Source organism: Dasypus novemcinctus, chromosome 16 (assembly GCF_030445035.2).
Source record: "Dasypus novemcinctus isolate mDasNov1 chromosome 16, mDasNov1.1.hap2, whole genome shotgun sequence".
Taxonomy (NCBI): Eukaryota; Metazoa; Chordata; class Mammalia; order Cingulata; family Dasypodidae; genus Dasypus; species Dasypus novemcinctus.
This window is the reverse complement of record NC_080688.1, coordinates 74,217,042-74,505,399: the sequence shown is the minus strand read 5'-3', so window position 1 is coordinate 74,505,399 and position 288,358 is coordinate 74,217,042. Positions and strand designations below refer to the sequence as shown.

General features: G+C 42.9%; 2 protein-coding genes, 1 long non-coding RNA gene, 1 other non-coding gene and 1 pseudogene across 5 annotated transcripts in view; 3 read left to right on the top strand and 2 right to left on the bottom strand.

The window, feature by feature from the left end:
• Positions 1-104,930: 104,930 nt before the first annotated feature.
• On the bottom strand, positions 104,931-122,765 carry LOC111763214 (uncharacterized). The gene is made up of 3 exons (XR_002796127.3): positions 122,682-122,765; positions 120,955-121,048; positions 104,931-105,069 (listed from the first exon to the last, which is right to left on the bottom strand). It is a non-coding gene; the product is annotated as an uncharacterized lncRNA (long non-coding RNA).
• A 43-nt stretch (positions 122,766-122,808) lies between these two features.
• ATP8B1 (ATPase phospholipid transporting 8B1) lies at positions 122,809-265,198 on the top strand. 2 transcript variants are annotated; one of them, XM_004447203.5, is made up of 28 exons: positions 122,809-123,176; positions 189,918-190,120; positions 216,670-216,767; positions 217,672-217,785; positions 219,311-219,409; positions 219,498-219,559; positions 223,704-223,776; positions 223,878-223,948; positions 225,892-225,974; positions 226,093-226,251; positions 226,421-226,509; positions 228,452-228,642; positions 230,950-231,158; positions 231,820-231,863; positions 232,061-232,217; positions 240,937-241,125; positions 242,958-243,070; positions 244,673-244,837; positions 246,479-246,590; positions 247,781-247,856; positions 250,960-251,092; positions 251,534-251,822; positions 256,141-256,364; positions 257,533-257,616; positions 258,386-258,631; positions 258,943-259,081; positions 261,237-261,367; positions 263,525-265,198. In XM_004447203.5, exons 2-28 carry the CDS (start codon positions 189,940-189,942, stop codon positions 263,747-263,749), a joined length of 3,756 nt encoding a protein of 1,251 aa, XP_004447260.2. In that variant the 5' UTR covers positions 122,809-123,176; positions 189,918-189,939; the 3' UTR covers positions 263,750-265,198. The 2 variants fall into 2 exon arrangements, with proteins under 2 accessions (XP_004447260.2, XP_023443441.2); XM_023587673.3 differs by lacking the exon at positions 217,672-217,785 and having other exon boundaries at positions 122,821-123,176.
• LOC101414537 (histone chaperone ASF1-like) lies at positions 178,074-178,810 on the bottom strand (annotated as a pseudogene).
• Positions 247,003-247,160, top strand: LOC111763225 (U1 spliceosomal RNA). Its single transcript, XR_002796131.1, has one exon. It is a non-coding gene; the product is annotated as a U1 spliceosomal RNA (small nuclear RNA).
• Positions 265,199-281,530: 16,332 nt separating the features above from the next.
• Positions 281,531-288,358, top strand: part of NARS1 (asparaginyl-tRNA synthetase 1) — a 16,167-nt gene continuing 9,339 nt past the window's right edge. The window contains exons 1-7 of the mRNA XM_004452290.4: positions 281,531-281,998; positions 285,406-285,488; positions 285,828-285,893; positions 285,995-286,087; positions 286,174-286,263; positions 286,871-286,949; positions 287,722-287,792. Coding sequence (XP_004452347.2) covers positions 281,956-281,998; positions 285,406-285,488; positions 285,828-285,893; positions 285,995-286,087; positions 286,174-286,263; positions 286,871-286,949; positions 287,722-287,792 — 525 coding nt within the window. The 5' untranslated portion in view covers positions 281,531-281,955. The remainder of the gene's footprint in view (positions 281,999-285,405; positions 285,489-285,827; positions 285,894-285,994; positions 286,088-286,173; positions 286,264-286,870; positions 286,950-287,721; positions 287,793-288,358) is intronic.

Genomic DNA, 288,358 nt, shown 5'->3' with positions numbered 1-288,358 from the left:
AGAAGCCATCTTTGGTTCTCTCTTCCCCTTACATCCTGTATCCAACCTATCAGCAAAATCCATGGGCTCTACCCACGAGAAAATCCCCAAGCTGACCTCTTCTCATCAGCTTCACTGCAATAACCCTATTCCAAATTGCTATCTTCTTACCTCCACTGGTAATCTAGCTCCTTACTCTCTCCCTGCTGCCCCTCCTTTTTTTTTTCTCTCCCCTTCCCACCCCCCCCCCCCAGTTGTCTGTTCTCTGTATCCATTTTGCTGTGTGTTCTTCTTTGTCCGCTTCTGTTGTTGTCAGCGGCACGGGAATCTGTGTCTCTTTTTCTTGCGTCATCTTGTTGTGTCAGTTCTCCGTGTGTGCGGTGCCATTCCTAGGCAGGCTGAACTTTCTTTCACGCTGGGTGGCTCTCCTTACGAGGGGGTGCACTCCTTGTACGTGGGGCTCCCCTACGCAGGGGACACCCCTGTGTGGCAGGGCACTCCTTGCACGCATCAGCACTGCGCATGGGCCAGCTCCACATGGGTCAAGGAGGCCCGGGGTTTGAACCGTGGACCTCCCATGTGGCAGATGGACGCCCTAACCACTGGGCCAAGACTGCTTCCCCCTGCTGCCACTCTTAGTTCTAGAGTTCACTCACCACTCAGCAGCCAGTGACCTCTTAAAAATGTAAATCAGATCCTGCCACTCCTCTGTTTACAACACTCAAGTGACTCCCCACTGGTACTAGAGGCCCTGGCTGCCCCTATCTAGTAACACAACAGCCTTGAGGTATTTTTCCCTCCCCACCCCTTCCCCCTCCCTCTACGTCCCTCTCTCCCTCCCTCCCCAGTCAGGTGATATGAATTTTTGATCAGTCATCGATTTGTATAACAATCATTGATACGCGTGTTTAAAATAGCTAGAGTGCAGTATTGCACCTCTCTATTACCATAGACAATTGAAGAGGCAGCAAATATATATTGATGATTGACTGATTACTTGATTACTCTAATTGACTATTAAATAAAATTCATGCTTCATTTGAATTTACTAAGCATTATTTGTCTCCCATTTTAGAGGGTTCATTTTCATAACCTGATACCAACTATGCTAAGAAAGCACAAGAACCCACTCTAGATTTTAATATGTGGTTCTTGTGTCTCACCCACCCCAAAGGCCCTGATACCTTGTGAAGGCTGAATAATGTGAGAACTGGGCTTGAATAAGTCTTATGATGAAAATAAAAATGCACTTTTGGACCAAGACACTCTAGCTGGAATCGTAAGTTATTCCCAGATGCACTGAGTGCATCTAGGCAACAGAATACACTGGTGTCAGCTCAATGCAGAAACTTGCTTTAACCAGACAAAGGAAGAAGCTATCATCCCAGTTGCTGTAGGAAGCAGGTGGCCTCCTCATCACCCTACAACAGCCATCATAGCACTCAGCTCAGAAGTGTTTCCAAGTCATTGCTGGAAGAGCTGACCACCTGGGCCACAGAGTCAAGGAGAGCAAGATCTCCCATATGTGCTGAAGCAAATGAATTACTAATAATGTGGCTTAATTTCTGATACGGAAGTGCTTTCTCCAGCACTCTGAACCCTGCCACAGCATAAAAATATTGCAGAGCAGTAAGAACTTCATTTTTCCAAATAACATTTTCTTTTCTCAAATTAAAACTTCTCACTCAGCATTTGTTTTGACGGAGCCTATGCCTGGGCTGCTGCTAAGGCATTTAAGCCTTGCTCTATTAGCAAGAGGGCAAGAGGTATCCTGAGGACTCTCTTCTCAAACTTGTCAGTGAGCTAGCCCAGCACTTCCACTTGGAAGAGACAGGGCATCCAGGGGCTACACGCCTGGAGAAGAAGAGGAGGAGGGAATTTTCACAGTCTTGTAAGGACAGCACACAGTCCACCCAGGCCCAAGTCCAAATGACAGTCATTTCATCCAACATGGAGAATAAAAGGAAAATGATGTTTTAAAAGTCTCTGTTCCATTTCCCCTGAAGTGAAAACTCTGGGCCATCCTTCACCACTTGGGTGGGTTTTGTTTGGTGTTCTAGTTCAAGTGGAGGGTAGCTTTCCTTGGGTGGTAATGGGCTGCTAATGGGAAGGCTGTCATCTGAAAGTCTTCTCACTCTTGCTAAAACACTTAAGGAACTGTCATTCAGAAGAGGTACTGGTTCAGATTTGAATTGTTTAGCAGGCAGAGTTCCTCTTCCTGCTTCGGTAAAATACCAAGAGATGTCAGCATAGTGATGGTCGTGACCTAAGGAAAAAATGTGTCAATCGTTAGGGGACCAGCAAACATGGAGTACAGGAAAAGCAAGCATCAAGAAAGGTACAGGGGGAAGTGGATTTGGCTCAACCGATGGGATGTCTGCCTACCATATGGGAGGTCCAGGGTTCAAACCCAGGGCCTCCTGACCCGTGTGGAGCTGGCCCATGCACAGTGCTGATGCACGCAAGGAGTGCTGTGCCACACAGGGGTGTCCCCGCATAGGGGAGCCCTATGTGCAAGGAGCGCGCCCCATAAGGAGAGCCACTCCATGGGAAAAAAGCACAGCCTGCCCAGGTGTGGTGCCGCACACTCAGAGAGCTGATGCAGCAAGATGATGCAACAAAAAGAGACATAGATTCCCAGTGCTGCTGACAAGAATCCAAGCAGACACTGAAGAACACACACAGAGAATGGACACAGAAAGCAGACAACAGGGTGGGGGAAAGGGGAGAAATAAATTTAAAAAACAAAACTTAAAAAAAAAAGGTGCAGGGAAGCTGATGTGGCTCAAGCAATTGGGCTCCCATCTACCATATGGGGCACCCAGGGTTCGATTCCCAGGACCTCCTGGGAAGCTGGCTCATGCGACGAGCTGGCCCACATGGAGTGCTGGCCTGTGCAGGAGTGCTGGCCCATGCAACAAGCTGGACTGAGCAGAAAGCTGGTGCAGCAAGACGATGTAACAAATAGAGACACAGAGGAAAGACAAGAAGAGACACAGCAGACTAGGGAGCTGAGGTGGCACAAGAGATTGAGCACCTCTCTCACATTCCAGAAGTTCTCAAGATCAGTTCCTAGTGCTGTCTAAAGAGAAGACAAGATTCTAAACATGCAAAATAAATCCTCACAAGGCACATATTGACTAATAGGGAAAATTTTAATAACAAGGAGACCTTAAAAATAGCACCTTAACCAAAATAAAAGTTTTCACCTAGAATGTGTAAAATAGACCCTATATGCCTCCTGATTGACTCACAGAACACATCATACCTTAGGTTCTCTGACAAAAAGAGCATATCAAGAATTTAACTATGAGGAAACATCAGAAAATAACAAAATGAAGGACATTCTGCAAAGTAACTAGATACTATTGTTCAAAAATTCAACATCATGAAAACAATTCAAGATTAAAGTAGACTAAGGAGACATAAAATGAAATGTACAGTCTGCAAAAGAACCCTGAAGTGGAAAAAGGACATTAGTTGGAAACTGAAGAAAACTGAATTGTCCATAGGTTTCATAAGAACATAATATCAGTATTGAAATATAAATTTCCTGATTTTCATAATCATGCTATAGTTATCAAAGTGTTAACATTTGATGAATCTAGATATGTGTGCATTATTTGTACAAGTGTACATTTTTGTGGACTGTAATATTTCCAAAAATAAAAAATAATGAAAAGTTTATACACTACAAAAAATAAATAAATAAATAAAGAGAAGACAAGCAGATACAGAAGAATGCACAGTGAAGGGACACAGAGAGCAGACAATGGGGTGGTGGTGGGGGATTGGATAAATAAATAAATCCTAAATAAAAAAAGAAAAAAAGAAAGGTGCAGAGACTGTGACTGTTGGAGTCCAGCACTATTATACAGAGGTTCCCCTTTGAGGAAAAAAAGTGTTAAAAAAGGTGTAATATATATTATTAACATAAAAGAAAGAAGAAGAATAGGGAGAAGTTTATGTCAGAGAGTAAAAAGAAAATAGACCACAGAATTTGATCTTTAGAGCTAAATCACCAGCATTTGGGTTAAATGTTTAAAACATGGTAGTGAAGTCCCAGTGTCTTTAATTAGGTACCTGAACGCTGAGGGCAGCCAGGTAGTCAACCCTATAAGGTAGCTAAATTCCTACTGGACCTGCTCTGGTTTTTTGTTTTTGTTTTTTTGAGGTACCGGGGCGCGTTTTGAACCTGGGACCTCACAATGGGAAGCCAGAGCTCAACCACTGAGCTACATCAGTTCCCCTCTGGGTAAATTTTAAGGGTGAGGTGGTTTGGGTCTGGGAGAGTAAAGATAGCTAGAAATAATTTGCTACTCCTCCCACTGAGAGGTGGAAATCCATCCATTGTTCTTGAATCTGGGCTGACCTTAGCGAATTCCTTGATTAATAGAGCACAGCGGAAGTGACATTCTAGAACCTCTGAGGCCTGGCCATAGCCTTACCGCCTGGCCTCTTGGAATATTCTCTGTGGGAGCCCTGAGCAGCTGAGTAAGAAGCCCAGCTATCCCGAGGCACATGCTGGCAAGGTCGCAAGTAGGTGCTCTAGTTGGTAGTCCCAGTCCTCCAGCCATCCCGGTCAAAGCAGCAGAGGTGACAGAAGCCATCTTGGATCCTCCAGACCAGCCCATCCAGCAATTACTAAATGACCTCTACAGATGACTCACAGAAGAGAAGGACCACCCAGCCAAGCCCTTCCTGAATCCTGACCCACAAAATGGCTGGTGTTCTCTGTAAATTCTAAGTGAGTTTTTTACGCAGCGATAGATAATTGGCACAGTGGGGAACGTCTGTTTTGCATGAGCTGCTCTTCATGTGGGTAGAAGAGTGGCGGGGCTTCCTTGCTCAGTGAGTCACCATCCCGGCACCTGCAAGAACCACTGGCTGGGCCTTTGGGCGAAGCGTCGGCTCCCTAGCTGGAGAGTTACAGCATGAAACATTCTACTTTTCACAGGCTTCAGCTTCTCGAATCACCTTTTAAAAAATTCTGCCAGGAAAACTTCCATGCCTCTCTTCCGCAGTGATTATGGGGGAGCGGCTTTAACTACTTAAAGTAAACTTAGATATTAAGCCCAGACAACTGGAGGTGGGAGTGCAGGTCCCCTGAGGAGGAAGGGGCCTTAGGCACACGCCAAGAGCCACTTCCCAGGGCTGGCGGCATGCAGCTGCTGGCAGAGGGGGTCGGTCACCAGTGGGTGTGTAGGAGTCCCAGGACGGTCATTTCCATCGTCCCCACTGCGGGACCCTCAGCACGCTTGGACTCTTTTTAATGTCCCTAAAGGAATTCTCCTCTAAAATCCGCAAAGGGCCCGCGTGTGGTGCAGTCCTGGTCACTGGGTCGCTAGAGCTTGGCTGGACCCCGGGGAAGGGCTCATCTCATCCCCTCATTTCACAAGAGGAAAGTGAGCTCTCAGGCGCACGGGGGCTCTAACACAGTAACTGAGCCAGTCTCCCGAGCCCAGACGCACCCCTGTGTGCACCATACGTGTGCCTGCGTGCGTGCGTGCGTGTGTGCGTGTGTGTGCACACACCCTTGCGTACCCCTGCCTAGTGTCAGTACAGGAGGAGAAATGAGAGAAGGGAATCTTGCTTTGTAGCATGGAAGCAGCAAGTTCACCTGCTGGGTTACTAACTTCCCCAGCCAACAATAAATGCTAGAAGCTTCTCTCAGGTCCTGATCAATAGGCAGTTACAAGGTTGACTGTCAGTTGGACCTGGGGGCATCCCATCCGCCTGAGTGGGGCAGCCCCGGAGAGGAAAAGGGAGGCTTCTGCGTGGTGGGAAAGACACTGGGAGCTTCCCACCGTGGGAGCCGGTAGGTGGAGCGTGGCCTCTGGCCCTGATAACACCGCTTACGCTTAAGGCTGTGGGAACTCCTAGTGGGACACTGTTTGCTGGGAACAGTCTCTGAAAACTCTCACTCTGGATATTAGCCTTTTGTCAACCATATGTTGTTTTCTCTTTTCGGCTCCCGAATATGAATGTGTGGCTCTGTGCGAAAAACAGAGTTACATAAGGAAGGATTCACTAGGTAATGTGTACAGTCAGGCTAATTTTCTTAATGAAACTGCTGCAAGAATTCCCCTTTTGAAACGCCATTCTCCCAGCTCTTTATCTTTACAGAGCTTGCCATGAATTTTGGATTTTTGTTCAGTTTGACACTTGCCCCTTCTTCCAGGCTTTCAACTTCTCTATGAAATCTTAAGTTTAGGCACGGGTTGAGGTGGGGGGGGCAGTAGGTTTGTATCCACCAGGTATTTCTAAGGTGAGCAAGTTTGTTCAGGATGCTCAATATGTTCCCGAGTTGACCTCTAAGATGGTTCATACACGTTGTTTTTAAAAATTAAGTGAGTCTTTTTTTTTAAGGAATTTTTTTTCTTCCCCACACCCCCAGTTGTCTGCTCTCTGTGTCCATTCGCTGTGTGTTCTTCTGTCACTGCTTCTATCCTTATCAACAGCACTGGGAATCTGTGTTTCTTTTTGTTGTGTCATCTTGCTGTGTCAGCTCTCCGTGTGTGTGCGGCACCATTCCTGGGCAGGCTGCATTTTCTTTCACACTGGGCGGCTCTCCTTACGGGGCGCACTCCTTGCACGTGGGGCTCCCGTATGCGGGGACACCCCAGTGTGGCATGGTACTCCTTGCGTGCATCAGCACTGCGCATGGGCCAGCTCCACATGGGTCAAGGAGGCCCGGGTTTTTTGTGTTTTTTTTTTTTAAGATTTATTTATTTATTTGTTTGTTTATTTATTTATTTATTTCTCTCCCCTTCCACCCCCCCACCCCAGTTGTCTGTTCTCTGTGTCTATTTACTGCATCTTCTTTGTCCACTTCTGTTGTTGTCAGCGGCACAGGAATCTGTGTTTCTTTTAGTTGTGTCTTCTTGTTGTGTCAGCTCTCCTTGTGTATGGCGCCATTCCTGGGCAGGCTGCACTTTCCTTCGCGCTGGGCGGCTCTCCTTATGGGGCGCACTCCTTGTGCCTGGGGCTTCCCTACGCGGGGGACACCCCTGCATAGCACGGCACTCCTTGTGCACATCAGCACTGCTCATGGGCCAGCTCCACACAGGTCAAGGAGGCCTGGGATTTGAATTGCGGACCTCCAATGTGGTAGGCGGACGCCCTAACCACTGGGCCAAGTCCGCTTCCCAAAATTAAGTGATTCTGAGCTAACAGAATTATCACCAACAAAAATGAAAGGCTATATAGCTCAACTCAGAGATGGAATTTAAAAACTAGATAAATTCTAGCCTCCCCCCATGCTGTGTCTATGATGAAAATGATGGATTTGTTCTATTTGTTCAGACCTTTCATTTGTTTTGGGTAAGAAGCATTTCATTTTACGTTCCAGACAACATCCATCTGACACAAAATCTCAGCCAGTTCCTATACTACCTGGACAAAGGAAAACCTATAGAGGGCCCTCGGAGGCTCATGAATTAGTTTTTAAAAACCAACACAATCAGCTCTCTGGGGATTTGTATGGGCATGCATGGCTCTCGAAATAAACCTGTGTAAAAAGAGTAAAATAAAGGGCTTAGAGTTGTCTAAAACAGCAATCTTAGTTAAATTTAAGGCAAAAGAAGAGGCTATTGAAACAGCCATCCTCGTTTATCGAGGGTTTCTTGATACTGGTCAGCAGAGAAGTTATTTCTTATCACAGCTGATGAAGCTTCACTGTTGAAATGAATTGGCAAAACCAGATTGGCCTAGAGAAAGCCATGTTCTTATTAATTACCATTTCGTACCAGCACATTTATGCACAGGAGGCATCATTCTTATAAAGCATATTCATCATAAATTGTTTAAACTCAGCATTTTCAAAATAAGAAGTTAAAGCATTAATCACCAGAACTCTCTAGGCTGGAAAACAGAGTTGGCAGCCCCTTCTGGGGAAAAGATGTGCTATGACATTTGCTTAACTATTTTTAAATCTAGTCAAGGATTTCAGAGCCCAGCACTGGTGAGCAATGGCTGTGTCTTTGAAGAGCCATCTGCATTGATAGGAATCCAGCCAAAGGGACACTGGGCATGTCCCAACCCGGTAAGGCTCCTGTGCAGAGCCGAGGCAGGGACCTGGCCCTCTCTGCCCAGTGTGATCAGTGTGATGGCACTGAGGCTGCAGGGCTGGACTAACGGGAGGAGTGTAGGGTATTAGGCCTGATCAGAAGAACCTCAACAGAAACTCAGCCCTATGGGGGGGATGGAAGGGTTAGCACAGGGTGGTGTGTGGCAGGGGTGTACTGGTGAATGCTTAACCACCAGCTCTCTGAAAAAGTATGTATGTTATCTGTTTCACTGATATAAATCATGTGTAGCACACAGTTTACAAATCATCTTAACATACACCATACTCCTTATAAATTTCATTGTCATTTGATTCTCACAGAAAGCTTTTGTTCTTTTTGACGAATTCTTATATCCATAGTCAACCTAGGTTATAGGTCAATCGTGATTTGAGAAATGGAATTGCATCCCAGTCTGCTAAATCTTTTTACAATACGTGTATTGTCATTAAATCTAATAGGTAATTTACTGTTAAATTATTTCTCACCCTCGCATAATTTGTAGTCATTAAACTGAAACCTCATTCGGCTTCACCATAAGATCAGGCTGTCAGCTTCTGGGAAAATGATGATGGAGTGGGCAGGCAGAGAATGACCCCCCCCCAAAAAAAAAGCAGAGAGAAGGCAGGTACCTATCTAAAGGAGGTACTTTGGGTGCATAGAGCAGGAAGGTGCTCTGGGTCTTCCAGGAGGGTGCTAGAAGTATAAAGAAAACCCTGAGTTGCTTGACCCTGTGACTGGAAATGGCACAGAAACCCCACCCTCAAGGCAAGCAGCGGTGGTGCCTCTGGCTTGCTGCTGCCAAGGGCCTGGGAGGGGGCATTCCCTGGGAGGAAGAGGGGTCTGGCAGAGGCTGGAGAGTGGTTTCTTTGTGGTGAGTTTGGCCAGCTGAGCCCCTTTGGAATCTCAGAAGGGACCCCTATCTGATGGGGAAAGGGGAGGGGGATCCACTCAGGCAGGCTGTCACCTGCCCAGGAAGAGAAAGCAATTAGATTAGAGAGGGGACAGGGACAGGCGCCTAATTAGCAAGTCTCTAGCAAGCTATAGAAATCTAAAAACACCTGGGGGACAGGGGGCAGATAGCTCTCTGAGGAACAATTAACCTAAGAAGACAATGTAGCTCCATGGAGGAATTCCTGCCTTGCATGTCTGCCTTGCATGTCGGAGGTCCCTTGTTTGATTCCCAGGTCAACCAGGAGCCTGATCCACCAGGTTCTCAAGCATCCACCTTATACTGTATGACAGGGAACAGATAGACATTCTTTTTTTTTAGGCTTTCTTGGATCTGGTTTGGTTTCTTTTCCCTTAAATTTTCTTTTTTAATTCTAATTTTAAAAATTTTAATCTCTAAAACCCAGTACATCACCTGCAGAGGGCAGGCTGCAGGGCCGATGAACAACAGCAGCTTGAGAAGCTCCTTAGTGGCCTAAAGGTAAGGCTTTTTTTCTTTTGGTTGTTTTTTGTTGTTGTTGTTGTTGTTGCTGCTGCTGTTTTGTTTCTTGTTTGTTGTGTTTCCCCTTTCTTAGTTTCTCCCTTTATTTCCTTTTACCAATTTTTTTCAACCTACGTTATTCCTTTTCTTTCCTTCATTTTTCTATCTTCTATTTTCTGTTGTTTTTCATTCATCCCACGTCTTTTCATTTGGTCTTCAATTTTTAAAAAATTATTTCTCTCTCTTTTTTTCTCTATTTTCTTTCCTTAATTTTTAACTTTTTTTCTTTTCTTTTTTCTTCTCATTATCCTGGCTTTTAAATTCATTCTATGTATTTTTCTCTATTTTGTTTCTCATTTCATTTTTTCTGTTCTACTTTTTAAATCTTATTCCTCTGTCCTTCTTATGATTTTTTACTTGTGTTAATTATCTATTTTCCTAGTCTTGTATGGTTCCTCTTCTACCTTTTCTTTTTTTTAAAGATTTATTTATTTATTTCTCCCTCCCTCCCTTCACTCCCGCCCGTTGTCTGCTCTCTGTGTCCATTCACTGTGTGTTCTTCTGTGATAGCTTCTATCCTTATCAGCGGCACCAGGAATCTGTGTTTCTTTTTTTGTTGCATCATCTTGCTGTGTCAGCTCTCCGTGTGTGTGGTGCCATTCTTAGGCAGGCTGCACTTTCTTTCACGCTGGGTGGCTCTCCTTATGGGGTGCACTCCTTGTGCATGGGGTTCCCCTATGCAGGGGACAACCCTGCGTGGCAGGGCACTCCTTGTGTGCATCAGCACTGTGCATGGGCCAGCTCCACACAGGTCAAGGAGGCCTGGGGTTTGAACCACAAACCTCCCATGTGGTAGGTGGATGCCCTATCCATTGGGCCAAGTCCACTTCCCTACCTTTTATTATTATTACTACTATTATTTTTATCTTATCTCTTTCCTTTTCTCTGATCCTATTTTTTCCCCCAAGGTTATATAGACAACAGCAAGGAAATAGAATAAGAGGAATGAAGTATCAAAGTGAAACCTTACAACACACAAACCAAAACCAAAACCAAAATAAAACCCTAGAGTAGAAAGAGAAGCTAGTCAACCGAATAAACCCATCAAGATAAACAGATACCTAGACACCAAAAAAAAAATAAAAATAAAAAAAAATTACAAGCCATACTAAGAAACAGGAAGATATGGACCAGTCTAACGAACTAACTAAAAAACAGGAGGAAAGGTGCCTAAGAGTTACCTCCTGAGAGCCTCCATGTTGCTCAAATGTGGCCAATGTCTAAGCCAAACTCAGCATATAAATGCATTACCTTCCCTCCAGCATGGGACATGACTTCTGGGGATGAGCCTCCCGGCACAGAGGGATTACTACCAATCACCAGATGGTGATACAACTAGAAAAAGACCTTGAATAAAGGGGGAAAAGGTAAAGACAAATGAGTTTATATGGCTAAGAGACTTCAAAATGAGTCAGGAGGTCATCAGAGGGGTTACTCTTATGCACATCTCAGCAGAATCTCAGAGACAGCCAAAGTAGGTACAACCCCAGGTAGTGGTGCTCCTGAGGACTACAGAGACATCAAAGTCCTACAGTCATGACAGATGGCTCTGAGGTTCAGTGCCTTGCCAGTGGACCCTATTTTGGAATTTGTGATCATGAGTGTGATGAAATTGGACTCAGATGTGACTTCTCTACACTTTTACTGAAACTGTGATTGGCACTGGGTTTGGTGTATGCTCAGGAGACTTGAATCTCTGGACTGTCCATGTGCCAGCTGGGCCCTGAGCCTCAGCAGAGTTGCAACACCTACCCTTTAGTTCATTGGACTTACCTAGATCAGCTAACAAGGAGGTGAGGTTGGTTAACCACCACACCAAGGAACCAAGAGAGTCTACAACTCCAAGCAGGAGAATCCCATCTGTCAACCATGTGGGATCTAAGTCCCCTCTCAATTTAGAGGTAGAGTGGGCATCACCATCCCAGGGTCCTCAGGATGAAGGAATAAAATATGGATTAGAGTGGACTTATAAAAAAAGCAAAAACAGGAGGAGATGCAGAACATGGAACAACTAATCAAAGATGTCCAAACAAATGTCATGAATCAACTTAATGAAGTAAAGGAAGAGATTAATGATATTAAGAAGACACTGGGAGAACATATCAAAGAAATTATAAGCATACATAAAAATACAATGGATATGATGGTGATGAATGGCACAATGCAAGAAATCAGAAATATACCGGAAGCACACAACAGCAGATTTGAACAGGCAGAGGAAAGAATCAGGGATATGGAAGACATTACATCTGAAATCAGACAAATAATAGAACAGATAGATAAAAAGATAGAAAAAATCCAGCAGGGACTTAGGGACATGAATTACAGCACAAAACACACAAACATATGCATTATAGGCATCCCAGAGGAAAAAAGAGAAAGGGGGCACAATGAGTGTTAGAGGAAATAATGGCTGAAAATTTCCCAACCCTATTGAGGGAAATGGATGTACACGTCCAGGAAGTATAGCACACCCCAAACAGTATAAATCCTAAAAGGCCTACCCCAAGACATATACTTGTCAAATTTTCCAATGCTTAAGACAAAGAGAGAGTACTGAAAGCAGCAAGAGAAAAGAGGTCCATCACATACAAGGGAAGTTCGATAAGTTAAGTGCTGATTTCTCATCTGAAATCATGGAGGCAAGAAGGCAGTGGTATGACATAGTAAATGTATTAAAAGAAAAAACAAAAACTCCCACCCAAAAATTCTCTATCCAGCAAAGCTGGCATTCAAAATGAGGGAGAGTTCAAAATACTCACAGATAGATAAACAGAAATTAAGAGAATTTGTCATTAAGAAACCTGCCCTTCAAGAAATTCTAAAGGGACTTATGCAGGATGAAAGGAAAAAACGGGAGAATTGGAGGAGAGTATAAGAATAACTAAAAAGATGAATGAGAAATAAAAACAACACATGGCATATACAAATCTAAAAAAAAATGGCTAATATAAGTAATTCCTTGACAGTAATAACACTGCATGTTAATGGCTTAAACTCTCCAAACAAGAGATACAGATTGGCAGAATGGATAAGGAAATATGACCCATCCATATGCTGTCTACAAGAAACTCACCTTAGACCCAGGGACACAAGGAGACTAAAAGTGAATGGTTGGAAAACAATTTTACATGCAAACAATAATCAAAAAAGGGTGGAAGTAGCTATACTAATATTGGACAAAATAGACTTTAAATGCAAAACTATTGTAAGAGACAAAAAAGACCACTATATATTAATTAAAGGGGAAATCTACCAAGAAGAAAGAATCATCATAAACATTTATGCCCCTAACCAGGGCACTTCAAAATACACGAGGAAAACACCAGAAGAACTAAATGGAGAAATAGATGCCTCTACCATTATAGCAGGGGACTTTAATACACTGTTAACACCATTAGACACAACATCTCAACAGAGAATCAACAAAAAAACAAAGACCTTGAATAATACATTAGAGGATCTAGACCTAATAGGCGTATACAGAACATTACACCCCAATACAGTAGGATATACATTCTTCTCAAGTGCACATGGCTCATTCTCCAGGACAGACCACATACTAGGCCACAGAACAACTCTCAATGAATTCAGAAAGATTGAAATTATACAAAGTAATTTCTCTGGCCACAATGGAATGAAGCTGGAAATCAGTAAGGGGCAGAGAAATAGATTAGGCACAAAGATGTGGAGTTTAACACACTTACTCATTGGGTCAATGAGGAAATTGCAAAAGAAATCAGTAACTACCTTGAAACAAATGAAAATGACAACACAATGTATCAAAACCTATGGGATGCAGCAAAAGCTGTACTAAATGCCTATATTAAAAAAGAAGAAAAATCTAAAATCAAAGACCTAACTGCATACCTGGAGAAACTAGAAGGAAAACAACAAACCCTAAAGGAAGTAGAAAGAAGAAAATAAAGATTAGAGCAGAATTAAATGAAATAGAAAATAAAAATCACTAGAAAAAATACACAAAACCAAAAGCTGGTTCTTTGAGATGATTAATAAAGTTGACAAACCCTTAGCTAGGCTAACAAAGAAAAAAAGAGAGAAGATGCAAATACATAAACATTAGAAACAAGGAAGGCGATATCACCACTGACTCCACTGAAATAAAGAATATCATAAGAGGACACTTTGAAAACTTGTATGCCAACAAGATGGATAATTTGGAGGAAATGGACAAATTCCTAGAAACACACAAGCAGCTTACATGGATGAAAGAAGAAACTGATGAACTCAACAGACAATTCACAAGTAATTAGATTGAATTAGTGATCAAAAACCTCCCAACTAAGAAGAGCCCAGGACCAGATGGCTTCATAGATGAATTCTACTAAACATTCCGGAAAGAACTAACACCATTCCAGCTTAAACTCTTCCAAAAAAGAAGTGGAGGAAACATTGCCTAACTCGTTCTATGATGCCAACATCACCCTAATACCAAAGCCAAACAAAGATGCCATGAGAAAGGAAAACTATAGACCAATCTCTCTAATGAACCTAGATGCTAAAATCCTTGACAAAATATTTGCTAATCATATTCAACAACACATCAAATGAATTATACACCATGACCAAGTGGACTTTATCCCCGGTATGCAAGGATGGTTCAACATAAGAGTATCAATCACTGTAATACATCACATTAAGAGATCAGAAGAAAAAAACCACATGATAATCTCCATAGATGCAGAAAAGCATTTGACAAAATACAGCACCCTTTCCTGATAAAAACATTTCAAAAGGTAGGAATAGAAGGGAACTTCCTCAACATGATATAGGGTATGTATGAAAAGCCCACAGCTAACATTATATTCAATAGTGAAATCCTAAAAGCTTTCCCACTAAGATCTGGAACAAGACAAGGATGCCCACCGTCATGGCTCTTATTTAACATTATGTTAGAAATACTTGCTCAAGCCCTCAGACAAAAAAAAGATATTAAAAGGATCCAAGAGAAACGGATGTAGCTCAACCAATTGGGCTCCCATTTACCATATAGGAGGTCTAGGGTTTGATGCCCAGGGCCTCCTGGTGAGGGCAAGTTGTCCCACATGGAGTGCCATCCCACAGAGGAATGTGGCCCCATGCAGGAGTGCTGTCCTGTGTGGGAATGCTGCCCCACACGGGAAAGCCACCCTGCACAGGAATGCCAGCTGACGCAGAGAGCTGGTGCAGCAAAATGATGCAGCAAGAGACACAGAGGAGAGAAAATAAGATGTAGCAGAACAGGGGAACTGAGATGGTGCAAGAGAGTAATAGCCTCTCTCCCACTCTGGAAGGTCCCAGGATTGGTTCCCAGAGTCGCTTAATGAGAATACAAGCAGACACAGAAGAACACACAGTGAATGGACACAGAGAGCAGAAAATGGGGGGAATAGGGGGAGGGGGAGAAATAAATTTTAAAAATAAATCTTTTTTTAAAAAAGGCATCAAAATTGGAAAGAAGAAGTACAAATTTCACTATTTGTAGATGACATGATCTTATACCTTGAAAACCCTGAGAAATCTATAACAAAATTTCTAGAACTTATAAATAAGTTCGTTAAAGTGGCAGGTTGTAAGATTAATGTGCAAAAATCAGTAGCATTTCTGTACACAAATAATGAGCAATCTGAGGAGGAAATCAAGAAAAAAAATTCCGTCTACATTAGCAACTAAAAGAATAAAAAACCTAGGAATAAATTTAACTAAAGATGTAAATGACTTGTATGCAGAAGACTACACAACACTATTAAAGGAAATCAAAGAAGACCTAAATAAATGGAAGAATATTCCCTGTTCATGGATAAGAAGACTAAACATCAATAAGATGTCTATCCTACCCAAACTGATTTACAGATTTAACACAATCCCAATAAAAATTACCAGAGCATTTTTTACTGAATTGGAAAAACTAACTCTGAAATTTATTTGGGAGGCAAGAGGTCCTGAATATCTAAAGACATATCGAAAAAGAAAAATGAAATCAGAGGAATCACACTACCCAAATTTAAAGCATACTACAAAGCTACAATGATAAAAACTGCATGGTATTGGCACAAGGACAGACATACTGACCAATGGAACCAAACTGAGAGTTCTGATATAGATCCTCGCATATATAGTCAACTGATATTCAACAAGGCCACCAAGTCCATTCAACTGGGAAAGAATAGCCTCTTCAACAAATGGTGCTTGGGGAACTGGATATCCATATCCAAAAGAGAGGGGAACACAATCTCACAACTTAAACAAAAATTAACTCAAGATAGATTAAAGATCTAAATATAGGAGCCAAGACCATCAAGATCTTGGAAGATAATAATAGGGAAGCATCTACAAGATCTAGTATTAGGAACTGATTTCATGAAACCCAAAGCATGAGCAATGAAAGAAAAAATAGATAAATGGGACCTCTTCAAAATGAAAACTTTTGCACCTCAAAGGAGTTTGTCAAGAAAGTGAAAAGGCAGCCTACTCAATGGGAGAATATATTTGGTAACCATATATCTGACAGGGGCCTAAAATCCAGCATATATAAAGAAATCCTATACCTCAAAAATAAAAAGACAAACAACCCATTTAAAAAATGGGCAAGTGATTTGAATAGATGCTTCTCCAAAGAGGAAATACAAATGACTAAAAAGCACGTGAAAATATCTTCAACATCACTGGCTATTAGGGAAACAAAACTAAAATGAAATATCATCTTATATCCATTAGACTGGTGGCCATTAAAAAAAGAGAGGACTACAAATGTTGGAGAGGATGTGGAGGAATGGGAATCTTTATCCAGTGCTTGTGAGAATGCAGAATGATGCAGCCATTGTGAAGGACAGTTTGGCGGTTCCTCAGAAAGCTAACTATAGAACTGCCAAATGATCCAGCAATCCCACAGCTTAGTATATACCCAGAAGAATTGAAAGCAGGGACATGAACAGATATATGCACATCAAGGTTCAAAGCAGCATTATTCACTATTGCCAAAAGTTGGAAACAACCCAAATCCATCAACAGATGAATGGATAAACAAATTCTGATATATACAAGGGAATGTTACTCAGTTGTAAGAAGGAATGCAGTATTAACACATGGGATATGGATAAATCTTGAAGACTTTATTTTGAGTGAAGCAAGCCAGGCACAAAAGGACAAATATTACATGACCTCACTGATATGAACTAAGCAAATTGAACAGACTCACAGAGCTAGAGTCTGGAAGATTGGTTTATAGGAGACAGAAAGGGAGAAGAAGGCTGTGAGCCAATGCCCATATGGGCAAACTCTGGTAAGATGGAAGTATCTGGTTGTGCAGTGGATGGGCATGACAGTGGTGCAGTGATACTATTGGGTTGGGTGATGCTGGTTTGTGAGGGGGTAGAGTGATAAGGGTGGGGTGGACTGTCCATGGAAATGCGGGGAGGTTTGGGGGAGGGACTAGGTGAACACTGCGGATTTGTGGATATGTGATTGAAACCGCAATGTTGGGAAAGTTCTTTTGGCAATATGGCAAGGGAGGGTTACTGGTTTAGGGTGTTGGATGTGGGGGGCATTCGGGACAGGGCACACCTGGGGCAGGCTTCTAGGGAATGTGTGACCGTTCATCTTGTCATTGTGTGTTGTATCAGTGGGCGGAGACCCACATAATAAGCGGGAAGGTGTGGGACTCCCATCCTGGGGAGTCCTGCTGTGTTCTAAAATTGAGGGGCAGGTGTCTTTTGAGAGCATAGGCAGAGCCCAATAGGGGAGCACAGGCCAGTATGTGAAGCCCTCAATGTTGTTGCAAGTAACTATGAATCTTGTGCTTCAAGGATTGAAGCTTGGTGGTTGCTGTGGTTCCCAAGGGGAGGAGAATGGAGGAATAGAATAGATGGCAAATGGGGCATTTGGGGGAAATGGAAGTGTTCTACGTTATCTTGTGATGATGGATACAGGCCATGTTAAAGTTCATTAAAATTTATAAAAGTGTATGGTTCAAAATATAAACCATAATATAAATCATTGACCATGGTTAGTAGCAATGTTTCAATATTTATATATCTATTGTAATCAATGTCCCATCCACTTGTAAAATATTATTAATTGGGGAAAGGTGAAAAAGGGGAGGGTGTTGGGTATGAGAATCCCCTATATTCTGTACCTATGCTTCTTTGAAGACAAACTGAAAAAAATGTAAGAACTGGGGGAATAAACAGAAGAAAATTTCACTGTACAAACAAGATAACAGATCTTACAGTGATGAAAAACATGTCAAAATTTTTAAATATGTGTCTTAATTATTTTTATTCCAAAGTTTTAAAAAATCATATTTTATTTGTTACTTTAAAAACTATCATTATTTCATTTTCTTACTAATTGTATTTGGTTATTTTCTTAGCTTCATTTTTGAAGAAGCTTTGAATCACAGAAGGGTTACAATTGTGGCAGGAGGGATAATTGGTGCAGGGTGAAAGTGATGGGGGATGCATGGGAGGAGATTTACCTGGAACATACCTATAAAGCATATAAATGTGCCCCAGTGTTCATGGGGCATTGTCACAATGGGTGGAGATTCACACTATAACCAAAAGAATATCAAATTCCCATCCTGTGGAACTCTGCCACATTATCTAATGGAACAGCAAGAACCCCTGAGTACAGGGGCAGTGACTAGTCAAGGAGGAAGGACTATTGATGGGCCCTTGATATTGATGAATATGCTTATGAACCTTTACTTTTGAAATTGAAACTTAGCCTAGTAGTATAGGGTGCCTAAGGGTTACCTCCTGACAGCTTCCATGGTGCTCAAATATGGCCTTTCTGTAAGCCAAACTCAGCATATAAACATACTACCTTCCCCCCAGTGTGGGATATGACTCCAGGGATGAGCGTCCCTGGCACCAAGGGATTACTACCAAGCACCAACTAGCAAGGCAACTAGAAAAAGACCTTGACTAAAAGGGGGAAAAAGTAAAGACGAGCTTATATGGCTAAGAGACTTCAAAGTGAGTTGGGAGGTCATTCCAGAGGTTATGCTTATGCATGTCTCAGCAGGATCTCATTGACTGCCATAGTAATTATTGCCTCAAATAGCGGAGACATCCAGATACTATAGGCAGTGCAGACAGGTCAGGAGTTCGGTGCCCTGCCAATGGGCCCTACTTGGGAACTTATGCTTCCTCGTGTGACGGAGTTGGACTCAGATGTGGTTTCCATACACATGGTTCTACTGTGCCTTCTATTTGAACCTATAATTAGTGCTAGAGTTGATAGGTGTATGTCCAAAAGACTTAAATGTTTGGGCTGTCCATGTGCTAGCTGGGCCCTGAATCTCAATAAAGTTGCAATACCTACTCTACGGTTCATTGGACTCACCTAGGACAACTAACAAGGAGATGAGGTTGGACAATGACCATCCTAAGGAACAGAGAGAGTCTGCAACTGCAAGCAAGATAGTCCATTCATCTGCCCCATGAGTCTATGCCCCGTGGAGGGGTCATCATCATCCCAGAATCCTCAGGATTGGGACATGAATGATGGACTAGAGTAGACTTACTGGTATTCTAGTATAGACTTACTGTGATTCTAGCAGTGAAAGAACTTTAATTAATGATGTGGAGGCAGTGGCCACTGGAGGTTCTGAGAGGAGGGAGACTGAAAAACAGGTATACTATGGGGACATTTTCGCGACCTGGGAATTGTCCAGAATGACATTGAAATGACAGATACAAGCCGTTATATATCCTGTCATAACTTACAAAATTGTGTGGGAGAGAGTGTAAACTGTAATGTAAACTATAATCCAATCCATGCTTAGTGGCAATGCTCCGAAATGTGTTCACCAATAGTAACAAATGTGCCATACTAATAAAGGATGTTGTTAATGTGGGAAAATGTGGGAGGGGTTGGGAGCAGAGCATATGGGAATCCTCTATATTTTTTATGTAACATTTATGTAACCAAGGTACTTTTTAAAAAATTAAAAACTGTATTTTAAAAAATGATCAGGCTGTCATTTTGGCATTTAAGAGATAAGAATCTAAAAATAATTTTTTGTTGCATTAGTAAAATTTACAATCCCACTCAAGGATTAATGTAAAATTTTCTGTTACTGATTTCCTTATGAAATTTAAGCTAAAATACCTACCTAGTTTTTCAGCTTACCCGTTTGCATCAGTGTTACTTCCTCTTCTTGCAAAATTCACTATCAGTTTTTATAATTCTGTCACCAAACACCAAAGAAGTTGCTCACTTCATTGACAAATGAGTGTAGTTTTGACTTCAATAGTGGTTAGTATTTTGGGTACCCTACCAAGTAAGATGAAAGTGAAACAGTATCAAGATGTATGTTGGAACTTCATGAGTTGAGCAACTTCTTGGCTTAATCATATAATATTATAGCTTTCAATATAGGACAAATGTTTCCTCAGTTTTTTTGTGTTATTCACAATGTAATAGCTACAGATGTGACTCACTTTTAAGTTTTATCTACATTATTGATACTCTATCACTTTCTTAAACTCAGACAACCAACAAAACTATAAATCAAGTCCTGATTTGTAGCATTTGCTGAATTCTGTAAGTGTAAACACTTCCACCATGACTGATTTCAAGCTACAATGTGACATTGTTGAACTCATAGTTGCAAAGAGATGCCCAGTAACATATCGTTATATATTTTTTCTACCATCCAGATTTAATAGATAAAAATGATAGTAAAATGTAGTAAAGAAGTGGTGAGGGAAGCGGATTTGATCCAACGGATAGGGCGTCTACCTACCACATGGGAGGTCCAAGGTTCAAACCCAGGGCCTCCTGACCCATGTGGTGAGCTGGCCCATGCACAGTGCTGATGAGTGCAAGGAGTGCTGTGCCATGCAGGGGTGCCCCCGCATAGGAAAGCCCCACGTGCAAGGAGTACGCCCTGTAAGGAGAGCAACCCAGAGCGAAAAAAGTGCAGCTTGCCCAGGAATGACGCCGCACACATGGAGAGCTGATGCAGCAAGATGACGCAACAAAAAGAAACACAGATTCCAGGTGCCGCTGACAAGAATACAAGCGGACACAGAGGAACACACAGTGAATGGACAGAGAGAGCAGAAAAAGGGGGGGGTGGTGGTGGTATATAAATAAAAAATAAATCTTTAAAAAAAAGAAGTGTTTTTTGAGTATTTATTACCTTTTTTTTAATATAATCTGTTCAATGGTAAGTTTATATGATTTAATTTTTAATAACAACTGTATTTAACAACTGGCCTTCAAAATTCTGAAATTTAGCCATTAGCTCTCATGGGCTGGTATAAGCCAGTTCCAGCACATCACTCATAGGGGGATAGACAATAGAGAAGAAATGGAAGGAGGGAGCTGGGGCCTGCTAGATGCACCCCCTCCACACCCTTAGCCCTAAGCACTGAGTCCTGAGTCTGGTTAGTGATGGAGGTAATTCAAGATACAATATGAAAACACCACTTTATTTGGGGGGGTCATTGACTCATGGGTGTGCAAGTGGGTCTTAATTCCTGGCTTAATGTCAATGGAATAGAGGCTGTTGTATTATTCTTACCCTTGCTTTGGCTTGAAACAGAAATGAGCCTGGGTGGGTGGTTGCTCTAGGGTTGTCAGTAGCTTATGCCATGAGGATCTATGAAGAAGGCCAACAAGAGAATTAGGCAGTGGCAGGGAAGAAGTGCCTGTTGTGCCTGCACCTTTACACTAGTCCAGACCCTGTGAAAGCACCACTCACCTGCCCACTCATAAAAGGAGTCTGAAGGCACCTGGAGGTGTTGTGGCATCTGCAGGAACTATTCCAGACCTGCCTATTTTCTCTTTCAGCTTCCCATCAAAACCTCATTTGACCTGCTGACCTTTTCATTCAGTCTCTGCAGCTCCATTCCATCTCAAGAGACTGGCTTGAAAAATAAATTTAAAATCATATTTGTTAATGTCAAGGTGGAAACGACACAGGAGTATTATAAACTGTTGGTAGCATCTAGAATTCACCTGTTTAGAGTCTCTAAAATGTCCATAGTCTTTGAATCTGAATTCAAAGAATTCTAGGAATATATGTTAGGGAAATATTCAGGGACACTGCAAAGATATCTGTATAAAGGATATGCATTATTTGTTGTAGCAACTAATCAGGAACAATCTAAATATGTAAGAGTACAGCTGTACTTAAATTAATTCTATGTCCATACTAGAAAATATTATGCTGTCACTAAAAATCATTATTTTAAATAATACTTAAGGACATGAGAAATGATGACAGTATAATAAAAAGTGAAAAAAAGCAGAACAGTAAAAAAACTGTGCATGCAATATGACCCCAATTGTACAAAATATTTACATATACATTGGAAAAAATTGAATGGAAATGTTACTGGATTTTGTCTAGGTTCTTGACTATGCTGCAGAAATGAATTTCGAGAGTATGTTGGATGAGTTAGGCCAGTAATTTATTCAGGTAGGGATGGATAAGAAAGGAGAGAAAACAGATCAGGAGTCCCAGGTGGAGAGGAAGGGGCTGAAAAGTGGTCAAGCAGGCTGATTTACAGACTACAATTTCCCATTATAGATTATAAATGCCCAGGTTTTACTTGCATGGCCACATGGCAGAGGAAAAATGGCAAGAGCGATGTGCAGAGGGCAGGAACAGGGGTCCACAGACAAGAGAATGTGTGTTTAGGCCTTGTGCCTGCTTTTTGAACTGTTGATTATTCTACCCCTTTGCTAATGGCAGGGGAGGAGCTCCAGCTCTGCTATTTTGATTGATTACCCCACCCATCAATCCCCCATGAGGCCCCAATGATAAAGTTCTTGGGGAATATCCAGGGCTTCTCCTGGCTTCTGGAGGAAGTCTTCTTCTGAGTGGCAGAATCTTGGGGAGGGTCTTCCAGCAGTCATCTTGGGGGTTATTGATGTCCACGTGGACTCTCTGCCAGGTTCCAGATCCATCTATTGATTCCCTATCTTACAAGCCAGCTTCAGAAAAATACTAAAATGTTATTCTTATACATTACAGGTAATTTCTATTTTCTTTCATATAATTTTCCATATTTTTCATTCCTTCTACAATGCCATGTGCCATTTTCAATATCAGAAAAAAACTAAATGCTATTTTTTTAAAAAGTTGGCTTACCACAGTCTAACTCCTTAACTCATCATCCTGAATATAAAGTTTGCAGATAGAGAGATAGATAGTTACATAGAGAAATAGCAACTTTTTCAAAGGAATGCTCCTCTAATTTTAAAAAATTATATTTATTGAAGTATATCACTCATACATAAGCATACATAAACAATAAGTGTATAATAATAGTTGTAAACTCATAAAACAAACATATAAAATATCATACAGGACTCTCATAACTCATCCTACCACCAATAACTTGCCTTGTTAAACCTTTTCAACTAATGAGTAAAGAGCATTGTCAAAATATTACTACTACCAAAGCATTTTCCTCCAACCAACCCTATTATTATTAACTTTATATCATTTATATATGAACACAGATAAACAATTAAGTGTATAGTAAAAGTTGTGAACTTACAAAGCAAACATGCATAACATCATACAGGGGTATCATACATTAACCCTCTATCAACACCTTACATTGTCATGAGACATTTGTTACAAATTATGAAAGAATGTTGTCAAAATCTTACTACTAATCATAGTCCTTATCTTACATTTGGTGTGTTTTTCCCCCAACCCACCCTATTATTATTTTTTAATATATATATATTTTTTGACAGAAGTTGTAAACTTATGAAACAATCATGCACATGTGCAGAATTCCCAAACAACTCCCCTCCATCAACACACCACACTGTGGTGGAACATTTGTTTCAGATAATATAATATCATCTGATTGTTACCATGTCCATAGTGTACATTTGGCTCACATTTTCCATACTCCCTCATTATCAACATAGGGTGTCTTTTGCATAAATACAAGAATATTATTTTATTACTACTAACACAGTCCATAGGTTGCTCCAGCTTTTTTTCCCCATGCTTCTCCACATTCCCAATACCCTGCAGTAGTGATGCACGTTTGCTCTAGCTCACAAAGGACACTCTTGCATCTGTACCATCAACTACAATTCTCATCCACCTCTTGGTTTGTTGTGCTATTTAGTTCCTAGATTATTCTCTAATATTCTGTCAATTGGCATTTACATAACTAGATTACCATTTTCAGTCACATCCCAATTTATAAACTAGCTGTTACTCACTGTGTGTTACCATTCACTCTATACATTTCCACAGTTTTACAGTAAAGCTAATTAAAACTTCTATATACATTAAACATCAGTAGTCCACTCAGTCCTTCTCTTATCTCCTGTAAGAATCCACCACCTACCACCAGGTCTTGGAGATATTTTCCTACAATTTCCTCTAGAAGTTTTATGGTTCTTGCTTTTATTTTTAGGTTTTTGATCCATTTTGAATTAGTTTTTGGAAAAGATGTGAGATAGGTGTCCTCTTTCCTTCTTTCCGCTATGGATATTCAATTCTTTCAGCATCGTTTGTTGAATGGATTGTTCTGCCTGAGCTGTGTAAGTTTGACAGGCTAGTCAAAAATCACTTGACTATACATGTGAGGGTCTGTTTCTGAACCACAAATTTGCTTCCATTGATCTATGTGTCTGTCTTTAGGCCAGTACCATGCTGTTTTTACCACTGTAGCTAGGTAATATGATTTAAAGTCGGGAGATGAGGGTTCACTTTTTCTTTTTATGATGTTTCTGGCTATTCAGGACCCTTTACCCTTCCAAATAAATTTGATGATCATGTTTTCTTTCTTTATTTTTTTTTTAATGCTGGTACAATTTTTATCAGGATTGCATTAAGTCTGTATATCAAATTGAGTAGAATTGACATCTTAATGATATTTAGTCTTCCAATCCATGAGCATGGAATGTTCTTCCAGTCATTTAGGTATTTTTAAATTTCTTTTAACATTGAGTTGCAGTTTTCTGATTACAAGTGCTTTACATTATTGGTTAAGTTTATTCCTATTTGAGTCATATTTTATTTTCACCACTCTTTTGATATTTTTGGTTACTTTTATTGATATAATCTTCATTTCTAGACTCTCTTTCAGTCCTCTTTCTCCTGTCTTTTCTTTTCAGGCTCTAGCACACTCCTTAGTATTTCCTGAAAATCTGGTCTCTTGCTTAGAAATTCTCTCAGTTTCTGTTTATCTGTGAATATTCTAATCTCCCCCTCATTTTTGAAAGACAGATATAGGATTCTTGACTGAAGTTTTCCTCTTGTAGTATCTGAAATATATCAGACCACTGTCTTCTTGCCTCTATGGTTTCTGGTGAGAAATCAGCACTTAATCTTATTGGATATCCCTTATATGTTATGCATTGCTTCTCTCTTGTTGTTCTCAGAATTCTCTCTTTGTCTTTGGCATTTGACATTCTGATGAGTATGTGTCTCAGAGATGGTCTATTTGGATTTTTTCAGATGGGAGTACATTGTGCTTCTTGGACATGGATATTTATGTCCTTCAATAGGGTTGGGAAATTTTCTACCATTGTTTCTTCAAATATTCCTTCTGCCACTTTTTCTTCTCCTTCTAGGACACCCATGACACATATGTTTGCATGCCTTCTGCATCATTTAGTTCCCTGAGACCTTGTTCAATTTTTCCCATTCTTTTCTTTATCTGTTCTTTTGTATGTTCACTTTCAGAGGCCATTTCTCAAGCTCACCAATTCTTTCTTATGCCTCCTCAAATCTGCTGTTATATGATCAATGTTTTTAAAATTTCATTTATTGCACCTTTCATTCTCACGAGATCTGCTATTTTTCTATGTACACTTTCAAGTTCTTTGTGCTCATCCACTGTCTTCTTAATGTCCTTAATATCTTTAGCCATCTCATTGAATTAATTAAGGAGATTTGTTTGAACACCTATGATTAGTTGTCTCAACTCCTTTATGTCATCTGGAGGCTTATCTTGTTCCTTTAACTGAGCAATAGCTTCCTGTTTCTTGGCGTGGAGTGTAATTTTTTGTTGGTGTCTTGGCATCTGGTTTACTAGAGTATTTATTCTGGGTGCAGTTTTTCTCTTTAGTTTAAGGCTTCCTTCCTTTTCTCCCTTGCTGGTTATACAGTAGGAGCCAAGCATGTAGTTGGTGCTGTAAGCTGTGGAGGCTCAAGTTGCCCTCTTTGTGCCAGGGACCAATGAAGCTTCTTCCAACTTTTTCCTTTGCCAGGGGTAGGGACAGAGTCACAGTTGTGTGGAATAATTAAAGTCATGCAGGCCTAGACTGTAGTTGCTCAGTGAGACTGATGAAGCTTCATGCCCCTTTCTCCTCTGCCTGGGGCAGGGATGGAGCTGCCGGTGTGGGCAGCAATCTATGCAGAGTGGGTCCAAGATGATTGCAGTTGCCCTGTAGACTTCTGATTTTCAGTCTGTGCCAGCCAAAGCTACCTGCAGTTACCTGGATAGACTGGTGCAAGGCCCACCAGCCTCCTCCCTGCCAGAGGCAGGGCCTAGGCTAGGGCTGCAGGCCAGTCTGGGTGAAAGAAACCAGTTCTGATCATCACTGTGATTTTCTGTCAGCCCAGCTTCCCCTCAGGCTGGGGGTGGAGCCAAAATGGCAGCCACCAGCCTCTTTGAAACTTGGACAGATTCATACCCAAGCTGTTCCCAGGGTTTTATCTTAGCCAGCAGAGTCTACCAATCAGTAGCTGAAATCGGCAGCCATACTCTCCTCCTCCCCTGTTTCTGGGAAATGGAGCTTCCAATTCCACCACAGAATAGCTCCTGGGGGGGCTCATGCCAACAGGGTAGGATAATCATCGGCCTCCGCAGCTTGGCAGGTAATTTCCCAGAGAGGCTGGCACAGGTCCCCGTGGCCTCCTCCCTGTTGGAGGTGGGGCTGGGGCCTAGGCTAGAGCGGCAATCTGATCTGGATGGAAAGAAGCTGGTCCCCACCAGCACTGGGATTTTCAGTCCACCCCACTTCCCCTCATGCCAGGCGCAGAGTTTAACATGGCAGGTCCTGGCTTCTTTCTGGCTTGGACAGGCTCAAACTTTAGCTGTTCTCAGGATTATGCTTTAAGCTTGCTAAATTTACTCCTCAGTAGCTGAAGTTGGTGCCCAACCGTCTCTTCCTCCCCCGTTTTTAGGAAGCGGAGCTTTCAATTCCAGCCGTGGAACAGCTCCTGAGGTGGCTCGTGCCTCCAGTGGAGGATGGACACTGGCCTCCAGGGCGTGGAGGCTCTACTTACGTGTCTTCTCTGCAGATGGGCATCTCCTCCTTCCACTCAACCAAGGACATCGCAGGACGCTCTTCTGGCCTCCTATAGCCCCCAAACAGGTGCTTCAGCTAGCTCCAGAGAGCTCTGGGTGTTTGCTAACTGCCCTGCAGCAGGAGCTGACTCTAGCAGCTCCTTACTCCAGCACCATCTTGCTGGTTCTCTGCTCCTCTAATTTTTGTAAAAACATTTAATAAAAAAATAAAATTCAGTTGACTGAAATTTACTTTATAGTCAAATTTGTTATGTAAGCATAAAATAGTTAAACATGAAACTTTTCTTTAGTCCCAATAAAAGGGGAGGCTAATGGGAAATGGTTAAAATTGCAGTATGAATTTATATTTGGATTCCTAAAAAAATTTTCTGAAGGAGCCTTTCAAAATGTAAAAGAAGCAGATGCACTATAAAGAGAAATTCTGCCCCGTGCAATTGAGTGCTTGTCTAAGCAATGTTGAAGCATTTACTCTGTCACAGTGAAATTTGTGCTCAGGATTAGACAACAATTTACCAAGAGATGTTGGAAAGATAGGTTGAGTATCTTAAGCATAATAGCATTTTTAGTGCTTAGTTACTTTTTTGGAGTGACAAAAAGTTTTGGTAGTGGATGGTGGAGATGGTAACACAACATCTTAAATGTAATTAATGCCACTGAATTGTACACTTAAAGATGGTTAAAATGGCAAAAAAAAATATGTTATATATGTATTTTATATATATAAAAAGTTAAAAAGAAAGTAGAATTAAGCCAAATTCTAGGAATTGGCTTGGAAAAATTAGGAAAAAAAACCATTTTGATTCTTAGTTATGTCTTGCACCATTACAATCAATATGTTTTAAGTGATCTAAAAACAAAAACGACTACTCTGCCTAGTGCTGTATGAATTATTCAAAGTAAGGTTTCTAGAAAAATAAAACTAAGCCTACAGTCTGACTTTCAAACTTTAATATTGTTTTACTTATTTTGCGGCTTTTTTGATTTGCTATCACTTTTTCAAATCATGATTTCACCCCAATTTATTCTTTTCTTTATACCTTTGGTTTACAGAAGTTTACCACATGATTTCAAACTTGTTTGTAGTCTGTCTCATATTGTGCTCTTAAATTTAAAAAAAATCTTAATTGGTCTGTCAGCTCCTTAAAAGGTACTTTGCTGTTCTAACACATTAGGCATTTGCACCAGTTTTGAGTAATGGTTTACACTGGGAAAATCTTGTGGATTTGAATTTACTTGAATTAGCCTCTCTGGGGCTAATTTAGGATTATAAATTCCTCTTTGACCTTAAGCAAACTAGGTAGTATTTTGCAGACTCAGTGGATTTGTCGAAAGGACAGGGTCCGTTCCTAAACCCAAGTTGTTTTATCCAATTCAGACCAGATATAACTTGAACAAAGGCTCTCATAAGCCATATATCACATAATCATGTTCCCTTAATTGATTAATTAATTGACTCTTAATGGGAGGATTTATTTCCTCCCATCCAAAAGAAGTGGAAAGGAAGAAAAGGTAATGCGTACTCCTCTCGGTTTCAGCCGCCTCAGGACAGCCACTGGCCAGGACACCTGGGCACTGGCGATGGTAGCGAAAGCACCTGGGGCCGGTACAGGTACCTGGGGGACGTGGCAAGCACAGGCAATGCCTCCTATGGTTGTTGCTGATATGTACCCTGTTTTCCTTCCTGCCCCCCCACAGCCCGTCCTCAGGTCTGACTTGCTTTGCAGTGTTAAGCTCTACGGTCCACAGAGAAGGGTGAGGACAGAAATCCAAATTCTCTTTCTTAGAAGGTCTGTGATCTTGGGCAAGTGTCTCCACTCTCGGAGCCCCAGTTTCCTCATCTATAAAATGCAGGGGATGATGTGTCAACCTTGTGAGCCCCCTAAGCCCTTGCAGGGGCTGGAGCCTCCTGTTGGGGAGGACCAGGGAGAGCCATGCAGGAAGCAAGCCGCCTCCCCTGGTATAATAGAAATCTCCGTCACTTCACGAAAGCCACCGGGAGAACAAGACGAGCTGCCGTCTCTCAAGCCCGGAGTCTCCTTCCAGACAGCAATGCCTCCAGGAGGAATGACTGGGGCTTTGAGGAATCCTAACATTGGGGTTTATTTTCCTGTGACCACGTCAGTGGGAGGTGACAGGTTCCCAGTAAAACAAATTCCTGAGCTCATTAACTGGGATAATCCCTTTTAATCACGAATTTTGCCACTTCCAAGGGGAAGCTGGCAGGACCACATTTAGCTCTGCTCTGAATACTGTTGATTTTTATTTTCACATATATGAGCCCAAGGCCCACCTCTGCCCACCTGCTCCCTGCCTCTCAGCTCGGTGGATGCTCTGTCCCACACGGTCAACTTCTCATGTGTCCTTGGCTCCCCCTGCTCTTCTCACTGCAAGAGCAGAAGCACACTGCAGTTTCTTTTCTTTTCTTTTTTTTTTAAAGATTTATTTATTTATTTATTTAATTCCCCTCCCCTCCCCTGGTTGTCTGTTTTTCTGTGTCTTTTTGCTGCGTCTTGTTTCTTTGTCCGCTTCTGTTGTCATCAGCGGCACGGGAAGTGTGGGCGGCGCCATTCCTCAGCAGGCTGCTCCCTCCTTCGCACTGGGCGGCTCTCCTTACGGGGCGCACTCCTTGCGTGTGGGGCTCCCCTTCGCAGGGGACACCCCTGTGTAGCACGGCACTCCTTGTGTGCATCAGCACTGCGCATGGGCCAGCTCCACACGGGTCAAGGAGGCCCGGGGCTTGAACCACGGACCTCCCATGTGGTAGATGGACACCCTAACCACTGGGCCAAAGTCCGTTTCCCTGCAGTTTCTTTTCTTTGTTTGGTCTGCTCCTCCCAGTATTCCCTCAGCATTTACCACCTTAACACAAAATCCACTTAGCTGGGAAGCAGACGTGGCTCAACTGATAGAGCATCCATCTACCATATGGAGGGTCCAGGGTTCAAACCCAGGGCTTCCTGACCCGTGTGGTGAGCTGGCCCACGCACAGTGCTGATGCGCGCAAGGAGGGCCGTGCCACCAGGGTCACCCCTGTGTAGGGGAGCCCCACATGCAAGGAGTGCACCCCGCAAGGAAAGCTGCCCCTTATGAAAAAAACACAGCCTGCCCAGGAATGGCACCGCACGCACAGAGAGCTGACACAGCAAGATGACGCAACAAAAAGAAACACAGATTCCCAGTGCCGCTGACAAGAATGCAAGCAGACACAGAAAGCAGACAATGGGGGACGGGGCGGGGCAGGAAGGGGAGAGAAATAAACAGACAAACAAAAAATCTGTTGGAGCATAAATAAGAAATGAATTGTTTTTGCCCCTACCACTGCTTTCAACTGATTAAGCTGCATCCCCCATTCCCCTTCCTTAACCTTCTCTTGGGCGTATTCCATAACTTTCAAGTCCCTTTCAATTAGTCCAATGTAGTTTGCAACTTTAATCTGGTACCCAGTTCGTAGCTCTCCCCAACCTCCCCGGATAGTAGAGACTCAAGGCCTGAGGAGCTTGCAGTGGAGGGGGGCGTGTGAGGTGTACCATCTATATACCCTCCGCCGCCTTCTTGCCTTAGACTTTACAGGCTTGGGGGCAAGGAGAGGGTTAAGGGAGCAGGCTCTTCCGGCATGTCCGGTCACCTGCAGGCTGTTCCTCTGGGGCTCTCTCAATTGCCAAAGCCTCTGTCTGTGGGGTGGGGGGGGGCAGGCTCTCAGCCCACCCTGTCACTAAGCACAGCTCTGAGCGAGCAGCCGCATTCCCCTCCAGCCCCCATCCGGAATTCAAACCCCCCCCGAGCTGCCTTAGTGTCCCAGGGCTGCCGAACCACTAGCAGCAAACTAGTGCCTTCAAACAGGAACTCATCCCTCAGTTCTGGAGGCCAAAAGCCCAAAATCAAGGTTTTGACAGGGTCCTGCTCCCTGCGATGCTCTCGGGAAGACTCCTTTCTTGCCTCTCTCCTGGCTTCTGGGTGCTGCTAGCGAGCCTTGGCTGGTGCTGCGTCACTCCAGGCTCTGCCTCCGTCTTCACACAGGCTCCATCCCTGTGTGTCTCTGTCAGTCTCCTCTTCTTATAAGGGCACAAGTGATGGGATTTAACACTTGTAGTTTTCTGTTTTTTTTTAATAATGGCTGTTCTATGTGGTGTCAGATGATATCTCATTGTTGTTTTGATTTGCATTTCCCTGATAGCTAGTGATATTGAACAGGTTTTCACATGTTTTTTTGGCCATTTGTATTTCCCCTGTGGAGAAATGTCTATTTTAGTCTTTTGCCCATCTTCTAAACTCTGGGAGAAGGTGTCTGGCTGATGGTTGGCCACTTTCTTTGTTTAAAATACGGGTATGTTAGTTTCCTTTTGCTTGTGTAAGAAATTACCACAAATGTTGTGGCTTAAAACAACAAAAATTGGGAAGTGGATATGGTTCAACTGACAGAGCATCCGACTACCACATGGGAGGTCCAGGGTTCAAACCCAGGGCCTCCTGACCCGTGTGATGAGCTGGCCTATGCGCAGCGCTGATGTGCGCAAGGAGTGCCCTGCCATGCAGGGATGTTCCATGCATAGAGGAGCCCCACACGCAAGGAGTGCACCCCATAAGGAGAGCCGCCCCACATGAAAGAAGTGCAGCCTGCCCAGGAGAGGCATTGCACACTGATGCAGCAAGATGACACAACAAAAAGAGACACAGATTCCCGGTGCCACTGAGAAGAATCCAAGCCAACGTAGAAAACACATAGTGAATGGACACAAAGAGCAGACAGTGGGGGGAAGGGGAGAGAGTAAATAAAAAATAAATCTTTAAAAACAAACAAACAAGCAAAAAAACAACAAAAATTTTTCTTATAGGTTACAAGTCCAACACATAGCTTACTGGGCTAAAATCAAGGTGTCAGCAGGTTGTGTTCCTTTCTGGAGGTTCTAAGAGAGAATGTTTCCTTGCTTTTTCCAGCTTCTAGAGGCCATATGTTTCTTGGCTAATGGACCCCTTCCTCCATGTTGCATCTTTCTGACCCTTCTTCCAAAGTCACATGTCCCTCTCAAGACAAATTCTTTTAAGAACTTTGGTTCGGCCATCTGGATAACCCAGGATAATCTCTCTTCCTCAAAATCCTTAACTTTAGCCATATCTGCAAAGTTCCTTTTTTTGTCTTCACAGGTTCTGGGGGTTGGGATGTGGACATCTTTAGGGGAGCATTATTCTGCCAACCACAATGGGGATGCTTAGCAGCTTTTTTTTGGTAGCAGTACATCTTGCTCATGATTCCAGAGCATCCTGTCATGCATGCACAAGAGACCTTCCAATAAATAATACCTGTTGCATGAGGTTGTCACAAGGAATAAATGGCATAATACCATCTAAAAGGTGGTACACAGTAAGGGCTCAAAAAATGGTGGCCTTTGTTGCCAATAGTGCTTCCTATATAGAGAGATTGCTAGGGCCAGCTTCAGGGGCATGCAACCTGTGCTGTCACACAGACCACCATGCTCCAGAGAGCCTTGAACTTGGTTTAACAGGCTCTGCTGTAGCCAGTGTGAAATTTTTAGTTCTTATTCAACAAGGGACTCAACATGTTCCATTTGCAATGGGCTCCCTAAATCACGCAGCCAGTCCAGAAGATTGCTCATTGTTGCAAATCCAGTCATCGCCCAGGTTTTGAATACACAGCTCGTGCTGAGCTTCTCTGTGTTTTCTTGTAACACGCTGCCTTTGTTTGATTCCCGCCCTAAAGAAGATCACAAAGTAAGGATTTTTGGGCGAGTAATTAATTTGGGAGGTGATCTTGGAAAGCACTGTGAGGGAGGAGGGAGGTGAGAGAGGGTGAGGGGAAGTGAAAAAAGGGCGCGTTAGTGAGCGGGTTGCTGCTGTGCCTAGTAGGGCTGAGCCCTGCTGGGGAGAGACCAGGTCACTGATACCTCAGAACTGCCCCACCAAGGAGTGGGTGTGGGATCAGGCTGTTTATCCCTCCATTCCCATCCTCACTGGCAAAAAGACCCAGGGGCTTGAGGTCGGAAGCCATTGATGTGTATGGGCAATGAACACCAAGACTTGTTGGATCCTGCATTTATTTTTTCTCTTCACATGACACTTATTGTTATAAACAAAATATCATGGTCTAATAGAAGCAAATCTAAAGTAAGAGGTAGGATAGCTTGGTCTTAGTTCTCATTCTTCCATGTGGGCAAGCCAGGTACTCTATTTTTTTTGGCCTCTTGGCCCCCCATCTGTGAAAAGAGAGAGTTGAATAATATCTAAACTCCTTCTCCCCTCAATGTTCTATTCTAACTTGTCTCTGCAACCAAGAGTTTTGAGCTTGGGGGAGAAAAATGTCAATTCACCAAACAAGTAACTCATTAAAATAGAAGAGTCGTTAATTTTTTTTTCTGGGGAACTGAATTCTTAAAAATAGGGAGGTATATTGAATAAGAGAGCATGAGCAGCTGTTCAGTTTTTCTCTAAGGATAGAATGAAAGAGCCTGGACATAAATCATGCCAAAAGGGATTTATTTAAATTAGACATTAGGAAAGTTGTGGGACAACGCGTGTTACCCAAGGAGATTTTAGAAACTGCTCTAGAGAGATTTTGTAAAGGATGTGTTTTTTTGTTGTTGTTGTTCTTTAAAGTGTACATATATCTTTCCATGCAGTCTTTTGTTAGTATACTGTATCTCACCATAAAACAATATAGCTGGGTATTTCTAGGAGAAAATGGCAGAAAAGAAGCACTCATGCACTGGCCCCCTCCTCAGCCTGTGCTCATGGCAGACATTACTAATTAATCACTGCTCTCTTAACCATCCAGACCCAGGCCAGGCCTCCTAATTTATCTTAACACTGCATTCCGGGCAGCCACTACCAATCAAACACCATTGGCAAGTGAAGTGATAGCCTATCTGCCTCTCAGGTCTAGGATGATTCTGTGGTCTCCTCCTGTGATGGTTATGACTATTTGTCCTGTGCTCATGAGTGGCTCAAGACATATTTTTGTATAAAATCCTATGAAAAGATGGTGTTCCTGAGCCTCCTCATGTATGTCAGTCGCAATTCCTTTGCCCAGGAACTTCAGCATATAAGAATGATCTGTTCTTATTAAAGTACAGATCCCAGGATCCCATCTTCATAAATTCTGATGGTTCTGGGGAAAGGCCCAGGTCCTGCATTTTGCCAAGTGATGCCAATATAGCTGATCCAGTGACCACTCTCTGCACTGATGGAGGGAGGCAAGTCACGTGCTCCCAGTACAGGGCCAGGACCCATGTGGGACCCGTGTGGGAAACAACTGACCCACACTTGCATCCTCAGTTCTGGGATGTTTCTGTTCGGTTCCACCTGGAGTTCCACATCCAGGCCGGCACTGGACTCAGCCTCTTATTTCCCTCATAGAACAAGTCCTTCCTGGGTGGTTCCCCAGGATGACTCTCTCCCTAGGATTCAGATTAAATTGAAACTCCAGAAAACCCTCTCTACGTCTATTTGCTAATTACCTGCTCAAGGGCAAGAACTTTGCTCTTTATTTTCCTGTGGCTTTTCTTTTACCTGTCTCTGACATTTCAGTCTCATATCGTGAACACATTCCTGGACTTTTCTTATCAATGGTTTTCCTTATCTTTTTTTTTACGATTTATTTATTTATTTCCCCTTACCCCCCACTGCCCCTGCCCCGGTTGTCTGTTCTCTGTGTCTATTTGCTGCATCTTCTTCTATTGTCCGCTTCTGTTGTTGTCAGCAGCACGGGAATCTGTGTTTCTCTTTGTTGCGTCATCTTGTTGTGTCAGCTCTCCTTGTGGGTGGCGCCATTCTTAGACAGGCTGCACTTTTCTTTCACGCTGGGCAGCTCTCCTTACGGGGTGCACTCCTTGTGCATGGGGCTCTCCCACGGGGTGGACACCCCTGCATGGCACGGCACTCTTTGCACGCATCAGCAGTGCGCATGGGCCAGCTCCACATGGGTCAAGGAGGCCTGGGGTTTGAACCGTGGGCCTCCCATGTGGTAGTCGGATGCCCTAACCAATGGGCCAAGTCTGCTTCCCTCCTTATCTTGACTTACACTTTACTTTAATACATCTGAACAATGATGGTTTCAGTCATTTTTGGGCTCAGTGGCTATTTTGGCCCCCTACAAACTCATATTCACTCAGCTCTCTAACAAAGAAGGTTGATAACAGGGATGATATTCAGAATATTTGAAAACTGGTCAGAGTCAAAATATAGGCAACTGGCATAGACCCCAACCAGTCAGAACAGATGCCAGCTCTAAGCAGCCAGTGTGTCCTGACAAGAGCACACCTGGTGTGGGAGGATGAGTAATGACCCCCAAAGATACCCATGCCTGGATCCCCAGGACCTGTGACTGCTACTTCATATAGCAAAAGAGACTTTGCAGAGGTGATTAAGTTAAGATCCTGAGATGGGGAGATTATCCTGGATTTTCTAGGTGGGCCCTAATATAATCACAAGTGTCCTTATAAGAAGAAGGTCGAGGGAGATTTGAACAATGAAGAGAGAAGGTGATGTGAAGCAAAATGCTCTGCTGCTGGCTTTAAAGATGGTGGAAGGGGACATACGTAGGTGGCATCTAGCAACAGGAAAAGGCAAGGAAACTTATTCTCTCCTCGATTCTCCATAAGGAATGAGCCCAACCAACAACCTGACTTTAACCCATTTAAACTGATTTCAGATTGTCAAGCTCCAGAACTGCATGAGAATACACATGTGGATTTTTTTTAAAGCCACTAAGATGATGGCTATTTGTTTCAATGGCAATAGAAAGCACATACACCTGGGAATATCAGAGTGATGACAGCCAAGAGTACAGAAAATGTCTGAGTCAGCTAAAAGAGGTGCTGAGGTAAAGTACCAGAACTCTGTTGGCTTTTATAAAGGGTACTTACTGGGGGTAGAGGCTTACAGTCACAAGACCCTAAAGATCCAACTCAAGGTACTTCCTCAGCCAAGGTCATTTGCCACATGTTGAAGCAAGATGGTGGGCGATGCCTGTGAGGGTTCAGCCTTCCTCTTCCTCTTAAGGCTCTGTGGTCCCAGCTTCTTCTGATCTCAGCTGTAGGCTGGCATAGGACTTGTCTCTCTTCCTCTGGGGCTTATTTTTTTCCTGGCTCAACTGCTCTGGTCTCTTCATAAGGTCAGCTGTAAACTATCAGGTTCACCTATCTTTCTGGGGCCATAGGATCCTCTGTGTTTCTCTGTGCAACTACTTCCAGATGACAGTCTGCTTTATCAGCCCACCAAGAGGGCTAGGACTCAATGCTGAGTCACACTCTAATGACATGGTTGAATCAAAGCCCTAAATTTAACATAATTTAATAAGATTCTCACCTGAATCTAATACAATCAAAGGGTTACCACACCCAGAGGAACAGACCAGTTTACAAAATAAGAGATACAGATTATCTCTTTGGAATTTATATATAATAACAAACTGCCACAGAGGGTTAATCATCACATATTCTGGCTGAGCTGGATTGTGGATCCCAGGGTAAAATGGACCCAGGGGAGGGGCTGGGATTGGGAACATGGCACCTGCTGGGAAAACAGGCTGAGGATAAGTACAAGAGGAAGATCCACACAGAAAATATTTGGTGACCAGAGTCAAAGCAAAACTATAGTCCAGTCCTATACATATTCTATGTGGAAGTAGAACACCCCTCGGCACTGTTCAGGTTACAGCTGATATGTCTAACACAGTCACTGAGTTGGGAATGAATAGAAAATGTATGTCCACAGAAACTTGTACACAAATATTCATAGCAGCATTATTCATAAGAGCCAAAACAAAAACATGAGAAAAAAATCTAACTGTTCATCAATTGGTGAATGGATAAATAAAATATGGTATATCCATTCAATTAAATATTATTTGGCCATAAAAGGGAATGAGGTACTGATGTATGTTACAACCTGGAAATGTCATGCTAAGTGAAAGATGGTAGACACCGAAGACCACACATCATATGATCCCATTTATATGAAATGCCCTGAAAAGGCAAATCCACAGAAACAGAAAGTAGATGCGTGGTCACAGGGCCTTTGTGAAGGAGGGATTAGGGAAGAACTGCTGTCATGGGTTGAATTGTGTCTCCCCAAAAGACGTGTTCAGGTCTTAACTCCTGGTCCCATGATTGTGACCCCATTTGGAAACAGGGTCTTTAAAGATACAATTAGTTAAGAAGAGGCAAGACTGGAATTGAGCGGACCCTCAATCCGGTTTTACTGGTGCTTTAGAAGCAGAGAAAATTTGGACATAGACAGATCGAAGACAGACAGACAGGCAGAGACTGAGCTGTGCTACAGAACGCCACGGCTCGCTGGCGAGCCCCTGCCAGAACCCTGCACACGTCAGGGGAAGCGTGGTCCTGCCTGACAGCCTGGTCAGACTTCTGAATTCCACAACTATGAGACCATAAATTTTCGTTGTTTTGAACCACCCAGTTTGTGATACTTTGTTACAGCAGTCTCAGCAAACTAAAGCAATTGCTAAAGGGTATGGGGGTAGTTATTTTTGGTTTTGGTTTTGGTTTTTTTTTTAGGGATGGGCAGAGAGTGGGGGTTATTAATTTTTTCTAAAATTAGATAGTTCTGATGGTTGTACAACTCTCAGACTATACTAAAACCCACCATATTGTATACTTTAAAGAGTGGCCTTGGTGTGGAGAAAGTGGCCATGGTGGCTGCTGGGGGTAGTGAGTGGAAGGAAGAGATGTGATGTGGGAGCATTTTTGGGATTTGGAATTGTCCTGGGTGGTGCTGTGGGGACAGTTAATGGACACTGTATGTCCTCCCATGGCCCACTGGGTGGACTGTGGGAGAGTGTGGGCTATGGTGTGGACCACTGACCATGAGGTGCAGCGATGCTCAGAGATATGTTCGCCAAGTGCAATGAATGTCTCATGGTGATGGAGGAGGTTGTTGTTGTGGGGGGAGGGGTGGAGGGACGAGGTGGGGGTATATGGGGACCTCATATTTTTTTAATGTAACATTAAAAAAAAATAAAGACAAAAAAATGTAAAAAGAAAGAGTGAATTTTGTGGTTTGCAAATTATAGCTCAATGTAGCTGTTATTAAAAAAGAAGGAGGGAAGCAAATATGGCTCAAGTGATAGAGCTTCCGCCTACCATATGGGAGGAACTGGGTTTGATCCCTGGGGCCTCCTGGTGAAAAAGAAGAAGATAAAGTGTGCCTGCTTGGTGAGCTAGTGCCCACATGAGTGCCCCTGCAGTGAGCCATTGCCTTGAGCAAGTGAGTCACGCAGCAAGATGATGATGCATCAAGAGAGAGACAAGGGGAGAGTCAAGGTGAAGTGCAGCAGAAACCAGGAACTGAGGTGGCACAATTGACAGGAAACCTCTCTCCTCATCAGAGGTCTCTAGGGTCAAATCCTGGTGAATCCTAGAGGAGAGAAAATGAGAAGACAATACAGACAGCAAAAACAGCAGGGTGGGAGGAGGGAAAGGGGTAAAATAAATAAATAAATCTTTTTTTAAAAAAAGGGAAGCCTATTTGACTCAACTGATAGAGCATCTGCCTACCATATGGGAGGTCCAGGGTTCAAACTCCAGGCCTCCTGACCCATGTGGTGAGCTGGCCCACGCGCAGTGTGCAGTGCTGATGCACACAAGGAGTGCCATGCCACGCAGGGGTGTCTCCCACATAGGGGAGCCCCATGCGCAAGGAGTACACCCTATAAGGAGAGCCACCCCACGTGAAAAAAACGCAGCCTGCCCAGGAGTGGCGCCGCACACATGGAGAGCTGATACAGCAAGATGATGCAACAAAAGAAACCCCACAGATTCCTGGTGCTGCTGACAAGAATGCAAGCTGACACAGAAGAACACAAAGCGAATGGACACAGAGCAGACAATGGGGGGAGGGAGGGGGAGGGGAGAGAAACATGTAAATAAATAAATCTTTTTTAAAAATGTTAAACACTTTAGAAAAAAAAAGAAAGAGAGCTTGGGTGGCTGATGGAATTGGAGGCACTGAAGAAGCATGCTCAGAGCTAAACAGCTAAGAACAGAGCCCTAGAACCTACTGTCAAATTGGTCTACCATGGCCACCCACTGTGGCCACTGTGTGCTGCATGTGGCACATTGCCACCCTTGGCCCAGGAGCTCCGACTTGCTGCCACTCTAGAGTGCTCCCAACTCCGCAATCGGAAGGATCTTGGCCACGTGCTTATGCCCAGTTGCAAGGCAGGCTGGAAAAAGGAGTAACAGCAACTTCTATAATGGAAGTTAGACCACCAAACTCGTGAGTGAGGAACTCCCAAACACCAGAAGATGGGTCATGTGTTAAACCGCCAAAAAAAGAATGGCAAATGACCCCTAGAGCATCACTTGTGTTCTGTGTTTTTTCCTTCACTTCTGCAGACTGGAACAAAACAATCTTAGTCACAATTCTTCTCCTTCCTCTTGATTATTTTTCCGCTGCCGCTCAGCCATCCTCTGATACTCGTCTACACTGTATCTCCATTTGCTGCCAAGCTGTGTTTCATTTGGTGTAACTACGACATTAGCTCTCAGGGCTTAATTCTTTTCCAGAGTATTTTCTTTTCTTTTCTTTTTTTTTACATTTAAAAAATTTATTGAAATATATCACTCATACATGAACATACATAAACAATAAATGTATAATAGTTGTGAACTTACAAAACAAACATATATAACATCTCACCCTACCACCAACACCTTGCATTGTCATGAGACCTTTGTTACAAACTATGAAAGAACACTGTCAAAATTTACTACTAATCATAGCTCTTTTCTTTCATTTAGTGTGTTTTTCCCCCAACCTACCCTATTTTTATTTTAAAAATATTTTTTATGACAGAAGTTGTAAACTTATAAAACAATCATGCACATGTGCATAATTCCCAAACAATACCCCTCCATCAACTCACTACAATGTAGTGTGTCATTTGCTACAGATAAAGTATCATCTGATTGTTACCATGTCCATAGCGTACATTTGGCTCACATTTTCCATACTGCCTCAGTATCAACACAGTACATCTTTTGCATAGATGAAAGAATATTATATTATTACTACTAACCACAGTCCATAGGTGACTCCTGCTGTATTTTTCCCGTGCTTCTCCACATTCTCAGCACTCTGCAGTAGTGATATACATTTGCTCTAGCTCACAAAGGCACTCTTGCATCTGTACCATCAACCACAATTCTCACCCACCTCTTGGTTTACTGTGCTATCCACTTCTAGATTATTCTCAAGCATTCTGTCAACTGGCATTTACATAACTAGACTACCATTTTCAGTCACATCCCCATTTATAAACTAGCTGTTACTCACTGTGTGTTACCAGCGTGTGTGTAAAATTTCCACAATTTTACAGTAAAACTAATTAAAACTTCTACATACATTAAACATCAGTAGTCCACTCAGTCTTCCTCTTATCTCCTTTAAGAATCCACCACCTACCACCAGGTCTTGAAGATATTTTCCAGTAGTTTCTTCTAGAAGTTTTATGGTTCTTGCTTTTATTTTTAGTTTTTTTATCCACTTTGAGTTAGTTTTTTGATAAGGTATGAGATAGGGGTCCTCTTTCCTTCTGTCAGCTGTGGATGTCCAATTCTTTCAGCACCATTTGTTGAACGGATTGTTCTGCCCAAGCTGTGTGGGTTTGACAGGCTAGTCAAAAAATCACTTGACCATACCTGTGAGGGTTTGTTTCTGAACCATAAATTTGGTTCCATTGGTCTATTGTGTCTGTCTTTAGGTCAGTGCCATGCTGTCTTTACCCGCAGAGTATTTTCTTTTAATAGGAAATTATTGAGGACTAAAAAATTTTTGATTGACAAATCCAAAAGGTGTCACGGAGAAAGAGCATGGAAGTGCTCCTAAGTTTTGTCTCCATTCACTAAAATATCATATATATTGAAAACCTACTCACGTACATATATTGAAGGAAGCTGGAGCTACTTTCCCCTTGCTGCACGTTTCCATGTGGAAACAACCCTTAGTGTGACACTTGTGGCATCTTTCTACCACAAGCTCACTTTTTTCTCAAAACAAAACAACAACAAAAATGACAACGATAGCCATAAGAATGAAAAATTGAGAGAGAGGCTTGGGCTGGGGGACAGAGTTCTTTCCCCTTCTGTACCTGCCGGTGTTTCCTCCTCAGCTGTGGGAGTAAGGCTTGGTCTGAGGAGGAGATGAACTGTACTGGACGACTGAAAGCGGAAAGAGACAGGAGACCATCAAATGGCCACCTTCCTAGGCCTGCTTTCTGGCCACGCATTCACTTCCCACCCCCAGGCCTTCGTGTTCTGGGCTAATTCTGCTTTTTTCCTGGATGGCCTGGGACTTCCTCTCGGTACCTGAGATCTCACGCTCAACTTCCTGCCACCTGACCAGATCTCTGCTCTGAGAGCAGAGGGTTTCCTGGGTGTTCCTGCCAGCCTCCCACCCCATCCCTGCGTTGAGAGTCTGACCGCCCTGCGGACCGTCCTCCTGGCCTGTCCTTCGGCTCCAGCGTCAGAGCCCACCTTCCCACTGGGTTCCAGCCCCAGCTTCCCTCCAGGGCCCTCCAGTCTTGTGGCTGCAACCCCTTCTCCGGTTACTGCCCCCCGCCCCCGCCTCTGCCATGGCAACCCCGGTGCCTGCTGGCACCACTGAGCCTCCCCAGTGCCTTCTCTCTCAAGTCCTGGCCTAAAGGGAAGGGTTAAAAACTCCGCAGGGCTGAAGGAGGCTTGGTGGCCATCTGCTCTCTCCTCCTGGCTCTGGTCCTTTGAAGAGCTGTACCCCACACTAGTGTGGGCACTCACCCATTTGATCCCCAGCATGTGGCCTTCCCGCCCTACCATCTGTCCAGCAATATACTCGCCTGGCTGTGCTTCCTGCAGACTGTAAATAAACCAGTAGTCTCAACTTCTGAGGGAGAGCCAGAGCACAGCAATTAGGTTCATTTCATTCCTAGCCCATCTACATGCATATATTAATATGAATCCTGTCGCTGCTCCAGCTGTTTCATTGTTACAAATCATCTTCTGGTGACAACACCCTCAGGTATAAGTAAATAAACAACGGCCTCCTCTCTAGCCCACACCCCTGTACAACTGCCAACACAATCTTGCTTCGCTGAAGCAGGAAATCTGGTGTAGTGATTGGGAATTGAGTGCCCCCCAAGAACTCAATTTCCCTAACAGGGATATGAACTGTGACCTGCTAAAGAAAACGTCAGAAGCAATGGACAATGGTAGCTCGACCGAACTGGAGATTATTCGAGAATCCCAAGCACGCAAGTTCATATGCTCACCAAGATGCACATCACTCTCTAGCGAGTGTCGGATCTTACATAATCGTTGAGCAGATGAGCTGTAGCCAGGATTTTTGTGCAAATGTAAATGAAATGTGCTTGACAAAGACACACCAGGCTCAAATTTCCAAACACAGAGGGGGAAAAACAACTCACCAAAGTCCCATTGTTTACTCAGCTGGTTTTGGATGCAAATCTCCTAGCCAATGTTTTGAAAAATGTATCCCACAGTCTTGGAAACAAGGAGAAGGAAAGCTCACTGCATGGTCTCCTCTCTCCCAGCCTTCAACAAAAAGCCATCTGCAGAGAGGGTGGGACTTTGTTATTTCTTGGGTATAGTCCAGGAAAGGCTACATTCTAATTCTATTTTTCACCTCTAATATATTTTTTAACTGAGGTATAATCAACATACAATGATATGTGTGGCTCTCAGATGTTCACATGGATGACACTTTTGACAATTGTATATATACATGAAGCCAACACTCCAAACAAGGCATAGAATATTTTCTTACTGCCAGAAAGTTTCCTTCCCCATCTCAACCAGGCAACCACTGATTTGCTTTTAGTCACTATAGATTAGTTTTGTCTGTTCTAGAATTTCATGTAAATAGAATCATACAATGAGAATTCTTTTATTTTTAGCTTCTTTTAGTCAACAAAAACTTTTGAGATTCGTTCATGTTGATGCATGTTTTAGTATTTTGCTTTTTTTTTTTTAAGATTTATTTATTTATTTAATTTCCCCCCCTCCCCTGGTTGTCTGTTCTTGGTGTCTATTTGCTGCGTCTTGTTTCTTTGTCCGCTTCTGTTGTCGTCAGCGGCACGGGAAGTGTGGGCGGCGCCATTCCTGGGCAGGCTGCTCCCTCCTTCGCGCTGGGCGGCTCTCCTTATGGGTGCACTCCTTGCGCGTGGGGCTCCCCTACGCGGGGGACACCCCTGTGTGGCAGGGCACTCCTTGCGCGCATCAGCACTGCGCACAGCCAGCTCCACACAGAGTCAAGGAGGCCCTGGGTCTGAACCGCGGACCTCCCATATGGTAGACGGACGCCCTAACCACTGGGCCAAAGTCCGTTTCCCAGTATTTTGCTTTTTTTTAATTGCTGCATCATATTCCATTGTATGACTATACCACAATTCTTTTATCCATTAACCTGTTGATGGATAGTTGAACCATTTCCAGTTTTTGGCACTAATTCAATGAGGGAATAAAAAGTCTATTTTTAACAAATATTGCTGGAACAAGTGGATATATGCATGGAAAAAACATGAAAATTAATCTTTATTATACTCCAAACACAAAAAATTAAGTAAAAATGGATCATAGCCTAAATGTTACACCTAGAGCCACAATGCTTCTAGAACAAAATAAAATAGCTTCATGATCTTGGGATGGGCAAAAAATTCCTTCAACAGAATGCAGAAAAAACCATGAAATAAGGGGAAAAAAAACAAGTAAGGTGAACATCAACAAAATATAAAAATTCTGCTCATGAAAAGATACCATTAAGAAAACGAATGGATAAATCACAGTCTGGGAAAAAATATTTTTAACACATATATCTCACAACAGATATACCCAGAATATATAAAGAATGCCTACAAATGAACAATAAATGACAAACAGCCCAATTAAAAATGGTAAAAGAATTGAAAAGATACTTCACAAAAGAAGACAGATAAATGGCCAATAAACACAAAAAGGTGCTCAAAATCTTTAGTCAAATGATTTTTAAAAACTCCTCGTGTGAAATCCACCTTGTCAGTCTTTCAAAGATTTTCCCCTTCCCCTTCCCACATTGGCTTCTGGCCCTGTGTGGGGAAAGAAGGGGAGCACTGCGGTGGGGGGGGGGGGGGCGTGATGTGGGCTGCAGGCGGAGCAGGTCAGCCCAGAGGGGAGGGCAGTGGGGACGGGTGCATGGGGGCTTCATCAGCCACCTGGGGGTGCTGCCCTCCCTGTGTGCAGTCCAGATTTGTGCAACTTTCAAAAGCAGAATAAGGGAAGCGGCTGTGGCTCAATCAGTTGGGCTCCCATCTACCATATGGGAGGCCCTGAGTTCGCGTCCCAGGGCCTCCTTTTGAAGGCAAGCTGGCCTGCACGCTGTGGAGAGCCACCGGCCGGGGCGCTGCAGAGTGCCACCCGCCCGCAAGTGCCGCAGAGAGCCGACTCAGCAAGGTGACCCAACAAAAAGGAAGACAAGCCAGAATGCAGAAGAACACGCAGCCAATGGACAGAGCGCAGACAGTAAGCAAGCCGCAAGCAGGGAGCGGGGAATAAATAAATAAAAATAAAAATAAATACAGACACAGAAAAACACACAGCGAATGGACTCAGAAAGAAGACAGCGAGCAAAAAGCCACAAGGGAGGGGGGGTGTGAGATAAATAAATAAACAAATACACAAACAGAATAAAACCAGGATCTCCGAAGGGCTCCACTTTCTTTCCATCACTGACCATTTAAGAGGGAAACCATCAGCCTCAATGCTTCTTTCGTGTGACTTGACTCTAACTCTCCTGAAGAGTGACAGCATTTACAGTTCATTAATGCAACTACTGAAGGTGTGCCTACCCGTGCCATGCCCTGGTCTAGGCATAGTGAAGGCACAACTATATGGCTCATAGCATCAGGACGCTCAAAGGCCCCTAAGCAGGCTGCGTGTCATCTAATTGGTCACTGTTGTTCCCAGGTGGCGAAGAAGTCCTCACTAGGAGAAAACCGAGCAGTAACGAAGGTGCCACAGGTCCAGGGCATTCAAAGCATTGGGAATCTGTGGTTGCTAGGTATGTGTTTTATGTCACTCTCTGAATCTGGGAAATAAACTGTTGGGATAAAGAGTGAGCTTTTTATTTGGATCTCGATTGAAATCAGATTGAAATTAAATTTAAATGAGAAGCACGTCTCTGCCTTCTAACTATATTTTGAGGACTGCTGCATAAGTGGGAAAAGGATGGCATGTGCTAAGAAGGGTTTGGAGAACAGTGCTAGCCTGACAGTACTGAATTTAACAGGGACACAGTAACATCTAATTAAATCTCATTATTCAGGAGTAAAGGGTCCACATTAGTGGAATTATTAATATTGGATAATAGGTACTGATCTACTTAAAAACAAACATTTTTTAATGCTAAATTTTTCAAAGCAAATTTGTTTTTAATTCAACATTTTAGTTGGAAAGCTTTCAAAGATAAAAAATAGTGCTTTGAATCTGCATGGTATTTTACCATTTACAAAGCATATTTGAATTTTACCTCTTTTGATACTTAAAACAGCCTTAAGAGGTATTTCTTTTGTCACATAAGGAAGCCGAGACTGGGAGTCTTTGGGTGAATTGCCAGAAGCCATACCGTAAGTGGTGGATATATTTTTTGAACATAGATTTTCTGATTGCAAGTGTTTCCTAAATGTTTAAGTTTGTAATTAGATTGTTTCCACCAAATACCCAAATTATTACAATGCAAACCCTGACTTGCTTTCTGTCAGGACCTGGCACCGTCAAGATTTCTCTGAGCTCCTGGTGCTGCTTCACCTCTGCCCAGGAGCAGGTCCCTCCCAGGCTTCCATTTTGCCACCCACTCTTCCCTCATTGCACCTCTGCCCTCTGCTGATAGCCACCTCTGCTGGCTCATTTCACCATGGGCCACACTTCCCCCCTCTCCCTGCCAAGGCATCTCAGGGACCAGGCCGTTATATCCAATCAAACTTTCCTAAAGTGTTGTTTAGGGGACAGAAAAAGGAAAATACCATCTAGAGAAGATCTGGTAAGTGCAAGTGAAGTGTCTACACTTTGAGCCTCCAGCCTGGACACATCTGCAGCATTCCTAACCGGGTTTAACTCTCAGTCTACTTCCAAATGGTCAGTGCCAGCTCCTGCATTGCTATACTTGAGGTCCAGAAAAACTGACATGGAGGTTTAGAGAGGTAAAGGACCTTCCCCCCACACTCTGTCTCAAGCGCATCTTCCAAATTTTCATTTCCAGGCCCAGCCTTGGCCAGTGTGGTTCTGGGAATGGCCTTTCTTCTCTGTGAAGTCCCTCCTCCCTGGCAAAGAGGGGTTTTGCATGAATGCCTTAAACAGGACAAATGAAATTACATGGAAAGGACTAGCCCACATCCCTGTGTTCTGGAGTATTTGGATTTAAATGAGCTTGCATCCAAGATAACCACCACGGCTACACCAGTCCACTTCCTTTGCAGTGTGGGGGCAATTCAAGTCTGCAAAGCTCTCCTGCTCCCACAATGCAGTGCTAAAGCTCCTAACAACACCTGCTTATCTAAGAACACCTCAAGTCCCAGGAAACAAGCACTCTCTTATGGACAGAGAGCAGTCTACCTCCCTGCCAAGGAAAGTACGGTCTCCTCTAAGAAAACAAATCTGCCAAAAGAGGGGCTTAATTTGAATAACTAAGAAAAATCTTAACTTCTCAGCCTAAGAAATCTGGATTTAGATCACTTTTCCCATTCGGGTTTTCTCCCCAAACAAGCTTTGCCTTTGCTTTACCCTTAGTGGGGGGCTTTCCCTGAAAAAAGGATGGAAAGGGGCAGCGTGCCCCATAGGCAAATTTCATATGCACCACTTACAAAGAGAAAGTGATTCCAACTTTAAAATGATGCTTTTAAGTGTAAATCACGGGGGGAAATGATGCTTTTATCAGCTACTAAACCCATCAAGGTTTCAAAATCAGATGTCAGTTGCAGTCAGGACAGCCTGTTCTGCCCAGGGGTTACACAAGCTCAGGAGTCTGTCCACTACCCCTCTGACTCTTTCAAAACAGCTAAGACCTAACTGAACTTGCCCTGTGCTGGGTGACTCAGTCACCATAATGGACATCAATTACTGCACGGTTCTTCAAATATAGCGATACCTTCAGGGAAACTGGGCTGGCCTTAGATTAAATGGCCCTGGACAGCTCTCCTTGGAGTTCTTTCTCCGGCTTTGTGGGTTTTTATTTCTTGCTCTGCTTCGGTTGGTGAATCTGTTTCTGAGAACTGCACCTTCTGATCTAGTTCTTGTCATGGGCCCGGAGCCCTGCTGTCCAGACTTAGCACAACTGTTTCTAAACTAAGAGTATATCTTGTATGAGTGTTCTGTGAACCCACAACTTTCTCTACTAAAGAAAAAAATAAAATATTTTTAAAAGTGTGTCTATCCTCCTATTAACAGATGAATGAATAAACTGTGGTATATCCTTACAATGGAATATTGTCCGGTCATAAAAAGGAGTGAAGTTCTGACACATGCTACACCATGGGTGAGCCTTGAAAACAGCATGTTAAGTGAAATGAGACAGACACAAAAGGGCAAACATTTCATGAGTCCACTTATATGAAACATGTAGAGCAAGCAAGTTCACTAAGACAGGGCCTAAGGCAAAGGAGAATTATTGCTTAATGGGTGCAGAGATTCTGTTTGGGATAATGAAAATGTTTTAGTAATGGATGTTGGTGATGGTAGCACAAACATTACCGATATAATTAATGCCACCGAACTGTACACTTAAAAATGGTAAAAATGGCAAGTTTTATGTTATATATGTATTACCCCAATAAAATTTTAAAAAAGAAAAAAAACAGTATATATTCTGAATGAAGATCTGTCTTCCATTTGAGTAAAAACCATCACTTTTAGTCTCTTAATTTTTGTCTCCTCTTTTCAGTTCTGTTGCTCATATTCATTCACCCATCTATTCATTCAACAAATATTTATTTAGTATGTATGTGTTAGGGGCACTAGTGCAGGCATTCTCAACCTTGGTTTCACATTGGAATCACATGGGGAGCATTAAAAACTCCTAAAATGCTGGCTTCCACCTCCAGAAGGTTCTGACATAACTGGTCTGGGATGAGGCTTGGACATTGGGAATTTGAGAAGCTCCCCAGGTAATTCTAGTGTGTAGCCAGGGTTGAGAACCTCTGTTCCAAAGGCTAAGTGACCACTCCAGATATCTGGAGCATCCCTGTCCTGCGTGAACTCATCATCTCCCTTGCCCCAGGTATCTACCAACGACTTCCATTGCTAGGAGGAAGACTCCTCATCTGCCTGCCTGAGACTTCCTCGGAGCTGCCCTGTGATCTGAGGCTCCTCCTCTCCAGTCCTCCTTTCTTCCCTTTCTCCTTTACCTCTGTCAGAGTAGTGTCTTGGACTGAAGACTCTCCCTGCTTATTCCTGCTTCCTTGCCCCTTTATCTTTCACAGGTGCTTCCTTCAATATATCTCATGCATGTCTAATTCCATCTTGGTATCTGCTTCTTGGAAGGGCCCAAACTGGCATAGACCCCTGGGATGTTCAAGGCAATGTCAATATCAGGATGACCCAGCTTAGATACAAGGAGTGCTTTCCCATCTGCACATTCATAACCAGCCCTCTCCCACTCTATACAATAAAGAGATACCTGTTGCCCATCTAGAATATTCCAAGGGATATCTAAAACATCCCAAGTACCAAACATAGGGATAATTTGAAATGTCAGTATTTGCCTCCTTTAATCAAGATACTACAAACCCATGATTGGTCCTTGCATCTTCCCCAGTCTCAAGTATGTTTCCTGTAAGGCCCAAATCACGGTATCCGAAATGGGGTATTTTGGTGCATGTTGTGATGTTCTTATTTCACATCTATTCAAGGCTAAGGAAGCAAGCAAGGATGATAATCTTCATTTAAAATATTTTCTGGGGGGCCATAAGAAGCTAACGTGCAGGCTCCAACTACAGGGAGCTTGGAGCTGACGAATGGCCCCAGTAACCCCATTCTGAAATCCACTGGCACAAATGCACACAACTCTACTGCTTTCAAGCCAATGCCTGAGTGTGGCCAGGATGCTGGGAGCCATGGGACCCCTCCAAAGGCCTACTTTGGCTGATGGCCTTCTTGAACCTCTCTTCAATGGCATGGCAGCCTAGAATACTTCCACCCTCTCTCCTTCAGGGGTGTCAGAGTTGAATTGTGGTCTGGCAGATCTCCCAGCCTTCCTCAACACCCTGGCTCCCCAATTTTCTCTCACTGTTGTTTCCCCTAATAGTCTTTGCATGTTTAATCCCAACTTGACATCTGCTTCCTGGGGAAACCAGACTAACATCTGGCCTCTTACACCATAAACCAGCCCCTACTCTGGTTGTCAAGGAATTGTACCCCTCGTCAGGGAGAGTGCCATAAGAGCAAAATAGATATGCTAAATCCAGGCACCAAATTTGCAGCAGAGCTCCATGCTTTATTCCTCTATCTGTCTTAGATTCAAGAGTTGGAAATGCAATGGGGGAAGCAGATTTGGCTCAACTGATAGAGTGGCTTCTTACCATATGGGAGGTCCAAGGTTCAAACCCAAGGTCTCCTGACCCATGTGGAGCTGGCCCATGCACAGTGCTTATGCATGTAAAGAGTGCCGTGCCATGCAGGGGTGTCCCTTACATAGGGGAGCCCCATGCGCAAGGACTGTGCCCTGCAAGGAGAGCCACCCGATGCGAAAAAAGCGCAGCCTGCCCAGGAGTGGCGCTGCACACACAGAGAGCTGATGCAAGAAGATGATGTAACAAAAAGACAGAGATTCCCAGTGCCACTGACAAGAATGCAAGCAGACATAGAAGAACACACAGTGAATGGACGCAGGGAGCAGACAATGGGGGCGGGGAGAGAAATTAAAAAAAAATGCAATGGATTCCATCATGAAGGACACATATTAACTCAATCATGTGAATAAAAAAATTAAGTTGGACATTTTCTAACAGAAAGTAAGCCTGCTTGGGGTGATTGACTTGATGAGGACTGGCCTTGCCATTTAGATTATAATGCAAACATTTTCTATATATTGAATGAGTGAAATCTACAACTAAAAGCTTTTGGGGGAAAAAAACAATCTAAGGCTATAATTTAGAAATTATATATACTATATGTATTTATAAATATAAATATATTTAATTATATTGGTAAAGGAAAATTGAAATTAATGATAGTTCAGTTTTTCCAACCCATAATATATGAAAATGTGCTTCCAAGTAAAAGAGTAACTGGTGTAGTTAAGAGCCACTAGCTAAAGCTTGTTCGTATACTTCCTAGAGAGTGAGAAAGTGAGTCACTGTAATGACTGAACAGCTAATCGTTTTGCAAGTCAAGTTCATTTCCAGTTCTCTGCCTTGAGCAATACTGAAGGTATATTTAACCTGTCTGTCAACTGACATATGAAAAAATGTTGGCATATACTTTAGAAGGATATCAAAGAATTGAGTGCTATTGCCATAAGAGAAATGCTTCTGTTTCTACCTATTTATTTAGGCTAGCAAATATCCATCAGCACTTTTTTTTTTTTTAATATTTATTTTATTTATTTCTCTCCCCTTCCCCCCCACCCCCCAGTTGGCAGTTCTCTGTGTCTGTTTGCTGCATGTTCTTTTTTGTCCGCTTCTGCTGTTGTCAGCAGCACGGGAATCTGTGTCTCTTTTTGTTGCATCATCTTGTTGTGTCAGCTCTCCGTGTGTGTGGTGCCATTCTTGGGCAGGCTGCACTTTCTTTCACGCTGGGCAGCTCTCCTTACAGGGCGTACTCCTTGTGCATGGGGCTCCCCTACGTGGGGGACACCTCTGCATGGCACGGCACTCCTTGCGCGCATCAGCACTGAGCGTGGGCCAGCTGCACACAGGTCAAGGAGGCCCGGGGTTTGAACCATGGACCTCCCATGTAGTAGGCGGACGCCCTATCCACTGGGCCAAGTCCGCTTCCCTATCCAGCAGCACTTAAACTATAAAATGAAGGATGAGAATAGAATTGTTGCTAAATCTATCTCATTCATCCATATGTATGAGTTAATTGGGGGGGGGGAGTTCATCTAGCTCATTGAGAAATGCATTTCACATATAATTTTACTTTTCCTGTGTAATAAGTATTTTCATGTTTAATAATCAATTTGTAATATCTTTATGTTGTTTGATCAATACATACTAGTGATAATAGCGATGATCATCAAGAAGCAGATTTTTTAACACTTAAAACCTTAAGAACAGGGAAGCAGACTTGGCCCAGTGGTTAGGGCGTCCGTCTACCACGTGGCAGGTCCACAGTTCAAACCCCGGGCCTCCTTGACCCATGTGGAGCTGGCCCATGTGCAGCGCTGATGTGCCAAGGAGTGCCCTGCCACACAGGGGTGTCCCCCGCGTAGGGGAGCCCCACGCGCAAGGAGTGCACTCTGTAAGGAGAGCCGCCCAGCGTGAAAGAAAGTGCAGCCTGCCCAGGAATGGCGCCCCACACACGGAGAGCTGATGCAGCAAGAAGAAGCAACAAAAAGAAACACAGCTTCCCATGCCACTGACAACAACAGAAGCAGACAAAGAAAAACATGCAGCAAATAGATGCAGAGAACAGACAACTGGGTGGGGCGGGGGGTGGGGGAAAGGGGAGAAAAATAAATTAAAAAAAATAAATCTTTCAAAAAAACAAAACAAACCAAAAAAACCCTTAAGAACACAGGAAAAAGTTTTATATATAAAATTTCAATTTATATAAAATAGCAGAGAACAGCAGGTGGTCAACAAAACACTTTTAAGCATATAAATATATTATACAAGGATAATATTCTGTGAAAAAATATAATGGAAATATGATTTCAAGGAGAAAAAGAAATAGTGTAAAAGTTTAGACTGTTATGAAAGAACTTGTTTATGTGTTTTAAGTGGATAATGGTAAATAACTATTGTATTTGGATATTATTGCATAAATTTAAATGGTTTTATTTTTAAATATCCATGTTTATAGTACATACAATATGCCTGAAATAACATCTTGTGCAACAATTTTAACTAATTTGAGCTTATGATGTGTGATGGGGGGACCTGGTGTTTCACAATTTGTTGAGAAGGGATGCAATCAAAAAAGTTGGAGGACCACTTTTGTCCAGTGATTCCAGCCCTGGTTGCACATTAGAATCGCCTGGAAAGCTTTTAAAAAAATGCTGATGCATGGGCCCTGCCCCAGACCAAATAAATCAGTTTTGGGGTTTGGGACTCAGGTATCAGAATGACTGAAAAGCTCCCCAAGTATTTTTAGTGCATCCTAGCTTGAGAACTGCCCCAGGCCCAGAAGGATAAAGAATCCTGTAAGGGTAGCTGATAGATGGCTGTGCCCATTGGGAGGAGGGGTAGCTGAGGCTCTGGGATCCTGGGACAAAAAGAGAGAGAGAGAGAACTGTGAATTCCCCCTCCATGCCCTTCTCCTGAATGTAATCTCTGGTTAAAGAGCAGAGGGGCTGTGCCCTCCCTCTTCTAGAAGTTCACTGTGTCTCTGTCACTACATGACTGATGGTTCTCAAGGTCCAACAAGGCCCCCCTCAATTTCCCACTGCTCCTCTGGGAGTCAAAGGGGATGTCAAGCAGGGAAATGTAAAAGGGAGAACACATGCCTCCAAAGCTTGTAGAACACATTGAGGTGCCAAGGCAGAGGCTTGTGTTCCTAAATACATTGATTCTGACTCACTCTACACCCTTGGAATGACTTTAACTTAACCGTGTCTCATACGCAGCCAGCGAAACAAAAGGACCAGAAATCACCTGAAGTGCTGAGCCATGCCAGGTAGTTAGAGCAGAAATAAAGCCACCAGGGTCCAGGAGAGAGGGCTTGGCTACCTGTAGGCGAGTCTTCACTGCAGGCCCCTGTGTGATCTGAATTAGGTAAGTGCTAACATAAGTTCCCGCTCAGCGTTACATCTGAATGGTCTCCAAGTATCAGGAAAAGGTTGCGAGTGACGTGAGCCCGTTGTCAACCTAAAAACCTTGCCTACCTGGTCTGTCCAGGCTGTTTCGACTGTACCACACACCCTACCAGATGTGCAAACTTAACTCCAGCACTGGCAGCTATTAAAACCCCTCCTTGAACCACTGGTCTCTGGTTCACTGGTTGGGTTTGCAAAGCCTGGTATATTGTTCTCCAGCACATTTCACATTCAGTTACTGTCTGATGTCAATGCTAACGTGACCAGTCAGGTCTCATTCTGGGAAGAGTCAAATGAGAAAGGTGTGTCTCCCACAGATGAGGTCACTTTTTAAAAAAATGTTCCATTCTGTTGTATTAAGTCCTCTGGCTGCTGTACCAAATTACCACAAACTGTGTGACTTTAAAAATAGCAGAAATTTAATATCTCACAGTTCTGGAGGCCAGAATTCTGAAATCAGTTTCACCAGGCCAAAATAAGGTGTCAGCAAGTCTACACTCCTTCCAGAAGTTCTAGGGGAGAATCCATTCCCTGCCTCTTCCAGCTTCTGGTGACTGCCAGCATTCCTTAGCTTGTGCCCACATCCCAGGTCTCTGCCTCTTTGTCCAGATCCCCTTCTCTTCTGTGTGTGTCCATGTGTGATATCCCTCTGCCTTGCTCTTTTAAGGGCACTTGTGATGGCATTTAGGGCTCACCAGATAAGCCAAAATCATCTCCCCACCTCATGATCCTTAATTACATCTGCAAAGATCCTTTCTTTTCAAATAATGTAATATTTTCAAATCCCAGGGATTAAGGCCATTGTTCAGTCTGCTCCATCTGGTGAAGCAACACTAACCTGATCGTAATGACCTGTCCATCATTAACTGAAACCTACCCACTGTGTGGCCCTCATCACAGCCTTTCCTTGTGGGACTGGCCTCTGGGTTCCTAAAGGTGTAATGTCTCCGCCAACCTACTAACAGCCCTCAACTTGATGGCCTCCTCAAACTCCAGGCTGTCCTGGTGTCTGGCTGAGACAGGAGTGTGGAGAAGAAGGTTTTACACACCTGTCATCAAGGGAAGTATGGATGCAGAAACAGGACAAGGAGTTTCAAACCTCCACAAGAGGAAGAAAGGGGGCTCTCCATCAATACTGCTCATTTATAATGATAAGGTATTTTTTGAAGCTGAGATGTCCTCAGGGGGGTTCTTCATAAAGGCAGGACAATTTTCTAGACCACAGGCTAACCCTTCCCAGGGCCCAGTTGAGCTGGACGATCTGGAGCCACTCCCAAGCCTGCCCCTCTGAATGGTAGTAAGGAAAGAGCGGGACAGAGAACACGTAGAAGCTGAGGAGAGCATGAGCTCATGCTCTATTTTTGGATGCTGATTTGATGCCAGATAAACAATGGGATGGACAATCTTGAAAGGGAAACTCCATCGACGTGGTGCTTTTCATTGACAAATGGATCAGAGGTGTAATTAGTGCACGTGAAGGGATCTTTCAGATGAGCCACAAAAATGGGCTTGCTCTTTTTGCAAACTTCACTCCTTTGTGAGTACCTTGCCCATGGGGCGCCCTCAGAAAATATTTGTTAGTGCATTGCTGTTTCCATTTTGGAGGAAGGGCTTCGGCCATGCTGTTTTTTTAGTTTTAAGTAGGTGGTGGGTTCTATTTGTTCTAAGAACCATTTAACTCCAATTTGGGCAGCTTCACGTTGTTTGGATTAGCACTGAACTCTTTTGAACCAGCACTGATAGGTTTTTATGGGTTTTAAGAAGATCCATTTGTGGTGTTCAGGCCATTCTGAATCAATCATATAATTCAAGTAAATTATTAAATACTTCTCTTCTTTACTAATCTCTTTACTTATTTTCTCAACCCTTCTATGCCATTCTGTATTTTCTACCATCACACACACACAGTGTGCACTGTCCTTCATAATTTGGTGTCAGCTGCAAATATGCCTAATAGGCAATTACAGTTTCCTCTTGAGATTCAATGGAATTTTGCATAGTAAGGGTCTTCCGATTGGGTGCAAGTGCTTGGGTGATGATTTTAACCAAACTGGAGCTGAAAAGACCATGACCTACTACAATCCTTCCAGAGCAGAACCAAACAATGGACTCTCCTGACTATAATGGGGAGGGAGAAGAGTCAGATTCTGGACTTGGCTCTGCCAGTAATGTGCCATGTGGCTCCTCTGCCCCAGGGACTTAGCATAAGCCACCCTCTCTGCCTGGAGCTTTGTGCCTGCCTTTCTACCAGACGTCTCCCTCACCTCCAGTTCCCAGCTGCAATTTGTTCCCGCAGCAGTGCCTTTCCTGGCTTCCCCTGCTACATTACTCTGGGCCCTTATGGCCCATCTCTCTATCCATTTGTTCTTTTATTCACCCGAAACTTTTTGAGTATCTAATGTTTGCCGAGCAGTGTGAGAAAAAAGGACCTGCTCTCATGGAGCTTCAGTGGGGAGGGTATGCAGACATACAACCCTGCACACAGATCAAGACAGACTCCAACACTATTGCACTGAAGGAAAGGAATGGAGTAGGAGAAGAAAACTGTCCTCCAACCTCAAAACCAGCCTGAGAAGGAGAGCCTGTGAATATGCCCAGTACCTGCCCCAGGGCTCTTGCTCTGACCCTGTGAGTAAACAAATGCATACTGAGCCCTACTGAACACCAGGCTACGACGTGGCTCCGCCATCGAACCTGTGGTGGGCACGGGCCTGGACCTGTAGAGGATGGTGTGGCCTTGAAATAGGATCAGGTGCTCCTGGGAGTTCAGAGGTTTCTTGTCAGGGATCAGCAGAAACAACAGGGCTAATTATGGAGAGCCCACTGTGATAGATGGTTGGGAATTGACCAGGAGGCAACAGGAATCTAAGTAAAGGAAGAGTATGGGTATAAGCTGTGGTGGGTTCCCAGTTTCTCTTTCAGCAAATTCTGAAAACATGGTGCCCCAGGGCCGCGTCTGTACCTCTTGGTCCTGTCCCCCTGACCATGGCTAATAAATCTCTAGCTAATAGAGCCCAAGTAAATGCCTGGCAAAGTGAAGCAAGAAAAGTCTGTCTCCGGGCCACAGTTGATTGGTCCAGAGAGAGCTCCCCTTCCCAAGGTGGGCCAATCAGACTGTTTCTCCAGGATTTCCCAAACTGGGGCTAAGGAAAAGATCCAACAGACAGCTCCCAGCCACATGGAGGAAGCCAGTGTGCAGGAGCTGAGAAAGAGAGCAAGCAAGAAATCAAGAGAGAGACAGAGAGAGATTGATTCCTGTTGTTGTCTGAATCCCTGGTTCTAGTTGTCTCTGAGGCCCAGATCTATCCTTACCATGCCTGGGTTGTTCAACTCCTTCAAAAAAAATCCTTCCTTTCTCTAAACTGAACTGAGCTGGGTTTCATTACTCAAAAACAAAGTATCAGCCACAGGGTAAGAGGCAGGTCCAGGTATTCTTCTCAGTTCCAGGAAATTACCCAGGGGCCTCAGTGATATGATTAAGCAGAGGGTCTCTAACTTTGGCAATTATTATTTTAAAGAAAATCGTATATCAGAGATGAATGTTGACCTTAACTATTTTTTATTATATTACTTATTCAACATTAATTTAGCAAGTATTTCTGATGCTCCTCTTAAGCATCTAGAACAAAAACCTGTTATAGGAACCCGAGATAAAACAATGGCCAAAAATTACAAAAATCTCTATTCCTCATTCTAGTCAGGGATGAGTAAACTCCAATATATATGAACACACCTACATATTGTATCCTTTGACTTTTAATTTTCATATAAACTACATATAAGCTATAAAACCAAAACACATTTTCAGATTAAACACAAAAAGTTGTAAAATTGGTCAAATTCAAATTAGTTTTGGTAATGGATGGTGGTGATGGTAGCACACAGTACTGTAAATGTAATCAATACATTGAATTGTACACAAGAGTGTGGGTAAAATGGAAAATTTTGTGTTTTATATACATTACCACAGAAAAAGGTTTTTAAAAAATTGTTCAAATTAACAACAGAATTTCATGCAGCAAATGATATTATTGTACTAAAATTAGGTTGCTTTCACTGGGTTTAATTATAGAAAGACATGGCTTACAGTCTGTCTCAATACTTAATCTTTTTCTGTGTTTTAAACTCAGTAACACCCATAATTAGTGTATTGTGCAGATTTATATAAATAAGCTCAAGACTTTGCTAGTTTAGTATCTCAGACCTCATACATAGACGAAATTCTTTTGGCAAGCAGACTTCAAATGCCCGTTTCAGTCATGGGTCACCTGATTGGTGACTCTGTAAAACTGTCTTGTTCATCTGAAGGTAAGCCTAGTCAGCTTGAAACATTAAACTCAGCACTGAAAGGATCGTACTCCACTTACCACTGGTATTGGGAACAGAAAATTTTTGTCTTTGCTTAATTACTATCACAGTTGTTCCTAATGACCTGTTTTGACAACTGGCATGCATGGAGGAGTATAACAAGCATCTGCAACTGTGATTAGGACAGTTGTTAATACTTAATATGTACCAGGAGCTGTTCTAAAAGCTTTGTGGAGATCAACTCATCTGAGCCTCACAGCAGCCCTTTGAAGCAGGTACCACTGCCCATCTCACTTTATAGATGAGGGGAGATTCAGACACAGAGAGGTTAAGTAACCTGCCCATGGACCAGGAGAGCAAGTGACACAGCTGGGATTTGAACCAGGCAGTTGGCCTCCAGAGTCTACACCCTTATGATACTACTGCTTTGGAAGGCGGTACCAACTGCTACAAGTAGGTTCTTTTTCATCTGAGGTGGATAATACTGAGTGCCTTACAATGAGTCAATTCTCCACTAATTTTCTCTATTGAAACTACTGAGAAACTTCTATTTGCCCATCAAGCTTTGCCATTTGGCCTTGGGGTAGCATAGATCAAAAATGCAAATGCAAATTCAGACACTAAAATTATATAGATCAGGGATCAGGAAGCTATGGCCCAAATCTGGCCTGCTGCCTACTTTTGTAAATAAAGTTTTATTGAAACACAGCCATACCCACTGCTTTATGGATTGTCTGTGGCTGCCTTCGTGTTTCCAGGCAGAATTGTGTAGTTGTGATAGAAACCACATGGCCCAGAAAGCCTAAAATATTTATGATCTGGCTTTTTACAGAAAAGTTTGATGGCTCCTGATCTAGATGAAATAAATTGTGCTCAAATATCTTTTTAGACTACCATCAAACACATAATTCATTTCTCTTAGAGAACTCAAGGACCTTGGATGCCAGCGTAAGAAACATTTTAGAAGCTGTTTATGAGAAATGCAGGCTTTATGTATTTTGGTGGCGTTGAAAAGCAGAGCAAGACAAAACCGTTCACTCTCATTGGAGGACTTTGTGAACTAAATGCACTTACCAGCTCTGAGGGTCCTGAGCAGCACCCCCCACCCAGCAGGTCTCTTTAGAAAGGGGCATATTTTCATAGCTCCTGTAACAGTTCACTGTCTTTAATGAAATATTTTCAGTGCTCCACCTTCCAAACATTTGTAGAACTGTATTTTCTAGCCTCCTTGTGGTTGAAGCGGGCCCCGTGACTCATTCGAGCTAATGATCTGGGAGCAGAAGCGACAGGTGTCATTTGGAGCCAGAGAATTAGATGACCACTGCCAGGCCCTGGGGGCTCTCTTTCCTCCTAGCTTGATACCTGGCAGCATTCAGGGTGGTGGCTGCTGATCACCCAGAGTTCCTGTGTGATCACAATTAGCAAAGCCCCCTACCAGTCCCCAACAGACACCTAGCACACGCAAGACATAGACCTTCACCGTTTTAAGCCACTGAGATTTCAGTTGTCTGTTACCACAGCATAACCCAGACTACTCTGATTGATACAAAGGCTCAGTTGCATGTAGGCACAAAATGACAGCTTCTCTGGTTGTCTGTGCATACTTATGGCCTTATTAGAAACCATATCAGGGACTTTTTTTTTCTAAGTTATATGTTTCACAGCCGTGAATAAATTAGCCCATAGCAGTATTCTTAGAGCTGGAATATCATGATTTTTTTTTTCCATTTTAGAGAGCTGAGGTCCAGAGAAGATAAATGTCTCTTTCTGGGCAGACAGGAAAGTCCCAGACCCCAGGATGACTCGGTCGTGGGCAGCTTCCTGCCCGCCTTCCTCACTCGCTGCGGTCCAAGATGGCCGCCTCAGGCACCCGGGCTGCATCTCATCCCGTCAGGCTCCTCTGGGTGCCAAACCTGTCAGAGATTCCTCAGCCTGTCAGGCCTCCTTGGCAGTTATGAACGTGGAATGCCTCCTGCTCCCTGAGGTGTTATCATCTGACTAGTGACAGAGTAATTCCTTAATCACCTGTTCAAGATTTTCCTCTTAACACCAAGGCTCGCATCCCTTTTCCTCTTGATTATGGGACTGTCAGTAAGCCTATTAGGTAGTTAGTCGCTTCTCTAGGGGAGGTCCTTCAGACTCTGAGAAGGGTGTCTTGGGGAAGGAAAATATCCTTCCTGTGTAGCTTCATGAAAACTTCTTCCCAAGACAAGTGTGGGATATAAATGGAGTTTGTGCTCCACCTCTTAGCTCCTGTTTTCCATCCACTTGTTTCTTCTCAGCCTCCTGCTCCTGCTGCCTCTCCACAATGCAGGGCTCTCGTGTCTACAACTAATTTAGTGTAACATTCCAGGGGGTGTCTTAATTTCCTAGGGTGGCTGTAACAAAATACCACAAATAGAACTTTATTGTTTAAAACAATAGAACTTTATTGTCTCAGAATTCTGGGGGCTCAAAGTCCAAAATCAAGGTGTCAGCAGCACCATCCTCCCTCTGAAGGCTCCAGGGAAGAATCTTTCCTTGCCTCTTCCTAGCTTCTGGTAGTCGAAAGCAATCCTTGGTGCTCCTTGACTTGTAGACTCATCACTCCAATCTCTGCCTCTGGCATCACATGACTTTCTTTTCTGTGTCTTCTCCTTTTATAAGGACACTAGTCATTGGATTTTGGCTCATCTAATCCAATATGACCTTATTTAATTACATCTACAAAAACCCTGTATCCAAAGAAGGGTGGTTCTGGGCGGCTATGACTTTTTGAGAGACGTGAGTCATCCTGGTATTGGGTTTAATAGTGGTTCTTCAAGAGATATATGCATTTAAAATTTGAAAAAATAGGGAGAAGGACAATGCTAACCCCCATTGACCATTTTTCTTGTTGTAGAATTTTGGACATTGGTGAAGGGTATATTTCTGGATGGGCAGAGGGAAGTGAAGTAAGTGGCAGAGTTCTTTCCTTCCAACAGCACCCTGCTTGCTCACCAGACCCTGTAGTACTTGCCTCTTATGTTAATTACTACTTGGTTAGGCTCAGAAAGCATGCTGGTCAAACGTGCTTAGCTTGAAGTTGGGAGAAATGGCTAGTAGATTGGATGGCAGAATTAGCATTCAAAATAACCTCAACAAGAAAGAGGACTTGGCTCAATGGATAGATCATCCATCTACCACATGGGAGGTCCACGGTTCAAACCCAGGGCCTCCTTGATTCATGTGGAGCTGGCCCACATGCAGTGCTGATGCACGCAAGGAGTGTCGTGCCATGCAGGTGTGTCCCCTGCGTAGGGTAGACCCATGCGCAAGGAGTACACCCTGGAAGGAGAGCTGTCCAGCACAAAAGAAAGTGCAGCCTGCCCAGGAGTGGCAGCTGCACACACGGAGAGTTGATGCAGCAAGATGATGCAACAAAAAGAGCCACAGATTCCTGGTGCCACTGACAAAAATAGAAGCAGACCCAGAAGAACACACAGCGAATGGACAGAGAGAATAGACAACTGGGACGGAGGGAAGAGGGAGGGGAGAGAAATAAATAAAAATAAATCTTAAAAAAAAAATAACCTCAACAAGCTAGATTAGTGAAACCAGGAAAATTAAACCTAACACCAATAATGCTAATAATAAAATAGCTAACACTTACTTAGGGCTTACAACAGCTAGACTCTGGGTTAGTTTCTTATAAATTTCCCCATCTGATTTCTCAAAGTCAGCTCTACATGCTCAGGATGGGGAAAACTTGTTTAAAGGTGGTTCACATGAAAAAGATCTAAAGGTTTGAGCTGACCACAAGCTCAGAAGTGAGCAAACATCATCAGTGTGTGCAGTTGTGAGACGGGGGCACAAATCTAGGCTGTTTCCATGAAATGGTAGTGTCCAGTGTAAGTGTAGTGAATAGATCTCTTGAACCCCATTAAATGAGCTCAAGTTCTGGAGGAAGTGCCTACCAATATCATGGTCTCTTATTCCTAAGCAGAACAACTTCATTGGATCCCCGCTGGCTTCTTCATCTCTAAAGACAGATGGCTTGAACATTCTGGGAGAAAAGTCTAAATCTCCCTCTTTCACTCTTTGTCTCTCCATACACCACAACTCTGGAGCAAACACCTCTGGCTCATTCTGGGGATACCCAAAGGCATCCTCTCTCCCCATCTGGATGGCCCAGCCCCCAAAGTGTATGATCCTGTCACTCCTACTCCAGGAGCTAGCCTGTGCCCCTTGTTCCAATCCTCCTAAGATGAGGACCCATTACGACAGGCATGTAGGGGAGAAATGGTGCCTTCAGGGGTGTACATTGCAGGGAAAGCAACTGGAATGGAGCAGGGACCGGTCACCAAGTTGGATGGGAACAGCTGGAGGTAGAGGCCATTTAGCTAAGAGAAGACTTAAGGGGACTGTCTTCTACTCCAGAAAAACATGTTCTTAAACTCAATCCATTCCTGTGGGTGTAAACCCATTGTAAGTAGGGCCTTTTGATGAGGTTACTTCAGTTAAGGTGTGGTCCAACTCAATTAGGATGGGTCTTAAGTTTATTACTGGAGTCCTTTGTAAGTGGAATGAAATTCAGACAGAATGAGAATAGCCACGAAAGGAACAGTAAGCAGCTGAACATCAAGGGAATCTGGAAGAAAAGGGAGAGGCCAGGAGAGGCTACCATGTGCATTGCTATGTGACAGAAGAGGCCAGGACCAAGCATCACCAAAACCATATCCAGAACACTGCAGTTTTCAGTGAGAAAGCATCAGTTTGATGATGACTTGTTTTGAACTTCTTCCTATTCTGAAAACCATGAGCCATTAAATTCCCATTGTTTAAGCCAGACTATTGCATGGTATTTGCCTGAGCAGACAAGGAAATTTAAACAGGACCCTAAAAGCTGAACTCAAATAATAACTCCCATCTATTGTATAAATTCTCTGTTCCAGGCTCTAGCCTCTGTGCTTTATCTACATTATGATGATATACTTTAATCTTCACAAGAATCTCATGAAAATCTAGTGTTCCCCTTGAAAGATAAGCAAATCAAGCTACGGGTGCTTAAGCAAAGTGTTTGAGGTCCAGAGCCAGCATTCTACCCAGAGAAGGTCTAACTCCATTCTCTGCCACCATCAAGAGGGAGAAAGCAAAGAGAATAATTTATTAAGTTTTACACCAGAAAATAAATGTAAAAACAACAGGCTGATTTCCAGGGAGGCAGATTGCTGGCTCGATCTAGGGAAGGATTCTGTAACAGCCGAAGCTGCCCAATGATGAGTGGGTGGCCTTGGGGCATCCTGAGCCTCCCATCACAGCAGTGTCCAAGCAGAAGTCGGCCAACCATCTGTTGTGGATATATTAAGAAATGAAGGTTGAGCCAACAAAGAATGAACCAATTCTAGGCAGTTCTATACAAAGAATGAACCGATTCTAGGCAGTTTACTATATTAAATCCATAGTAATCAATGTCTTCTGAATCTTACTATTAAAGATGTCAAATGAAATAAGCCAGACACAAAAGGACAAATACTGTATGATCTCATTGTTATAAAATAATTAAAATAAACAAGCTCATAGAGTCAGAATCTAGAATATGAGGTGCCAGAGCATGAGGTAGAGGTAGAGAATAGGGAGTTAAGGCTTAAAATGCATAGAGTTTCTATTTGGAATGATGGAAAAGTTTTGGTAATGGATGGGAGTGATGGTAGCTCAACATTGCGAAAGTAATTAACAGCATTCAATTATGTATTTGAATGTACTTAAAAGGAGATATAGGTAGTATATATGGTACTAGAATAAAAATTTTCAAAAAGACATAAAAAAGCAGCATTTGAGCATGTTCATTTCCTCGGCTGCTTCTCATGTTGCAATTCGTTCTCTTGTTTAGGCTTAATTTTATACTCGTCATATTTTCTTTTCCTTTATACACTGAAGAACAATAATGCACTTATACTCTCATCAGAGCATTCCTGAGACATTAAGGCTTGGATTTTTCCATTCCGTTAGTGAACTACTCCATGTGTGCCAGATATCAATCCACACACTTTGTTTTAAAATAAAGTTTTGGTTTCTCGGGCTGTTTGTTCTGAGAATCTGGCATAAAGAACTTCCTGTCACCCTCTAGTTCACCAGGGTTCTCTGTTTTCATGGTATTCAATGTCCTTATTCTGAAGGCCTCAGAGCACAGACATGGGAAAAAGGAAACCTGAATTTGATGATGTGATAATAACAACGTAATAACAACTGCTAACACTTACCTAGTACTCACCATATGCCAAGTACAGTCCTAAGCACTTAAAATATATTAACTCATTATATCTCCAAAGCAACACCATGAGGTAAGTACTAATACTTTCATCCCGTTTTAAGGATGAGGAAGCAGAGCCACGCGGACGTTAAGTAATGCCGGGAGAGAGGCTCGGAGTCATCAGCAGACAGTCTGGTGCTCTCTCCACCCCTAATGCATGTTGTCCTGCCTGAGTTGTGGAGCTGCTGACGGCCAAGGGGCCCTGGGTGAGCTGCCGGCTTCCCTAAGCTTCGACCTCCTCACCTGTGAAACGATAGCCTGACAGGTACAGCCTCCTGCGCTGATATTCCAGGAGGCAGCATTTCCGGGGGGGTGGGGGGGGCTCTCCAGGGTTTGCACCAAGCTCTCCATATACCACACACAACACTCAGCCAAGAACCCTGAATTCAGCTGAAAGGGGAGCATCCTGAATTGTTTTTCCAGCTCTCCACTCAAGGAAAGGACCTTAATTGACTCAGAAATTCATTTCAGAGTGTGACTCTCTCTTCTCTGTGGCAACAGCAACCCATTTCCCTTCACTGATTCCTAAGTGCAGCTGGAGAACCAGAGTTCAGCATTAAAAGCCCTTCTGCATCCCAAAAGTCATTTATTAGGATGTTTTAGCTTCCTTTGGATTCTATATAACATTAGTCACATCCTCACTGATTCACTCATTCAACACAAGTTTATGGAATCCCTCTGGGGGCCAGGCTGTGTTTATATGTTTACATGTTTGTGAAATCTGATTTTGCATCTATATCAGGGTGACACTAGCTGCTATAACATAAATCTCCATGTCCTAGTGACTTATAACAAATAAAAATTTAATTTCTTGTTCAGGTAAAGTGAAAAACAGGTTTCGATCCAATTTCTTTCCCTCTTGTGGCTTCACCCTCCCCTGGGGCCTGGGGGTCAATTTACATTCATTTGCCTGATAGGAGTTGAATGTAGAGAAGACCACCTTTCCCCTAATCACCTTTGCCCAGAAGTGACCCTTGTCCCTTCTATTCACATTACATTGGTGAAAATATAGATGAAAGGCCTGGGTGGGTGGGGATGGGACCCTGAGAAACATCACCCCAACTTGGCTGTCCCTTTCCAGAGAGGAGAGCCTCTCTTTTGGTGGCAGTGAGCATGAAAGCTCCTCAGTGGCTGATTTGCAGCAAGGTGACCCACCTGGGACTGCAGGTCTCTTCCAGTGAGTTCCCCTAGGCCGGTGTCTTAGTTGGCCAGGCTACTATGACAGCTAACACACAATGGGCTGGCTTAGCAACAGGAATTTATTGGCTCATGGTTTGGAAGACTATAAGTCCAAGATCAAGGTATTGGCAAGGCGATGATTTTTTCCAAGTCTGTAGCATTCCGGCACTGGCTTGCCACAATCCTTGGGGTTCCTTGGCTTGCACCTCTCTCTTTTGTCACATAGTAATCTTTCTCTCCTTATGTTTGCTCTTGCGGTTTTCCTTTGACTTCTGTCTTCACCATGTAGCTTTCTCTTTATAAGGCCTACAGTAATACAGATTAGAAGCCATCCTCATTCAGCTGGGCCACACCTTAACTAAAAATAATATCTTCAAGAAGTCTGGTTGATAATGGGTTCATAACCACAGGAATGCAGATTAAGATTGAGAACATGTCTTTGGTTGGGGAAGATAATTCAATTTATCACAGCAGGTGTGCCCTATTCCAGAAAGGCTAACATTGCTCAAAATATTACTAGCAAATTGTCTTTGGAAATTACTTTTAAAGCAATTTGGGAGCAAAAGATCCTTCTTTTTAAATCCCTAGATGATGGCAAAAATGCATTCTTCATAGGTTGAGGTAATTATTGCAAATAGTCACTCAGAGTCAAGTGTGAAGGGTAAAGTGAGTGCAGAAACTCAGTGTGGCAGTTTTGAATCAAAGGAAAAATGTATCAATAAAGTGAAGAGATTGATTCTCCTGTGCAACTGCTGAACTGGCCCTGAAAGCAGCTAAGCTCCAAGGATTTTGAACATGGGTAGGACCATTTGATTGAGGCAGCAGGAGCAAGAATGCTGTACTTGGTGTCAGGGGACCTAAATATTAAATGTGTGACCCAGGACACGTCCTGGGGCTCTCCCAGGGCCTCAGTTTCCTCCTGTGTAAATTAGAGGTTGGGGCGTTAGAGGTGAACTAGATCTGTCTCACCTTCCTTGAAGCGCTGACATTCCAGATTCTAAGGATAAAGTTTTGTAAGTTGACTGCTTCGAATACCACTTCTCCTCTGCATAGATAAGACTAGAAGAGTTTGTTTTAAATACCACCTCATTATTGCCAAAGCTCAGCCTTGTGTTTTTGGTTATTTACACAATACATTGTGAGAATCAGAGAAGTCCCCATGGAAGGTCATCTAGCAAGGTCTTTCTGGATCTTAGCTCTGCAACCACGTGGGACACTGGCCAAGCCTCAGAGCCCCTGCCTCCTCAAATATGAACTGGAAAAATAATAGTCCCTCCCCAGGGGTTGGTGTGGACCCTCAAGTAAGATAATGCAATGGAACACAAGGCCTGGTACAAGAGAGCACCAGTAAATGCTGTAGAGACTGGGTTCTTTCTACTGCGACTCTCACCTCCGCCCCCGTTCCGGATCTGCCCTATGACATCCCTGCCAGGGGTGTTTCCGTGAACCCTGTGCATGCCCTGTGGAAGAGGAGTCACCGCAGCCATCCCTCTTTAGATAGTGCTGTTTTTAAAGGTGTCTTATAAAAAATCATAATGATACCCAGGAACTGCTACCCTCTGTTCCCAGCTAGTCCTCTTGGGGCTTGCTATACAAAAGAAATCTGACCTCTCCTCTACGAGGCAGCCCTTATAGGCTCGCATGTCCCTCGCCACCTTCCACTGTCTCCCCAGGGTCCTCACGTTTGTACTTTCTGGGACTGTTCCTCTTATGAAATGGAGTGCTCTCCTTGCACAATTCTCACCCCTCCTCCTTGAACAGGCACTAGCTTGCCTGTATTTCGCTTCAAGTGGGTCACATGGAGTGAACCGTAGGTGCCATGGGCCTGAGTCCAGCAGAATAGGTGGACATGGGGTCTCAACCCTGGCTGCACAAAAGTCCTGATACCCAGGCCACACCCAGGATCAATTAGATCTTATTTCCTCGAATCTGACATCAGTAGCTTCTAAGTTATTACAACTAGGGGGTCAAGGTTAATAGCCATTGCCTTAGAAGCTTACTCTATTCCAATGGCCTAATATTGCAATCAATTTCTGCTAGTCTCATTTGTTGAGTCATAGTCCACTTTTAAGAAAAATCTCCAAGTCTTCTACAAAGCCATGGATCCCCAATTCCCTATTGTATACTTAACTTTTTTACTAGTCAAGTGCAAGTATTTTATATTTATGCATAAATATTTTCAGCTTAAATTTATCTCTTCTGTATAACCCAGAAGCTAACAAACTTTTCTGACAAAGGCCCGGGATTAAATATTTTAGGCTTTGCAGGCCACTTGGTCTCTGTCACCACTAATCAGCTCTGCCATTGTAGCATGAGAGCAGCATAAATAATATATAGACAAAAGGACATGGCAGTGTTCCAGTAAAACTTTATCTACAAAAACAGGCAGCTGGTGAGATTGGACTCCTGGTAAAACTGATCAATTTTGCCTTGGTTCTCAAACCTGTCATATGACACATTAGCTCTCCTTCTACCTTCCTCTGATCAACAAATCAGGTAAGCACTCTTTCTTTGCTTCCAACTACATCATTGATAAAACCATTGAACAAGACTAGTCCAAAACAGGGCCTAAAGGCCACCACTGGGGAACCTTCCTCCGGTTGTCACCAATGCCTGAGACAATACACTCTGGGTACAACCATTCAGTCTGCAGCACAGAGCAGGTAATTGAAAATTGTGAATGAAAAAAGAAAATGAACCTGATGTCAATCTCCTTATCTATACAATCATTTTCTATTCATCCACATGATCATAATAGCTCTCATAAATGCTTTAGCATGTCCACTAATCTATCTATTCATCTACTAGCTTAGTGACCTGTCAAGGAAGGAGCTGAAGTTGGGTTTTGATTCTGCAGAGGAACAGTTGATGGAAGACAAAGACTGCTCAGTCTCGGGACTTGCTCAGGAGCTCCGTGCGTCTTGGTCAGATGACCCAACAGGACACCGTCAGGAGTTCCACCTGGGGTCTGGCACAGCCTCTTCCTCTGAACCTGGGAAGGGTCTGCCAAGACAGCTCGTGAGGTCTGTACGAATAGACAAGGCACTGTTCTGCCAGGCTTTTGCTTATCTCTGTGCAAATAATGCAAGACGTCCCAGACAGTGGACTATTAGCACAACTGAAGTGGAGAAGGGAGCAATGCCTGTGGAGTGTTGCTCCCTCTAGTGTTTTGTGGGGAGAAAGGTCAGACAAAAAAAAAGGCTTTGAAATAAGCCGTCCTTCTCTACTTGACTTTTTTTTTTAAGATTTTTAATTTATTCCTCCCCCCGCCCTGTCCCGTTACCCCTATTGTCTGCTCTCTGTGTCCATTTGCTGTGTGTTCTCCTGTGTCTGTTCGTATTCTCATTAGACGGCTCTGTGAACAGATCCTGGCACCTTCCAGAGAGTGGGAGAGAGGTGATTACTCTCTTGCGCCACCTCAGCTCCCTGTTTTGCTACTTCTTATTTTCTCTCCTCTGTGTCTCTTGTTGTGTCATCTTGCTGCACCAGCTCTCCGCATCGGCCGGCACTCCTGCATGGGGCGGCTTTCCCGCGTCGGGCGACCTTCCCACGGTGGGGCGACCTTCCCACCCAGGGCATCACTCCTGCGTGGGGCTGCATTCCCGGGTGGCCAGTACTCTGTGCGGCCCAGCTCGCCGCATGGGCCAGCTTGCCCTCACCAGGAGAGCCTGGGGATCAAACCCTTGACCTCCTGTATAGCAGGTGGGAGCCCAATTGGTTGGGCCACATCTGTTTCCCTCTACTTTACATTTTAGAGCATGTTATGTTTGTAATATGATTTCCAACAGCTATCAGTTATACCTATAACATCCCAATGGAAATGTTCACGTTACTTGGAAAACATCTAGAACTACTTAGATTATCTGCAAAAAAGAAGAAGGAAAAAAAAAAGATAAACTATGATACTGTTTTGTTTTTAGTTCCCAGTTTCCCAGACACTGTTCGATGAGGTTAAAATCCTCTTACAACACAGAATTTATTGAGGAATAAAATTAATTTCCATTTATTTCATGTATCCAGCCCCTTTCATTATTATCCCATAGAGTTCCATAATACTTATTTACCACACTGCTGAAAGGAGCCATCCTTTTCATCTAAAGGTGGAGAAATGCAATAATAGAGCGGTTTTAAGGGCAAAAATTTCAAAATCCAGACCCTTACCCTGTAAGGTGTGGTTTGAATAGTCTTTATCTTAAAAAGAAGAGGTTAACTCAATATTTTTTGAAGTCACAAATGCTCAGAAATAATGAAAGCTATGGACCCAATCCTTTCTATGCCATTAATTCCAAGAGATTGAGACTCCCTGAATTACATTCGTAGAGTATTCTAGGTTATGAATCCAAAAGGAGCCCACCATTACACTGAGTATGGAAGTATGGAACCCACTGGGGATGAAGCTGATGACTTCCATTAGATGCAGGTTGCGAAAAGTGAAGTAGAGTTGTAATATTAATAGCACTCGTATATTAGAGCCACTTACCGTGTTCAAAGGAATACACACCCATCATCTCATGAACCCTCACAAACATCTGATGAGGTCAATAAGAGTAGGCCACTCAATGCAGATCTACAGCCACCAAAGGGAACTATCATGTAAAGGCAGGTAGAAGGCAGCGTAAGCCTTTTGAAACTATTTGTCCTTCTCCATTTTCCGGCTAGTGACCACAGTGAAGGGAAACGACAGAAGTTGTCTTATGAAGCCTTGGAGAGACAACGGCATCCTTTGCAGCCATTCCCATTCAGGTTAGTATTTGAACTAAATTGACCCCAGTGTTTGTAGGAAAGCCGAAGAGTCACTTAACTAAACTAAACTGTTTTTAGCTGGTAGGACATCCACCTTATCTAGAGTTTCATCACCTTCCGTATCACCCTAACGGATGCCTAGGGCTACTGGGACTTCCCCAGCATGGTTCCTATTCCAGGATAAAGCTGCATACTGGATTTATCAGTATGCACCTTTATCCTTCACTGGCATCCCTGCAGGGAAGGGACCATGCTCATTTATTGCAGTTCAGGCTTAACACATAGCACGGTACCTGGTTTATAATCTTGTTTTCAAATTCTGCTCAAGAACCATTACCTTGCCTATTAGTCTAGGTGCTCCAAGAAGCAGATGCCAAGATGGGATTAATGTGCAAGGATTTTAACAGCGAAAATGCCAGTGTGAGAGAAAAAAATAAGGAGGTTGTTGGGTAAGGTTGGGAGAACTGTCAGCTGTGATAACCATGAGTGGAGGAGAGAGGGAGAGGGTTGAATGAGGATCCTTAGACGCATGCAGGCTGAGGAAGGTTCATCAAAAAGCTATTGAGAAGTCTTTGACACAAAGTCAGCCATCTGAAGAGCCCACATCCTGGGAACAGGTCTGCCTTAGTGTCCCTGCCACATTCATTTGTTGACTAGGGTTAGCCCATGTCAACTGTGGCCTCAATGCTCCCTGTAGCTGCAGCCACATTCTCATGGCCATCACACCTTCTATCCCGCCAGCTCACTTCAGTTCCCCAAGCACATCAAGATTTTCAATCCATTAACTTCACCACTTTTCTACAACCCATCATTCCTTTGTACCCTCATTTCCCTTCTCATCCAATTTAGATTTCAGAGTCTATCCCTAGAATCTCTCCCTTGCAAACACTCTTAATTCTGCTGACCTTCCCTCACCCCAAGGTGCCTACCTGGTAGGGTAGACATTATCGGTTGCCTACCCAAGGTCTTTTCCCACTGCCTCTTCCTTTCTCACAGAACCCTCATTTTGCCCATGATGTTCATCATATTATTCTAAGCCAGTAGTTCTCAAACTTTGCTGTGCACCAGCATCACCTGGTGGACTTGTTAAAACACTAATTGCAAAGAACCCTACCTAGAATTGCAGATTCAATAGATTTGAAATGAGGCCCAAATATTTGTTTTATAAAGAAATAGTTCCCCAGTGATGTTAATGTGCTGCTAGTCTAAAAAGCACAGTTTGATAATCACTGGTCTAAATCTGTCCTAGTAATCCCCTGACCTTTACCAATGACTGCTTCAGGAAGCCTGACTTAAGCCAACCAGCACATTGCATTCCCATGTAATTATCAGGATCTGATGAAAAAGTCCTCCATTCCCTGGTCAGGGAAAGCTGTTCTTTCCTTTTGCACATGAATGAGGAAGCAGTAGACCTCATTGTCATTTGCAGTCTTATCACATCAGCCTGGCACATGCCATAGGAAGAAGCAAATTCTGTGGACAGTAGCACACAGAGAAAAAGAACCTAGGTCCTTGAGGAAATCATTGAGCTACTGAATCAACCAACCCTGGAGCTTGACCTGTCTTTGAACTTCCCTTTTAAATTAAATAATTCATGTTCTTATTGTTTAAGTTGGTTCATAAGAGGTTTTCTCTTACTTGTGATAAAAAAACATTCTAACTAATACACCTAGGAAAAACTAAACCCTAATCTAATTCAACTATTCCTTGACTATGTCCCCATACCTAAGCAGCTGAATAACTTTAAAAAAAAAAAAACATACAAACCAGATGAAATTATTTCCTTAAAAATTATGACTGAACTCTCAGCTGTCAGCTGGCACCTAGAGCAGCCTGGTAATCCTAAAATTCCCTCAAACATTCCCTTCCTTACTTTCTATAATGGCTATTTCATACTTTCTCCTCATTCCTCAAATGATGCTCACGTCAGCTTCCTCCATTCTTAGTCGAGTAGCATTAGTAATGCCAAATACTTCAGAGAAAGGTAGATGCAGTTGGAAAAGAACCACTTCATATCTGCCACCAAGTCTACCTGTGCTTTACCTGCACACTCCATTGTCCCTCCTGTACCTGTGCCATTCTTCTGAAATGGCATTTATGGTCATCATCATGTCATCTGGTAACCCGATGTCAAAGGCAATAGTCAGTTCCCAGTCTTCACCTTTCACTTAAACCTTACATTCAGCAGCAATCAACACAATGGACTTCTCTTTCTCAAAATCTGGGCTCTATGATTTTTCCTGCCACTGCACTGGCCCCTTCTCTCATACTGGCTCCTCCTCAGCTCCCCAATCTCTAAATATTGATGTCTTCATCCTTCTCCTCCTCTAGATCTTTGCTTCTTCTTTAAGTGATCTCTTCCATCCTCAGGGGTATGTGAGTGCATATATAAATTAAATGGACTGCTGTCAGACTCATAGCTCTTTTTCCTGAAAGCACCAGACTCAGACCCAACTGTCTACCTGATATCTCCACTTGGATGTCTAGCAGACTTCTCAAACTAGGAGGCCTACTTGAAGAAATTGAAACACCCCTCCTCTGCTCTGATCCACCTGATCCATTAGGTCACAGTTTGGGTCCCCACTGACTATGGTGCTATCAGGACACGTCTCCCTGGTCATAGCTGGTTGCAGCAGAAGTGAACCCCTGATGTGAACCAATCAGATTCTCTTCTGACAACTAGGAATTCAGTCACTCAGGTTTTTCTGGACCTTACACGTGACCTTATGTGCTATAGTCAGCCATCTTGTAGGCTGCCTGCCATGTGGACTGAGAAGGCAAGAAAGCTGGTTTACCAATAAAGCAGACTCCCACAGAAGAGCAGAAAGGAGATGCGCTGAGTGAGCTCTCCCCAGTTCTCCTGACCTCTCAAGGCAATTGTTGGACCTGGTCAATGGAGGCAGAGGCTGGTGAGCAGAGACCCTGGGCCTCAAACTCTGATTCTGTGCTGTAAGTTTGAAGTTCAACAAATGCTCAGAAGTGAAACAATACATTCTATCTCTGTTTAAATCCAGAAAGAAACAGAGAAATGTTTGTTTTTTTAACTTATTTATCTCATTTTGAGGGCATTTTAAGCTTCCTCATTTCCAAAAATTATTGAACATAGAAAACATTGAACTCCCACAAGAGAATTAGAGAATCAGACATTCTCTGGACAGAAGAGACATTAAACAACTTCCAGTTCAATCCCTGGTCTGATGCTTCACTCCACTTAGCATTCGTGCCAAATGTGTTTGTGTGGTGCCTGTTAGAGGAAAACCCACAAGGACTGGGAACCCTGCCCTCCAGCCCATGCAAGCAGTACATGGAGAGATGTACTCTAAGTTAGGCATTAGGGTACATATGATACTAAGTATTGTAATGATTGCATTCTTTTCAGAAACATAGGTATACATTAACACAATTCCAATTAAAATTCCTATAGGACTTAGAGGGAAATTTTATAAATGAATTCCATAGTTTCAAAGAATAAATAAATATGAATGTCAAATAACTTTTAGGAAAGAGTATTGAGGAAGACCAGTCATACCAGATGTCAAAATATATTGTGAAGTTATGCTATACTAGAATAGTACGGAACAGGCACGAAAATGGACAAATCAATAGAAAATAATCAAGAATTAATGGTGGGAATAGGGCAGGTGGATTGTTAGGAGACGTAAGAGCCAGATCATGTAGGACTTTATAGACCACAATAAAAGAATTCTAGACTTTATTTTACATGGGATGGAAAACCAGTCCAGAGTTTTTCACAGGAAATCAACATGATCTGACTTAAGTTCATGTGGCTACTTTTCAGAGACTAAGTATTGGGGAGACTGTAAGCAAGGACAGCAGGAAGGAGGCTGTTGCAGAAGTTCAGGAGAAAGATGGTGGTTATTCAGACTAGGATGATCATGGTGATCACTTATCCATTGTGATAAATAGATAGGTATGGGAAATAGTTTGATGCTTGAACTAATAGTTTTTATCAATGAATTAAAAGGGGAATGTGGGTGAGGCAGGGGTCAAGGTGATTTCTAAGTTTGGGGCCTAACCAACATGTGCCATTTACTAAGATGGAGCACACTGCAAGAAGAACAGATTTTGAGTTTGGACATGTTAAATCCAAGTAGAGATATCCAGTATGCAACTCATTATATGAGTTTGCAGTTGAGGGGATAAGTCAAAGGTTTGATATTTCAAGCTAGGAGTTGTCCACTTTGAAATGGTATTTAAAGTCCCGGGATTTCATGAGCTCATCAGGGGGTGAGTGGAGATGAAGAGGAGAAGAGGGTTAGGGGCTGAGCCCTGGCACACTCCAGTGTTGAGAGTTCTGGAAGAAGAGGAAGAGCAATAAGGCAAATAGGGGAGCAGTGTCCTGAGAGATAGAAGCTTAACACTTAAATGTTTGTGCCCCACTTTTGTGTCTTACCCCCATGAAATCCAAAGCAGTGTCCCTGATTAGCATCAGGGGCCCCTGCTCCACACAGTCATTTGGGGACCCAGGCTAACAGAGGGCTTCCAAGGTCACCTTGGGTATCGCACCTGCAGCCAGATGGCAAGAACAGGGTAAAGAAGATGCTTTATTTTTGCTCATATTCCACTGTAAGAACCAGCCCATGCTCCTACCAAGGGGGTCAAGGGGTCTAGGGACCGTGGTGCCAATCCAGGTAGCTGTGCCTCAGAAGGAGCTCTTCTTTATGGAAAGAGAAGCTTACATTTGGGGCAGGAATCTAGCTGTCTCTGCACCAAGCATCAGGAAAGCCAATGGAGGAAAGTAGTTCAAGAAGGAAAGGATGATCAAATGGTTGAAATACTCCTCATTTGTCAATAAGATAAGAACTGAGGATTGCCGGTTGGATCTGATGAGAGCCATTTGGGTAGTTTTGGGGTCAAATGCCTTAGTGTATCAACCAAGTACAAGAGATTACGGGAGAAGAGGAAGCCAAGACCGAATATAACAAGACTTTGGCTTGTTTTAATGTAAAGGAGAGCAGTAAAATAAGACCTGGGTGGAGTGGGGCCATGGGGTGAAGGGAGGATTTTTCCCCTAAGATTAGGGAAATGAGAGCACACTTGTCTGATGATGGAAATAAGCCAGCATAAAGGTGGAAATTAATGATTCAGAAAAGGGGAAAGGTGGGAATTGCAGGGCAAAGTCTGAGTTTCAACTCCTTTGCCCATAAAATGATCTTGCAGTCATTTTGGGCTCCATGTTCCCATGATGCTTTGATTTTCCCATTCTAGTTATTCCATTTTTAGAAAGATTCCCTTTGATATGGGATTTAATCAATTCACATAACATTAAATTAGTTTTGGCTACTTACCATCACTAATCAGGTGACATTTCAGAAATAGCCACAGAATCAAAATGCAAAAACAAAACACAAACAAAAAGGTTATTTTTACTGGTATCCTCCCTGGAAGGCTTGTGGATTTTGTTAAATTTATCCAGGATTTTGGGTTCCAGTAGTGGATCGGATCCTGGTCTCAGCATCCCATTAAAACAAACAAAAAGGCATTCAAAAATCTACTTCCCACACTAATGTACAGAAGGCTACACAATTTTCTGACCATAACTATTTTCATAGTTCAAATCTTGCCATGGAACCAACGACTTAATTTTCCCAGCTTCCAGCTCTCTCCTAATGAACACCATTATCCTTTGTCACCTTCTCTGGTCTCTTAGTAGGAAAATTCCCACTCGTGCAATATTCTGGCCATTAGCAATTTGAAATTTCACCCCTGAAAGGGCTGTTTATATAAAGAATGTGGCACTTTGCAGTTCATTTATTGTACCCTTTGTTCTTTAAAAATTATTAGGTCATTGGCCTCGGTCCTTATTACTGAGAAGGAAATGAGCATTAGCAGGCGACTATCAGCAACTGTGCATAGCCTATACTCTGAGACCATTAGCTTTTCATCGGGGGGCAATTGGTTCATAGTCTTTATTCTGTAGCTGAGTTGCATGCATTTCCCCCTGAGGTTGTAAAACCTTTAAAGGCATTGAGAATACTTTTAAAAATCAACATGAAGATGTACAAACTAGATGGAGATGGAATTAATGACTAGGAGGAAGAGCTGATAGCAAGGGCTTCCTTTTCCAGTATGATTCATCTGCCTTCTAATTCAGTGTATTATTTACCCTCCCCTGAGCTTCAGAGTTAATAAAAAATAATGTTTATCAATTCATTTCACCCTAAATGCAAATATCAATTCTGGAACAAATATTTAAACACCTCCAATTAGAGCCTTTTATATTTTGTTATCAAACCCCAGAGTAAATACACCTTATAAAAAGACTTTCTTTTCTGAGAATGCTTTTCTGAAATATAGCTGAGGTCGGAAAATAGGGAACCTGGGGCATGTGGAGAATCAGGTATTTAGAGACCTGGGGCAGGTGGAGAGTCACTTATCTAGAAATCTGAGGCATGTGGAGAGTTAAAGACCCTACCTGTAGAAAGACAAGCAGCCACCGCAGGTAAGGAGATTTCCAGAGAAAGACACCTGCTTGCAAGAGATAAAAGCCTAAGGTTACCCACCGCTCAGCTTATCCAGTAAGCCGCTGTTGCCCAAGGACTTATGAGATGTCACTGACAACCCCTAGAGGTAGCTCTGTGCTCGGAGGCGTCCTGCGGGCTTCTCAGCACACGCCCACCCGCTTGCTGTGGCTTTCCTTTCTTTAACGCTGATCAAAAAAAAGTCTTGTTGCCTAGTTCAGTCCTTGAATTCTTTCCTGAGATTGAACGAAAAACATTTCTGTCAATATAGCTACAGTTCCCAGGATTTTAACTTACCGTCTTTCTCCTGGGAGGGCAATGAAGCAGGGGGAAGTTGTGACTTTTAGACCTGGTGGTAGCCTTGGGAAGAAAACCCAAATCGCTGCCCCCTTACCTTCCTCTGCAACGACACCCTTCTTGGTGCAGGCCTGGAGGCTGCCCCAGAAGACTCCCTCCTGCCCTCCCTGGCTTGATGCTCTCGCACGACAAGAAGGAATTAAAAGAGAAAGGGATTTCCTCTCATTGCCAGAGAGGGAGAGATAGGAGTCTCTCTGTTCCTGGTTCAGGACAGAGGGATGAAGTCATTCCCTGCCAAGGAATGGGAAAGAGTGGGACCCCCTCTTCATTTGAATGTGGGAACCTCTTATATTTTTAATGTAGCATTTTTTGTGATTTGTGTATCTTCAAAAAAAATACAATTAACAAAATGATGGGGGTGGGGGTGGGGAGTGGGGTATACGGGAACATGTTATGTTTTTTAATGTAACGTTTTGTGTGATCTATTAACTTCAAAAAAAGATAATTAAGAAATAGAATAAAATTTAAAAAAATAATTTTGAATGATAGGTTAGAAGAGGAATAAGGAAGAGAACCTGGATTATCTGTACACAAAGATTACTAGATTCTATAATGTTTAATTTCAATGATTATCAAAAATCTAATTAACTAGACATATGTATACAGGATGAAAAAGAAAAGTTGATCAGACAAGTATACCATATCTTATATAAAGAAAAATAAACTATCATATTACAACAGAATTGAAATTCATTCTCTGCCTTGTAAATGGTTTCCAGATATGGAAGGCTAAATTGGTCTATGTTAAACTAGGACATATAAATTACTTAGCTGTTCCTTTTTTATTTTTTGTGTTTCCAAGCTTTTACAATGAACATGTTTTATTTTTGCAATCAGAAAAACAACACAACAAATACTTTCTATTAGAAAAAGAGAGACTCGAGTTTCCTTGAGTGCAATTTTTTTAAAAAAGTCATTAGAGTTGAAAAAATTCCATTTGGCACTGCAAAGATTTTATTTGATCCTACCTCTCATTTGAGCAATGTCACAAACTTCACTTTTATTGTACTAAGCTTATCTTTGGCTAGAAGACTGAGGAAAAGCAGTGAAAAGGGCAGGTGTCCTTTGTTTGCACTTAACCTCATAGACGTTAACTTATTCTTGGCCACCTGTTATTAGCAACACCTGCAAGATGGCCTGGAGCTAACAAAAGAGGCATTCAGGGACAGAAAACCAGTTATACAATTCAAAGTCAGGATTGCATCTTTTGGTGAGCCATTCACCTAGCTGTGGATTATTTTCTTTTTTCTGAACTGTTAATACATTCACACAGTTCATGAATTAAAAAATATAAAATGGTATTCAGCAAAACTTTATCCAGTCCAGTCTTTATCTCCCCATTATTAGCTTCCAGAATTTCTTTAGGCAAATACAAGCACATATGACCTCATATGTATTTTAAGCCATGGATTATTTAAAGAACACCATTAGCTACTAGAAATGGTCTTTCTTCCAGGAGTCTTTTCTTTTGGTGTTTGAGAAAATATCATAGTGAGCCTTACAGATATAAAATTTCTAGCAATATTAGAGATAGGCTTGCCTACTAACCAGGAATCAATAGATGTTCCATTAGTTTAAAATATAACCCAGCACTCTATTTTCCTGTGCTTCAGCTTAAATTGAGAAATGTTCCTGTGACAGTAAAGGTCAAGTGGGGACATGAATGTAGCTGTGTTCTGAAAATTACAAGGTGTTAATGATTTCCTTAGTGTGGACCATGGTCTTTTGAATATATCTACTGCTAAACTTGCATTGATGATAAATGAACAGCCTAAAATTGAGGAGTAAATCTATTAAAACAGATTTATAAATCAGAACACTGCTATCAGTTATCTCTATAATGGCCTCATCAACCCAACCTTCTTTTATTGCTTGCAAGTCTCACTATCATTAGACAAAGTTTATTGAGCATCTATAACGTGCTCTCTACTATCAGAGTGTGAGGACCAAGTTGGGAGAGATCTCTGTGTGTATGGAATGTCTGAAACGTCTGTCAGTAACCAGCCGTACCAGAGGCCTATGGGAAATTGCTAAGGAAGTGATGGAACTCTGCCTTCTTTCCTTCAATATACCTAAGAAGACTTGTTTAGCAGAAGAGGCTCTCACAGCATTGTTTTGCAAAAATTAATATTAATTTGGAGGTTCCATTTTAAAAAGTCTAACACAGTGTATTTTTTAAAGATTTATTTATTTATTTCTCTCCCCTCTCCCTCACCCCCATGCCCCGGTTGTCTGCTCTCTGCGTCCACCCGCTGCACCTTCTTCCCTGTCCGCCTCCGTTGTCCTGAGCAGCACGGGAATCTGTGTTTCTTTTTGTTGCGCCATCTGGCCGCGTCAGCTCTCCGTGTGCGCGGTGCCACCCCTGGGCAGGCTGCACCCTCCCTCGCGCTAGGCAGCTCTCCCCACGGGGCGCACCCCCTGCACGTGGGGCTCCCCCACGTGGGGGACACCCCTGCGCGGCAGGGCACTCCGGGCACGCATCAGCACTGCGCGTGGGCCAGCCCCACACAGGTCAAGGGGACCCGGGGTTTGAACCGTGGACCTCCCACGTGGCAGACAGACACCCTAACCACTGGGCCAAGTCCGCCTCCCAACACAGTGTCTTTAATCAACGAGAAACTTTTGCCTCATTTGCTTTATAATTGCATGTCTCTCTCTGTATTTATTATATATATATTTTTTTCTGAATACTTAAGACTAAGTTGCAGGCATTGTGCCCTTTAAACCCTAAATAAATGGGTGTTTATTTCCTAAGAGTAAAGTCATTCATTTATATAACCACAGTAAAATAAAATCAGGGAATTTTAACTTTGGAATATCACCATTATCTTATTTACAGATTTTATTCAAATTTCACCAATTGTCTCAGTAACATCCTTCATGGGAATTTCTGTTTTTCTGGTATGGATGCAAATCCAGGAACACTCACTGCACTTAACTTTCAAGCTTTAGTTTTCTTTAAAGTGGAAGAGTTCCTCAGCCTTTCTTTGTTTTTCATGATATTGGCACATTTGAAGAATATAGTCAGTTACTTTGTAAAATGTCTCTCCATTTGTGTTTGTCTGCTGTTTCCTTATGATCAGGTTCGAGAGGAATACTACCTAAGTGACGTGTCCTTTTCAGTCACTTAAATTTACCTTTCTATTTGTGGTTACCCTAGAGAGTAAACATGGATTCTTACTGCATCAAATCTAAAACAAAGGCAAAACTAAACCATCCTGTTTAAGAACAAGTACATCGATGATGAAGCTGTAGAGACAAGCACGAAAGTGTTCCTCACTAGTGTCAGCGTGGTGCCTGTGTCCAGGGGGACTCCAGGGAGGCTTCAAAAATCTTTAAACCACAGATCAGCAAACTGACCTAAGGGCCCAATCCAGCCCACTATCTGTTTTTGTAAATAAAGTTTTATTGGAATAGAGCCACATTCATTCATTATGTCCATCTATAACTGCTTTTATACTACAACAGCAGACTAGAGTAGTTCCAACTGACAATACGTCTTTCAAGGCTTGAAACATTAAATTCTGGCCAAGATGAATGCGTAAAACATGTATGTATGGTTTAAACCATTTTTATTCAATCTTCTCTATGGATGATATTGTCAAAAGAAATAAAGTCACCAATATTATCAAAGCAGCAAGTTTATTGAAAGAGAAGCAGCTCTAGCAGGGAGATCTCAAACCAGGGAAGTAGGAGTCAGAGTCTCTAGATGGCAAGCAGTCATAAAGGCAGTAGGGGCATTTCCGAGTGGGAAGTTAAAACGATTGGTTGACATTTAAATTCCTCATTATGTAGGAGGGTCTTACAAAGCAGGGAAAAGAGATACATCATTAGGATAGTAAGTATACTTGTCATTTTTAAAGGCTATCCTTACTGGACCGAGACCAACTGAACACTAAATATTCCTGAAATTGCAGCTTCATTAGGAATGCTCCATTTTCTCAGAAGGTATCATCCTTGGTCAGGTTTTACCTTCTGGAAAGTCCTTGCCATATCTTGGTATATTAGTCAGTCAAAGGGGTGCTGATACAAAACACCAGAAATTGCTTGGTTTTTATAAAGGGTATTTATTTGAAGTGGGAGCTTACGGATACCAGGCCATAAAGCATAAGTTACTTCCTCACCAAAGTTTATTTGGAGCAAGATGGCTGCTGACGTCTGCGAGGGTTCAGGCTTCCTGGGTTCCTACGTTCCTGGGTCTTGCTTTTCTCTAGGTTCAAGGTTTCTTCCTTCCTGGTGCTGGATTCTCTTTCCTCTGGGTGCTGACTCCCCGGATCTTCAGTATCAAACTCTAACGTCAGAAATCCAACATCAAAAAACCCTCAACTCTGTCCTTTGCCATGCCTTTTGTCTGTGAGTCCCCATCCACCAAAGAGTGGAGACTCAATGCCCTAATCATAACTCAATCATGCCCAGGTACAGACCATATTACAAACATAATCCAACATCTATTTTTGGAATTCATAACCATATCAAACTGCCACACATGGAAAGGGGTTGTTCCAGCAAATCCCCAATGCAAAATGAACAGGATTAGCTTCTCATATGGTTAATATATCTCTACCGATTGTATAAGCATTGAGGAGCTGCTATAACAGACTTATTCAAGTATTATTTGGTATAACTAACTAAAACCCACTCATGCTGGTCACAAAGAGGGTGATATGTCATAAAGAAATGTGGAGCCTAAGGGAACCAGTTGCGTCTCATAGGATTGAGAAGAATAACTCCAGGCAGCAGTATCTTTCTCTCTCTCTCTCTCCTCCTTTTATCCCTCACCACTTCCCCAACATTTCATCTTTGCTGCTGTACCAACACTGATTTTAAACCCCTGTCTTCTTGACCTTTGAGTCTGTTCCTTCACAGATAATTTACTCAGTCCCTATTTATCAACTCAAAATTCTTGGGAGAGAATCCACTTGTACCAATTTAGGTTTATGTTCACTCCCCAGTCCTGATCATAGTAATTTGGTGGGTAAGACAGCTCCTTGGGCCTGTGGGAAGGGCAGCATTTCTAAGAATGGACAGTGGATGGGGAGAAATTATTCTGCATATCTAACAAAATAAGAAAGGAACCAGGCTACGCAAGGTATAGGGCGCAAGTAAGGAAGGTAGGGAGTAGGTGGTAGAGGTTAAAAGATATTGCTGGATCCTTTAAAAAGGGGACAGGATGAAAAAGAATGGTAAATGGAACTAGGAAATGTGAGCAAGCAAACTAGAGGAGTGATGAGGACAAAGGCAAAAACTAACAATGACATTGAAGAAAGGCCTTTGAAGAAGATTGATTTGGAAATGAGCAGATGAGAGACTATGCATTTAAATAATTTTTGCTACCATCAGAACAGTAACGCTGAGAGGGCGTGCATTTATTATAGACCTACTGCCCCAATGCAAATCAGTATGTGCTGACCTCTTCCTGCTGGCAGCATGCTGGACCTTTCAACAGTTCAAGTGGAAGTCAGCTGAAACACCTGGAACTTTGGGATGCAAACGAATTATCTGGGCTGCCACAGCCCTGCAGTGGGTGGGTGTGGTTTGCTGTCCCTGCCTCCCCTGGTTGCCAGTTCCCACGCGGCTTGGTGTGCCTTTTAGGGCTCTCTGGTGTGTTCCATGGGTGTTGCACCAGGACTTCCCAGGGCAGAACACAACACTGTTTCTTCCATATGTCCTCCAAATATTGCCCACACAAAACCCTCGTGTGTCACAAGCTTCACTGAAGGTGGTTGTGGCCTCTGTGGTTCTGGGGGTGGGGTGGGGTATGTTGCCTTGGTGGGTATGTCACAGCACTGCAGGACAAACAGCTCCACTCTGAACAATGGACCCTTCTCCTCTTGGGTCCAGGCGGACTTTCCACCATGTTGCTCTGACCCACACCCCTGTCCCCTCCGTCTCATCTCTCACTTCTGGGTCCCCTTCCCTGGACCTCAACTCCAACTCAGCTGCCTTTTGAAAGCTCACCCTCCCTTCTCACCCACTTCTGCCCTGGTGAGGGGAAAGGACCACAGAAAGTCTGCCTTTCCCACTAAAAGAATTCATGCCTGGCCTCTTAGAGGGCTGAAGATCATAAATAACAATACTTTGCTTTCCATCATCATTGAAATGCTTATAATGATGATTCTGATAATTTTTTGCAGGTGTGAGGACTGAGGCTTAGACAGGTTAGGCAGCTCAGCCAAACAGAGAGTGGGTGGGAGCCAGTACCCTAATCTAGTCCCTGGACTCCAGAACCAGTGCTTCTTGCCACAAGGCCATGCTGCCTTGTGTCGGAAACTGTGTCTGAGGTGTGCTCTTGAGCCACATCACTGGTAGTCACAGCTATTTTGATCCAATGGAATCGTCTGCCTAACTTAATAAACCTGGCTCACACTTGTGTTTTCTTAATATTTATATTTTTTCCAACATAAACTAATAGACAGATGTAGAACTCCATTGTACTGGGTTGAATAGTGCCCTTCTCATCCCCCCATTCATGTCCACCTGGAAACTCAGAATGGGACCTTATTTGGAAATAGGGTTTTTGCAAGTATATTGAGTTAAATTAAGATGAGGTCATACTGACGTCAGGGGATAATGGATTCCTCTAGGTCTCAGCTATGTTGCATAAAAGAGTTTAAGAACATGCCAGTTTAGTTAGGCCAGTAGCTTACTGGGAAATGAGAGAAGAGAACAGGATTACACACCTAGGCCTGCAGATGTGGGCTCTTCTAGGCAGAGAGAGTGTTTTGGGCTTCAGGGCTACCTTTATTAGGCTCTCATTTACTCCTCCTTCTCAATGTTGGGGGAGTGGCTCTGGCTATTTGCAGTTCTGAGTGGTAACCCAGCCCGTCAGTTCCCCAGGGGGCCAATGGTGAGACCCCTTGAGGGTAGTGGGGCTTTCCCTTGACCTCGAAGGACGTCTCATTCCGATCTTGTTTCAAATGGGGTTCTCATGGCCGGGGTTTCCCAGGGTCCTTCTGGCAGACTTCTTGGAGGTGCTCTTTCCTTCAGGGGGTTTCCAGGCAGGGTCCTGAAACAGGCTAGCAAGATGGGGAATCAGTAGATGGGTCTGGAACCTTGCTAGAAGTTCACATGGACACCAATAACCCCAAGGTGGCTGCTGGAAGACCTTTCCCAAGATTCTGCCCTTCAGTACAAGACTTCCTCCGGAAGCCAGGAGAAGCCCTGGATATTACCCAAGGACTTTATCATTGAGCCCTCAGGGGGGATTGATGGGTGGGGTAATCAATCAAAACAGGAAACAGCTGGAGCTCCTCCCCTGCCATTAGCAAAGGGATAGAATAATCAACAGTTCAAGAAGCAGGCACGAGGCCTGAACACACGCTCTCTTGCCTGTGGACCCCTGTTCCTGCCCTCTGCGCACCGCTCTTGCCATTTTTCCTCTGCCATGTGGCCATGCAAGTAAAGCCTGGGCATTTATAATCTATAATGGGGAATTGTAGTCTGCAAAGCAGCCTGCTTTATCACTTTTCAGCCCCTTCCTCTCTATCTGGGACCCATGATCTGTTATTTCCTCCCATTTCTTGTTCCTCCCTACCTGAATAAATTACTGGCCTAGCTCACCTGACATGCTCTTGAAATGCATTTCTACAGTGTAGTCACGAACCTAGACAAAATCTGGTAACAGTTCCATGGCCATGTGTTTTGCGTCCATGTTTTCCTGCCAGGTCTCAGACTTGACTTCCCTTTACCTAAACTACCCCACCTCAATACTGGATTAAGGTGGGCCCAAATCCAATGGCTGGCGTTGTGTAAAAAGAGGAAAATTTAGACAGAGATGTGGAGACACACAAAGGAGAAGGCCATGAGATGACAGGCAGAGGCTGGCCTGATGCCACGACAGCCAGGAAGCACCAAGGATTGCCGGTGAACTCCAGAAGCTGAGAAGACACAAGGGGCCAACCCAACCAACACCTTGGTTTTGGACTTCTGGTCTTTTGAACTGTGAGAGAATAAATTTCTGTTGTTACTTGAGGTACTTTGGTATGGCAACTCTAGGAAACCAATGCGCTCATTAAGGGAAAATTGAAAATTAACAGCAAAAAAAAAAAAAAAAGAAAGAAAGAAAAGAAAATAGCTACAGATAAATCCCCCTCTGATCACGGCCACCATTGACATTTTGATATGCTTCCTTCCAGTCATTTTGTGCTCTGCACAAAGTGTTATACATAATCATATCATACATACTACCTTGTTTCCCCATTTTTACTTAGTGTTATAAGCATTCATCCAGGCTAATATATAATTTTTATAAACATAACTTCCATCATTATATAATATTTCATCAGGAGGATATACCATCGTTTACTTGAGGATGGTTTAGTCATTTATTCCTGGGTTCCAGTTAATTTAATTAGCGTGTATAAAGCACTGTGATTACATCCCGGCACACGGAAAGTGTGTCTGTTTGCTAATTGGAGAGGCAGTCAGGAGCCTAAAGATGAAGCAACATTGTCTAGTTTCCTTGCCTTCCTCCATTTCCTATTAGCCTGTGACCTTGGCATAGAATATAGCCTCTCTGTCTGAAGTTTCCCCATCTATAAAATATATAAAAGGGGAAGAAGTGCCATTCATGAGTTTGTTTTGAGAACCTGAAATAAGTTAATATTTCTATAACACTGGTTCATGGTAAGCACTATATAAGTACTTGTGAAATTAAAAATTATCTGACTAAAATTTATTTAGAACATCTACTACATTCTTGGTTCTTTGGAAGATATCAATATAAATAAGACAATCTTTATACCCTCAAGAGAGTCAAGTGAACAAAAAAAAATGCGTGCAACAAACCATAACAGTTTACGTCTATTAATTTATATCATGGTAATTGGGATTGATATATATTCTGTAAGCAATGGACTGGGTTTCCATTTCCCTACATTCGATATTTGCTGTAATAAACATGATTTTGAATAAACATTTAGAAATATAGAATGCATGCCCAGAAGTGAAATGAATCATTAAAAGGTATGAACATTTTTAAAGGCTTTGGACATATATATACTGCTAAATTGCTTTTCACAAAAGTTGTGCCAATTCCCACTAACCCCGGCAGTGCAAAGGGCTCCTGTTCTCTGCTTCTTGCTGGCATGAGAGGCAAGTTTCTCTATCTGTATGTGGAAAATACTACCTCATTGTTCTGTTTTGTTCTGAATTACTTTTGGTGAGAGGGAGAGATTCTAAACATTAAAAGGTGAAAATTTCCCACAACTGAGCACAGTTCAAAGAGTGTCACAGAGTCAGGAAACCAGCCCCAAAGAATTTCAGACCCACTGCAAGCACAAACAGCATTGTTGGAATAGCAATGCTCAGGGAGGACCCTTCAGAGAAGTCAATTTTCATGTCCATGTTTTTGTTTTTGTTTTAAATGTATTTTTTATTGAAGTATATATCATTCATACATGAGCATGTATAAACAATAAGTGTGTAGTAAAGATTGTGAACTTACAAAATAAGCATACATAACATCATACAGGGGTCTTATACATCACCCTCCACCAACACTCTGCATTGTTGTGAAACACTTGCAACAAACTATGCAAGAGCATCATCAGAATATTACTACTAACTATAGTCCCTATCTTACATTTAGTGTATTTTTCCTCAAACCCACCCAATTTTTAAAAATATTTTTTTATTACAGAGTTGTAAACTTGCAGAACAATCATACGCATGGGTAGAATTCCCATCCAACACCCCTTCACCAACACACCACATCATGATGGAACATTTGTTACAGATTATGAGATAATATCATCAGACTATTAACTACCAACCATGGTCCATAGCGTATGTTTGGCACACTTTTCCCATACATTATCGACACAGTACATCTTTGGCATTGATGCAAGAATATTACAGTATTGTTGTTAACCACAGTCTATAGGTCACATCATTATAGTTTTCCCATGCTTCTCCATGTTCCCACCACTCTGTAATAGCGATGTACGCCTGCTCTAGCTCACAGAAGGACCCTCTTGCATTTGTACCCTCAAGCACAATTCTCATCCACCTCTGGGTTCACTGTGTTATTCAGTCCCTAGATTATTCTTTAACATTCTTTCAATTGACATTTACTTCCCCAGACTACCATTTTCAGCCACAGTCCCATTTATAAACCAGTTGCTACTCACTGTAATATGTTACCATCAACTCTATCCATTTCCATGTTTTTAAGTCAAGTTAATTAAAACTTCTACATACATTAAGCATCAGTAGTTCTTCTCAACTCTCCTCTTAACACCTAATAACCAATACTCTAGGTTTTAACTCAATGTGTTTATTTTTTGTATTTAGTTCATATTAATGAGACCATGCAATATTTGTCCTTTTGCATCTGGCTTACTTTGCTTAGTATAATGTCTTCAAGATTCATCCATGTTATCATATGTGTCCCAATTTCATTTCTTCTTGCTTTGGCATAGTATTCCATCATATGCATATACCACATTTTGTTTATCCAGTCATTGGTTGATGGACATTTGGGTTGTTTCCATCTTTTAGCAACTGTGAATAATGCTGCTATGGACATTGGTGTGCAGATAACTGTTCACATCATCATTTTTAGTTCTTCTGGATATATTCCTAGTAGAGGAACTGTTGGATCACATGGCAGTTCTATATTTAACTTCCTGAGGAATTGTCAAATTGTCTTCCACAGAGGCTGCACCATTTTACAATGCCACCAACAGTGAAGGAGTGTTCCTAATTCTCCATATCCTCTCCAACATTAATTGCTGTCTGTTTTTTTTAATAATGGCCATTCTCTGTGGTGTTTTGATCTGCATTTCCCTAATAGATAGTGATATGGAACATTTTTTCATGTGCTTTTTGACCATTTGTATTTCCTCTTTGGAGAAATGTCTATTTAAATCTTTTGCCCATTTTTAAATTGGATTGCTTGCTCTTTTATTTTGAGTTGTATGATCTCTTTATATAGAATGAAAATCAAACCTTTATCAGATATGTAGTTTCCAAATATTTTCTCCCATTGAGTGGGCTGCCTTTTCACCTTCTTGATGAAGTCCTTTGAATCACAGAAGTGTTTAAGTTTGAGAAGGTCCCATTTACCCATGTTTTCTTTTGTTGCTCATGTAAGGTTTAAGAATACACCACCTACCACTGGGTCTTGAAGATGTTTCCCTACATTTTCTTCTAGGAGCTTTATGGCACTTGCTTTTATATTTAGGTCTTTGATCCATTTTGAGTTAATTTTTGTATAAGGTGTGAGATAGGGGTATTCTTTCTTTCTTTTAGCTATGGATATCCAGTTCTCCAAGCACCATTTGTTGAATAGACTGTTCTGTCCCAGCTGGGTGGGTTTGACGCACTTGTCAAAAACCACATGGCCATAGATGTGAGGGTCTGTTTCTGAACCATCAGGTGGGTTCCATTGGTCTTTGTGTCTATCTTTATGCCAATACCATGCTGGTTTTACCATGGTAGCTAGGTAATATGATTTAAAGTCTGGAAATGAGAGTCCTCCAACTTCACTTTTCCTTTTTAAGAAGTTTCTGGCTATTTAGGACCTCTTTCCAGATAAATTTGATAATTGTGTTTTCCATTTGTTTAAAAAATGCTGGTGGAATTTTTATTGGAATGGCATTAAATCTGTGTATCAGTTTGGGTAGAACTGACATATTAATGATATTTAGCCTTCCAATCCATAGGCATGGAATGTTTTTTCCAATTATTTAGGCCTTTTAAAATTTCTTTTAGCAATGCATTATAGTTTCTGAATACAGGAGCTTTACATCCTTGGTTAAGTTTATTCCTAAATATTTGATTCTTTTAATTGCTATTATAAATGGAATTTTTTCCTGACTTCCTCCTCAGATTGTGCATTACTAGCATATAGAAACATCACTGATAATTGTATTGATCTTGTATCCTGACACTCTACTGAAATCATTTATAGCAGCTTTGTTGTAGATTTTTCAAGACTTTCTAAATATAGGATCATGTCATCTGCAAATAGTGAAAGTTTTACTTCTTCCTTTCCAATTTGGATGCCTTTTATTTCTTTTTCTTGCCTCATTGTTCTAGCTAGAACCTCTTGCACTATACTGAACATCAGTGGTGACAATGGGCATCCTTGTGTTGTCCCTGATCTCAATGGGAAAGCTTTCAGTCTTTCACCATTGAGTACATTGTTGGTTGTGGGTTTTTCATATATGGCCTTTATCATGTTGAGAATGTTTCCTTCAATTTCTATTACTGTAGTATTTTTGTCAAGAAAGGATGCTGTATTTTGCCAAATGCTTTTCTGCATACATCATTAAGATCATGTGATTTTTCTTCTTTATTTTATTAATGTTGTGTATTTGCTGATTGGTTTTCTTGTGTTTAACCAGCCTTGCATGCCTGGTATAAAACCCACTTGATCATGATGAAGAATTCTTTTAATGTGTTGTTGGATTTGACTAGCAGGTATTTTATTGAGGATTTCTGCATCTATATTCTTTAGAGAAATGGGTCTGTACTTTTCTTTTTTCGTAATATCTTTGGCTTTGGTATTAGGGTGATATTGGCTTCATAGAATGAGTTTGGTGTTGTTCCTTCTTGTTCAATTTTTTGGAAGAGCTTGAGTAAAATTGGTATTAAATCTTTGAATGCTTGGTCGAACCCAACTGTGAAACTGTCTGGTCCTGGGCTTTTCATTTTGAGGAGCTGTTTGATGACTGTTTTTTTTTTTTTTTTAAGATTTATTTTTTTATTTATTTAATTCCCCTCCCCTCCCCTGGTTGTCTGTTTTCTGTGTCTTTTTGCTGCGTCTTGTTTCTTTGTCCGCTTCTGTTGTCAGCGGCACGGGAAGTGTGGGCGGCGCCATTCCTCAGCAGGCTGCACTTTTTTTTTCGCGCTGGGCGGCTCTCCTTATGGGTGCACTCCTTGCGCGTGGGGCTCCCCTTCGCGGGGGACACCCCTATGTGGCAGGGCACTCTTTGCGCGCATTAGCACTGCGCATGGGCCAGCTCCACACGGGTCAAGGAGGCCCGGGGTTTGAACCGTGGACCTCCCATGTGGTAGACGGACGCCCTAACCACTGGGCCAAAGTCCGTTTCCCCTGATGACTGTTTTAATCTCTTTACTTGTGACTGGTTTGTGGAAGTCTTCTATTTCTTCTCAGGTGAGTGTAGGTTGTTTGTACCTTCCTAGGAATTTTTCCATTTTGTCTACATTGTCTAAATTTTTGGCATAAAGGTGATCATAGTATCCTCTTATAATTGCTCTTATTTATGTGGGATCAGTAGTAATGTTCCCATTTTCATTTTTTATTTCATTTATTTGCATCTTCTTTTTTTCTTAGTCTAGCTAAGGGTTTATTGATTTTGTTAAACTTCTCAAAGAACCAACTTTTGTTTTGTTAATTCTCTCTACTGTTTTTTTGGTTCTCAATTTCATTTATTTCTGCTCTGATCTTTGTTATTTCATTCCTTCCACTTGCTTTGGGATTAGATTGCTGTTCTTTTTCTAGTTCCTCTAGCTGTGTAGTTAGGTCATGTCCATGTTTTTTTTAAAAGAAGAAATCATATTTTCCATGTGAGTTCTAAAGAAGATAATATATGCAAAACCACTGGTACGTAATCCGAGATCAAAGGGGTCTTGTGTTCTTTTAAAAACTTACATTGTTTAAAAGACACACCTCATAACTCCAACCCCCAATGCCAAGCAGGCTTCCCATCACCACCTAGCATAACAGCAGTTGTACCTGGGCCAATAAGGTTTACAATGAGATGTTGACAAAAGACAGTGATCATACTAGCCAAATTAGTTACTGCCTGCATATTATATTTAGATACCTCTAGCAAAAATCCAGAAAATCATGAAACCATCATAGAACAGTCAGTGACTATCATACCAAATAGCATCTGTGGTAGTTTGAGACCATATGCACCCCAGAAATTCTTGTTCTTGAAACTAGTCCATTCCTGGGGGTACGAACCTATTGATTAGATTGGTCTAGAGTGGATCTTAATCCTCTTACTGGAGACCTTTAAAATTGCATGAATACTGAATACGAAGAGAGGGGACTGCAGATACACAGATGAAGAGAGGGGGCCTCAGAAGAGAGGAGCTCAGAGAGCAACCCCCAGAGGCTGAGAGAGAGGTCCTGGAGCTCAGAGGCTGAAATTAGGGGAGCACAGAAGGCACAGAGAGAGTCTCCCGGAAGCGGAGAAAGGAAGCCACAGAAACCAAGAAGCTGAAAGCTGTGAGACCCAGAGGTGCCTGAGGCCTTGATTGGGACACTTTCACCGCCTCAGAACTGGAAGCTTTTAAACTAATAAATCCCCACGTAAAAGTCAACCCGTGTCTAGTATATTGCCTTGGCAGCCTTTAACAAACTAAAACAGCATCAAGGGCAGGACACATTTATAAGATATACTCACTGAAGCAAACTAGTATTATGTGCAAAAAACATAGTTCTATACATCTGCATATCTTCAGATAATTTTATATTAAAATCTTTGCTTTATGCCTAAATGCAGCTCTTATATAAACTTTTTGTTTAGAAATAATTATAGATTCAGAAGAAGTTGCAAAAATAATGCAACAGGGAGGTACAATGTACCTGCATTCAGCCTCTTCTAGCAGCAACATCTTAAATAACTATAAATTAATGTTAAAAGCAGGAAATTGACATTCATATGATCCACAGAGCTTTTCGGATTTCACTTGTGTGTGTCTGTGCATGTGTATGTGTGCGCGTAGCTTTATGCAACTTTATCACCTGTAACCACCACCACAATCAAGGCACAGAGCTCTTCCTTCACCCTGGCTCCCTTGTGCTCCTGCCATTTTTATAGCCTTCCACCATCCCTTGTCCCTAACGCCTAGCAACCACTAATCTCTTCTCTCCAATTTTATCTATAATTTTATTTCAAGAATGTTATATAAATGCAATCATACAGTATATAGCATTTGAGTTGGGCTTTTTACACTCAGCCTAATTTCCTTGTGGTTCATCAAAGTTGTTGTGTGGCTCAGTAGTTGTCCATTTTTATTGCTGAATAGTATTCCTTGTCCTGAATGTACCACCATTGATTTAGCCATTCACCTATTGAAGGACATCTGGGTTGTTTCCAGTTTGGGGTTATTCAGAGTAAGACTGCTGTGTATACCAATCTATCTATGCTGTTATTTTTTTGAACTCTCCATTTTAGACATAAGCAAGCCCCTTCCATGCAGTGCAGAAGGGTCTTTGGCCCTCCGTCTTTGACACTGATCTGTCAAAATCAGTTTTCCTATGCAAGCCTGCTCGCACCGTTCTTCCAACATGAATGAATATAGCCTGTGTCTTTGTGTCGTCGGACATTCTTAGGGGGAGAGGCTTTCTTCTAGAGGATTATATGCTGTTAGTTTTTCAAGTGAATTTATAGTAGACTGCATATAGTTGGTATGTGTGTTTTTTATCTGGTTTGCTGGTCTCCATTTTTAAACTGATATACTGAGACTACTTTAAAAATAATTATCACTAAGTTAGGGATCAACTTTGCTAATACATTACTTGTTTTTTTGTGCATTTTCTCTGGTTCTTATCCCTCTATTTCTCTTTTTTTGCCTTCCTATATTATCTTTGAACACTGTTTCAGAATTCCATTTTGACTTATTTATAGTGTTTCTGTGTAGTTTTCTTAGGGCTTGCTCTAGCTATTATAATATATATATATGTAACTTATCACAGCCTATTGGTATTGACATTTTACTACTTTGGGTGAAGTGTAGAAACCTTACTTCCTTTTAGATCCTTTTATCCTTCCCATTTTTTAAGCATAGTTGTCTTAAGTATTTCTTCTCCATACATTGAGCACTACATGGTGCTATAGTTTTTGCTTAAACAATGAATTGTGCTTTAAGAAACTCATGACAAGAAATACAGTCTATTATATTTTCCATCATTTTTACATAATTCTTTCCTGTTACTGTTGTTTTTCCTTCCCAAAGCTCCAAACCTTCTCCTGTTATCATTTCCTTTCTGTTTGGAGAACTTTCTTTAGCTATTCTTTAAGGGTAGGTCCACTAATGACAAATTCTGTTGGTTTTCCTTCATTTGAGAATGCTTTCACTTGCCCTTCAGTACTGAAGAACAGTGTAGATATAGAATTTGCAGTTGACAGGCCTTTTATTTCAGCACTTGAAAACTTCATTCCAGCCTCCATGACGTCATATGAGAAATCCACCATCATTCAAATTGGTATTTCTAATTTCAGCTTTTATATGATGGCAAAAGGCTGGAAGCAATTCCATTTTCAACAGGACAAAGTCTAACCTCTACAGCACCATGTGCCAAGCCTACCACAGGCTGGCCCTGCTCACGTCTCCAGCTGCAATAACGCATTGCTACCTGTGAAACAGATGACGTGCAGGTGTGCTGTCAGGAGTTAGTTCAGTAAGGCAGATAACTGAACTATTTGTCTGAGTATTTAAAAGTAGCTTGAGATTAATAGTCATTGTTTCAAAATTCTAAATACAAGAGATACTGCCTGATGTTTACTGATTTTAAAAAAGTTTTTATTCTGCACCTGCTCCTCCTGCAAAAGGAGGTACAGGGTCTTATGTGGTTGGAGAACTCATACAAGAGAGAATGATTGAGAATGAGGCAAAAATCACCCCTATAGCAACTGAAATAAATGAAACTGCAACTCCAAGTGAAAACTATGAGGTCCTGTGCTAGTAATTAATATTGAAACTTTTAGGCTCTGTCAGAGCATATGTGCAGGATAAATATGGAGCATCTTTCTACAGCATCAAGTACTTGAAGTATAAATAATATAAAATAAGCTTAGATATATTGTATAAGAAAATACTAAATTCCCATGGACTTAAAAATATCACTATAAACTTCAAAGAGAAATTTTGCTTGTGGAGTGTGGGACAAAGAAGGGGATACTTGAGTATAAATATCCAAACTCCTCATTCGGTTTCCCCTGCCTTGAGAGGTATTATTATTTTATTTTTAATTCTATGTTTTAGAATCTTTCATCTAAACCTTTGTCTTTCACCTAATTAAGTCTGAAGACTGGGGTACCTCTGACTTTTGTTATTATTAATTGAATGGTTACCATTTAATCCGAAGCACTCTACCTGCTTTAACTCCTTGAATATTATGGAATCATAGTATAGCTATCAGTTATATTGTACTTACTATAAGCCAGATATGCTCTAAGTGAGATATATATATATATCCCCTTCACCACCATCCTATGAGATAGGCTCTATTATCATCACCCCCTTTTGATAGATGAAGAATTTGAGGGACAGAAAGGCAGAGTAACTTGCCCAAGGCCACTGCGCTGGACGTGGCTGAGCTGGGGCATGGACGGAAGAGCTGGCCGGTAGGGCCCACGCTCCAAGCCTTGCCCTGCACCACCTCTCGGGTACTACACAAATCCTGTTTGCCTCAGAAGTTCACCAACCTCCCCCAGCAAGGAAGTGGATGAGGGCACCATTCAAATTCAGGTGCTTTTGACCCCCAAAGCCCACGGGGTTGACGATCACATGGTACTACCTTCTACAGTATTCTTCTAGAACCTTCTCCTCACAGTACCGCCTCCATCCATCACGGGTACATCATATCCTCAGACATTGCTAGTGTAGCAAAGGGCTTTCACATGCTCTCGTTTCCGTGTATGTAAATAGCTTGTACCTTGTTGGGCCTGCCACACGTGGGGATATTTACACTTATACTATCTCACTAGATTTGTTACTATAGCTCTGGTAAGTGAGCATTGTTACCATATCTCATATTGTGGACTAATTCAACACATACTCCTACCATGAACCAGGTGTTGTTCTAGGCTCTGGGGATAGAGCAGGGGACACGGAGACAAAATCCCTGCCCTCGTGTGCTTACATTCAATGTAGGGACGCAAACGGTGGACAAGTAAATTTTAAAAGTGGCATGACAGGTGGTGACGGGTGCTAAGGAAAAGAGCTAACCGGAGGTCGGGTAGGTAGTACTGGGAGGTGGAAAGCAACAGATGTCATTTTAAACAGGGTAGTCTGAGGCCCCAGTGCAGGAGATGACATTTGAACCTGAATGGAGAGGAGGGGGCTGAAGAGAGGTGAGAGAGGTGGCTTGCCCGAGGCCCTCGCCGGCATCTAACTGCTAGCCCTGGGCTCTCTCCCTGATTATAACTGGTTGCTTCTTTTCATAAAATCATGAGATAGCGGAGTTAGAGATGACACTGCAGTAGCTATAGATTTCGTTTTATGTGAGGATCAGGAAGATGCTCCCTATGTTAAAGGAAAAATGGAATTTTTGTGGCAATTCAGGTTGACCAGTGAGTTGCCACATCAGTAGAGAGTGATGTTTTTATGGGCTCAGGAGGAGCCAGTGTGACCTTCCCATTACATGGAGGAAGATTTAGGAGGGGGCAGCAGGAAGGTCTGACCTTCCCCACTGTTACATCCAGCAAACAGTAGGACGTGAGGAGAGGAGAAATGATGCCTATCATTTTGACTGAAATGTTCTTGAGAACAAAAATGATGATGGCTGGCCCCAGGGGATGATCTTGAGAACAAAAATGATGATGGCTGGCCCCAGGGGATGGTCCTCTGATCGTTTAAGAATTAAAAGATTTCCCCACCTTCTCTCCCCTCCACCACATGCACAAGCACACACAAACATCCCCAACACACACACACACACACACACACACACACACGGGCACTTTCCGTCTCCATGACATCATACAACAACAGCAGGAGGCTGAGCACAAGGTAAACACAGCTGCATCGGGCTGCTTCCCCAGCATCAAGGGGTCAACCTCCCCTCACTCAGGAGGTGAAAGGGGACCCTGTGCCCGCCTGTTGACAGCAGAAAAGTCACCAGACTCAATCAGGTTCAAGTGGAGATTTCTAAAGGAATTTCATTCTGAGACAACTGTTTGCAACCTTCCTGAGGGTCAATGGTTGAACTAGATGGAATTGTGAACATAACACTGTACGCTCCATTCGTCCATGTGGTCATTCCTTTATTCATTTATTTATCCAGCACGTGGGTCCTGGGTACCTCTTCTGCAGCACTGCTGCCTGGGCCCTGGACTTATGATGATGGACAAGACAGACTGAGCCCATTCACGAAAAGCTTATAATCCTGAGCAGCGTGGACCAACAGAAATAAATAGGGGACATGAATGCAATTGTGAGTTTCCTAGTAGCCATACTTTAAAAGGTAAAAGAAATAGGCAAAATTGACTATAATACTATATTTGACTTAATCCATTACATCCAAAATATTACCAGAATGTAATCAAGATAAGAATATGGATGAAATATTTCACATACCATTTCTTGTACTAAATCTTCAAAAGTTGTCATATGTTTTACACCTAGAACACATCTCAGTTTCAGCACGCGTGTTTCAAGTGCTCAGTAGCCACATGTGGCTTGTGACTACTATCTTAGCATGTTTCTAGAGAAAATAGTTGTACATGTCACAGTTTATACTGAACACAAATAGACTCCTTTTATCTTATTTATTTTGTGTTTTATTTATTTATTTTTTAAAGATTTATTTATTTATTTAATTTCCCCCCCTCCCCTGGTTGTCTGTTCTTGGTGTCTATTTGCTGCGTCTTGTTTCTTTGTCCGCTTCTGTTGTCGTCTGCGGCACGGGAAGTGTGGGCGGCGCCATTCCTGGGCAGGCTGCTCTTTCATTTCACGCTGGGCGGCTTTCCTCACGGGCGCACTCCTTGCGCGTGGGGCTCCCCTACGCGGGGGACACCCTTGCGTGGCACGGCACTCCTTGCGCGCATCAGCACTGCGCATGGCCAGCTCCACACGGGTCAAGGAGGCCCGGGGTTTGAACCGCGGACCTCCCATGTGGTAGACGGACGCCCTAACCACTGGGCCAAAGTCCGTTTCCCTATTTTGTGTTTTAAAAACTTGTTTAATATGCTTATCTACAGGAGAATAAATGATAGTATAGTCATATATATATTGTATAGCCATGAAAATTAATGAACGAAAGTTACACATATCAACACAGATGTATCTCTCAACGTTGGGTGGAAAAGCAATTGCTGTAGAAGATATAGTATCATTGTATTTATATGCAGTTGCAAGCTATGCAAAGCTAAATAATTATGGTCCAGGGCTACATACATTTGTTTTAAAAGTATAATATAAAGACACACTTAGGGGTGATGAATGCTAAAATGGGAGGAATAAAGGGGACCCCCGCAGTGTTTTTCAATATTTGTTGCTGAGTTGGATGGTACATGCATGATGTTGTGGCAGTGCCTGTCACACCTTTAGAAATGTCATAAATATATCATGGCAAAAATTTTTGAGGAATGTAAAAACACAGTCACCTTATCTTGATACTACTGTTACAATTGTTATTTTTCTTGGTAATTGCTTACAAAGCTGGATAAGGTAAGGAAGCCACTTCAGGAGGAACTACTTCAGGAGATGAAAGAAGGGGAGAGAGCTTGGATGCTGTACGTGAAAGTAGTCAAACCTGTGAGTCCCCATGCTATTTAAGAGCCAGACTTCAATCTGCAGGTCTTTCCACCCATCAGTTACGAAAAGGCTGACACTGTCAAGAGCCAGAACCCTTTAGTTACATATGAGAAGGAGAGTGGAGTGTGGGCGATCCCAGCCATACTTTTCCCCACCCCAGACAGCGGGAAGAAAGGAAGCTACTCTGTACTCAGAGGTGAAAGGATGGGTTGGGCGGATAATGAAGCCACATGTCAAAATCCACTCCAGCTTTGTTACTCAGCTTCCACGGTTACCGCACCCGAGCCGTGGAACACAAACTCCAACCTGATAAAATCACAGGCAGGTCATTCACCTTAAGCTCAGCCCCAGTGTTAAAGTTGAGAATATAAGTAGGGAAAAGTCTGCTCTAACCACAAGCTTATATGCTTTGTAAGCTGATTAAATGTTACAGGCTTAAGGAATTCACCTGAAGATGAGAATCCAGTAATTGTGGCCCTCAAGGCAATGAAATATGCTGGCCAAGATTCCTTGAGCTACAGCCCAAAAGATAAGATTGCCAGAGTCCAACCTGACAGTTGAGGTCATTGACATGAGATCGATATCAATTCACAGATTGGAATAGTCCTCTATCAAGCCACAAGAAATGAAATGCAAGTAAAGATATTTCTAACTTTTATTACTTTTATTACTCAGTACAGATAATACAGTTATCTATTACATTCTTCCACATACTCAAAGTTGGTTTTTAGCCAGACTATGAAATTAATAAAATTTGTCTTTTGTCCTTCTATCCCTCATTCCCTCCTGTAACTTTTTTTCTTCTGATGGTTAAATTAGTTAGACTACCACATTAGTTGCTATAACAGAGAGGGCTCCAAATTATGTTGCCTTGAGTAAGATAGAGGTTTAATTCTCCAATACCTTCAAGTTCAACCTGGTATTCAATGCCAGCTGCACCAGAGAGAGTTTTAGGGCCCCATACTGTCATCTAGTTACTCTGCAATCTTCAGTGTGTGGTCTTTCACCTTCTCATGATCCACCTTGGCTTCTCCTGATGCTGCCAACTCATCTGTAGTCCATCCTCCAGAAAGAATTAAAGGAGCAAGGAGCATGACCTGAAAGTTGCACACATCCTTCTGCTCAAAGTTCATTGGCCAAGATGTAGTCATACTGCAAGGAAGGATGATTTAAAACATAGAACAGTGATTTCTGTTCTGAATGAGGATCCCGAGTAATTTAGGAAATGTTACATCTGCTGACCATGTGGTAAGTTGGTGATTAATTAAAAACTATACTATGGAAGAGAACCAGAAAACACAAATGCACCAAGGAGACGCTGGAGACTCAGTGGTGTCAGGAAGTGACTCTCTGACCTGGAGAGGAGAAGCCAAAAAGGAAGGAGACAAACGAGAGAAGGACCAGGAAATGGGGCTTGTGGCATTTCCCGTCCTCCTATCAACCCCAGACCTTCCTGAGCTATTGCAAGATTTACCACGAGCTGGGGGAACCTGGGAGATACTGGGAAGTTTAAATGGGGAGTAAATTAATTATCTTGTCTAATCAGAATGTGTCATTCCTCAGCTGAAAATCCAAACTCTTGAGCAAAATCATAGTTCTCACCTTGGCTATGAAACTCAGGATTATCTGGCCCGTGCTTCATCTGCCATTCCCATCTTCCTTGGGCCTCCTTCACCATATACCAGCCACACTGCTCTCCTTGCTGTTTCTAAAGTGCACCAAACACGTCTTGCCTGAGGAACTTTGTACTTGCTTTTCCTCTGTCTGAATTGCTCTTCCCCTGAATATATTTGAGGCTGGCTTCCTTCATTCTTTCAATTCTCTTTCAAATGGCACCTTTTTTTAGAGGCAATCCCTGACCACTCTATTAAAAATTGTGCATCTCAAAGTGGGGCAAACAGACTGGTATAGATCTGTGAACTGTTTGTTTCCATTCGCCATGAGTTGAACACAGACGTTGTTTTTGTTCATTGTCTGCTCAGTTTTTGCTTGTTATCTGTTTGTATTTTGTTTGTTTTTTCTGTAGGAGGCACCAGAAACTGAACCCAGAAGCTCATATGTGGGAGGTAGGCACCCAACTGCTTGAACCACCTCAGCTCCCTGGTCATTTGTTTTTGCTCTTTGTTGGCTCATTGTTTGTTCATTGTCTTACTCATTTTTTGTTTTTGTTTTTTTGCTCATTGCCTGCTCATTGTTTTTCCTCACTGTTCGTTGTTTTTGCTTGATGTCTGCCTGTCATTTGTATGTCTTCTTTAGGAGAACAAACCACAGACCTCCCACATGGGAAGCAGGCGCTCAACTGCTTGAGCCGCATCCCCTCCCAAGCAGACATTTTGAGGGTACACTCTTAGAATGCTGACATTGCTGCAATATCCAAGACTGTGATCAGAGGACTTGTCTCATTGACCAGGGTATAGATGATTTGGGGTGTTCTTGAACTTGAGAAGTGAGTTACATAAGGTGTTACATTACATAGTGTGATATTTTAAGGCTAATTCATCAACTGTAACCCAAAGTAAAAAAAAAGAAAATTGTGAGACAGGCAGCTCAGACGCCGCAGCATCCTTGTGGACAGAAGAAATGGCAGTGGTCTAGAGCCCATGTCGCAACTCTGGGCCGCCGAGGCGCTGGGCGAGCTGGAGCATGGGGACCTGGCCCGGGCTCGGTGGGCGCTCCACGTGCGACCAAGGACATGGTATACTGAAAAGGCACTTGAACAGGAGAAATCTGAGGGAAGCTTGAAACCGTCAAGTTATGGAGGCCGCCCAAGGGACCAAAACGAGAAAGGAAAGAAAGTCCACCAGCATTTCTTCCTAAACCTGCCTCAGAAATAATAGCAGGTCTTAATTGGGAAAGCCATGTTGCTGTGAGGGCAGATTCATCAGAAATGACTGAAGTGGGGGCTGTGGTCCCCACCTCTGCAGCCTCAGCAAGAACAGGGCGCCGGAATGCTGCCCCAGACCTCCAGAATTCAGTTGCTACAGGTAGAATCTCAGACACACCCCGTAAACTGCAGGCGCTGAGCTTGCAGGAAGATGTAGAAGAGCAAGTGGAAGGAACAACACAAGACCAATCTGAAAACCCCAAAAAGGAAGAAAAGAAAGGCTCATAACCTATCAAGTGCTGAATTGTGCAAGTCTAAAGGCTTAGAGGTTCTGTTTTCCTGAGATGTTTGATCTGGTAGTACCTGTGGTAACATTGCAGCAATGTGTGTTAGATGAGTTAGTAGTGATGTTACTTGAATTACAATCATTATGTCCATAAAAAAAAAGAAAATTGTAGAAACTGTAAGCATGTATTTATTTTCATGACTTATTTTATAATCCTTTTAATTCCTAATTGAATTTGCTTTTTAATTTTTAGTTTAACATTATTAAGTGTATGAGGGAAGAGATTTTTGTATTGTTTTTTAAAATTTTCATTATTTTTATATCCATGTTACAAATTACTTAGATAAGACAAGATAATAATTATAACAACAATAAATCCAATTTTGTCAGCAGTCACACACACACCCATATTTCTGTTCATTCCTCGTTCTTGAGGGATTTGGGATGATGTCCACTCTGACTGTTGCAGGCTGAGAAGCGACATAGATGTTATGGGGCAAAGGAATGGACTTGTTTTGCTTGCAGTGGAAGATACTCCTTGCTTTCTGAATGGGGCTGGTCTGTCACCATCATTTTGTTAGTTGTCCAGTGCAAAATTTTGTATTATTTTTTAACCCTCGTCTAGATCGATGAAACAAACTTCATTGGATTATTGTTTGTCAAGAAAAGACACGCTTTTCCCAGAGGTGGCAGCAATAGTAAACGACATAATAGAAGTCATTCCAGAGAAATTAAGACCAAAATAATATATACTAATTTTTCTCAGATGTATGATTCTTCATATATTGATCTTGGTTTTGTACCCATTATTGACAGCAAAGTGCTACAACGAGGATGTATTATTTGTAGAGATGTACTGGCTAATGAATCAATGAAATCACCAAAACGTTAGCAGTGTTTGTATACAAACCATGAAGAAGTTCAAAACCAAAATAATTTGTTTAAGGAAATAGTACAGAATAAAAAAGCTGATGGAAGCAGCTATTCAATATTTCATTTATACTAAACATTAGTATTTTTTTTTAAGATTTATTTATTTCTCTCCCCTTCCCCCCTGTTGTCTGCTCTCTGTGTCCATTCACTGTGTGTTCTTCTGTGCCTGCACTGGAAAACTGCATCTCTTTTTAGTTGGGTCATCTTACTGCATCAGCTCTGTGTATGCGGCGCCACTCCTGGGCAAGCTGTGCTTTTTTTCATGTGGGGCAGCTCTCCTTGTGGGGCTAACTCCTTGTGTGTGAGGCACCCTTACACGGGGGTGCCCCTGCATGGTACAGCACTCCTTGCACGCGGCAGCACTGCATATGGACCAGCTCACCACACGGGTCAGGAGGTCCTGGGGATAGAACCCTGGACCCTCCATATAATAGACGGATGCTCTTTCAGTTGAGCAACATCTGCTTCCATAAACATTAGTATTTTAATGTTATCTTATGAAGCAATGCTTTGGGTTGCTAAGATTAAAAAATTAAATTGATGAGATGAGTAAAAGATGGAATCAAAGATTTTTGGAAATGGGTGCATCTATGGTAAAGAAGGTAGCTCAAGTGCCACTTTTCTAAGACATCACAGCTTTATGTATTCAGGAACTGGCTAATGATACAGAAAACCAACCAAGTGATCAAATAAAGTTTGTATTTTTATTGTAACTTGACAGTTGTACAAATATTGCTAATGGCAATTTTAATGGGAAGCGGATTTGGCTCAATTGATAGAGCTTTCACCTACCATATGGGAGGTCCAGGGTTCAAACCCAGGGCTTCCTGACCTGTGTGGTGAACTGGCCCACGCAATGCTGATGTGTGCAAGGAGGGTTGTCCACGCAGGGTGTCCCCTGCGTAGGGGAGCCCCATGTGCAAGGACTGCGCCCTGCAAGGAGAGCCGCCCCACATGAAAAAAGCGCAGCCTGCCTAGGAGGGGCACTGCACACACGAAGAGCTGATGCAGCAAGATGACAACAAAATGAGACACAGATTCCTGGTGCCACTGACAAGAATGCAAGCAGACACAGAAGAACACACAGCAAATGGACACAGAGAGCAGATAATGGGGTGGGGGGAGAGAAATAAGTAAAAAATAAACCTTAAAAAAAAAAAAAGAAAACCACAATGCCTTAAAAAAAAAGTTGTGTGATTAGATGTGATGCTACCATAAGGAAGAATTATTTCCTTCAGCTTCATTGCCTACAAACAACTTGCTCTGAGCTATTTACAACTCTGAAGGATTGTATTGGCAATTAAATGTAGTTTGGAGTTTAAGTTTTATGTCGGAGTGAGTTCTGATAGTATAGGTGCAAGGACAGGAAAATTTTCTGTAGTAGTTACACGGATTAAGTGGCATACCCTAGAATGTAAATTGATATCTGCTGTTTTCATCAAGAAAATCTTACTACCAAAAAAAATCAGCTAAACAAAACTGTGCCTTGTGTCAGAGTAAAACCTGTTATATTAAATAAAAGACAGCGTGTTTAAATGGAGATTATTCTCTTTTATTATGTGATAATATGAAAACTGATCATACACAATTGTGATTGCTTGCTGAGGTATGATGACCCGGGAGAGGAGTTCTGTCAAGAATATTTGAACCCAAAATAAACTCCATGCCCTCTGCAAGATAAAAAACTTTTTAAAGATTGAAGATTTTAAGCACTGAAAGAACAAACTTGTGTAATTGTCTGATATCGTCAGGATTTTTAATAATTTCAGTATGTCCATGCAGCATATTTTTCAGTAGGTTACAGGACAAAAGTGAAAGTTAGAAACTTGCAGCAACAGAATTTCCAAAAATTTTATGAGTATAGATTGTCATGGCATGTTTCATAGTTATCAATAAAACAGATGATGATCTTGATATTGTACATCTATGAAAAACTATCACCAAATACCATACAAATGTGAAAAAAAAAGTTTTGAATTTGATTTCCCATCCAAAGAAGACACACAGATAGGAAAATTTTAAAAAATATTTCTCGCCCCCTTGTTGTCTGCTCACTGTGTCCATTCGCTGTGCATTCTTCTATGTCTGCTTGTCTTCTCTTTAGGTGGCACCAGGAACCAATCCCAGGACCTTCCAGAGTGGGAGAGAGGTGCTCAATCTCTTGTGCCACCTCAGCTCCCTGACCTGCTGCATTTCTTATTGTCTCTCCTCTGTCTCTTTTTGTTGCATCATCTTGCTGCACCAGCTCTCCATTTGGGCCACCTTGCCATGCAGGCCAGCACTCTTGCATGGGTCAGCTTGCTGCACGGGCCACTACTCTGCGTGAGCCAGCTCTCCACTTGGGCCACCCTGCCTTCACCAGGAGGCCCTGGGAATCGAAGCCTGGACCTCCCATGTGGTAGACGGAAGCCCGATCACCTGAGACACATCTGCTTCCCCAGATATGAAATCTTTAGAACTAGAATCCATTCCTTTCATCAAAAGATAGTTTAAATTGACCTATAAATTTACAGGGTAAAATGTTACAACTGCATTTTTTTTTTTAAGATTTATTTGTTTCCCCTGCTTCCCCTCCTCCCGCCCTGCTGTTTTTGCTGTGTGTGTTGTCTTCTCTTTTCATTTTCTCTCCTCTAGGATTCACCAGGATTCGATCCCAGAGACCTCTGATGAGGAGAGAGGTTCCCTGTCAATTGTGCCACCTCAGTTCCTGGTCTCGGCTGTGCTTCACCTTGACTCTCCCCTTGTCTCTCTTCTGATGTGTCGTCATCTTGCTGCCTGACTCCCTTGCATGGGGCACTGGCTCATCACATGGGCACTCACGTGGGCACTGGCTTGCCATGCAGGCATGCTTTCTTTTCTTCTTTTTCACCAGGAGACCCCGGGGATCGAACCCAGGTCCTCCCATATGGTAGGTGGAAGCTCTATCACTTGAGCCACATCTGCTTCCCTACAATGGCATATTGATGAGTGATGAAGGATAAATGGTGAAAACATAGCATCACTTGCTTCCTTCTGTATAAAAGCTAAAAATGAATATCTTAAACTTGATAAAATTGCTTTACTATTCCTTCTTCTATTCCTGTCACATACCTCTATGAGGCTGGTTTCTCTGCTATGAATGTTCTTAAAATCAATCATTGAAACAGTTTATAGAAACACATTTCCTGTATCAGTCCTGCTGAGATTTAAAAAATTAAAAAGTAAGAAGCAATCTCATTTATCCCATTAAAAACTTTGAATATAGATATTTATGATGTACATGCAAAGTGTACTTATAGGCATTTAATATTATCAGTATTTCATATATAAATATAAACTTTTATTTTTTTGTTTCCATAATACAATGTTTTGAGTTTAATAGCAATTCCCTTTGTTCTCTAAGTATGCCTATTCAGCCACTTTCAATGAATAATGTATATAGTTCCCTTCTTTTTCTCGGCGCTGTTTGCTCTGATTACAATTATATGTCATTTTGAGTCTATTGACTCTAATAACAAAAAAGTTGAGACTGTTGTAAATGTTTTGAATTTCACATTTCTTTTTATTTTTCCACTAATTGATTTTTATTATACTTTATGGAAGTATTGACCCAAATAGATTAGGGAAAACAAAAAACCAGTCCTTCACTACAGATAGCTTGAGAAGCACTGATGTCTCAGTCTGCTTTATTTTCTCAATCCTGTTGCATTCTGCTTTATTTTCCTTCACAGCACTTATTTGTACCTGACATGTTATATACCAAGATACGTGTAACTGCTTGGTATTAATAGTTCGTTACTTCCCATCTCTTCTACTAGAGTGTAGCTCAAGGAGGAGAGTGTCTTTCTACTTCACTCTTGTATCCCTAGATCCTGAATAGTGGTTGGCAAGTAGTAAACGGTCTATATATTTTTCCTGGAGGAAGGGACTCAACCATCAGGAAGGAGAAGGGAGGCAAATGGGTTTGGCAAACAAAATTGCCCAGCTTTCACAAGTATTCATATGAAGTCTCCTCATTTAATAGCAGATATTTGTTACCAAATATTTTTTATTAATTTGCACTGTTAATATAGCTCTGTGAGGATAATATGTAACTGGATTCCTCTAGTTCTTGGCTATGTTATATAAAAGAATTTAAGAACATGCCAGTCTAGTTAGGCCTATAGTTTTTTGTTTGTTTTTTTAATCCCCCCCTTGCAGCTTTTTGTGTGCTGTCTGCTCTCTGTGTTTATTCGCTGTGTGTTCTTCTGTGTCTGTATTTATTTATTTTATTTCCCCTCCCCCCTTGCAGCTAGCTTGCTGTCTGTTCTCTTTGTCCATTCGCTGCAGCCTTCTTTTTGTTGCATCACCTTGCTGAGTTGGTGCTCTGCAGTGTGCGGGATGAGTTTGCCTTCACAAGGAGGCCCCAGGACGTGACTCAAGGGCCTCCCATATGGTAGACAGGAGCTCATCTGATTGAGCCACAGCCACTTCCCAGACCTGTAGTTCTTCAAAGAAATGAGGGAAGAGAATAGAAATGAGAGAAAATAACAGATTACGGGTCCCCAAGTATACTTGCTGGCTGGTCCAATCAGAGAGAGATTTTTGCTTCTCCAGCTACTTTTAAACCATTAATTATCCCTCCCCTTGTTAATGTTCGGGGGAGGGGCCCCAGCTGCTTGCTGTTTTGATTGATTACCCCACCTTTCAATTCCTTGGGCTGGGGGCGCCGGGGATGATAAGGCCCCTTGAGACTATCCTGGGCTATGGGGGAATCTCTTGGGATCCTTCCTGCGGCCTTCTAGTGAGGTCTTTGCCTCTCGGTATTTCCAGACAGGGCTCCAGGGCCAGGTATTTGTCTTCCCATTCCCTAAACTAGTTTGATTTTCAAGTCTCAGGAATCCTGCTTATGGGGGAAAAAAACACCCCAAAATCACTACCCAGCAATACTGCATGAGACCTAAGCATACTCCCAAGTAATGGAATGAACCATGAAACCTAAAACTACTATTAAAGAATTGGGGAAATACAGATTCATTTTAGAAATATTTTCATCTGAATGATGACATTTTTTTCTTTTCACTATAGGAGGACGTTTCAGTTATCTAGAAAACTGAGCGATAAAAAATGTTCATACCCTGATGATGGGTTTAATTAAATAAGAGGTTACAATAAGTCTCTTTTGCATGAATTTAGGTTATGAAAGGAAAAAAATGAGATTATGAGACTTTCAGAACAGAGCTTTAGAGTATTCCATCCAGAACTGATATTCCCAAAAATGAATGTGCAGCAAGATGTGAAAACATGAAACACTAAAGTACTAAATCTCATAAGAGAAGAGCATGTTAATTGGCGGATCCCAACCTGGACTGCAAATTTGAATCACCTGGCCAGCAGCTGAAACTCCTGAGGCTCTGGCCACACCCAACCAATTAAATCGTTATTTTTAAACCTCCACAGGTGATTTCAGTTCCTGGTCAAGGTGCCTGTGGGGCTCACTGTGATAGAAGAGTGTCTCTCAAACTTGAACGTGCATATGAATCACTTGGGGCTTGTTACATGCAAATTTCCATTCAGTCAGTTTGGATTCAGCCTGAAATTTTGCATTTCTAACAAGCTTCCAGGTAAAGTCCACGGTGACCGTGCAGGTCCTGGGTCCACACTGCAAATAACAAGGCACCAGAAAGTAAGTGGCCTGCCGCACAGAGCTGCACTGAAAGAAGCGCAAGAGGCAAGACGTTCAAAAAACAAACTCCAGGCATTGTTTTTCAGTCAATTTACCCCTGTGAGAAAATGGACAGGGAAGTATTTCGGGGGAGGGGAGCAAAAAAAGGGACAAGAACTGGGAGGCAACTCTAGAAAAGGGCATTTAAAAAGACATACGGACAGGGGTCAGCAGTTTTGACTACGGAAGAACATACTCAGAGTGTTTCAGAGCAAAAGGAATCTGTCAAGTAGAGCAAAAGTCACTCCTCCAGACGGCTGACTTTGGAACATGAAGATGACCTCCTGTCAGGGGCTGCACCTGCTCACCCTCTTCCCACCTAGCATTAACTGGGAAATTCCTGGGTTGAAAAAGAATTATTAATGCTATTATTATATTAGCAAGTAGCCAGCCACCCTCACCGTGATGACGAAGCTGGAAGCTGTTGGACAGAGTCCAGGGGGATGACGACACCCAAAGGGGCTGGGCCAAAGGGGCTGGGCTGCTGAGCAAGGAGGCTCCTCCACAGGCAGGAGAAGGCTTTATGTGGAAATGCCGGATGACAACTGTGCAAAAGCAGCCACCCCCTGGGGGCGGCTCTGGCAACCAGATTTTCCTGGTAGAACTACTGCTGTCCTAAAAAAAGAAAAATTCCCCAAAAGGAAATGAACAGTGAGCTCTTTGCTGGACTGAAACCGAAAAGGTTCCACCCAAAAATAAAACAATGTCAGAAAATTCCAAAGGAAATACTCTGTCTCCATTTAGAAATGTGAGGACTTATTTCAAGCAGGCAAATAAGAACCAAACTGAGAAACTTTTCTGAAGCTCAAACGTCAGGAAGCTTTTGCCAAAGGCCCAGACAGATGCAATCTTGCTGTGCTCTCTGTAACCCCTGGTTTCTGCTATTTCTGGAGCACCTATTGCTCTTTTTCTGTGTTTAGTGGTCATTTGTGAGCACAGGGCTCATCTAATAACTCTTGAAAGGAAAGGATTTATGTTCTCAATCCCAGAGACAGCCTGGTATTAGTGGAACTATCTTAGAATGGAGAATTCAGCAGGCTTGGGATAGAATCCTTCCTCTGCCACTTACCCATTTGGGGCAAGTTATTTATTTAAACATTCTCAGCTTCATTTTTTTTTTAAGACTTATTTTATTTATTTCTCTCCCCTTCCCCCCCTCCGGTCTGTTGTCTGCTCTCTGTGTCCATTCGCTGTGCGTTCCTCTGTGTCTGCTTGCATTCTTGACGGCACCAGGAATCTATGTCTCTTGGTTGCATCATCTTGCTGCGTCAGCTCTCTGTGTGTGCGGCGCCACTCCTGGGCAGGCTGCACTTTTTTCATGCAGGGTGGCTCAATGCGGGGTGCACTCCTTGTGCGTAGGGCTCCCCTACATGGGGGACGCCCCTGCTGGCACGGCACTCCTTGCACGCGGCAGTGCCACGCGTGGGCCAGCTTCCCACAAGGGCCAGGAGGCCCTCGATTTGAACCTTGGACCTCCCATATGGTAAGCGGATGCTCTATCAGTTGAGCCACGTCCGCTTCTGAAGCTTCATAGATATCATGGGTAAAAGGATGCTAGTAACATCTGCCATGCAGGATGATTGTAAGGATTACATGACCTATGTATCTGGTGAGAGGAGGCACTCCATAACCTCTCTATATACATCCTTAATGTTATTGATAATCCTGACACAGGAGAACCAAAGGCAAAACAAAACAAAACCAAAAAACTTAGACCCTGGCAACACCCTGAAGGAGATTCCAGTCTAGAGGGGAGCCAGATTTTCATCAAATGGTCTATAAATAAATGTACATCAGAACCTTTGTCGGTTGTTGCAAAAAGGGAAGGAGAGAATGCTTTAAGAATTGTGAGAGGTTTGGGTATGACTTGGTCAGGGAGGTTTCTCTTGGAAGGGCTCTGGGATCGGAAGGACGAACAGCCATTAACCACGTGAGAGATGGAAGTCCTGCGCAAAGGCCTCGAGGTGAGCGGGAGCATGGTAAGTAAGAGGGCCTGAAAGAAGAGGGGAGCTGGAACCAAGGAGGGAAATGAGACCCGGTCAGGCAGGTTGTGGGTGGCCATGTCCAGGAGTTTGTTTTTATTCCTAGAGCCTTGGGAAGACAATGAGGGGGTGAGGGAGGTCCCAGGAATGCTAACATTTCACTTTTGAAAGATCCCTGGTCCAGAGACTGGATGGAGGTGATGGGGTTGGACAGACGAAGATGGATTAGAAAGTTTCAGGACATAAAACCCTATGGGTCACCTAGTATTTCCTCAATACATATTTGTGGGACAATTCGATGACTCAGTGGTATTTTTTATGTGTAGGACTGATGATTGGTCCAGAGCCAACTTGATGCACATGCAAAATGACATGTGTGTATTATCTGGCCTTAAAAAAGGAACAGAAAACACACTACAACATGGATGAACCTTGAAAACATGTTAGTGAAAGAGGTTAGATACAAAGACCACATCTTATATAGTTCCATTTATATAAAAGGTTAAAAATAGGCAAAATCTGTAGACAAAGTAGATTAGTAGGGAAGCAGATTTGGCTCAATGGATAGAACATCCACCTACAAATGGGAGGTCCAGGGTTCAAATCCAGGGCCTCCTTGACCCGTGTGGAGCTGGCCCACATGCAGTGCTGATGCAAGCAAGGAGTGCCATGCCATGCAGGGGTGTCGCCCACATAGGGGAGCCCCACGTGCAAGGAGTGCACCCCATAAGGAGAGCCGCCCAGTGCGAAAAAGTGCAGCCTGTCCAGGAGTGGCGCTGCACACATGAAGAGCTGACGCAGCAAGATGATGCAATAAAAAGAGACACAGATTCCTGGTGCTGCTGACAAGAATATTCGTGGACACAGAAGAACACACAGTGAATGGACACAGAGAACAGACAACTTGGGGGCAGGGGGGATGGAGAGGGGAAGGGGAGAGAAATAAATAAAAAACAAATCTTTTTTTTAAAAAAAGTAGATTAGTATTTGCCGGGGGCTTGGGGGAGGATGGAGGGATGTTGAGGGGTAATAGCTAAATGGTACTGCGTTTTCTTCTCTCTCTCTCTCTCTCACTCCCTTGCTCTTTCTCTCTCCAAATAGAATTGTAGGCTTATAGAAAAAAACATACAGAAAGTACAGAGTTCCCATACACCCACCTCATACACAAGTAGGTTTCTTTTTGAGATGATGAAGGTATTCTAAATTGATTGTGGAGAAGGTTGACAGCCACTGTGAACATACTGAAAACCATGGAACTCTACACTGTAAATGGGAGAATTGTGTGATAGATGAATTGTGTCTCAATAAAACTGTTACCAAAGAAAATATTTGCGTGGGGGGAGAGAGGGTAAGAAGACCCACAGTCCAATGGGCGTGGGACCCAAGGTCCTCAGGGAAGAAAAACCCAGTCTCCAACTCCTTCCAGAGCAAATGAGACGGTTCTGCCTGAAAATGTCAAGGGAGGGAGAAGAGAGGTTACTTTAAGCTTCCAGCCACCTCATCCTGGATTTGAAATGACTGTCACATGACATCAGCCACCACTGAACAGTGACTAAGGAGAGGACAGAACCTCCTCATCCTCCAGGCCTCTATTCAGATGTCACCTTCTCCAAGAAGCCTTTGGTGACTTGCCAAGAATGAGTCAGGCGCCCCTCCTCTGTCTTCCTCCAACAGCCTGGCCTTCCTCCTTGGAAGTACCTACCATTCTCAGCTAGTTTGCTGCTTCCTTACTCATATCCCCTGAGCTGGCATCTCCTTCAGGGCAAGGATAGAGTGTTGTCCACCAGTTCTATCTACAGGGGGGTCTTCTACAGGGACTTGTACACAGGACCTGCTCAGGGAGCCTTCGGTGAATAAATGAAAAAACAAAAAGAAAAACCAGCCCTGAATCCATTCACAGATGAAAACCGGCAGCCGAAACAGGCATGATTGGTCACAGGGCAGTGCTATGGAGTCAGAAGGTTAAGAGAACATGAATCAATATATGCAGATGATCTCAGGCTTCCCTAAAGCAGGCATCTCTTCTGCATTGCTCACGCTTTGGGAATCTCTTTTCCTTCCAAAACAACTCCAGGTTGTACACAGACTCCTTGACTGAACAACTTCTCGCCTTCTCATTGGTGGAAGAATAATCCACCCGTGTTGTTATACAGGTGTTTTTATTTTTTCTTTTTCCTTTAATACCCAGTCTAGATTTCTGGGATTTGAGGTTTAAATAAATATTTCTTTGAAAGTTTCTCATAAAACATGTACATATCATTTTTATCTAGGAAAATGGATATATACTATTTTAGTTTCCTTCAAGTGACAAATGTTCAAAATGCCCCCTTTCTGCAATGAAGTTTCTTTGGTATTATCAGTGGCAAGAAAGCATTTACACTTAACTGGGACATGGTGCCCTTAACTCTACCTTTAAAAGGCAAAGCAGCTGTGCTGGGGCCATTGAAACTGTCAATTCTGCTCAACTCGGCCACTCCTTCCTCTCTGGGACTTACTTTCCTTTTGCAAAAAATGGGGTGGGAGGTGACATTTTACGGTTGTTTCATCTATCGCAGGCTGTGATCTATTTTTATCTGCTGATTTGTTTCTTAAACGGGAGGAAACTTTAGTCTTACCATTGGTATGACAGAGAACTGAGAAATAATGGCTAAAACACACCATGTTCCTTTGCTCAGGTAGAATGAACCGGGAGGGAGGGAGCCCGGGCTGGTGGAGTGGCCCCACGACGTCATCGAGAACTCAGGTTGCTTTCTCTTTCGCCTCCACCCTCCTCAGTCAATGACCTCCTTCCTCAACGTCCCCTCAGGTCCAACAGGGCTACCGCAGCCACCAGGAGCCACCAGCTACAGTGCAGGCCAAGAGACAAGGAAAAGCAGAACGGACCGAAGGGCGAGTTTCCTGACTCTCAGAGCTCTCCTCGAAGCCCCCTCCAACGTTCTGCCTACCCCTGAGAACGTAGTGGCAGGGCCACCGCTCCTCGCGCCCCACTGCTGCCCTGCGGATAGGACTTGTGACTAGGGCGGACATGGAGAATACGGTGGGCGACGCAAGTCTCCACCACACCACTGTTTAACTTAAACGACTTGTGTTGGTGCAAATGGTAATCCAAGAGGGTTCACGTCTCCCCGGGCCCATGTCCGTGGCTCTCCTGGCCCCTCCCACCTGGGTCCCCTCCTGCTTCCAAGGGACAGCGGCCCCTTGTGCCGCGCCTGGTGCTGAAAGAATCCCTGTGGAGAAGGTTCTCCTCTCAGCAGGCTTGAGGACAGCTGCTGCCCAAAGTTCCACCACTGAAGTTAGTCAAGAGAGTCCACTGAAATAATTTCAATTTAAAACGAAGATTGTCTCGGAAGAGTTAATGCATATAGCAATAATCTGTCATTTCTTTCATCCCACTGACACCGAGGGGGAGATGGTGGGGAGAGGAGAGGAGAGGCGCCCTCGGCAGTGGGCAGGGACAGGTGTCAGAGGGCAGCACAAGGAGGTTCCAGCAACTGCGGGAGAAATAACAAGCCTGGGAATGGAAGCTATGGAAGAGGATATAGCAAGTGACTCCAGAGGATTTAAGTCAAAGGCTTGTAGTTTTGAAAGAAACCTCAGCGATCATGGGAACACACTCCCCATTTTACTGATGTTGAAACAGTCCCACTGAGGAGAAGTGACCTGACCCCAGCACAGGAGCAGCTACTAAGAGGCATGAATGGGGCTTTATAATCTATAATGGGAAATTGTAGTCAAAATCAGCCCACTTTATCACTTTTCAGCCCCTTCCTTTCTACCTGGGACCCGCGATCTGTTATTTTCTCCCATTTCTCTTCCCTCCCTACCTTAATAAATTTTGACCTAACTAAAAAAAAAAAGGCACGGGCCTCAGTCCCCAATTCCTAGTGCAGAAATTGTACCAATTTATGTGGCTTTGATTTTATTTTTTAAACAGAGCAGTTGTACTTTTAGGTTTACAGAAAACTCTGCCTAGAAAATGGAGAGTTCCTAAACCCCCCACACCACCCTCCACACAGTTTCCCCTATTAATAACATCTTGCAGTAGTGGAGGACATTTGTCATAATTGATGAGCCACTATTGATACATTATTATTAATTATGGCCACAGTTTACAGGCCACAAAGGATCACGCTTTGTGTTGTACAGTTCTAGGGGTTTTGACCAATGCATAAAGCCATGTACCTACCATTAGTCTATCATGCGGAATAGTGTCACTGCCTTAAAAAATGCCCTGCAATGTAGGTTCCATAGAGGATTTGGAGGGGGTCAAGGACGAGGGGTAGGGGGTCAGCTCTGGGGCTCTACTGAACCAGATTTTGTGGGGCCTGACGTATATACAATTGGGGATCTCAGCTCCTTTAAGAAAAAAAAAACCTACAAAATTAAAAAGCAGGGCCTTGGAGGTCCCTGAAATTTAAGCATCATCGACTGCAATTTACTAAATCTACCCCTGGATTCCACCATTGCTTCAGACCTGTCGGCTCCTCCAATATCTGTCTGACACATGACACATCTGCTCCAAGATGTTATGGTTTAAAAAAAAAAAAAGGAAAAAAAAAGCTCAAAATAAAAAGTTTCAAGTCCATGGTTCTGTACTTCATTGTCACTCCATTTTCCTAGGACTATTTCATTGTCACTCAACACCCTAGGATTGTAGCAGGCACAATTACATGCCAGCATTTAATTGACAACATTTTTGAGAAATCAGATTATTTTAAATGAGTCATAGGAAATACGCTTGTATAGGACTTAAGTGCTAGACTGGGGGAAATACAGCAACCTTTGACTCACATGATGGAATCCGAGTAATTCTTGATCAGGTGCTCCATAATTAGATGTCATAGATTATTTAGATTACAGTACAACTGGATTTTTAAATTGTTTTCAAATGAACCATATGTTAAAAAGCCAGTATGTGTATGTGTTTTAAATACTGTAATTCACTTCCATTATGGGTAGGGAAAAGACTCAGCTAACAGGCAAAATGCATAAGAATATAAGGAACATCCTGGAATGGTCTCATCCTAAGGAAAGCAGACTAGAGCAACAAGATTTGTACATTATCAGATCTTTAAGAATCCAGAAGATGACGCCATTCTGAGTGCAGTATGGGGTTTTATCAGCTGTGTCCCTGGCCATATGGATTCTTTTGGGGTTCTGGGTAGTGAGAGGGATGTAAGTTACAAATGAAAACTGTATCACTAAAAACACTGTGAGATATTGGAATACAGAGCCAACATCAGTGCTCTGGGTCCACTGACAGAGTATAACTTGAAAGAAGGTTGAGACGTATTGCCTCTGTAATTGAACTTTCTCCTGTGGGAGAACACACACCCAGGGACAGATAATTGTACTTTGAAATACCAGGTAATAGGTGATGGCATGCCTGGTGGAAAACGGTGGCTCTCTGCAGATGCAGCCATGTTTAGTGCCAGTGGTGGCAGCACCCTGATGCCTTATCGGGCTTATGTGAGTGCCCGTAAGAGAGCTTCTGGGGAACTATGGGAAATTCTGTGCTAGTGGGTGAACCAGGGAAACACAGGAAAGACAATTTCCTGCCATCTCAGATTTAAGTTCTACAACACAAGGAACAAGCGAAAGGAAACACACTGCCCCAAACATGTTAATCTTGTACTAATCAGGAGACAAAGCACCAAAGTGCCTTTCAATAAGCGATTCCTGGGAATGCCTAATAGCTTGGGTATTCCAAAGCCACAGGATGAATCAGAGGCACCAGAAAGCAAACAGATGTTAAGCTCATAACAAATTACCTCCTGCTGATTGTTTTGTACAACTAAGAAAAGAATAATGAGTTTTGTATTACTCTGATTTGAGTAAAGGAATATGTAAAATGTTTCAACCCTTTCTGGAGAACCAGCTCTAATTTATAAGGAAAACAGGGGTTAGAACCTGATTAAGAAATATGATTGGGAAGCAGATGTGGCTCAAGTGATTGGGCTTCTGCCTATACTATATGGGAGGACCCGGGTTTGATCTCTCGGGCCTCCTGGTGAAAAAGAAGAAAAAGCATGCCCACACAGCAAGCCAGTGCCCGCACGAGTGCCTGCTTGGTGAGCCAGTGCCCGTGCAAGTGAGTCATGCAGCAAGATGATGACACTTCAAGAAAAAAAGAGAGACAAGGGAGAGTCAAGGTGAAGCACAGCAGAAACCAGGAACTGAGGTGGCGCAATTGACAGGGAACCTCTCTCAACGTCAGAGGTCTCCAGGATCGAATCCTGGTGAATCCTAGAGGAGAGAAAATGAGAACAGAAGACAACACAGATAGCAAAAACAACAGGGTGGGAGAAGGGAAAGGGGGGGGGAGGAATAAATAAATAAATCTTTAAAAAAATAAAAAGAAATATAATTTGTAGGGTAAAAAACATGGACTTAATCATAATATACTACAGTATAATTGCCAACTTTTGCTCATTCATATCAGATAAAAATATTGTAGACCCTGCTTAAATACATATATGTAAGGAGAGCTCATGAAGGTATTTTTAGTTAATAATACCTCTTTGGGAATTAATTTACCAGCTTAGCTACTCTCCCTAATCTACAGGGCTGTGTAAGGTAAGCACTGATCTTAAGTTAGTATTGAATATAAAGAAAAGGTGAAGAGGACTGGTTGGGGCAAGGCAGTCTGGTGGCGAGGGGCTAAATCTAGGGTTCCAGAAACTATGTAGGGCCCTGAAGGGGAAGAGCTCAGAAAAAAAATATTTCACTGCCATCAAGGTTACCTCATGCCAACCACACTAGATAAAAGTAAATGGAACAGAGGGGAAAAAATCAAATACAAATCCTTTTGTTGCTGTTTTTTAAAAAAATATGTGTGTTCTAAAACATTTTATGACTTTTAAATTTGAAAAGTAATACATGCCCACAGTAAGGCACAACATATTAAAATGTTAGGACTAGAGAAAAAGCTTATAGTAGGCAGAAAACTGGTCACATAAAAAGGATTAGAAAATAGAATAATATCAAACATCTGAACAGTAACACTGGAATCTAAAAGACAAGGGAATAAGGCTTTCAAAATTCTAAGAAAAAATGCTTTCCAATCTAGAATTCTATACCCAGCTAAACTATGAAAATAGAATGAAGACATTTTCAGGCATGTCAGATGTCAAGATGCTGATTATCTCTCAGGTATTCCCTCAATCTTCCTTCCTCTCGACAGAGACCAGACCCCACAGTTGATGCTGAAAATGCCATTTCCTCATTCTCCCAGCCTTCCGTGAAGCTAAGATGAGCCATTTGGCCCAGTTTCTGCCTAACAAAATTACCAGCTACTATAGCCACCTGTCACCTGAAGGAGACACATCACCATCATAGTAATGAAAGGAGAGCCAAAGTAAGAAAAGTACCCAAGCCCTGATGACATCATCGATAATGATAATATAATAATAATAATTTCCATTATTTAAGTCATTTTTACTCCAAAATTCAATTACTTATAGTTGAAGGCATCCTGATTGACATAGCAGACCTGAAAAAATTGACCTCTCATTTTCCCTTTTTCAGATGTTCTCCACCAGAATCAACAAGTACTACAAAAAATATGTGCAGCAGAGAAAGAAAAAGAATTCTCTGAATAATGATGAAAGGAAGTCCTAGATAACAGGAATCTGTCTATGTGGGATCAAGAGGACTAAAAGCTACAGCAGGGAATGCCTCAAGAGAGAAAAAATCTAATGGATGGATGTCCCAATGTGTTTGACGACATTGAGAGGAGCTTAATGGTTATGTGAGAATTTGGGGGAAGGAATGAAGGATAGAAATATGGAAAACAAAATAAATGGTATGGGGGAATCATTAATTGAAGAAAAAACAAAATACTTTTTGTTCAGAGAAATGTAATCATAGAATAAAAAATAGCTTTGCTGAGGATAGTATTTACATAGACATGAGGATGTACCCACTGAATACTGACTTATGGAAAATTTGAAATATAATATGATGGGAGACGGAGAGAGAAGAGTGTGTATATATGGGAGGGGGGTGTCAGGAATGGGATGTATAAGAGCATTGAAGCTTCCTCACCCATGAAAAGAAGTCAATAGATAATGTCTCAAATTGACAAACAAATCCATCAACAGATGAAACAAAATATCATACAGTTGCACAATGAAATATTATTCAGCTGTAAAAAGAAATGAAGTTTTGGCACATTCTACAGCATGGATGAACCATGAAAACATTATGCTGAATGAAATAAGCCAGGGCGTAAAAGGACCAATATTATAAGATTCTGGTTATATGAAATGTCTAAAACAAGCAAATTCATAAAGACAGAAAATAGATTAGAGTTACTAGAGGCTGGGGGTAGGGGGAAATTGGGTACTTATTGCTTGTGGGTACAGAGTTTCTGCTTGGTATGATGAAAACTTTTTGGTGATGAAAATGATGGTGGGATGGTTGCACCACATTGTGAAGGTAATTAATGCCACTGAATTTTTCATTTAACAATGGTTAAAGTGGCAAATTTTATGTTGTACTATCTTACCACAAGAATTAAAAGAAAAGGCAATCCAAGCATGTTATTAATAGTAGGAAGGTAAATACAAGAATCAACTAGAAGTTAAAAACAATGGTCTCTGATGAGAAGCATTTGATCATGAGATGTGTTGAGGTAGAGAATGTTTTCTTTCATTAGAAATTTTGTAGTGCTACTTAAGTTTTTAAACTATATATAAGCATCACTTTGACAAAAATAAATATTAAATTAAAAATTATGCAGGAACATATATTTTTCATATAAGTGAAAAATTTGTCTCCCTCCAAAGAGATGAACAGTGTTATCAATTTCCTGTGTATCCTCTGAGTATATATATTTATATATAAATATATATGTCCCTATTTGTTACACAAATGGAAACAACATACACACATATATTTAATTTACACATGTATGCACACACACTCTTCTGTGCTTTGCATTTTCATATAAAACTATATCCTAGAGATGTTCTAAACATCAGCCCAAATAGATCATTTACTTCTTTTAATGGCTCTTTGGTAGTATCTATTGTATATCTGTAACCTCTCTTAATGGATGCTGAGACCACCTCTGGTCTTTGACAGTGCTATAGTGAATGTCTGTGTACACTGTGCAAATGTGCAAGAGCAAGTCAGGATAAATTCCTAGACATGAATTCTTGTGGCATAAGGCATGCATGTTTAAACGTTTGACATATATCTCTGAGTTTCCTTCCTTCTAGCACTATTTGCATGCCCACCAATAGTGTATGGGTGCCTGTTTCCTCATATTAATAGCCAAGTATAAAATTGTTTCTCTTTTTTTTTTTTTTCATTTAATTTGCTTTCTTTTAGTTAGGAGGGACAACCACTCATAGTGGCAGGCAGCTTAGGAAAATAAGGAAGGCAGGGTTCACACACAGCACAGGCTGCTTTAATTTTAAGGAAGAATTTGAATACCATTCTTTTTATTGTTCCAGTGACGGTAACAAAAGCTTACTCATGTCCTAGTTGTACTAAGACAAAAAACTTTTCTTATACTGAAGGCTTACAACTGTTTTTAGAGTGAAATAAAGAATCACAACCTGCAAAATAACAGGAAACAGAGAGAAAAATAACTTTTAGAGGCCTTTAAAAAAGTGATGGGTTGTGATTGCTCAGATATCCTGGGAAACTGCTATTTAACAATAGCAAATGATTAGACAGCCACCAGCAGGAGAATATACTATACAACTGTTCAGAATGATGACTCTAGATCATTCATTCTACAAGAATTAATAAGCACCTAGGCTGTCAGAGCAACGCTTTATGCCAAGAAAGGCCAAGAAGAATAAGACTCAGTCTTGGGTCTCAAAGAGCTCACAGTGCCAGGGGCATGAGACAGGTAAACACCTACAATACAGGAGGGAGACAGCTTCCCTGGATGTTGGGTGCCAGATATGTGGGACTACTGTCTGGGGCAGGGCTTTCCCAGAAGACACTTTGGAGATGAGATGTGACGAAGAGGAGGCCAAGCAGATGAGGGAGGGCATGTCAAACAGAGGGAATTGCAAATGCTGCTCAGAATTCATTGAATTGCAAGCAGCTTGGAATGGCAGGAGATTAGAGTGCAGGTCTGGGAAGATGAGGGATGAGATTGGAAAGGTAAGTATATTTTCATGACACAGTGGTGATGAATACAGAGCATGAGCTAGTATGTAGAAGCTTCTTACAGCTACAAAGACATGATTATATATATTAACAATGATCCCAAGATTTTTTGGAAAACTGTTGATTAAATGTCTAAATTATTATACTAATCAAGTTTAACTGCTGTTGTATGAATATGAATACCAATTCAAAGTAATGTTTATTATATTTCCATATAGATTGATAGTTTATTAAAACTTTCTCTGTGCAGAAAAGAAAATCTGTAGAAGACACCTATAAATTTTTATCCATATGAATGTAAGAGAATGAGAAGTGAATTTTAAAGACCTTGCCAAGGAATAATACTTCCTCTAACATCTCTTGGATGTTAAGCATGGGTGATTGTCAAAATAACCTAGGTATGCCGTGCCCTCTTAGCGCAGTAGGCAGCGTGTCAGTCTCATAATCAAAATAATCTAGGTACGCTTAGTTACCTGATGTTTACTGTTTCTTTTTATTTTCAAATGTTGGTTAGAAAAAAATTACTAAGTGGTAAAGGAGGTGGAAAGCCTAATAAGTCAGAAGAAATTCAGAAAATTATTTGTGCCAGAGACAACAGAATATATAATCTGTATCTGTCTATGTTGTTTGAAATACCATTTACAACTAGGTGGGGCAGACCATTTGAAGCTTCTAATTTCATTTATTGCAAAGACAGGTCCACTTAAGAGCTACCTTCTCATCATGTTTAAGATTCTAAAGCTAGCCATTGGTCTAGACAATTGCTGTGAAAATTTGCCTTCCAAATGAGTTAATCTTGACTGCCAAGCACTGGTCACTACAGCACCAAGAGCGGCCTAAATATCATACCTTCCCATGGCATTTAATGCTTTAGCTTAAATGACTACTGGACTTAGCAAAGAACTGAATACAGTCTCCCTTTAAACATGTCTCTTATCCCTTAGATTTATCTTTCAGGAAAAAAAATTCTCAGAAGTGAATTTTCAGTAAAACTGAGCTAATTCTCTTGGCAACCTCCCCAGCTTTTCTACCCACATCATGTAAACATGCATAGTAATATTGCCAAGAAAAGAAAAGGAAAAAAAAAAAAAGAAGCAGTTGGAGGAAATTACTAACTACAAAAACTGAAATGCATTGTTATACTCTTTTAGAACCAGCTGTTTCTGTTAAATTTAATTATTTTTCCCAGCAGCTTGCAAGACAAAAGAGTTGGGTGCTGAATGGGGGTGGCCTCTAAACCAGAGTGCCTATTCGATCCCATCTGGGAACACTGGGAAAGACTCGCCCAACCTGGTGGTATCAGGGTTGCTCCAGACAAAGAAATCATCTTTCAAGTGACTCATGTAAGACACATTTCAAAATCAATCCTTGTTGCGTGCATGAGACACTTTCAACGATTGACCTGACAAGGCGCCCTGAAATTTGGCAATTTTTCAGGGAGGGAGGACAAGGGTCAAGATTTGCTGACATTTTCCAGATGAGCCACTTCCTCCATCAGCAACACTAGAAGCAGGCTCTGGGAGCCTACTTCCCAGGAGGGTGCAGAAGGCTTAGGCAATGGGAACCCAGTAGACACAGATTGAATATGCCCTGGGCTGGTGGGTTCCAGGGGAGATTAGTTTCCAAAGGATTTCTGTTGGCTAGGATGAAACACCCTCACCTCCTTGCAAGTCTTTTTCTTTTAAAGATTTATTTTTTATTTATTTTTCCCGGGAATCTGTGTTTCTTTTTGTTGCGTCATCTTGTTGTGTCAGCTCTCTGTGTGTGTGGCGCCATTCCTGGACAGGCAGCACTTTCTTTCGCTCTGGGCGGCTCTCCTTATGGGGAGTAAGGCACTCCTTGTGTGTGGGGCTCTCCTATACAGGGGACACCCCTATGCGGGGGACATCCCTGCGTGGCAGGGCACTCCTTTGCACGCATCAGCACTGTGCATGGGCCAGCTCCACATGGGTCAAGGAGGCCCGGGGTTTGAACCGCGGACCTCCCATGTGGTAGGTGGACGCCCTATCCATTGGGCCAAGTCCACTTCCCACAAGTCTTTTTCAAATGAAACTTTTCACAAAGCCTACTCTGACCACACAACTTAAAATTGCAACTCATCCTCCTACTTCCCATCTCTTAACCATGCTCTATTTTTATTATTTATTTCATTTGATTTTTAAATGTACAAATCTTAAATGTATAGGTCAATGAACTCTTGCATATGTATACCACGTGGAACCACTAGCCAGATCAAGATATGGAACTTTTACAGCATTCCGGAAGACTTTTCCGAGGGCCCCCTCCCTCTCAGCCCTAGTCTTATTTTTTCAAAGCATTTATCATCTTTTACAGTTTGATTGATTGGTTCACTGATATATCAGAAGCAACTAGAACAGCGTCTGGCACAGAGTAGGCACCGAATAAGTATTTGTTGAATGAATGACTGTAGAAAATACCCTGCATCTGTATTTAACACCCCTGCCCCCCATGTGGTCTGTAATAGGAGGAACCTCACTTGAAATTTCCAGTGTCTACCCAGGGGTGTTAAGCGCAGCTGTGGGAATGGTATTTACCAGATCTGAGCATGGTTGAGGATCGGGGGTGTCCTGGTGTAGTCTCTCTTCTATGCAATGTTTCCTTGGGCAGTCAGAACACTTTACCATGGATCTGCAGGCAGAAGGGGATGTTTTCTTTAATCGAGAATCACCTTGTAACTCCTAGGTTTTGCTGCCATTTCACCTGACTGAGCAGAGCTCTCCTTCCGACTTTGCTGACCCTCCTAATGCAGTCACCCAGCTGGGGAACTTGGCTCAGCCGCCATGCTTCCCTCTCCTCTGCCATTCGATTGCCAGGTTGTGGCCACTTTGTGCCCTGGCCATTTCCCTTGCATGCTATCCCTTGGACCTCTTCCTGCTTTTCACTTCCTCTGGCAACTCCTTTGGGCCCACCTTACGTTACTGCAGTAGCATAAGTGGTGCCTCCCCCTCCACCATCTTTGGGCATATCCTCTTCCAAACTGTTATTTTTCCTAAAATACAACTTTGGTCATGTCACTCTTGTGGCCACAGACTTTCAGTGGTTTGCAGGTGCTACCAAAAGCAAGTCCAAACTCCTTAGCCTGGCGTGCAATGGCTTTCTGACCCCACTTCTCTCACTGTCAGTATACTGGTCACCTCCACTGTCCTTAAACAGGTCCTGTACTTTCTTGCCTCAGTACCTGATCTCTGTTGTTCGGCTCAGAAAATAAGTGCTGGAGGGAACCATTTGAGATCATCTGTTCAGTCTCTTTTTACAGATGAGGAAACCAAGGTCCAGAGAGATTAAATGGCAGATCAGCCTCACATGGTCCAAGATCAAGTCTGACTAATGAAATGGAAAGGTAGGGCAGCCTCGAGTTGACAATGTAAGTGGGATCTTTTCTCATACCTGAGGAGCAAGTCAGTGGACCACCTGGGCCTCCAATCCCTCTCCAGACCACTCATCCTTACAAGTGGGGCTCTTTGAGTCCCACCTCAAGCATCGCCCCCTCTGCGAAGCGTTCGTGATCTCCCAGTTGGGAATCTGAGCTCCCCGGGCACTTGAACTGAGCCTCTCGGATCTGGGGGTAACACACGTTTGTGTACCAATTCTAGAACCCCTGCTCCATTTTAAAGCAAACGGTCCCACTCTTCTTTGACTTTCCTCCACTGTGAATTCCAGTGACTTGTCCACTGCATGAGAAGTTTTAGGTGTAAAGTGCGCAAGGTACACCCTGCCTGGGAGGTGCGGTTCACTCGCCTAACCCCAGCAGGCTATGATGCACCTAGGACAAAATTTCCAACACGTTGCGCGGTTCACTGGCCGCACCTTAGCTTCTTTTAACCCCGAACCCATAAACGTGAGGGAGTTTGACCTCGGCCGAATGCCAACTTGCTGCAATTCCCGGATACGTTTCTCGACGTCTTTTGGTACTTTCTCCCTCCCCCCTATCCTCGGCGCCGCGAACCACCAAGCGCACTTGGTGATCGGTCCCGAAACGTGACTTGGCATCGAGAGGGCACAGCTCCTCTTACCAAGGGAGCTCAGGTCCCCTGCGCGCCGCGGGCCGCCAGCTTTCCGGGCTGGCGCGGTCACCGACCCCGGGAGGCGGCCAGGCAAGCCGAGGGCGGCGGGAAAGTGACGCGGAGCGGTGGCGGGGTGGTGGGGGGAGCGGAGTGGCGAGCGCAGCCCCCGAGGAGGCGGGGAGGGCCAGGGAGCCGAGAGCGGCCGAAGCTGCCTGGGCGAATCAGGGGACGCGCTAGGGGAACGACCAGGTGCCCACCTGCCGCCGGGGCCCGCGGAGGCGCGGGGCTCGAGCTGGGCACGTCTGCCCGGCCGGGGACTCGCGGTCCGGCCGCTCTCCGCCCCTAGGAGGGACAGAGGGAGGGCAGACGACCGGGCCCGCCCCCAGCCCCAGCCCCAGCCCCTGCCGCGCGCGGCGGCCGCGGCTGCGGGAGGAAAACGGGAGGCACCACCCGGGAGCGGAGAAACCAGTTTGGCCGGTCCTGGGAAGCCCAGGGAAAAGGGCAGCCGCAGAGGAAGGGCGCGCGGACGCGGGGCGGAGAAGGCGGGGAGCCATTGGCGACGAAGCCGGAGGAGCCGCAGGAGCCGCCGCCAACTGGACCAGCTTCCCGGGGCCCCGGGCCAGCCCCCCGTGCGCCATGAAGCGCTAGCGCGACGGCCAGGGCTGGGGCCTGGCGCGGCGGCCAGGTGCGCAGCGAGCGCTCGGACGGCGTGCACCCGACGGATGCCCCAGCCGGGGCCCAGCGAGTGCCAGGTATGGAAGGGGCGCGGCGCCCGAGCCCCCGACCTACCCCCACCCAGCGGCCGGGAAGGGTCCCACAGGTCTCTTGGCCGCCCCCGGGCTGGCTAAGTCCGGGGATCCGGGAAGCGGTGGCAGCAGCTGTCCGCGTCCTCAGGCTCGAGTGGGATTCGGGTGGAGGTGCCAGAAGCTCCTAGGGGACGGAGAGGCAGAGCTGGCCGGCTAGGCAGCGCCGTGGACTGGTCCTTGGAGTGTTCACCTGCGGGGACGAGATGGAGCGCGGTGTAGACAACGCGCGGGAGGTGTTTGGGTTCTTCGCTCGCCGGCTGCGCCCGTGTCCAGGGTTAAGTTCCGAGGGTCTAGCCAGGCGGTTCTGTGGGGAGCGCGGCTGGCTGCCCCGCGGTGGCCGACGCCCCTCTGGGAGTACCCCGTGGTCGGGTTCTGCTGCCCGCCCCCCGCTTTTGCCAATCGATTGCGGTGGGTCCGAAAACAACCTTAGGGCCAAGTGCACCTGGCGGTGGCCGCACGTGCCGGGAGGATGGAGGGTGAGCTCGCCTCCACCGCGCCAGGGGCGAGGCCAGGCACCCCTCAGTCATTTTCCGTGTCCTTTTCTGCGGATCTGGGGGAGGTGACAGGGAAATGGACAGTGTTTTTCCAGAGACCGTAGGGCTGTGCCCACCAGCTCCATCGGCACTGCCGCAGGCCATCTCCTCCCCAGGTTGTCACCTCACTGCCTGCTGAGTGTCAACTCCTTGCGGGTGGGGGTGGGGGTGTGTTTCATGGAGCGGCGAGCGCTTTAACTCCTCACTTCTCCACTACCCCCCCGAGGGAAAGAAAAGCCTTGAAGGGTCGGCTCAACCTTCTCCAAGGGGGTCTATACGCGCCGTCCCCGCCGGGGTTGGCTCGGAGAGCACACGGCTGACAGCTGTCGAGGGAAGAGGGAACGCAAAACCGGGGGTAGGGGTGGAGTGGACACGCGCAAGTAAGGGGAACCTGGGCCTCCTATCCAGTCAGCAAGTCCTCTCAACACTACCCGGACCCCAAAACTTGCCAGCGCTGCCTTGGGCGGGCCCCAAGTCTTTCTAGTGTAGCTCCGGATGCTGAGCGCGCCTGCCGGCAACTGCCCTCCCTGTGGGCTTGAGAAAAAGATTCGCTCCCATCTTCCTAGTTGCACTGCCGCCCCAGCTCTGCCCTCGACCGCTTGGGAATTAAAGGAGACAGTGCCGGCACGGTGGTTAGGCATACTGGGAGTTACTGACCAGGGTTATGCGTTTTTAGGAGCAGCAATTCAGACTGTGATGGTCTTCGGTGAAGCACATATATACAAGGGGGAAACAACACAATATGTGAACACGAAATAATTTTCATCTTCTAAGGAGTCATTTCATGTTACATCTATGATGCCATTTCGTGAATTCTAGAGCTATTGTTGAAGGCCTTATTAAAACGTTTTATAAATGTATGCACTGTGTGAAAGAATAATGGTTATTAACCGATTAGCCGGGAGAAGTCACGCCTGGGTGGGGTTAGTCCCCTGAATGATTTTCATTATGTAGTGGCCTGTTCCCTGTTCTAATTTTAGGTCAGATATCTTAACCACTTTCTTCATTTGCCATTTTCTAGTGGCTGTGCTTTGTTTTTGAGTCAAGAGAGTAAACACTTGGCTTAGTCACTTTTTGTGATTCTCTGTGTACATTGCGGAGTCAAATAAGAGGAGTGCAGCTTTACAAGATGGCATGGGAGGGACACTAGCTACTTCCCATCTTTCCTTTTAAGAAAAATGTATACTTATATGTATTCTTGATGCTCGTTAGTGTAGAACTATGAAGTGGGTTTTTTTGTTGTTGTTGTTGTTTAATTTAGACTTTGAAATAATTTGACAAGGCAAATGACTTAACAAAGAGAAGTCTTCAAGGGTAAGAAAAATTCAGGACAGGTTCCAGAATTTGGGTGGGATTTTAGTGTCTGGGATCTTAGCATTAGGGCCGAGACCAGATCCATCCATAGAATCTTCCTTATGATTTCTTTCAAAGCCAAGAGTAATGGAAAATATATGGACTTATGGTGACAGGAACTTGCTGAAACCAAGGATAAAACCAGGAAGCTTTAGATTTTCAGTCTAAGGCTTTTCCCCCTGAGCTATATCAGGTGCCCGGCAGGCTGAGGGGCCCACTGATGTCAGTTCTTTTACTTAGTAATTATATATTCTTCGAAGAGTTAGTATGTTTTCTGAACCTCAGTTTGTTCACCTGTTGAAAAAAAAAGATCTTATCAGCTTTGGTAATTGGGAAAATTAAATGAGAGAATATATAAAAGGTATTCAAATGTGTTTTTTCTTTGTTAAACTGATTTTTTAAAAAAGAAATGAGTATGATGGCCAAGTATTTGGTTTATTTTTAATATTTTATTGCCTTACCAATTTGAATTCCATTTTCATTTTTCATAAGCTATATTCATGCAATACGCTTCACTAGAGAGATTTTAATCTTCTAGCTATCTTTGCTCTTTAGTTTCACTCATTTTTCTTATAAAAGAGAAATGCTGTTATGAATGCAGAGGAACTTGCTTTTTAGGTAGCAGAACAAGTTGTGTGGGGTCCATTCATGCCCCATATCTCTACAGAGAGGTGCCTCTAACATTTTTAAAGCACTTTATTTTAAGATTTGCTTCTAGATTAGTCTTCTGGACAGTTTTTCTTTGTGATATCTTTAGGTAGCCCTTGAGTTTTCAGGTCCAATTTTGGGCATCATTCAATTAGATTGTGTTCATGTCTACAGGATTTTTGTTACTTGTTGCAAAAATTCATTCACTGTCAGATGAGTTTAAAAAGAAAAAGAAGTTACCTTATACTTCGTCATTCTGTTAAACAAGTTACTCCTGAATCCCCTTCCCTGTGCCCAGCTAAAATAATACTCAGTCTGAGATCTTTCGAGATCCTGTGTCACTGAAGACCAGGCATTCTGGAGGGAGAAGCTAGTAGTCCAAATAAATATATACTTAGAAAACAAGGGGCTTTTTATCATCTCACCACTTAGGAATGTATTAGTACTTTTACCTTTAAATGCATTGCATCTTTTAACAAATTGTTTGCCAAAACCATTTACAACTATGCTTGATAGCTCATCCCAGCATGCACTGGGCCCGGAGGCTGCGGTAAAGTTGGAGTTGGTAGCTCCAGCTTTGGAGTCCTGTGACCTAGGTTGGAACCGAAGCCTCGCTGCCTCCTAGTTGCATAACCCAGGGCAAGTGACTTGCTCTCTCCTAGCTTCCGTTTCCTTACCTGTAAAATGGGGTAATAATAGCACTACCTCATAAGTTTGTGAGATGAAGTCCAAAAGAGATAATTTATGTTAAGGGCTTAGCAAAGAGCTCAGTTAAAGGCACTCATTAATATTATTGTGTTGTTGTGGATATCCTCATTATGTATTTATTGCTTCTCACCAGTGCCCTTCTCCCAAGTTATTCAAGAGACAGGCACCACTCTGCATGTTAACATTAGTTCACAAACATTTAAAACCTGCCAATTTTGTGCCAGGCACTGGAAAGAAAGTGTTCCCCAGAGTAGAGGCTTGTTTCCAAAACTCTGAACCCAAGGCTAGAGTTCTTGGAGCATTGGCATCTGCCGGTGGCCTGGAGGCCGTGGCACTTGATGGCGTCTTACCTTGCACTCAGCGACAGCCACGAAGGGCTGCCGGTGCTCTCACCCTGGCTGCTGCCTCTCCCTGCCCAGCGGAGACCTTGGACACTCAGAACACCCCTGTGCCTCTTTATCCCCCCACCTCCTGTCCACCTCTCTACTCCCTCACCCTCCAGACGCTTGTTTTTTTAAAAAAATTACTACTTCCTTTTCAAACCTCAGGAGTTTCTGAGCCTTGTGTCTTCTTTAAAGGATCAGCGCTCTCTGTGTAGTGTTCTTGGTTGTGGAGTAAGTGCTGCTAATGACACAGAGAATCTTGGTACAATCCCATATATCTGTTCTTCATTAAAAATGGCTTGAGCCCTTCTCCAGGTCCTAGACTGGGGGTTACCTCCCTCCTTCTAGTCAGTCTACAAGGTTCACAGAGGCCCTGGTTGTATTTATTTCAAAGAAAGAGAGTAGATCAGGTGTCCCCTCTCTTCCTGTGCCCTCTCTCCCTCTCCCCTCTCTGCTTGAACCCTGGAGGGCAGCTCAGGCCATTTCCCACGCCGAAGGTCTATGGGCAACATCATCTTACACCTCTGAATTTGCATTTAATGGGTGAGCTGGGCCTAGATGCTTTCAAGGGTCTGTGGTGGGCTGCCACACTCGGTCTGCGACGGCCCTTCGCGGGTGGTGGCCACTCTTCAACAGGTGGCTGAAAAGCCCGGTTCTGCCTTGAGTCCCGTGAGCTTGACCTTTGGCTAGGAGCTCTGGTCTTTATTTACAGGCCCGTCATTTATGGCTTTGCCTCTTTGTCGAGTGGCTTTTGTTCCACCAGAGTTGAGGTTTGTTTGATTTAGGGCAGGTCCATGTTTAAAGTCAGTTTTCTAACCTTTACTCAAAATAAAGAAAATCCTCCCCTGAACTACTCACGCACCAAGCCTCGTCCTCACCTCATATCTGCACACCCAATTCTTGTTATTGGGGAAATCTCCCACAGGTTGGAAGCATTGTTTATTTTATAAAATATGATGTGGCTTGTGCACAAATCCTTGCTGTTTTCTGAGATCACTGCTTATCATCTGTGGATGCCTAACATTTTCTTTAAGAAAATAGCCATTTGGTGTGGGTGGCTTAATTAGTCACCCAAGTGGAGAGATAGGGTCATGTTTTGTACATTTCACGTTGAAAAATATTGGCCCTACATTCGTTTTGGAAAAGGAAAGTATGGTTCTTTTAAGCCAGGCACTAACCTGCTACATAAACCTCCAGATTTTTTGATAAACAAGGAAACTAAATGTGGTGGTTCACCAGAGTACAGAGTTTGGGAGAGAGAAATGAAAATCTGTGCTCTGTTTTGGTGACTAGAACGTTTTTTCTGGGAGGGGCAGGGGGTTGTTTCCTGGTGATCTCACTTTATTAATGTGGAAGTTTATGTCATGAGAGGTTTTGAGATCTTTCTCAGTTTTTGCAAACTTTTATCTTTCATGGAAAGTGGCTAAGATGGGCAAGGACGTGGTGTTTAATGCCACACTTTCCTCCAAAGTAGCTGAGGGATAGGAATGCAGGAAACTCCTGCTACCCTTAAAAGGGAAAAGCTTGGGAAGGCTGGCCGTGTTGGAGGCTGGTAGAGCAGCCGCACACTTCTCCTTCTCACCCGCGGCAGCTCTTAATGCGCTGGCATTCACTCTCATTCCGTCACCCAACTGGCCCGTGGCTGGTGACACTGTGCTCAGCGCCAGGGCTGGTGTCAAACTCCTGAGATGTGACCCCACCGTCTGGTGGCCTCTGCACACCACAGTAGCCTTCCAGAGAGGACTTTGGGTGGCAGGGGAAAAATTCTTATTTTCCCTCCAAAACTTACATGGATGAAAAAATACTTTTTTTGGGGTGGGGAAGGGAAGGTTGGGGAATAGAAGAGGAAAGAATGTAAGGAGAAAACACCCTCAAACCAAATCAAAATATCATTGTCCCTGAATCTTATTCCACTTTCCTTTCACAAGCCAGTCACAGCCTCCCAAAAAGGATATTGGGGGAAGAGGATTTGGCTCAACTGATAGAGCATCTGTCTACCACATGGGAGGTCCAGGGTTCAAACCCAGGGCCTCCTGGCCCATGTGGTAAGCTGGCCCACGCACAGTACTGATATGCGCAAGGAGTGCTGTGCCACACAGGGGTGTCCCCTGCATAGGGGCGCTCCACGTGCAAGGAGTGTGCCCCATAAGGAGAGCCACCCTGCACTAAAAAAGTGCAGCCTGCCCAGGAGTGGTGCCACACACATGGAGAGCTGACGCAGCAAGATGATGCAACAAAAAGAAACAGATTCCCAGTGCTGCTGACAAGAATACAAGCAGGCATAGAACACACAGCAAATAGACACAAGAGAGCAGACAATGATGGGGGGGGAAGTGGAAGGAGAGAGAAATAAATTTTAAAAATCTTTTTTATAAAAAGGAAAAGGATATTTGATCTGACATTGCTAATCTCTCAAGGTTTGATATATTATATTTCAAATCGATTAAGAATATTTAGAATTGTTTTCCTAAGTTGTACGCTCTGCCCTTAAATAGAGAAACATTGTGGAAATTCTCAAAGTTCCCTGCAAGTCCATCAGGCTGGGTGAGTGCTGACTTAGAGCATCTAAAGTTGTGGATCTTTGAGATGTTTGAGGTCACTGGGACCGACACTTAAAGATGAAGAAAGTTAGCCCTGGTGCTGTGCTCACAGTTAAGTGGAACTCTCACTGCCAGGTTCTAGCTTGAATGGCCAAAGAAGTCAACCAGAGTCTTCTATAGATGAATTCCCTCTCTCCTAAATCATTCCATAGAAAGGCTCCTCCATAATGGGGCAATTCCCAGAGCCTTACAGAGACTGAAGCACAAACCGAGGCCTCCTCCATCCATCTATCCTGTCAGTCAGGCGTTCGGCAAGTATTTATGGAGCACGTCTTCTGTGCCAGCTACTTGGCAAATATCAGTGAACAAAGCAGAGCCTGCCCTCACAAAGCTTACATTCTAGAAGTGGGAGATGAGAGTCAATAATCAAGATGATAAATAAGTAAATTATGAAGGTGGTAAGTGCTGCAGGGAATAAAAAGAGAAAGTTGAGCAGGATAAAGGAAAATGGGAGGGCAAGGGCACAGGTTGCAAGTGTAGCCAGTGTAGCCTTGTTGAGAAGGTGATATATGAGCAAAGACCCCGGAGGTGAGAGGGCAAATGATGAAGATGAAGGAATAATGTTCCAGGAGAGGGCACAGGTAACTTGGGGCAAAGGCCCAAAGGCAGAGTACAGATCTGCTGGTCATCAAACACATGAGGGGGAGGGAAGAGGCGAGGCTGAGAGCAGAGAGGTAGGCCAGGCCAGAGGCTGCAGGCCTTCTCGGAGGGCACCAGCTCTCCCTCTGCCCCTTGGCAAGGGGGGATGGGGGACAGGTTAGCCAGTGCAGCAGGCTGCTGACAGGGTGGAGTGAACTCACTTAGTTTTAAAAGATCTTTCTGGTTGCTTTGTGGAGACTGGGCCAGGAGGAAGGGCTCCTGAGCAGGCTGAACCAGGCAAGTAATGAAGGAAGTGAGCGGTCAGCATCTGGAGGGAGAAGCGGGGAGGGGTCAGAGAGAGGGAGAGAGAGGCCTAGAGGAAACTTTTCCTGGCCTGATTGTGTATGTATTTGAAAGGCAGAGCAACAGGGTTTTCAGATAGATTGGATGTGGGGTATGAGAGAGCAGGAGGGGCAAAGGCTGCTGGGTTCTTGGTAGAACCTGGCTTGCATGGAAGGAAGTCTGAGTTTCAAAATGCTGTAAATTCAGTGGACCATGTTCTGATCGCTTGTAGTAGGTCATAAAGAGATTGTTCAGAAATACACACGTACAATATTTAATCAGGTTTGATTAGGGGCTTTATTTTTTATCATCAGAGTATGACTTCTAGCTTTGGGGTGGGGAGAGGGGTGTTGTTAGAGAAAGGAGATGATTTGGGGGAAGCAGCTCCCTCTTGCAGACCCCTTCCTGTGTTGGAAGGCCGATGGTCTTTAAAGCCAGGGTAGGCAGGGAGGTCTCTGCGGCTGAAGGCATAGGTGGGTGCTGGTGCTGCTGCAGGGCTTTGAGATCTCCATGGGGGGCCCCTCCCACCCCCCACAGTCCTTTGCCTACTTGGGAGGCTGGGCTATTTTAAGGTGCTACCCAACCTCTCTCAAATGCAGGCATCCCCACCTCCATACGTACAGGTTACTTAAGGAAAAAACCCACCTATATTGAGATATAATTCACCTACCTCACATTTCCTTCTTTTAACAATGGCTTTCAGTATTTTCAGAGTTGTGCGTACATCGCCACAATCGAATTTAGAAGCGTTTCATTAATCCAAAAAGGAAATCCTCACCCCTTTAGCTGCCTCTCACTATTCCCTTCCCCCCCGAGCCCCTAGCAACCTCTATCATACTTTTGGTCTCTATGGATTTACCTATTCTGAACAGTTGAAGTAAATGGTCTTTTGCGACAGATTTAATTCACATAGCATAAGGTTTTCAGGGTTCATCCATATTGTAGTACTTCATTCTTCATTGCTGAATACACACACTGCATTTGCACTCGATGTGTTCTTGAAAAAACATAGGAAATCGAAATGTGTGATAGTCAAAAGTGTACGGACTTTATGTTATTAAAAAATCGTGCCAATAACTAAAAAAATATATGTATTAATTTCATGTGGGTGGATTAATTTCTTCTTTTTCACAATAGAATACAAAATCCATGGAGTTTGTGAATGAATCTGAAGATTGGTGGCTTTCTGGTGACCTAATGATTTCCTTCCATCCAATGATTTATCAATTACTTTTTAAATACCCATGACATTCCAGGCACTGTGCTAGGCACTCGCAGTAAATACAGCGATGAATAAAATGAGCATGATCTTTCCCTTATGGAGCTCACAGAGTTGTTGTTGGTGGAAATAGATATTAAACAAAATATCAAATAAGATATGAAAAGAAACTGATGTTAGAATTACAAATCTGTGATAAGCACCTTAAAGAAAAATAAGATGTTACTAAAAGCATAGTGAGGGCCTACCTTAAAGTGTTGTGCGGTTGGGTCTCTCAGAGGAGATTACACTTAAATTGAGAAATGAAGAATGAGAAGTTAGGGAAAGAGCAGTCCAGACAATGGGCACAGCATGTGCAAAGACCCTGGGGTGGTGAGAGCTTAGTACTGAGTTCCAGGAGCTAAGAGAAAGCCAGGGCAACTGGGGTGAAGGGACTGGACTGCTGAGAAGCAAGGGGTGAACAGCAGCCACAGGGTTCCAGAACCTCACAGCAAGATATTAACAGGTATTTTAAAAAATGTATTGTGGTTGCATACATTTAACTTAAATTCTATCATTTTAACCCTTTTTAAGTGTACAATTCACTAGCATTAATTATGTTCATACTGTTATGCTACCATCACCACCATCTCTTCCAAAACCTTTCCCATAACCTCAAACAGAAACTCTATACCCATTAAGCACTAACTGCCCCCTCCTCCCCCATTTCTCCTTCTCCCCAGCTCCAGGAAACCTCTAATTTAACCTGTATGAATTTGCTTATTCTGGGTATTTCATGTAAGTGATTTCACAATTTCATACATACAACAGTTGTCCTTTTGTGTCTGGCTTATTTCACTCTGCATGATTTCTTCAAGGTTCATCCGTGTTGTAGCACACATTAGAACTTCATTCGTTTTTGTGACTGAATGCATTACTGTATTAGTAGGCAATGAATGGGTTGGGGAATGGGACAAGGCCAGTAGCAGGGAGGATACCAGTTAGGAGGCACCAGGGTGACCATGGCAGAGATGAGGTGGGCTCAGGCCCAGAGGGTGCAAGTGGAGATGAGTAGAAGTGGGTGGCAGGAGCTGCATTTCAGAAGCGGAATCTTGGTCTTGGTGATGGATTGGTTTTGAGGAGTAGAGAAGGGAAGTGTTGCTCTGGGTGACCAAGATTTCTAACAGAGGCAACTAAAGATGGTAGTGTCACTGGGATAGAGGAGCAGGTTTGGAAGATTAAGAATATAGATTTGGTTACATTAAGTTTGAGATGCCCAAGAGTGGCAAGGTCAAGGTTTGGTAGATTCAGACAAATAGGCTAGAGACACGGAACTTTGGGAGTTGGCAGTGTGGAGTTGGCTTTAAGGAGAGACACAGGAGATCGGAAAAGTTATGGAACTTAGGCTTCTAAGTGTCAGCATTTCATTTTTGTGAAATGTATTTTTTTTTTTTTTTGAGTGATAAAGCATTCAAATAATGGCATAAACCCTGCTTTTGGACAAAGATGACAGGGGAAAGCTGTTATACTAGGACAAGGCTCAAAACATTTATCAGCAAATGCAGGAAAGGGCCAGTTTATATTAAACGAAAACTGGCTAAAGTCAAGGAATTTCATATTGAAAAAGGCGATTTAATTTGGCTCGTGTGGTCTGGACTAAAAACCATATCACTCTTCCTAATAGTGTTGGTAGTAATATAACAAAATGGTGTTGCTTCTGCTTTTCAGGTACTATACTTTCACATGTGGTTTTTATTACTCAGTTCTGTGACTTATTTTGACAAGTGTATAAGTATGTCCCATATAATATTTGGGATATATTTATATTAAAATATTGAATATCTGATATTCAAATTTAACTGCCTAGTGTATTATCTCAGGTTTGGAACACAGAGCTGTTTGTAATTTGGGGAGTAAGCTAGCTGTGTATTCAAACTATTTTCTAACTCCTAGATCTTTAATGCCTTGTTGTTTTGTTTTTTGTTTTGTTAGGAGGCAATGGTGCCAGGAGGATTTTCCTAGTCTCTGAAAATGGCTCTGCTGTGTTATTTCCTGGTCCTTTAATGAATATTTTTAATTTGTAATAAACAACAGCCTGATTTTGGGAAACAGGCTTTGAGTTCAGGAGATGTCAGATCTGACTAACTCACTGCAAGGTTGTTGACTTTGGCGAATAATAATAATTCTCTACCTTTCTAGACCTCTTGGTAGTTTTAAAATCTTATTGCAGGGAGTAGGTGTAGCTCAATGGTTGAGCTTCTGCTTTGCATGCACAAGGAATTGGGTTCATTTCCCAGTACCTCTTCTAAAAAAAATCTTCATTGGGAGTTGGCAGGCTGTATCCCCATGGAACAGATGAGGAACCCAAGGGGGAGCAAGTTTTGGGTGGGTGGTCAGTGGCAGGATTAGGTTAGGACAATCTTTCTCTAACTTTCAGTTCAGTGATCATCAGTTATTTTTTTTTTTCCTAGGAGGTATCGGGGATCAAACCCAGGACATCATGTATGGAAAGCAGGCACTCAACCACAGAGCCACATCCACTCCCCAATGAGAGTTGGTTTCATCATTTGTTTGTTTTCAGGAGGTACCAGAGATCGAACCTGGACCATGTACATGGGAAGCAGGTGCTCAACTGCTTGAGCTATATCTGCTCCCCCAGTTAATTTTCTAAGCTCACGTTTCTTCATGCTTCAAGTGGCGGATCTGATGTTTCATAAGATAAAATACCTTCCCCTTGTAATTCCGTGTCTCTGTATATTCTTCTTTGCCATAGATTCAATTTAAAAATTTTACCAGGGTGTAAATAATTTCAAGCATTGTAGGTCAATATGACAAGACATGTTTTTCTGTTCTGTTCATTCCTATTCATGTCTATAAAATATTTTTACATCTGTGTAGAGAATACTACAAGTTCCTTTGGAAAATTTATAAAATTTCAAATTTCTTTCTTTTTTCCTATTTTGAGACATTTTAAATCTTCAGAAAAATAAAATACCAACTTTCATGTATCAGTCACTGAGGTTTGACAAAATTTAGAGCATTTTAGAATGAAGAAGCCTATTTTTTAAGTTGGAAAGTCAAAAAAGCTGTGTAATCAGTAAGGCATAGTTTTGGAAAAAAAAGAAGCTTATAGCAAAGACCAAGCCAAGATAATGAGAGGAAATGTACTGACGTACCCAGTTCTACGCAGCTTCAATGTTCTAGATGGAACTTGTATGCCCACTTTTTATCAGTTGAATTTGTATTTCTTATAGATTCTTTTGCATGTGTTATAAGGAAATGTGTCAGAAAATGGGCTTTAATTGTACTTGGCACAGGAACTTGGGACTATGCCACTGTAACAGAAAAGTACATTTTGTTTGCTAGAGTGTCTTAGGCGTTGTGCAATGGTATCATATCCTTAGCATTTAATATTAATGCTAGTTTCTTGTCTTTAAAATTTATTTAAATACTTATTTTTAAATCTTTTCAATCATATTTCTATTATAGCATCCTGTGGGGGGAGTCCTTGCATATTTTTGCAATTTGTCTGACTGACCTTTAAGTTGTTAGGGATCTTTTTTCTGTCCCAACATGTTCAAAGTCGATGTCAGTCTCATGTCTGTCTATATTTTAATATCTCTTACTAGAGGTGGCAAAAATGACAATATCACTTCTTTGCACATAAGTAAATTTTTTTTCCTCAAGATTAATTTTTTGCTATGCATTCTTCTGTGTCTGCCTGTCTTCTCTTTAGGCAGCACCAGGAACCAATCCTGGGACCTTCTGGAGTGGGAAAGAGGCACACTCAATCTCTTTACCACCTCAGCTCCCTGGTCTGCTGTGTGTCTTATCATTTCTCCTTTGTGTCTCTTTTTGTTGCATCATCTTGCTGTGCGAGCTCTCCACTTGGGCCAGCTTGCCACACGGGCCAGCAGTCCTGTGCAGGCCTGCACTCTGCTCAGGCCAGCTCACCACGCAGGCCAGCTTGCCTTCACCAGGAGGCCCCGGGAATTGAACCCTGGACCTTGCATATGTTAGATGGAAGTCCAATCGCTTGAGCCATCTGCTTCCCCAAGCAGATCTTGTTTGTTTAAAAGTCTGAGAGTGGGGCCCAGAAATCTGTGTTTGGAGGAAACCTCCAGATGGTTGTGATGTCTGCTCAAATTTGAGAGTCACTGGCCTAGAGATGTTTGATGGGTAGTATTCAGCCTCAGAAGGAAAGGGTATGTTAGGATCCCTTAGTGATCTGACCTTCCGCTGATGAGCAGGACAGATGTGGGTGCAGGGCTGTCACCTCCCTGAGCCACAGTGTAATTGCTGGTTGACTTGCATGTTTGCACAAGGCTGTAATCTCAATGGGGAGCTTTGCTAATGCTGTAGCCCTACTCAGCATGGTGCTTCAGTTGTATGACTCCAGTGAATTCAATTAGTGTAGTCAAACACTTGCCTTTTTCTACACTTAAAGTCACTGGAGTTAGCTACCATTATTAATGGCATATTTTATGAAGGTGTTGAAGTTGGCTGCTTTTGTAGTGACTCTGTGATCAAAAGAATCTGCCTTGGCCTAATCAAAGCAAGTTTATGGCTTTTATTCCTTTGATGAGCTGTGATAGAGAACAACCAAGTGATTGGACCTTATAACTTAGTAAAATAATCACAAACAAAAATAGGTATTTTAAAGTTTTTGTACCAACTTTTGTTACATAGTCCCATGCTTTGCAAATTCCACAAAATACCAGAGATTAATTTTATTTAGCACCTACTAGGGAAAGGTGGACTCTGTGATATCATGATCTGGGTTAGAGATCTTTTTACTAATAGCACTTGAAAACTCCTAGACCATTCTATAACTCTGAGCAATAAAATGATGTTTGCACACAAGGGAAAAATAGCTCACACCTATATTTGCTCACTGTTATATTTTGGATTTATGTTATTGTCAAAAGACAAAGGATGGGGGGAGATGTGGCTCAAGCAGGTGGGCACCCATCTTCTATATGGAATGTTCCGGGTTCAGTTCCTGGAGCCTCCTAAAGAAGATGAGCAGACGTAATGAGCTGAAGCAATGAGCTGATGCAACAAGCAGGGACAGATGTGGCTCAAGCAGTTGGGTACCCGCCTCCTACATGGGAAGTCCTGGGTTTGGTTCCCAGCACCTCCTAAAGAAGATAAGCAGACAGTGAGCAGACAGATGAGGGAGCCATCTAGGGAGGGGGAAGACAAAAGATAGTTTCTAAAATCTTAAGACTATTTTAGGACTACAGTTGTTTCCTAGTAAATGTAGCAAAGTCAAGCTTAATACCAGGTCTGGTTTTATTGATTGATTTTTGGTGATTGTCAACAAAGCCAGAGTATAGAAAGTGGAAATGATTTGTGAAATTCTTCCACTGTTTTCGCTGTGAACTTTTTTAGACTGACCTTTGGGAGTAAGTGTAGGAATGTATCTGTGCCAGTGCACTGGTTACATTAATATGCTCATTCCTGTTGAATTTGCATCCCAGCCAGCCTTTCGGCTGCCCACCTGACCTCCTCATTTGCATGTCTCCTGAGGACCCCGAATGGAGCACGGCCACACTGAACTCCTGGTCTTCCTCCCCAGCCGTGGCTCCTTCAGCCCCACCATTTAGGAAGTTGACCATTTAGAGGACAACTTCCATCTGGACCCATCCCGAATCCCTTTTACCTCCATGCTGCACCCCTCCCATCTCCATTTCCAATCCATCACCAAGATCTGCCGTTTTTGCCTCCAGAAGACCTTGAATCCACCTATCATGTCTGTCTCCACTGCCAACCCCTTAGTTCAAGCCACTGCCGTTCCTCTGCTGGACCATCCCATGAGCCTCCTAACTGACCCTAACTGACCCAGAGCAGCAAATCAGATCCCAGATCACATCCACACCCAGCTGCAAGGCCTAGCATTAGGTCACCATGCAGTCATGACAACCTCAAACTCTTTTCCATGGCTCACCAGGCCCACTCCGATCTCATCCCTGCTTCCTCCCCACTAATCCCATTTTTTTTTAAAAGAAGCTTTAGAGTACATAAATGATACAACAAAAATATAGGGGGATTCCCACATACCTAACCCCTCCCCCTGCCACAATTTCCCTTGTCACATTTTCCCCTATTGATAACGTCTTAAATGATTATGGTACATTTGTTACAATTAATGAACAAATATTTTGAAGCATTGCTACTAATCATGGTCAATGGTTTACATTATGGATTACATTTTGCACCATATACTTTTATAAGTTTTGACAAAATTTGTAACGGCCTGTGTATTAGTCAGTGTTCTCTAGGGAAACAGAGTCAACAGGAGATATCTGGCAGTACAATATGATTTTATAAGAGTCTCTCATGTGACCATGGGGATGCACAGGTCCAGGTTCCGCAGGCAGGCTGCAACCAGGGGCTCCAGTGAAAGTCCAGTGAAGGTCCTTAAGCTTCCAGGAGATGTTGGCTCTCCAAAGACGAGCTAGGAAATTCTCCCTGAATGCTGAAATCACTTCCCCTTTTCAGGCATTCAAATGATTGCGTAAACCATCCCTCGTTGCTGATGACAATCTCCCTGACTGAGATAGATGTAATCAGCCATCTATGCAGAAAAGTCACTGGTGACTAAAGTCCATAAACGTCCTTGTATTACAATTAGCTCAGTGCTTGCATGACAAAACGTAATTACCTGGCTGAGTTGACACATTAGCCTAACCATCGCAGCTTGTATCTGTCATTGCAAGATCATGCAGAACAATTTCCGTGCCCTAAAATGCATATGTTCCATCTATTCTATTCTTTCCTCTCCTACCCTTCAGGACCTATGGTAGCCATTAAGTTTCCATTTTTGAAGAATAAGATTCATAGTTTCATGCTCTAATATTGAAGGTTTGACATATTGATCTGTTTTCTTTTATCAGGCCCTGCCTATGTTCTCGAGAGATTCTTGCCCCTCTAACTGAGAACATAGCAGGCCTCCCAGGATGGGAGTTTATTATTTTCTTGTTTATTGTGTGGGTCTCTACCCACTGAAAACACACTCTGACAAGATGAACATTTTCATATTTCAAAGAAGCATGCCCAGTTGTGCCCTATCCCACATGTCCCCCCACCCCCGACGCCCTGCACCAGTGACCCTCCCCCGCCATTTTTGCCAAAAGAACATTCCCACCATTGTAGTTTTAACCACAGAACTACAGATCCCCAGAGTTCACCTGCTCCTTCCTCCAGCCCTCCCACCCATGGCTTCATGACACTAATCCCTTTCTTGACCTCAGGCCCTACTTCATCCACTCTCTTCAGTTTCTGGAGCACGACAAGCCCTTGCCTGTCCTAGTTGCTGCTCTCTTGTTTGTTTCTTTTTTGTCTTATTTTTGTTGCTGTTTTGTTTCCTGAAATGCTCTTTCCCTGAATGCCTCCTCCTTGCCTTTTCCTTTTTCACTTGTGTCATTTTCTCCGAGCTTCCCTGTAGGTCCCTCCCGGGGGCCCCAAGTTCTGCCCGCTGCTCTTTTGCTTGCAGCACTCGTCAGAATGGAAGCCACTATCCGTGAGGTTATCGGGGTGCTGTCTCCACAAGTCTGGAAGCTTCCTGAGGACAGGACCCACGTGTGTCAGTGGCAGGCGCTGATTGAAGCGGGCTGTCTGATGAATATTAGTGGAAGTGGGGAGGGTAGTTGTTGCACAAGCAGCGGAGAGAAGGACTGGAGGGGAGCCGGAAGAGGAGAGGGAGAGCAATGTGAGCTGCAAGGCTCCAGAAGCAGAGAGAGGGGAGTTAGGAACTCACTCCAGAGGTGTTCAGGAAGGCCTTCGGGAAGGGATTACATTTGAGGGCAATCTTGAAGGTTCCCCAGGCTCAGGAAACAGTAACTTCCAGTTGGGGCTGAAGGAGGAAATATTTGAAGTAAACTGGATCCTAAAAAAAAAATCTGGTTTCTGAGCACGCCCGTGCATGGATGGGATGGACTCTCCAGAAAGAGTGCACTTACACAGTGTAGACCCGAGGCTTCCAGACGTCAATGTGCATACGCATCTCCTGGGCATCTTGGTAAAATACAGAGGTGGGGTTGAGTCAGTGTGGAAATGCTGTGTTTCTGACCAGCTCTCGCTGACGCAGCTGCTCCTGCCCGCAGGACTCACCGTATGTAGCAAGGATGTAGAGGACGTGGGAATTCTGGTGACATTGTTGACACGACAGCAGTTCTGCCATCATGGGCCCCTTGATATATAGTAGAGGGATGACTTCTATGTTTTCTCCAATACTTCCTGTTCTTTTAGACTTTCTTTTTCTGTAACTCGTGTGAAGAAGCATCTTACGGCTTTGTTTAAGGCAGCATCTACCTGATGTTTTTGCTGTCTTATAAAGCTTTTTCGCTCCTTCGGCCTTTGTAAAGCAAACAGAAACATAAAATGCAGTTTTTAAGCCCTCATGTTTTGTGCCTGTCATAGTTTCAGAGACAACAAACAGCATGTTAGTACTTCTGTGAAAAATAAGTCCACCTAGATATAATCTTATCCATGCCTGCATTCCCTCAGGTGCAGCTTCTCCCCTGGAATCTGCAGATTATCTGTTTTTTATAGTTTCTTTGTCGGACATTTTTAGCCTGAACCAACGGTTCTCTGCCAGCAGTCATACTTCTGGGTACCCCCTACCCTGCTGTAGCATCATAAAACACCACTAGTACTAGTCCATGCCAGGTATCATTCAGAAGGTAAGTCCGTTTTCATAAAAGAACCATATGACAGACCAGAGTCAAACAAATGGATTTCACGCTGTCTGGATCCTTCCTTAAGATGCATAAACCAGAGGCGACTGAGGAATTTTCCGTGTGTGTGTGAGTGTGCAGCTCATGCTGGGCCTTTCAATAAAATGAGGCTCTCAAACTTGGCTGTACATCTCGAGAGCTCCTGATGAACCAACCTGGGGTACGCCTCGGGGACTTGCACTGTGCAGCCAAGGCAGAGAGCTATTGGCTGGCAGGCAGAGGGAAGGCAGCTCTGCTCTCTACGGAGTGTTGTTCAGTGTAACCAAAACTTCACTAAGGTTTATGGAAATACCTAAAAAGAACCATATGGGGAAGTGGTTGAATACAAATGAAGGCTGTAACTCAAGGACATTGGGCAGGATGAACTCACTCAATAACTTCCCCGCTCACATCCTTGTGATTTGCTGGTTTCTCATGCGATGTCTTATTTTCACAAGAATTCTGAGCAGAGGGCAAAGTACATTTGCCTCGTGGGCCTTTCTGCAGGGAAATCCACTCCTCAAGGTTTTGGTTTTTTTTGTTTTTTGTTTTTAAAGATTTTATTTATTTATTTAATTCCCCCCCCCTCCCCTGGTTGTCTGTTCTTGGTGTCTGTTTGCTGCGTCTTGTTTCTTTGTCCGCTTCTGTTGTCGTCAGCGGCACGGGAAGTGTGGGCGGCGCCATTCCTGGGCAGGCTGCTCTTTCTTTTCACGCTGGGCGGCTCTGCTTACGGGGCGCACTCCTTGCGCGTGGGGCTCCCCCACGCGGGGGACACCCTTGCGTGGCACGGCACTCCTTGCGCGCATCAGCACTGCGCATGGCCAGCTCCACACGGGTCAAGGAGGCCCGGGGTTTGAACCGCGGACCTCCCATATGGTAGACGGACGCCCTAACCACTGGGCCAAAGTCCGTTTCCCTCCTCAAGGTTTAAGATTCAGCTGCACATCTGCTGGGCTGGCACGTTCCCAGAGCACTTCCCAGGCTGGGTCAAGTGCCACGTCTCCACGCCGCAGCTCATGCTGGGTATTTGTCTTCTCCTGGCACTTACCTCACTGCAGTGTAATAATCTGGGTTACAGTTGCTCTCCCCGTGAAGAGTGTGCCATGTAATATTTGCCCCCAGAGTTTCCAGAGACTGGTGACTAAATGGACACCTTGACTTTACAGATAGGGACCCCGAAGCACAGTGAGCCTAAGTACAGGGCCAGCACTTGCACCTCCCCTGAACTTCCTTAGCCTGGATTCCTCTTGTAAAATGAAGAGTGCGGAGGTTTTCTCTCAGGGCCTTTACAGCCCTAACATGGGAGGCTCTGGGTTTATTATTATTATTATTATTAACTCCCTTATAGGGTTGCAAACACATATCAAAGCTCTTCAGACAGGTGTGAAGCTGTCTCAAGACCAAATCTGTGATCCAAGTAACCCATCCATTGGCCCAAGAATGGAAATTCGTATTTATACCACCTCTAGAAGTTTTTTTTTTCTTTTGCTCTCCCACTCTCAGACCTGAATTGGATGCCAGCCACCATAGTTGAGGAGCCTGATAAGATCTGACTCTTAATTGTTAATATATGTAAACACCTTACGGATGTTCCTTACAGCTGCACAGGACAACCTGGGAGCCTGGCCAGAGGGCCTGTCTTTTCAAAGTAGGTGAATACTGTGAAACATATTTGGAGTAAGTTGTGAATTTATGCATTTTCATTTTTAAAGGACTTAAAAAAAACAATTTTTTAATCCTTCCAAGGATTGACTCAGTTGAGTAAAAGATTAAAATGATCTTGTTTTCTTTATCTTTTCTAACTTTGGATTTTAAAAATCCAGTTTTGAATTTTATTTGTACCTCTGGGAGCCTTCCAGCTCTGTAAGTGAGCACTCATTGTTCTTAGCATCGCCCGTGCTGGTTCAAGTGCAGTGATATGGCTCTGGTTTTCACTCTGCTCCTAGACCTCTTGCTTAATCCATAACAGCCATCTCAAACTACTTTTGACCACATCTGGTACCCCAATAGAGGGCCTCAAGATTCTCAAGTATGCTTGGTAGCTCCTGCTTCTTCTGTTCTCATCTCCCCTTGAGTGTGGGCTGGGCCTGGGGACAAGCTTCTGATGAGTAGAATATGGCAAAAGTGATGCGGGAATGTCATTTCCAAGACTGTGTTATGAAATAGACCATTCTTCCCTGTTGCACACCCTCTCTTGCACTCTCACCGGTCCACTCTGAGGGAAGCCAGCTGCCAGGTTGTGAGATGCCCTGTGAAGGGCCCACACAGCAGAGACCTGTGGGAGGCCTCTGACAAGCAGCAGCCAGGACCTGAGCCCTTCGTTCCCCAGCCCACAGGCATGAGCTTGGAAGCAGGTCCACCCCAGGCAGCCTTAACTTGCCAAAGCCCCTGCTGCCACCCTGACTGCAGCCTAGGGAGAGACCCTGAGCCAAGTGCAGATTCCTGAGCCTCAGAAACCGAGCAAATAAATGCTTGTTTTATACCGCTAAATTTTGGGGTCATTTGTTACACAGCAATAGATAACGAAAACAAGAACAAAGATTTATGGTATCATTAAAATGCCCCCTGTCTTTGGGGAGCACACTATCAAATAGGGCCTTCAGTTATTCTACATTACTGGTAAATTAAGATGTGGAATCATTATGCTTGCTATTTTCTGATCAAGAGTTCCAACAAAAATAGTTTCCAAGCTTCAGCTTTTGTTCCACATATTTTAAAAATTCAAGGATTTGAATAAATGATACATGCAAGTGGTACCCTCTTCAGAAGGCACAGAAGGGAATAGATGTAAAGGAAGTCTTCCTGCCTCCTGTCACCTTTGCTCCCCAGTTCCCCTCCCTAGAAGCAACTGCTCTTTCCAGTTTATTGGCTAACTGCTAGAGATAGTCTGTGTGTTTACAAATGTGCTCATATGTATTTCTTTTTCCCCCAAAATAAACACTCCATATTACAAAACGTCCCAAGCAGGTATTTCAGCTTCTCCCCTGCCCTTGTTATTTTCTGGTCAACTTTCCCCTAAGAACTCATCATTTTCTGAAAAAAAACTAGGTGTGTTTTGTGATTCGCTTCCTGGCACTTTGAGGATCTAAGGTGAGTCTGGGTTAGATGTGGAATGAGTTGTGAGAACAGAGATGGAGAGGAAAGCCAAGGACTGGCTCCTGTGGGTTTTACTTCTACTTTTCCATCACCCATATGCTACAGACTCTGGGTAGTGGTTAATTGTGTGGCAGTGCCCCAGGTGACCAGGCCAAGAGCCAACTCCTCCTCCAGGTGGCTCCGGCCCTTTCTCAGTTTCCTTTCTGCAATGATTAAGCCAGAACTTTTGAGAATGGTGGAAGTATAATTAAAATGGGATAGGAAGACTAATAAATGCTTTAGAAGAAAGGCATCTTATGAATCTGAGGCAGTATTATTATTATAACCATTACCTTTAGAACTGTGGGCAGCATGCCCAACAGGTGGTAATGGGGGAAGCAGAGGAACTTGGCTAACGGGTGTTTTGTTTCCTTGATCTGTAGTATCGGCTCTACATTGAATTGAATCATAAAGTATGTCACCTGGTTTGCCATGCCAAATAACATGATTAGCCAGCCCTCTTCATTTATTGTTCAGAGAACCAAAGAGGAAAGCAACCTACAAATAATGATGATGAGTGTCATTCAATGACTCATGCTCCTTTGATTGGAATCCACTGCATTGTCTACTCCATGTCCTGGCACCATTGCTAGACATTCCCTCTTATTTTCACTAAAGCAACATGTGGACGGAAAGATTTTAAATGAATGCTTACTTATTCTCTCCCTCTCTCCATTCCTCCCTCTTTTCTTCCTTCTTTCCCTTCCTCTCCTCCTTCCTTCCCTCCCCAAAATTTTGAGTATGCACTCTGTGCCAGACACTGCTCTAGATGTTGTGGATACAGCATGAAGAAAAAGACAAAGTCCCTGCTCTTCTGGAGCTTACGTTCTTGTATGGAGAGACAGATTAAAGCACTGTGACCTGTCAGTTGATGATAAAAGCAACAGGGAAAAAAATCCAGGTGCAAAGGGTGAAAGAGGTGAGGGCTTACTATTTTATGCTTTTGCCTATGTGGAGGCTCATTACATAAGGTGGCCTTTCATTCAATCAACAAATACTTACGATGCTGCCGGTGGGGCAGGCTCTGCCCTAAGTGCTAGGAATATATCTGAAGGAAGGACACAAAAGTCCCTCTCCTGAGGGAGTGTGTGTTCTGGGGGAAAGAGACAGATAATAAGTAAGTTACTTTTCTAGTATCTTAGAAGGTGAAGCACTGGGGAAAACCATGTAAAGCAAGATAAGGGGATCAGGAGGATTAGGGTTGCACAGTTTAAGTAGGATGGTAATTGGGCAGGTCCCCTGGAAAGGTGACATTTGAGCCAAGATGGGAGAAGGAGTGGGGCCCTGGGGCCAGTCTAGTGACCCCTAGGGGAAGAGTGTTCCAGGCACGGAGAGCAGGTACAAGCCAAGGTGGGGCATGCCCAGAGGGTTCCAGGGCTGTGTGGCTGCAGCTGAGTGAGTGAGTGAGCTGGGTGTTGGGAGGGACAGGCAGAGAGGGAAAAGGTAACAGTGGACAGATAGGTTTTGGCTTTTACTTGGAGAGAAATGAGAAGCCACTGTAGGATTTTGAGAAGAGAAGTGATTCTGTCTGAAATGCTTTTTTGAGAGAATTAGCCTGACAACTACATTGCAATTTGAAGGGAAGCAGGGGCAGGAGCAGGGAGAGCGGTCTGGAGGTTGCCCAGGCAGGCTGCCAGCAGAGGACGTGGTGGGAAGGTTGTGCCTTCTGGTGATACTGAGAAGGTGGATGCAAGAGGGTTTGTGATGGACTGGGTCCAGGGCGTGAGAGAAGGGAAGAGTCAAGCACGACCCACAAGTTTTTGGTATACAATTGGGTGGTATTAATTACATTTACAGCATTGTATGACACCATCACCACCATCGATTACCAAAACTTTTTCATCAACCCAAACAGAAGCTCTGTACCCCATAAGCCGTAATTCTCTATGCTGCTCTCCCATCCTGGTAAAGGCTAATCTGCTTCCTGTCTCAGTGAATTTGCCTTTTCTAGATATTCCATGTAAGTGGAAGCATACAATATTTGTCCTTTTGTGTCTGAGTGGTTTTACGAGGGAAGATCCAGGGTTCATTGTTGGTCTGGTTTGAGTCGAAACCTGAAGTTTTTAGCTTCTATTTTAGTTTTCTGGCTGCTAAAGCAAATACCATGCAATGGGTTGGCTTAAACAATGGGAATTTATTGGCTCACAGGTTTGAGCCTAGGAGAAGTCTAAAATCAAAGCGTCTTCAAGGTGATGCTTTCTCCCAGAAGACGTGGTGGTGTTCCAGGGCTGACTGCCAGGCATCCTTGGTCCTTGGCTTTTCTGTCCCCTGGCAATGCACATGGCGACCTCGCCTGGCTTCTCCATTCTGTCAACTTCTGGCTACTGTCCACTCCCCCTGTGGCTTTCTCCTTGCCTGATTTCCATTAGGTTTATAAAGGACTCCTAAAATCTGGATTAAAGCCCAGTCCAAGTCATTCAGACCGCACCTTCAGTGAAGTAACATTCTGAAGACATCTTATTTATAATAGGTCCACACCCACAGGAATGGATTAAGTTTGAGAACATGTTTTTCTGGGGTACAGAGCTCCTGAGCTACCACAGCTTCCTTTGAGAATGTGGAAACATTCAGGCGAACCATCCTGTTCGCTAACAAAATGCTAAACCCATAAAGGCTCTTGCCAAAGCTTATCTCCACAAAAAGGTAAAACAAGTCTACTTTCTGAAATATCTTTGTCTTCTGCATATTTTATTTTTCTTTTGTATTAAGTTATGGATAAAAATATACCTTGGCCTCACTTTATGTGGTAGAGTGTTCCTAATAAATTACATTTAAATTTTAATTTTGTATTTGCCATATTTCATTCTCAATAAAGGAACTTGCTACTTAAAGAAAATGTGTAGTTAGTATTTTTGCAGCCTGAATATTTTTGGTTTTGTGTTCCTGTAGATTGGACTTAATTTTTTCCCATCCTAAAATTAATATGTGTTAATAAAAGAATGAAATTATAAAGGAAAAGAGAAAATGACCTATCTTCCAAATATCCATGTTTGTTGTCTGTATTTTCTGGGTATAGAGAGTTCTCATTAACTTATTGTTCTGCTATAAATAAAAGTCTGTTCTTGTACTTTATTTGTCATATTATTATGTTTTATGTAAGTTGGTCTTTCAAGATAATGGTTTATCTGTACATTAGAAATACCTGGGATTCTTTACCCAGAAGCAGTCTTTTCCCCTTAAAAGTATTGTGAAGTTTTGTCTTAAAAATGGAGTATTTAGATATGCTCTTCTTTCCCCAAATGCCCTTTCAACTAAAAATGCTGTAGCCCCTTTGGGATATAAACCATGCCGTGATCATGGGTGAGTCCCCTTGAAATCATCTTTGAACCTGGCTCACCAGCGGCTCCTTGGAGATCTGGAAACATTCTCATCTTGAACTAAGAATGAATTTCTGAAGTATCATTACTACTTCTTAGGTTGAACGTATACCAGTTTGTTTCGAGTAGGTGTGTTGTTATTCCTATGCTAGCAATGACTTGCAAGGGAGTTGCAAAGAGTGACCAGTTTTCTGATTTGGTTAGAGTTGCTCTTTCAGGGTAGTCCCCGTTTGCTGAGGTTTGGGCTGCTCCTGGTAGGGCCTGTGGCAGTCAGAGGGGCAGAGCAGTGCCTCACTCCTTCCTGCCTCCTGCATGTCCCATCACTGGTTTGGCCCTATTGTCCTTGGCAGAGAGAACCAGTGGAAATGCCAGAAGATTCCTCCCACAATACCAGGCTTTGCTCAGCTGGACTTCCCTCCCTCACTCCCTCCACTTGGAGATACTGAGTGCCACAAGAGACACTAGCCTTCCTCTTCCCACTGCTCACCACCCTAGTCAGGTCCTTCCCTTCCCTCACTTTAACCCTTCCCCTGCTGCAGCCTTCTGACACTTTCTCCGTACCCCTGGAACTCCATGCACTTACCCAAAAATGTCCCTCTATCATCAAAATTTTCCCTTTTTTCTTCCCCTTCTTTAGTGGAATCTCAAAAACTTCTCAAGTAGAGGTTTTCTGTCTGTACACCCATCTGCTTTCTGGGCATTCAAAATTCCATGTCATCCTGGTTTCCCATTCTTCCTCTCACAATCCTGTTTTTCACATTGTATTTTTTTTTAAATACATCAACTTTATTGAAGTATAATTTATACAACAGAGTGTACCCATTTTAAATGTAGTTTGAGTTTTGACAAATTATCCCCCAATCAAGATGTAAACTATTTTAATCACCCTTGAAAGTTCCCTCGTGCTGCTTACCAGTCAGTCCCTTCCTGCTCCAGGCAACCGATTTTATGATTTCTGTCATTCTGTGTCAGTTGTTCTTGTTGTAGAATTTCCTATAAATTGAGTCACTTGGTAAGTTTATTCTTTTGTGCCTGACTTCTTCCTCTCTGTATGTTTTTGAGATTCATCTATCTAGAAGTCTGGTCCTTTTTATTGCTGAGTGGTATTCCATTGTATGAATACACCACAATTTGTTTATCCACTTCACATATCCTTTTGAAGGGCAACTCAAGGCCCACAATGACAGCAAACTTGTGTCCAAAGAACTCTGGTTGTCTTTTACTCTAAAACTTCAGTTCCTCCTCTTCTCTCTGTCTCAGATAAGAGCAGAAGTTACCCAGGCTAGAAACCGGTATCTTCCTTGATATTTTTCCTCTCAGAACCCCTACCCCAATCAAATGAGTTGCAAAGTGCTGTTGATTCTACCTCTTTTCCATCAGCACCCCTCCCATCCTCTCTGTAACTCCCACTCCCTTCTGCCCATAATGCCTTAGCCACTGCCTTCATCATTTCCAGGCCAGGCAACAGTAGGAAATTTCTGTTATCTTGACCACTGGTAGACACTATCTCTCTCACTAGGGTTATCATTTCTAAAAATGCAGATCTGATTAGGACACTTGCTCTTTAAGAGGCCCCAGACCCTTTGCACAGGCAGTTCCTGGGTCAATGCTTCCCTTCCCTCTGCCTCCCTCTGCTTATGCCTCTCCTGCTCTGGGATGGCCTCCCTGCCCCTTCCCTTGCTCCACGTCCTCTTTGCTCCTGCTTCTTCTCCCATCCAGCACTTCTAGTGTAAATATTCCCTCAGCCTAGATTCCTGTCTGTCTCCCTCAGACTTAAGCTTCCTAAAGACAGGGACCCTGTTTTGCTTACCAACAATACCTCTCAGACCGTCAGGAGACATTTGTTAAATGCTTGAAAAGCCTCCGTTTGCTTGCCACACAAATTCCAAATGCCTCTAACCTACAAGGCCTCCCAGAGCTTTGCCTCAGTCCACCTTTCCAGCCTCATCTTCTCCTGCTCTTTGTTCGCATCCCTCACCTTCGTCCACTTGGTAAATCTGAACTAATCCTGTGTACCTTTGTGTTTCTGAACATTTGTTTCCTCCCCTAAAGTGCCTTTCTCTTCTTACTTCCCATCTCTCAGCCTAATGATGATCCCACTTCCTCCTCAAGGCCCAACTCCAAGAGCGTTCTCTCTCCATCTTATCCCCCCTGGCCATCCCTGCCTGTGGGACAGTCCTCACTGCTCTCCTTGTGATTCTCCTGCAGAACGCCTGTCACGCTGAGGTATGGGTAGTTACGTATTTGTCAGGGCTCTTGTGTAGACTGCAAGTGTAGGAGGATGGGGTCCCTATTTTGTTTATATTTTTAGCATCTAGCACATAACAAATAACCTGTATTGCATTGATTTGGAGGTTTGTGGAGGAAACGGTGGCACTTTTTTAGGAGACTTGTTTCATACCATCTTAACTCTTCTAAAACTCTGATGCAAGTAACAAAATTATAGGTTGACCTCCAAAACTTAGGGTATCTTTTTTTTTTTTTAATGGTTTTTAGCATCAATTTTGGGAGATTTTTTAGTTTCTTGAAGGTTCACTTGAGCCAATATAGCTATGATTTTGGAATACAAACCTTCTATACATGTTTCTGAATAATCACTATATTCATTATGTTTTGATCATGAAAATTGCAGTGGGTACGGGGACTCTTGTTTGGCATATTTGTCTCACAGCTGAAAGATAAAGCCTGCTGATGGTCTGCCAGGTATTAGCAAGAGTTCCCTGGCCATGGGCTTTCTAAATGTGGTTTTTCTGGTTCTTCCAAGAACAATGCTAAGCTGTTACTAGAAAACCAACTTATCTTGCTTGTACTACCTTTACCTTTGGAAATTGGCTGTGATCTTGATCTGATCAGTTCAAACATCAGGGATTACAGCAAAATTTAGGCAGGAGGCACCCCTCCAGAGCCTATGACCACAGCACAGCTTGCGAGAATCATGAGGCGGTGGACAGCATATCATTTATCAAAAAGGAAGCTCTGCAATTGGCCTTTTAAATTTTTATTTTTATTGAAGAAGTTGTTGGTTTATAGAATAATCATGCATAAAATACAGAGTAAAATTGGCTTTTGAGGTGCAGATGCCTAAAAATTCACTCCCCAGTCTGATTTTTGGAAGTTTGAGCAACTGAAACCTAGTAACTGCAGAACATTTAGGAATTAGGTGAATTACAGGGTGAGAGAGTAGGGCTTAGAAGGGAATTGTCTCCTAGCATTAAACACCAAACGAAATGCTGAGAGAGGAGGGACTGTTCCATACTTAATGAAACCATCTGAATGTGTGAGGTTCTACTAAGCTGTCTTCTAATGTAGGTACTAATTTGACTTTGAGGTCGTTGTGATAAAAGACATCTCTTAAATCTCCCATCAGTTTTATCAGCACTAAACCAAAACTTCCTGCCAGTAAAAATTAAAGGCCATATCCTGGTGGAGAGGAGACACTAAATAGCCCTTGTCTGGCTTTCTCTTTTCTGTTCTTCTGTCTTTCCTTATCATTGGGACACACTCATGCCACGTTTTCACCCACAGATGTATTGCCATGAACTTGTAAGGGACAGGGACGTCCCCAACATACCTGTTCCTTACACATGGTTCGCCCTTGGACAGGGCACCTGATTGGCTGGCTTGCTGTTGCTCTTGAGGTCCCCAAGTCAGCCTCTCCTTGTCCTCTCCTGCATTCCCACCCTCTGGGGCTCCTGTTCCTATCAGTGGCTTGAATCTGGGGATGCCCTGCTCTCAAGTTTGGCTGGCCGGAGGTGGTGACCAGCCTGGCGCTTCTTGCATGGAGCAAGGAAGATGTGAGGGAGTGGAGAGAAGGGCCCTGGCATTCCAAACCAGACCAAAGCATGATTGCACATGGAACTAAGGTCCATGCTACCTTTTGGTGTAGACACAGGTCTTACAAAGCAAACAAGCTTTTGTGAACTGCTCTGGAAAGAGCCAATCCAATTTTCAGACAACCACCTAAAATATGAATCATGGAATGCAATTCCTGTCAGCAGCTTTGGGAGGTGGCCAGGGTATCATTCAGGGAAGCCTGCTGGGCTGAGGTGCCTCTGCCTGAGCAAGTACAAAGAGACCTGACTTGATGGTTATATGGGCAGGATGTTGGAGCCAGACTAGATTTGAATCAGGCTCCATGATGTGCTAGTTGTGAGATCCTGGGTGAGTTTCTTTCCCTCAACATGATGCCTTCAAAGTTCATCCATGTTGTATCATGTGTCAGAATTTCATTCCTCTTTATGGCTGCGTAAGATTCCATTGTGTGTATGTACCACATTATGTTTATCCATTCATCTTATTGATGGACACTTGGATTGTTTCCAACTTTTGGCTACTAGCAACAATGGTGCTATCACTATTGGTATATGGATATCTGTTCAGATCCCTGATTTTGATTCTTTTAGATATAGACTTAGAAGTGGAATTGCTGGGTCATAGTGTAACTCTATGTTTAATTTTCTAAGGTGGCTGCACCATTTAACATTCCCACCAACAATGTACAAGAATTCTTATTTCTCCGCATGCTTGCCAAAACTTGCTATTTACCTTTTTAAAAAAATAATAGCCCTCCTAGTGGTTCTAATGGCTAGTGATATTGAGCATTATTTCATGTGCTTGTTAGCCATTTACATATTTTCTTTGGAGAAATGTCTGTTCAAGTACTTTGCACGTTTTTTAATTGGGTTGTCTTTTTGTAGTTGAGTTATAGTTCTTTATGTATATTCTGGTTATTAAGCCTTTATCAGATAGATATATTATTTGCAACTATTTTCTCCCATTCTGTAGATTGTCTTTTCACTTTCTTGATAATATCCTTTGATGCCACAAAATTTTTAATTTTGATGAAGTCCAATTTACCTATTGTTTCTTTTGTTCTTTGTGCTATTGGTGTCATATCCAAGAAACCATTGCCTAGTAAAAAGTCTTGAAAATTTTTTCCTGTTTTCTTCTGAGAGTTTTATGATTTTAGCTCTTGCTCTTACATTTAGATCCTTGAGCCATTTGAATTAATTTTTGCATATGCATGAGGTAAGTGTTCAATCCTGTTCTTTCGCATGTGGATATCCAGGTTTCTCAACACCATTTGTTGAAGAGACTATTCATTCCCCATTAAGTGGACTTGGCACCTTTGTTGAAAATCATTCAGTTATATATGTGTGGGTTTACTTCTGGCTTCTCATTTCTATTTCATTTGTCTCTTTGTTCTTGTGCTGGTTCCATACTGTTTTGATTACTGTCGCTTTATAGTAAGTTTCAAATTTGGGAAATGCGAGTCCTCTAACATTCTTCTTCTTTTTTGAGATGGTTCTGGTTATTTGGAACCCTTTGCCATTCCATAAAAATTTGATGATAGCTTGACAAGTTTATTGATCTCAGTGTCTTCGTCTGTAAAATAGAAATAATAATTTATTAATACCTCATTGGGTTGTTGTGAGCTTTAGATGCATTAAAATGCATTAAGTGCTTGGAGCACTGGCACATAGTATTAGCCCAATACCTGCTAATAATAGTAACACATTATTAAATCAGAACTTAATTACAAATAAAAAGTTCTTGGCTAATTTATGTCATTTGCTGTGCATGCAAATGACACAGCCTCCACCCTATGATAAGTTAGTTGTCTTCCTCCTCTCCCATCCCCCCATCCACTCTAGTGTCCCCTCTGTGACTTGAGATAATCCATGTAGTAGCTGCTTCTTGCTATACCCTGGCACTTCCAAATTGCTTTACACTGTTTTTCTTGGTGGTTGTTCCTGATTTATTTTAACTAAATCAGTAACTGATAAATAAATAATCTTCCTTTCACAGTTGTTTGGGGTAGAAGGGCCTATGGACATACATGAAAAGACTCTAGAGAAACTTATTTTATTTTAACCCAAGGAAAGGAGGAGGACTTAAACCTTTGGTTTGTTCAAGTGCCAGTTGAGCCCTGAATCTCAGCAGAGTTGCAACAACTACTCTCCAGTTCATTGGACTAACCAAGGAGCAGATTAGGTCTTGATCTCCATCTCTCCAAGAGCAGGCCCAGGAAGAGACTTAAGGCTGAGGAGCCAGGAGTTTCGCTGCAGGCAAAATGCAATGCTTAGAGGGGGCAGTGGCCAACACTCCAGGCAGTTCACTTGTTTTGAACCAGGCAGATAGCTGGTTCCAGTATCTTCCACAGATGGCCCTTGTCTCATGTGCCTGGGCTGGAAGACTGTGGAACAAGGGGTCATGATCTAGCCTGCAGAATCGAGCACCCAGTATACCTGGGCTGGCCCCTCTCCCTCACCGGGGACCCCTCGTTCCTCCAGATTCGTCAGGGCAGTGGGCGCTGGAGGGCTGTCTTTCTACACAGGCTGATCAATTACCTCCTGAGCACCTGATGAAACGAGACCATCTCTGGATCTTTAGTGGTAGAAAATATCACTCACCTTTGGTTTCTTGGTTTTTTTAACTGGTTAAAAAACTACTGCTGTTATGACTGGTCCAATGGGTAAATCTTTCTCCTGGGTGGGTGTTTGATTTGACAACGTAACTCATTTTCTCCCTTCATCAGTTTCCATTTCTATCCTTAGGCTTGAGGTTTGTTACTAACTTGGCATGAAAGAGCTCTTGCCTTATTTTGAGAATTTAGAGTAAGGATTAGCTATGCAATATTACAAATCCTGCATACTGAATTAGGTAGGTAAAACACAATAGAGAAAGGCTTGCAAAGCTTAACTCTTTGGCACAGAAGCAGTAAATTTAGAAGTTTAATCTAGGGTATATTTTTCTCCTCAATTCCCTTGGTTAGTTACTTTTAGGTTTTAGAGGTGGCTTTGGAGAATTAATGTGATTCTAGGATTCTTCTGGGTAGCTTGAAAAAATATAGTCCCTACATGCTTATAAGAGCAATATCTAGGGTATTTCTAGCCTGAATATATATTATGAGGAATTGCTGGTGCCTAGTGTTATGCTCTGCATTTTTAAAAAAAATCAATTTAATCTTCTTGTGTTTTCTTCTTTTCCATGAACACAGGCCAATTTGTGATTAATACAGTAAAGTCAACACGCTTGGCATGTCTTAGATCTAATACGACTTGGAGCTCTTGGGCAATTGCTGCACAGGAGAGCTTTCTGTGTGTTGATCAAAGTGTTCATTATCTTGCCCCTAGCCACATGTGGCTGTTGAACACCTGAAATGTGGCCAGCACCACTGAGAAACTGAATTTAAGTTTGGACAGCCCCACGTGGCCGGTGGCTACCGTGTAGGATGGCTCCGTGGTCTAGAGTAGTCTTACCTGAAACAGCTTGTAACTCAGGCTGCTGAGGACCTGGTGGATGAACCGAGAAGCAGATGGAGCTGTGCAACCGCACCCAGCCCCCCTCCCTGGGAGGCCAAGTAGCTAGCCTTAGTTCCTAGAACGTAAATCCTTTAATGCTGAAGGCACTTCTGAGGCGCTCTATTACCCTGAAGATCAAGTCTAGGCTCCTTAATGCTCTGCCTCTCAGCTTTCCCCATCACGCTCCAACCTCCCATCGAAATTGAAAGACTTATGATTCCAAGAACAGACTGCGTGCCTTCCACCTCCATACCTTTGCAAATACTGTGCCCTGTACCTGGACTCCTGGAATGCCCTTTCCCCTCCCATCACCTGGCTGACTCCTAATGACCTTTAGGTCTCACTTTAGATTTCAGTTCCTGCAGCACCTTCTCTGGGAAAAGCTTTCTTGACCCTTCCTAGGACAGCTAGATGTCCTTTTTGGTATGTTTACTAGGTGGATCCCCATTTTATCACCTACCACTCTTTACTGAAATTCCGTTATTTAGATACAAGTTTCTTCTACTGCAACAAAGCTTTACAAGCCTCTTCTCCTGCAGCAAAACTTCTCAAAGTGCCATTCTGGGTCAGCTAAATTCTCAGAACCCAGACCAGACCTACTGAGTCAGAAATTCTGAAGCAAAATGGTAGATTTCCTTGTTTATGGTATTTGGCCACATATGCTAATCTCCAGTTAAATATCTTTGATTTGTCCTTTGTTTAGGATCGGTGGGTATAAGGAACATTTCTCTCTTGCCTAATGCCTTCCCTATGTCCCACCCCTGGGAGCAAACTTTTGAAGGTATTCTTTAAACGAGAGAAGACAGAAAAAGAAAAGAGAAAATTTAATATTGAAAAGAGTCTCATCAACTTAGGGAATTTAGTACCAGAAGAGAGCCGGAGCATCTTCTAGCAAAGCCCCAGGCATCTTGCCCCGTCCCCATTCCAGGCTTGCTAGGTCTGAGTTCAGTAGGCAATCAGTCCTTGCCACAGTATCCCACGGGATTCTGGTGTGTGCTCAGGTGTAGGACCCCTGACCTGGTGGAGAACCCCCACGCTGGAGGAGATCCTGAGCCCAGCAGGGTGTGACCTGCCTACAGCCCCGCGGTTGGTGGCGGCTTACCGGACCAGAGTAAGGACTCTCTCCACTTCTCCAGATTACCTGAGGACCTGCGGGGAGGCCACTGATTTTTTTTTTTAAATTTCTGTTGTAATATGTCCAACCCAAAATGTCCCATTTCAACTATTTTCATGTGTACCATCCAGTGACATCAATTACATTTACAATGTTGTGCCACCATCACAACCCTCCATTACCAAAACTTTCTCCTCACCCCAAACAGAAACTGTATCCATTAAGCAATAAGTTCCCTTTACTTTCTACATCCCACCTCCTAACCCCTGGTAACCTCTAACCTGCTTTTGTCTCCTACAAATTTAGATTTTCCATATAAGTGAAATCATACGGTATTTGACCTTTTGTATCTGGCTTATTTCATTCAACATGATGTCTTCAAAGTTCATCCTTTCTAATGTCTGAATAATACTTCATTGTGTGTGTAGGCCACGCTTTCTTTACCCATTCATCTGTTGATGAACACTTGGGTTGCTTCCACCTTTTGGGGGTTGTGAACAGAGGCCATTGCTTTTTTTTTTTTTTTTCAGACCATTGCATTTTAACCTAAAAATTGCTCAAAACAGAGATGGCAAGATAGTTTCCTCAGCAGTTAAAAAATTAAAACCTTCAGATTATTCAGTCTGCCCCTTTGATAGTCCTGGTCTTCTATGTTTTCTTGTTTTGAGAAAGTGCTTTTTAGCAAACTGCCCATCCGTGAAGGTGAAGACGTTTTTATGACCTCTTCAGCACTTTTAGTAATAAAGGTGCTCAATGACTACTGATCCTAGAACATGTTATTCCAGTTAGACACTCTGATCCTTTCAAATGCTCTCTTTTGGACAAAAGCAATTTTTAATTATAGAGGAGGAGTTCAATTAGATTGATGAATTAAATGCAGAATTAGAGTGTGTGAATCATCTCTAGTTCTGTTAGGTGCATTTCCCTGGTGAGTAACAACGTTTGGGGGTTTAAACTTGGTTCTCACTTTCTGTCACACCTTGGTAGACAAAGGCTGGCCGGGGGAGCAGGGGCCGGAGGCACCTGTCCTGCTACCCCACGGTGGGCTGCTGGGCCAGGGCCTTCCCCCTGCTGGGCCTGGACTGAGGCTGAAGCTCCTCGGGTGTCTCACCAACCCGAGCTTTACCCCACAGTGCTTGTGTTTATGAAATAATTCCCTAAGACCTTAAAAACATCACAGTATTACTGGGATGAATTCACCCATGGCTCTCTTCCGTGTATACTTCCTTGCGCTAACCTGTGGGGAGGCCTCACGTTCTTTTTCCCTTCACTTTCACCCCTCACTTTGTATTTATGCGTTTATTTTTTTAGGAGGTAGCGAGATTGAACCCATGACCTCCTACATGGGAAGAAGGCTCTCAACCCATGAGCCACATCTGCTCCCCATGTTCTTGTTGTCTTTAAGGTTTAATTATTAACTTTTTTTTTCCCAATTATCCTTCCCTCCCCCAGATAGTCCTCTCATCTGTCTGCTCATTGTTTGCTCGCCTCTTCCAGGAGGCACCAAAACCAAGCCCGGCACCTCTCACATGGCGGGGGAGTGTCCAACAGCCTGAGGCACATCTGCTCCCCTCAGGCTGCAGGATCTGCTGGCTTGTGGCATCTGCTCGTTTAGGCATCTGCTTGTTGCAGTGGTGCGGAGTTGAGCTCGTTGTGGCAGGTGCAGCCTCTGCTAATCTTCTTTAGAAGGCACTGGGACCTGAACCCTTGACTTCCCACGTGGTAGGCAGGTACCCAACGGGTTGAGCCACGTCTGTTTCCCACCCATTTATTTTAATTGGGTTGTTGTTTGTTCTTGATGTGTTATAGGATTTCTTTATATATATTCTGGATATTAAGCTCATTGGACATGTGGTTTCCAAATATTTTCTCCCATTGTATAGGTTGTCATTTTACTTTTATGATGAAGTCTTTCGATGCACAAAATTAAAGTTTTTAATATTAATGAAGTCTCATTTATCTATTTGTTCTTTTTTTGCATGCTTTTTGTGTAAAGTCTAAGAAACCAGTGCCTAACAAAAGGTCCCAAAGATGCTTCCCTATGTTTTATTCTAGGAGTTTACAGTTTTGGTTCATGTATTTAAATCTTTGATCCTTTTGAGTTGATTTTTGTATATGGTGTGAGGAGGGGTCCACTTCCATTCTTCTGCATATGGATATCCAGTTTTCCCAGCACCATTTGTTGAAGAGACTGTCTTTCCCCTTTAAGTATACTTGGCTCTCTTGTCAAAATCTGATGGCAGGAGAGCAGTTGTAATTCAGTGGTTTGAGTGCCTGCTTCCCATGTATGAGGGCCCAGGTTCAATCCCCAGTACCTCCTAAAAAGAAAAAAAAACAATTTGTCTTAGATGTGAGGGTTTATTGCTGAACTCTCACTCCAGGCCCATTGGTCTGTCTATCCTTTTTCCAGTACCATGCTGTTTTCCTAATACTGTAGCTGTGCAATAAGTTTTGACATCAGGAAGTATGAGTACTCCAACTTTGTTCTTCTTTTTCAAGATGTTTTTAGCTTTTTGGGGTCCCTTCCCCTTCCATATAAACTTGATGATTGGTTTTTCTGTTTCTGCAAAGAAGCTGTTGGAATTTTGATTGGGCTTGCATTGAATCAGTAAACCACTTTGGGAGGAATTGACATCTTAAAAATATTTAGTCTTTCAGTCCATGAACACAGCATGTCTGTCCATTTATTTAGGTCTCCTTTAATTTCTTTTAGCAAAGTTTCATAGCTTTCCATGTACATGTCCTTTACATTCTTGGTTAAATTTATTCTTAAGGGAAGCGGACTTGGCCCAATGGATAGGGCATCCGTCTACCACATGGGAGGTCCACGGTTCAAACCCCGGGCCTCCTTGACCCGTGTGGAGCTGGCCCATGCGCAGTGCTGATGTGCGCAAGGAGTGCTGCCCCACGCAGGGGTGTCCCCATGTAGGGGAGCCCCACGTGCAAGGAGTGCACCCCATAAGGAGAGCTGCCCAGCGCGAAAGAAAGTGCAGCCTGCCCAGGAATGGGGTCGCACACACGGAGAGCTGACACAACAAGATGACGCAACAAAAAGAAACACAGATTCCCAGTGCCGCTGATAAGGATAGAAGCTGTCACAGAAGAACACACAGGAAATGGACACAGAGAGCAGACAACTGGGGGGAGGGGAAGGGCAGAGAAATAAATAAAAATAAATTTAAAAATCTAAAAAAAAAATTTATTCTTAAATATTTAATTCTTTTAGTTGCTATTATAAAATGGAGTTTTTTCTTGTTTTCTTCTCCATATTGTTCATTACTAGTGTATACAAGCACTACTGATTTTTGCATGGTGAACTTGTGCCCTGCCACTTTGCTGAATTCATTTGTTAGTTGTAGTAGCTTTCTTATGGATTTTTGAGATTTTCGGTTTATAGGATCATGTCATTAGCAAATGCGGCGGGGGGGTGGGGGGGTGTTGCTTCTTCCTCTCCAATTTGAATGCCTCTTATTTCTTTTTCTTGCCTAATTGTTCTTGCTAGAAATTCCGGGGCAATGTTAAATAACAGTGGTTATTTTGGGGCATCTTTTTCCTTCTCCTGATCTTAGAAGGAAAGCTTGCGGTCTTTCACTATTGAGTGTGATGTTAGCTGTGGGTTTTCCACACATTATGTAATGTGGCGTATTACATTAATTGATTTTCTTATGTCAGATCACCATTGCATACCTGGGATACATCCTACTTGATAATGATGTGTTATTTTTCTAATGCACTGTTGAATTCTGTTTGCTAATATTTTGTTGAGGATTTTTTCATCTATCTTCATAAGGTATATTTGACTGTAATTTTCTTGTGCTTTTGTTATCTAGCTCTGGTATGAGAGTGATGCTGGTCTCATAGAATCAGTTAGGAAGTGTTCCTTCCTCTTCAATTTTTTGGAAGAGTTTAAGCAGGGTTGGTGTTAATTTTTCTTAAAATGTTTGGTTAAATTCGCCAGTGAAGCCATCTGGTCCTCATCTTTTCTTTGCTGGGGGAATTTTGATTGCTGATCGAATCTCTCTGCTTCTCATTGGTCTGTTGAGATCTATTTCTTCTTTTTTTTTTTATGAAGTTGTCTGTGTGTGTATTTGTGGGTAATTATTTAGTATTTTGCTGATTACAAAAGTAATATATGCTCAAAGAAGAAAACTTTGAAAATGCCTGAAATGACAAAGTAAATTAATTCCAAAAAGTATCCAGAAGTAAGCACAGTTCTATTACCTAATGAGGGAGAGCCTGGGAATTCACCCATTAAGCTGTCATGGCTGGATCCTCGGAGAGCATGGAGACTCCAGTGTGCCTGCATGGTGTGGAGTGAATGTTGCTAGGGGTCTCTCTGAAAAATCTATACCCTGATTTAGGCATTGATACAGATAAGGAACAGGAGAAAGAGGTTCACAAACAGGTGGTTGACAGCACTTATGAGGCAATCAAACCGAAACGCTACACCTTCCTGGTCAGTTGGGCTGTCAGTGGCTGTGGCAGATTTAGCAGAAAGTATAATAAAGAATCTTAGGTGAGTACATCCAATTTCCACCATGATTAAGGGTCTGTATGGAATAAAAGACATCTTCCTTAGCATTCCTTGAATCATGAAACAATGGAATCTCAAACATTGTCAAGATGACTCTGACTCCTGAAGAAAAGGCCCTTTGAAGAAGAGTGCAGATACAGTTTGGGGGATCCAAAAAGTGTGGCAATTTTCAATTCTCCTAGTATACCACTTTATTGTCTAGGCTACAACAGGATTTTAGTTGGGGTGTATGTATGTGACGTCCTTTTTAAAATCTGATCTGTGACTAAAGCAATAATATTAAGATAACCTAGGAAAAACATCAGTTTCTAAAATAGGAAAAGCTCATTAAACCCTACACCTATATCCTGATGCTGGAGATGATACTTACTTATTAGTATAAAATAGTTCCTCTCTGAGGCACCAGTGCCAATGTTGCACATGCTACAGTTGCCTTTCCAACCAGAAGACTGTATAGTTTGTGTTATACCTTCTGGTTCTTCATTTAATATGCCTAGTCCAACTTCTTTCCACCCAATCAATTACATCCTGGCTCCAATTTGTAAATCCAAAATTGCATGTCTTATGCATAACTGTTCTAAAGGATCTTATTTTGTGTACCAGATGAATCAGTGTACATTGCCATGTAGTGAAAAAAAAAATCTACCTATAAACAGTGCAACCAACTATCCAAGTGTCATACCATCTGTACTGGTTTGAGTCTTATATGGATTCCAGAAAATTATGTTCTTAAGCTAACTCTTTTGGTTAGATTCAGGTTAGAAACCCTTTGATTTCAATAGACTCAGGTAAGGGATCTTGATGAGATCACTTTTGATTGGACTATGTCAGTAAGGCATGACTCAGGATGTGTCTCTGCCCTTCTGCTGGGTCTTAGATAAACTGAATACACATAGAAAGACACACGGAAATGGGAGCTCTGCTATTTTGACCTGGCCCTGTGAGAGAAAGGACTCCAGGTTCTGCAGCTGTAGAAAAGACAAACCTGGAGAGGCTCAAGGAGACAAGTCCCAGGGAGAGATGGCTGATCATGCATGGCTCCGGGAGAGAGATTGGCAGACCTGTCATCTTGCCTCATCATGATATGGCAGGACTCAAGGATCTGCTAGCAGCTGCTCTTTGATGAGAGAGCATCTCTGATGATGCCTTGATTTGGACATTTTCACAGCCTTAGAATGGTAAGCTTTTACCTCACATAAACTCCCTTTATAAAAGCCAACCCAGTTCTGATACTTTTGCATTGGCAACCTTTGGCAAACTAAGACACCACCTAAAACACCAACTAAACCAGGAACAGTGGGGAAACAAAGCAAAACAAAACAAAACAAAACATTTGACAACCTTCATGGCTCATTTAAACTTCAGTTTAGTCATTCATATGAAAGATCTCTAATGTGGAATGTTCATTTAGAAAGAATTCCTACTTGGATTCCAGTGTTCCATATCCAAAACACAAAAGACCTTTTTCAGTATGTCACACATTTTACCTCTGTTCATTGGTAGTCTTCTTTTAAGGGCTTCCTAATTTTACTTTTGCATTATCAATTTTGTACATTTCACTTCTTATAGTATATTCTCAGGTAAGGCAGGTTGATATCTGTATAACCACCCATATGGGCAAAGATAATAAACTAGGACCCTTACAGGGTCAAGGTAATGAAAAGAAATTGCAAGATCAGAACAGCATCTGAGACCCTTCATGTTGGCTGCCATCTGCATTGAAGTTCATCTGCCCTTCTAGATGATTCTGTGCATTATTATCTGAATGTCTAGCATGAGGATCATTATTAAAGACTATTATGCCAGGTATCGCTTTTTTCTCCCCAAAAGTACTGAATAGCTGAGAACAGTTTTTAAAAATCTGATTGCTGATCTACAGAGCAAGATTAAAAAATTAAGCCCAGATGTGGAGGTCATTTCCTGAAAGTGAATTTCTGTCATCAGAGTGGCTCCCTCTCTGCCCTTGCTGGTGAGCTGAGATGGGGCCCACACAAGGCCAGCCAGTGTCCCTCCTCTTGGTGGCCACAAAAGTGAGTCAGGGCTGCTCCACTGAACCCCTTGCTGCCACCCGGGTTACTCCTGGGCAAGGCTGTGGGGGCGACAGTGGCAGACCCTGAGCGTGCCCATCGATTCGATTCGCTCTGTCCCCTCCTGCCGAGCATCCAGGCTGAGGGCCACAGTCGCCACCACCCTTAATTCGTTTCAGGAATTCAGATTGATTGGATGTTAGTCTCTTTATTCTTAATTTTCTGTTTTTCACCTTTTTCCTGTCTCTGGGAATATTTCTCAAATTTATCTCAGTTTTTCCATAGAATGTTTTATTAATGCTGTCATATTTCCCAATCCCAAGGAATCCTTATTTCTTTATTATAGCATCCCTCCTTGTTTCACGGTTGTGATATTTTTCTCTCTGAAACATTCATTGTTAGAGAACTGATGCTCACTGGGACATGGAGACTGACAATTGCAGGCAGAAAATTTATTGGGAAGCTCTCCCAACTGAGGGGGTCTACGGAATAGACTTCAGCCTACCTATTTCTTCTTGAGTGAGTGTTGGTAGTTTGTATGTTTCTAGGAATTTGTTCTCATTTCATCTAGGTTGTCTAATTTTCTTGGTGTACCAGATTCACTTTTAGTCATTGTATTAGTCAGCCAAAGGGGTGCTGATGCAAAATACCAAAAATTGGTTGGTTTTTATAAAGGGTATTTATTTGGGGTAGGAGCTTACAGATACCAGGCCATAAAGCATAAGTTACTTCCCTCATCAAAGTCTATTTGGAGCAAGATGGCTGCCTATGTCTGAGAGGGTTCAGGCTTCCTGGGTTCCTACGTTCCTGGGGCTTGCTTTTCTCTGGGTTCAAAGTTCCTTCCTTCCTGGAGCTGGCTTCTCTGTCCTCTCCATGCTGACTTGACAAGGCGCCAGTTTAAGTCTTTGGCATCAAACTCCAAAATCAAAACTCCATCATTAAAAGCCCTCAACTCTGTTCTTCACCATGCCTTTTATCTCCATACCCCACCCAGGGGTGGGGACTCAATGCCCTAATCATAACTCAATCATGCCCAAGTACAGATCAGATTACAAGCATAATCCAATATTTCTTTTTGGAATTCATCAATTATATCGAACTGCTACAGTCATGAATGACAATAAGTGTAGAAATGTTCTAGATTAAAGGACATGACAACTAAAAGTCATGCCTGACCCTAGACTGGATCTCTACTTGAGGAAAAATACTATAAAAGACATGATTGGGCTTCTGCCTACCATATGGGAGGACCTGGGTTTGATCCCTGGGACCTCCTGGTAAAAAAGGCATGCCTATGCGGTGAGCCAGTGCCCACACAAGTGAGTTGCACAGCAAGATGATGGCAAAACAAAAGAGAGACGAAGGGGAGAGTGAAGGCAAGGTGCAACAGAAACTAGGAACCGAGGTGGCGCAAGTGACAAGGAACCTCTCTTCACATCAGAGGTCCCCAGGATTGAATCCCGGTGAATCCTAGAGGAGAAAAACGAGAAGAAAAGACAAAAAGAGAAACAGACACAGAAGATCACACAGCGACTGGACACAGACAGCAAAAAACAGCAGCAGCAGGGAGACGGAAGGAAAAAAAAGACATTATTGAGTTGAGGACAAAATGAGCAGATTAGATAACATGTTAATGTTATTTTTAATGTTAAATTCTCTAAAGTTGACAAAATTTTGGTTATGTCAGAGACTAAACTATGTAAGAGAAAGTAAGAGAATACCCCTGAAATATTTGATAAAGGGTCATGATATAACTACATAACTTATCTTCAAATAGGAAAAAAGAAAATAAATGTCCCTCCCTAACCATTTAGGGATACATAGTTATGTATACATATGCACACATACACACATACACACACAAACATGAGTTAAGGATAAAACAGGGTAAAATGTTAACAACAGGTGAGTCTGAATAAAGAGTATATTTTTTAAAAATTCCTAGATATGGACATTGTCTGTGGTTGCACAGGTATTTTTTTCTTTTAGCTTTCTAAGAAGTTTATGGTGCCAAATGATGGTTGTCTTGCCCTAGTATTGCCAGGTTTCTCAATTTAAGAAAACTTGGAAATCTAGATTTTATGTGAAATCAACAGATTTTTTAAAAAATTTAATTTATTTATCCCCCCCCCCCCCGTTCCCCTCCTCCCACCCTGCTGTTTTTGCTGTCTGTGTTGTCTTCTCTTCTCATTTTCTCTCCTCTAGGATTTACCGGGATTTGATCCTGGAGACCTCTGATGGGGAGAGAGGTTCCCTGTCACTTGCACCACCTCAGTTCCTGGTTTCTGCTGTGCTTCGCTTTGACTCTCCCCTTGTCTCTCTTCTGATTCAGCATCATCTTGCTGCATGACTCACTTGTGTGGGGCACTGGCTCACCACGTGGGCACTAGCGTGGGCTCTGGCTTGCTGTGCAGGCATGCTCTCTCTTCTTCTTTCTCACCAGGAGGCCCTGGGGATTGAACCCAGGTCCTCCCATATGGTAGGTGGAAGCGCTATCACTTGAGCCACATCTACTTCCCTGAACAGATTTTTTAATGCAACCAATTAAAATGTAAACAAACAAAACACTCTTTGGTTGCATTGAGCAGCCTGTTTGTGGTCTTCTCTAGCTCCCACCGATGTTGGGGAGATCACAAGAGGAGGTGCAGGCTGGGGCAGGGGCGGGCTGGGACCAGAGCCCAGTGCCCGGGCACTCGAGAATCAGTGGCCTCTGTCTATTCTGGGCAGTGGGTATAATTGGAATAATACTGCTGTGACTGCAGAGAACGTGAGAGAATACAGGCAGATTTGTTGTTCACAAGGCTTGGAGAGGATTATAATATTGACCACTTCCACCCATTTCTTAAACAGTTAAAAGTTAAAAACTCCCTTTGGGAGCTTGCCTGGGTAAACAGGTGAGGCCGAGCAGCTGACCGGAGAGGGACGCCGGCCTGGGAGCTGGAGATAATGAATAAATCAATCATTAAACTTGTAAATAAAAACGAACTTGATTCATCGGTCGATGTGAAATTGCTATAACCATAGGAAATTTTATCATGAATTTTTCCCTTGTTAGGAAAAAATGTAGATTTATTCTCTGTTGCAATCTTTCCTTCCTCAAATGTTGATATGGTTATAGACTGCATCAACTTTGATATTTCAATAGGATGGTTTCATGAGAAAAGTTCCATAAAGCAATTCAGATGGAAGCTGAACATGTGAACGTAAGACTGTACTGCGCTCTGGCCTCTCCAGGGTCCGTTGACAAACTGTTGGTAAACGCCCCAGCCTGTTTCCAGCAGGGCCATATAGCGTGTCTCTTGTTGGCAAGATAGAAACCGAGTATTGCGGCTGAGGTGTCGGGTGTAGAGACAGTTTCTATTTCTGAAAAATAACACTTTTCTTTTTCTGGAAAAAAAGCCCACTTTTGTTATTAGACAAAGGTACCGACTCTAATGCTTTGTGCAGGTCGTGTTTAAACATTAGAGTCTGGGTTTGTGTGGCGTGTTTCCCTTCCTCAGGAGGTCTGAAATAGGAGGTAATGAATACCCCCGGGCTGCTTTGTTCTGCGCGGGGTGGAGTGAAATATTTAAGGTCTCTCTCGGCTAGGGTGACATTTTCCTGCGGCCCCAGCACAGGAGGTGACGCGCCAGGTATTCCCCTCCCTATCAATGATTCAGCAAGTGAAGACGAATTTGAGCCCCAGCGTGCGCCTGTGGGGACTTCTCAGCTCTTGGCTGAGGTGTCAGTTGGGACGCCTCTCTTCTTTCCCCTCATGTTCAGTCCTCTCACGGAAGAGCACCAGCAGCCAGCGGGCACTGCCCCTCCTCCGTGCCAGGCCGTGTTCAGGGAGCTTTCCAGATGTCCGCGCGTCTCATCCTCCAGCACCCGCAAGAAGCAGGCATTGCTGTTTTTCCGTCTTCACGGATGAGGTGTCCGAGGAAGTGGGGTGTTACTTCAGGGGCTTCCCTGAGGGCGCACACTACGTCCAGGTGGGGGGTGGGAGAGCATGGCACGGGCACCTGGGGCACGGGCACTTCCTTCCGGCTCCAGCCTATGGCAACCAGCGCTCTGACCTTGGGCAAGTCCACGCACCCTTTCTCAGCCCCTCGGTTTGCTCGTCCTTGAAATGGGGGTACCACACTTTACTCACTTTTAGAGGAAGAGTTCAATGAGATAAAAGGTGGAGAAAGTATTTGAGCTAAAGATGATCCTTCAAAGAAAAAAAAATTGTACTACACACAACAGACAAGTAATAGGAAGGGCTCCTAAAGTACCAAAGAGCAACTACACCTCCTCAGATACCAGGCAGATAAATTAGGGGCAGCCCTCATTTACAGAGTGTTGCAATTTTCTATAACGTTTTCACTCTATGAACTACTCAGGTATTTCCTTTTTACAAGGACCTCCTTTTAACTATCGGTGAAAAGACGTTACTTAAGATGTGAGTTACTTAATATCTATGTCCTGAAAATGGGCCAAAAGCTACAGAGAGCAGTGGCCCCTTCAGAGCCTGCAGTATGAGCTAATACACATCTGTCACACACTTTGATTCCCTATATGCTAATATAGTCATCTCTTTTAAGGTTAGTTTTCTCTTACATTTAAAAATTATTATTATTTAAGGAAAATTGCAAACATAGATAGAAGTATAAAGAGTATTATAATGAGCTCCCCTGCTACCCATGGCTGTTATTGCTTCACCTCTACCTCCGTCCACTTCCTTCCTCCCCAGGGTTATTTCAAAGAAAATCTCAGCCAGTGCATCTTTCCCTTAAAGCTGGTTATGAAATTTGTTTCACTTGTTCGTATCATGTAAAGATTGTTTGCTCAGCAGACTTTGAGGAAAGCAAAAATCTGCGTTGAAGGAGTTGGGTTGCTAATTATAACTCTTCCCCTGATAAAACAAGAATAGTCGTGTTTCTTTTTTCTTTTGAGGGAGGGGGGGAGTTCTTTAAGTGAGCCACTCTCTTGTGGTCCTGAAGTCATCATCAAGGAAGTATTTGGTGCTTTCAGGGATCCTGGCTCTTTGCAACCTGACTTGGGGAATGGGAGACAGTGTGGTCCAAGGGAAAGGATGTAGAATTGGCAATCAGACAGTAAGCTCTAGTTCCAGTGCCTCTACCGATTATATGTTCTGAGAACCTAGACACGACATTGAACTCTGAGCTTGATTCTTCCTCTCTGAAGTTCCTTTTTGTAGTTCTTTATTAAAGCCCTTCTGCATGTCAAATACTTTTCTGCATCACAGAGATATAGCAGAGAATTAAATGAAAATTATCTACTTTTCAATAATAGTGGAACTATCAAGTAGGTTAATGGAATGTGAAAACCTTTTGCAACCTCTCAAGTATGAATATACTTCATATTGTAAAGATACGATATAAAGGTTACTATTTCATTTTCTTACTCTGTTTTTTACTTAAAAACTCGAATTCCCAAGTACTCTTGGCTTATAATAATAAGCTACTTAAAGTTTATCGAGCAAGAAAATATCATCACTCATTGTATAGCTATGTGTCTTGCTGCATTTCTGATGAAATGCATCACAGAAATTCCTCACTCAGTGAATATCTGAGTCCCAAAAACTGTGCACTCTGCTAAGGGCTATACATGGGATCATGGTTAATATTTGCAAGGAAACTGTAAGGCAACTCTTACCCTCATTTTATAAGTGAGGGGGTGGAGGGGGAGCAAGGATATTTTGCCCAAAGTCCTGTGTCAAGTGGTAGAGCTGGAATTTTAGCCCCAGAAGGTCTGTTTGTCTTCAGACAGGAGCTCTTAACCATTTCTTGATTCTGCACCATTTGGTCAAGTAGATTAATCAGGCTTAGACCTGCGCCTGTGGCAAAAGGCAAAGGATGGTATAGATAGTAAGTTATTGGAGTGCAAATGAGAAAGTGATTGCACACAAATTTGAGAATCTGGGAAAGGAATGACTAAGTGTCTTTTTGCCCTTGTGAGGGTCCCAGTGTATGGGCAGAGGTTGGCTAGTGAGTGGGGAGGAGCCTGGCTGTGCAACGCACAGGCAGTAGATACAGCTTCTGCAAGTTCTAATGTGTATGTGAAGCCCTAATAATTTCCACAACGTGGAACACCACAGAAGCAATCTGTCAGCAGCTTATTTTTTTCTTTTTAGGAGGTAGCAGGGATTAAACCTAGAACTTTGTACATGCTCAACCACTGAACTACATCCACTCCCCATGTCAATAGCTTTTATTTTTATTTTTTTATTTCTCTTCCCTCCCCCTCAGTTGTCTGCTCTCTGTGTCCATTTGCTGTGTGTTCTTCTGTGATTGCTTCTATCCTTATCAGTGGCACGGGAAACTGTGGTGTTTTTTTTTTGCATCAGCTCTCCGTGTGTGTGGCGCCACTCCTGGGCAGGCTGCACTTTCTTTCGCGCTGGGCGGCTCTCCTTACGGGGCACACTCCTTGTGTGTGGGGCTCCCCTATGCGGGTGACACCCCTGTATGGCAGGGCACTCCTTGGGCGCATCAGCACTGCACATGGGCCAGCTCCACACGGGTCAAGGAGGCCCGGGGTTTGAGCCGCAGACCTCCCATGTGGTAGGTGGATGCCCTATCCATTGGGCCAAGTCTGCTTCCTGTCAATAGCTTTTGAAGCTACCTTGGATAATTTCACAGATCTCCATATTTCCTAGAACAGCCATTTCTTTTAATCATTGATCCTGATTTCAGAATATTTTGACCATAATTGTATTTTGTGCTTGTTCTTAACAATAAAATTTAAGTCCCATTAAAAATTATTCCTCTTTTCTTGATGGCCTAAATAACTAAAGTTAAACCATGACTACTATTCATAATATTTAAACCCTCACATGCTATATGCAAACTTTTACTGACTTGGCTATATCTGGGTTAGTATATCACTGTTTTTGGTGCACTGGGTCTGGATTTTGTTTGGAAAACTAAGATACAAATTCACAAGGGGCAGATTTCAAGGATACGTTGCCATGAATCTATGAATATCTACTCGCATTTGTCTTTTTTAAAATTTTTACTTTATTCTGTTTAAGCTTTCTGATCTAAAATTATTAGGTTACATGATTTGAATATTTTTATAGGTCTAAAGATATGATTTTTTAAAAATGGCATTTAAAATATTTTGTCAGATTGCTTTCTATTATAAATTACATATGGATTTGCCAATTTCACTTTTGTTAGAAACTGGACATTTGGATATTGTTGTTGTTTTTAATTTGTGCTTAATTCAATAAGTTTAAAATATTACTTAAAAACAAATTCTAGGATGGAGGGAAAAAGAGGGCATGGACTCTGAGTATGGTTGAGGTGGCAGCCAATGGTGAGCCCAGGGACTGACTGGTTAGGTGAGCCAGGCTGATTTGGAGGTGGCTTGTTTTGTGGCTGAAACACCAACTTTGGGTCTTGAGTGTAGGATGGATGTGACAAGAGAGTGTATGTGTAACATCTCTGAAATAGTTAAAGGGATGGCATATGTAAATTCAGAGCACAGTCATTTTCAGTGTGCTTTTGAAAAGTGCTTTGAAAATGTTTTCATTAGTTCCAGGTATCAAAAGTAAAGTTCAAGTCCATGTGGCATTTAAAGACTTTTACATTGTTTTTCTTGGGTTGTGTGGTCTGCCAGCACTTTTGACTTATTCCTGGCTGGGTTGTGCTGATTTATGAACTGTTGAAACCCTGTTTATTCTTAACACTCTTCTCTTTATTCTTAGACTAATTTTGGCTTTCTTTCTTTCTTTCTTTCTTTTTTTAAAGAACTCTGCAAAATCAGGAGAATTAATGGGACCAAATAAAATTCAGACCGGTTAGTTTTGCTATTTGTTTGGAATTTATCACTGGCATTGATTTACCAGTGGGTGGTAGAAGGTTTGCTTTACCAGTGGGTGGAAAGGGAGGCAGATGGAGTGACAGGAAATGGGGTTCCCCTGGACAACTCCAGCCAGAGCCTGCTTTCCCCCTCAGACCCCACAGGCGACAAATAAAAGAACAAGCTCCCTGACTCAACTCATAGTTGTTTAGTGTGCCTTCACCTAAATCAAGTTATTTCAGGGTAATTTTTCATGTTAGTCACATGTTTAGTATTAGGAAAGTTTACTGTAATATTAGTAATCCTATGGTAAAAGTTATAACTAATATTAGAATAATGATAGGGTTAAAGAAGTGACTTTGTTTTATTGTTAGAGTCCAATTACTATCAGGGAGGTCATTTTCACTTTACCGGGATGATCTTCCATGTCTGGATCTGTGAGAGGGAATGCGGATGGGTGAAAAATATCGAAACATATTAGTAAGTTGTTTTAAATTTTATTTCACTTCCAATTTTTTTTTTAATCCCCTTACACCACATGCCTTTGTGGGGAAGGGGAAGATGTTGCTAAATCCAGCCCTCATCACAATGTGCCCCTGATGCCAGAAAGGTACACAGAGATTTTAAAGGGAAGCAATTATCGATTGTTAGGAGAAAAATGTCACAGAAGAAAAAGTTCTTGAATGGAAGGGCCATGTTTTTCAAGCAATGAAAAAGAAAGCTTATTTAATAGGCACTTCGTAAAAATCCCCAAACCTTTTGCAGAGTATTTTAATAAATGTTGGTTTACTTTTATGCCTTTATTTTATCCTCTTACCATGCAAATGAGAAGAGGTGCTCCTCAGTCTGCACAGCTGCTTAAATAAAGCCTGCTGTGGCAGCTTCCCTTTGTGAGCTGCCTCTCCTTATTTGCATTAAAACCAGTTGTTATTTCGTCAGGTTATTCCTTGTAAGTAACCTAATTACGCCACACGTACACACCCACACAGAGCGAGTTTTGCCTTGAGGTAATTAGAAGAGGGAAAGGAAAACCTGGTCCTTTAGATCTTAATTATACAATTTATATCAAGAGCTAGACACTTTTCCTTTTGTGTTCACAGTCAAAGTAGAAGGTGAGTCCTGAATTTATAGACATAGAATAACAAGTTTACTGACTATAATATCTTTTGTTTGTAGGAGCTAAGGATTTAAAAGATCCTCTCTAATTTTAAAACCATACATTGATGCAGTGTGATATGCCATCAGCGCGAATGCTTGTGAGGGAGACACTAGCCAGCCAGCAGGGTTGTGCCTTGAAAATTTGACATCCAGGCGGTGGACTTGGCCCAGTGGTTAGGACGTCCGTCTACCACGTGGGAGGTCCACGGTTCAAACCCCGGGCCTCCTTGACCCGTGTGGAGCTGGCCCATGCGTAGTGCTGATGTGTGCAAGGAGTGCCCTGCCACGCAGGGGTGTCCCCCGCGTAGGGGAGCCCCACGCACAAGGAGTGCGCCCCGTAAGGAGAGCTGCCCAGTGCGAAAGAAAGTGCAGCCTGCCCAGGAATGGCGCTGCACACACGGAGAGCTGACCCAACAAAATGATGCAACAAAAAGAAACACAGATTCCCATGCCTCTGACAACAACAGAAGCGGACAAAGAAGAAGATGTAGCAAATAGACACGGAGAACAGACAACTGGGGTGGGGGGGGGAAAGGGAGAGAAATAAATAAATCATTAAAAAAAAAAAAAAAGAAAATTTGACATCCAGTGTGGGTCATTTGCTAACACGCCTGCCTCTATATGGCAAAATTATTTTCAGTAACAATCATTGAAATGAAATGAATAATAGTAATGACCAGAAACTCAACCAGTGACATTTTCTTCTTTTGAACTTCTGTTCATTTTGAATCTTTGGAGCTAAGTAGGAAATCACTATATGTTTCACTGTTTTCCATTTTAAATACAAACAAAAACTCCAAGTGGTCATGCAGGCTGAAGGAGTTGAATGAAGCGTTCGGTTTTTTGGTTGGTAGTTTTAAAGTTTATTTCACTCTCCTGTTTCTTTTCATTACAATCACTTTGTTTGACATTGTTTATCAAATCTACTGAATAATCACAGAAATATGTAATATCAGGAGGTCAGAGACACTGTACTGGAAGCAAGCTTGAACAAATCCCATAAACTTACTCCTGCTCCGAGCACATGCAGCTGAGGCTGTGTATAACTGGGAGTTCTCAGAATTAGCTTCCATAGAATTCAATGTTTATTAAAAGATAAGCAATAATAAATGTGCTCACTTGAAACTACTTATATCTTATTAAAACTGAACTGTATATGGGAACCTCATATTTTTTTAATGTAACATTTAAAAGAAAATAAAGAAAATTATTTAAAAAATAAAATAAAATAAAATAAAATATGAACCCTAATGTAAACCAAAATGGAAAACAAAACAAAACAAAACTGAACTGTCACTAGAGCACAAAGATTTGGGGGGGAAGACATTATCACCAACCATGTCCATTCATGGCAATAATAAAATAATAAAAATCATACCACTTTCAGGTGGCTTTATTATTTTTTTTAATTCTCTACAGAGGCTGTACTTCCTTATTGCCTGCAAGCTGGGTGGGCCCCACCCACCACCCTTTGTAGGTCCCTGTCTGGCTGTGGGATCTTGGACAAGCCACCAAATCTCTCATCCTTAGTTCCCTGGTGTATGAAAAAGAGGAGGACAGTTATCAGGTCTTGTTTTTCAAGTCGTAATTTTTCACATTAAAAAATCCGTAGTATTCTATACTCAGGTTTAGAGGATCTGGCGGCTCGGCTGCCCTGTCCCACTGCCCCGAGAGGTCTGTTAAGGAGCCCTGCCAAGGAGCCCCTTTTGAGAACCACGAGAGCAGCCCGTGTCAGGACACGGTGGGGTGAGAGCAGAAGGCACGAAACCAAGCAGCTTTAGGGCTTTTCCTTCTCAGTGTAGACAGGGTAAAAGACACTTTGCAGAAGGGCAGAAATCCGGAGTCCAGGTGAGAGTGGGGAAAATGCTCTCCCAACGGTGAGCACATCTTGCTAGTCATGACCTCTGGTTCTGCTCTTCCCCAGCCCCTCAGTGTCCACGAAAGTCAAAGCCTTGAGTGAAGAGATGAGAGGGTGTCCCACTGCCCGGGCATCCACTCTTGCTCCAAAATAATGTAACTGCATGTCTCTTTATTTGTCATGTTATTTGTTTCTGCAGCCATAACCTGGAATAAGTATTAAAATAGCTTCTATAGCATCCCCCACAGTGGTGTGATAAGGCACAATTAAGACGGTGGGTGTGCTAAAAGCATGGACTTTCGACAAAGAATTATATCCCAATTGCCACCTATATATGTATTTCCTTGGGAATGTCAGTTTCCACCTCTATAAAATGGAGATAATAATTTGACCATCCACAGATGGAATAAGATAATGCATGCCAAGTACTTAGCACAGTGCCTGATATACAGGATGTGTGTTCAACTCTCTGTAAATGTTTAGTACCGTCGTCTCAGGAAAACACAAAAATATCACCGCGAGTCCTTAAAATATTAGATAGGGAGGAGACACTTAGAGACACTCTTGTTTATTGAGCTCTTCAAAGCCTGAAGCCGGCAGAGATGGTTAGAACTGCTTTCTGTCTATAGGAAATTCTGAAGATCTTTCAAGCCAAATACAAGTATTTCCAAGGGACATATAAAATATTAGCCCCATGTTTGCGGCATGATCTTGGTCTAAAACTTCGAGTATGAACTCCGCTGTTCTGGAAGAGTGGGTAATCTAAGATGAGTCCTCCAAGATTACTTTAAATATAGCAGAGGAGACAGAGATTATTTAGCAGATGAGACCCTCCTCCCTTAGACTTCTGGGACCTGGAATTTGTGACGGTGTTAATTTCCAGGTGGAATGGGAAGGAGGCTGTGCTGGCTGGCCATAGACTTTCATGAAATCACCGGCAGTATCCAGGGAAGATATTAAGGAGGTGTCCCGATCATGTGTCAATTGCACATAGAGTCACATATATTGAAACATATTTACGTAGAGATACTTGGAAAATTTGAAACATATTTATATATAACAAGGGCTTTGGAAGCGTTTTAGGAGGATTTGTTTTGTGTTTTCAGTTGAAGAAACAGAAGCGTTGGATACAGGTCACCAAGGAAAGCTTGGGTGGGGTGAGGGGCCACTTTTTAAAAACGGCCTCTGTGAAGTGCCTCTGTAGTCCTTGGGCACGCAGCGCTGGGGCACTCAGCACTGAGGGTGAGTGTGGAGCTCCTCATTAGCCCACAGCGTCGATCAGTGAGGGCTCCTGGAGGGAAAGACCATGAGGGCTGGGTTTCAGGGCCCGGGTGATCCCGGGACAGGGAGCTTCCATTCACCAGCGCGGGGCGGCGTGAAGGGCGGCGTGAAGGACGGTGTGAAGGGCAGAAAGCAGCGAGGTTCTGGGCTCCTGTCCTGACCTGCAAACCATCCCTTCTCTGAGCCCGGAGGCCGCCTCGGGTTCAAACTATCCTCCTGTCTCGCTACTGTTTTTGCTTTTGTTGTCATTTGCAGAAGTGATCGAAAGATAGTGAAGAACACAGTGGGTGGGGTATTTCGAGCCTAATCCTCAGACCCTGATATAACATTTCCCCTCCCTTTGAACAAATCCTAAGAGATCAGAGGTTGGCTGAGCCCTTGGCTCTCCCACTGACTCCCTTTCACCCTGACTGAGTCACCTAACCCTCCAAGAGCATGGGCGTAGCGACACCTCCCTGAGTGGCTAGTTGGGTGGATTTCTTGAAATGGCGTGTGTCCAGCATCCAGCATGGGCCCTGCCCATGAGCAGGCTGCCCGATAGTCTTTGGTTAGAGGGGGTGGGGTGGTATTACCAACTGTTGATTATTTTAGAAAGGAAAAGCACACATAGGGTCTCTTCTTTCGGGTAAACATTCTCTTCCAAAAGGCACACATGTATCGTTTTCCATGTTGCAGGAAGAGGGCACAGGTCTGAATTCTGCCTTTTTCCTGTTTAATATCGTATTTTAAACCTTTCCTATGTCATTTTTAGTGGCTACACTAAAATCAGAACTCCTAAAACCATTATCCTGTCAGACTTTCTGGCGATTTCTTTGCCTCTTTTTTATAGCCAACAATGACAATTAAAAAAAATATATCACTTGTCAGATATTTCTATTGGAAATGTCTCTGTAAATGAGATGATTAGGTCAAATATTAAAAATACCTCTAGGGTTCTTGGTTCATAAAATGAAGCTCTATTGTTTTCAATGAGGAATATACCAATGCCCATGTTACCAGACTTCCCACGTGAATTCATTCAGACTCAGCAGCATTTGAAGTAGTCACTGAGTATGGTCAACTTAGTAGGTATAAAATGGTGACCTTTGTTTTCTTCAGTTTGCGTTCCTTTGATTACCTGTCAGAGTAATCTTTCCCTATATGTTTACTGTCCCTTTTTATTTACCACATATGCCCCTTCTACCTTATTTTTTGTCAAATAAGCAGTTCCTATTTAATCTGGTTGGGGCTATAAATTGTCTCTTGGTATATTGAAAACTTTACAGTTTATGTTTGATTCTAGAATATCTTTCTGTAGTGCAATCTTTATGTTAAATGTATCCATCCATCAAGAAGTTGGTGATTCTTGCAACAATAAAATTAATTCAACTCCACAGACTTGTTCTGGGCAGGATTTTTGTTACCTGGAAATTGTATTTCCAGGTGGCTATTGATCACAAAGCCTCTGATTTTATATTATGTAAACATGTATACAACCCCAAAACCTAACCATAGAGGCAATAAGAATGGAGTAAAAATGAGACCATTGTCCCTAACAAGTAAGGATGAGGCTTGAAGGAAACAAGAACAATGCTTTTCTCCCAGCAGCTTTCATTATTTATTCTACAAGTACATGTGGATACAGGCCGATTCTCCAAAATAAACATTTGGGGGAATTCTGGCATTATTCTCATCTGGGAACAAGTTCTAGTCTTTTGTTTACTTCTTTTCTTAGTTTTCCAGACAAAGGAATGGCGGCCCCACCCCATCTTAATTTTAAACACATTTTTCTCGTCACCACCACCCTAATGCAGGCTCTTATTTCTTCTTGCTTCAGCTAGAGCCACACATCCAGGGTTGTTGCCAAATGCGGTAATAAGACCAAAACTACTTAGTTTTACAGTTGAAAAAGCTATGCCGGGAGATGCTTAAGTGTCCAGGTGGCCTGTGAGTGGCCCCCCCGCTGCAGGACACCCCCTTCAGGTCCCCCCCACTCTCCTGTCACTGTCACACTAATCTTCCCGCAGCCCAGGGCTGATCATATTCCTTTCCTTTGCAGACACATTCTGCAGTTCCTTCCGCTCCTCAGAATCAAGTCTTAGGGGTAGGGGAAAAGGACTTCAACCAACCTTGGGCCAGCTACTCTCTTGCACCCCCTAAATCTGTCAGCTGGATGGGATACCTTGCCTTTCCATGATCATGCAGCTGAGGCTTTACTCCAGCCATTCCTCCGTCCTGAAAATCATCCTCCCCTCCACCCTGACTTCTCACTCACCTTTATGACTCCCATATCACACAACTCAATATCGTTTTTATCAATATCAGTTATAGCAATCGTTATTGATATAGTGTACTTACTCTCAAGTGACACAGACTGAGAAGCGATATTACCTTTATTTTCACTTTCAGTAATATTTTTAACAATTTTAATTGCAATTGGACAAAAATGAAATTTTTCTTCATATAGTTTTAACAGTCACAAGTATTTTACTTTTAAAACCTGTGAACTGGCTAATGGACAATCTTTTAATCATCCGGTATATTAAGCTTTAAAGTTTAACATTTAGCAAAATTTTGCTTCACAAACTAACTTTTTTAGAATGACAGGAAATATGTACAATTAGAATCTGTGTTTAGACAGATGTCCTTTTCCCTTCCTCAGAAGAAGAGCTTTAAAAAGTACAGTATGAAAATTTTAGATATGAAGGCGCTGCATAACTTTTCATCATATGACTAATGTCTTGCTTAGCAGCAAGAGTAAAATATTCTACTTAATTTAATGGAACATAAGAAATTTTTTGAGGAAGGACATAGTTCTCACCAAAGAAAAAGAATCTTTTGGTCCATCTAGTTAATGGATTCCTCTCCAAGATTTCACTTCAAAAATTTACTTGGAAAAGCTATCTCAAGTGTATCAACCACAAATATTCCTTATCTTACTCTGCATGAGTATCAAGGGTTGTGGAAAAGAGTACTACAAGAGTGAAAAATATGTATTTCCAAAACAGTAACTCATCTATTATATTAAACCTAAATATACCTTTTGAAATACACTGTTTTTATATAAATGTGGCCAATAACAAATGCTCTATCAAAGCAATTTTTAAAAAAATTTTAAAAAAGTATTTGAGCCATTATAATCTCCTATTCATAAATTTAGGAAATTGTGTTATTTGCTTTTTGTTGTTTTTTAAAGATTTATTTATTTCTCCCCCGCCCTTTGTCTGCTTTCTGTGTCCATCTGCTGTGCGTTCTTCTGTGTCTGCTTGTCTTTTCTTTCTGTGGCACCAGGGACTAATCCTGGGACTTTCTGGAGTGGGAGAGAGGCAGTCATTCTCTTGAGCCACCTCAGCTCCCTGGTCTGCTGTTTCTCTCATTGTCTCTCCTCTGTGACTCTTTTTGTTGTATCATCTTGCTGTGCCAGCTAGCTGCATGAGCCAGCTCGCCACGCAGGTTAGTTTGCCTTCACCAGGAGGCCCCGGGAATCGAACCCTGGGCCTCCCATATGGTAGATGGGAACTCAGTTGCTTGAGCCACATTCACTTCCTGTATTTGCTTTTGATATATTGAACTCCTGAGCATTAAAGATTCAGGAAGTGCTGTGATGTCCTAAACTATGTTATAGAAACAAAAGCCATATCCAGGGGCCTTTATAAGGAATTAACCACTTTTGTTACCATCTTAGACTCCAAACCAAAAGTTGTCCAACATTATGTGAACTGCCATAGTAGCCACTGAGGCTTCAGGGTGGCCTGGAAAATCAGATCCTAAAATTCTTGGTTGCATGTAGTTGATGTCTAACTCCCCTTTTAAGGACATATGAAAAAAAAAAAACGGAATTTTGCTTAAAGTAAATCACACTATTGTTTTCATGGGAAGAAACATTTTAGTTGAAGTGAACTATGTTCTTTTCAGACCAGGAAAATAGTGATCTACAAGATTATTGTCCAAGAAGAAAGACATCTAACCTAGTCTAATGATTCTTGTTTTTCTTTTTAAGTTTTTAATCACACTAGAGAGCAGAGAAAATAATGTATGTATGTGTTTTAATCAGATTGGTTTCAGAACAAATAAAATAGCACAGAGAAAAAATTACTTAAAAATAGTTGTATTTATATTCCACAATTTGCTCAAATAGTGGTTGTTTTTTTTTAGTAAACTTTCTACAGGATGTTTTTAAAACAAATTCTTCACATTGTGTCTTGAATATGTACTTAATGGAATTTCAGGGAAATGGTTCTGTGTGTTTCATAGCTTAATTTGTACTAAAGGGATGGCAGGTGGTCACATGCAGTCCATATGGGTTTCTAACATGACATTTAGTGAGATTTCTGACATGGACCATCCCTTTGAATGCTGAAGGCAATACATCTGTTGAAAGAAGTAGGTTTGGATTACTGTTCTCTGCATCTTCCAGTTTTCCAGTGTTATCTTCCCGATTAATGTGGAATCTTGTGACTCTGGGATTAGATGCTTAGAAAAGTCTAGTTTTACTGGCAGATTTTCTCCTAATTCTGTCTCAGTATATTCATTATTTACATAATAGCCACCTCTAATAAATTCTTGACCTCGCGTTCTGGATTAGGCGCATTAGCCTGAAATACAACATCTGACTTTCTGCAGGAACAAGACCTGCTACAGCAGAGTCAAAAATTTGGTCATATTCTTCACTTTCTGCAGAGCCCACACACATAGTTTTCCATCCCAAGTCTTTTATTTTCTAGTCTACTTTCGTCTTTTAAGTGCAGGGCGTATTCTATGTCTGTTTGCATGTGGAGTTATTTTAATTAGATTTCAACACGTTCTTGGAGAAGGTCTTCTTAGAAGCGTGATTAAGTCCTGGAAATTACTTAAGTATTTTACACATTTCTGCTCTGTAATGTTCCTTTCTAGGTTAGAAATGCTTTTCTTCCTTCAGACAGGTCCTCTTTGCACTGGAAGGTGGTCTCCAACCTGAAGGGGTTGTAGAAAGGAGAAAGGGTATCCAGCACCACCTCGTTGTTGCTCTGAACCCTGGTCATATAGGCGGGGGGAGGCGGGGGGAGTCCAGCGTGCAGCTGTTCTGGAGAGGGCAGACCCCCGCCCCAGTGTGTGCACACTTGCCTTGAAAAACTTCTTTTTCTCTCTCTTTATTTATTACGGGAGCACTTTACAGTGTTTTGCAGCTTTCTTGTTTCCAGGAAGCATTTTAAATTTTACAGCTCTTCTGTGTAGGTTCCCAGAGTGCCCAAAGCTTGATTTTGATTGTCTGGTTTGTGGGGCTGCTGGTGCTCCAGGCGTGGAAGGGGGAAAGTGGCTGAGGTGTGGAGGGGGCAGCAGGCACCTGTGCTCCTTGGACAGAGCTTGAATTCCAGTCTGAATTCCTGGTGCATTCACTGTGCCGAACCTAGCTCAGCACCCAGACGCGTGCTGAGAGGACCTGAATCCAGCCTGGGTATTTCCACCATGAGCAAAATAACCTGGGATAAGGTCCTGAACCACCTAGGCTTTCTCATGGGTAGAATGGCAATGATAGTACCTGGACACACACTCAAAAAAATGACATGACAGTTGAGTGAGGCAAGGTATGTGAAAATACCTAGTAAACTGTAAGGGGCTGCCTAATGTGAACTGGAAGTCATCATTGTTACTAGGATATGTTGGGAAGCCCATGACCCGGTTAGACCGTGTCATCAAGAAATCCTTTATACTTTGTCCAGGAATATGGAAAAAATCTGTCCGTCTCTGAAAGGTCAAGGTTTCCAGGTTTTCTTGCCCCTTCTCAATGGTAGTCATTGAAGTTGTGCTGTAGGAGGTGGTAGCCAGGTTTCCGTTGTGTCACAGGCTCTCCAGGCTAGACTATCTGAGGGACAGGAGAAGCAGAGGACCCAGAGAAGCATTTTCTATTGTGAATAAAGATCTAGCAAAATTGTCCCCATAGAGGTGATTGCTGCTTGTTTTTGTTAGCTGTTTCAGGTTTCCTAGGCCTTAGTTTAGGAGGATATTTTTTTTTAAAAATGTAACCTTGTGCTAGGAACTGTAATTATGTTATTTCTATAACAGTATAAAGTTTGAATTTAATCTAGGTCTTAGATACGCTTTATTGCCATTGCCTCATGAGATTCTTGGTGTAATTGCAACTGTAATCAGGCTTGTCAGATTTTACTTAAAAATATTTTGAAGGTGGCAGACATGGCCCAGTAGTTAGGGCCTCCGTCTACCACATGGGAGGTCCGCAGTTCAAACCCCGGGCCTCCTTGACCCGTGTGGAGCTGGCCCATGCGCAGTGCTGATGCGCGCAAGGAGTGCCCTGCCACGCAGGGGTGTCCCCGCTTAGGGAGCCCCACGCGCAAGGAGTGTGCCCCATAGGGAGAGCCGTCCAGCATGAAAGACAGCGCAGCTTGCCCAGGAATGGTGCCACACACACGGAGAACTGACACAAGATGATGCAACAAAAAGAAACACAGATTCCCATGCCGCTGACAACAACAGAAGCGGACTAAAGAAGACACAGCAAATAGACACAGAGAACAGACAACCGGGATCGGGGTGGGGAGGGGAGAAAAATAAATAAATAAATAAATCCTTTGGAAAAAAAAATATGTATATACTGGGCATACTCCAAACAGGGTGTGGAGTACGTCTAGGATAACAGAAGATTGCTGCTGCCTTTTAGTGGGGACTCTTCTTTGGAATAACTTGGAAATAACAATGGCCACTTTAGGTACCTGCCAGGAGTTAGCCACACTGCACAGCTTGAGGGCATGGTACCCACAAGGCTGGTGCAAGTTCAGGGGTCCCCAAGGCCATCCCCACTTCTGACCGTCATTACAAATTTGAGTGTTCCCACGGCCACCCTCGGGTTTGAGAACTCACTAGAACTACTTGCAAAACTCAGGAAAGCGCTCTACTTACAAGTACAATCTATTCTAGCAAAAGTATACCAATCAGAACTAGCCAAAGGAAAAGATGCAGAAGCAAGGTTTGGGAGGGAGGATCCCAAATGCAAAGCTCTGTCATCCTCAGCGATGTATTATTACCCTCTCGGTACATCAATGTGTAGATAATACTCAAAAAGCATTGCCAGCCAGGTATGCTTCCCTGAATGAACTTCAGCGTCAAGTGCTTTCATTGGGGTTCCATTATTTAAGCATGGTTGATTGACTCATTGCCCATACAGTTGAACTCAATCTCCTGCCCTCCTTCTAGCCCTAGAGGTCAGGCTGATGTCACTCAAAGTTTGTGACTCAAAGTTCCAACGCTCCAGTCACATGGTTTGTCTTTCCAGTGTGGCTAGTCCCCCTCCCGAGTCATCTCCTTAGAATAAACTACCTAGGGACCCACATGACACTTCCTTAGCTTGAACTATCAGGTGTGATCTGAGGAGCCTGCCATGAATAACAAAGACACTCCAATCATTTGGGAAATTCCAGAGGCTTAGAGGTTACCTCCAAAGAACTGGGGACAAAGCCCAGACCTCATTCAGGGGAGGCCAAATTCTTTATTTTGCAGTACCATCCCGTAGAATTATTATTATTTGTGATTAGTGGTATGTGTATTAGTTATCTACTGCGGTGTAACAAATTACTCCCAAACAACTTAGCAGCTTAAATCAACTCACATTGTATCATAGCTTCTGAGGACCAGGAATCTGAGCAAGACTTAACTGGGCCCTCTGCTTCAGGATCTCTCACAAGCCTGCAATCAAGACTTCAGCCAGGGCTGGGATCTCATCTGAAAGCTGGGATGAGGAAAGATCTGCTTCCAAGATCACATGGTTGTTGGCAACCGAAATGGGTTGTTGGACTGAGGGCCTCTGTTCCTTGATGACTCTGGGTCAGAGGCCTTGCTCAGTTTCTTGCCATGTGAGCTTCTCCATGAAGGAAGTCTGCTGGCTAAAAGGAAGTCACAATCTTTGTGACCTGATCATGGATTTGGCATTCCATTACCTGCGCCACATTCTATGGGTTAGAAGCAAGGCACTATGCCCAGCCCACACTGAAGGGGAGGGGATTAAACAAGGGGATGCATACCTGGAGGTCGGGCTCACTGGAGACCACCTTATGGTTTCAGAGATGCAATTTATTATATAATGTACAGAGCATATAATAAAAAACATTTTATATAGAAACGTGAAAATATAATACACAAATTTATTAGACGTCTTGCTATCTAATATGTTAAATATTTTACAGCATTACCTTTAACAATAATAAGAATAGAAGAAAGTGAAATGAGGAGAAACACATTTCAGAAATAAACTTGTCTGTGGAAGACTTTAAAAGCCATTAAATAAAGATGCTGACAAATGAGCAGAAATGAATATTGTGGACTTACTTCCTATCTAAGTGTAGGTCACACTGGACTTGGGTCAAGTTATGCAACCAAGATGCCGCTGATTGCAGACTGTTGGGATTTCCCAGCCCCTGGTTTCCTGTTGTTGTGTGTGCAAGGGGATCAAACTCTACAGTGGCAAACTCACCGTTTTGCTTCCTACTTTCCCTTCATTTTAATCCATTTAATCTTGTGATAGCAAGAGTTTGTGCTTTCATTACCTCTGACTTGAGAGTTTTATTAGAAGGCAGAAAAGGAATTCTTTCTTGGCTTCATTCCCCTTTCTCTCTTTCTGTCATTGCCTCCCTCATCCCCAGTGGGAATACAGGATTCATACATTTATTCACTTCACAAATACGTGGTAGCCGAGGTGTTAGGGGTCCAAGTCTGGTGATGCTGCCACTTGCCCTTCCTGTCTTCTGGGGTTGGTGATCAAGTTGGCTGGACAAGCAAGAAGGCCAGAAGGGAGGTGAGGCACCGCTTTATTCAAAGCTGCTACACCCATAAAGTTATGATCTAAGGGATGCCTCTTCATTTCCCCTCTTTGCCTCTTTGGCTCTTTTTAGGCAAGACTGCAGAGAAGTCTACAGTCCACAGTTGCCGGGAGGGAAGAGGCTGGTGGATCTGCTGGTAAGAGGCAGTCCCGGCCCTACGTGTTGGCCACGAGAAAACAGCAAGCCACCCCTGCAAGCCCTGAGTATTAAAGTGGGCTGATCCCGTAACCTGGGGCCAGTAAGACAAGGCCCCGCTTAGTGCCGCTCTGGCCAGTACATTTAGCAGATCTTCCTTTCTTGGGGAGAAACAAGTGAGAGATGGCCATAGGGGGGCAGACTGCTAAGGAGCTCCCTCCCTCTATGGTGGAGACAGCCTCTGAGTTCTTGGCTTGGATGTGCCATTCTTTCAAGAACACTGGAAAGGAGGAACTGGAAGCTTATACTGATATCATATCAGTTATCTGTCAGGCACTGCGCCAGGGAGGGGCTTTTACAACCCTAAGTTATCTAACTGAATCCCCACAGTCTTTGAAAAGGCAATCTGCCCCCATGCCCTTTTTTTACAAATGGAACAGCAAGCTAACAAATGTCAAGCAACCCATGCACAGTTATGAGCTGATGAATAGGAGTGCCAGGGTTGGAACCAGGCCCGTGCTCCCTCCAGTAAGTCACGCGGCGCGCAGGGCCATGGCTATCCACCACTTGATGGCCAGGAGTCATGCCTCGGCAGTGCTGGCCCTGGGGGTGCCCCGAGCACGGGTGATGAGGGCATTAGAGGAAAGACGGCCCCAGACCTGGCTCCGTTGCCTGGCGCCTGCTGCGTCGCCAGGCCACCTTGAACAGCTCCTGATCCTTTGTGTTTGCTCTTTTCTTTTCTCCATAGTGCCCTTGTTGGTTAGGTGCTGACCCCGAGCCATGTTTAAATGCTCTGAAATTGTTGGAAGCATTCAGTCCTTTAAGAATCACATTTGCTGTCACCTCTCTTTTGATAATATCTGAATAAGATTTCCCTGAGGATCCCAATGCTTGGATGAGGATGTGGGTGGATTTGACTTGAATTAAGCCCATTTTCATTCCTAGTCAGGAAGATGGTTTACTTTTTTCTAATATACAGATAACATGCTGATTTGATAAAATCATAATATTCACTGTGACACTGAAATCAAACTAGGTTTCATTTTTAGGAACACACAGTGTACATTTTAAAGAGTGATCTCTTTATATCTCAATTTGAAACCGACACCAAAAAGCTGAATAATAAAATTTAGTTACTGTGGCAGTTCAGCATTGTTTATGAATTCCCAAAATAGATCATGAATTGTGTTTGTAAACTGGTCTTTTCCTCTGGGCGTATTAGATTGTATTAAATTCCGAGGTTTCACTTTTACTTGATTAACTGTGATGTCGGCTCTGTCAGTAGGACATTGAGTCCTCACCGCTGTGGTGAGAAAATCATATGGCAGAGGAGAGGGTTGGAGTTTTTTAATGCTGGAGGCCCTGGGAAGTAAATACACAGAGAAGCAGATACAAGAGGAAAGAGAGAAGGCTCCATTAGACATGGCGGAGTTCCCGGGAAGAGAATGAGCCTGATAGTCTACATCTGATCTTGTGAAGAGACCAGAGTAGCTGAGCCCAGAAAGAAATGAGTCCTGGGGAGAGAGGCAAGCCTTATCCCAACCTATAGCTGAGAATGGAAGGAGCTGGGACCATGGAGCCTTAGGAGGAAGAGGAAGCCTGAACCCTCCCAGAGACCAGCAGCCATCTTGTTCCAGCACGTGGCAACAGACTTTGGTGAGAGAAGTAACTTACGCTTTATAGCCTTGTGACTGTTAGCTTCTACCCCAAATAAATACCCTTTATAAATGCCAACAGATTTCTGGTACTTTGCATCAGCACCCTTTGTTTTTTAATTTATTTTTATTTATTTCTGCCCCTCTCCCCAGTTGTCTGCTCTCTGTGTCCATTCGCTGTGTGTTCTTTCTGTGTCTGCTTGTGTTCTCATTAGGTGGCTCTGGGAACCAACCCCGGGACTTTCCAGAGTGGGAGAGAGGAGATTACACTCTTGCACCACCTCTGCTTTCTGTTCTGCTATGTCTTCTTATTTTCTCTCCTCTGTGTCTCTTGTTGCGTCATGTTGCTGTGCCAGCTCTCCACATTGGCCGGCACACCTGCGCGGGGCGGCTTTCTTGTGCAGGATGGCATTCCCATGTAGGGCAGTACTCCTGAGTGGGGAGAATTCTCTGCATGGGTCAGCACTTTGCATGGACCAGCTCATCGTGTGGGCCAACTTACCCTCACCAGGAGGCCCTGGGCATCAAACCCTGGACCTCCTGTGTGGTAGATGGGAGCCCAGTTGGTTGAGCCACATCGATTTCCCCATCAGCACCCTTTTAGCTAACTCATACAGTAGATCAAAGTTAATTATTGATGTTTGTTAAGTAAAAACAAATGTGTGATTACAAATCATGGTAGGTACTAGAAAGGTAAGAACAGAAGGGTAAGTGACCAGATTGTAAAAGGAGGGGGAGTGCAAATACCTGCTTAAAGCCATCAGTGAATGGTGACATTGAAATTGGGGTCTTAAGAATGAGAAGTAGCAGCCATGCCACAGACTGGGGGAAGGGCATTTCGGGCAGGAGGGACCACATGTGCAAAGGCCCTGAGGCAGGAGAGGCTTTGCTGCTTAAGGCCCTGAAAGCAGGCCCACGGGTCGGAGGAACTGAAGGTGAGATGGAGACTGTAGAAGTGCAGAATGCGGAGAGCCATGGTAGAGTTTCAATTTAATTTGAAGTATGATGGGACACTATAGACAAGTCTAAGGAGAATGACATGACTGGTGGCTGTGTGGAAAATTATGGAAAGGCCAGTTAGAGGTCTCTTAGAATATTTCAAGAGAAAGATGATGGTGGCCTGGACTGGGGTGGTAGCCATGGAGATGGAGCGAAGAGGATGGATTGGCAGTGTGTGTTTAGCACAGAAACGCCTGCACTTGCTGTGTCTGCTGGCTGTCATCGATCGCTAGGTGTCTGTATCCCTCGGTGACCTGGGAGTCTCTAAGTGGCTCTTCTCCCCATGACTAGTGCAGCCTGGTGCAGGTACAGAGGCTTCATGGAGTTGAATAAATGTATCTGTGTCTGCCGTGTGCTGGTGTGCTGGTAAGAGACAATATAAAGTTTCCAAATCCTATTTGTATGTGGTGCCTGCCTTTAAGATTTACGGTTTACATCTGGAAAATTCCCTTAGGGCTTCAAACAAATTTCTTCCTAGTTTTTCTTTGATTGTCCTAAAATGACAGAGCTACACTTTTCTGGTGTGTGTTTGGATTACACACAGACACACACGTGCGCATGCATGCACACACAAGAACTTGTGTTGAGGACATTTCCTTCACAGCTCAGCTTCCAGCAGCCTGCTTGGATCTGGTGTGTGGTGGATGCTTGGGTGGCCAGTTGGTTGGTTATGCAATGCCTTGCTTACTTTGGATCACATACATGTGGGTGATGGAATTGGCTCCTTTTTGTTTGGTTCCTCCCTCAACCTCAAAGGACTGGGTACTGTTTTAACATGATACAAAAGCAGCAAGACACTTGGAAATTTGGGAAGCAATAATAATGAAATGGTTGCTTAGGAAATGTTTCTATATTGGGCTTTTGGACTTTTTGATGTATTGTATGCCCCCATAATGAAGAGATTGGATCCTAATTCTACCACTTGCTAGTTGTAGCTCAGTCTTCTTATCTGTCTGATGGGATAATAATATCTACCCCCTAGGGTTGTTTTCCCTGACTGATAGTTGGTGCTCAATAAATGGTAACCGCTTTCATTTTTGTTTTGAAAGTTTTCTGGTAAAATTTTGGCCTTTAAGAGTTAGGGAGATGGGAAGCAGACTTGGCCCAATGGATAGGGCGTCCACCTACCACATGGGAGGTCCGTGGTTCAAACCCCGGGCCTCCTTGACCCGTGTGGAGCTGGCCCACACGCAGTGCTGATGTGCGCAGGGAGTGCCGTGCCACACAGGGGTGTCCCCGTGTAGGGGAGCCCCACACGCAAGGAGTGCACCCGGGGAGGAGAGCCGCCCAGCGCGAAAGAAAGTGCAGCCTGCCCAAGAATGGCGCCGCACACACAGAGAGCTGACGCAGCAAGATGACACAACAAGAAGAGACACAGATGCCACTGATAAGGATAGAAGCGGTCACAGTCACAGAAGAACACACAGAGAGCAGACAACTGCGTGGGGGTGGGAAGGGGAAAGAAATAAAAAAATTAAATCTTAAAAAAAAAGGAATAGAGATGAAAAGAAAGAGAGAGAGCAAAAGATTTTAAAGCTGAATATGGCTGTGTTTTAATATAGTTACTCTATTATTTTAAAGAGAATAATAGTGTAATATTTTCCTTCCCAACAAGGGGCAGATATATTTTAGAAATGATTTTTGGAGAAGGAAAAACCTAAAGGGATGGCTCTACTTCCTTCCTCCATTTATTATTGTAAATATTTTTCTAATTATAAAATAACGGTTAACATTAATAATGTCTAACAGGGAAGCGGACTTAGCCCAGTGATTAAGGCGTCCATCTACCACATGGGAGGTCCGCAGTTCAAACCCTGGGCCTCCTAGACCCGTGTGGAGCTGGCCCACGTGCAGTGCTGATGAGCACAAGGAGTGCCCTGCCACACAGGGGTGTCCCCCGCGTAGGGGAGCCCCACGCGCAAGGAGTGCGCCCCATAAGAAGAGCTGCCCAGCACGAAAGAAAGTGCAGCCTGCCCAGGAATGGTGCCGCACACACGGAGAGCTGACACCACAAGATGATGCAACAAAAAGAAACACAGATTCCCGGGCCGCTGACAACAACAGAAGCGGACAAAGAAGAAAGACGCAGCAAAAAGACACAGAGAACAGACAACTGGGGCGGGGGTTTGGGGGGGGAAGGGGAGAGAAATAAATAAATAAATAAATCTTTTAAAAACAAATAAATAAATAATGGCTAACATTTACTGAGTTCTTACTGTATGCTATAAACTGAGTAGAGCACTTTACATGCAAATTCTTATTTAAAATAATGCATGTCCGTTGAAATTTTGGAAAAAAATGAACATGTATGTGAATAATTGGGACAATTCTGTGCAAGCTGATTTCTAACTCATCTTTCAACTTAATGTGTTTGGGCTTTTGTAGTGTCATTAAATACTCTTCCAATCATGATCTAAATTACTATGCATTGTCTACTAGTATGAGAATGCCCTGACTTATATTGAAGTAATCATCGGTTTTGGACAGCCAGGTTTCTTCTAAGCTTTACTGTTTACTGGACAAAAGTCCTCATTTAAGTATTTGAAAATTTCTTAGGTCTCCATTTGAGGTTATGAAATTTAATTTAGTTGTCCAAGATCCTAGATTTGGTACAAAACAGACAGACCATTAAATAATTGCTCTCAGGCTCAAATTAAAATATGTAACAAACTTTAACATGAAAGTATAGTGTAGAAGATTTCTACTTGAGAAGCAGTTTTTCTGGCTGCAAAATTTTAAGAATTATTGTGTGTAGCAGTTTGATATTATTGATGAATTCCAAAAGGAAATATTGGATTATGTTTGTAGACTGACCTTTTTCTCTGGGCATATTAGATTATATTAGATTCAGAGGTTTACTTCATTACACAATTTATATATAATAATAATATGTATTTACTTGATTATATAGTTAATACATTGTGCAAGTTTTTGAGCCTCCTGGAGTTTGTATTTCTCCTTCTGTAGAGTGGGAATAACAATAACACTTTCCTCAGAGTGGGGTGAGAAATTATAACAAGCCAAAGTATATAAAGCCTTTAGCACAGGGCTTGGCAATGCAATGACACTAAATAAATGTCAGCTGCTGTTATTAACAAAACCGGGTATCTGGCAGCATGCTGCTTATGTAAATATTACTGTCTGTATGTCTGTCCTCAAGTAACTGGAGGTAATTCTATAAATATTTTCCTAATATAACCATAACTCAACTTGTACTTGTCTTGTGTGTAGAGTTACTTTATACAGTGGTTTACATGCAAACACAAATTCTAGGTCCTGTGCAGGGGTGGTGGTAGTCAGGGAAATAGATAATACTCCCAGGTAGTCATTAGTAAAATTGGAGGGTGTGAAGTTGCATTTAAAATGTATTTCCTCGGGAAATGGACTTTGGCCCAGTGGTTAGGGCGTCCGTCTACCATATGGGAGGGCCGCGGTTCAAACCCCGGGCCTCCTTGACCCGTGTGGAGCTGGCCCATGTGCAGTGCTGATGCACGCAAGGAGTGCCCTGCCACGCAAGGGTGTCCCCCGCATGGGGCAGCCCCATGTGCAAGGAGTGCGCCCATGAAGAAAGCCGCCCAGCGTGAAAAGAAAGAGCAGCCTGCCCAGGAATGGCACCGCCCACACTTCCCGTGCCGCTGACGACAACAGAAGCAGACAAAGAAACAAGACGCAGCAAATGGACACAGAAAAACAGACAACCGGGGGAAGGGGGGAAATTAAATAAATAAAAAAAATCTTAAAAAAAAAAAATAAATAAAATAAAATAAAATGTGTTTCCTCCAGGAGCTGCACCATTTTACTTTCCCACAAACAATGCATGATGATTCCTATTTCTGTGAATCCTTACCACACTTATTATTTTCCATTGTTTAAATAATAGCTATTCTAGTGGGTGTGAAGTGGTATCTTGTGGTTTTGAGTTGCATTTCCCTAATGACTAATGATGTTTAGAATCTTATGATGTAGTTATTGGCTGTTTGTATACCTTCTTTGGAGAAATGTATATTCATGTCTCTGGCCCCCCCTTTTTTTTTTTTACATTTATTTTGTGTGTGTGTGTGTGTGTTTTTGTCTTTATTTTTTTAATGTTACATTCAAAAAATATGAGGTCCCCATATACCCCCACCCCCCTTTCTCCACTCCTCCCCCCATAACAACAACCTCCTCAATCATCATGAGAAATTCATTACATTTGGTGAATATGTTGGTTGTGACCCATTAAATTTAGTTCACTGGGTAAGAACTCAGAATCTGAAACACTGCCTTAAAGTTGATAAGTCCCTCTTTAAAAAAATAGTGGGAGGGGGGTTTATCGATATTATCACCTTAATAGCCTCACCCAAGCATGTAATCAATATGAGTGGTTTTGGTCTTGTTTGCAGGTTAACTTGAACTTTTAGGTCATTATTTAGAAATATTTGCATGTTTGTAAGATCATGTTCTGTCAAAGGTGCATTGTAACAGAGTGTCAGGTTCAGGCTAAAACTGGGCAAGTCTGATGATTCACTTGGGGCTCCTTTCTTTCAAACCAGGTAGTTCCAGTTTGCCTACAGAATGAATACAGAAAGAGACTCAGAAACTACATTCGAGGAGGATTCGCAGCCTAATGATGAAGTGGTTCCCTACAGTGATGATGAAACAGAAGATGAACTTGAAGATCAGGGGCCTGCTGTTGAACCAGAACAGAATCGAGTCAACCGAGAAGCTGAGGAAAACCGTGAGCCATTCCGGAAAGGTAAGCAGGGTGAGGGGTGCCGGTCGCCAGTAAGTAGGTGCAGGGTACTGCACTTCTTGCTGACATTCTCGTGGGTACTAGCACCATGTGTGCAGGGTGATGGGCCCATTTGACAGGTAGGAGGGCATCTCTTTCTCTCAATTTCTCCTGAAAGAGAACATTTGATTGCCTAGACAAATATACAGCATTCTCTGCATGATTGAACTGACAGACTGAATCTGAGATTATATCTTTGGAGAAAACAGAAGGTCTTGGTTAGTATGTGCCTTAGTTGACCACAGAGCTGCCACTACAAAGTACCAGAAATGAGTTGGCTTTTTTTGAGTTATTTTTTTATACAAAAAAATTAGTGATGTGTATCATTCATATATGATCATACATAGACAATAAGTGTATAGTTAAAGTTGTGAATTTACAAAACAAACATACAAATAATACCATTCAGGGGTCCCATATAACAGTCCACCACCAATACTTTGCATTGTTGTGAAACATTTGTGACAAATTATGACAGAACATCATCAAAGTATTACTAACTTCAGCTCATAGCTTACATTTGGTATGTTTCCCCCCACCCTACCCTATTTTTTGTTGTTGTTCATAAACCATACAATTTATTGAAAGTGTACAATCAATGGCATTTGGTATAATCACAGAGTTGTGTATTCACCACTTCAATCAATATTAGAGCATTTTCATTACTCCAAAAGAAAAAAAAACAAAACAGAAAACAAACAATTATCATACCCATATGTTATTGCTACTAATTACAAATCCTATGGTGTGTTTTCACCATTTCTATTCATTTCCAAACATGTCCAAACAATTTTTTACCCATTCTGCAAAGGTTAAACCTCGACTTTCCACTTTCTAACCTCATTCTATTGTTTGGTGACCTCTATTCTAGTTATTAACTTCATGAGTTTGCTCATTATAATGAATTCATAATAGAAAAATCATACAATATTTGTCCTTTCGTGCCTGGCTTGCTTTATTCAACATTATGTCCTTTAGATTTGTCCATGTTGTCATGTGCTTCACAACCTCATTTCTTCTTATAGCTGTATAATACTCCGTCATGTGTGTATACCGCAGTTTGTTTATCTATTCATCAGTTGATGAACACCTGGGTCGTTTCTATCTTTTGGCAATTGTGCTTCCCGGACACAAATATTCATGTCTTTCATGACACCTGGGAAATTTTCAGCCATTATGTCTTCATCTACTCTTTCTGCCCCTTTTCCTTTATCTTCTCCTGCTGGAACTCCCAAACACATCTCTTGGTACACTTTGTGTTATCATCCAACTCCCTGAGCCCCTGCTCAATTTTTCCCATTCTTTTCTCTCTCTGTTATTCTCTTTTCATTTTCCCACTGTTCTGTCCTCTACATTGTTGATTCTTTCTTCCATGATTTCAAATCTGCCGTTGTATGTCTCTATTGTATTTTTAATCTTACTTTCTTATGTGCCTTTCATTCCCCTAAGCTCTTTTCTTTTTTCCCCCTAGATTTATTTTTTATTTATTTCTATCCCCTTTCCCCACCCTGCCAGTTGTCTGCTCTCTGTGTCCATTCACTGTGTGTTCTTCTGTGTCCGCTTGTATTCTTGTCAGTGGTACCCAGAATTTGTGTCTCATTTTGTTGTATCATCTTGCTGCATCAGCTCTCCATGTGTGCTGTGCCATTTCTGGGCAGGTTGCACTTTTTTTGTGCTGGGTGGCTCTCCTTACAGGGCAAACTCCTTATGTGTGGGGCTCCCCTACACGAGGGATGCCCCCGCATGGCATGGCACTCCTTGCATGCATCAGCACTGTGCATGGGCCAGCTCCACACAGGTCAGGAGGCCTTGGGTTTGAACCTTGGACCTCCCATGTGGTAGGCGGACGCCCTATCCATTGGGCCAAATCTGCTTCCCTCTTTTATTTTTCTATCCAAAGTTTCAGATTTTTCTTTGTGCTCACCCAGTGTCTTAATGTCTTTTATTTCTTTAGCCATGTTTTCCTTCAACTCCATGATTTGATTTAGGAGATTTGTATGAACTTCATTGATTAGTTGTTTTAAGTCCTATGTCTTGTCTGGAGCTTTGGTTTTTTTCCCCCTTGCCTGTGTCATATCTTCCTTTTACTTAGTATGGCCTGTAATTTTTTTGCTGATATCTAAGCATCTAATTATGTTGCTGAATTTACTCAGATTGTCAGTTTCTTTCTCTTGCCTAGGAATTTACTGTTAAGTAGTTGTGTGCTACTGCTGTTTTTTGGCTCTTAGTACAGCTTGTTCTAAATATTTAAGATTGCTCCTGTCTAACTGTTCACATCAGGGCTAAGGACCCAGTAATGGGTTTCCAAGGGCCCCTGTAATGGGGTGGGCAATAAAGGCACCTGATTGTGTCTTTCATTTACTATTTTTCCCTTCTTTTGTACACTTTTCTAGTGTGCCAGCAGATGGTGCTCTGTGGCGACCTCGCAGCTCAGACCCCAGGTGGCAGGTGGGAATGCATTCAATGCACCTCTGAGGGCCCGCAGGTGGAGGTGCAGGAGCAATGTCCTCAGGGCTGGCCAGGCCTCACAAACAAACTTTCTCAGAACTATTCTGCCTTGGCTAGCCACTCCCTCCCTGCCTCTGACTTCTCAGCAACGAGCCCAGGGCATTGGAAAGGGTATTTGAGAAGGCAAATTATCTATAGCTTCCTGCTGGTTCTCAGGGGGACCAATGTTTTGTCCAACCCGGCCTGGAAGTGTGTGGCCCCTCCCATGCAGCAGACCACATTCACTGGCCAAAATCTGAATTTGCTGTGCTTGTGTCCCTCCCTCACCCCATTCTTGGGAGAGGATACCTGCAATCCCCTCAGTCCACAGCCACTGCAATTCCAGCCCCTACCGTCCACAGACTGCTGTTTTGCTTCAAGGTGGAGTGATGGGCACTGGCAGCTATTGCTGCAGCTTTCCTCAGAATTTTTCCAGTCAGCCAGAACTCCTTTCCTTAGCCTCTTCTTCTTCTGAGTGGTGTCTCGCTTTCTCTTGGTGTCCCAGAACAGCTCTTTAGATAGTCTTCACCTCTTCTCTAGCTTTTTTTTTCTGGGGAAAAAGTGATCCCTTTGCCTCTCTAATCCTCCATCTTCCTGGAAGTCCCCATGGATTTTTATTTTTTTTTAAAGATTTATTTTTCATTTATTTCTCTCCCCTTTCCCACCCCTGCCCCTATTGTCTGCTCTCTGTGTCCATTCGCTGTGTGTTTTTCTGTGTCCCCTTGTATTCTTGTCAGCAGCACCCGGAATCTGTCTCTTTTTGTTGCGTCATCTTGCTGCATCAGCTCTTCATGTGTGCGGCACCATTCTTGGGCAGGCTGCACTTTTTTTGCACTGGGCGGCTCACCTTACAAGGCGCACTCCTTGCGCATGGGGCTCCCTTATGCAAGGGACGCCCCTGCATGGCACGGTACTCCTTGCGCGCATCAGCACTGTGTGTGGGCCAGCTCACCACACAGGTCAGGAGACCCTGGGTTTGAACCCTGGACCCTCCATATGATAGGCGGATGCTCTATCAGTTGAGCCATGTCCGCTCACTCTGGCACAAATCTTTTATCATGCCCAAATAAATGTATTTTAACAAATCAACCAATCATAGATGCCCTTTTTCTTTCTCACTTCTCTTTGACCACCAGAAGCTGAGGGCAACTTTGCAGAGCTACCTCCATCTCAGATGAATGGGCCTCTCTGGGGAGCCTGACAAGGACTGTACCTTCTGTGTATCCAGGGTGCAGGCATGACTTTCTGTTCACTCTGCTTTGAGCCTTTTAGCATCTTCAGTTTGTTCCTTCTAGTGTTCTCTGCTACTCTGAGAGACCTTGGAATCACCATAACTTTTGTTCCATCATTTGTAAATATAAAGTGTTTTTGGCTCTTTCTCAGGAAGTTTTTCACAGGTCTCTTCTTGCCATGGGTATCCTGTTACACAGCAACCTGTGCGACCTGCCCAGAATCAGGGCAGCTTCAGAGGAGGATCTAGACCAGGGTTGGCAAATATTTTCTGGGCAGATAGTCAATATTTTAGGCTTGTGTGAAGGTGATCGTACACAATGAGTTACTGAGGGTTAATAATAGAATTTTAGGAACCTTTATGATTGTGCTTTCTACCCTGTGGCTTTTCCATTTCATTTCCTACTCATTCTTCCACCATGGCAAAAAAAATATGGCCTTCTCTTTTAGCTCTTCTGCTTCATGAGGGAGCTGTGCCTTTTCTATTTCGACCCCAGGTTAGCTCCAGTTTGCTGTTTAAAAATGTTTCCTCCATGGTCCCTCAAATTCCACTGAAAACCCTGTTTCTCATTCACAGAAATGACGATGTGGTTCTGTTTCTTATTCTCCAGACCCACCTCTCTGCACTCTCAACCACAGTAACCTCTGGTTTTCCCAGAGGTTTTCTATCACTGCCCATCTGCCCTTCCAGGTCTAAAAGCCTCTACTTCCCCATGTCCCTCCCTGCTGCCTGGTTAAGCTGTTTTTCTAATAGTCCTCAACTGTAGAAATGTTGGCAAATTATGAAACCCCAATTATGGAATGACCCTCCCTGCTCTGGGGATGCCGTGCCACTCTGCAGCCCTCTGTCAGGGAGGTTCTCGGAGGGAGGGAGAGTTCTCGTCCATGCTGGCTTCATCCACACCAGTATCTAACCCCGAGGCTGTAGATTCATGTATACCTCCTTCTACATGCCTGTCCTGTAGGTTTCTGGTTGTAAATTTATAACTATCGAGTAGTGAACTTAAGAGCTTTATGCACGAGCTAAATTAAAATGGAGGCGCCATCAATCTGACAGAGAAGGTGGCCTCTGACCTAACAGGTCTTGACTGGTTATGGGTAGAATGAGGATAAAGGTGAAGTAGCTTGACAAGTTAGCAAGAGAGTTCTAGCTGATTGCCCCAATTATGAATAACATGCTTCTTCCTCATTCCTTGCTACACTGTACTTCTAAGATTCATATCATGATCTTGGCATCTCTGGTGGGTTGGCAGAAGAATTGGCTCAGTGGGACTGGGGGTGAACTTTGCTGCTGATGCCAGGCTATCGAATCTGTGGCCTAGGATGGAGGGGGGGACCCAACTCGGGTGCCCGCGGCCATAATGGAGAGTCACTCAGTGGGTGCCACCTCTCGCCTCTTTATTTTTCCAGCTCTGCCTGCACATCCTGACGGTTCAGTTTGCAGGCTGCATTCTCTGTGGATTTCTACCCTCATAATCCAGACATCAAGGGAGCTCCATCTGGATCTTGCCTCTTTATGGTCTGTCTTTTATTCCTAGGGATTTTTGCATGTTCTTATCTCTCACAATCTCTGTCACATGACTTCGACTGTGACTTTCGTTATTATCTGACATCTGCATTTGCCCTCCCCAAGCACACAACGGATCTTGAGCAAGAGCGAAGCCTCTCCTCCTGAGTACACATCTGCCCTGCAGCCAGCCTGTCCCCCCCCACTTTTTCTTTTTCATATTGTCACTTGGACATTTTTCTGATTAAGGTCAGTGTCACCCTGCCTTTTCTTCTTTTTACCATTTCTTGTCTTTCTTGACATTTTATATCGAGGATGATTTTCTTCAAATAATACCATTCTCGTAGCAGAGCCTGAGTCACCACTTGAAGTCCCGCCCGGCTGGAAAACGCCAAGGACCCATGCCCTTTCCTGCACAGCACAGCCTACAAGTCGCCTTCAGTTCTTCAACACCAGCTCAGTGCAGAGAGTTGATTTCTTCTTTCAAAAAAAGAAAATTCAGTAACAAACTGAGCTTTAGTGTTAAACCAGTGTTTTGAGGGGTCTATTATAAGAGCTTTTCAATTAAAGAGTCTTTATTGTGTGCTGGGAGAATCCAGGACATGTGTTAACCTGCAGGTATAATGTGCCATTGGGGAAGAGACAAGCCCACGGATTTCACAGAAGTAACTTGACCCTTAGTTTACCTTGAGAAAGGCTTGACAAAAAAGAGTTTTCCCTGCCATTCCATGGGATGTATTCCATGCTACAGGATGCATGCTCCTGTTTCCTGAGGGACATGCTAGCTCAGTATTTCCCAGAGTGTGTTCTGCAAGATATTCCAGGTGGAAAAGATTCTGTGATCCCTTGAGACCACAGAAGTCAGAATTCTATTTTGATCTCTTGGAGCCTAGAGCTGCCCATTAGCATAAAAGGATCCAAGAAGATTTTACCTTGAAGAAACTAGTTTAACCTTGTGTAGGCAGAGGTTCCTAAAATTCTTTGAGCATGAAGTGTTATTTTTAAAAACTTATCCCATGATCCTGGTATCTATAGGACAATTCCTGGAGTAACACTGTGCCAGCCAGAAACCAGCGTAGAGATGAAGTCCTTGGGAAGAAATAAATGCACTGGGAAATTTCTCTTGATTTGTCCAAATTGCCTCTATCTGCTGATGCTTGGGATGGAATGAGAAAATGGGTGCCTGCCTCCTCTACAAGACTGCTTTATCTATTAAGTCTCCAATATTCCAGCTCTGGCTCTGCTAAAAATGCACTCACAACTTTCCTACCCTACCACAAATTCTTACATGAATCCTACCTTCTTGCTTAGGCTGGTGTCCAAGTGTTTGGAAAGCCACATCTCTACACTTGCAGCCCCCCTTCCACTGGCGCTCCCCTCTGGCATGGCGTGGTCTGGGCCACCCCACAGATAATGCTCTCTTATTACTAAGCCCAGTGGGATTTTTGTCAGCCATCCTCCATGCTGGCCTCCTCGGCAGGTGACCCTCTCTTGTGCTGACACTCCTCTGCTGGCCCCCCTTCCTCCTCTGCCCTTTAAAGGTAGGTCCCCTCATCTGCTGTGTCCTTCTCTCTACCATTGTGTCTTTGTCCAGCTTTCCCTCTTCAGTCTGTGAGTTTACGTCTCACCTCTCTGGGTGTGATGGAGAGGCACCGTGTGTGGTGGGGCCAAGTCTTGCTCCCCACTTTTAAACCATGGAAGCTTGAGGAAGTTTATCTCTCTGGGCCTCAATTTCCCCATCTGTGAAATGAGGATACTATAAGCACCTACTTCATGGGGTGGTTGTGAAGATTAAATCAGGAAATAAACATCAGGAACTTAGAATAGTTGCAGGTATGCAGTAAGGACTCAGTAAATACCAGTTGTTATTTATCACCTCTGGCCCTGTCATCTTGATGGCCCCCTGGCCCACATTTCCAGTACCCTGCTAATGTCTTTCACATCAAACCCAAAGTGTCTAAACCTCACGCCATCATCTGCTCTCCTTCTTCTTATAATACCTTCTTTTGACCCCTTTACTTTCCTTTGGGATATTTGGAATCTTCTAGTCCCTTAGGCTGAAGTCTCAGGGTCATTCTTTCTCACAGGTCCTTCCCTCCTCAGTAGCATCTAAGTACAATGAAAAAAGGGGTAGATGACTAGATGGCTGGATGGGTGGATAGCAATGACTTTTCCCAGCCGTTCGCTCACATCTTGAGGACATTTTTGGGAACTTGGTTTCATCCATGCCTCCATCCGGCTTGCCCTTTGACACAGTGCACTGCCTCCTCTTGGTCTGCAGCCCTGTGGACCCCCGTGCACTAGTGCCACCCCCATGCCTTCTACGCCCCAGCAGCTCTCAGACAAAACTTAAGACTGCATCGTTGGTGGTTTGGCCACCTCCATGAGGTCAGAGCATGAGTGTCTCCAAGTTCAGCAGGCAGAAGCTCCATTTATGGGAAAGTCCTCCCGTGCTCACATAAAACAACAAGGGCAAAGCTAAAGTTTACCAAAAAAGAAGCCTCGCTCATGCGGTGCTTTGGGTTTCTGATGGGTTGTCTCGTGGTTCTGCTCTTTGTGCTGTGACAAAGGAGTCCGCCCTGGGCTGACTGCTAAAGGACCAGGAAGAGTAACAAGAGAGGAGAGAAGCAGGAGGGTCCAGGTAGAGAACCGCACAGAGGCTCAGTGGCAGGAGAGAAGAGTCGTGCTCGTGGCAGCTGGAGGAACTGACAGTAAGCCCAGGGGAACGAGATATTAGAAGGAGGATCAGCTCAACTCTGTTCACCTCCTTTTCAGCACCAACCACAGTGTCATTTAAAAAGAGAGTAACTCATATATGGTCCCTCTTCCAGCTAACCTTTAAGTGCACAGGCCCTGGGGGCCAATCTGTCTTACTGCGAGGGGGTTCCAGAGCACCCGGCCGTGCCTGGCATGTGTCAGCAGCTCAGCGGGCATCCATGCACGGATGCCTACAAGCCCCGTAACAGAGGTGTGAACAGTCGTCGCTGGTCAGGGAAGACTTCCTGGAGGGCAGGTCGCTTGAGCTGAGCCCTAACCAAGCGTGCGAGTAACTGAACCTCCGCGGTCTCAGGAGCAGGGCGTGCGAGGCAGAGGCAGCGGCACGGCCTGGGGCTCGAGGGAGCTGAGGGTCCAGGGAATGGCATGTCGTGCTTTACCGCAAGTCCCGAAAGCCTCAGGGAGCCATGTAAGCATCGTTAGCATGAAAATATTAGGGCTAGGTGTGCAGAAGCCTCCCCCTACAGTGGCCTTACTATGGCCACGTGTGCTGCTCGGCCCGTTCTTGACCATGGAAGAATCTTTTGTTGCATATGGAATCACATTCCAGCTTATCCCCTCTATCGCAAGGCCTGTGTGCTTTGGCCCCATCTTCCTCTCCACACTCCTCACCAGGCTCCAGCCACAGCGTCCTGCTTTTGGCTCCTGGTTCACGCCAGCCTTTGCCATCCTCTCCCTACCCCTCTCCACTGCATTACCACTCCAGCCCCCATCTGGAGCGGCCATTCCCTGTGGCTGTGCCTTAACATTTAGGTCTCTACTTAGGCAGCAGCTCCTTAGAGAAAAGTCTCTGGCCCCCTCCCCTCACTTGTTGTAGAGTCTCAGAGCCCCTGGGACTTGCCTTCAGACCACTAGGCATTTGTGATTATGTCCTTGGATGATTGCTTGACTGAGGCAAGGTCTCCCTCACTAGCCTTTTGGCTTCCTGGGAATTAGGACCACGTCTGTCCCATGTGTAGCACATACTAGGCACTCAGTAGAATGTTTGTTGGATCCATGAATTTCTTTTAGAAATCTCACTTCGGCAGCAGCAGGGAGAAGGGAGTGGAAATAGTCTAAGTAAACACTGGTGAGGATGTAAACCAAGATGGCAAGGATGGAGAGAAGGGGACAGATCGTGATATATATTAAGACTTGGCCCAGTGGTTAGGGCGTCCGTCTACCACATGGGAGGTCTGCGGGTCTAACCCTGGGCCTCCTTGACCCATGTGGAACTGGCCCATGCACAGTGCTGATGTGTGCAAGGAGTGTCGTGCCACACAGGGGTGTCCCCCGCGTAGGGGAGCCCCACGCGCAAGAGGTGCACCCCGTAAGGAGAGCCGCCCAGTGCAAAAGAAAGTGCAGCCTGCCCAGGAATGGTGCCACACACACGGAGAGCTGACACAACAAGATGACGCAACAAAAAAAGAAACACAGATTTCTGGCGCCGCTGATAAGGATAGAAGTGGTCACAGAAGAACACACAGCAAATGGACACAGAGAGCAGACAACTGGGGGCAGGGGAAAGGGGAGAGAAATAAATTTTTTTTAAAAATCCTTAAAAAAAAAATAAATATAGATTATGTTTGTAAACAGTCTGTTCCTCTGGCATGATAGCCCTTTGTATTAGATTCAGCTGAGAAATCTGATTAAATTATGTTAAGATTAGGGCTTTGATCCAACCATGTCATTAGAGTGCAACTCAGGATTGAGTCTCAGCCCCCTTGGGCTAATGAAACAGACTCTCAACTGGAAGTGGACACACAGAAGCGGATATACAGGAAGAGCCAGTGCTCCATAGACATATACAGGAAGAGCCCGTGCTCCATAGACACGGAACTGGGAAGAGAGATGACCCTGATAGTCTACTCCTGACCTTGTGAAGAAAAGAGAGCAGCTGAGCTTGGAAAGAAGTGAGCCCTAGGGAGAGAGATAAGCTTTATGTCAGCCTACAGCTGAGATTGGAATAAACTGGGACCACAGAGCCTGAAGAGGAAGAGGAAGGCTGAACCCTCACAGACCTCGCCCACCATCTTGCTTCTACACTTGGCAACAGACTTTGGGTGAGAAAGTACCACTTATGGTACCATGAGTGGACTCTTTAAGGCCTGGTAACTGTAAGCTTCTACCCCAAATAAATACCCTTTATAAAAGCCAACAGAGCTCTGGTACTTTGCATCAGTACCCCTTTGGCTGAGTAATACCAGTACAGGGGGAGAGACCCTTGTAGTCATGGAGAGATTTGCTTTCCTGAGCCTGATGAGTTGGGGATATCTATGAAATATCTTTGTGAGGCTACCTAGCTGGCGATTAGAGATAAAAGATTAAGTGTCATGAAATGACCAAGAATGATTGCAGCCTTATCTCTGAAGAATGTCAGAATTTTACATTCTTAACCACTGGGTAATATACAACACTGAGCTTTTCTTCTCAGCCTTCAATCCTTTGGGAGAGCAGTGGATTTTGTTTCGGTTTCTCTGCCCCCATTTAAGTAACATATTCCTAAGGAAAGGGTGAGTTTAAATAGTGACCTCAGCAAAGGAGCCTTTTTAATCAGTACTACCCACCTGCTCTCCCCTTTCCCCATAAACACATACACACACACACACACACACACACACACACACACACACACTTAGCCATCCTCAAGCGCCTGGGCTTCCTGGTATCTAGACTTGCCCTGTTTGTATACCTTCTTGTGCTTGTGAGGTTAGCAAAGACCTAGGATTACTGTGTATGGAATAATTCCTATTCCACTGTTTTGGCTTCCAGGCCATATTTCTTTGCTTAAAATAAAAAAAAGTAAATATTACTGTGACCAAGTTGTGCCGAGAATATTAAGCCACTTACAGAGCAGTCTCTAGGCGTCTTGGAGGCCCGTGCGTGTGAACAGCTGGTGGGCTAGTCACTCACACCTGTCTGTTCACTAGAGAAAGCCCCCAAGTCCTTTCTCCTCTGGATTACACTCTACTTGAAAATATAAAACTGCGGTTCTTTGAGAGAGTTTTCTGATCCAGAATTTTGTTGTCCTTTGTTTGCATCTGGGGGTGAAATGATCATTGATTGGCAGTATTGAAGGAGGAATCTTTAATAATTAAGATTTAAATAAAAGGGTCAACTCAGACCAGCAGAATATCTCAGTCTACATATAATACCAGGAGTTAAAAATGCTTTTTGACCTGAATCAAGGGGGAAATGGAAAGGACAAATGAGGTTATATGGCTATGAGTCTCCAAAAACAGCCAGGAGGTTATCAGAGGGGTTGCCCTTATGCACACCTGAGCAGAGCCCCAGAGACAGATAAAAGTAGATGCAACCCCAGGTATTGGTTCTTCTGAGGGCTGCAGAGACCCACAGGTTCTATGGTCATGGCAGATGGAGTTCAGTGCCATGTCACTTGGCCCTTCTTTGGAGTTCGTGTTTCTGTGTGATGGAGCTGGACTCAGATGTGATCTTTTTTCACAAGCCTCTCCTATTACTTTCACCAGAACTGTAGTTGGTGCTGGGATTTAATATATACCCAGGGGACCTGAATCTCTGGACTGACCATATGGTAGCCAGGCTCCGAGCCTCAACAGACTTCAGTTCCTACACTCTGGTTTATTGGACTTACCCCACTCAGCTAACATGGAGTTGAAGAAGGTCAACCACCACCAGGGAGCCAAGAGTGCCTACAACTGAAAGCAGGAGGGTTGCATCCAGCATCCACGTGGAATCTAAGCCCCGTCTTGATATAGATGTGGAGTGGACACAACCATTCCAAAGTCCATAGGATGGAGGAATAGAGTATGGATTAGAGTGGACTTACTTATATTCTATTCACGAACTGTTGTGATTAGTAATCCAAGAAAATGTGGCATTGGTGTGGAGAAAGTGGCCATGGTGGCTGCTGGGGGTGGGAAATGGGAAGAAGAGATGAGATGTGGAGGCGTTTTGGGGACTTGGAGTTGTCCTGGGTGATGCTGCAGGGACAGTTACCAGACACTGTATGTCCTCCCATGGCCCACTGGGTGGAACGTAGGAGAGTGTGGGCTATGGTGTGGACCATTGAGCATGAGGTGCAGCGGTGCTCAGAGATGTATTCACCAAATTCAATGAATGTCTCATGATGATGAAGGAGATTGTTGCTATGTGGGGAGGAGTGGGGTGAGGGGGGTGGGGGGGTATAAGGGGACCCCATATTTTTAAAATGTAATATTAAAAAAATAAATAAAGACAAAAATAATAATAAAAAGATTTAAGAGTATCACCCATTAGCATCAGGACAATAGAGGAAGTTCTCAACCCTCTTGACATAGTTTGAGTTTGGCTATGGTACCAACAAAACAGCACAGCAGGGTACTTGATGAAAGTCTTATTTGATAGAATTTGGAATTAAGGATATGGATATCTAGAGCAGCTATGAATTAATTTTTATTTGGCACCAAAAGCAAAACAAAACAAAATAAAAAACAACCAGAAACCAGATGAAGCCAGTCCATTCAAGGATATAAATCCTAGGAAATCCATGAAACCTGCTGAGGATCTAAACCCTATACTTAATTAGATACATTTAAAAGTTTTGACACATACCACAGGTGGAAATTCTTCTGGCTACTTATTTTCTTTCTCTGATCAGCTGTAAACTGCCTCCCACTACTTCCACTTTAAAGACATTTATAAAACGAGTGTACCTTGCCACGTGACAGTGATGAGATTGTGCCATCACATTTTATAGAACTGGCTTTTGAGTAATTAATTTATGGCTGAACCTTGAACCACACGCTCATCCTCTTGGAGACCTAACGTGGTTGTTTTCCTTACAGCTGGTTTTTGGTTTTTTTAAATATATTTTTTATTTATTTTTAAAAGATACTTAGATTACATAAAATGTTACATAAAAAAAAAAAGGGATTCCCATATGCCCCATTCCCCGCACCTCCCACATTTTCCCACATTAACTTCTTTCATTAGTGTGGTACATTCATTGCAATTGGTGAACACATTTGGAGCATTGCCACTAAGCATGGATTATAGTTTACATTGTAGTTTACACTCTCTTCCACTCAATTCTGTAGGTTATAGCAGGATATATAATGGCCTTTATCTGTCATTGCAATGTCATTCAGGTCAATTCCAAATTAAAGAAGGTTTTTAATGACAGTAGTCACCATTGGAAGACACATGCCTTCTGACTAATGGAGAGTCTCAATCCTGCCTGTGTGTCTGAGTAATTGGTGGAGATTTTAAAACTCTGTAGGTCCTGTGAGGATCCACGATGTCCGGTGATCACCCCCGAGGCGGGGTGGGGGGGTGGGGTTGAATGGGACCTCACATATATATTTTTAATGTAATATTATTACAAAGTCAATAAAAAAAAAAAAAAGAAAAGAAAAAAAAAATAAAGGACTGTTAGATAAGGATAAAAAAAAAAAAAAAACAAAACTCTGTAGGTGCCTGAACCCACCCCATGGAGATGCTGTAGGTTCACGTGAGGCAAGGGGGAATCCAAAAATTTCTAGGTCACGTTACCTTGAATATTCTTCACTGTTCCCCAGCAGGCTCGCTGTTTAAAGCCAGCACACCTAGGGGCTAGTTAGAAATGCAGATCCTCCCGCAGCCCACTTGTTTTAGTTTCCTAGTTCTAAAGCAAATACCATGCAATGGGTAGCCTTAAACAATGGGAATTTATTGGCTCATGGTTTTGAGGCCAGGAGAAGTCCAAATCAAGATGTCATCAAGGGAGGGAAGCGGACGTGGCTCAACTGATAGAGCATCCGTCCACTATATGAAGGGTTCAGGGTTTGCTCCCCAGGGCCTCCTGACCCGTGGGGTGAGCTGGCTCCACGGAGAGCTGACGGCCCAGGCGCCATGGAGCTGGCACAGCAAGATGACCCAACAGAAGGAGACAAGCAGATACAGAAAAAACGTGCAGCAAATGGACACGAGAAGAGACAGCAAAGAATGCAACAAGCCGCAAGGGAGGGAGTAAATAAATAAATAAGTAAATCTTTTTTTAAAAAAAAGGTCCTATTTGCAAGGATTCACACCCACTAGGATGGATTAAGTTTAAGAACATGTTTTTTTTCTGGGGTACACAGCACCAAATATCCACACAGCTGAATCATAATCTGTTAATAAGACGCCCAGTGATCTGCTTGCATGTTCAAGTTTGAAAAGCACTGTGAGAACAAAGATTTTCAGTGTCGGCGCCATATTTCAAAAGACAAAGCACGAAACCCAAGCCCTCCTTTGCTCAAACCCGGTGGAGTATTACTTCAGGGAGAAAATATATTCTTGGGTGGTCCAGCACTTTCCAGTGTAGTAGAGGCAGAGGGGAGGTGGGAGACACACCCTTGAGCAGTGGCTCTCAGCCTTGCCTGCACATGAGCGTCTCTTGGACACCTTTTAAAAAACACCTCCATCGGGCCAACCCCAGATTAAACTAGAATCTCTGGGGATCCATCTGGGCTTTGGAAGGTGTAAAAAGCTCCCTAGGGGAAGCGGATTTGGCTCAATGGATAGGGCATCTGCCTACCACATGGGAGGTCCAGGGTTCAAACCCAGGGCCTCCTGATCCGTGTGGAGGTGGCCCACGTGCAGTGCTGATGCACACAAGGAGTGCCCTGCCACACAGGAGTGTCCCCCACATAGGGAAGCCCCACATGCAAGGAGTGCACCCCGTAAGGAGAGCCACCTCGTGCGAAAAAGTACAGCCTGCCCAGGAATGGCGCCGCCCACACGGAGAGCTGACACAGCAAGATGACGCAACAAAAAGAGACACAAATTCCTGGTGCTGCTGACAAGAATATAAGTGGACACAGAAGAACACACAGTGAATGGACACAGAGAGCAGACAAAGGGGTGGGGGGGGGGGGTGAGGAGGGGAGAAAAATAAAAATAAAATCTTTAAAATGAAAAAGCTCTCCGGATGAGGCTAGGAGGGTCTAGAGCAGTGTATCTCCAAGGCAAAGTGCAGAGGAATCCGTCTGGGGATTCTTCACCAGATTCTGGGGCTGGAGCTCTGGGAGGTCCAGGTGGGACCTGACATACTACATTTCTCACCAGCCGTCCAGGTGGTAGCAGTCCAGGTGTCGCACATCCTCGCCCTCCCAGGCACATCCACACTTGCTGCTATTGCTCATGCCCTCTCCTTCCAGGACCACAGCTTTCCTGCTTTCTCCCTGAGTCCCTTGGACTCCCGCTACCCCACTTAAGCTCTGGGCTCACTGTACTCCCTCCACACCCACTCCCTAGGGGTCCGTCCTCCCTGGGGTGTCAACTAACCTCCACTTGCTGAGTACTTTCCAATTTGCATCTCCAGCCTCAACTTCAACCCGGCTTTCTAGGTTTGCTTTTACAACTCCCTCAGGGACTGTCCCACCCAGATGTGCTATAGGCACCCTCAGGTCAGCAAGTACAAAATGCGTTGTCCCCCATCTCCACTCAACCACCCTTCCTGTCTTTGGCTCAGCCGCTGCACTTCTCTCCCTCCAGACAGCCAAGCTAGAACCGTTGGGTCACTTTTTTTCCCTTTGTTTTTTTTTCTTCTTCCAGTCTCCCTTGCCCGCATTGCAGTCAGCAGCCTTACCCGGTGCCCGGTGCCGTCTTCTCTCAGTTTTGGACAGCTGTGTTCCGGGGCAGGCTCTCATCAGTTCTGCCCTTAATCACCGCAGCGGGCTCCCACCTTTACACTTGCCCCTTCAAATACCACCTCACTGCTGTCAGGGTGAGCCACGTAAAGCACACACCAGACCTGCCACCCCTCGGCAGACTGTGCAGCTCTCCCCTGCTCCTGGCAGGGCCGCCAGGCGCCCGCCATCTGCCCTGCTCTCTGCGCCACTCCTGGCCTTCCTCGAGCCAGTTTACGTCCCACAGTGACCAGCTCCTTGCGGGCTGTCCCCGGCCTTTGTGCCCTTGCTGCTGCTGTTGTGTTGCCAGGAGGGCCCTTTGACCTTTCTCCTCTCCTTTTCAGGCATAATTTTGGGGTAACTTTTAGGAGTCAGCTCAAGGGGCACGTCCTCTAAAAAGTGTTCCTGTCCCCGCCACACTTGGTGACTCCGTGGCCCCTCCTCAGACTCCCCACACTGCCAGGTGCTTCCCTTTTCATCACACGCAGGGCATTGCATTACGCATCGGGCTCTCTCCTTCCCTTTCCCCTTGCTGCAGAGGGAGCTCTTTGGGGGCAGGGACTGCGCAGGAAGCGTGGATGGTTTCTCTTGGAGATGTGCTCTAGTAGAACTTATTCCAAAGCAGTGGTTCTCAAACTCTAACCTGTATCAGAGCCACCTGGGGGCTAGTGAAATAACAGTTCACTGGGCCCCATCCCCAGAGTTTCTGATGCAGAAGTTTGGGGTGGGGCCTGAGAATCGGCATTTTTAACAGGTGCCCAGGTCACCCTCAGGTTGCTGCTGCTGATTTGGAATCCTCAGCTTGAGAATCACACTGCCTCTGATCTGCATTTTCTCCAGCTGCATAGCTTGGAGACTGTATTAGTCAGGGTTCTTTTGGGAAAGAGAATCAACAGGAGATATCTGTAAATAGTATGAGATTTATAAGATTCTCTCACGGGACACAAGAGATGCACAAGTCCACGTTCCGCAGGTAGGCTGCAAACCAGGGACTCTGATGAAAGTCCAGTGAAGGTCCTTGATGAGTTTCCAGGAAACGTTGGCTGTCCAAAGACATCCCCTTTCAAGGCATTCAACTGATTGGATAAAGCGTCACTCGTTGCTGATGACAATCTCCCTGATTGATGTAGATGTAATCAGCCATCTATGCAGTAAACTCTAATGACTGAAACCCATAATTGGCCTCATATTACAGTTAGCCCAGTGCTTGCTTCACCAAACAACTGGGCATGACTGCCTGGCTGAGTTGACACATTAGCCTAACCATCTTAGGTACCCTGAGTGTTGAGAGAGGTTAACTCTAATCTAAGGCAATTAGAATCAGAGACCTGAGTAGGATGTGCTTCATCACTCTCCTGGGCAGGGTGGATTTTATGATTTGTGAAATCTCATCTTTTCTTCTATGCCTTGTGGCCTGTTGGCTCAGCAGCCACCTGCTTGGGGGCCAGCCTAGGGGGCAGGGGCTCAGCAGCAGACCTCTGGCTCCACTGGTGGAGTCAGTGACTCGAGAGGACGAATCCCTCCCGACAGCGGCGGTGAGTGCAGACAAGGCATACCTGTCCTCCAAGCCCCCTCAACACCACCCCACACACACCGTACTTTACCACCCAGGCCACATCCAGCCACTGCCCCTGGGGAGAACTTAGCTTGGCGGCTGCTTTCATTCATTCAGCAAAGACTGCCTCCCGTCATCTGTGTTCAACCCTCCTTGCCATCAGCAGCATCCTGGGCTATTTGCCTTCTATGTCTACACTTCTTTTTGGCTTATTCTGCCCTCCTTTTTAATTTGTTTCTTTTCCTGTGTTTTAAAACACTGAAAAGTGCATGAAGCACAAATATATCGCCTCAGAGATCCCTGTAAAATGGCCACGTGGGTAACGACCCCCCAGGTCAAACAGCAGCACATGGACAGCTGCCCAGAAGCCACTGATGCCCCTCAGTCATCACTAACCCTCAGGGGTAGCCTCTGTCCTCACTTTTAAGGTAATAACTCCTTTGGTTTTCTCTATAGTTTTACACCTAAACATATATTCTTAAACTCTGATATTTAATTTTGTATGAGTTTGACCTTTGGGTATACATGGAACCATATGGTATGGATTTGTGATTTGTGTCTGGCTTCATTCAGAGTCACTTGAAAGATTTACCCACATTTTTGAACATAGGTGTGGTCCCTTTCCATGCCTGCATAAATTCCCATCCTTTCCTGTGTCCCCCACTCTCGATTTATCATTACCCACCATCCCACTGCCTTCAAATAATATAAAAAGATAAAATGTAATGGGATAGCAGCCCTAAGGAAATCAAGCAATTTACATGTAAATCTATGAAGGGAAGGAATTGAAGCGCAAACTTTTTTTTTTCAATCAAAAAGCCATATATGCAAAGGGGATCCAGGTTATAAAAGGGTAGACAGTGAAAAGGAAGTCTCCTTTCTTACCTCTCCTTTCCCTCAGTCGTTACTTTCTGGGAAAGGAACAGCTGTTGCCAGTTTTTCATGTGTCCTTCCAGAAACGCACACAGTCTTGAACATGCAAAGAATATTTGTAAGTACATACCCTTGTATGCTCGTAGATAGCCATACATTTAAATACACTTGCGCATGTGTGTCCGTGTATGCATCCATATTGTTTATCTCACATAGCTGAAAGCTCAGCGTGGTAAACACCCTTCTGCCTTTGTCACTTAGTGTAATTTGGAGTCCTGCCCTCTTGGTACACATAAAGCTGCCTCATTTTTTGCTGAGAGCACAGGCTTTCATTGCATGGATACTTAGCTGGGTGTTCATGGTGAGCATTTAGGTTCTTTCTAGTCTTTCTAATAAACAGGATTGCATTGACTAGCCCTGAAGTAGGTCATTTCTCCATGTGTGAGGGTATGTGTGAGGGCTAAATTTCTAGACATGGGGTTGTTCAGTCAGTGAGTACGTGTGTTCAGTTTTGATAATTATGGACAAATTGCTGTCCATACAGGATATATAAGGGGGCCTGTCTCTCACACTCTTTTTAATCTATTTCCAAATAATGGATAAAAATTGGTATCTCACTGGAGTTCTGAATTGCATTTCTTTTCTTATGAAGTTGAGTATCTTGTCACATATTTAAAAGTAATTTGAATTTCCTTTTATGTGAACTATTTATTCATGCCCTTTACCCATGTCTCTCTTCAGTTGTTTATTTTTTCTTTTTGATGTTAAAGTTTTGGCTTTTTTACTCTGCTGGTTTGCTGCAGCCTATACCCACCAGTGTACCTTTTTGGTTATTGTGTATCTAGAAGCAAGGATTAAGAATGAGAAATAAGTGAAAGGAGTCAGGCTATGCTTACTTCCATTTATTATTTTTGTCGACCTTTTCCAGAGATCAATTATCAAAAAACTTGATGACTGTGGGACACCCTAAAAATCACTTAGAAATACTTCTGTGAGTTAATGGCAGGAACTTGAATCAGGCTCTGGGAATGACCTTGAGCCACATCTGACCAATGTAACAGCCTCTCTGGACACATGCATTCAGTTTTGCTAGGTGTAGCCATGGTTAGTTGTTATGTCTAACTTTTGACTAAATGGCCATATGGTGAAGGTGCATTTTTTGCTGGTAAATTTATTTTGCCTTTTTCTTTTCTTTGCCAATATTTCCATTCCCAAAATGGGCAAGTTTCCTACTTTTTCTATGTATTAGCCTGACAGTCCAAGTGTCTAGTAAAGTTCTCTGTTCCAAATAAAAGTTTGATCAATAAGGTAAATATGTCCCAGTGCTATTTCACTGCCTTTCTTAAAGGCATTATGTGTTTTAGCACAGCATTTCTCAAACCACATTCATTGGTGTTCTGTGATTGAAAAAAAAAAAAAAAAGAAGGGTCTGTGGTCACATTAATTTTGAAAAGGCTGCATTAAACAAATAATTTTCTGCAGGACTTCTCAAGGTCGTTAATGTACCCATGGGCCCGTTGAATGTCCAACAGAGGGATGCAGTATGCTGTCTTTCACAAATGTGTTTGACCACAAAGCACTGTTTTCCCTTTTTTTTTCTTATGGTCCCTGATTGAAATACTTCTGAAGCAATTAACTTAAAACTCAGAGTGGAAGCAGGAGAAGACATCAATTTGTCTGCCCACTGATTTGTCTGAATTAGGCCATACCGGGAACCATAACTGAAATAGGGTTATTGATTCCTTGACTGCAACCAGAATTCTGAAATTAACTAAAAACAGTCCTGTGTTAAGTTGCAGATGAAGACATGCACTAACTTTCTCCAGGCTCCCCAAGGTGTCATCAAAAATCTAAAATTGTGAGACCGAGGTTATTTCACTGCTCTTACTTGAGGTCAGATACCACCCTCTGTTGGAGGCATCCAGACCAAAAGGGCTGAGGATGACAGTGTAGTGCAGTGACAAATAAGGAACCGCTGGGTGAGCGACGTCACAGTGAAGCCAATTTAAAGAGGCACGAGGGAGACGGAGGAAAGGGGAAGCTCATTACCTTACACCCAGCTCATTAACAGGGCAGTAGCCTCTTGCCTCCCGAGTATCACCAGCATGGATTTTTTAGCCCTTCTCATTGGCCTTTTCTCCCTTCTTTAAGAATCTTGTCTCATTCTTCTCGGCCTTCCTGGAGTTTAGAACATCAGTTCTCAGTTGTGACCTAGAGCACTAATGAGGGGCAGGTCGTCAGTGAGCCCTGTCCCATGTTACTAGCTAGCTGAAGCAAACTACAGACCACTGTAAGATAGACAGGATTCAAGTTTAATAATGTCCTTTTTTTTAAAAACCTGCTTTCAATTAGATCTCCTTTTTGAGTGGGAAAGAAATATTCTGATTGCATACATTATTATAGTGTTTATGGGTTGTTTTATAGTTCCATTTCAGTTTTCTCTTTGATAAATCACACTTACACTAAAAAGATGCTGCATTGGAAAGGGTTCTCCAAAGAAACAGAACTGACAAGATGTGTGTGTGTGTGTGTCCATAAATATTACAAGATTTATTCTAGGAGTTGGCTCACACAACCATAGGATTGGCAAGTTTGACTACTGTAGGGCTGCAAGTTGGGAACCCTAAGGAAGATTCCAGTACATTCCTCTGGCTTAGGTGAAGTAGACATAGAAATTCTTCCTTCTTACTCCTGAAATCATCAGTTCTCCCTTTAAGGCCATCTATCAAATGGATGAGACTTCTCTCCTTGTTGAAGGCAATCTCCTTTATTGATTACAGACATACTCAGCCATAGAAGCAACAAGTGACTAATGATTTAAATCCATAAAATATCCTTGCAGTAACAATCAGGCCGGTTTGACCAAACAACTGGCCACCATAATCTAGCCAAGTTGACACACGAACTTAACCATCACAGATGCTATGAACGTTTCCATTTGTAATAACACAACACGGGCAGCCAAAATGATGTAAGAGGGAATTTCAATAATGGTATTGTGTTTTTAAAAAATAAAATTAATTATTAATGTTCTTCAGTAGTTGGAACTTGTTGGTTTTGCAATATTATTAATATTTATATAACCTACAGACTAAAAGTCTAGAAAATAAGTCCTTTAAAAAATGAAACACAGTATGCTCAAGAGTATGATATCTTTGTTTTCATAATTGTAATCAGAAGATGGATACGTTTATAATCCTGTCTTTGTAAAGTGTTTTTTTAAATAAATTCCCACCCATGCCTTCAAAAGAGGTTGTGTCACACTATTTGTTAATTTCCCTTTCCTGCCAGTTTTAGGGGCAGGAGGAGCAGGTTCATCAAAATTTGGCTCACACACAAGTGGGTGTCACTCAAAGAAAGTTCATGCGGCGTACGTGGTCAAGCAGACAAATCAGTGGAGAACCTGCTTCCAAAGAGGTGCTTCCTCGAGTTCTGGACCTACATTATAACACCCTTGTTTTAAGTGTTAATTGAGTGGCCCTGCTGTCCGGGTATAAGATCCAGCGCAGCCCCATACTGGGTAGCAGTGGAAAGTATGATTCCACACGATGGCTCTGTGGAGTCGGCTCGTTGGCAGAGTAGTTTTCACTGTTGTTTAGAGCTTAAGTCGCAAAAGTCAGTATAGTGAGGTGGTTAGAGAGACTGAAGTTGAGGGTCTGGCTGCTGAAGAACTATGAATTCTGATTCTCCCACCACTTGTCCTGTCACTGTGCCTCTCTGTGCCTCAGTTTCCCCCACTGTAAAATGAGATTCTAACTTCTGGCATGGTGCCTGGCACATAGTAAACCCTTAGAAAAATGTTAGCTGCACAGTCCTATGTCCTGGGGCAGCAGGAGTCAAGAGTAGCAAAGACAGAAATGGGAATGTGACTCTTGTTTCCCCAGCAGAGGCAGTTCGATTGCCAGTGTAGACATCTCTATGTGGGCAGGCCCCTTTGGCCTAAATCTTCATTAGGAGCTGGACTCTACCATAAGGGCATCCATTTAGATAGGAAGAGGGAAGTGGATTTGGCCCAATGGATAGGGCAAGAGCCTACTACATGGGAGATCCAAGGTTCAAACCCAGGGCCTCCTGACCCGTGAGATGAGCTGGCCCATGTGCAGTGCTGATGTGCACAAGGAGTGCCCTACAACGCAGGGGTGTCCCCCGCGTAGGGGAGCCCCACACACAAGGAGTGCACCCTGTAAGGAGAGCCATTCAGTGCGGAAAAAAGTGCAGCCTGCCCAGGAGTGGCGCCACACTCACGGAGAGCTGATGCAGCAAGATGACGCAACAAAAGAATACAGGCGGAGACAGAAGAACACGTAGCGAATGGACACAGAAAGCAGACAACTGGGGGGGAGGGGACGGACGCGAGGAGAAGGGGAGAGAAATAAATTTAAAAAAAAAAAGAAGTAAGAAATCGAGTCCCAGAAACATAGATGAAATGAATTTCACCTTTCCTAATCTTTCGGGAGGTTTTTTTGGGTGCCATTGTATGCAAAACACATGGGAAGCCTGTGAAGGCTATAAGGAGGAGCTAGGCTTGCTCCCAGCCTCCCCAAGGGCCAGCCTGGGAAGGGGACTAGGACCTGGGCACCGGTGAGCACAGTGGGAGCAGCGGTGGTCGTTGCCATCCCTCTGGCATGGACTTGATGCAGAGTAAGTGTAAGGGAGAGAGAGCAGATGTCTGTCCACCCTGGTGAGAATGTATTCATTAAAGAACCCTCCCAGTGCACGTGCACTCCCTGCCCACTGTCATGGTCAGCCTGACCCCATGGAGTCTTCAGGGAATTGGGGTGGGAAACCACTGGTGGCCCAGCCCTCAGGAGCAGCTGTTAGTCAGGGGCAGATGTGAGTGCACGTGTGTTTGTGTATGAGTGTGAGGTGGCTTACTGTTGGCTACAGAGGACAAAAGCTGCAGAGCAGTGGGATTAAGGCCAAGGCAGCAGTCCCTGAAGGAGATGAGCAGTTGAAGTCACTCCCTTCAGCCAGGACTGTGATTTTGTGGGATCAAAAGCCAGAGGCAGATGGGAAGCAGTTGTGGCTCAACTGATAGAGCATCCGCCTACTGTATGGGGGGCCCAGGGTTCAATACCCAGGGCCTCCTGACCCGTGTGGTGAGCTGACCCACACACAGTGCTGCCACGCACAGGGTGTGCCGTGCCATGCAGGGGTGTCCCCCAGGTAGGGGTGCCCCACACACGAGCAATGCAACCCGCAAGGAGAGCCACCCCGCATAACAAAAGCGCAGTCTGTGCAGGAGTAGCACTGCACACACGGAGAGCTGACGCAGCAAGATGATGCAACACAAAAGCAACACAGTTTCCCGGTGCCGCATGACAAGAATGCAAGTGGACACAGACGAGCACACAGCAAATGGACACAGAGAGACAGAGAGCAAGACAATGGGGGGAAAGGGGAGAGAAATAAATAAAATAAATCTTAAAAAAAAAGAAAGCCAGAGGCAGAGGGGAGTGGATATAGCTCAGTGATTGAGCATCTGCTTCCCATGTATGAGGTCCTAGGTTCACAGCCACAAGCTGTGAAGGGCGTTTGGGACACGGCCGGACCCCCAGGGAGGGGCCTTCAGCCTGTCATGACCTTCAAGCTAATCAGGCTTTGTCCTTGAACTTAATACGATCCCTGGTCACTCCCATAAGAAATGGCACCTATACTTGAATCTTGGGGCTGCCTGGCCATACACTCCATGTGCAGCTGTGGTCTCCTTCAGACTCATGGAAAACCTCCTTGGCTATTGGGGAAAACACATTTATTTCATGAGACTACTAGTGAAGGAGTACCTAGGCCATCCCAGCTGGGGATGTTGTGGCAGAGAGCAGAAAGAAACCAGGAGTCACAGAGCTCCAGGGAAAAGGAAGTCAGGATAGTCATTATCAGGAGCCCCACATGGTCCCGAGGGGATCTGGGGCCACTTCTAGACATGCTAGGGGAGGTTTCTTATCCAGGTGTCTGCCATACATACTCTCTTCATGGAATCCCATCGTATCCACCCCTAGCACACCCTCTTCTGCGGTCACAAACTCTATGGGGCCTGCCAAAGGGGCAGTAGGACAAGCAGCAACAGGGACAAGACCAGGCGCTGGGCATGGCAGTAACCGTATCTCCAGGCACAGGATCGGCAGCCCAGCACCAGCAGGACTGGCCACCCAGGTCCAAGGAGAAGCGGAGCCAGCATGGTCATGGAAGGAGCTGCTCCATGTCCGCAGGGTGGTCTTAACGTGGTTGTGGCAGGTGCTGCAAGCATGTCCTCAGGGAACACTTCCAGCATGTCCAGGAGACCACCAGCCTCTTCCCTAAGGCAGCCAAGTGTGGTGATTGCAGCTGTTATAGAAGCAGCTAAACACCCAGGAGTGGGACCCCTTGTCTCAGTTTTGCAGCCTAAAAGCTGCATGAGTAGCATTAAGAAGAAATGAAGCCGTGAAGCATATGACAACCAGGACAAACCTGGAGGATGTTACGTTGAGTGAAGCAAACCAGATGCAAAAGGACAAATACTGTATAATTGTGCTATTATGAACTAAATATACTGTGTAAACTCATGGAATTAATAACTAGAATATAGGTCACCAGAAAATAGAAGGAGGGTAGAGAATGGAAAGCTGATGGTTAATCTGTGCAGAATTGTTTAAAAGGTTGTTTGTAAATCTTTGGAAATAAATAGAAATGGTTGAAGCATATCATGGTACTTGTAACTAGCAGAGCTATTCTATGGGTATAGCGGTTGAAAGGGAAAGTCTAAGGTCATGTATATTACTAGAAGGCAAGCTAAGAACTGTAACATGGGACTCTACAAGATAGTAAAACCTCATCTAAAACACGAATATGGGTAATATTGCATATATAAGACTGTTTTTACAAAATATAAATACAAATTTACTAGACAGAAGGAAACAGAATAGCAGCTATGTATGCCAGGCAAGGCATAGGGAGACTGAGAGATGATGAATTTCATTTGCTTGTGTATTTTTTTGTTTATTATTATTATTGGAATAATGAAAGTGCTCTGGGAGTGGTTGGGGTGATGAATGCACAAAGCTGTGATTACACCAAATAGCACTGATTGTACCCTTTGGATGGATTTATGCTTTATTAATATGTATCAATAAAATTGAGGGAAAAAACTGCATGAGTGAACAGGATAGGAGCCAGTGAGTCTCTGAACTAAGTGCTGAAGGCTGGAAGGAAAGAAAGGGAAAGCAGGACTGGAGAGTATCCTTGAGAGCCATTCCAGCTTTCCTCCCTGCAGATGAAATTAAGAAAGCATACAATCTTGGAGTGAAATGAAATATTCTGTTGGATTTCAGAAGTCTCCTCACTGTGGGTTGTGTAGCATCAGCTGTGCTGCAGCCTGGGTCCCCAGTCTCCAGTCAAGGGGAGCCCCAACTTACACCCAGGCATGCAGAGCTGCCATGAGGATTCTGCCTGCCTTCGGCTCCCTCCTGGCTTTGGTTCCCCAAGCTGTGGCTAAAAATCGCTCCGTCAGGGGAGCAGATGTGGCTTGAGCAGTTGTGCACCTGCTTCCCAAATGGGAGGTTCCAGGTTCGGTTCCCGTTGCCTCCTAAAACAAAAAACAAAAAAAACCCACAAGCAAATGAAAAAAAAAACAACTCAGGGGAGTCAATGTGGCTCAGTGGTTGAGTACCAGTTTCCCACTTACAAGGGTCCCATATCTAAAAAAAAAAAATCACTCCATCACAGCCTCTCTCTTCTTCCTTCTTTCCCCTCTTCCCCCTAAGTATCCTTGAGTGAACGCAGACTGGACTACAATCTCCTCCTCTGCCACATGGCAATACACATGGCGTCCTCTCCTGTCCTCTCCCTTCTTTTCCAGGTTCCATTAAATTTCAGCTTTTTGCTTCCCATGCCCTTTTCTCTCTGTCTGAGTTTTATTGTGCTTATAAAGGACTCCAGTAATAGGATTAAGACGCATCCTGTTTGTGTTGGGCCACACAAGTACCTCATCAAAATGTCCTACTTACAATGGGTTCACACCCACAGAAATGGATTAAGTTTAAGAACATGTTTTTCTGGGGAACATACAGCTTCAGGCCACCACAGGTGGGAACCAATTCCCCAGCAGCAGAGAAGCTCAGGACTTTATAAAGTTCCCTGGAATTCATACATGACGATTGAATGGGCTGGTGAATGTGGTGTTAAATATGTGAAAAGAACTTAGAGCAGATTTTGGCAATCCGAGCAAAGCAGCACACAATGCTGATCTATGACTGGGACTCCAAAGTGTTGAAGTCCCACGGGGTGACCTTTTTCTTTGATTTAATCATTCACTAAATATTTTATGCATTATAAGTTTTACCAACCAAGTAAATGACTTTGAAAAAAATAATTTAGCTCTTCTGGGGCCCTAGAATTTTTGTTCCATGTTGACATGAGTACAAGAAATGACTCTTTAGATAATGTTCTATGAGTATAATTGGTCAAATTACAACACATGGTAATCTTAACTTCTTGAACTTTTTCCTCTTCTTTTTTAAAGATTGTACATGGCAAGTCAAAGCAAATGATCGAAGCTTCCACGAACAACCTCATTTTATGAACACTAAGTTCTTTTGTATTAAGGAGAGCAAATATGCGGTAAGGTGATTTTAACTTCCAAAATTACTTTTATTAGAAGCCAGTTGTTTTTTTTCCATTGTCTAGTATCCTCACTAGCTTCACCCTACACCTGCCTTCTAAGTAACTACTAGCCTGGGACCATTAAGAATCATTGTTAATTGTATAGAATGTCATTTTTATTCCTTCCTTTAAGTTTAATTATGCTGAGAGGTGAACCAAGAAATAGTAATGTAGACTGAAAATTTCCCTAAGGGCAAAATATCCTTAAAAATGTTTGATGAAAGATGAAAGAATATGCAATAAAGTAACAGAAGACTTCAGTTTGAAAACAGTGAGTTCTAAAGGTATCCTAGGTGCTTGCCTCCCCTTCCTCAGTCTGTGATGGATTTAGAAACTTTGAAGCTATTTTTTTTCACTTCAAAAATGCTTATTACCTTTGAAATATGATAAAGAGCACCTTTGAAGTGTGGGCTTAATGTTTTTAGCAGTCCTTGGAAAGGTGTCTTATTCTTTCTTTCACAAAGAGTGAAAACAAAAAAAAAAGTGGCCCTTTTCCTGCTTTGTCCAAGTCCCTTCAGAGCAGTAATGAGCTGCCCAAGTTGAAGTTACTTTGCCCCATTTTCTAAGAGACTCTAATGGATCAAGGAATCTGAAAGCGGGATCTGCTTGGTCTCATTGCCACAGAGACCTTTGAGGTGAAATGTCTGTATCTTGTTACTGTGTCTGACAGAAGCCTCCAGGTTGTCATTTCAGACTTGGTTCCAATGTAAAAGCTTAAAGGAGATATCAATATGTCTCTAAGTGACACATGATGTCCCTGTGTCACTGAGGGATGGGACCAAGTGACTTTTGAAGATGTCGCTACATTGCTATAAATGTGTGGCATCATTTAAAATGACTTCCTTATTTTTTTCCCCAACAGAATAATGCGATTAAAACATACAAATATAATGCATTTACCTTTCTACCAATGAATTTGTTTGAGCAGTTTAAGAGAGCAGCCAATTTCTATTTCCTGGTCCTTCTTATCTTGCAGGTAATGTCATTTGATATCTTAATTCTATTTTGAATTATGGCAACTGAATGACGTTTTATTATGGAAGTATTTAATGTGAATAATCTTGAAAGTTTTTTAAATTAAAATCATGGTTCTGTAGGTAAAGGATCAGTAACTTATATACAAAATGAGCCCAATAAATGTAAAAAGAGAAAGGAAGCAAATGGAAATATTCTAATTTTATATATTTGTTATTCTATTTCATACTGATGGGTATATTAAAACTGGTTTCCCTGAAATGAATAAGATTAAAATCTTCACTTTATAAAATTACTTGTGTGTTAAATTTGAATTTATTTTCAGTACTTATCTTTCTTTTTTTATTTAGATGCCTAATTTCCCTAAGAATATAATTGACTTCATCATCAATCTCACATTATTTTTGTGAACGGGTTTTACATTGGAAAAATGCCTACTCTTTCCTGAAATTTTTCCTTAATCGTGGCAAAGGATTCACATATCTGAAGAACATTAATTTTATTCTCCACAACAGGTTGCCATCTGTTTAGCAACTGTTGCTGTAACCAAGGGGACTCTACACACTCTAGATAGCACTCAGGAAATCAACCCGTAGCCCCTGATATGCAGGTTACAAAGGATAGTATGTCTACTTTGTTTTATCAGATGCTTTATGTTGAGCACTGGATTTGTTAAACAGTCCCACCTGCTGGGATTCACCCACTAAGGTTTTATGAAAATGGGAGAGTGAACATCTGGGTAGGAATGGAGGATACGTGGAGTGGAGAGGAGAGAAAAACAGGGAGGACACAAGAGAGAAACAGAAGCTTACCAGATTTCGTAGGCTATTAAAGCCTTGCTGACTTGATAAGACAAGATGGCCCTATTGTCAAGGGGTTGCTTTAGAGAGGCTCGTGCAGAGAGACTCACTACACCTCAGCAGAAGCTGCTGTTTGATGAGCAGGCTACTGTTCCCTTACTTTTTTTTTTTAATATACTTGTTTATTTTTTAAAAAAGATACTTAGATTACGTAAATGTTACATTAAAAATATAGGGGATTCCCATATCCCTGCTCCTTCCTCCTCCAACATTTTCTCACATTAGTAACATCCTTCATTAGCATGGTACATTTGTTACAATTGATGAACCCATTTTGGAGCATTGCCACTAAGTGTGGTTTATACTTTACATTATAGTTTACACTCTGTCCCACTCAATTCTGTAAGTTATGACAAGATATATAATAGCCTGTATCTGTCATTGCAATGTCATTCAGGACAATTCACGAGTCCTGAAAATGCCCCCGTATTACCTTCCCTTACTTCTTTCAAGCGGGGAAGAGATTTCCATGTGGGTACCACATTGTGGGGAATGACCTTCATCTCCTGCGGGGAGGCTGGCTGGCTGCTCAGACCCCTTTCCCTACCTGCCCTGCGGATATAGAATCGTGTCGTGATGGTGATTGGAGTTAGAATTAGCCATCAGTTACCTGAAAGCTAGATGTGCCCTCATGTCCACGTATGTACGTGTTTTCTCTTTTTTAAGGCCATTCCTCAAATCACTACCCTGGCGTGGTATACCACCCTTGTGCCTTTGCTCATGGTGCTGGGCATCACCGCAATCAAAGACTTGGTGGACGATGTGGTAAGAGTTTTTTAAATGTCAGCTTTCTCTTCACTGCTGTGAGCTTGTGACATTATTCAGGTAACATCTTGCCATCTCCCTTTTTAAGGCTCGTCATAGGATGGATAATGAAATAAACAACAGGACATGTGAAGTCGTCAAGGATGGCAGGTACTGGGGCTTCTTTGACGAGCAGCTCGGTGACAAGGATGGAACAGGGAAACCTGCCTACGGGCCATTGCCTGACGCCGTGTTCACACAGCCCCTTCAGCCTCCCAGCTGCTGCTCCGTTGAGCCTTGACACCTTTCCCAATCCTCCAGCTAAAGGGATTTCTCTTCCTCTGTTTTTTCAGAGCATTTTCTTTCTGTCTTTCTTAATATAATGGGAATTGTGTTAGAATTATTTGTGTAGGCCCCTCATCTTTTCTCCTGGACCATAAGTTTCTCAAGGACACCAGCCTGATGGTTTGTATTTTTTGTGTCCACCAGAGCATCCAACACTCTCAAAGTGCTCCATAAACACTGTTAAATTAATATAGTGAACCATGACCGAAGTACTAGTCTTTTGAGCATAAACCTCAAGGCAGAACTGCAATTTCTAGTGTTAAAAATGGCGACTACAGCACAATGTAAAGACTTTTTCTGCATCACCACTGAGGAAAAGAACCTGATTTACAGCCATACTTCAGCTGCATCTATTTTAAATATAGACTGCAACAGTCCATAAATATGTTTTGACAGCTTTTTTTTCCTCACAAACAAATGGATTGTGTTCCAAAAGTTACCTTTCAAGTCATTTAGAATCAGGGCCGTAGCTGCCCCCAGAGCGGGTTAGCTTCAGTGTGGCTGAGCTGTGCTGGGAAATAGCCCTGGATGCCTTGAGCCAGGATGGGGACAAATGGGGAAACGGCGGCGTAAGCATAAGCATACATTTTAAATGTACTTTAAATCTCCAGGTCTCTTTTATCCATAAATGAGTGGGAGGAAAAACATAGTAATTGGATTTTTGTCTCTATCAAATTTTAAGTTTATTTGCTTGTGGTAAGTTCATAATGTCTGTTAGGTATATCTTTTCTATTAAAAATTCTAAATTAAAAATTCTACATTAAAAATTCTAAAACTTTAAAATCCTTTATAGTGTTGATTTGTTAGAATATTTAAATTGGTATTTCCTATGAATTTAAGACTGAAGGTAGTTTTCTTTTTATTTTAGTTTACATTTTATCAACTTCTCTATTAGACTTATAAAAGTGATATTTACTCATTAAAAAGATAATGTAAACAGTAGAAAACAAAGTTAAAAAATTCCCAGTTTTTCTCCCTCTCTAGAGATAACCACTGTTAACAGATTAATCTATAATCTCCCAGAGTTTTTCTATATACAATATGTTTGAGGTTTTTTTATACATAAAAAATGAAATCATGATATGCGTACAGTTCTGAACTTGCTTGTTCAGCCTAAAAAGGTATCATGGACAATTTTGACTTGGATTTTGAGCCAAGTATCTCTCTCCTATCTTTCCTATCCTGCAAACGAAATATCCCTAGTCAAAGAAGGTTGCTATAATAGTTTTCAGGAGGAAGCTTGTACTAAAGCGAAGGAATTCCACCCTTGAAACACTCTCTTCTCATCTGAAGGTTTAGAAATACTCCTTGTTGTAAAAGCCTCCTTCCTGGACGGATATGTCACCAAGAATACGGCAGGTTCTGCTGCATGTGTGCTGAACAGGATTTGTAGGGAAGAATATTTATAAGCTATTAGAGGAACAGACGTGGCTCAAGCAGCTGAGCTGCCACCTCCCACATGGGAGGTCCTGGGTTCAGTTCCTAGTGCCTCTTGAAGAAACAAAAACAAACAACAAGCAAAACAAAAGAAAAAACCAACACAGGGAAGCTGATGTGGCTCAGTGGTTAAGCACCTGCTTCCCACACACGAGGTCCTAGGTTCCATCCCCAGCCCTAGAACTTCAAAAACAAACAAAAAAAAACTATTAGCAATTCAGACTTCAGCATTTGCTGTTCCAGACAGAGCCCAGCAAATCCAATGGAAGTCAGGCACTTTCGTAAATGCTAAGGATCAGAGAGTTGGTCTGCCTTTCTTGAAGTATCATACATCTGAAGTAAACATTGTCCACATGCAGTAAACATTGCCCACACATGGTAAGAAAAAAGTCATAGGGCTCTGACAAGGTCCTTATGTGGGTTATTTGTTATGATTATGGTGAACTTGAGAGGAAGCTGTCTCTAAAAGAGCTCTGGGAGGACTTGTGTTTTTAGCCTGGGACCAGCACTGAGCAAGTGATGGATTCCCGGGAGGGAGGAGAATGCAAGGGGGTGGATCATGTGCAAATACAAGGGGGTGCCATATAACCATCACCACCTGCTATCCCTGAAAAGCAGGAGGAGGAATGAGTCATGGAGCAAGGGCTGGGGGAAACTCGGCTCCTGGATGGATGCAAGGCACAGCCGGCCATGCAGCCCACAGAGGGCGAGAGTGGAAAGAACCTCGCTACCTCCCTTTCCTTCCACCTTCCGTCCTCCTGCCAGTGCTGCCATTGGGCCAAACCTGACCAGACTCAGCTGGTGAGGGAGCTGGGTGATGCTGCCCCCAGGGGTGAGCAGGCAGCAGGCGGAGGAAGGTAGAGGATGGGTCTGGGGAGGGGCAATAGAAAATGGCCAGCAGCCCACCTTACGCGGTTAGTGTGGGGTTGTTACCTGTGCTTTATAAACAGCACAGCCGCGTTCTCCCAAAGTGGCGGTATTCTCATTAACATCAAAGTTGAACCATCACCATTCCTCCTCCAGAGGATATGGCGATTCTCATGACTGCTTAATGTGGTGTATTAGTCAGCCAAAGGGGTCCTGATGCAAAGTACAAGAAATCTGCTGGTTTTATAAAGGGTATTTATTTAGGGTAGGAGCTTACAGTTACTAGGCCATAAAGCGTAAGTTACTTCCCTCACTGAAGTCTGTTGCCATGTGTTGGAGCAAGATGGCTGCCAATGCCGGCAAGGGTGCAGAGGCCTTCTTCCTTTTAAGGCTCTGTGGTCCCAGCTTCTTCTAATATCAACTGTAGGCTGGGATAAGTCTTATCGCTGTCCTAGGGCTCATTCCTCTCCGTGCTCAGCTGCTCTGTTCTCTCCACAGGTCAGGTGTAGACTATCAGGCTTTCTCTCCTACTGGGGCCTCTGCCCTGTTTATGGAGCTGTCTCTATTCCTCTGTGTTCTTCTCCTGTGTCTTTTACTTCCCAAGGCTCCAGCATCCAAAAATTCCAACTAACTCCTCTGCCTTGTTGTTTTCTCTGTGACTCTCTGCCTCCTACTGATGTGGCCCAATCAAAGCCCTGATTATAATTTAATCAAGTAAAAGTGCAACCTCTGAATCCAAACAATCTAATTATTACACCCAGAGGAACAGACCAATTTACAAACATAATTGAATACCTATTTTTGGAATTCATAAACAATGCCAAACTGCTACATGTGGTTACATCATTACCTGGCTGAGTTTTAGTAAACTTTTTACCTGTGGTTTCCATGTTTTCCAGAATATTTGGCTTCCAGAATCTTTTGCCAATGTTTTAGTTTCCTAGGCCTCTCAAGCAAATACCAGGTAATGGGTCAGGTTAAACAATGGAAATTTATTTGCTTATGGTTTTGAAGCTAAAAGAAAGTCCAAATCAAGGCATCATCAAGGCAATGCTTTCTCCCCAAAGGCTGTGGCATTCTGGGACTGGTTGTTGGTGATCCTTGGTCCTTAGCCTGTCACATGGCAAGGCACATGGCAGCATCTCCTGGACTCTCCCTTTTTTTTTTTCCAGTTTCTATGGATTCCAGCTTCTGGCTACTCCATCTGTGACTTTCTCTCTCTATCTGAATAGGATTAAAACCCATCCTGATTGGGATGGGCCACACCTTAACTGAGATAACTTCATTGAAAGGTCCTATTTACAATGGGTTCACACCCACAGGAATGGATTAGGTTTAAGAATATGTTTTTCTGGGGTATATACAGCTCCAGACCACTACAGCCAGAATATATGTTACTAGAATAAAAATTAAAAGAGAAAAAGAAAAAGAAAACATAGGACTATTCAAAACAAACAGCGGGGCCTAATGTAAAACATGGACGATAGTTAATAGTAAAATTTACAGACTGTTCTTTGATCACTTGTAACAAATGTACCACCCTAATGCAAGGTGTTAATAACAGGGTGATACATGGGAATTCTGTATTTTATGCACGTTTTTCTGTAAGTCTACAACTTCGCTAAGAAAAAACAAAAAAGCAAATGATTATTTTTTTAATACTTAGGTTCAAAGTTGCCAAGTGGAAAGAGGTTCAAGTTGGCGATGTCATTCGTCTGAAAAAAAATGATTTTATTCCAGTAAGTGGACACTCTCCTCTCATCCCTTCCTCTCCCGCCTGGCCTGGGACTTGGTTTTGCCTCGGGGGGTCTGTGATATTGGTGTGTTTTGTTTTGAACAGGCTGACGTTCTGCTCCTGTCCAGCTCTGAACCCAACAGCCTGTGCTATGTTGAAACGGCTGAGCTAGATGGGTAAGCATGTCTTGGAGGGGCCTCTTTTAAAGCTGAGCCTTTTAAAGGCATGTTCCTTGTTGCCCTGAGTTCTAGCTTCGCTTCTGCCACTTGCTAGCCATCTGACAGTGTTTCTTGTAAATGGATCTCTTTTGTTTCCATCTGTAAAGTGGCACTTTCAATACCTGCTTTTCTCCACCTCTCAGGGAAGGTAAAAGAGTCCAATGGGAGAACCTATGCCTAAGCCCTCTACAAACTGCTGCGCAGTGTCCTGACAAATATGTGACTGTTAATATTATCACCTGATTCAGAAAAAGAACAGATTTTTAAAATCTTTGTCAATAGGCAATTTAGAATTCCCTTTTATGGGTTTTGGTTATTGCACCACCACTTAGAGAATAGAGTTCTGGGTTTGACCAGTTTTCAAGCATTTTCCTGAGTGCTTATGAGTTCACAGGCACTTCCTGCCTATTAACTTGTTTAATCATCTCAACAGTGCTCTGAGACGAGCATTACTTTTACCTCCATTTTACAGATGAAGAAACTGAGGCACAGGCCGGTGGCAGAGCAGGAAACTGCTTCCCTGGCTATCTCCCAAGGCAGTGACTGTATTTACTGCTCTGACATTGAGCCCCTTCCCTCCTCTTAACTGTGAGAGCTAACATCATCTCAGTAAAAGTTGGGTCTGCCTTTGCTCTCTAAATCAGTCAGGGGATTGTTCAGGCTTCAAGGTAAAATGGCTCCTATTCCCACGAGAGAGATTCTAAAGCTCTACAAAGATACAAAATCCTAACATGCCCTGTCAGAACAGAATGGGGAAGTTCAAAACCACTGTTCAGCTTGATGTATGTGAATTCAGGGGTTGGTATCTGTGAAGCCTTTAAAATCTCCTCCATCAGGGGCAGGCGGCACTGACCTGCAGAGCAGACGTCCTCAGGCGGACCCTGCCTGGTGGGCACATGCACCCCATCTCGCACCGCAGGGATTACATGCAAAGCGTGGGGTGTGAAGGCCACCGCCTCCCTTCCCAAACAAAATTATGTTTCAAAAACTGGTGATCTGGGAAACAGACTTCCCCAGTGGTTAGGGCGTCCGTCTACCACATGCGAGGTCCACGGTTCAAGCCCCGGGCCTCCTTGACCCGTGTGGAGCTGGCCCATGCTCAGTGCTGATGCGCGCAAGGAGTGCCCTGCCACGCAGGGGTGTCCCCCGCGTAGGGGAGCCCCACGCACAAGGAGTGCACCCATAAGGAGAGCCGCCCAGCGCGAAAGAAAGTACAGCCTGCCCAGGAATGGAGCCGCACACACGGAGAGCTGACACAACAAGATGACGCAACAAAAAGAAACACAGATTCCCGTGCCGCTGACAACAACAGAAGCAGACAAAGAAGAAGACACAGCAAATAGACACAGAGAACAGACAACCGGGGTGGGGGGTGAAGTGGAGAGAAATAAATAAGATAAATAAATCTTTAAAACAAAAACAGGTGATCTAGTTATTCACTCTGGAAAATAAAGTTATTCACTTCAGAAAATAATAAGTTGGCATAGTCTAAACAGAAATTCTTAAATATGTTTTTATAAAAACTTCTTAGTTTGAGTAACTATTAAAAGTGACATTTTTAAGTGGTGGTTTGGTAGTCCAGGCTGGTAGTGAGGAGTTAAGTTACTGAGAAGGAGGTGGGGAAGCCCGCGGGTGCCTGTGTCTCAACTGTTTTGGCAAACGATAACAAACAGCAAAAGGACCAACTTTTCCCAGTTCTGGAATTCTTCTCCAGTTCAGGGATCACCTCATCCAAACCGAAAGCGCCAAGATAAACAGAGAGCTTGGAAATAGAAAAGGCAACGATTATTTAGCTTTCCCTTCCAGATACACCTAATGTTCCTTTGTGCAATTTTCTTCATGTTTCCTTTCCAACTCCAAAGTGTTCTCATTTAATTTTTTTGTTTTTCCCCTCCCTTTAGAGAAACCAATTTAAAGTTCAAAATGGCACTTGAAATAACAGACCGATATCTCCAAAGAGAGAGTGCATTGGCAACGTTTGATGGTTTGTACTAAACATGTTTTATTTTGTTTTAAATTTTCGTTGCTTAATTCAGTTCTTATTGATCACACCCAGAAAATCAAAGGTAATTAATTATGTGAATCATATCTTTTTTTTAAAGGTTTTGTTGAATGTGAAGAACCCAATAACCGACTAGATAAGTTTACAGGAACACTATTTTGGAGAAACACAAGTTTTCCACTGGATGCTGATAAAATTTTGTTACGCGGCTGTGTAATTAGGAACACTGATAGTTGCCATGGATTGGTCATTTTTGCAGGTACTTCAAGGTTTCTTGGGGAATTGGTCTGAAATGAGCTTTAAAGCTATAAAGGAGGTGATTGCTTTTCTGTCCTCTCTCCACTGAAACCAAAGGAAAAGTAATTTTATTGATCTGCTCATGAATTGATTTTTCCAATTGTCGATGACATTGAACTTTCCATTTTTAGGTGCTGATACTAAAATAATGAAGAATAGTGGGAAAACCAGATTTAAAAGAACTAAAATCGATTACCTGATGAACTACATGGTGTACACGGTATCTATCTTCTGTTCCTGTAGATGAGAGGCTGGACTACAGCTTTTGCTCTCATTTTGTTGTATGATTTTCTAATGCAAAGAAATCTCACCCCTTTAGGCCAAACTGAAAAATGCTCAGGAGCACAAAGCTCTGATGGGGGGAGAGGATTCCCTCAATTTTTTTCAGAAATGTCACACCTCCAAGAGGAGCATCCCTTGGAAAGGGATATTGCAGTTGTAGGGTGCTCTGAGTGGTCAGGTGTCTTGGTGACCAGGGTGACCAGTTTGAAAAGAAGGAAACTCTGGAGACGTCCGTGGGCTGGCTCCCTACATGACTGACTGATTTTACTGCTGTTAGTTTCCCACAGGGTATTTTAAAGCAAACTTATAAGTCCGAATATAAGGCAAGCCTAAATATTAGATGTATCACAGGTCCCTAAGACCACTCCCAGGTTTGATGATTCACCAGGAGTACTCACAGGTCAGAGCATATAGTCGTGCTCATAGCTGTGACTTATTACAGCAAAAAGATACAAAGCAAAATCAACAAAGGCGCACTGGGGCAAAGTCCAGAGGAAACCAGACACAAGCTTCCAAGAGTTCTCTACCAGTGGAGTCGCACGAGATATGCTTCAGGCCTCCAGCAGAGTTGGGATTGCACATGTGAAATGTCTGCCAGGGAAGCTCCTTAGAAACTCAGTGCCCAGAGTTTTTACTGGGGGGTAGTCACACAGGCACCCCCTGCCTGACATGCGCCAAAATTCCAGACTCCTAGAAGGAAAGTAGATGGTTGGCATAAACCTATTGTTTGTGCAATTTAGACACAAAGACATTCTTATCACGGCCTGGCAGGAACCCTCCTGAAATTGAAGTCCCCAGATGTTAGTTGGAGGCCTTTTAAGGATAGCATTCTCAGGACTGCCATGCCCACACTTCTCTGCTCGTAGGTGATCCCAAATATTAAGTAGAATCAAGAATTCTGTGGGGTTTTTTTAAAGTGTTTATTTCAACATATATATAATTTCTTAGGGACATGAAGAAAAATTCAAATGTCTACTTATACTTCCTATGTATATATAAAATCTAGAAAAGTAATATATTAAGAAACAATTATTATTCCCCTGCTCTCACATTTCATGAAAATTTTCTTTGAACTTTCCATGTGCATCTTTGGTGTCATTGTCTTCATTATGACTAGGGCACACTTCGAGTCATCACCAACAGCCCATCCTCTCTCCTGTGCCAAGGGGTTTTGAGATATAGAACATTAAGAACCTGTGTCCAGACATTTAAATCTGTTCCTGGAAATTTTTTTTTCACCCACAAATATCCAAATACCACTAGGACAATTGACTTTTTTATTCATCCCATAAATTTGTAGTCTTTTTCCCCCACAATCTAATCATTACTGAATTGCTTCTTAAGAATATTGTTTATAATGATATGCACCAGTTAATGAAATTACACCTTCAGGAATAACTATCCAAATCTGAGGAAAATTTCCTTGCCTTCCTTTTAAAAAAAATCATTTTTATCATGCATTTCCTATAAGCATCCCAAATAAGTATTGTTTAAAGTTTTTTTATGCTAAGGTAAGAGATCTTCCCCAAAGAGTATATTACTGTTCAAAGTAAAAGTAATTGAGAGAATGCCCTGTAATATTAGAGTCTTAATAAATAAGAAATTTAAATATAAGACACCACCTTCTCTTTTGAACAATAATTTTGGGAATAAATCTTTACCTTATATGTAGTATATAGGATTAATCAATCAATCATAGAAAGCATACAGACTTTAAAGACATTCCTGTGGTGCTGTTTTTATTTTTAGGTTTTTAGTTTTATAGACTTCTAAATTAATATAAACATATAAAATATTGAGTCAGGCTAATGAGCATCCATGAAATGCATGGAGCTGGAAATCCATCTCTGGGATACATGTAAATGTTTTATGTCTTCTAGATCTTTGTTCTTCTCATCCTGATTTCTTCTGGCCTTGCCATTGGCCACGCGTATTGGGAAGCACAAGTTGGCAATTATTCTTGGTACCTCTATGATGGAGAAGATGCCACACCCTCCTACCGTGGATTCCTAAATTTCTGGGGCTACATCATTGTTCTTAACACCATGGTGCCCATCTCCCTCTATGTCAGGTAGAGATGTCCCTTCTTTGGCTCTTTGCTTTAAGGAAAAAAGGTAGTGCATTTTCCCAGGTTAGTATCTTTGCTTCTAGTGATAATTGTCTCAAAGGTCATAAGGAACAAGGAAGAAAATAACTTTCATTTCCGAAGGAGAGTACTATAAGGAAATTAACATTTAAGTGCCTCCTCCGTACCAGGCACAGCACCTGTATCTCGTTCCCTTTACTGATAAGGTTATTGAAGGTCAGAAATCCAGACAGCTCCTATAGACACTGGGTTGGTAAGATTTTTTTCTCGGGTGAGCTTCAAAGGTCATACTTCCCAAAGAGCCTGGGAGGTGAAGATGTACGACATCATGGCACCTCCAGGAGACATCCACCCTTCCTTATTACCACGTGCCACACCCTTAGCTTGTAAAACCTGCTCACTGGGCTTCCTGGCCAGGACCTCATGGTGGGGAGGATTCCCTCCCTGTCTGCCTTCAACCTCTCAGCCAAAGCAGTGCAGTCAGGGTCAAATCTATGACAAACACTAACTGCCTTGTTTGGTGATCTTTCTTTTCTTTTTTTCCTTTTTCCTTTATTTTACATCAAAGTGCCCCATCACTGGTCAGCTGGATTTTAAACCTTTGGGAAGGAACTGGGCCTTAGGATTATACTCAGCAGCTGGAGTCTGTTCTTAGTTACAATAAATAATAGTCTCGAGGCTGAGGGGACCACATGCATACCTTTAATTGGAAGCATTTATTTAATTTTAATTTTATTACATGTGCTTTGTGTTTTTTTTCATTTTATTACATGTAATTATTGTTATTCTTTTAACATAAAATAAAGCTTTGGAGCAGCTGCAGCAACTTTCAGAATAACTGAGACAAGCATTACCTTTGTTAAGGGAACTATTACTACAGATTACTTTGTCTAAAGCTCTAAATATATATTATGAAACAAAGTATATATAGGTTTTGGTTTTAAAAAATTATGTCACATGACTAACATAGGTCCTTGAAAAGCATAAGTCAGATCAGGTCATTCCAGATAGTGTCACTGCTTTGTTCTCTACACATAATAGCTTTTCATCTCATTCAGAATAAACTCATTCAGGCCACACTGTAACCTCCCAGACCCAATGTGATCTGGTGCTCCTTCCCTCCCCTGTCCCCTCTGACCTGACCTCTAACAGTTCTGCCCACCTTCTGAGCTCTGGCCATTCTGGTTTCCTTGATATGCCTCACTTGGTGCAGGTGGCTGCCCCAGGGCCTTGGCGCCTGCTTCTATCACTGCTGGGAACATTCTTCCCAAGATATCTGCAGGGTTGCTCTTTCTTTTCCTTCTGGCTCTGCTCAGATATCATTCTATGGGATGGTCTTTTCTGGTCCACCCTATGTTAGATATCACCTCCCTTCTTTATAGGCTGCTACCCTTCCCCCAGCCCCTCTTACCCTGCTTTGCGTTTCTTCTGAGATCATTCACCACCTGCTCTAGATATCTTGAGTGCTTTATTTGTCTGTCTCCTCCCTAACAGAAAGTCACCTCCTCACGAGCAGGGGCTTTGTCTGTTTTGTTTACACCCGAAGCAGTGTGGTAAACGTTAGGCCATCAGGAACTATTAAGGGGAGAGGGGGTGGGAGGGCAGGCTTTTCCATCTGCTTAGCTTGTTATAAAGACATCTTTGCCCGCTCAACAGGTGCTGGAAATGTAAATGGCTTCCTTGTAACTGAGACATTTAATCCCTTTTAGTTTTAAAATTGAGATTTCTTTTTAGAATATCTTATTTTGAACATTCTATAACCTAATGAGAATTTAGAAAACAAAGTATCCTATTTCACAGTGTGGAATCATGATTTAGATGTTATTTGCCCCGAGCCCTTAGCCCTACTTGAGGGCCTACGAGGGTCTTGACATAGTGGATCCTCATCTCCTTTGCCCTCCATTTGGGGTCGGGGGTGCACTTGGCCATCCCGCTTGCCCCCGGGGCGATGGCAATGACCAGTCAGCAAGGCCACCTTCTGCAGCTCTGGGCTGCAGAGCTCGCTTGTCCTCGTTCCCCTGGGCTGCCCGAACTTGAAATGGGGTGCCACGACGGGCACCCGCAGTGCTCAGGGCAGAGGGGTATCCCATCAGAAAAGGCACTGAGGAAAAACTAGTGTAGAAGCAGCTTGACCCCGAAGCCAGAGAAAAACGCTTTTGGTCTTGGGCACCCCAGCAGGGCTTGTCTCTGTAGAGAAGCAGCTTATTCCTGGAAAGCACAAGTGAGAATAAAATGCACTCCCTGCTCCTGGTATCTGTGAACTCTATCGGAAGCAACCTTTTGTCTTTCCAGCGTGGAGGTGATTCGTCTCGGGCAGAGTTACTTCATCAACTGGGACCTGCAGATGTACTATCCTGAGAAGGACACTCCCGCCAAGGCGAGAACCACCACGCTGAACGAGCAGCTGGGCCAGATTCACTACATTTTCTCGGATAAGACGGGAACACTGACGCAGAATATCATGACCTTCAAAAAGTGCTGCATCAGCGGGCAAATATACGGTGAGCGCCCGCCGTCGCTCCCCACCCGCGAGCCGCCGCCTCAGGGCGCGCAGGCCGGCCCGCGGGCACCGCCCTGCCCTGGTGGGCCTTCTCGGGCCGGGCACCGAAGCAGCGTCACCCGCCCGGGAGAGGGCAGCCGTCGGAAGGAGGCACGCATGTGTGTCCTCCACTTGTAGAGGCCTTCATTGTTTCATCACCTGCAGGAACTATGGGGTGGGGGGAGGGGGGGTCGCTCTGGTTTAAGGCGGGGGAGGTGAGACGCCGAGACGGCGAGGACGAGGTTTGCGCATGCGCGGTGTGGGTCCCGGCCGCGCGGGAGCAGCTCAGGCCTTTCCCAGCGCGGGGTTCGGGCGCCGAGGAGATGGCAGGGTGGAGGGACGCGGGCACCAGTGTTGGCATCCAGGCGGCGGCAGGCTTTTTCTGTAAAAAGCCAGTTAGTAAATATTTTATCTCTGCAGGCTATAGATGATCTCCGTCAAATAGTCTTCTCAATCTTGTTTTGTCCTCATCTCTTGAAAAATATAAAAACCATTTTTAGCTCGAGGGCTGGACAGTCTGTGAGACTGACGCCACCAGCGGCAACGCAGAACCGAGGAAGGTGAGGCGGGGCTCTGGAAACACTGGTGAAGGCTCACTTTGTTTTGTCCTCTTTGCTTCTCAGGAGACCCCCGGGATGCTTCTCAACACAACCATAGGAAAATAGAGGTGAGCGCTCCACCTTGACGAATTGGGTTCCTCTGGACTCTTCAGCCAAGAATGTGCTAAAATCCTAAAGCGATTTTTACATAATTAAAAACTTGGCTTCAAAGAATAGTTTATGTATCATATAAAAAAAACCTCGAAGTAAATTCAAGCCAAGCCAAAATTGTTTCTGATCACGTTGTCTTCTTCTTTTCTTTCAGCAAGTTGATTTTAGTTGGAATACCTTTGCTGATGAGAAGTTTGTATTTTATGACCATTATCTTATTGAGCAAATCCAGTCAGGGAAAGAGTCTGAAGTCCGAGAGTTCTTCTTCTTGCTTGCAGTTTGTCATACAGTCATGGTGGAAAGAACTGATGGTGAGTGTTTCTCTGCCACCTCAGACACTGGAGACCAGTTTTTTAGTTTATAGGTAACTCATAATTAGGGCTCTAATGTATACGAAATGGTTCACATGACAGGTCTGTCTCACATTCTCTCAAGCAGTGAATATTTTTGAGCATCTGCCACTAGCTGGTGTATGAGATGATAAAGTGGGAACAAGCTCCTTGTCCCTTAAAATGTACATTTTATTCATGGTTACCTCTCTCCAATGTGTTTATCACTTTGCACATGAAATCTTAGCATTAGAAGAAATGATTGACTCTTGAATTATAACAGAAGAATCAAAATCTTCCCATCATGTTTTCATTTGAAAGTCAAACCTGGGAAGCAGATGTGGCTAGAGTGATTGGGTTTCCATCTACCATATAAGAGGACCCAGGTTTGATCCCTGGGACTTCCTAGTAAAGGTGTGCCTGCGTGGTGAGTGGAGTGCCCGTGCGGTGATACAGGCAGCGAGATGATGACGCAACAAAAAGAGAGACAAAGGAGAGAATCAAGGCGAGACGCAACCGAAATCAGGAACTGAGTTGGCGCAAGTGACAGGGAACCTCTCTCCACCTTGGAGGTCCCTAAGATCAAATCCTGCCGCAACCGATATCAGGAACTGAGTTGGCGCAAGTGACAGGGAACCTCTTTCGATCTTGGAGGTCCCTAAGATTGAATCCTGGGGAATCCTAGAGGAGAAAACAAAAAAGAGAGAGAAATAGACACAGAAGATCACATAGCGAATGGACACAGCAAAAAAAGGCAGGGTTGGGGACAGGAGAAGAAAAAGTCAAACCTTATCTAAATCCTAAGTGAATTTTAACTTTAACAATCTTTTCTACAAAATAATCTCAGATATACTTTTGTTTTCTAGATTCTGATATCTTTTGGATTTGAAATTACTATATCAGCCAAAACCTTGGCCTCCTCAAGGTTCCAATTTCATTTGTAGGAACAGAATTAATGTGCATTTGCCAGGAACAAGCCAAGCTATCTTTGTAGAATTCTTAAGTAATTGTGTTGCTTTGTTAAAGCACGTTTGTCCAGGATCAGTGAAAGCTAGTCATTTTTATCAGTTAGGGAAATCATGCTAATTATATAGATGTACATGTACATCATGTAAAAAGCAAAAGGAATGACCTGGGCTTGTCTGTTGGCGCGCAATCTTGTCATTCTCTGCTTTTTGCTTCAAGTGATGCCACATACAAAGATCCTTCTGTTTTCCTATCCCACTGATTCATATTTAGCAGGTATGAAATCCCCAGAGAAGAAATACGCAGAAAAACTCAATGTGTAGCAGCTGCATGTGATAGTTTTAAAGAAACCCACCCTCCAGGGATGAATCTAATAGTACAGTAAAGCAAGTTAATAGCAGAGTTCAAATGGGGTGAATAAAATGGGATGCACTATTAGCAGGCAAAGTGGGGAAGGATAGAAAGGAATGATACCAGATCATGAATCACTGAAGCAGCAGTCAAAGTCTGTTTGACTAGCCAAACAAAGTCTATTCGACTTGGGCAATAAGGTTAAAGGATGGTATATTTAAGCGACTAGGCTCACTTAGATTTTGACTTAGTGAAACTATTGTACTTTTTTTTTGGTGCATTGTTTTGTTATTTTGAGAGCTAACTGGCCAATTTAGGCAAATGTACATTAATCTACGAGCTCTATTTTATTTTTTCCCAGTGTAATATTATGGGAAGAGCTCTGGACTGTGAGCTAGAAGTGGGCTTTCCCAGTTTTGATTCTTGCCATACCTCATGATATGGGCAAGCACCTTCCCTTCTCTGAGCACCAGCTTTCTCAGTGTTGCAGGATGTCCAGAGTACCTTGCAGCCTAGCCTTCTCTATGTGACTGTCAGCTGAACAAACGTGTTACCAGATTTTTTTTAGGTTCTTGACTTATGCTGCAGAAATGAATTTCAAGAGCACGTCAGGTGAGTTAGGCCAGTAATTTATTCAGGTAGGGAGGGAAGAGAAATGGGAGAAAAAAACAGATCAGGGGTCCTAGGTAGAGAGGAATGGGGTTGAAAAGTGACAAAGTGGACAGAGTTACATGCTACAATTCCCCATTATAGGTTACAAATGCCCAAGTTTAATTGTGTGGCCACGTGGCAGAGGAAAAACAGTGAGAGTGGTGCGCAGAGGGCAGGAACAGGTCTTCAGGTGAGAGAGAGAGAGAAAGAGTCATCTTGGGGTTATTGGTGTCCATGTGGACTTCTTGCCAGGTTCCAGATCCATCTACTGATTCCCTATCTTACTAGCCTGCTTCAAAATGTTCCTGGGGAACCTGTTTTCATACAGTATATGATGGGCAATTGCTCTAGCCACTTAGGATGGTGACAAGTTGGATGTCTGGGTACAGAAGTTAAAAGAGAATCTGGTTTTTGCTTTGACGCATACAGTTCTTTGAAGAGGTTCTTTGGAGAGAACCTTGGAGACCACACCTCCAAATTTTATAGATGAGGAAATTGAGTCCCAAGAGGGATAAATGACCAGTCTGAGATCACACAGCAAGTAAATCTTGGGTCAAGTTCAGTCCTTCCAGTCCATCATGTCCCTTTGATTTTTTGCTCCCATTTTCTCTCTTTTTTAAGAAGAGGAGATTAGTGAGTATCATATTATAACATCAACAAGGAGAGGAGAAGGACCTTTTATATATGTTGCCATGAACATTTGACTAGTTCAGCAGTTTGGGAGGTCTGAGTGTTGAGTGCTTGTGGGGCACAATGAGGGCCAGGTCAGAGAAGCTGCATTTGTTTTCTCTTGCCCTGTAATGAATTATCACAATTCAGTGGCTTAAAACAACCACCATTTATTAGCTCATAAATGGTAGGTTAGAAGCCTGGCCATGGCATGTCTGGGTTCTCTGCTATGGATCTCACTAAAATTAACGTCAGGTTGTGTTCTCATGTAGAGCTCAGTGTCCTCTTCCAAGTTCCTGTGGTTTTGGCAGCTTCGGTTCCCTGTGGTTGTAGGGCTGAGGTCCCCGTTTCCTTGGTGGCTGTAAGTTGAAGGCTGCTCTTACGTCCTAGAGGCCATTTGCTTTCTTTGTCAAGTGCTCCCTCTGTCCTCAAAGCCTGCAAAGGAGCCTCTCCCTGCCTCATACCCTGTAGTGGTTTGGAGCTGCATGTACCCCCTAAAAAAACATGTTCTGAAACTTAATCCATTCCTGTGGGCATGAACCCACTGTAAATAGGACCTTTTGATGAGGTTGAGGTTGCTTCAGTTAAGGGGTGACCCATTTCAATCACGACGTCTTGATTCTATTACTGGAGCCCTTTATAAGCAGATTGGAATTCATATATAGAGAGAAAGCCACAGAGGGGGCAGCCAGAAGCTGAAATCAGCAGAATCCGAAAGAGAAGGGAAGATCCAGAAGAGGCCACTGTGTGGACCAAGGATTGCTAGCAACAAGTCCCAAAACACCACAGTGTTCAGGGAGAAAGCATTGCCTTGATGACACCTTGATTTGGACTTTCTCTTAGTCTCAAAACTGTAAGCTAATAGAGCCCCATTGTTTAAGCTGGCCCCCTGCATGGTATTTGCTTAAGCATTTAAACACAGCCCTCTCATACTTCAAATCACTCTCACTAGGAAGTGTGCCATTCTTTTTAAGGACTCACCTAATAGGTCAGGCACACCTGGATCATCTCTCCATCTTAAGGTCAACTGATTTGGGATCCTAATTTTATCTGCCAAGTCTCTTTCACATCCATACTTAGATATATATCTGGCTGAATTGTCCACCAGGGGGCAGGAATCCTGGGAGCTGCCTCAGACGGACACCTGCTCCCATAGAGATGTGACATGACCACAGTGCAGCAGTGTTGTATGTGACAGCCTGGAGCAGGGAGACACTGGTGGTCATTGCAGAAGTGTAGGCCCTGAACTAGGAGGGGCTCTTTGGGAAGGGTAAGAAAGCCATGGATGTGGGAAACATCTGGCCAAAGGTTTGAAGAGGGTGAGTGAGGTCTTTGAAGGAAAAGAGAGTTGTGAAAGGTAACGAGCTGATTTGTGGCTGGGGCCTGGAAGGTTTGTGGTGCTGTTGTCAGATGAAGGAAACTAGGAGATGGGAATAGTGAGAGAAGAGGGATGGGGATTGTGGTGGGAGCACGCTGCCTTTGAGGCGACAGCAGAATGTCCAGTAGAGGTTGGGAGCGTGAGTCTAAAGCCTTTGAGAAATGTCAGGGTACAAAATACAGATTTATAGTTCTCTTCATTCTCTTCGGAGTGAGTGTGATCACAGAGAGAATAGAGGTTCTTGGTATTTATTCCAGTTCCATATTGTTCACACTTACCTCTCTCCCATCAGCATGCTGGAGCCAGGCATCCTGTGTTCGAATCCCAGCTCAGCTGTTGTGGTAGTAACTAGCTTTGTAGCCTTGGACAAGCTCCTTAGCCTCTCTGTGCCTCTTCTGCATGTGTAACCTGGAGATACATAGCTCTTTCCCTATAGGATTTTCATGGGCATTAAAGAAGATGGTATGTGTAAAGTGCATGGAGCAGTGCCTGTGTACATAGTGAGCACTGTATAAGTATTGGCTGTTAGTAATATTTCCTGATATCCTCAAAGAGTCCTGTTCTCAGGGAGGATGTCTGGACATGAAGGCAGGAATGGGGATGTATTATTCTGAAGGAAGCCTCTTTCCATTCCAGGATTCCACTATGTGGGCTGCCTGCCCTTTCTGGTAGAGAGTGGCTAGGATAGAAGGGAGAATGGTCCTCAGGACCCGAAACCTGTGGCCACCCCAGATGTAGACCATGGAATGGAGAAAAGACTGGTGTGTACTGCAGCGTGGAAGCAGTACCACTGAGTCCCCTCAACTGCCTCCCAAAGGTGGACACACATGAGAACTGAGGAAGTAGTGATGAGAAAGTCACAGTGCCCCTGCACAAAGCATTTTCAGTAGAATGGAACCTGCAATAATAATAGCCAGGGCTTTTGTTTCAGTTATTGTACCAGACTTGGTTCTAAGAACTTCATGTAAATGATAGTCTGCATTTTATACTAAGAAAAAAATGAGGTACAGAGAGGCTCTGTGACTTGCCTTAGATAACATAGCTAGTAAATAATCTCTGGCTCCAGAATCTGAATGTTCAACCACTGTCCCATGCTGCTTTAAGGCAAGCTTCAAGATGCAAAATGGAGACAGGGAGTTAAGGAGTATGGAACAAAGAATTAGTGGAGAGAGAGTTCAGCCTTTGCCGGCTGAGTCGTCTGTGAGTGGGGATAACCAAATCGTTTTGAGATCAGAGCAAAGGGAAAGATTTTGTTTGCATTAATTCCATGGTCCACAAAGTAGTCTGCAAAAAAAGAATGTCTCTGGTTGCCTCAAAGTATGAAATTAATGAAGAGCTTTCTTCTGAGATAGTTTCAGAGAATGGTTTTTTAGTCCAAGTTTCTTTCTGCAAACATAAAGTTGGAGTTTGGACCAGGTCCTTGAAGTTCCTCCCATGTCTGTTAGTCTACGTCTTGTAGATTCCATTGCCAGAATGGAACGGATTTTCCTTTTCCTTTCATTGTCTTACTCTTAGGGTCTTTATTACCTTTTGTCATTTTTTGGTCCTTTTTTCTGTTGGAGATAACTGTGCCATTGATATTATTCAATATATCACTGTGCCAACTAAAATTGCTGAAATAAGGGGGTCATATTCTCATTGCTGTTTACTTAAGTCTTGTTAAATATTTTGCCCTCTGATATTTTTATATGTTTGTAGAATTTAGCCATAAATGATTTAGTATAGTCATAGCGTGTGGTATATGACTTTTTTTTTTTTAAGATTTATTTATTTATTTATTTATTTCTCTCCCCTCCCTCCCCCACCCCGGTTGTCTGTTCTCTGTGTCTATTTGCTCCGTCTTCTTTGTCCACTTCTGTTGTTGTCAGCGGCATGGGAATCTGTGTTTCTTTTTGTTGCGTCATCTTGTTGTGTCAGCTCTCCGTGGTTGCGCCACCACTCCTGGGCAGGCTGCACTTTCTTTTGTGCTGGGCGGCTCTCCTTACAGGGCGCACTCCTTGCATGTGGGGCTCCCCTACGTGGGGGACACCCCTGCATGGCAAGGCACTCCTTGCACGCATCAGCACTGCACATGGGCCAGCTCCACACGGGTCAAGGAGGCCTGGGGTTTGAACCATGTACCTCCCATGTGGTAGACGGACGCCCTAACCACTGGGCCAAGTCTGCCGCCTGGTATATGACTTTGTGGGTGAATGAATATATATATATAGAGAGAGAGAGAGGATAGTGTCATCTTTAATTACTAATTGAGAAGTGATTTGTACTGACTTAGAGTAACCATCTGAGCAGGTATGTGAAGGTAGAGAGCAGCTAGAATAGAAGGGAGAATGGTGCTCAGGACCAGAACCTTGTGGCCACCCCAGATGTAGACAGTGGAATGTTTAGCTCTCCCTATAGGTGTTCACCCTGGAGCATCACGTCCGTGTGGTATATCCAGGAAGATGATGGATGAAAAGCTGTCTATGCATCTATGCTCTGCAGCCTGGTCAAACATGGTAGAAAAACTGAATGCTCCTTTCTGTAAGAATTCATCTGACTGTACAAGTAATTTGCTTTCTGTTTTGACGCAGAATAACTAGAATAGAAAAATGGGAAATATTGATTAGGCAAGAAATTTTTTTCTGCTTTTTATTAAAGTAAATATGTATACAGAGACATACATATCACAAGTAAATAGCGCAATGATTTTTTTTAAGATTTATTTTATTTATTTCTCTCCTCTCCCCCCCCCCCATTGTCTGCTCTGTGTCCATTTGCTATGTGTTCTTCTGAATCTGCTTGTATTCTCAGGTGGCATTGGGAATCTGCATCTCTTTTTTGTTGCGTCATCTTGCTGTGTGTGTGTGTGGCACCACTTCTGGGTGGGCTGCACTTTTTTCACGTAGGGTGGCTCTCCTTGTGGGGCTCACACCTTGCGTATGGGGCACCCCTATGTGTGTGTGACACCACTCCTGTGTTTGTGGCACCACTCCTGGGTGGACTGCACTTTTTTCATGCAGAGTGGCTCTCCTTGTGAGGCTCACACCTTGCATATGGGGCACCCCTATTCAGCATGGCACTCCTTGTGCTCAGCAGCACTGCGCATGGGCCAGCTCACCACATGGGTCAGGAGGCCCTGGGGATCGAACCCTGGACCCTCCATATGGTAGACAGATGCTCTGTCAGTTGAGCCACGTCTGCTTCCCGTCAATGAACTTTTGTACCCTTGTAATGAGCCAGCCAGATTTAAAAAATGAATCCCCTAGAAGCCTCTTTAAGCTCCCTTCTGATATTACCCTTCCAAAAGTAACTAACTACTCTTTGGCTTTGAATAGCACAGGTCAGCTTTGTTGGCTTTGTGGTTTTTTTAAACGGAATCATGTATTATGTGCTCTTCTTTCATGTCTGGCTTCTTTGGCTCAACATTGTGAGTTTTATTCCTATCATTGAAATACAAATAAATAAATAAATAAAAATTAAAAAACAAAACAAACAGAAATTCCTATTGTTAAAGTGTGGTTGTGAATAAAAGGCAGTTTTTATTATTTGGCTTTTAAACATCAAGATATTGATCAGATTGATAGATTTCTTTTTTATATGAAAATATACCTATTGTGAAATAAACACTCATGGTCCTCTGGAGAGAAGGTAAACTGGTATTACCCTTTTGGAAGACAAATTAGTAATATATATCAAGAGGCTTAAAAATTACCAATATTGTCTAGCTTAGTATTTTTCCTGCTACGAATATATCCTTAGAAATTAGAGTCAGAAAAAAATCATTATGCACAAAATGTTTATGATATTGTTATTTTTAATAGCAAAACATTTTGGAAATAAACTAAGTGTTCTCTCATAGGAAAATGGTTAAGTAAATTACAGTGTATCCATTCAGTGACGTGTTTACATTCATTCAAATAAAACATGCTAAGTAAAAAATAATCAGGATGTAAATGTATATCCCCATGATAGAAACTTTTTCAGAAATAGGCATTTGAAAAAGGAGTGGAAAGAATTATGACAAAATGTCAGTAGTGGCTTTTTTTGTCCTCTGGATGGTACGCAAATGGGAATTTTTTTCCTTTTCTCAATTTTTTTTTTAGCTTCTGGTTTGTATTACTGTTTATAATTAGAAGTAAAACTGAAAAGTTTTCAAAGCTTTAACTTTAGCATAATCCATAACAACCAGCGACTTGTTTTCTTGCGGATTGTATTAGTTTCCTAGTGCTGCCATAACAAAGTACCACAAATGGAATGAGTTAAAACAACAGGAATTTACTGTCTCACAGGCCAGAACTCTGGAATCAGGTTGTTGTAAGGCCTTGCTCCCTCCTCCAAGGAGGGCATCCTTCCTTGGCTCTTCCCAGCTTGTGGCAGTTGCCAGCAGTCCTCGGCCTCACTCCAGCCCTTGCCTGTCTTCACATGGCATTCTCCCTGCTGTGTCTCTGTCTCTTCTTATAAGGACACCAGTCATCTCAGATTTAGGGCCCACCCTGCTCTAGTGTGACCTCATCTGCAAAAACCCTATTTCCAAATAAGATCACTCTCTGGAGTACTGGAGGTCAGGACTTCCATATCCTTAGGGGGAACACAGTTCAGCCCGTCACACAGATGTCTTGGGCTTCACAGTAGCCTCAGCCCCATGTGCACCTCCGTGCTGAACTCGTTTTACGTTTTGCTGGTTCTCTCTCCTGCCCTCTCCATCAGGTCAGCTCAACTATCAGGCAGCCTCGCCCGATGAAGGTGCTCTGGTCAGCGCCGCCAGGAACTTTGGCTTTGTCTTCCTCGCCAGGACCCAGAATACAATCACCATCAGCGAGCTGGGGACCGAAAGGACCTACGAGGTTCTTGCCCTCTTAGACTTCAACAGCGAACGGAAGCGAATGTCTGTGATTGGTAGGTCTCCCCCAGGGCATGTCTTTTAATCACTCATTTTGTGTGTGTGTGTTTTTTTAAGTGACACAAGGATTAAGCAGGCAATGAATTAACTACTTGGCTCCTGGGAGATTTCAGTAGACTTACCCAAACTTTTTTCCCTCTGTTACACATAATTCTGCAGCATATCTAAATCTTGCAAATTCTCTTGATGTTCTTCAACAAGATCAAATGAAGGGTGCCAATGGCTGCGTGTATGCACAAAGCGGCAGCTGGACAACCTGCTGCACTCTGTGACACGTGCTGTTTGATTTTGTGAGCCCCTCTGAGGGCTGCTCAATGCTTGATGTCAGGAAGGGAGAGAAGTTCTGAGAAAGCAGGGCTGTGCTTATGAATCGGAATAGTAACTCCAGGCCAGGAGCATTATAAAAGCCATCAGTGGAGAACGATCACCAGTCTAATAGTGATTCTTTCTAACTTCTTATTTTTTAAATAATTTCAAACTTACAGAAAAGTTACACACATAGTTTTTTAAAAACTCTTTTATATGCTCCCATATCCACCATTAGTCAACATTTTGCCACACTGCTTTGTCATTTTTATTACATATCCAGGCTATTGCTTTCTGAACCATTTGTAGGTAAATTGCAAACCTATTCTCCCTTTACCCCTAAATGCTTCAATGACAGGAACATTCTTATATATATATATACACACCCATAATATAATGATCGGAATCAGAAAATTTAGCATAATACAATATTATCATGATATAATCTAATAGACCTTTTTTGCTTTTCACCAGTTGTCCCAATAATGTTTGCTTACTTGTTTTCTCTTTACTTCCTTTCCTTACCCTTTCCATTTTCTTTTCCCTTTTCCTTCCCTCCTCCCCTCCTCCCGTTTTCCCTTCCTCTCTTCCATCTCTCCTCCCCTCTTCCCCTCCTCCCCTTTATTTTTCTGGCCCAGTATCTTACCCAACATCATGCTCTGCATTAGTTCATCATGACTCTAGTCTCCTTTAATTTGAAACAATTCCTCAAAAAAAATTTTTTTCAATCTTACATTGACATTTTTTAAAAGTTCAGGGTAGGTATTTTGTGGAATATTCCTCAATTTGGGTACATCATATGTTCCTTCATGATTAGATTCTGGTTAGACATGGTTGGCGAGAAGCGATGCTGTATCCTTCTCAGCGTATCACATCAGAAGGCACACGAAATTGGTTTGTCCATGGTCAATGATGTTAACTTTGATCTCTTGGGAAAAGTGGTATCCTCAAGGATTCTCCACTATACGCTGAATTTTTAACCAATAAAAATACATGGTTTCACTATCTATTGAACTCTCATAGGCACATTTTTACTGGGTGTTTTCTGTGTTCAGGGCTTATTATCACGTCTAGCCTCTATCTTGGAGAACTTAAAATCCAATTAGTGATGCAACATAGTACAATTATATTTTTGCACAGAGCAAAATATATAAGAAAATGATCTCAAGAAGTCATGTTTGGTTCGAGTATTAAAGGCAGTAAGTGGTATGAATTTATGTAGGTAAGAAAGATTCCTGTTGGTTGGCATGGACAAAGAAGGCTCTGAAGAAGAAAATAGCCAGTATTGGGCCTGACACTAAACAAAGATAGAGATAATTGAGCTGACTGTGAAGGAATCTTTTCCTATTTATTTCTCTAGTACACTGTAGCTTGCCAACTTTGCTGAGGACAAAACTTTTCTCAGTACATTGGTGATTTTAAACTAATAGGCGAATTCTTCAAATTATCTCTACAAATGTAGTATTCTATTAAGAAATCAAACCTAAGTCTGTTAACGTGCTTTTCCTTCCCTCACTACCAGTAAGAACTCCAGAAGGCAACATCAGGCTTTACTGTAAAGGGGCTGACACTGTGATTTATGAACGGCTACACCCAATGAATCCTACTAAGCAAGAGACCCAAGATGCACTGGATGTAAGTCTCACTTTCACTCCTTGTGCCTCAGATTCTGAACTTACTTTCTGGTTCTGTCTCTTAACCGCGAGTGAAAGCTATATGTTAACCGCTGACCCTCCTGTGCCTTGGTTTACTTAGATGCAGAGAGCACCAAAGTAGGAAGATGGCAGGCTGGGTTCCAATTCTGTCTCTGTTGCTGACTTTCTAGGAAATGATCATGGTGGCTTCTGCTAGCTAGCCTCCGGAGAGGTCTGTGGGGTCAAGAGCTGACCCAGGGAATGGCTCATCTCTTTCCCAGATTACTTGAACAAGCTACATTATCAAACTAAGCTGTAGTCTTGATATCTGCATGGACCCCAACAACTCAACCAACTTCTTAGAATATAGTAAAGGAAAAAAAGCATTTGTATGTGGCATGTGATGACAAAGCAATGTGCTGGGCAGTTGAGTTCTGATACTTCTGTTCATAAATCAGTTTGGTCTTTGTTCCTTCAAACTAGTTCTCTTAGGAAGCTATATACTTAGTCCAGTGGTACTGCAATTACTCAGAATGTTTCTGGAACTTTTACTTTTGAAATCGCCTACCAATCTTTATATACTTTGGTTCTACGGAATGTTGGCAAAGAGGTATCGTGAAGCTCAGTCAGACCCGGATTCCCAGTTCTGCATCTTTACTATTTTGTGTCCTCGGGGAAAATGCTTGATATATCATATGAGTTTCCCATGTGAAAGAGTGGTGGGAATAATTCTGACCAGGGAGGGTTGTTGTAAGAGAAAGCACCTTGTGTTGTCCCTTTAAAGAGTTACAGAGTTTTTGAGCCAGCCAAAGGTTCTTCAGAGAGAGGCTGGTGAATATATTGTTTAATCAAATGGGGTCACATTTTAAGACTGCATACTGACACCAAAGCAGTTATACTGGCTGAGTTCTCACAAAGATGTGAACAATGGCAATCTAATAGAGTAAACACAGAACCTTCCAATGAATCTTTGAAAGTAAACCCTCAGTTGGGTGAACTAGTTCTGCTGGCTTGGCTAGACAAGATGTGACTATGAAGTGATGAAAGATTTTACTGGTTCATATTCAGGCTGTTTAAAATGGCTTTAATCTGTTTGCCAGGGGAAATTTTCCAGATACTGTTTTTCATTGAAATGTTTGAACTCAGTTTCCTTGGTGGCTTGTGTATTTCAGAATTGGTTTGAGGGAATTGATGAAGATTCCATAGTTGATTGGACTTGTAACACAGTTTGTGGGGGAAGTTTTATAAAGTTTTCAAGTTTATTCATTGCACCCCCAGGCAGCTCCCTTCATCTGTTATTTTTGTAGTCACCAAGAGAAAAAGGTTTTCTTTGCACCAGAGACTTGATTTAGAAAAAAGGTATACTAACTTGGGAAAGAGAAGTACAGTTGAAGGACCCTGAGGATGCATGAAAAACAAAGTCTACTATAAAATGAAGTTTAATCTCCTCTATAGAAGGTGTTTGTATGGCATCCAACATCTTTTATGGTCTCTTTTTCAATTTTCTGAGTTTATTACTTCAAAGTAAGATTTCAAATTTGATCTTGAATTACATAAAATTAACTATTCTTTGGGTGGGTGGCTTATCTTTTAAATAAAACAGATCTTTGCAAGTGAGACTCTTAGAACCCTGTGCCTTTGCTATAAAGAAATCAAAGAAAAAGAATTTGCAGCATGGAATCAAAAGTTTATGGCTGCCAGTGTGGCCTCAAGCAACCGCGATGAAGCTCTGGATAAAGTCTATGAGGAGATCGAAAAAGACTTAATTGTGAGTTTTGGCCGTTAACTATTTCCTCTTTATTCTAAACAGATTTGGAAATTTTATTAAGTTGTATTGTATTTCTTTACTCTCAGGCTTGAAAAGCAATTTTAATTTCAACATTTGAAATTGGTATGATATAATTAAATCATTTAAATTTCTTTTGTTCAGTAAGCAGAGAAGTATAGCCAATATGAAAAACCCAAACCTGAAAACTTAGGAGACATGCTGATCTGATTCTGTTATATTTGTATCACTTACATCATTCACCATGTTTGTTACATAATAGCAAACCAGCATATAGTAATTTTACGTTGTGGGAATTAATAAAATTATATATATATATAATTATATATATATGTATATATATAAAATCTTGAAACAAGAAAAATCGACCGTTTCTCACTGAAATTTTTCAAGATTTAATACTTACTGCTTATAGAGTTTAGATGACTGGGAAATGTTCAGCAAATATTAGCAGGAAGAACTGGCTAGTGTCTCTTTGTAAACTAGCATGTAAATAGTGAAGGTATATATATGTATATGTTTTTTAAAGATTTCTTTTTTATTTATTTCTCTCCCCTACCCCCACCCCCTAAGTTGTCTGCTCTCTGTGTCCATTTGCTGTGTGTTCTTCTGTGACTGCTTCTATCCTGGATGCAGCACCGGGAATCTGTGTTTCTTTTTGTTGCGTCATCTTGCCGTGTCAGCTCTCCGTGTGTGCGGCGCCATTCCTGGGCAGGCTGCACTTTCTTTCGCACTGGGCGGCTCTCCTTATGGGGCGCACTCCTTGTGTGTGGGGCTCCCCTACACGGGGTACACCCCTGCGTGGCACAGCACTCCTTGTGCACATCAGCACTGCTTGCACACGTCAGCACTGCACATGAGCCAGCTCCACATGGGTCAAGGAGGCCTGGGGTTTGAACCTCGGACGTCCTGTGTGGTAGGTGGACTCCCCTATCCATTGGGCCAAGTCCCCTTCCCTGAAGGTATATTTTTAATGTCCTGTATTTGAATTTGCATTTTTTGTCTTCGTAAACTAAGTGTTCATACTTTAAGGAAAAGTTTTAGCTGTTTTGATTTGGTTTGCAGTGACTGTGAAACATATCAGCCTTCCCTGTTTTTTGTTTTTGTTTTGTTTTGTTTTAAAAGATTTATTTATTTATTTAATTCCTCCCCTCCCCCGGTTGTCTGTTCTCTGTGTCCATTTGCTGCGTCTTGTTTCTTTGTCCGCTTCTGTTGTCGTCAGCAGCACGGGAAGTGTGGGCGGCGCCATTCCTGGGCAGGCTGCACTTTCTTTCGCACTGGGTGGCTCTCCTTAGGGGGTACACTCCTTGTGTATGGGGCTCCCCTACACGGGGGGCACCCCTGCGTGGCAGGGCACTCCTTGGGCACATCAGCACTACGCGTGGGCCAGCTCCACACGGCTTGAGGAGGCCCGGGGTTTGAACCGTGGACCTCGCATGTGGTAGACGGACGCCCTAACCACTGGCCCAAGTCCGTTTCCCAGCCTTCCCTGTTAATGCTGGCTGTTGGCACCAGTAAAGCACCCACTGGAGTGAATAATTAACCCTTCTTTCTACATGTTGGCAAACTGCAATCGCAGGAAATTATTTAATTCCTTTTTTTTTTTTTGTATGTTCATTCCAGCTATTAGGAGCTACAGCTATTGAAGATAAGCTACAGGATGGAGTCCCAGAAACCATATCAAAACTTGCAAAAGCAGACATTAAAATCTGGGTGCTTACTGGAGACAAAAAGGGTAAACTTATTGTGAAAGCATATCTGCTATTCAAAAATATTTATAGTTTCTATTTCCTTTGCTTGAGATGACCTTCTCGGACTTGCCATCCTTTACAAAAACCGTATCCCTTTCTTTGGGACAGAGATGTTTTCGCTAAGAAACCTTCCTCTGTTATTCGTCGCATCTTGACCACATTCTTCCTTAAATGCCCATAGTGGGAGAGTTTACTCCCTATAATTTAGCTCCTGGTCATGCCTTCTTGCTGACTGTGAGTAGCCTTATCTCTTCAGTCAGATGGGGACTCCTATCCTGAAAGGGCCACCCCTCTTGTCCCTTCTGTCCTCCCCAGTGCTTTGCCAACTCATTGGGCATAGAGTGGAACAACAACTTTTGTTTTCTTGCCCATTTTATTGCTCAGAAATTATGACTAATACTTACCAGGGAAGATACTATGATTATGAAGGTGGTTTTCCCAGGGCGAGGTTGATCCATTGCGCTCCGGATGTGCTGACCCCGTGAGTTCCCCAGTGAGGGAAACTCAACTGCGTAATTTGTGGTAGAGGGGGACTGTATTTGCACTCTCCCCGGGAGAAAGAATAAAAATTAAAAAAAAAAAAGTTTTATGACTGAAACTTTATACCCCAAGAAAGATTTGTTTTTTAATTTTGAGCTGAGTAGTTGTTTGCCATTATGCTTCACTCCACAAGCCTCTCTCAGGAAAATAAATGATTTCTTTCACTCGGACTAACATCACCAATGGGTTAAACAGCTCTGACTTTAAACAATTACCAAGTTGGTGGTAATGAAAGAAGGAGGGAAAAAATCTTTATTAGGAGATAGTGAGGGTTGATGGAATTATCCTTTTTTTTTTAACACAACAGTTTTTTTATGTAAACAGTGATTAAATCACATGGTTTATGTTTAGTGCATTAATGAACATTGATTTATTAAATACTCAGTTTATGTATTTGATAATGTAGCACATTTTATTATTTAAAACATCTCAAACCAGATTTTGATTTTCACTGAGTTTATCACTGAGAAAGGGGTTTTTTTCTTTTTGTTATTTCTGTATATTGCTACAGAAAAACAACAGATTTGGTTGAATTCGGTTATGTTCATTAATTGAAGTAAGTATCATTACTATAAAGTCGATAATTAAATTCTACAGTGGGGGTGACATTGACTTGATTTTTTTATTGCTGTAGAAACTGCTGAAAATATAGGATTTGCTTGTGAACTTCTGACCGAAGACACCACCATCTGCTACGGGGAGGATATCAAGTAAGTAAAGGGCCTGCATGTTAAGCAGTTATGGAAAAACGGGAGCTGGAATGTGTCCCACAGACCAGTTGCCTCACATCTAAATGAAGGAAGAGAACAACAGGCCATTCCAAGATATGCTAGTTGGGCCTTCCTTTCAGCAGATTTCAGTTTTAGAGAAACTGGGTCTGGGAAGTTTTATTTGTCCTTTCAGGAGTCATTTTTCTCCATTCCTTCGAAGTCCTCAGTACTCATCTGCTGAAAAAGGAAGTGGGCAATATAACCTCACTAACAAATTAATATAAATTATATTTATGTATTGCATTTCCTAGAAATCTTACCTTTAGAAAGAAAAATAGAATGAAAAAAGAAAAACCTACATGGAAGGGAAATATTTTGGTGGGTTACATCATGTAGGTTTTTATTTTATTTTATTATTTTATTATTTTATTTTAACTTAAATTGTGTGTGTGTGTGTCCCCTCTGCATACACACACACACACACACACACACACACACACACATATATACATATTTTTTGTTGTTGTTGTTCTGGCTTGGGAGTGAACCCAGTTCCTCATATGTGGGAAGCCAGCACTCAACTTTGAACTACATTGGCTTCCCTGAATTCGGTTTTTTCTTTGTTTTGCCTGTTGTTTTTGGTTTTGTCTTTTTTTTAGGAGGCACCGGGAACAAAACCTGGGACCTCCCATGTGGTAGGCAGAAACCCAATTGCTTGAGCCACATCCACTTCCCTCCCCATGTCATTTAGATATCTGTTAAAATGAAGCAGGCCTGGGTAGTTCTATCTTAGCTTAAGCTGAAACAGGGCTTAAGCCCTGAATTAGATTTACCGGCTTGGGAATGTGTAGTGAGAAAGCCCTGTCTTGTTAGGAAGCCGACAATTTTCTGTACATAGTTAGCTTGATGTGCTTGCTGATGGATCAATAGTTGCATTTATTGCTTAAGCTCTTGTCTAACAACCCCTTCCTTGAGCTGTCACAAGCCCAAATGAAGCTGTTAACACACAGCGACTGCCTGGTCTTTTAAAGTGATGGGGAAATTGATGGTTGTTATTAGTCGCCTTTCTAATGATGATGATAAAGCTTTTACAAGTTGCTTCAGTATATTAGGCACTCTACTAAATTAGACAAACAGAATCAATGGCCTTCTAATCTAAATAGATCAGTTCTGTTTGAATAGAGGCATATAAACCATGCCTATTTGTGTTTTGAAGTTTTACAAAGTAGCAATGGATAAATAAGAGCTTAATATGTTTATTAAGTAATTTCTTGGTTTTGTTTACTTCTCATAGATGAGGACATTAATAAAAGTCCAATCTCTCTTTTGAAATTGTTAAAATTGGATCCTAAACTAATTATTCAAATATCAAATTTGATGATAATACTTTAACTAAGTTCACCTTTATAAGACATATTAATCATCTTTCTGGATGGTTCCTCTAGAATGGTTTGAAGAGAAAACTGTATTTTCCTTTTCCAGCCTCTTAATGATTTGTCTTGCTCACTCTTTATTTTCAACTTGAGAATGAAAATTACATTAATATGTAGAAAGGATAATAGATACTTAACCTTCTGGTGCAGTGGCTCTCAATGGAGAGAAATTTTGCCTTCCAGGGAATGTTTGGCAATGTCTGGAGACATGTTTTTAAAATATATTTTCATTAGAGAAGTTGTGAAATTACAAAACAGTCATGCACATGTGTGGAATTCCCATAAAACACCTTCCCACCAACACACTACATTGTTGTGGAACATTTGTTACAGATTATGAGATAATGTCATCAGACCATTACCACTAACTATGGTGTAAGCATACATTTGATATACTTTTCCATACCCTCTTTTTATTAACACAGTGGCATTGATGCAAGAATATTACAGTATTGCTGTTAACTATAGTCCTTGGGTTACATTAATTGTATTGCTGCTGACAGCTAGTGGGTAGAGGCCAGGGGTGTTGCTAAACTTCCTGTAGTGCAGAGGTCAGCCCCTCACAGCAAAGAATTAATTGGCTCAAAATATAAATAGTGCCAAGGTTGAGACTTCTGCTTCTGAAGATGAAAAATAATGTCTTTGTGTGATGTAAGCCCTGGGGGAGAGCCCTGGACTGGGAGTTAGGAAAAGTGAGTTCTCATACCAGTTTTTCCATCACTAAGGGTTGTACTCTCTAACATACTTTTTTCTAATTTATCCACTCTCTGTCTTCATTTCCATGGCTTCTAAGATCTACACAAAAATTATAATTCACTAATATGAAAATGTTAAACACTATCGGAAGAATGAATAAAATTGTGACTTTGAGTTTGGTTTCCTTCTTTGCAACATGGAGAGATTGGACAAGATAGTTAAAATCTTCTCCACTCCCCAGATTCCTCAACTCATTTCTCTTTGGCATGGATGTGCGGTCTTCTCAGTAATTCACCAATATCAAGCACTGAGAATTTCTCAAGAGCAGAAAGGACTTTTTGTTTAAGGGGAAATAAGCAGCTTCTTTCCACCAAATAGTAGCCAGTAAAGTAGGGTGCATCCCAGGGTATCGTAACTCAGATCAAGCCCACCTTTCTTTGTTGCTTGGGAACACATTTTCAATTACAGCTTCCTTTGGATGGCAAAGGTGGTGACACATAATGAAATGCCAAGAGCGTGGTGCTGCTTGGGGGAGGAATCAAGACTTAGTAAGAACACCGTGTGGAGCTGGCCCATGTGCAGTCCTGATGTGTGCAAGAAGTGCCTTGCCCTGCAGAGGTGTCCCCCATGTAAGCGAGCCCCATGCACAAGGAGCATGCCCCAGAAGGAGAGCCATCCAGCGCAAAAGAAAGTGCAGCCTGCCCAGGAATGGCGCCACACACATGGAGAGGTGGCACAGCAAGATGACGCAACAAAAAGAAACACAGATACCTGGTGCTGCTGATAAGGATAGAAGCAGTCAGAGAAGAACATATAGTGAATGGATACAGAGAGCAGACAATGGGGGGGCACTTGGGGGGGGGAAGGGGAGAGAGAAAAAAAAAGACTAGTAAGAACATATGTCAAAATTATCTCATAGGCAAGGGCCTGTTTATGTTCATGAACTTTAAACTCTTTCATTTATTTGCCCCCAGTTCTCTTCTTCACACAAGGATGGAAAACCAGAGGAATAGAGGGGGAGTCTATGCAAAATTTGTACCCCCAGCACATGAACCTTTTTTCCCACCTGGCGGAAACCGTGCTTTAATAATCACTGGTTCTTGGTTGGTACGTATCTTTAGCATACCTGTGTCTTCGAATCAAACTAAGGAAGTTTATTATGGGCCAAGTTTAGATAGAGTCACATATTAACACTGCCAACTTAAAAATCTCTTAGCCTCTAATGAAAGTGCACTTTCCCAAGTTCAAAACTTAATACTGTATATACACTGAAGGAATTATACGGAAATGGTAACACTGCATGCCCTTGGTTTATCAATTAATGGATAATTTTAATTTTCTTCTTTGTACATTTCTGTACGTTCTAAATTTTGATGGTAAATATGCTTTATAATCAGGACAAACTCATCAGTGGTATAACCCAAGAATTATCCTTCACATACTGTAATTAAAGTTTCGTAATAAAATATACATATACAAGTTTGGGGAATGGTCCTCTTGGTTTGAAAACTACAATGGCCGCCATCCTTTCCCTCTCCAATTTTACAGAATGAAATCCTTCTAGAGAAAAAGACCAAGAGAAGTAAGATTCTGAAACTGAAGTTCCCAAGGACAGAAGAAGAAAGACGAATGCGGACCCAAAGCAAAAGGAGGCTCGAAGTTAAAAAAGAGCAGCAGCAGAAGAACTTTGTGGACCTGGCCTGCGAGTGCAACGCGGTCATCTGCTGCCGCGTCACCCCAAGGCAGAAGGCCATGGTGGTGGACCTGGTGAAGAGGTACAAGAAAGCCATCACGCTGGCCATTGGGGACGGGGCCAATGACGTGAACATGATCAAAAGTGAGTCTTGCCCAGATGGTCAGCGAGACACAGATTGCTAAAGCACAGTAATAGGGAACAAGTTCTGAGTCGTTTTTCCAGATTTCATTGGTTAGGTTTTCATAAAGCAAACATTTAATAAGAAGCACTTAACCACGATGGCTATGCTCATGACCGGGTCCTTGGGAATCAGCAGCCCTCACAGAGTATCAGCTGGAAGACCAGTCACTTGTGGGAGAATGTATCCTTATTTCCTTCCTGCTTTTACATCTGTTTGGGTTTTTCCACTCTTGTTGGTCCTCCCTGCATAGTTCCTTAGGGCTTATTAAAAACCCTGATGTTTAATAAGTTGTGCAAAAAAAAATTCTGCTGAGCTCAGGATACACTGTTGAACTCTCTCCCTCGAATTTGTGTTGAGACTATTATTCTCCCTCACCTAAGCATCTCTGGGGCTTGCTTCTTCCCTCTCCTAAATCTCTTGGCACTTCATTGGGTGACAGAGAAACTCGTTTGACATGGAAGCAGAGCTCTAACATGGTCTCATCACCCCCTGATCTCCCCGCAAAACCACCAAGGGACATTTTGCTAGTCAGAGGACCTGACGTACCCACAAACTAAAGGATTGAATATGATTGTACAGAAATACAGTTGCGCTGTTATTAAAGTGTCTTAAACCAAGCCTGGAACTTGTCTACATGCCTGGGTCCAGTCTCTTTTTCCCTTTATTACTAAAGGGAGTATTTTGTAGTGAAAATGCCCAGGCTTATCCTCTGAGGCCTCTGTGTCTCATCTGAAAATAGGATAATTATTTCTGATGTTGCCTTCAGCTCTGTGATATTATTATTAAAACGAAATACTGCTTGAAAGTATATATATATATATGCATGGCCTATTGTGCTGGGTAGCTTAAATGCATTATATATTACTATACTTTTAATTCAGTCTACTTTGTGACTCATTCATCTGTCTCTTTCTTTTCTTAGAGTCTCTCCCCTCCTACTCCTCTTGACATATACTAAGAATATTCCAACTTTATCTGCCTCAGCGGGAATCAGCTATGTGACGTATGTCTTCTTGCTTTTTTATCAGTGCATATGTCAGCCTCCGCTTCCAGTTTCATTCCTCTTCATGGTTTTTGAACATGCTTGTCCTGCCATACAATGACATTTCTGGCTCTGAATTAGATCCATTGCCTTCCTCTGTAGCCAGCTATAGTTTATTTTCCATTATGTACCATTAACTTAGCTAGCTGCGCCAACTGGAAAGTGACTCAAACCTTATTTTTATTCATCTACAATGTAGACTTCTTTATGTTGGGGAAGTTCTCAGATTTATCATCTGCTTGTTTGACTTAGACCTGAATTTATTTTTCCTTTGAGGTCACCCATTGATAGTAAGAAGGATCAAGAAAAGTCAACATAGCTCACCTTATACAGACTTGTTTTCTTAAAGTCTAAATTTTTTCTTAAGCTCTGTTGTATGCCAGGTGCTTTTATATATAATTTATGGAGCATCCATAAATAAAGGAAATTCTGAGGTCTCCTTGGAAGTTATTATAGTAGCTTTAACTAAGTACTGTTATTGCCTTTTTATACTTTTAACAGCTTTAATCTCTTTCAACTGCCTCAAGAGCAATATTCAGAAAGAAATTATTCTTGTTCATAAATAAGTAGAGTGAAAGTTGAGTGCCAAAAACAATATGATCATTTGCTAACATGTTCCATGTTTAGAAGTATAGTCCCACCTATTCCAGAAAGAGGTTTAAAAGTGGAGGGAATTGCAGCCCATCATGATGTTGCCCCTAGCAAGGATGTAAGGACTTCGACAGGTGCCTTCTTCCTCTCGTTTCTAAGGATATCTAAGGGCTGCATGGGTAGCTATTGTCACTTCTTTGTCTGAGACCTGAGCTTGTGCATGCATCAGGAGAGAGAGGAGATAAAGGCAGGAGAACTTGAGGAATAATCGTATGGTTACAGAATTATGGAGTGCCCAGCAGCAAGGCATTAAAATCACATTTGGGAGAAGTGGAAGTGGCTCAAGAATTTGGGCACCCACCTACCACATGGTGTCCTGGGTTTGGTTCCCAGTGCCTCCTAAAGAAGACGAGCAAGACAGCAAGTTGACATAACCAGATGCCACAACGAGGAGACACAATGAGAGATACAACAAGCAGGGAGTGGATGTGGCTCAAGCAATGGGCACTTCCCTCCCACATGGGAGGTCCCAGGTTCAGTTCCTGGTGCCTCCTGAAATAGAACACAAGCAGATACAGAGAGCACACAACAAACAGAGACAGAACAGAAAGTGAGGACAAAATAACAATGTGTGGGGGGCAGAATAAATCAAACTATAAAAAATCTTTTTAAAAAAAATCACATTTGAAACTTCAAAAAATTCCAACTGCCTATATTTAGTTTTTAGAAGAAACACAGTAGCCTTTAAGCACCTCTGTTCTGTTGCCTTTAATTACCCAGTGAACTGTGGCAGTGTTCATTGCACATATTGCCCTTGGTCTGCTCAGTGGAAAAGTTGGACTGGATGCCAGTGTCAATGGCAAGGATTTCTCTTCCTTGGCCCTGACAGCCAAGATGGAATCTCAGCATTTCCCTCTGTTGCTTGTTCAGGAGAAAAGAAGGCCATGGTTCAGTAGGGAAGAGCAGTTTGGCCACAACAAATGGTCATAAAAGCTATTTGTTTGTTTTGTAAGAGGTCATAAATATTGAGTGAGATGCAGTTTATTCTGTTTTTTAGACATGCATTGTTTTTTGAAAACTTTTAGGTTTGAACAAGTCACTACAGTTATGTTTTGAATTTGTCAGACCTTATGTTCTGCAACTGGGGCAGGACTTTCAAAGCTTCTTTTAATCGGTAACTACTGAGCTGGCAATCAGTTCTTTGGGTCTGAGTGACAATAGGGTGTGCTGTCTAGTATATTTTTTCTAATTTATCTCATTCTCTGTCTTCATTTCTGTGACTTTCAAGATCTACATAAACCTTATAATTCACTAATTTGAAAATGTTCTTTAATGACTATTGGAAGAATGAATAAAATTGACTTTCACTTTTATCCATCCTGGAAACCTTTCCAACCGCAAATTATGTGTCTAAAAGTCATGGTGGACCATAAATAAACCTTCAAAAGTTTAACAGTTTCTTAGTTAAAACTCTTTTGGTTGTAAGTATCAGAGAAAAATAAATAAAGCTAGCTTAAGAGAAGTTTATATGGAATTTATAGTAAGGACACAGATGTCTCATTGCACCTAAAGAATCAGGTCTCAAAGAAGCTGGAGCTATGTGAGGAACCCATTGTCTGTCCGTCTGATTGTCTTTTCTCTCTTTCTCTCTCTGGACTACTTGATTTATTTCTCTGCCCATCAGGATCCCTCAGAAAGAAATTTGACTCTCCTATACCTCAGGAATTTACTTAAGATAGACACATACACACACTAACTTAAAACTTGAATTTTAATGACAAAATATCAAAGAAAGACTGATTAGCCCAGCTTGGTTTTTCTGTCAGGGTTTAGTAAAGGAAACAGATTGCTCCAGGTATTTTAAGCAGGAAGTGATTTACTATAGGGAATTAGGTGCTTTTAAAAGTTCAGAATGGACTGAAGAAAAAGGTCCTAGACTGAGCCTCTGACCTCTAGGTCACCAACCAGAAGCTTTTCTACCATTGAGAGTGTGCTGAAGAGCCTTTCAATTGAGAAGCATTTGCAGTTGCTCTTGGCCATCCAGGAAGCTGGAGAATGGATGTGAACTCTGCTGCACAAACTGCCAAGATGAGAAGGGATTCACTTCCACTGCCAAATCACTTGCAAATATTTATAATCAATGGAATCTAATGCAAAAAGAGCACCTAGCTGCAAGGGAGTCTGGAAAATATAGGGTTTTTGCTTTCCATTCTTTCCAATTAGAACAAGGGTAGCATGAAAGTCAAGAGATTCAGTTTGTAGTATGTACCACAGAACCTATCTGCCCGTGGCTGACTCAGCTGTGCCCAGGGAGGCAGGGACACAGTGAAAATGTGTGTCTGTACTCACCCCATGGATTGGAGAGATGGCCTGTAGGCTGTGCACATCATCCAAATGGAATTCACTGCCCAAATGAGATCCTTTCACAAATATTGATGGAGTCCCTACCGTGTGCTCTCTTTAGCAACTTGTACCTCTGATTGAGCTGAGTTCAGAAGCATGGGCTAGGGAGTGGTGAGCAAGAGCATTTCTATTTATTGTCCCATGAGTATCATCTTTGTTTTCAATTTGCAATTGAAACCTTTTTTTTATTCCAGTAAAATAGGCTTGTGGTTCACAGTATTTTCTCTCTCTCTGCCCAATAGCAGCCCACATTGGAGTTGGAATAAGTGGGCAAGAAGGCATGCAAGCTGTCATGTCAAGTGATTATTCCTTCGCTCAGTTCAGATACCTGCAGAGACTGTTGCTGGTGCATGGGCGGTGGTCTTACATACGGATGTGCAAGTTCCTTCGATACTTCTTTTATAAAAACTTTGCGTTTACCTTGGTTCATTTCTGGTACTCCTTCTTCAATGGGTACTCTGCACAGGTAACATAGCTTATTATTTCTGATGAGAAGAGCTCTTCTCTTAAATGAATAAAAACTCTACTTCTAAAAGAACAAATTTGTTTCTTCCCTTTTGTATTTATAGTTTTGATGCTATATCTTTATAGTTTTGATGCTGTAGTTGAGGAATAGATTAAGATTGTGGTTGACTTTTCTAAAATATTTCCAGTGCTTTCAAAATGTTTTAATTTGCCTTTAAAATTTGTTCAGGGTCTATTGGCTTTTGTTTATGTATCTTTGTCTTCACCTTAGTTTTTTTTTAAAGTTACCTTGCCATTAACAATAATGATAGACTGTTCAAATTTGAAAGTATAAAATTTAATTTTGACCAAGGTTAATGGAATTTTATAAATATTGGAGAGTCATACATCTATTATATCTTCTGTGGGGTTTTTTGGTTTTGTTTTGGGATTTTTTGCTGAAATAAGAGTGGGACAGATTTAATGTGTTAAAATGGTGGTGCAGCGGAAAAATATCATGATTTAGAAATGAGCTTAAGTCAGTGTGTTTGATTTCCCAACCCTCTCTGGCATTGTGCCATTTACCAATGGTGTCAGGAGTCCCAGAAATCCAAGGCCGGAAGAGGTCTTAAGCAGGACAGGGCCTCCTTCCTGTCTCTTGCAGGACTGGATGTAACTGCCGGTCCTGACTAGCACATGGCCTCTGAGTCCACCCCCGTGGAATGGTGTGTGTGCACAGTGCTTGCGTTCCCCTCCCAGGAGGATAGCCTCTTATAGTCAAATTCTGCTTTACGAAATGTTTTAATGGAAATGCTGGACTTCTAAAATAAAAGTCACGAAAAATTCAGTGGCACTTAAGTGATTTTGAACCCGTTTTTAATTTTATGTATTCTAATTCATTAATACAGGGATATAGGAAAATGAACCCTGAATTGTTTTTCTAGCATAGTTCAAGTAGAATAGGCCCTTTACCAAAACCTTTTGGAGTATATTCCTGACTTATTCGGGGGAAGAAATTCGTTTCTGTGGCTTGGTCTTTGATTCTGCCCATCCCATAGAAATAGACTTATATTTACTCGGGCTGGGAACATTCCTGGAGCCACCCTGTTCTTTGAGGAAGTAGATGAGTATGTGTCCATCAGGCTGACACATTTCCTTGAGTGATGTGGGCTGTTGTCGTCTCCTCACAGACAGCATACGAGGACTGGTTCATCACGCTCTACAACGTGCTCTACTCCAGCCTACCTGTCCTCCTCATGGGACTGCTTGACCAGGTAGGCGCCTCATGCCCCAGGTTACACTTAGGGCCGTGCGGCTAACCTGTTAGAGAAGGTCAAGGCAAACATTTCAACACACTCCTTTGTTTTCACTTTTTTCTGAGTAGCACGTATTATAATTCCGTTGCCAGGCAACAAGGGTAACTGCTGTGCTTCTTGTTTTATAGTAAGAAAAGAGTATTTCTGTGACTGGGTCAAATTCATTGTCAAAAGTGTTTATCACCCTTCCTTAAGACACCTAAGACTGTATTGTCTGCAGACCCAGCAGCATGGTGTGTCTCGACAATAATAGCTTGCTCATCTTAAAAGTAAATTATTTTAATTCTTTCTAAAATTAGCCTACTTTTTACCTAATAGCAACTCTTTAGAGAACATGCTTTAATGGATAAAAAGAATAATGTGGAATGAACTTATCAACTGGTATGTGAAAATATTTTCCCAAAGCATTTGAATAAGTGTTGTCTCTTAGCAGGTAAAAATAGCACTCCTACATATTATTTATATGATTAATTAGTTTTCTTTCCATGAAAAGCAAAATAATAAACTTCTACCTAGACCCTCTCTCAGTTCAATATCCAGTAATTGTGGAGTTAAGCTATGAGGTTGCTCTCTGTGCATAAACTATTGGCAGGGTTTCTCAACTTGTTCAGTTGTTGACTTCCTAAAGATAAACAGCAAGTTGAAGCCATTTGTAAAATATAAGTTGAAATATATATCTGAGGTCTTTGATCCTGATAGATGATACACATTTTGTTTTTCCCTTAAGGATGTGAGTGACAAACTGAGCCTCCGATTTCCGGGGTTGTACGTTGTGGGACAGCGAGACTTACTGTTTAACTATAAGAGGTTCTTCGTCAGCTTGCTGCACGGCGTCTTAACGTCGATGGTCCTCTTCTTCGTGCCGCTTGGAGCTTTTCTGCAAACCATGGGCCAGGACGGAGAGGCACCTTCCGACTACCAGTCATTTGCCGTCACCATTGCCTCAGCTCTTATAATAACGGTCAATTTCCAGGTACATGGCTCCAGGCAGCTGTGCGTATTATCTGTTCATGCCTCTATTTCTGAACACAGACAGCGTGCATGCCCCCACCCCCCCACTCCTGCTTTCCCTCCCACTGAGTCTCTGCCAGGTTACAAATAGGAATATTATTTTGATCCCTTTTACCAAGCACATTTCCTTTTACTTACCTGATCCAAGGGTAGTTTCTGATTATTCAGTGGTCAAGTCTAAATTGCTAAATTCTATTTTTGCAATTCTTAGATCCTTTACTTCTAGCTAACTCCCCAAAATGAGTGCTGTGTTTTTCTCTGGTTTCCCAACAGATTGGCTTGGATACTTCTTATTGGACTTTTGTGAATGCTTTTTCCATTTTTGGAAGCATTGCACTTTATTTTGGCATCATGTTTGACTTTCATAGTGCTGGAATACATGTTCTCTTTCCATCTGCATTTCAATTTACAGGTTGGTATTACTAAATTCCAATAATAAATTTACAGGCAAATGTCACTGGTTTAGATGCTGACATAACTTCCATCTAAATAAAAATTGGAAGTATAAATTATTGCTAGTGAAACTTAATGTCCTGATCAGGAATTGAGTGGTGGTGGTGGGTTGGAAGGACAGTAATGTGCTGAGAGGAAAGCAAGTTTAAATAACTTTAAGATATGATTGTGGGAAGTGGATTTGGCCCAATGGATAGGGCATCCTCCTACCACATGGGAGGTCCAGAGTTCAAACCTAGGGCCTCCTAACCTATGTGGCCCACGCACAGCGCTGATGAGCGCAAGGAGTGCTGTGCCACGCAGGGGTGTCCCCTGTGTAGGGGAGCCCCACGTGGAAGGAGTGTGTCCCGTAAGGAGAGCCGCCCAGCATGAAAAATGCAGCCTGCCCAAGAATGGTGCCACACACACAGAGAGCTGACGCAGCAAGATAACACAGCAAAAAGAGACATGGATTCCAGGTGCCAATGATAAGAGTATAAGCAGACACAGAACAACACAGAACAAGCGAATGGGCAGAGAGCAGACAACTGGGGGCGGGCAGAGGGGAGAGGGGAAAAAAAGATATAATTGTGCATCTGTTCAACTGAACAAAAACTTTCCCCCCATAAAATCTATATTGGTAGGTTATTGGAAAATTAAAGTATATGTGTATTGCTGGTAATACTAGAATATAGATCAATCTTTCCAACACAGAATCTGGAAATACATAATAAACTAAATAAAGTTTATCATACATTTTGACCCAGTATATCCACTTGGGGAAAATACCCTAAGATAAAATACCCCAAATTTTGAAAGTGTAATTTGTATAATGATTTTATCACCATAACATTTATAATTATTTTTAAAAACCAACAGAAATAACCCAAAGCCCTAAGAATATTAAATTAGCTAATCAAACTATGAAATACCAATATGATGGAATTCTAGAACTTTAAAGTAGACTACATTATTGGAAATATATGTGCAAAGTAATAAGTGAACTGAAAGAAAATAGTTAGGTGACCAATGATTACAACTGTGTAAAATATATGGCACATGCCAGAATGAATTCAAACTGATATAAGTATTTGGAATTGATTTGCTGCTTATTTTGAATAGAGCAGCTTATATTCACAATGAAAAATTCCCCATTAACTAGTTTCCTTATAAAGGATTAGTTTTTGTTTTAGTGACCAGATGTTGGAGTATAAAAGATAGTTGCTTTGTAACCCTTTTCTTCTTTGGACATCGCTAATATTTTTATGATTGTGCTTTCTTTACTAAGTACCTAGGTATTTAGAATATTCTCATAGGGAGGCTTTTTAAACTCAAATATTTGGCACTCTATAAACCACATTTAAAAAGGAAAGGCCATTATTTCTATAACTTACAGTTTAAGTACAGAAAACATTGTGGTAAATTTAGGTGTAGAAGATGTTAATTAGTTTTAAAATTGGATGGTGTATCTGATTACCTATCTGTACTATAGAATTGCATTGTTACTTCCTCTTACATAAAAAAACTAGAAGCTAAATTGCAGTGGTTAAAGCATGGGCTCTTGTCAGATGGGCATGAGTTTTAGGTCAGGGGTTGCCATGGTTGATTCTGTTACCATGGGCAAATTTCTTAACTTCTCCAAGACTGAATTTCCTTATGTGGCAAGGAAGATCAAGCGACTTGTCAGAGCTGATTAAATGGCATGATCTGTACTTAGTATAAGGCCTGTTGCATAAATGGTGGTTCTATTTGTTGTTGTTATTTAGAATTTCAAACACACTATAAATTGAATAGTGCTTTTTTCAATTCTTGGGGGGAAAAAACCAACAGAGATACAAGATGTGCCTGATTTTACATTTTTAATCATTCTAATGCTAAGAAATTCACTTTATTTTTACCTTACTTCTATATTCTCTTTTGTACACCTGCCTTGTTTGAAGGAATTTACTTTCCTAATTTTGATTTGCTTAGTCTGGTTTTAAATTGTTCATTCCTTGAGTAGGGATGGGATGTTTTGGGAGGGCCAATCTGATTGTAAAATTTTACCATAGATAATCTACTTATGGATTATAGAAAGTTAACTCTGCTCTCAGGATAAATGGACCACTGTTATTCATTCCCCATCTTCTTTGCAGGCACAGCTTCAAATGCTCTAAGACAGCCCTATCTCTGGCTGACCATCATTTTAACTGTCGCAGTGTGTTTGCTACCTGTTGTTGCCATACGTTTCTTGTCAATGACCATTTGGCCATCAGAAAGTGATAAGGTACCTAAATACAATCCTTCCGTATTTTGAGTGTCTTATGGAGAAGTCAATTTCCCAACAGCAGCTTTCCTGCAAAATCCGAAACTCATGGGAAATTTCATATGCATAGTTTTGTATCCCTACCTCTCTTTAACTCCATCTTGCAAGTAAATCCTTTGGGATTGGGATTTTTTGTTTGCCTGCTTTTTATTATAAAAATTATCCAACAGAAGCAAAAAGAGAGAATAAAATATTGAATGTGTACATATTTAGTCCCTCAATTTAGCAATTAAAACATTATATTTTGCTGTACAAATAGATTTCTTTTTTTTTTAATTTAAAGAAAATTGTCACCACCTATAGCAGGATCCTTTCAGCTGCAAGTGACAGAAAGCTAGGATTTACACTGGCTCAACAATAAGGAAATGTATCATCTCGACTCACACAATAACTGACAGGCTTCAGTTTGGTTAACTAAGCAACTTAAATGTCAAAGAAAGGATTCTGGTCTTTTCATCCCTTCCCTCTGCCATTTGCATCGTTCGGGTCATCTTAAAGCTGGAAGCAAGATGGCTAAGCAGTCCTGAGCATCACTTCCGGACATGTCAATACACAGGGGAAGAGGAGAGCCTGACGAACCTGTAGCTTTCCCTTAGGAGCCTGGGAACTTTTTCAGAGGAAGATCCCTAATAGCACACTCCCCTCCAGGCTCCTTCGCACATTCTTTTTTTTTTTTTTTTTTTAATTTTTTTTAATTGATTTTGTAAAAATATTACATTAAAAAAAATATGAGGTCCCATTCGACCCCACCACCCCCACCGCACCCGTCCCCCCCCAGCAACACTCACTCCCATCATCATGACACATCCATTGCATTTGGTAAGTACATCTCTGGGTATCTCTGCATCTCATGGTCATTGGTCCACATCATGGCCCACACTCTCCCCCATTCCATCCAGTGAGCCCTGGGAGGATTAACAATGTCCGGTGATTGCCCCTGAAGCACCATCCAGGGCAACTCCAAGTCCCAAAGGCGCCTCCACATCTCATCTCTTCCTGCCATTCCCCATACCCATCAGCCACCATGTCCACTTTTCCCACTCCAATGCCACCTTTTCTCTGAGGTCCTTGGATTGGTTGTGTCCGTTGCACCTCTATGTCAAGAGGAGGCTCAGATTCCACATGGATACTGGATGCAATCCTCCTGCTTTCAGTTGTAGGCACTCTAGGCTCCATGGTGTGGTGGTTGTCCTTCTTCAACTCCATCTTAGCTGAGTGAGGTGAGTCCAATAAATCAGATTGTAGGAGCTGGAGTCTGTTGAGGCTGAGGGCCTGGTTATCATATTGTCAGTAAAAAGATTCAATCCCCTAAATATATCTTAAACCCCAATACCAACTACAATTCCAGTAAAGTAGCATGATAGTCTTATGAAAAGAGATCCCCTCTGGGTCCAGTTTCATCACGCAGAAACACCAGCTCCAAAGAAGGGCCATCTGACATGGCAATGAACCCTATCTGCCATGACCATAGAACCCGTGGGTCCCTTTAGCCCTCAAAGGAACCAATACCTGGAGATTGTATCTACTTTATCTGTCTCTTAGACTCTGCTCAGTTGTGCATAAGGGCAATCCTTCTGACAGCCTCCAGACTTTTTTTTTTTTAGAGACTCATAGCCATATAAACTCATTTCTCCTTTCTATTTCCCCCTTACATTAGATCACTTCGCACATTCTTGAACCTAGCAAGAGAGATCCCTCAGCCCCACCACTGGGAGTGCCATCCGGCTACAGAGCTTCCCTTAGGAAGGGGAGAGTAGGTGCTGGGGAAGGCAAGCTTCGCACCCCTTCTCTTTTCTAGTGGCCAGAATGAGCAGTAGCAACAAGGAAGGGAACTAGAGTTTTCTTGCTTTACTTAAACCTTGTAACTTGGAAAGGACGCTAGTTTAGAAAGTGGGGGGACTCTTGGCTTGCCATTTTCTAGCTCTGTGACCTTGGGACAGTTACTTGGTCTCGGTCTTTTTAATTTCCTCATCTATAGCGTGGGGATGGGGATGCCTGGAAAGGAGACAGACGCGGAGAGCCTGCTTCCTTTCCCCTCCCTTGGGCAGGCTTCCTCGGCGTCCTAGGCCTTTATTTTCATTCAGTCGGCCAGCTCTTTTTAACCTTTTTTTTTTACAGATTCAGAAGCACCGCAAGCGGTTAAAGGCCGAAGAGCAGTGGCAGCGGCGGCCCAACGTGTTCCGCCGGGGCGTGTCCACCCGCCGCTCGGCCTACGCCTTCTCGCACCAGCGCGGCTACGCCGACCTCATCTCCTCGGGGCGCAGCATCCGCAAAAAGCGCTCTCCCCTGGACGCCATCATCGCGGACGGGACGGCGGAGTACAGGCGGACGGTGGAGAGCTGATGGGGCGCGGGAAGCGCTGCGCGAAGCGCACGGGCTTTCGGAGAGGCTCGGGCGGGCTTTTCTCACAAGGATGCTGACAACAGCATCCCTGTGAGGTCGTTGCTGTGAGGTAGTGCTTGGGTTGGACTACGAAGCAATAGCAAAGCCAAGAATACCTTTAAAAGTTCTGTTAGTCAACTATGTTCCTTATGATTCAAAGGGAATAGCTTCACCCAGTCTCGATCCCGGCCAACAGAATCCGAAAAGTCTTTATTTTTCAATTGAAATGGTATTACATTATGAAATTGTAATTAAAATTTCTGCCTGTGCTCTTCAGCATGAATTTCCCGCAGGCGCCATTTTCCCCTTCAGGCCACCTTATTAACTTTTTCTAAAGGTAATGACAAATGGTTTATAATGGTAATGACAAAATATTCATGAATGTTTATCGCCTGCGATCTAAGTGGTCCATTGAATGTTTCAGTGTTGGTAAAGGGCTGCATAGTTTCATGTTCTCTTCATATTGGTTTAATAATTCAAGGAAAATTACTTCAAATTTGTACAAGGTTGCAGTCTGTTCCATTTATGACCAGGTAAAAGCACATTACATACTTTTACTGTTGCATATTATTTTAGCAACTTCCTGTAGTACCAAGTGATTTTATTCCCTCCTTTCTAAAAGTATTTAAATATTTAGGGGCTTTTTTTAAAAAAAAAAAAAAAAGCTATAAAAAAACCCCACTGAGGATATCAGTGATAAATTGCAGACTATTTTACAAAGCTTTCTTTTGAAAAGCAAACTTTTGTGCCTGCCTATATGTAAAGTATTTTATAAGGGATTTGAACAGAGACCTCACGCTTTCTCACTTATTTTATGTCTTGAGAGAAAAGAATGTTCGTAAACACTGAGTAACAGTGTATCCTTTTAAAAAATTTTAGGTAATTATGGAAACCATCCTCACAGAGGTAAAAATTAATTTTTCCAGAGGCTTCTCTCCTTCTGTATTGCTCACAAGCAACTTTCCATATTTAGTGAAGATGTAGATACGTTTTCAGTAATTCTGTTCTTTACCATTAGGATGAGAATGTTCACAGTGTCTGTCTCTTTGAATTCCTATGAGGAAAACACATTATGTATATAGTTCATTTTGTAGTATGATAAAAGAATGTATGGCTCTTTACTCTATGGAAATAAATTTCTGAAAGTTTACAACTTTTCTTTATCTTGTAAATAAGAGGAAGTGTTCGTTTTTTTAAAAATATTAGCTTGCATAATTCTGTCAATTTCAGAACACTCCTTTTTTGAATCATGGGAAAGGTTGACAATGCAAATGTGTCAAAGACATGCTGTTGGGTACAATAATAACAATTTCAAAGTGCAAATTGCTTTCATAAATTATTTCTATATTCTGTACATCTGAGATTTAATGTATATTTTTGTTTAAAAAATAAATGCTTTAGTAAAATCTTGGGAAAGTATAATCTTTTAAAATGTTAAAGTTGTTTAGATTATTTACTTTTTTAGAGAGTAGGGTATATGACAGAAGAATATAGGCCTGCACAGTTTCTGAAGGTACTTAGGAGTCTTTGGTAGTGCGAAATAAAGTTAGGGACAGGGCACTAGGTGTTGGGGGAGAAATGACTGAGAGAAGGCTATCAAACTTGGGAAGCAAAAGGTATGGATTTACAGCTGGGAGGAAGGTCAATTCTACTCCCAGAGGGTTGGTCTTAGTTAACTTGGACAAATGACCTCAATTCTTTGGAGCCAGAACAAAAGCAATCATGAAGAGTATAATGCTTGAGCAAATGCAGGGACTGGCAAATGAGCACAAATAGTTGGCAGAAAAATGGGCCAATGGGATTAGTGAGGAAGCTGAAGGGAAGGATGGTGGGTAAAGAGGAGCGGGGAGACCGGAGGTTTGAGGCTGGGTGGCGGGCTGCGCCTGATGACCTGGCTGCAGGACAGATAGTGAGTGCTTCGACAATAGAGGAAGGTGTCACCACAATAGGGAAATGGAGTCTCGCCACCAACAATGAGGTTCTCTGTAGGAGGACAGAGATTGAGGTAACGTCCATGGGGGCCATGATGAGCAGCAGGTGAGAGTATTGGTTGAGGGTGCTTCTTAGGGTGTGAAACAGGCACTCCCCCTCCCTGTTATTCCACAATTGATGTCCTGCTTTGGGAGCAGAATTTCATGTTCACATCAGTGCAACCCTTTGGAAGTGGGGCAGGAATGGGATATAAAAAACAAAGTTCTAAGCAGACTTAAGAGATAGTCCCTAAAAGAAATTGAAGGCGAGTTTTTCCTCAGGATACACTATATACTATATTTAAATTGTTTGAGGAATAAATGTTTTTAACCAAAGAGCACCACCTAAAGGTTCTTACTGATGGTACCAAAAGCCATCTGCTCAGTAATGACATCTGATGGGGAGAAAATAACTCTTCAGAGACTCCAATGTGATAGCAAAATGTACCCTAATGGAATCTAAATATATTTTAACAGTTGCTGTCTTTGTGTGATGTGGATGAAGCTTAGGAAAATTACAAGAGTGCTGCTAAAAGCCCTGTCAGAAATTGAGAATCTGCTGGAAAGTTATAGCTGCAATAACTTCTGGTGCATTTATAAAAACAAGAAGGTCTGTCAAAATATTGAAAGGAAAACAAAGAATATCTCAGGAAGAAGTGGAGGTTGAGACCCTTAAAAATAAACACTATAAAATTATTTTCTAGACTTGAATAGGCATTTCTCCAAAGAAGATATACAAATGGCCAACAAGCAATAAAAAAGATGCTCAGAAGCCATTAGTCATTAGGAAAATGCAAATCAAAACCATAATGAGTGAAGCAGATGTGGCTTAAGTGATTGGGCTCCCTTCTACTCTACAGGAGGTCCAGGGTCGATTCCTGGGACCTCCTGGTGAAGGCAAGCTCGCCTCTGCCACAAACTGGCCTGAGCAGAGCACTAGCCCATGCAGAAAGCTGGCGCAGCAAGATGATGCAACATAAAGACACACAGAGGAGAGACAATAAGAGACACAGCAGACCAGGGAGCTGAGGTGGTGCAAGAGATTGACCACCTCTCTCACACTCCAGAATATCCCAGGATTGGTTCCCAATGCTGCCTAAAAAGAAGACGAGGAGAACACACAGGGAATGGACAAAGAAAGCAGACAACAAGCGCAAAATAATGGGGGGGGGGAGGCGGGGAAATAAAGAAAGAAATCTTTTAAAAAAAAACAAACATAATGAAATACCATTTCATATACATCAGGGTGGTTGTATTAATGAATGTGGAAAATAACAATTGTTGTCAAGGATGTGGAGAAATTAGAACTCTCGTACATTGTTCGTGGGAATGTAAGATGGTACAGCCACTGTGGAAAACAGTTTGGCAGTTTCTCAGAAAGTTAAACTAGAATTACCACATATGACTCAGCAATTCTATTCTATTCCAGAAGTACTGAAGACAGGTACTTATATAAATATCTGTACATAAATATTCATAATGGCATTATTCACAATAGCCAAAAGATGGAAACAAATGTTCATCAGTGGATGAATGGAAAAACAAAATGTGGTATGGAATACAATGGAATATTATTCAGCCATATAAAGGAATTTTTTATGGGGTGTGACTGCTTAATAGGCACAGGTTTTCTTTTGGGATGATGAAAATGTTTTGGGACTTGACAGAGGTGGTGTTTGCACAACATTGTGGATGTACTAAATGCCATTGAATTGTACACTTTAAAATGGTTACTTTAATGTAATGTGAACTTCGTCTCAATTTTAAAAATAGTGGTCTTTGCTCTGCCCTCTGTGCCTTGGTCTCGCCATTTTTCCCCTGTTATGGTCACCACACAAAATCAACATCTTGTTAGCCATATGGGGACTTCTCCAGCTTGGCCCCAGATGCCAGATCCATCTTCCTATAACCAAAATAGAATAGCAGGAGGCTTTTACACCTTGTCAGGTAGGGCCTACTACCTGTACCAGCAGGAAGTACCTACAGAAGAATGACCATTGCCATTTAGTACCCCATTAAGAATAAAGGTGGGAACTCTCTGAGGGGGGAATGAAGCCAGCTAATAAGATAGGGAATCAAGAGATGGATCTGGAACCTGGCAAGAAGTCCACATGGACATCAAAAACCACAGGATGTCTTCTGCCATTCAGAGGAAGACTTCCTCCGGAAGCCAGGAGAAGCCCTGGATATTCCCCAAGGACTTTATCATTGGACGCTCCCAGGGGATTGATACGTGGGGTAATCATTCAAAACAGCAAACAGCTAGAACTCATCCCCTGCCATTAGCAAAGAGGTGGAATGATTAATGGTTTAAAAAGCAAGCACCAAGCTCTTTTGCCCTCTTATCTTCGTCCTGTCCTGGTGCCTGTCCCAGTGCTGGTCTTTGTGTCTGTTCCTGCCCTCTGTGTCCTGTTCTTGCCGTTTTTCCCCTGCCATGGTTACCACACAAGAACAACCTGGGGATTTATAATCTATAATGGGAAACTGTAGCTTATAATCAGCCCACTTTATCATTTTTCAGCCCCTTCCTCTCTACCTGGGACCCTTGATCTGTTATTTTCTCCCATTTCTCTTGCCTCTATACCTTAACAAATTATTGGCCTAACTCAAAAAAATAAATAAAAATAAAAATACTAGAAAAATTATTTTCTTTTTATACAAAACAAAAACAAACCAAAAATCACACTAGCCTTCCACATTATAGTGTTTGGTTAGGGTCGGTTCAAAAGTCTTCCTTTTCTTCTCTATAGGAATATGAAGAAGCATGATGCCTCCAAAAGACACAGCCACCTGGCTAAGTCACCATCCATTTCTAACCCAATTCTTCCTTGCCCACCTATACTACATAGGCTGGAAATTTAAATGCTAGCCTTGCCAATTTACCTTGCAGCTAGGTGGCAATGACCTACTTATTGCAAATGAAACATAACCAGGAGCTGCTGGGAAGACTTTACTTTCCTGATGTGGCTATCATTGCCTCTCCCCCCTATCTTACCCCACCCCACTACTTCCTACCTTGAATAGGAATATGATGCCTGGAGCTTTAGCATTATATTGTGATGAAGAGGCAACAAGCTACCATATTAACCAGATTGGAAAATTGGAAAGAGCCTGGGTTACTGACATAGCTGAACATCTGAACTGACTGCCTACCTCCCACTACTACTTACATGACAAAAGTAAATCCTTACTTGCTTAGGCTATGTTAGGATTTCTGTTATTTGTGGCTGATAACAATTCTTAATGATACAATGCATGAAATAATGCAAACCCATGAAAGGGAAGAGGTTTGTAAGGGGAAGGATAATTTGAATTAAATTAGATAAAAGAAATAAATTAGAGGTGTAATAATTGCAAGAAAGGACATAAAACTATGACTCTTTGAGGGTGATATGATTATATTTTTGGAAAACCCAGAAGATTCAATCAGAAAACTATGATAAACCATAAGAATTCAATAAGATAGTGGAGGCAAAATAAGTATATAGATTTTTACTATTTTTATAAGCATTCACTTCTATAAACAACAGCCAATTAGATGATACAATGAGGAAAAGATCCTATTTATAATTGAAACAAAAAATAAAGTAAAATACCTAGAAATAAACTTTATAAGTAAGACCCATAGAACATTAGTGAATTCAAAAGAAGATTTGAGCAAATGAAAGTTTATTGTGTCCTTGGATAAGAAGACATAACATCATAGAGAGTCAATTCTTCCTAAAATAATTTATAAATGGCATGTGATGCCTATAAAAATGCCAACAGTTCTCTTTAACAGGCTGATTTTTAAAGTTCACATGGAACAACTAATGAGTCAGAAAAGTTAAAAAGCAATAAGGGGAGACTATTCCTACCAGATATTAAGCCAATGAAATTTTAGCAGGGTGGTTCTGATGCATGAGTATATGATTACATGGGTGTGGTGATTTGTCCCTGTACTTACCCCAGGAAAACATATTCTTAAATCTAATCCATTCCTGTGAACCCATTGTAAGTGGGACCTTTTCATGAGGTTTCTTCAGTTAAGGTGTGGTCAACCCCAGTCAGGATGGGTTTTAATCCTATTACTGGAGTCCTTTATAAGAGGAAGGAAATTCAGGCAGAAAAAAAAATTAAAAAGTCACAGAAGCAAGAAGCTGAGATTCAACAGAACCCAGGAGAGAAGGGAAAGACCAGGAAATGCTGCCATGTGTCCTACCATGTGACAGAGGAGCCAACGATCATTGGCAGCCAGCCCCAGAATGCTGGTCTCTGGGGAGAAAGCGTCACCTTGATGATGCCTTGATTTGGACATTTTTCCAGCCTCAAAACCATAAGTTCATAAACTCCTATTGTTTAAGCCAACCCATTTCATGGTATTTGCTTGAGCAACCTAGTAAACTAAAACAATGGATATTACATAAAACAAAAAAGAAAATCCAGAAATAGATTCAGGCACACCTGGAAGTCTACTATATATAAAGGTGGCATCAAAGATCAGTGGGGGGAGATGTGGATGTGGCTCAAGCAATTGGGCTCCCACCTACCATATGGGAGGCCCTTGGTTTGGTTCCCAGTGCCTCCTAAAGAAGAGAGCAAGCTGGCATGACGGGCAGGCATGACAAGCTGGTGCAACAAGAGACACAAGAAGAAGAAAAAAAGAAAATACAATAAGAGACACAACAAGGCAGGGAACTGAAGGTTCCTGGTGCCTCCTAAAGAGGATGAGCAAGACAGCCAGCTGATGCGATGTGCAGGCACAGCAAGCTGATGCAACGAGACACAAGAAGAAAAACACAATGAAAGTCACAACAAAGCAGGGAGCAGAGGCGGCTCAAGCAATTAGACACCTCCCTCCCATATTGGAGGTCCTGGGGTCGGTTCCCAGAGCCTCCTAAAGAAACAAGGAAGACAAACAGACACAACAAGTACAAACAAAGGGGAGGGGGGCGAAATAAATAAATAAAATAAATCTTTAAAAAAAATAAAAGGTCAGTGGGGTAAAGGTGGACTATTTAATAAATGATATTGAAACCACAGGGAAACATATTGGATACCTCACAGTATGCTAGAATAAATTCTGAAAAAATAAAAGATTTAAATGTAAAAAAAAAATTATAAAGGTCCTAGAGAAAAGCATGAGATAATTAAAATAAAGCCTTGGAGCCTTTCTAAATAATCTGAGAAAAATCCAAAGCCTCAAATGAAAGGCTAATAAATTCAAATACTGTAAATAAATATGAAAATTTTCCTATGGAAAGCAAGTATAAGCAAGGACAAATGACAAACTGGGTAAAATATTTGCAATTTAATGTTAGACAAAGGGCTAATCTCCCAAATACATAAAAACCTCCTTCAAATGGAAAAAGTCTGACAATACATTATGAAAAACTGGGCATAGGATATGAGCAAAGAAGTTACAGAAAAAGAAATACAAATAGTTTTTAAAAATAGAACAAGATGATTAAAGAAATGCAAATCAAAATGATTTTGACAGACCATCTTCTGAGGTAACAAGCATGCTACCATCGTTGGGCAGGCCCAGCACGTTGAGATGAGGCCTCGTCTCCTGCTGGGTGAGTGCTTGGCGCGGGTAGATTGTCACCCCCCTGCTACTCTTGCCCCTAACGGCTGCCTCCTCTATCTCCACCCAGCATCCGGTCTCCATAGGGGCCGCCCTAGGGGAATCGGCCTGCCTCTCCCCCGCCTCACCAGAACCCAACCCACAACTTCCCCTTATCTTCTGCCGCAGCCCCCATATACCCCCCGCCAGAATGATAACCTCACCTCTGCCCCTTTACCTAGCAACAGCCTCCAACAACCAATCGGAGGTCGCCTTCAGCTTAAGCCAATCCGCACCCCACACGTCGCCCCTTACCCTCGTACTTCACCCCCAACCGTCCCCCAGCCAATTAGCGGCCTCCCCTCACACACATTGCCTTATTTGGCTTAGCCTTGCTACCGCCAGCGCCCTAGCCTATATAAACGCTTGTCTTCCTCAATAAAGCAGACGCGTTGCCACCACTCTCCATCTCCGCAGCATTCTTCGCGCCGGCTGTGCGTCTGCCCTTGACACCGCCCGCGAGCCGCCGTGCGCCCTCAATCTTCACCTATCTATTTTTCAAAAAAGATGAAGTTGTGGCTGTGATAAACCAGATCCTTTCTTTTTTCATTGGTAGGAACATAAATCAATGAACTGATAAAACACTAGCGAGGGGAATTAAAATTTCAACTGTTTATGCCTGCCCTTTGACCTAGCAATCACATTTCTCAAATTTATCCTGCAGATATGTTGTCCACAAGGTATGTACAATTAACAGACTGCAGCACCATTTGTAATAGCCAAATATTGACAGTAAGCTAGAAATCCATCACAGGGGACTGGTTAAATGAAGTATGGTATATTTTGATGACAAAGTCCAATAAAACTGAAATGGAGAATAAGAGAGAATAAGGAAAGAGCTCCATGATTTATTGTGAATCAAATCCATCAGGTGCATGAGAAACTGATGTAGCTCAAGTGACTGGGCTCCCGTTTACCATATAGGAGGTCCAGGGTTCGATTCCCAGGGCCTCCTGGTGAAGCTGTGCTGGCCTGCTCAGAGTGCTGGCCTACGTGGAGAGCTGGTGCAGCAAGATAATGCAGCAAAAAGAGATACAGAGAACAGACAATAAGAGACACAGCAGACCAGGGACCTGAGGTAGCACAAGAGATTGAGTGCCTCTCTGCCACTCCAGGAGGTCCCAGGATTGGTTCCTGGTGCTGCCTAAAGAGAAGACAAGCAGACACAGAACAGCTCACAGCGAATGGACGCAGAGAGCAGGCAGCGAGCACAAAACAGTGGAGGGGGGGATAAATAAATAAATCTTTAAAAAAATCCATCAGGTGCAGAACTGTGTGTATATGTGTAAAAAAGGGTGTGTGAGTATGAAATTGATCAACAGATTAAAGGCAATCTCAACCAAAATTCCACAATTTTTTTTGATAAAACTTGATAAGCTGATTCTAAAATTTGTATGGAAATTTTGGCCAAAACAACTCTGAAAAAGAAAAAGTTGGTTGGCTAACACAATTGGTTTCAAGAATTATTATTAAAGCTACAGTAATCAAAAGGGCAAGCTTGGTATTGGCCTAGATATACAAATAGTTCAGTTGAACAGAATAAAGAGTCCAGAAATAAAATCACACATATATGGACAGCAGATTTTTGACAAAGGTGCAAAATCATGCCTTTCTAACAACAGGTACTAGAAATTTTGGATATCCGTACACACAAAAAAAGAAAATTACCTTGGATCCATACCTCACATAATATACCAAAATTAACTCTACATGAATCCTGGACTTAAAGGTAAAACCTAAAACTATAAAACTGGTAGTCTCTCTAGCCACAAAGTTCTTGCAAGACCAGTACCTCTTAGCTCTTTACTTTGCCTTCTTGGGTGCCTGGGGGTCCGTGGAGAAGGTGGCTTCCTGCTCTTGGTTATAGACAGAGAGCAGTGGGGCTTTGTCAGCCCATTTATATTACATGCAAACACATTTTTCTTTGCCTTCAGAACTACCTGGGTAACATCATTTTTTTTTTTAAGGAGGTACTGCAGATAGAACCCAGGACCTCATACATGGGAAGCAGGTGCTCAACCACTGAGCTATACCTGCTCCCCTGCATAACATCTTAAAGTCATGTAAAATATGTGGAATCTCTGAAAGAATTTGCGAGAATGTGCCAGATCAAAGACAAGTACAGATTTGCCTCCATCCTATCCAATCAAATATCAGGTAAGAGGACCTCAGTACATATTAAGATGTATAGGAAGGTGTAGTAGTCAGCCCAAGGGGTGCTGATGCAAAGTTCCAGAATTCTGTTGGCTTTTATAAAGGACATTTATTTGGGGTAGAAGCTTACAGTCACAAGGCCCTGAAGAGTCCAATACAAAGTACCATAAGATGTACTTCCTCACCCAAAATCTGTTGCCTCGTATTCAAGCAAGATAGTGGGTGATATCTGCAAGGGTTCACAGCCTTTCTCTTCCCCTTAAGGCTCCATGGGCCCGGCTTCTTCCCCTCTCAGCTGTAGGCTGGAGGGCTGTCTCCTTCCTGGGCTTGGCTGCTCAGGGCTCTGTTCTCTGCAGCTGCAAACTTTCAGGCGAATGGCTCAGTTCTCTCCCTGGGGAGTCAGCGTCCAAACCTCAACTCTCTGTGTTCTCCTTCTCCATGTATTTACTTCTGTCTTTGATGGAGCATCCATTTATACAGCCCAAAAAGTGGAAGGTGGGGTGGGAAAGCGTGCTGAGTCGCCCTATTGATGTAGTCAAATAAAAGCCCTAATACTGATTTAATAAAGTAAAAGTGAAACCTTTGAATCTAATACAATCTAATACACTCAGAGAACAGACCAGTTTACAAACACAATCGAATATCTATTTTTGGAATTCATAAAAAATGCAAAACCGTCACAGAAGGAATAACTCTTACATTGTTTAAAATTATCAAGAATTTTGCTTCAAAACCTGAATAAAATTTTAAGGCAGATGTTTACCATAAATATAAGAGGAAGTGAAATTAAAAGAGAGAGAGAAATTCCAAACTCCTAACAAGTATGCATAGTGATTAAAAACTCAGGGTGCTCATTCCCAGTTCAGGATTTGGGTTACTTCACTCCAGATAGCCTGTTTATGCTCTCCAGTTGGAGAGATAGACAATGTTCCTTTAGCCCTTGACTCTTCTAAATAAAAGCCATCATTCTCTGAGGCAGTCATAAACCTTGGAACAGACATCTTCTTGTTTCTTTTCCAGGACAGAATTAAAGATATTGCATCTGGCTTCTGAAGCTAGCCTGGAAGGGTTTTTCAGTCTAGCATTTCTCATCAAGAATCAATTCCCTGAGGTGATAAGAATCAACCTTTGGAATAGAGGTTGATTTGCCAACGGGGTGTCATCTTGCAGTTTCATTATAAAATGGTTCTGCTGAGCCAAGTTGCATAATGAACAAGCCTGCCTATGGAAATTTGATAGGAGGGTTTCCACTTACTGTTCATTTTGGGATTCCCAGCTACCTTGGCTTCCTTATTTAAATTTTGTGTAGCCAACATAAAAACTTTATGCTTATTGAAGAGTTTAATAAAGGCAGCACTACTTTATTACTATTTCTAAAGGTAGATCTTTGGTTCAAGTTTCTAGAAAGCTTGTATCAAGATATTAGCACTGCAAACACCTTCAGAAAAAAAGAAACCCAGAAGGGCTTTTTTTTTTTACTGTTCATTTCTTTTTTTTAAACGTATTTATTTATTTATTTATTTTTAAAGGATACATAGATCACACAAAAAGTTACATTAAAAAATATAGGAGGGAGAAGCAGACTTAGCCCAGTGGATAGGGCATCCGCCTACTACATGGGAGGTCCGCGGTTCAAACCCCGGGCCTCCTTGACCCGTGTGGAGCTGGCCCATGCGCAGTGCTGATGTGAGCAAGGAGTACCGTGCCACGCAGGGGTGTCCCCCGCGTAGGGGGGCCCCACATGCAAGGAGTGTGTCCTGTAAGGAGAGCCGCCCAGTGTGATAAAAGCGCAGCCCACCCAGGAGTGGTGCAACACACACGGAGAGCTGACACAACAAGATGACACAACAAAAAGAAACACAGATTCCTGGTGCCGTTGATAAGGATAGAAGCGGTCACAAAAGAACACACAGTGAATGGACACAGAGCAGACAACCGGGGGGGAAGGGGAGAGAAATAAATAAAAATAAATCTTTTAAAAAAATACATAGGAGGTTCCCATATACTCCACTCCCCACACCTCCTACTTTTCCCACATCGACAACTTCTTTTATTAGTGTGGTACATTCATTGCACTTGATTAATAAATTTTGAAGCATTGCTACACAGCATGGATTATAGTTTACATTGTAGTTTACACTCTTTCCCAGTCCATTCAAATTACTAAATTAATCAGATGTTCAGGGAAGTGGACTTGGCCCAGTGGTTAGGGCGTCCGTCTACCACATGGGACGTCCCCAGTTCAAACCCCAGGTCTCCCTGACCGTGTGGAGCTGGCCCGTGTGCAGTGCTGATGCGCGCAAGGAGTGCCGTGCCACGCGGGATGCCCCCCCCCGCATAGGGGAGCCCCACACGCAAGGAGTGTGCCCTGTAAGGAGAGCTGCCCAGCATGAAAGAAAGTGCAGCCTGCCCGGGAATGGCGCCGCACACACGGAGAGCTGACACAACAAGATGACGCAACAAAAAGAAACAGATTCCCACGCTGCTGACAACAACAGAAGCAGACAAAGAAAAACACGCAGCAAATGGACACAGAACAGACAACTGGGACGGGGGTGGGGAGGAAGGGGAGAGAAATAAATAAAAAATAAATCTTGAAAAAAAATTAGTCAGATGTTTGAGATATTTCTTAGGATTTTGTGGCTTGGGGTGAAAATACTTTTATGAACCATCACAACAGTAAAAAACAATAAACTGGGAAATCATCAGCTTGGACCTCCAAACCCTCTGGGACCTCCTAGAAGCCTCTGATACTACTACCTGGTACGATAAATGTTCTTCAAACTATCCTAGAGGACTCCTTCCTCACTGCTTGCAGAGGACACAATTCTGCTTTGAAAGCATTCCCACCTTCTCCTTCCCCACTTGGCTCTCTTTTCTTAAAACCTTGTCCATATCTCACAAGGCACCCAGGACAATTCAGCAAAGAAACTAGCCCTGGCAGAAGTTCACTGTTCCTTCAGAAAGCAATCCAGGCCAGAGTGAATAAAAGCCTGGCCGGCCTGTAGGGACTCGGGGGTGTATCCTGAGAGCAAAAGGAAGCCATGGAAGGTTGCTAGCTGGAGAATGAAACCACGGAGTTTCTGTGTGTTCTGGCTGGAGTGTGGAGCTCAGACTGGAGAGGAAAGGGGGATATGGAGGACAGGTAAAGAGTTTGACAGGAGGACACTCCTTGCATTGTACTGGAAGAAAAGGATGGATGTGGAAGCAGGTAAGAGGCAAGTTTAGTGTGCTTCAAGGGAGGGCAGTTGGAGAGCTCCCATTTAATGGCTTGAACCAAGACACAGGTAAGAGTTGGAGGCAGTGGGTAGGATCTGAAAGAGAGTCTTAGACATTCTGGAAATAGCCACCAGGAAGCCACTGGCTTGGCCAGGTAGGAGTATTTCCACCAGCAGCCCTCAGCAATTTGGTTGAAGGCTTGAGGAAGGTTTGATTCATGCAGCTTAGGGAGTAAAAGAACAACAATTAAATATCCTAATTCAGAAGAAGTGCTCACTGGATGCCAAGAACATACTAGGCACTCTTGTGTACTTGATCTCATATCATCCTCACAACAACCTTTCCAGAGAAGGGCTATTATCATTTCACGACTGAAAACCCTGTGGCTCAGAGAGGTTAAGGAACTTGACCAAGGTCACCAAGTTAGAAAATTAAAAGTGTCCTGGGTTCTATGGGGAAGGTATCTGGCTTTAATGCCGTAGCTGCACAAGTTATCATTATTCTCCCTCCTTAAAGAGTAAGCCTCCGGCAGGATTTTCCAAAGTTCATGTTTTATTTTTCTTTCTTCGGGGAGAAATACAGATAAAGTGCTTACAAGCAAGCAGCTCAGTTAGGAAGCAGCCTTGGAATCACTGAAAGAAAGACTCTCCACGGAACAAATTAAGGGGAAAACTGAGTGCTTACAGTTCAACTCTACAACAAAAAAGCACATTAAGTTTCCAATTCTGTAAATTAATAGTTACATCATAATGATGACCCACACACCTTTTATTTGCAGCCACAAACCTATTTTAAATATTACTGTGAATTGTTGACTGTTTAATCGAGTCCTTCGTTAATCATGCGAACACTGGTTCCCTCCCTGGTTCCAGGTCCTGGGACAGGGAAAGGCGCCCCGAGGCTCTCAAAGGGTTTGGGCTCATCTTCTTTGGAAAGTTATTTTTAGGGACAAATAGCTGAATGCACAAAACAGCTCTTCTAAGACTGTGGGTGTACGTGAAGAAAGGGCCCGGATGGCAGCGCTCCAGCGAGTCCCCACCCTTCCTCTACAGCCGGTGGTGCCGCCGCGCCCAGAGCCGAGCCCGCAAGAAAGGCCACGCAAGGGAAACGCAGAAGTCGCCCGGAGAAAACACGGAGGCCCTGGCGTCGCGTGCCCTACGTCCAGGAAGCGGCCGACTACGGTGGCTGGTGGGGGCCGCCCTAGTCGAAGGACAGCGACTCTCGTACCCGACGCTGGGTGGAGCTAAGGGGGCGCCAGCCAGCGACCAGGAGCATGCCGAGCGGGAGCGGGAACAGAAGCAGAACTTCCAGGACTGCAAGAGGAGGGCGCCCCCCGCTGGCCAGAGTCGGATGAAGACAAAGAACAGTGCTATTCCTTCCCTCTTGTGGATCAGTTAAAACTAAATTCATGAAGGGCAGTTCGTGAATGCCGGCTTGGTGCACCTGGGAGGAGCTGTGGCCTTCAGCTGAGGGATGCCGACAGCCTGCAGGGAGGGAGCTGAGGAATAAGCGTCTGGACCTCCCTCTTCTCCCCTGATGTTGCTTCCAGTCCGCTGAACCCGACCAGACGCTGGGGGGCCAGGGAGCCCATTGGTGTGGTCCATGTTAAGTCAGCCCCTGGGAGCGCTGAGCAGGATGAAGAGGAGAGATTTGGTCAGGACAGGCTGTGATAGCCTCCAAATGCTCCCCTCTCCCCCATCTCCCCTTCTTAGCATTCCCACCCTCCCACTGTATCAGGATTGGTCAGTATGACCAATAGAATACGGTAGAAGAGATGGAATGTCGCTTAGGAAATTGGGTTATAAAAGGCACTGCAAGTGGCGGACTTGGCCCAGTGGTTAGGGCGTCCGCCTACCACATGGGAGGTCCACGGTTCAACCTGGGCCTCCCTGACCCGTGTGGAGCTGGCCCATGCGCAGTGCTGATGCACGCAAGGAGTGCCCTGCCACGCAGGGGTGTCTCCCGCATAGCGGAGCCCCATGTTCAAGGAGTGCGCCCCATAAGGAGAGACGCCCAGCGCGAAAGAAAGTGCAGCCTGCCCAGGAATGGTGCCGCACACACGGAGAGCTGACACAAGACGATGCAACCAAAAGAAACACGTTTTCCTGTGCCGCTGACAACAACAGAAGCGGACAAAAGATGACGCAGCAAATAGACAGAGAGAACAGACAACCGGGGAAGGGAAGGAAGGGGAGAGAAATAAATAAATCTTTGAAAAATAAATAAATAAATAAAAGGCACCACAGCTTCTGTTTTGGTCGCTGTGGCAGGCAGCCTTCTAAGATGGCCTCCATTGTCCCAGACTTATGTATTCATGGCCGGGTGTAAAACCCTCCCTCTGAGTGTGCGCTGGATGGAGTGACTTGATTCTAACAAATAGAACATGGCAAAAGTGATGGCTACCATTGACCATGAGGTGCAGCGATGCTCAGAGATGTATTCACCAAATGCAATGAATGTCTCATGATGATGGAGGAGAATGTTGCTATGGGGGGAGTAGTGGGGTGAGGGGGGTGGGGGGTATTTGGGGGCCTCATATTTTTTGAATAAATACAAAATGAATAAAGACAAAAAAAGTGATGGACTATCGCTTCCAAGATTAGGTTGTAAAAGACTGACTTTCATCTTTCTTGCACTACATCTTGTTCTCTTGCTTGCTCCCTCTGATGAAGGAAACTGCCCAATGGAGAGGCCCCCCATGGCAAGAAACTGAGGGAGGGTCTGGCCAACAGCCAACAAGAATTGAGGCCCAGAGTCCAACGGCCAGAGGGGAACTGAATCCTGCCAGCAACCACTTGAGTGAGCTTGGAAGTGGATCGGCTCATGGGTGAAGCTTAAGAATCCCAAGTCAAGGGAAGCGGACTTGGCCCAGTGGATAGGGCGTCCGCCTACCACGTGGGAGGTCCACAGTTCAAACCCCGGGTCTCGACCTGTGTGGAGCTGGCCCATGTGCAGTGCTGATGTGCACAAGGAGTGCCCTGCCACGCAGGGGTTTCCCCGCGTAGGGGAGCCCCACGCACAAGGAGTGCGCCCCGTAAGGAGAGCTGCCCAGTGCGAAAGAAAGTGCAGCCTGCCCAGGAATGGCGCTGCACACCCGGAGAGCTGACACAGCAAGATGACGCAACAAAAAGAAACACAGATTCCCAGTGCCACTGATAGGGATAGAAGCGGTTACAGAAGAACACAGCGAATGGACACAGAGAGCAGACAACTGGGGGGAGGGGAAGGAGAAGGGGTGAGGGAGTGAAATTAAAAAAGAATCCCAAGTCAAAATGACTGCAGCCCCAGCCATGACCTTAACTGAAGCCTTGTGAGGGATTCAGAGCCAGAGACTCCAGCTAAGCTGTGCCCAGATTCCTGGTCCACAGAAACTGTGAGATAACAAATGCTCTAAGTTTGGGAGTAATTTGTTACAAAATAGATAACGAATAGTTTTTTGTTCTCTTAGATCACTTGCTTTAGCGGAAATCAGCTGCTGTGTCAATCTCTATTATTCTCTTAGATCACTTGCTTTAGGGGAAGTCAGCTGCTGTGTCATTGGCAGCCCTACAATGAGGCCACATGTCAAGCAGCTGAAGCTGATGGCCAGCAGTCCTGTGAGTGAGCCTGGGCGCAGTTTCTTATCCACTCAGGTCTTCAGAGGACTGCAGCCCTGCAGACAGTTCCAGTCATGAGCAACCCTGAGCCAGAACCCAATGCTCACCGGCTCTGGAATTCCCCACCCTCAGAAACTGGGCATGCTAAATGTCTTAAGTTGCTAAGGTTTAAGGTAACTTGTGTTGTAACAATAGATAACTAATACATGGACAAAAAAGGAAACTTGCAGCAAAGAGGGAAAGGGAAAGGCCATACAGTGAAATCATCTTCAAGAAAAATATTTGGTTCATTTTCTTGGTAGGCCCTCAATTTATGTATGGATCATTTTTAAAGTTCCTTTCATAAGAAAAATATGTTTTCCAATGCTGCGAGGACCTGGTATTCCACTAAATAGAGAGTAATGAAAATAGCCGCCCTTTATTTGGTATCTATTACATGTCAAGCGGTGAATTTACATCACCTTTCACCAATAGGGAAATTGAAGTTCAGACAGGTTAGTAATTTATCCAAGGCACAAATTAGGAAAAGGGAGAGCCAGAATTCCAAACCAAGTTTATAGTCACTTAAATACAAAAGAAAATTTATTTATCTGTTGCAACCCAACTCCTAGGGGGCACAGGTCAGGAAGGCTGCACGACCAAAGGACACACTTGGCAGTGTCAGGAACAAGATTTGTTTATTGGGACTTACGGACAGGAGAGACTTTCTCTGGTGGCCATGGTCCAGAGAATGAAGATAGCGCTCAGCAAAGAGGCAGGGAAAATGAGACGCAATATATAGGGTCTCAGAACATAGACATTTCATAACAGAGTTTCTGCTAAGGTCACATGAAGTACATAATGGGGCCAGGTGAAGTTACTGTAGGAAAAAATGGTACAGCCTGGAGAAAATTACAGTCTACAATATTATCTGCACATTGTTTCTTTGTGAGGAGGTCTGTTAAATTTTAACTTGTGCCCTGGGGCATGCAGGCGGCTGGGTAGTGTGGACTGAATTTCCCCTGGTGAGGAGGTGGTTTGGGGGGAGACAAGCTCCAGGACCCACAGGACCCCCACCCACAACACTGAAGTTGGAAAAGTGAAAGCCTCTTCATGTTTCAAAGGAGGATTGCGTGTGAGCTAGGACTGTCCTTCCCTGTCTTGCGTACTGCCCACCCCCATGTGTTACTGGTGCTGAATACATTTGATGATGACCTGAATTCAACAAGCGTTTCATCAGGAGACCTGGGACGAAATCCTTGGTCCGGTTTGTGGGCGCGCCTAGAGTTGTGGGCGGAACTAGAAGATTCAGAAGAGAAAGTTCAGGAAGTTAAGATGAAACGGAGCGGTACCAAAGCATCCCCGCGGGGCTGCGCTCACCGAGCAGCGGCAGGCAGGTTCCTCCGAGCGCGGCGTGCGTGCGGGGCGGGGCGCCGGCTCGTCTCAGGACTAGGAAGTTGTCTCTGCCCTCACTAAATATGGCGGCTCCGGCGACGCTTGCCCATTTCCCGTAACCAATGGGGCCCCAAAGACCTGATGACTCACTGGCGCGATCGCCGCAACTGCCTTTTATGATGCAACCCCGGGGTCCAGAAAGCCGCGGGTAAACGTTGGGGTGGCAAGGCGGTAACGCTGTTGAAGAAGATGGCTTTGGAGGTGACCGGGGCGACTGCGGGGATGGTACTAGGTGAGTGAGACTCGGAGACCCTGGTGTTTCAGTGTGGCGCGGTGCTCCCTACCAGGGTCAGGAACCTCGTGTGTCGTGTCCCCTCCTGAATATCCACGCTTACGTCGGTGCCTGGCACGGAGTGGGTTCTCCTTCAGTATTGGATAAATGAAGGCGGGAAGAAGGCCTGGACGCTCGCTGGGCCCGGACTCGATGGACCTGGCCTGTGCTCCCCTCGAGCCGTGTGACCCGGGCGGGAATGGCGGCCGCCCTGGGCCCAACCCCACTGCGAAAATTTGGTGAATCAGCTAAATCTAGGACCTGGAGTCTGTTCCAGACTTAATACTTGTTAGGCCTTCTCTCATTTAATATCACAGCTTTTATTTCCTTTAAAGACAAGAGGGAACTGGTGTTTGAAATCTGCACTGGGATATCTGATATATCTGTGTCGTTTTATTTTACCTTCCCTGCTGCCTTTCAGGATGTTCATGCATCATTTTCCTCATTTTATTGATACAGCACTAAGCTCAGAAAGGTTAAGTAAATTGCCCGGGGTCAGCTTGCTGTTTTAAGTTACTATTTCCAAGGTTTTGCTTGCTAATTCCAAAGGTCTTGTTTTATTGTTGCATGTTGGAGTAGCTAGAAACAGAATCACAAAATAAATTTTTAAAGTTCATTTTGAAATTTTAAATTTCTAACTAAGCTTTTATGGGATTGAATAGAGTACGGGAAGCAGATTTGGCCCAACGGATCGGGCGGCCGCCTACCACATGGGAGGTCCAAGGTTCAAATCCCAGGCCTCCTAGACCTGTGTGGAACTGGCCCGCGGGCAGTGCTGATGCACGCAAGGAGCTCCCTGCCACACAGGTGGCCCCCCGCGTAGGGGAGTCCTATGTGCAAGGAGCGCAGACAACTGGGGCGGGGAAGGGGAGAGAAATAAATAAAAATCTTAAAAAAAAACTTTAAGAGAAAAGGACGTAGAGGTGTGGCCAGGCCCAGGGGCGGCCATGAGGGCAGGTGGGAGATGAGGAGGTTCCCCGGGGGATAGCACACTGGGGAAGACTCGCCGAGGCCAGGTGCCAGCGCCCTTGCTGGTGAGGGAACATGGACAGGAGTGGGAAGAAGTAAGAGAGTGGGAAATAATTGTAATATAATTTCCTTTGGGTTTTGCTAGATTTTACTGATGAGATAATTGTTCAGTTTACAAAAGTAAAGTTGCAGTATATGTCATTGAAGTTATTACCAAACAAGTAACTTATTTTTATTTTTTCCATTCCAGTTGTCTCTTTAAATGCCTAAGGACATGATCAAGAGTAACTAGGGTCAGTTAGAGTTTTCTATGTTTGGCCAGTTTTGGTATTATATGATGCTATTATTTTGAATTAATGTGACACACTTAGTACCAGTCCTTTAGTAAGCACTATAAAAGAATCTGAACAACACTGAATTATTATTATTACTATTATGGATATGTCTGAAAATGCTTTGGTCACATACCTTGGACCAAAGAGCTGCCACATTTTATTTTATGTATTTATTTCTCTCCCCCGGCCTGCCCCCCCACCCCCCAGTTTTCTGCTTTCTGTGTCCATTCGCTGTATGTTCTTCTGTGACCGCTTGCATTCTTGTCAGCGGCACCGGGAATCTGTGTTTCTTTTTGTTGTGTCAGCTCTCCTTGTGTGCGTCGCGGTTCCTGGGCAGGCTGCACTTTCTTTCGCGCTGGGCGGCTCTCCTTACGGGGCACACTCCTTGCGTCTGGGGCTCCCCTACGCGGGGACACCCCTGCGTGGCAGCGCACTCCTTGCTCACATCAGCACTGCGCATGGGCCAGCTCCACACGGGTCAAGGAGACCCGAGGTTTGAACCGTAGACCTCCCATGTATTAGGGGGACGCCCTATTCATTGGGCCAAGTCCGATTCTCACCACATTTTATTTGATGAGCATGGTGTTTTAAAATTTTAAAATTAGTTACCAAGATTTTTAAAAAATCAGGGTGTTAAAAACGTGTATGCTTTAGCTCTGCTGGATCCACTTTCTCACGAGATAAAATTCCTGGGCACTGAATTCATCCTCTAGTTTACCACATTCCTCTCCATACTCCCTATTGCTCCCCAACACTGATGCACTCAGTAGACTCAAGATTATGGCAGCACTGGTGCTGTAGTCTTTTCTTATAACTTCCTCCTTTCCTTCCCCCCTCCCTCCATCTCTTCCTAAAAAAATTTCCCAGTTCCTATGGGCCTTTCAGTTTGCACACTCTCACAAAGCACAGCATTTGAGGACCTTCCGATCTTGTTATATTGCTCTTTCTGCCCTCCGCTTTCTGCTTCTGTCACTGCATGACTGTTGCTGCTAACCTGCCTTCTTTTTTAGACAATAAGGTCTGAGCGAAGGCTTCAGCCTGGTGAGGTACCTGTCCTGGGAAGAGAGTGTGTGGGCTCCTTGCCCAGTAGCCTCACTAAATCTTCTTGTTTTAGTCGTTGTTGCAAATGAAATTGCTTGTAGTCAGTGGAACAGGCATAAAGCTGATTCATGGAACCTGGGGAGCTTCTATGCTTGCTCACAGCCCATCCCCCAAAATACTCTCTCTACTTTACAATTACATTTACATTCTTGAAATCGAGTAGGTAAAAGGTGCATTTCCTCTTAACGAGATTCTAAAGCTGTGGACTCTACAGTCTCCTCAAAAAAAATGACTTAAGATAATTGGGAAGAAACCAGTTGTTTGGTTCTGTAACTCAATAATTATGTGAATTTATTTTCACTTTTTAACTGCTTACAGTGTTAATGTTTAGACAGTCTATGGGAAATAATATTCACTCTAACTTTAAAAAATCACCTTATCTTTTCCTCTGATCATTTTGGGGCCAAGTTTTAAAATTGAGAAAGACAATCTTGGCATCCAATCATGAGATTCTTTGTGGAGTACTTCCATATCTAATACCAAAATTTGTTCTAAGTTTGAGTCATTTTCCCTAAAAAAAGGCCCCATACCAGCAAACATGACCTATCTTCATCATTCTTTTAAATAACAATTGGTTAGGATTTTAAAGGAATTAATGCATTTAGAAAATCTTCAGAAAATACTCTTGTAAGTAGTTGATTGAATGTTCTGGCCTCAAAAGGGTATAAGTAGAAACGAAACTCTTGGTTTTATTCACACTTCCTCTGTTCTTCAAATTTGATTTCTGGATTCCTTCCTTCTCCTCCCTCACCTGAGATTTGGGCAATTTGTCTGGCTTTTTTCCAGTTGCTCTTGGGTAACAAATAGTTGTTTCTTTTGGGATTAAGAATGATCTAGTCTATAAATCACTAGCTCTAGACCAGCTGTGATGGTTAAGTTCATCTGACAATTTGGCCAGTTTATGATGTCCAGTTGTTTGGTTAAGCAAGCACTGACCTGATCTTATTCTTATTTTTGAAACAGGAGAACTGTATGTCTCCGATCGAGAAGGAAATGATGCTACTGGTGATGGAACCAAGGAGAGACCTTTTAAATCAGGCCTAAAGGTAGCGCCTCTTCTCATTAGGAAAATCAGTTGGCATTTACTAATGACATGTCTTATGTCAAGAATTTTATTTCAAGTACTCGGTTTTAAAGAAAATTTTCAGAAAAGGGAAAGGAATCAATGCATACAAATATGTAGCTTTAAGAGTGTTACATGATCCAAGTATAAACGTATTTGTACATTTTTAAAAGATGCCTTCTTTTTTTCCTATTGGAGTCTTTGTGCTTTCTTCTTGGCTTTTCATTATGTTCTAGATTGTTAAGGTTGCCTCACAGTTAGGTGTTGTTTTGATTTTAAATACTGTACAATGTTAAAGAAATTGTTTTCTCTCCTACCCAAGGCTCTGATGACAGTAGGCAAAGAGCCGTTCCCTGCCATTTACGTAGATTCACAAAAAGAAAATGAGGTGGGTAAACCCAAATTTTACAGAATTATGTTTTCTGAATAAATTTTCCTTAGGCCACAGGGGTCTTGAAAAATAATTAAATATCTTGTTTATCTCTCCAGAGGTGGGAAGTTATTTCTAAATCACAGATGAAGAACATTAAAAAAATGTGGCATCGGGAACAGATGAAGAGTGAATCCCGGGACAAGAAAGAGGTGAGCAATGACTTTGCCACTGTGAACATTTTTAAAGTTAGAACACTGGAAACCGTTTTAACAAACTGCTTGATCATTCAAATTAGGCAGAAGACAATTTGCGAAGAGAAAAAAACCTGGAAGAAGCAAGGAAGATTACCATTAAAAATGATCCAGGTCTTCCAGAGCCAAAATGTGTAAGTGAAGCATGACCTATATTGTTTCAAATATTATGTACCTGGTTACATGAAACATTATTTCAGTTTTTGAGAGACAAGTCACATAGTTTGTTCTTACTTTCCTTTTAGAAACAATAGAGAGAATTACCTTTTTAGAGTTGTGAAGCTGGTTCTTTTGGAGTCATTTTATTAAGTGTTTAGTAATTGCATGTTGAACAAATTCTGTCCTCACTACAGGCCAGTATTCAGACTGTACTGTATGATGTTGGTCAAGTGATTTTACCTTTTAGGGATGTGACTAATTGAATTATTAATTGTTTTTATATGGAAATATCTGAAAAGCAGCAGCTGTGCTTTGTGGACCAGAGAACTTGTGATATTTTTTATATTCTAGTGGGTGTTTCTCATTGCCAGCTTTACAGTAAAAGAGAGAAGATTTGGATTTTTTTTTTTTAACTACTTCAATATGGTGAAAATTTTTGGTTCTAATCTACGATAGAGTGGCCGTCTCCAATTCTGTACCATCTGTGAATTTTTATATCCATTTACACTATTTGTGAAAAGATTGGTATGTGATATGTTAAATGATGTGATTGGTCAAATATTATTTATTTTAACTTGACAGGTGAAGATTAATGCATTAGAAGCCCACAGAGGCCAAAGAGTAAAGGTGTTTGGCTGGGTCCACAGGCTGCGTAGACAAGGTAAGTGGTAGACTTTTCTTTTCTCTCTTCTTAATTTTAAGTATTGCTGATCTTATATGAATAAGAGAACATAGCAGTATTTAAGTTAGTATTTTTTTATTGTTACATTGACTTTTTTAAGGATATATATCAATTTATATTCCAAATTTGTTATGACTACTGAAGTTTAAAACTTTCACAGTGATCAGGAGGTACCCAGTAAATATTTGATTAACTTGATTTTAAAAATTTAATGAAAATGGGATGTGTTACAGCCAAATCTGAAACTTGATGACGGTAGTGTTGACTTTTATAGTTAGTATATTTGTGTTCTCCTTCTTCCTTGTTCTGACATCATGTTTTCGCCTTTATTAAGTGGTTACATGTGTTTTTATTGTGATTATCAGGTTCTTTGTAAAAAGAAATGAGACATAAGTAAGGAAAAGATTGATTCAATTCAGCAGTATTTATGTACCTCCTGCTAAGTGCAAGTTGCCGAGGACTCAAGGGGGAATAAGACCAGATCCCTTTAACTCAAGTGCCTTCAAGCCCTGCTTTCCCACTTAATTCATGAGGTTCACGTAGGACTTGACAGCGAGGAAGATACAAATGCTTTATGAATACTGATTACTACGATTACTGGTGGGCACTTGGAAGGAAGGGGACTGAGTGGGAGGTTTGAATATCCTAAATTTAACCATGGAGCCCCCATTGTATAAGATAAAATCAGGAAAAAATGCTTTGTTAAGTGCCTTGAAAACAGTCTGGCCAAATTTCTCTTTCTCATTTTTAGGAAAGAATTTAATGTTTCTCGTGTTACGGGATGGTACGGGTTATCTGCAGTGTGTCTTGTCGGATGAACTGGTAATTTTTCTTCTCTTATCTATGGCCAAAATTAGATGCTTTCAGTAGTCTCCTTTATTGTTAGTTTTGGGAATTTTGCATACTTTCACCTTTTTATAACTGGAAATAGTCTGACATGTGAAAAATAGAATAGTATAAAGTGTCCCTGTGTGCCTGTCACCCAGCTCCAGCATTACCAAAATATGGCCAATCCTGGTTTACAGCTCCCTGCAACCCAAGACATCTTATTTCATCTGAATACACTTGCATGTGTGCATCCCCAGGAAGAAAATATTTTTAATATTGCCACACTATCATTATCACACCGCCTCAAATTAACAGTAACTCCTAAATAATACCTAATATCCTGTCACATTCTCCCACTTGACTCATAATGCCTTTTTTTAAAAATGTAAACTTTAGTTTTTAAAGCAGTTTTAGGTTTACCGAAATTCCTTAGAAAGTTTAGAGAATTGTCATTTACCCCATTGCCCCCCACTGCCCTCAGTTTCCCCCATTTCTGGCATCTTACATTACTGTGCTACATTTGTGGCAATTAATGAACCAATATTGATATATTATTGTTA

What these genes read in the sequence shown, in the direction of transcription:
- ATP8B1 (XM_004447203.5), top strand. Translation starts at nt 189,940, where the DNA reads ATGAATACAGAAAGAGACTCAGAAACTACATTCGAGGAGGATTCGCAG. An exon ending in TTAAGGAGAGCAAATATGCG is followed by an intron (nt 216,768 to 217,671) that starts GTAAGGTGATTT and finishes TTTCCCCAACAG; the next exon opens with AATAATGCGATTAAAACATA. An exon ending in TGCATTGGCAACGTTTGATG is followed by an intron (nt 225,975 to 226,092) that starts GTTTGTACTAAA and finishes TTTTTTTTAAAG; the next exon opens with GTTTTGTTGAATGTGAAGAA.